Source organism: Strix uralensis, chromosome 28 (assembly GCF_047716275.1).
Source record: "Strix uralensis isolate ZFMK-TIS-50842 chromosome 28, bStrUra1, whole genome shotgun sequence".
In the NCBI taxonomy this organism is placed as follows: domain Eukaryota; kingdom Metazoa; phylum Chordata; class Aves; order Strigiformes; family Strigidae; genus Strix; species Strix uralensis.
Genome location: NC_133999.1, coordinates 4,468,490 through 4,756,847, shown reverse-complemented (window position 1 = coordinate 4,756,847; position 288,358 = coordinate 4,468,490). Strand labels below are relative to the sequence as shown.

The window sequence follows — 288,358 nt, the reverse complement described above, 5'->3', positions numbered from 1 at the left end:
ATCAGGTTCTCAGTGTAAATTAAGTTGATTAATACGAGAGAAGATCTTGTCCTATCTAAGGCAATTCTGAGGCAACCCTCGATTTCTTACTGGACTTTGTGCTTTTTTTATTGCCTACAAGATTGCATCCATTTCCACACAAGTCAACAGCGAAGGTGTCATTAACTCTGGACCAAATAACTTCCAAATACTCATTCAATTTTTAATGTTCCAAGAGTGGAAGTTATCCACTGGCTACTACATAAGCTGAAAATTTTTAGCATCATTAAAAAATAAATGGTTTTCCTCCATAAAGCAGTGAGTAGCTTGCTTCTGAAATAAACCCTTTCATTTTCTTTCAGTTAACAGGCAAAACTGAAAGCAGGTATCAAGCGTGTCACACCTTCCCTGGTAAATGCAGGGGGTCCAGACTGCTCAGAACTTTATGAAGTGGCTGAGAAACAGCCTTTACCCTTAGGAGAATGTGATTTGCTTTAAAATACCCGGAGCACTAGCATACGACACTTGGTAAACTACAGCAAATACCACTGCTTTAGGATATTATTTCAGGGTAAGAGTTGAGCCACAGTCACAAAAGGAGTGGGCATTTACAGGGCTAACAAAACCACCCACAATTGTTGAATATAATTCCACCCCCGTTCACCCTCCCCATCAAACAACCTAACAAGACTTTTGAAATCATTAACCCCCTTCACAGAACAAGCCAGCCTCTAATTAATTGATGCCAGGAGGAAGTCTTCCCTTGAGGGCACGTTATTCTACAACTGCACAACAAAGGGTATTTTTGCTGGCACTGATTGCTGTCAAAAAGAGGATATTGGATCAGTGACTGACTCGGGGCAGCACTACGTACATTCAGGAAGAGCGCAGAACAAAGAGCTGCTACCGACAGTACAGGTGAAACTCTGGATGTTGAATCATTATCTTAACTTTTTTTAATGGCATGCAAAGACGATGTCAGTAGCACTCTTCATTATCCACTTCACCAGTCCAGAACTACTTGGTAATTATGTCCATCCACTCTCCTTTGACAGTGCTAACTAACAGAACAAGAGCTTCTGATAATACACAAACTTCCTGTAAAGAATTCATGTAAGAAGGCAATAATCTCAATAGCAAAGCTGATGAGTTTGCACAGTGTCTTGCCTAGGGAATATGCACTTTCTCTAGTATGGAGCAAATACCTCATACTTGGGGAGCAGAGAGGGACTAAGATATAACTACTTTAAAAACTATTAAAAGATAACTCTGACAGCCCCTACCTTTGCCAAACAAGCAAACAAATCTGTGAACAGAAGTACAGAAACATCCCAAAATAAATAATTTGCTTATTGTCAATCCCAAACAATGTATTTTTAGATCCTGTATTTTTAGGTCTTCCAAAGGACAGAAAAAATTCTACTATTCACATTGAGAGTACTCAAAGCTAGAGACAGAAATCACATTTCGTAATGAAAAGCCAAGGAAGTTTCATTCAGACAGAAGTTCTCTGAGCATACAACTAGGTATAAATAAAAAGACTCGATTTAACTTCAGTTGACTTCAGCTAAATAAAAATCTTCCCACTTCAATAACTATTGGACTTGCTTTTTAATTCTAGTTCCCATGACCTTCATGGAAAGAAATTCCATCTTCAAATTCAGTGTGTCTGTAGAGTGGAGGAGGGAAGCCCTTCTCGTGTCTCAGCCGCAGCAGAGTCCTAACCCTGGAAATAACCCACCGCAGCTGGGAGGAGGGAAGAGCAAATGTTGTTGTGATCCACCTTATTGTGCCAATTAAAGGACACACTGTAGCCTGTGCTTGCTGCACAGATATGAAGAGGGGAGCTGAGGCTCATTTACCTACGTGAATTTAGGTGTTTACCTACCTTAATTTATATATTTATAAATTTATAGTTAATATAAACCTATAATTTATAAAATACAAATTTATATAATATATATTTATACAAATATATAAAATTATATATTTATACATTCAAGTACCTGAATTTCCCTACCTACTTCACCTTCACTGTAGCTTCAGTCGTAGCCTCTCTCTCCCGTAAGGGATGCTTTTCACGTTGCCCTACTTCAGGTAAAATCAGCCAAATTTTCATGAGTGCTTTTATACTTTAAATCAGCTACCCTCACAGCCCTGGTTTGGCTGCAATGAAAGGGCAAAGAGGTTTATAGGCATAACTCACTGTCTGCAAACCCAGTGATACCTTTAGGACGCTGAAATGGTACACTGAATTGGAACATACGTTTCTGTTCCCTCTAACCCAACTCCCTTTTGGTTTTTTCAGTGTCCCTCTTATCTTCCTCTTTATTCTTTAAACAAACAACAGGACTCCAAATCACAATCACCCCTGTGCATAAATCTCACTGATAGCTGCTAAAAACCTCATTTGCTCACCTTTCCTCCACGCATTATCATAGAAAACATAATACAAAATGCAATTAAAAACATGTCCAGATAATCTTAAGAGAAAGTCTATAAAGTCTCGGACATGGTATGCCCCACTGGCAATAAGATGAGTTTACAATTTGAAAAAGATTCTTAGAGCCTTCATTTGTTTCATTATAATCTAAGGCACTCTAAGATTAGCACAAATCTATGGGAGTTTAAAACCATTTTCTGCTGAATTTCTAGAATACAACTTCAGTAAGTTAATTGAACTTATGAGCTCAGAGATCATCACCATAGCAGCATAACAGACAAAGTTAGGGCTAGACAAATTGATGCCTCAATTGGTCTCAGTCCTTGTAAAATATCTGAAGATTAAGATTCTTGGCTAGATCGAATAAACTAGATTAGCAATAATGATATATTTTAGGCTTTTTCAACCTGTATTCACAGACAAATCTTCTCAATGCTGTAGATAAAGCTGCCTCATTAGACAGTTGTCCATACAAAGGCTTATAATGTTTCAATTTTTCATCTTCCTCATACCCTTAGGCCAAAAAAAGAGATACCTTATAAAAAAAAAAAAAGAAAACCAAAGTATTTCAGCTATTCACTGTGATATCTGACAGGATTTTGCACATACAACTTACAGAGATCATAAAGAATTTTTAAGAACCAGCAGTTGGGTAAGAAGTCAGCCTCTTGAAAAGATTTTTTTATGGGCAAAATATCAAGTTCTAATTTTTACACTGAAAATGCTTCGGAAGACTTATTTCCTAATCCATCCATCCACAAAGAAATAAAAATCTATTCTACCTGAAGAACAATTCTGGGGGGTTATCTATGTTTTGTCAGCATCTCTAAAAATGATACTTAGGTGTTCCATTATTTTACACACATCAGTTAAGCCCAAAGGTCCGTCAGACCCTTCATCATGGCATAAGACAGCGCTCGTGCCAAGCCTGTCAAGTTATTCTGCTTGGTGTCAAGGCAAATTTTTAGGCTTCAAATTGCTCAATTCATTACAGAATTGTACTGTTCAGAGAGCAGGTGGCAGATAACACTGAGTTTACTTTTTGCTTCATGCTCTCTTCTGCCTGCGAACCACTTGAAACAGCATCTCTCCCCAGGCGCTGAGTGGGGAGGGAGTTCTGGGTGTCCACAGGAAGAGAGTTCACTGCACTGGGGGGCAGAAGGGGTGAAAGAAAAGGAAATAATTAACGTTCCCAAAAGCACACAGCAGAACTGGTAGCAGAAATGGGGAGAGAATCAGAATCTTGAGACTAGCTCAGAGGCTGAGCACCGCTCTCGATTCCCTTCAGTGCAGTCCCCTGGAGACCACCAGGTGAGAACATCCTTCTAATCAGCTTCCTTAATTTCAATTGTCATTTACCTCTGGGGATGCAGACTTCACTTAAAACTATATCCCATCGCCTTCTTGTTAGTCATCCAAGTATTTACATCCCTCTTGTACGTTTTATTCCTTTAGGAGAGTTCTAAAGAAATAAATTAGAATCACAACACATCTACGGCTTGTTCTGAAAGAGACTGTTAGCACTTGACTCACCTACTTACATGTCAATTTAGCACTCTTAGCTGGATTTAAATTGAGTCAAGACCCATCCGCTTAAGACAGAATCTGCATCTGCCCCCCCCCAACACTTGAAAGGATTAGGATGAAAAAAAAGCTAAGTCAAATCTTACTACAACCTGGGAACATTCAGCAGCTCTGAGCACGACAGGTTCCTTCCCCTGCCTCATTCACCAGATTGGAGCGTTGCCCAAGCACACTATGAGGTTTTAGTGCTGTAAGTCTCAGCTGCTGGTAAAACTCTTCTGAACAAGCAACCTTGCCTGAGCTTCTTTAGGAAAGGGGAGGCTCAGAGGTATTCCCCTGAACCTCCTACTCCTGGAACCTGCTCCACAGAAACACAAGTTTTTCACAAAACGACGAACACTTCTATCACTCCAGGCTGTTATTTTCAAAACCATCTTTCTAAATACAAACTGTCCAAACTTTTCAATCGAACAGCTGCCAAGGAATAAGATCTACGTGTCACCTTTTCACTTGCTGTCCCACGTGGCAGCGCAGCAGTCACCACCACGTAGTACTTAGGTCTTCCCTGGGAAGAACAGCAGCAGGAATTTGTAAGGAGCAGCTGAAAAGCATGTGAAGGGGCACTCAGTGCTACTCTCGAGTTCCTCTCCTCCACACTTTTCTTTCTTTAGCTCTTAAGGATCTCTAACAGCAGCCACCATCACCATTTGTGCATGTCGTCTTGCACACGTGTGAACTCTTCGGGGCGGACAGGTCTCTTATTTGCGGTATCTAGCACAAAGGTTGCCCAGTCACTAATGGAATTACTGCATTACTCCTAAGAGCAGGGATTTTAGATACAGTTCTTTCGATGACAATGTGACCACTAGTATAAATATAGACTCTGTATTTAATCCACATTACCAGCCAGTAATATCAGCTTCTCTTAATTATGGGTGTCTGAGGTTCAGATATGCCTAAGAAAGTAGGAGTAAGATCTTCAGAAGCAGCCAATAATTATGTCTACGTTCTTTTTTAAAATAAAGTGCCCCAACACAAAAGCCTTAAGAGACTGATTTGTCAAGCATATCCAACAATTTCCCAAACCAGGCTCTCGCTCTAATTCTGAGGCACAGTCAGTTTTTGACGTTCATCTAGATATTTAATTATCTGACAAAAAAAAAGCCTGAGCAAATCCAATTCCACCTATTTGCTACAAACCAGAATTTCTCTACTGGTATCATTACATGTGACCACTCTCCCACAAATTCATGAAACATGAGAATATCTCTAGAGCACCTCTGATCTCTTCCCTATCCAGGTCTCTTAAAGCACATATGAGCTGACATTCAGCTTACCAAGGCCATGCTTAGTGCCCCAAAACCAACCCTGGCTGGTCTCAGGATTACCGTGACATCGCACAAAGTTTGCCAAACGCCTTCTGTCACAGACTGCATTGCTTTCTTAGGTCTATTGCCCCTAAAATGAGAGTTTTTAGTATCAAAGCAGAATCTTAAATATAAAATCTAACAGCGAAGCAGACGGAAGACGTGCGCACGCAGCAATCACCGCAAGCTCCGAGATGTAACATCTTTACGGAGAAAAGCCTGCTGCCCCATCTTCTCAAAATGCATCAATTCAGTAATTAGGTGTATTAAGAGCTGTGTCTGTCGCATTTCACTCATTTCCACAGACATAAGAAGTCACATTTATAAGTCATTAAGCTGAAATAAAATCTTTGCTGGGCTTAATTAATTTAAATATTCATGGAAACAGGATAGCAGGGGAAAGTGTTGTTCTTAATCAAAACAGACATTGCTGTTCTATAATGCAAATTGCTATTTCTTATGTGGACAATGTCAAGTACCTACGATAAAAGGGAGCAGACCATTAATGATAAGCATATAGAAAATGAAGCTACAAAGGATGCACATTGTCCTTTACCTCTTGAAGAGAAGGGGGGAATTTGCCGATCCAAACATATGCTTAATAATAATGTCATGCCTAATACAGTAGTTGCTTCCAGGGTAATTTATCACAATTTACTCAAGCTGAATGCAACACCCACCCCCTCCCCATCCTTAAAAAAAAAAGCCTGCTTTCTAAGGGTAGTTATTCATTTATGTCTCAAGGCTCCAGTACGTTCACAGCTCCCCAGCTGCTCTCCTGGTAGAGCCGTGGTTCTAATCTACAAAGCCATTAGCAAACCCAGTTCCTCATGAATCACATCACAGGCTGTTGCATTGCAAGCTCTAGCCCAGACCTGTGGCTCCCACGCCACGACTGAGCTTATTCACAGTCCTCTGCTACACCGGCTCCTTCTGGGACTCCATCCACAAGCAAGTTACCTGCTTCATTACCCTACACCTTTCCCTATGGCAGCGTTCAGATCTTGACCAACCCCCTCAGCGTCCACACAGATTAATTCTGAATGTTGCACTTCAGAGGAGTGAAGCTCAAGGGCAGGCTGAGCATTATCCAACCTCCTCCCTTCCTACTTACATCACTCCAGCACACTTAGAGCCAGGATGGGTTTCTAAATCACAACTGTGAAGCTGCGTCCCCCGTTTAGCTCCTCCATGGAGCAGGTAACAAAGCTGGGACGGGTTTCCAGCTTTGTGGGTCTCCGAGCTGCAGGTCTCAGAGGGACGTTCAAGTTTAATAAGAAAGCATTTCTCTGCCTGGGAGTTCCTGCAGCAAACCCACCACACATCTACAGAGACACGCTCTCTCCTTGCAATGCCACAGTGGACATAATTTTCTTTTGAAGATACGGCAGAATTGGTAGTGATTGCTTCTCTTTATACAAACCTTTGTAGTAAGGGCACATGCCTAAGAGGTGGGAGATCAAAGCTCCTCTTCCTTGTCTGCCAGAGGGAAATCCATAAAACTAAGCTCCTCTGGATGGAAGTATTCCTCCCTCTTATGGCTGACCTGTACTGTTTAGCAGAAAAAATTATACAAGATTTGTTGGGCTGAAAAGTGACACAGCAAATTGCTATGATATGCAGAAAAACTACTTTAAAAAAATAAAAGAGTAGGAAGAAAATACAGTTTCCAATTTTTGTCTGTTAATAGCAGCTTTGGTTTCATTATCTGCCATCCCCGTGTTCAGCTCTAGATGCAATTAACATCATAGAAATAAAATACTTGATGGAAGTAGCAACATGTTTACTGGTAATGAAATGTTTATGGATCAATTTGGTACACTAGTAAAGAGTGAATGAATTTACTTCAGGATGAGAGAAAACAAAGTGTAGATAAGCGCTGAAAATCACTTTGACTTCAGACATTCACAAAATAATATTATTATTCCCCCCAGAAAAGATAATACTGATTGTTGAGAATCATTTGGACAATGACAACAATGTGTTTTCCTGATGGAATACGATGACCCAATTTAGTAGGTGTCTGTTCAGAAAACAGCACTGACCGAAATAAAACTCCAAATTTAAAACCTCCTTTGATAAATACCCAGAAAAGAAAACCTTGACATGACCTCCTCTCTCCTCCACAGTCCTCCCTCCAGGACACTGGTGTGCCATTGTGCTTAAAGGACCAGGTACCATGGTTATTGCTTGACATGTGGCAAATTTTGTCCGTCGCTACTTCATTTTCCGCTTTTAATATGGGCAAAATACTGTTTGCATATTTATGACAAAAAGAAAAAAAATTAAATTAAGTTCCTAAGGGCAGGAGCAGATTTAGACAGTGACTAGAATAACAAAAGCCTCAGCTGGCATGAAAGGGAAAACAGCCATCTCCACTATACTGAACATTTAAAAGAAGTTTTGATCTAATGCAGTTCAATGCATGCGACAGAGGGGAGAAAATTCTCAGAGAATTTCGCTGCTTTTAACAAAGATTAAATGCTATATAGTCTTCTGGGTTCAGCCACTATTAGGAACAGCATCATATCGCAATCCTACAAATGAATAACAAAGGTTTAGGTGGAATCAGCGGGATTCCCTCACTACTATTTTTATAGTGGCTGGCTGGCTAAAGAAAAAACAGGTCTTTCTCTAATGTGATGGGAAATAAGAGTTTCATGCAAATCACCAGGACAGACTCCAGCTTTTCCTTTATGTTTCTAGATGATTCATAGCCTCCTCCCTTCTGCAGTCTCTCCCCTTTGCCCTGGCTGCTCTCAGCACTGCTCAGAACCAGCTTGTAATAAAGGTGCAGAAGACCTGTAGCTCAGAGAAGCGTCATACACAGAGAAAAACAGGGCAAGGAAAGAAAGGAAGAGAAAGAAGACGCAGCTTGAAATGCAGGAGAGCTGGAGAAGCTTCATTCATCTCGACAGAACAAAGGGTGATGAATAATAAGCATCAGATTCCGAAGAGACCTCGGCGCCACGGGTGGTCCCAGGTATTTCTGGAAATTGTCTGGACTGCACCGGCCCAACAGCTTTTGCAGAGGGCTTGAAGGCAGGCTCAAGAAATACATTTATCACATGTTACTTCTGCTGGCCCAGAGAGGTGGTAGGTTAACCCAAAGACAAACTTTTTCATCCATCACATGTAATTGAAATCAGCAGCTCTCAGCCATTTTTGACCCTGGATTCTGCCACAACTGATAAACGCTGAAGGCTCCCCACACCTCACCCCTCCACTTCGAAACAGCAAAAGACAAAGTCGTAACAACCCCCTGACATTCCTCTGTGACCTGCAAGACACAAAATCCCCTTGTTAAAATCTGCTGCTGCCCCTGCAGAGTCATTTGGGTTTCGTTTCCATCGCAAGTGACAGTAGGGTCAGGCCTCAGAAAAGAAAATAACTCATCCCAATTTTGATCACAAAGTGTACTCACTAACAGAAACACTTTTGAAAAGAGACACCTGACCTACCATCACAGACAGACGCTGACCATCACACCCAGCAGCATCTCTTGAAGAACCAAATAAATCCAATCTGCCTGCATCCATTCTGTTTTTTTCCCCTGAAGCATAATAAAGTCGAAAAGTCATGATTCAAACTAACCAGCGACACTTCAGTGAAAGAGCCAACTCCCCCAAGAATCCTGACAAGCAACAAATGAACATGGTATAAAATATGCAAGGAAAGACTCATCTTTGCCTAAGGACTCGAAAAGTTGCTGAATCCCAGCCCACGCACCTAAAAGAAGGCTTTTTTGAAAGAGAACCAATGCTCCAGGACTTTGACTATAAGTAATGTGGATCCAGACTCCGTGCAGGGTAATGCTCAACACACCAAAATGGGACAGCAACCAGAAATAGTCCATTACTCAAGTGTTCACTGAAAAGTTCATTTAACTTTCCAGTTTCAGGTGAACTTTTCTGAAGATCCCAGAAACAGAAGACTTCAGGGTCCTCCATGCTCGAGCACCCCATCTAAAATGCTTTAATTATACTCAGTTTTCAAAAAATACTCTATTCCCGCCCTCAAATCAGGGATCCTTTTTAAGGAGTTGTAAACTGAGCTTACCAAAAAGCCTCCTACAAAAAAAAATATACTGGACTTCCTTCGTACTGCAAGCTGAACCATATGGTAGCGTTTCAGTTCCTGACTGATTTTAAGCTGGGGAATAAGGTATAAAAATGTTTCAGGTAATGATTCATGAAATGTTTCTTTCCATGCAACCTTTTGTTATTTTTAAGGATATTTTATCCTAAATTGGAATTTTTTTTTTTTTTTTTTAGTCCAGAAACACTTATGCAGTAACCACATAATGCAAGTAAGAGCATTCAGCCATTCCTCCACCCAGTTTATACCAGCCTGGAATACAACATTTCATAGACCTTCAATATCGTAGAAACTTTCACTGATTGAGAATAAATGACATTCCTATAGAACTTGTTCCATGGATTAAAATGAAAGCCTTTTTGCCAGTGTCAGTTTCTCTATTTTCAATTTATTTTCAATTTTTTCAATTGCCTTCAGGGTAACAAGTTTGATCTTATGAAGAGCAGTGTACCTGTCCAAGAATTTATCAGCCTGTTCATTCCTTACTCAATTGATTTGACCTTTACTGGGTTACCTGCCACTTGAAGTCATCTTCAGGGAACCTCATTAGTCACCACACAGAAGAAGAGTTCTTAAACCAGGTTTCAACACAATCCCCTACCATTCACAAGTGCTAAGCATCTTCATGTCCCAGTGATTACAGAAGAATGTGGAAGTACCCAACAGCTTCAGAACATTCCAGCTCAGCTCATGTTGCAAGTTCCAGGTCCATCTGCAAAATTCACTAGTAAAGCCGTTAAAGGGAAAAATGCAACGCAGGAATAGACAAAAGATGTACGCTTGGAAAAAACTCTGCTCAAAAATTTTCAACAAATTCTAAAAATGTTGGTTTACTATTCATAGAGCTTCTTCCAGCAACACATCAGAAGAGACTTCTGACTCTCATGCACAAAAGGTTTCCCCTATGTATCAGTGGAATTTTAAAGAGGTACAAGCTACATCAATTTGATACAAACCACAGTGTTTTCCCCTCCTTTATATTTTGTATTTCCAGCCCAATGCTATTTAACCAAGAGGGGAACCGATGCAAAACATGCTTTGACTTGATGACCCCTCCATGGCAACTGAAATGTGTGTCAACTTTTGCAACAGTAGGAATGCAAATGTGGGCATGTGGGCAGGGAAAGAAGAAAAAAGTTATGTATATTTTTTGGGGGGCTTCTTCTTTTCTTTTTAAATCATTACTGGTTAGGAATACCTATCTATTGAAATGCCAGACCTGGGATCACAGTCCTCTCTGCAGTCTCTTCAGCACCTCTTCTTCCCACCTTTTCATAATAAACTCATTTAGCTTCTACAACATCCCCTACATTGTTAGGAGAAGTATTCACAGACACCAGCTCCAGCTGAGAGAGGTTAATCTACACTCTCCATCTACAGCTAATGAGAGAAAGAGAAGATCCTTTCAAGAATGATACCACCATTCCCATCAAGTCACCCAGCTGTTCCCATTGCCGTCTTGTACCACAGTCAGTGCAAACAGTTCTCTACTTTAAAGCTAATCCCAATTCTTCCGTGTTTAAGAAAACCCCTCAAACCACAATGCCATGGAAGTCCACCCAGTTACCGTTAAACAAAGGCCAAGGTGACTACCCCAAAAGCAGTTTACCAATTCGTGCATTTTCCACGCTGTGAAATTTCTGACAGGTCAATCCCAAACGTCCACGTAACACTGATGTGGGATTTGGAATTAACATAAACAAAATGGCTCGCTTCCATCATAAAAGAACTAAAATTAGCTTGTTTTGAACAGATTGCTGTGTTGAACGAGGAAACAGAATGCTCAGAAGGATGTTCAAACCTCACAAGCTGGTTCTATCCCATGCAATAAATGTTTCATCCACTCGACTCAGTGGAGCCTATTGGCAGGGATCTGCTTCCCATCAGACTCCACCTGTTGAAAAATTCACTTGTTCCTCAAACAGACAGTAATTCTTAAATTTAGACAGAATTGCTTGTTCAACTATGACAATGAATAATTAGTTACAAGTTTCGGAAATAGGAGCAAGTCAACCACATTTCAGGTAGAAGAACATGGAGTTGCTCTACTGAAATCAATAAAGCCACAACATATTTATACCAGCCAAGGATATGATTTCTTAATGAGGACCATAAAATATAAAAAGCATTTCCCAACTAATTCCTCCTTCCATCACCCCAGCTCACAAAAGACTATAAAATCATCCCATATCACTGACGTCTTGCCATTTGAGCTCAAAAAACACATCTTGGGCATTACTATTTCTCTATTTTGCTGCATAGAGTTTATGAACTGAATACACAGCAAGCACGAGCTTTATCTGATCTGCAGAGACTCACCATGCCACAGATGATGGCATCTGACAGTACCCATGTAATACAGAACTCATGGGTTAACACATGAAGAGCGCTTAGAGATCACTCCTTCTGGGAGCTCACTGGAATACTTTTGAAAAAGTATCTTTGCCCTAGAAAAATGTCATTGCATGGAATTGTTCCGGGAAACCTGTCAATTCTGATAAAATCTTGGTAAAAACAGTTGTCCTTTTCAGAAAATGCACAAATGTTGTATTTAACTTACTTTCCTCTCTCATTTATAAGATCACAAAATTGTCAAAATGATAACGAAGGGTTTTTATACATTTCTCTACTTTTGGTTCTTTAACTTCACAGAATCACAGAATCGTCTAGGTTGGAAAAGACCTTGAAGATCATCCAGTCCAACCATTAGCCTAACATTGACAGTTCTCAACTGCACCAGATCCCTAAGTGCTATGTCAACCCGACTCTTAAATACCTCCAGGGATGGGGACTCCACCACCTCCCTGGGCAGCCCACTCCAACGCCTGACTACCTGGTCTGTAAAAAAATGCTTCCTAATATCCAGTCTAAACCTTCCCTGGCGCAACTTGAGGCCATTACCTCTTGTCCTATCGCTCATTACTTGAAGAGACTCATCCTCAGTTCTCTGCACCCTCCTTTCAGGTAGCTGTAGAGGGCCATGAGGTCTCCCCTCAGCCTCCTCTTCTCCAGACTAAACCCCCCCAGTTCCCTCAGCCGCTCCCCATCAGACCTGTGCTCCAGACCCTGCACCAGCTCCGTTGCCCTTCTCTGGACACGCTCGAGTCATTCAATGGCCTTTTTGGAGTGAGGGGCCCAAAACTGAACCCACTCATCGAGGGGCGGCCTCACCAGTGCCGAGCCCAGGGGCAAGATCCCTTCCCTGTCCCTGTTGGCCACGCTAGTGCTGATACAAGCCAGGATGCCATTGGCCTTTTTGGCCACCTGGGCACACTGCTGGCTCATGTTTAGCCGGCTGTCAATCAACACCCCCAGTATCCCATCAGTTTCTAAGATAAGACTTGGTCCCATCCTACATAGTGCTGAGAAGCTTCTCTGGGATGCGAGGGTACTCCACAATTAATTTCTTTTTCCATTTTCCTTGTTTACAAGTGAATTAAAAAGCTGTGTGGGAAAAGCAAAAGGGTGCCAAGAGGAGCCCATCCTGCACTACCGCATATAACAGCAGTTTTGCTGATGATTTCAATAGCAGCAAGCAACCTAAAAAATGGGAATTCATTTCCAGGGCAACATTGGTAGGAGGTGAAACATAAAAGTGAGTGATGGGTTAATGAAAATAAATGGTCTGAAATAACAGTAGTTCAGTAAATCAGATATTTATCACATTATCCAAGTTGGCTACAAGAGAGTTATTAAGTTAAATCAGTCCTCGTAGAAGCTGAATAAATGGAGACAATTCTGATGATCCTAACGCTTTCATCTCACTGTTCAGATTATATCAGAGACAGAAAGAGGAAGAAATTGTCACAATGAAATACCTTTATGTTTAATGTAAACCCTTTGCAGAAAAGTCACTTTAAAACAGGTGTATCACTTCCATTTCTAATTAAGACACATTAAAGTTATTATGAAAGGAACCATTTCATACTTCTAGAACCTACTTGTCAGCTTAAAAGACTATTCAATTACATGGGCAAAGAGGGGAGCATGGAACAATAATACCACCAGGAAAATCTACAAACCAAAATCTTGCTGTTTGTTCCTTGTCTTCCAAGGACATGGATTCTCTATTATCATCAATACTGTTAAGTATAAAAATAAATACGTTTGTTCATCAACAGTGAAAAGCTGATGGCTGTATTAGGGAATAACACCAGGAACTTTGGATCTTGAGAGATCAGCCTTGTGACTCCCACAAGAATAAAGCTAACAAATCTCCAGTTCAGCTCATGTTTTTATGAAGCTGTGTTATAGTTATGCTCATCTTCTGATGCTGCTACTGTATCAAGACTGAAGGAGCTACACTATCAAGACTGAGGGAGGACTGTCACTTGGAAAGGTATCAGTCACTGTGCCTTGTCCAAAAAAAAAAAAAAAAAGTGCAAAAAAAAAATGCAAAGAACAAAAAACCCCCCCTGCACCCTTCTTATCCTGCTCCCAGCTATTGTAAGGTCAAGGATATTTAAGAAAAAAAAAAAAGTTTGACTGAAAGTTTTGGAGAAAAAGAGTAAAGATCAGCCACCTCCACTCCCCAAATGAGAACATTTAATCTTTAGGAAGCTACAGCATTTCACCCACTCAAAACTAAACACTGGCTTCAAGAAACACAAGAAGCTTCCTTTGGATAATGTGGGAAAAAAAAAAATTATAAAATTATTTCCTTGTACCTTTCCCCTTACCTGAAAAACATTTAGCGTTATCTAAAAACACGGATTTTGCTCAGTCCGATTCTTCTATTTTTCCTTAAATGTTTCACCCTTGCTCATGGCAGCAAAGTGGAAGAAGGGCTGTTGTGGGCCAGGCTGAAGGTCTAGATCCCAAGATCAGTTCTTCGATCTTGGCGATGCTTAGTAAACGCATGTAGGAAACACAAATAATGAAACCTTCTTTTCATACACTCTTCACAGAAACAGCAATTTGTCGATTTTCCAGAAGAACTTACATTAACGTCTTTGTTTATTGGTCCCTAGAGGCTGTTCTTTTGCAAGTATATCTTATTTTCTCTCTCAACTCATTGAAATTTTGTCCTCCAAAACACCCTGCAGCAGAGTTCCACCACTGGATAACACGCTGTGGGGAAAAAAAACCCCAAACTTCCTTTTTTTTTTTTTTTTAAACCTGCTGATGAGTTTTAAAAGACCACTGCAGGGTACCCTGCAGATACTTTTAAGTTTAAAAGAGAAGTAAGTGGCAAATCATCATTTCTACCTGTAGGCTGAATTTGAGTCGCTTCAGTTCAGACTTACTTTCTGCCAAGCCACTGTGAAACTGCACCTATGTAATTTTTCCCTAAGTACCATGTCCATAAGGAAGAGCCGATAATGGGCCAATTTGCACCGTTACATCAATGTAAATCCAGAGCAATTTCATTTACTTTGTTAAGCCATAAATTTAACCAAGCACTGATTTTACTAAAAGCACCATTTTGCCTAGCAACTCCCTAGTTTCTTCCCTCCAAAACCACCTCAGTGTTTTACATAACAATGTACCAAGTGTATCTACTGTTTTATAGACCAGATTATATATCCACAGCTACACACGCTATAATCCACCACTGAAATATGGACACCCCTCAAAAGTTTACAGTGTAAAGAAAGTTAGAGTAATAGCCTAGGTAAACTGAAACTAGCCTTTTAAATATCCCCTTACAAGTTTACTGCTGATGGTTGCTAGCAGACCAGGCTCCTATGCCACTGAAAATACAACGGAATTTTAAAGAAACTGAGCGCTGCCAAACTGGTTTTTGCTGCCTTTTACCTTACTGGCTCCTAACCCATTATTTCCAGAAGACACCCAAGAAAAAAAAAAAGACCTACCTTACATACCTGTTCCCATGAAGCAAGTTTTCAGGCTAGAGTTCGTGAGATTTTGACCATCATTAATTCCCACTAGGGATTTTAAAGATGCTTCCCCGCACTTAGGTCCACTGCTGGTCTGTGGCCATTCCTCTGCAATCTTGCAAAGGGCATGATATCAACTGTTGAGATAAAAATGAAACTAGAACTGAGCCCCCCTCACTCCTGTAAATCAAGAGAAGCCAAGGTGTGAATCTATGCCCCTGAGCACCATACATCCAGGAGAAGAGCAAAGCACCTATAGGGATCATCGGCCTTATTCATTTAAGAGTTCACTGAGTCTATTTATATCCAAAAGACATCACTGGGGAGATATGTTGGCTCTCAGACTTAAAAAGTCATTTTAGTGGCAATTCTGCCGCAAAATATAATGACCGTTAGAGAGGTCATAAGAAGTATTTTCGTAAAATATTACCTTCTGCTGACACTGTCCTCTGTCAGTGCCTTGGTCAAGTGCTTGGGACTGATCTCAGCATTTCCTCCAAAGGCCCATTTCTCCTCCAGTTGTTGCTGTAGCGCTGTGACATGACAACCTCATAAAAATTCTAAAGGTCAGACTCGAGCTTCGAGGAACACATCAGCAAGAACCAAAACCTGAGCTAAATCTCAACTGGCTGCACAAACAAATGGAGTGCACAAACACTAAATATAAAATTAATGCTTAACAGCTGTGTTTCCACCTAAACCCGCAAAGCAAAACCAAGTCAAGGTGAACCTGTCTTATGAGATAAACATCTCATATCTTGCTCCGTTTCTCTCTCATTAAGGCATTCCTACGATCCCTTTCTGGAGAGGATGCTGCTGCAGTGAACAGTAGCAGGCAATACCTACAAGATAATTAAGCCTTATATTAACACCACTGCCCTGTAATTTACTAATTCCACATTAATTTGGCTAGAGAATACTGCTGGTCTCATTTTTGATCTGAAATTCCATCCTGATGCAGGTTTAAGTAAAATCTGCATTTTGTTGGATTAAAGACAAGTTGTCCAAGTGTTTCAACTAGCTTGGCAGCGAGCGGCTTCTGATGCCTCAGATCCAACGTTCAGCCTCTACGGTATCAAAAAGCTTTGAGCTCACTGCGCAACTTTGGATGAGGAAAAAAAGAAGTCCTACAAAGCTACAACAGCCTCCCCAACCTTTGCTCTGCCACTACCTGATCCTTAGTCAACGGCCCCGTGAGCACCTGCCACCTGCTGTTGATGAGAAGGATCTGACAAGAGGTTAAGTCTCATTATCGTATCCACCACGTGCATCTTCTGCCCTCCAAGGCTCCCAAGGTCAGCCAGGTTCTCCTTGTTGTGGCTCTCCACAGTTTATCTGGATAAGTGTGGGAATGAGTACAAAGCCACAGAAACTCTACTGATGGGTGTGTCATGCACTCGCTCTCTGAAGTGCTGACTTCTGAGCTGTGACTACCTTTCATAACGTTGACTTTCAGGTTCTCTCTGTAGTGGCCTCTTCAAGGCCCCTTGCCAAGCCTTTTCATCCAAGTCAGACAGTCACATCCGCTTTCTTGGGTAGCTTTGAACATACTGTTGTAACAGAAGGAAAAGCTCAGTTGTTCTGGACCTCGGCTCCGTTTCATTTATTGTTATTCACAGCACCCAGTTTTGTGAGGCAGGTCAGGAGGTTAAGAAAAAGGTCCAAGAAAAAGAAATTAACCTCCCCGAGATAGAAATTAGTGCTCACAAAGATGCATGGGGGAAAGAAATACTATAGGATAAAATTGGCTACACGTATTCCAGGGGCTGCAGTGACTTCTTTTAGTACAAGGCCCAGAGAAACTATCTGCAACTGAATCATCACTCCACAGCCAGATGAAAAGGCCAAACTTTGTCATACAACTAGTGAAAGTTAGGACTGAAAGTCAGCACAACCCATAAACATGTCCTCCAACAACAGAGCTTTACACAAAAGATCTAAGAAAAATCTCGTCAACAAATCCAAAGATGCTGCATGTTGGGACAGAGCACAAAGCATGCTAATTGTCCACGGTGACTAATCAGATTTGAAGCCCATCGCAGTAAGTGAATGAACACTGCCCCCCGTCTCTAAAACATTCCTTCACCTTCCCTCTCTTTACACTTGCACGCTATTAATTCAGGCTCCTAAAAACCCACTAAAAGGCAAGTGCAGAAACTTATTTCCTATTAGTCCATGCTAGGCAGCTCTCTGCCTGGTGCTTTCTTTAAGCACCAACATATTTCTCAAGGCTTTGCCAAAGCCCGAGGCCTTGTCACTTGGAAAAGATCAGGCAGAATTTACATTGCCTGAACGCGGCCTTTGAGGCACAGGCTGTCCCATACTTCCATTAAACTCTGGTTGCATTGCAAATCAGCAGTGTTTATGGAAATCAGGTCATGGGAGTGTCAAACTTGTAAGGACTGAAAATTCAGAACAGGTTACACAACGAGAAGACCACTGTTAAAGGCTCAGACATCAGGATGAATTAATTTCCTCCAGAAAGTCAGAGCTTTTCCATGTTGGGACTGGTTTTACTGTCCCTGACAGAATCCCCTCTTTTCAGGGTTTTGCAGAAGAATCCCCTCTTTTTTCAGGGTTTCAGGTCACTGCAGCATCTCTGTTGAATGTTAATGCTCACAGACGTTGGCTTCTGTAAGCTTCAGCGAGACTCTGAATGAGAAGGCTCAAGAGCTCCTGTTCTGGAAGTGACAAGGAACCCAGGTTGACACGGCAGGGATTACAACCTGAGGCACTGATTTCTAGCATGGAAAACTGCTTGTATTTGCAATACGAAACTGAGATCAGATGCACGATAGAGATGGATTTAAAAATGTTAGATACGATACAGGACGGGAGTAAATAGGCAACGGGGGAGAAAAATTCTGTAGCAGTATACAAATACAGCTTTCACCGAGAAGATCCGACTTACAGTTGAACTTTAGTGTTGGCCATAGTGAGGCATTTGCTTCTCCCCCCATGGTCAGTGATAGTGAAAGCAGGGAGGCAGGAGAAAGGTTCATTTGTAAATAGGCGTTAGAGTCAATCCATCTGCTGCCACCTTTGCTGTCCATGCTCTAACAGAAGTTCTCTCCATGACTAGCACAGGAGGGGATAAAAACCCGTTCACTTCTAGCTCTGTCCAAGAGTGAAACCATCTGCAGCAGTAGCCATGCCACAGCTTTATATTTAACTTCTCCTTGCGCTACAAGTGCTCAATTCAGAGGTCGCTGGGGAGAGTCAGGCTGACCGTACCAGAACTGGGTACGTGTGTCATCACATCACTGACAAGCCTGAAGAACACCAAGGGTTTGGTAAAGGACGTAAAAGCATGAAAAGGAATACAGAGGTACGTATTAGCAGATCCTCCACTATCTAAACCAGACAAACCTTATCAGGTTGAATTAAGTTGTAAGGATTCTGAGATGAGCAGGGATTGAGGATTAACCAGCTTCTACTAGTTGTTGATAGGATATTTTTGTATCTTCTCTTGTTCTTTTTCTGTACGTCCAGCACTGCAGACGGCCCCCAGAGAGGGGGCACGTCTCACACCGGGCATTGCTGTCATGCTTACGACAGTCACTCCTCCAGGTCCATGGATCCCTACGGCTAAGTACAGTCTTAAACACAACAAGCAATTTCAGAATCTCAAGCTATATAGAAAACTCCAAAATGCACTAAAAATATATTCCTTGTATATTTTTCTGCTCCTTAGCTCTATAGTATCATAAGACAATATTAAAATAGATACTCGGCCAGAGGGTAGGAAACGGGGATAAATTATTTACAGTGTTTGTTAATTTTAACTGAAGTTGCTCAGTAACTTCCAAACTCAGTGGTTCCTCTCAAATGGAATTCAGTTTCAAAGGCTGCTATAGCTCCCATCACCTTTAACACATACTTTGAAGGAAAAAAAAAGATTAAGTACCAGCAGCATCCTGTTAATCCTGTCATAATTTGCAAGCGTGGGAAAGCAAAGACTAAAAATGACCTCTCTGGAGAGGAAAGAATCAGTGGTACCATGAAGAGTCTTTTACTGCTATGCCAAAACCAAAACAAGAACAGCTTCACTAGGCTCCTAGGAAATGAAAAATGTGTTCATCCTCTAAGAGGGCAGGAGGTTGTTTCCAAAGATGTGTAACCACAACCAGTGTAATAACAGATAGAAGTCCAGGTTTTAGCAGAGCTCAGCATGTTGACACCAAATGCTTTTGACATTATTCATGGACAAAATGCAAAGTGCAAGCAACATGCTGAGCAATTTGGCAAATGGAGCCCTTAAGACTGAAAGGAGAATGTGGCTTTAAAATTATACTGACCCCCAGTTAGGGACACACATCACCCAGTGACTGCAGCCATTTACAGCTACTGGCACGTAAATACGTAGAGAAGAACTCAACTTGTACCACGTATCCTGTGGAAAAAGTAAAGATAACTGACCATATGGAAATTGAAATTTGATCAGCATCTCGTATCTGTTTGCTGGATGGCTTGACACAGCTCTGAAGTCTTTACATTTCCATGTACATGGATAGAAGACACGCAACACTAAGAGCCAGTCGACAGTGTTCGAGGAACAATTTTTGTTGCTGGAAAATGTCATTCTGTTGAAACACGCAGCTTTGCAAGAATCAGAGTTGTTTGCAATAGAATTCAATTCAAAATAGAAGAAAGAAACTGAGTATTCATTCTCAAACTGAAGACATTTGCAGACACTCAGCTTTAGTCAGTAACTACAGAGCACACAGTCTCCAAACACAAAAGGCCTCGGCAGTTCACCCCAATACAAACTGTGACACCCTCCCTCTCCATTTACAGCTCAGCCCTCTCCACTATTTATAGGAGTAGACACTTCGTAGGCCAACAAAAGAGCATATTACCTGTTATTTAATTTAACCCACTACAAACATAGATACTCAAAAGTACTCTCAATTTGTATAAACCTAAAATGGGCCTGAAACCAGAAGAATTGATTCCTAATTTATAGGAGACTGCTGACGTCAACCAACTTACATCCCAAAGATGAGCATGGCTCTTGGAGTTAAATTTAGATGATATGTTAACAGGCACCAATTTTCCACACTGTGTATTAATAGATTGCTTCTGCCTGCTTACTGAAGCATTCCTGTAGGTGGAGGCAGCTAGATGACAGAAGTGAACTTGACAACATTACCAATATTGTTTGAGCACATACGATACTTTCTGTGGGCATGCATTACCTCTAAAGAGCACAGTGTGAAGCAGCCAACAGCGTGCTGGCTGGAGTGTAAACTTTCTGCAAAAATGACAGAAGTTTGAAAGAAAAAAACCCCCCCAACGTCCCAAGGGTTTAAGCAAAGCAGGAAATAAGCGCTGCATCGCCATCACCACATCGCCACTTCAGCAGAAGCCTACTTCTCTGTCAGGGTAAAAATTAATCCATCACAAAAGCATTATTTATCAGTGCTGGGTACAGAAATTCGGGCTTATTTGGGAAGCTGCATGGAACAAATCTATTGGGCCAAGACAAAAACCTCTGGTCGCAGCAGGTGTGGGATCTAACATGGCAGTGTCAGCTCAGGAAGACATTTCCAAACCCAGGTCTAGTTTCCATAGGATGCGGAAGCACCATCCCCCCAGATGCTGTCAGTAAACACAGGAGGTAGGTGACAAATGTGTAGAACACAGGAGGAGTTTGCTCTAGAGACACCAGCACAGAACATGGAAGTAACACGGAGATGTTTGAAATGACTTCCACTGTCACCCCACGATTGCGGGGAAGTCACTGAATCTCTCAGGCCACCGTTGACACGGAAAGAGCTGACAAGCCCTTGCTGGTGGTGGCTTCGTTGGAGCTTACAAAACTCCTCCTGGGATGGCAGGGAGAGGCCGTGCTGCCGGCAGCTGTATCTTCAGCACGTGCCTCCCAGCAGCAGCCTCTCGGGGCCGGATCGGCCCCTCAGACCCCACACTCTGAATTCTCAGGATATTGCTCAAAGGCAGCAATCGAAGCCTTGTGTGACACATGCTGCTGAGCTCCCTGCGTAACCCTCCTCTCCACGTACTTTCTACAGAAATAGAACAAAAGAGAGATATTTTCAAATGTTTTCAGGCTTTTAAGTCATGGCAAGGAAGTAGAGAAAGAGCAGAGAAGGTTTCCAACTAACGCTCTGTGCGTTTTTTGGGAAGCCAAGGACCCTATCTGTTAGTTCCATTGGAAAATGAAAATTGATTTTTAGCCAGTGCCATTCCAGAGCATCAGCCTGCAGCGGGCGCTGCCTTTTCGCATCAGGAACACGGTGCTGCTGCCACACCCCAGACCAACAGCCGCAGAAACGGAGCGTGGAAGGAACGACCCCTCTGCGCTCACAGCAGAGGTACGAGGCGATGCCGCTGCTCCTCCCAACACGCCTCTTCCGCAGGCACCTGTCCCGAGGGCAATCCCCTGTGACACACTGAGCTCTCTTCTGTCTGGAATACTAATAAGAGTGCCAATTAGCAGGAGGCCACTTAGATGGGTGGTTTAAGCCCAGCGCAGGTCAGCCCTCAGACGTTAGCAGCACGCACAAAGCTGAGCTCTGCCCTGAGCACAAGGCTCAAGTGACAACTTCAGTTAGATGGGAACGCTGTGTAGGTCTCCTTCTGCACTTCTGTAAGAAAAGGTATTTCTTCCCCATTTAAAAAAAAAAAAAAAAAAAAAAATTAAAGCATCACGGTATCTTATCCATGTTGAAGTATTCCAGCAAAATTTACCTTCAATCCTTTTGGGTGCAGAAGGCGTGGGGAAAGGAGAGCCAAATGGGGACTGAAAAACAGGTATCAGTGGTGAAAATGACACTGATTTCAGTAATTTAATTTCTGTAACAGGTTGGGGGTGAGGAGGTTCGAAGAAACATAACTGTAAAATATTTTGACATTTCAAAATGACACATTTCAATTTTCATTGTATATTTTATAATTGAATATTTTATATTTAAATATAAAAATACTAAATATTTTATTCTAACGTAAAAAAGAGCATTAAGAAATGTCAAAATACCTTGATCTATGTGAGAATAAAACAAACTTTTTGAATGAAAGCAACTGTGTGCCTCTTCTGAAACCACTGGCAAAACAAAGCGTGTGTTTATCTTTTCACTCATACAGTTCTACTGATGATTAGTATCTTACTGACTTCAGAGGGGATTGTGGAAATCAACCTAATCAACTTGTGCACAGCCTCTATTTCAGAAGTTTTCATCTACATTGCTTGGATTATACAGAGGACTTTCTAATGGCAAATGAATAGACAGGCAAATATTTTAAAAAAATATTAAAAAATGCAGAAAACTAAAGACACATTTCTCCCAAGATGTATTAAGAAAAATTTGCCATTTCTTAAGTGGAGGTTCCAGATGAGCTATGAGGAAGCTCAAAGGTGAACTGGGCACCAATCACCAGATTTATGAACTTCCAGGTCTCAAATGAGTCCTAGAAATCAAAATATTTTAAAATTCTGGCATCTTTACTTTGAGACTTCCTATGTAGTTTCAAAACAGATTCCCACCCTTCCACCAGAAAGTAGAAAACCAAGCAGCCAAGCATTTAAATATTCCTTTTTTTTTTTTTTTTTCCTTCCTACCATTTAAAGTCAAGTTCAAATCTGCTCACTGTTCTTCCATCAAGACCTGTTAGCCTGGTGGGGAAAGGAAAAAAAAAAAAAAACCCCAACCAAAAAAAACCCCCAAACCCAAAAATTTCTCTTTTAGCATGGGGAATCATCACATTTATCTGGACAAATCCGAACTCCACTTTAGTAAGTGTTAAAGAAAAGCTATTCAAGTTCTCCATATGCTCAGCAGGGCGTGCTAATCCTGGGAGCACCCACATCACACATGCTCTACCCAGCTCCTCTTCCCTGCCCTGCCTCCAGCAGATGCTACTAACATCGACGCATCTGTTGCTGCCTCACAAGTTGCTTTTATGTGCTTTGGGATTTGAAGGATACTTTCTGTCAAATAAACCTGTCACGGCAGCTGGAAAGCACCTAGGTAGATGAAGACAGTGATGTGAATCTGAGAACAAAAGGGAAATTGCCTGCTCCCAGTTCCTCTCTGGTTTTTAAGAGCCCAGTCCTGAACCCCATCCTAATCTTAGCCCGAATCACGGACACAAGTGCTTACTTTGAACCACAACTAAGCATAAACCCATCTGCTTCTACTGGCATCAGCCACTCTGAGCTCCAGGAGCTTGGTGAGCTCAGTTATTAGATTCACCTCTTCTTGCAGCAGACTCTGGAACGGGGGGGTCATCACCTCTTGGGTGCTCCAGGTGAACGTGACAAGCCCTACTCCCCCCCCCCTTTTTTTTAATTTTTTGCTATTGCAAACAAAACATTGCTGTTTTGTTGATTAAAATTCTTTACTGGTACCTCTCACTGCAAGATTTTGCGGTGAATGCAGATGTTTGCTCTGCCCACAGTCTGTTGTACATATTCCAATGTTTCCATGCATCTGGCAGGCTTCTCTTCCACAAGCTCCTGCATCTCTATGCCCTGTTACTCCAGCTGGGGATTCAAGCTAACAGCACATCACCAAACAAAGATCTAGTCTTATTTCCTAAGGTGTTTTTTTTTTTTTCTTCAAATACAGTGACCTTTAGGGAAAAAAAATAAATCAAACCACAGAATATTATTAATGCTTGTACTTATGTACTGATACGCTTTAAAACCTCTGGTTTCCCAGCTCCCTCTGTTCCACCGACAAACTGTAGGATCCTAAACAGAACCTACACACTTGGATGCTAACCCAAACTCTATTAAACTCAGCACAAAAATCTACCGGTTTCAGTGGCAACTGGGTCAGATTCCTGCTATGAAAGTTGAATTTTTTCTTTTTTTTTGTTGAATAAATACTGTAAGGAGCTGTTGCAGCAAGGGTTATTGCTGCATCAGCTCATCACTTCTACTAGTTCCATCTCTCTGTCCATTTTCATAAGCCTTCAAAAAGATTCTTTTCCTGCTTGTGACTTCTGGTGACTTTTATGCCCAAAGGCTACAAAGAGCACTCAGAGAAAAATACTAAGCCAGAAATAAAAACCTTTATACAGATAGAGCTGCTTGCTCAAGTGTATTGCTCAGAGCCAGAAACAAATCCTGTTGTCAAAACCAGAAGCAAACTGGATGGGAACACGCCTGTGAGCAGCCAGTGATCCTGTACGCCCAGCTCTCCACTGCCCTGCACCTCTCCCTCAGCACCAGACTATACCAGCTCAGCAGTGCTTTTAGACACCCCCACAGCACTGATGTCACCCACCAGATAGCAAAGGAAGCAGCAAAGAATTGAGCCTTACTTTACTCCTTTGGCTTCACCAAACTGCCAAGATACAACATCAACAGGCAGAAAATACACTCCAGCTGACGACACTATAATCAACTTCCAGTTTAATGGCTGAAAACTGTATCACTGCCCTCACCGTGTGGTACCAGATTAAAGCCTTCAGCTCTGAAGAGCACGGGCATCCCATCTCCTCCTGAATCAGTTCCTCACAACCATTGTTCAGCCAAGCATATTAACCTAAACAGCATCTGAAGACAGGGTAGATGGCTGGGGACTAACACCTTCACAACATACTGGAACACGGTAAGTCCCACATCAGTCGAGCGACATGGGTGCAATGGGAAATTCAACAGCAAAAATTTAAGCTATTTTTGTGTTCCTATGATTCAACTTGGAAGTTTTTCAGGGCCATGATAGGACATGACTATTATCATGACTAGCTGGTGCAGGGTCTGGAGCACAGGTCTGATGGGGAGCGGCTGAGGGAACTGGGGGGGTTTAGTCTGGAGAAGAGGAGGCTGAGGGGAGACCTCATGGCCCTCTCCAACTCCCTGAAAGGAGGGTGCAGAGAGGGGGGAGGAGTCTCTTGAGCCAAGGAACCAGCGCCAGGCCAAGAGGGAATGGCCTCAAGCTGCGCCAGGGCAGGGTCAGACTGGCTCTTAGGAAGGATTTCTTTGCAGAAGGGGCTGTTGGGCGTTGGAATGGGCTGCCCAGGGCAGGGGGGGAGTCCCCATCCCTGGAGGGGTTGAAGAGTCGGGTTGAGCCAGCGCTGAGGGATCTGGTGGAGTTGGGAACGGTCAGGGTGAGGTTCATGGTTGGGCTGGAGGAGCTTCAAGGGCTTTTCCAATTGAGATGGCTCTGGGATTCTGTGATAGTGGGACTAGATGAGGCTGCTCTAAAGCTGTGACGTGATACATCATCACAGTAACAACTGCATTACAAAGGCTGCACGAAATGGCTCTTTCTCCTGGCCTGTCTGCAGCTGTTTATTGTTATTAACCCCCTTCCACGATCTTCCAGTCCAACTGCAAATGCAGTCACTCCCTAACACAGGGGAGCGTGCCAAAATAAAATTAATAGCAAGAGCCTGCAAAAATAAAGTGCCCTACTATTTAAGATACTTGAAATAACCTAATTCATCAGCAAAGAAAAACAGCATGTTTGATTACGGACTAGAACAAATATTTTTCCTGCAAAGGGTACGTCTTCGTAGCCAGCTCAAAGATCATCTTTCACCTACCTGCATCCACACACAAGGAGGCTTCAAATCAGGGGACGCTTTCTCCCCAGGATAGTCAGTCATCCTTGGAGAGATGCTAAAATGCAAAACAAAGCTGTCACTTGAACTGATAGCCTGCCTCTCTGGCAGTGAGGATGTCAGTTCGACTCTTCGGGGTGCTGAACGTCTTCCCTGTGGGCTGGCTGGAAAAACAACAAGTTACATTTCATGAAAAAAGTCATGGTTTGCAACTTGTTTCCATAGCACAGCAAAACAAAACAAGACCTTATGGAAGGGGTTTTTTTAAAAAAAACCAAAACAAAACCAACCACCCAACCCAGAGAATGCAGCTTCCCAGTGATTAGAGAAGCCACCTGAAATGAGAGGAGATTTATGTTCAAATTTTCTACTATCTGGTATGGTGCAAGGAGGCGAAGCTGAATCAGCGCTATCCCAAGGGAACGTCCTGTTCCTAAAGCTGCGGGATCTGCCAACGTAAACCCATCCATATACAATACAGAACAAGCTTAGTCAGGATAACTCGGTGTCTGATCTGACAGTTTGGTACTTAAAATGCTTCTCCGGGATACGGGAAGTGAGCGGAGCAGGAACTGGGTACCCAGCTCTTCCCTAGGCCAGGGAATACTCTAACAACCACCGGCTGTTCTGCAGCAGCCTGCCTGCCTCCTGCATCAGGCTGTAAATTCTGCCAAGAAAACTTTCAAAGTCATAAACAATACGCTTCCCTCAAAAGCTTTCTTTCTGAAAGACAAATACTCTGCAACCAGCAGATTTTCCTAAGAAAACTACCTCCCTGGGTGTCCAAGTCTGAGATGTGCAGCGTACGTGTGCGTAGAAGACAGAGAAATACCCTCTCCAAACCCTGGAAAAGACTCAAAGAACAGCACAAGGAATCATAGGCGAAACACCTACAGTTCCTAGCAAATATATCACAAGTGAGACACACTAAAATCTGAAATTGCTTAGCAAGGAGGTAATTTATAGCCAGGCTGAGGCCACGGTTCCACATTAGTACCCAAGTTTAACACATTCACTCTACCCCAGGCACTTGTTCCCCCTTCCCCACCTGAGGATCGCTGTCTACCAAGTTACACCCACACGGAGCAGCAGGGAAACATCTTTGCTTCAACTCAAGCATCGTTCAGCCCGTTGCATAACGAAGATGTGCCCTAGCTGAGGCACATTAGACTCCGAGCAGATACTGCTGAACTTTCTGCAACACTCTGAAGGCAGTTTGGATGCTCCTATCCGAAGTCCCAGGATATTTTCAAAGCTGCTCTGTGAAGCTTTATCTGCAAGCAAACACCCACTTCTGCACAGAGGCATCCAAGTTACTCTAATCTGATTAGGCCCACTCTCTATTTGCCATCAGTTCTGCAAACCTACAGCATCTCCTCCCTGCACCCACACACATCTGGTCACAATCATTTTCCTTCCTAAATAAACTTCAGAGAGCAAAGCAAAGTTTCTAGGGCTTGGGCTCATTTATTTATTTTTTTCTATCATCTCTGCACTTCAGCTGCCTATATCCCATTAAGCGTGGCTGTTCCACACCTGGGTATGCCCTGTCAGGTGTAGCAAATGCTACAGAAGAGATAAGCAGCCTTCAGCCCCTCTGTTTTGCACTGAAGGATACACACAACAAGCCTACGGCAGTAAACGTCAACTCAAACGAATCGCAGCTTTGACTCCAATGGCAGCCCTCGTGTGTGCAGCCCTTACAGGATCAGAGCTTTTCCTACATCCAAATACAAAGGAAATCTTGGTAGTTACATGCTCAGTTTGGCTCTTTACTTAGTTCCATAATCCACGTCTCACCTTGACGCATCAAAGCCTCCCTCCTCCCTCCGAGATTCACCCCAGTTAAAGCCAGCAGCGGCTGCAAAGCCCAATACCGCTGCATGAACTGGGAAAAATACTGGAATAGCTTAAAGCCACCCAATTGCACAGGTGAAACTCAGCTGGGTTTCAAGCAGCAGCGAGTCCCCAACGCGCAAAGGTCCCTGCTTTGCCCTGGGGGGGTTCCCTCGGTCACCACCGGCTGGAAGCATCACCTCACACCAGCACCAGGTCGCAGGTAACTCCTTGCCAAGGAAAGAGGATCAGTTGTGCTCCTGCACCCACGTCTGTCTAAGCTTGCCCCACCGATTGAGTTAATTGACAACTTTAAACAAGCCGACTTATTACACGATTGGAAAACAATCACAGCGCGTGTCGCATCCCCTGCGGACAAAACGCAGGTCCCTGCTAACTCAATTAACCTGACAGTGGTGAGGCTTTGCTTCCTACAAAGCACGCAGGAGGGCCAAGGCAAGGAGTCGGGAAATGCTATTCAAATCAGACTGACTTTGGGGGGCGGAATTTATATAGATTAAAGCGTGTCAAGGGCACACAAGTCAGATGTAAGAGAGACTGCATATGTGCATGAGAAAACACGCCGGGGAAGAAGCCAACAGCAGGGCTTTGGCAAACTCCTTTGCTATTCAGACAGGTGAGGAGGGAGACGAAAGCTTGAATGTTAGAGAAGACTGAAGAGGAGTTGGCAACTTTGCAGAAGCAAGCAGTGATTGCTCCTAGTGCTTGTGTGAATAGTAATCCTTAAACAAAATTCCCATTGGCTTCAGTAAGAGATTCACTCTTTTCTATACAAACCTTTTTCTGAATGGCCGCAGAGTGAGGTCCCGTCACACCCACAGCTCACCCAAGTAAATCGAAAGCCCAGCTGCGGCGTGTTGTACATCGCAGACTGGTAGGACAAGGAAAGAGCAGCAGGTAGGTCGATAGCATCCAGCTCCACAATACAACCTCAGTCACCACATCACAGCAACAAGGATCTGGTTCCATGAGGCAGAGCATGGGCTGAACCAGGGACCTCACGCCACTTGGCATCAATCTTTTTGATGAAGCTGAAGGGATAACGCTGCACTAAACCCCCTCCACTTAGCGAGCACAAGTGTCAAGTGTGTCTCGGAAGGACCAAGCCCTGGAGGGAAACCAAGACTTTATATGAATGTGTGGTCCTAACCATACAAATGTACATGTGGTACATGTGGACAGACTATTTCCACCGTCCCCCCAGAGTGACTGAGGGAGAACAGCATTTATGTCACAGGAGTGTCAAAAGACTTCATTATTCCAACATGAGGATCGACAGATTTTCAGATGACAATATATCAAGCAGAGTGGTGGGTGCATTTTATTAACCTGTATTTTACACACATATGTGCTGGTGCTTTTCATCAGCTGTGGGGTTTTTTTGTTGTTGTTGTTCTCAATTTTTGCAGCAAGTGACAAAAATACTTCACAATGTATTGAATTACAGCAAACCCACAACTTCTGTAGGAAACCTTGTCTAAAAACCACAGCAGTCCACTCAATAACAGTTGTGAGACACTGCAAACTAACAGGTATGTACATTCATTCTGAACAATACCTACAAGTGCAGACCTCACCCTTACAGAAATTGGCAAGGCAAAAAATATAATGGGACGTGGGAAAACTAAATGGATTTTGAGTAGATCTGAAGTTATCATAAAATAACATTACTAAGCCTTAGCCTTCAGGGGTTAAGCTGTTCTCAGGCTGGTCACAGAGAGCTCTGTTGTGTGGGATGGATCGTTTCATTTCACCTGCCTGCTGCAGGTTTGTGTGTTGGCCCTGGCAACATCAGACAGATGTTGGATCTCGGCAAACACAGCAGTTCCTACGCTGCTCTTCACACACAGGTCTCCATTGTGCTTCGCCAACAAAAAGCCTGAGCTTTTCGGGCAACACGAGCCAGTGGTAACCCTTATTCTTTCAAGTTACAGCATCGAACATAAGCACATCGTTACACAAACTTTAAATTAAATTGCCATTTCTTCAGCAAAACAAGACTTTAAGGATTGAAGGCACAGTTTGATTCACTGAAAGCAATTCTTATACAAACATGTTGCTTTTGGCACATCCATATAATTTCCGTGTATCATTCAATAAGCACCAAGTAACACTCAGTACAGTATAAGGAACAAGTAAAGACCTAGGTCCAGTCTGATCTCTCCTTTTTTAGAGGAACTCACTGATTTTAAGAGCTGAATCTGTATGGTTATGTCATCAGTATTCCTCAAAAGTCAGCTTGAAGAGCCTGGACACACAAACAGCTTCCCTACACGCACAAAAAATAACCCATGTTCCCTACTCTTTAATATGGGATCCAGAGAAGTAAAAGTCAGCAGGAGACCTGCAGGAAGGGAAAAAAAACCCAAACACCCCCCACAAAAACCCCAAATCCCCAGCTTTGCAGGGTAACTGGATGTTGGGATATGATCTGTTAAATACTGGGATAATCATGGACAAAACGAAGCAGCTGCCATTTCTGTCACCCCTTTTGCTCCCAGATTTGTCAATGGATACACGTCATGTTTTCGTTTTTCAAGTCACAGACCCTCCTTTTTCCCTCTTGCCATGGTCATGCAGAGAGCACGGAGCGACACAGAGCAAGGGAACAGCTCTCAGTGCTTTCGCTCCAACCCGAATCAAGCCCTTAGGCCAATGGGAGAAATTCTTCTCCCTCGCCTTCCCAGCCTTATTGATTTCAAGTAAGTAAATCAGGGCTGCAAAGCAAGACAGATACAGCGAATGCCCTGTAACTATGGTATGATTTATGCACCACCACAGATCGTAAGGGGCACAGCAGTTCAATCCCAATTTCCAGCCATTTGCCCACCAGTAACAGAGCTACGATCGAAGCCTGGTTTCCTCTCTGTAGATGCTGCACTTGCATTTCTGGGCTGAACAGGGGGCAAGTGCTCATCAAGGCCTTCACAGCTTCCAGGACAGGCAGAACAGCCTTGTGTCCGGCAGCACCGTAAGCTCAACGTTTGTCATGGGGCACCCTGCTGCTCCACATCACCCACAGTCAGGAATTTAACACCTTTCCGGACTCTTGTCATATCTGACCAAAACTGGTCGCCAGGCTCAGGAGCGCTCTGGTTCCACACAGACACACACGACGTGATTGCGTACGTCGTGTTTCCTTAGGAAAGCAAAAGACATGACTTCTTTTTTTTATGCTTCCTCTCAGTGCGTGGCTTCAGGCAACCCATTCTCCTTCTGTTTATCCATCTGTGAATGTGAGAGAGCATCTACCTTCCCCACAGTGACAGATGCTTAATTAATTCTAAGGGTGAAATTCACCCCTTTGCAGACAGCCAGCGCAGGGCCCAGAAAGCATTTGCACCCTATTTCGAGGATTTCAGTGAAATGCAAGTAGTGCGCATATAGCAGCACACAGAGAGGTTATCAGTGTGAAATCCCAGTCTACTTCTTAAGTCAACTGAAGCAGATGCATCTGTTATCAAGCCACGAGAGGAGCATTCCCATCGCTCGGGAGCAACGGCTGAAGTACCACCACCATTTCTCATGTTTAACAGAGCTGTTGCCTCATTTCCACGGGCCGCACATTTGTGCCTGCTAGAAATCACCCACTGTCATCTGTCTCGCCCTCCTCGGAACTAAGATCTTCAATATTTCCAAGTCTGTGTGATACCTGAGACAACCCACCCAGTATCGGTGCCCTAAGACTCTTCTGTAATGCAGCAGTGACACCAGAAGCTCTGGCTTGAACTCAGGTATCTGTTTTGTGGATACTAACCCAAGTTTGTTTTACAAGAATACAATATTCACAGGCAAATGCTTCCCTACACATCAGCCACTATTTGCTGTACTCTACAGGACTATTGAAACACTTTCCTCCAGAGAGCAGATGCCATATGGGTATGTAGGCTCAATTAGCACATGCTGACAGATAGCAAGACACTTAAAAAAATTCCGAAGTCTTGGCAAGCTTGAAAAGTTACTGTATCGATTATGTCATATTGCATCTCGTGGTGCCTTAACTTTTGAGGTTTCTGTGCTGGGAAAGCAAAAAAAAAAAAATAAAAATCAGAGAAGCAATAGGAGAGATTAAAAGGAAAAGATGGAAGGAGCTCTTCAAGGAGGCACCAGGTTGGGAGTGATCAGCAAGCGACATGGCAGAGACCATGGTGCCAGCTTCCCTTGCCAAGGGTGGGCAAAGGCCCTTCACAGAGCAGACGTTTTATTACTCACACATCTCTGACTACCCAAACTGATCTTAAAGCACTTTGGCATGTCCCAAGGGTCATTAGAGATTACTTCCTCTCTGCATTAATAATGAAACGGCTCTTAACCAAAATTAAACTGGAGCAGCTTAATAGCATTTTAAAATTGACAAATCTGAAACAGCTAATTTCTTATTCCCCTCTTGCCCATATAATTAGCAATGGGAGAAAACTTCCAAGGTTTTCTCTCGTAAGAAGTGCTGAAGAATCTTCAAAACTTCTACAGGAGACAGAAAAAAGCAGTACCCCCCTCTCCAATTAACAGACAAAATATGGCTAAGCAAAACCAGAAATGGTGGCTGGCTTTCCCAACTGGAAAATTGATGGTATTGTGAGGTAGGAGTTTATCCTCTGCTCTTATCACAGGTGGATGATTCAGTAAATTCTTTCCAACTGGGAAGCGTACGTGTTTGTGTACCTGCTACCACATCTCGCAACTTCAGTGCACATCTTGCAGCGAGTACCAGCTGGACAAAGCACATGACCCTTTGCCTCCTGGTAAACGACCATCTGTACCTGCAGACACCGTTACAGACTTTAAAAAAACCCCAACAAACCAAACCAACAAAGAACAATACCTTCCAAGCCCACCTTCGTGGTTTAGAAGCCACTTTCAATTAGCAAAATACAGCAGGAATTTCCGTATCTGCAGCTCTCAGGTGAAGCTCCCGAGTGCTGTCATGATTTTTGAAAAGTGATTTAGGCTTTTTCATTGGGATAATGTTGTCACAGGCTGACTTTTCCGTGAGTCCTGTGCCCTGCTTCTCAGCCCATGGATTTACGGAATGTGAATTCAAAATTCGCTAGTGCTCTGGGAGGGGAAGGGAAGCCACCAACTAAACACAGAGCAGCTGATGCAACAAGCCAGGGCAGACAACGGATGCTCTACCACAACTCAGGTCTTTCCCTTTCTGTTTGACTCATCCAGCAAGAGCAAATAAAGGAAGTCACTGCGACAACCCAGGAGGAATCAAACGGCCATTCCAGCGATCCGTGACGAGCGCGGTTTCCCTCCCCCAGAAAGAGCGCCCGGCTCCACTCCACAGTGGTTTTTGCTACAGCATCTATTGCACCGAGGCTCTGACACAGGCACGACACACACCAAAACACCTCACTGGGAGAAGGGTGAGAATAGGGGTGACAAAAAAGGCTTCCCCTCCTGCCTCTTTGTCAAACACGAAGCAAAAATCAAGGATGAAACCACCCCCTCCATGTAAAAACCAAACCTGACTAGGGAAAGAAAACAAAAACTCCTGCCTGGTCATCCCACGCTGATCTTGCAAGGGCCTGGTGAACAATATGCCAGAATAAATAAGCACTTGAACGTGTGAATCGCCTCACGACAAGATCACTGTGTGCCAGCAGGAAGCAAAGGAGGAATTGGGTGGGGGAAGAGCCATGTGCAGCCTTTCAAACAGACCCACCCCACAGGCAATGCCACCTGAACAACCAACACATTCATCTCTGCTCCAAATAAACATGGTGGATTTAATATATCCCGGATGGAAACAATCTCAGCAGTGAGTTTGCACAGAGAACCATGCATTAGGGGACACGGTACCTGAAGGTCTCAGTAGAGGCAATTTTAGAGGGTGTTGGGCCCTTCTCGGTTTCATCTCAAGGTTAAATATGGAGCTGGACCATGGTTCTATGGAGAGGCACTTCAAAGCTCCGAGTAAGTTCAGCATCCCTAGACAAAAGGTGCTGTTCAAACTACAAAGACCCAACCACTTGTTGCCCCAATACTTGAGGGAAATAGATGGAGACTGGCTGATCAAACAGCAATAGGGAGCAACCCACTACTCTGCTCCTAAAATCACGCGGAGGACCTCTCTCATACACCTTTATAAGCATCAGCTCAAGGGAAGGGGTTTGAAGATCAAGGAACCATCTCACATCGGAAGATGGGGACAAATGACCTCTCCCAGTTTTGATGAAAGAGCAAAGGGGAAACATCCGTGGCTGTTTTGAAGGGGGGAAGAAAAAAAAAAAAATATACGGTCATGAAATGAAATAGATTTCCTAGATTAGACAAGCAGAAAAGCATGTTGCAGAGCACATTTCCAGAATGTTTTCAGAAACCTGCTGCAAAGCCTGTGGCAAGAACTTCAGCCTTCGTTCGATAACACACCGGCTGGCAGCCTGCAAGCAAATCTTCTGCTACAGTCCTGTTGCTCTCAAAAACATTTCTTCCGCCAGCAAGTTCTGCCACCTGATGCTCAGTTCGCTCACATCCCTTCCTCACCGCTGCCCCTGCTGCTTCACCTCCTTGTACTAAGAAATGGACGTAAAAGGGGGCACAAAAAGGAACAGCTGTTTATCCCAGAGTGGTGCCTCAATCTTGATTCACTGCCAGCTCCTTTCCCCCTTCCCACCTTGGTTTATACACTGCACAGATGTTTAACTGATGCCTGCTTGCTTTCTCAAGTGCCTTACTGCAGCAGCTGGTCCCCCGAGACAGCCTTTCTTCCCCCGGCTCTCCCTTCTGTTACAGGCAGAAGGATGGCTTGCTGCTCTCCTGACTTCTCACGTGGGAACACTGAAGCCCTCCACCTCTCACATTAGCTGCAAAAACCTTGAAAAAGAAGGTTATTTTCCTTCCTTCCCTGGCTCTGTTTTTCTTTTTGCCCAAGTCTACGCCTTCATCTCCTACCTGGCTGCTGTGCGAACACCATGAAGTCCACCCACGTGGCGAGGGGAGGGCAGAACACTTCCAGTAGGTTTTGATGCCCTGGCATTGAGCAAAATTTAATCAGGGCTGAGATTCAGCATAACACCACTGTGCCAGTTACTTCCATAAAACAAAAGCTATGGGGAACTCAGCAAGGAATAAGAAGAGAAATGGGGTGGTGGTGTCTATGTGCTAGAGCAAGACATGAGATAATTCACCTCTCCCTGTCAGGCCCAATCAGAAAGACTTCAAACTGTGGTATCCAAATGATAACATATTTTGAGGGAAGCAATTTTTTTCTCTTCCCCAGGAGAATATTAACTGAGATACAAAGAAAGAAGGTAGATTTAAGCAGCTATCCAAAAAACCCCTTCTGTTCTTCTGCATTAATAACTTCTGGATAAACTGAACTTCTCTGCCAGGTTAAGTTAAATTTAAGTCACACTGCAGAAATATAAAATTTCTTCAGTTTTATTAAAATTGAAAAGCAGTCTATCAGAGCTGTATTTTCGTGACACACAGTTCTTGGGCGCTATATTTTATATGGATGTAATTATTCTACCTATTCATCACAGAACCACAAATCCAACCTTCAAAAAGTATCGTAATGCAAGATTCATTGAATCCAGCTGATATTAAATATCAACAGGGTTCCATTATCAGTTTTTGTATCTGAACACTGTAATATCAGCTATTACTCTTTTATATTAAAGTTGTATCTTTGGAAGAGAATTACTTCCCTTGGCAACAATGGTAAATGTTAACTACCTTGAATATTTCAGTCACATATACATTATGTATAAGATTGTGATCTGCTAAACAATAATGGAGAAAAACAGAAAGCGACAAAAAGATTTGCTTTGTGAAAGATTTCCTTCTGTTCTCAGAGAAAAAGCACATACTATACAAGGGAAAAATATTTGGAGTAACATGCCAAGTCTTTTTCCACTGGGATGCAAGAATCTGATTTAGTACTTCTGAAAGATTGGAGTTCTGCATAGCAAAACAAAGCATGAAAATAAAACGGTTAATGTTATTTTCTAAGACAGTAATGCCTAAAGACTCCAAGCAATACTGTGGTGAATTATGTAAAGCACTAGACATGCAAACCAGAAGAGGTCCTTGCCTTTCTTGTGCCGTTGAGTTGTAAACTCTTCACAGCACAGAGAAGAAACAGCTAGCACGCAGAGATGAAGTGGGCTCCGAAGGGAAGCCAGGTTTCCCCAGCTCTTGTTTAAAGCACTCTCCGATAGGTTACACCACCTCCATCCCAGTGCTTTCAAGCAACGTGTTGATGTATTATTATTCCCCAAGCAGGATCGCAGGAGTCAGCGGGGCTTTGCAAAGCTGGCCAGGCAATCTTAAGCCTCAGACTCTGATTTGGAGATTTGTGATCAGACCTCACTCCGAAGATGCAAGCAAATTATAAATCTCATTCCTTTCCCTGAAAGTAAAGTTATGTAAACCAGCATTAGCATCAGGTTTAAATTAATGTTTACATTGATAAGTAAATTGAAAATTACATTGCTTGCATGCATTACACGAGCTAATTCCACATCCCTATTTGCAAATATTTACAAAGCTCTAACTCGGTCATTAGACTAGATACTTACAAATCATTTGGAAACTACCAGTTTATGTCAACTTCACTTTTCACACAGTGATATGAGGCCTTAACGGGTAGCAAAGCAGCTGAAACTCCCCATCATTTCTTGTTCAAATTCACAAGGCGGGAAGGTGGTTCTCAGTATTAAGGCTGAAGATTCAGGTTACGCTGCTGCTTTCTGCTCTCCTTCAACGAGCAGCTCCTCCTTCCCGTTCCCGACCATTTCGCCGTCCGATCCATTTGCAGCTGGATTTACCAACTGGCCACACAAATGGGAATCTTGAGGCAATAAACTGAGAAGCAAGGGGCTACTAAAATGAATACTGCCACAAAGGAGTTGCCACGCTGTGCTCAAACACACACTAGCTGGCCTGGCTTTATCAACCTACCTCAACTGCTGGTCTAATTCGAGCTTTTGAAACTTGTATGTCTGTATCAATCACACTGATGCCAAAAGGAAGTAATTTGAAGTACCAACAATGATACAGAAGAGCCTGCAAAGATATTAATTTTAGGGATACCATATCTATTCCCTCCTGGAGTAAGACTAGGATCTGCCCTTGCTCACCACAAGTAGTGCTTGACTTTTTACATACTCCAACTGATTTCACCAAGAGCACTTGTACTATTCAGCACCAGTATCTGCATTGCAATCTAGAATTTGATAGCTTCCACGTAAAACTTTTAAGCATATAGATGTTTAATGTAGATTATAGACAGTCACAGGTGGTAGCTCCTCCTCATTTACAAACGGCTTTTATTTTCCAAAAGCGCATCTATTATGTGAAATGTTACAGATGCTCTTAAAACCCAAAGGGTCAGAGGATCTTTAACAATATTATTTAATTGATTATTGAGTAATATACTCAAAGTTTGCCATTCTTTCTGAAATAATCTCTATTGGTTTAGATGCAAAAGCATCTGTAAGCACTGTAATTTGGTATCGGCAAAAGAAAGTCATGTCCCCATACGCTACACCACACTGCACCCTAAAATCTTATTAGTTGTCTAATCAAACTGATGTAGGTTTGCACAAAGGTGATTTTTTAAACCCACTGCTTAAACTTTTGGCCACCTTTGGATAGTCTGGCATGAAGTTAGAGAATCACAAGCTACACGCACTACCTAGGGCAGTAGCACACTCATCCCTAAGCTCTTCCTAAGCGTCAGGGGACCACGTGGAACCAGCTCCTGGCACACAGGTTTGCAGGAATCCAGCACCCCTGGTTCAAACAGAGACACCATACGGGAACAGCTGTGATTTTTGCTCCCGGTTGCATGAAGAGGGCAATACATCTCATTACCCGTGGCTTCGTTGCCGCTTTTCTGAGAAACGTATAAAGGTCTCTGTAAACCCATCACTGAGGATAAAATACACAAATTTAGGCTCCTCCAAGAATGTTCAGCATAAAGCTTACCACAAAATAAAAGCCAATATTGAAAAATCATTTCAAAAGAGAGCGCAAACCATTTGATGGGCACAATAGAAATAGCACAGAAAAGAACTGTTGACATTTCCTTGGGACTCTTTCAGAGCTAAACGTGCAATAGCTATTGATTTTTTGTTTTCTTCACAAGTATATATACATTATTTAATACAACTGAACAGTTTGCAAACCAACTTTCTTGTGTTTTTGAAATATTGATGCCTTTTAGAAGGTTGAAACCTCTGCTGAAAACCTCAATTCCATGTATGAAGCCTAAAATACTGCAGCTTAATCTATACAAAGGCAAGAACTAAATATTTTTCTTAATTGACAGGGTGCTCTTCATGGGTTTTAAAAGCTGACATTCATCCTGCTCCACTTCTCCCTACAAAAATATTATTTTTCTTCTCCTTGTTCAAAAAGGACTCGTTCTCTTTTCCAAAACTTCATTTCTTGCAAGTTTAAAAATTTTCACATTAGACCAGCAGCCTTTTTAATTTAGTAATGTCAGTCCTACTGCGGCCAAAAAATCAAATTACTTCAGAGAATACACCAAGAAAATTCAGTATAAACAAGTGTCAAATAATCTTCACAGATAAGTCAGCTTACCCTATACAGTCTAAAAGGTTTTTATAATATTTACATATCTTAACAGGAATATGGATGTTTTTGTTGGGAAGAATTCAACTGCACTGTTGTTATTTACACTAAAACAACCACTAATATTTCAACATAAATATTCATAGCCTGTGTGCCAGCCTTCCCTACCCTCCCAGCCAAACACAATCATTATACAGTTGAGATTCACAAGAGATACAACAAATATAGATCAGAGCGCCAGGGTGAGGAGCTCGGGAGCTCTCCCGGGGGGTTCCCTGTGCCATCCCAGCCTCGCTCAAACGGCTCAGGGGCTCCGTGAGACTCGGGAGCCCCTGAACAGTGGGCTCAGTATACTAAAACAGAAAGTATTTGAATTTAAAGACAAATCTCCACCCACTGGTATTGCCAATCAGCATTTCTTGAAGGCTTTTCCACACACAGTTGGAGACCGAGACTATTGCTGAAAATATGCTAGAATTCTACATGCTCTGTTAATGCCAACAAGAGGTAAAAGCTTTTGATGTTTTCCATGGATGCTTTCCCCAGCGATTTAAGTCAGGCAGGCAGCTACGTAAGGGAAACTGAGGCACAGAGTGCTGAAGAGGAGGCCCCAAAGGCAGAAGCGAGAGGGAAAAGCACTTACAAACTCGATGGATTTGGTCTGCAGAAAAAAAAAGGGGGAAGGTAAGATTAAACAGCTTACCTGATAGCATGGATCACAGCTACCTTCCACCCATTCACATTACAGCTACTAAAGTGTACTTTAGCCACTGGTAAGGACTGATATGATGAAGTTTCAAGACCCACTTGCTCGCAGCCTCGTTAACTCTGGGATCACACACATCTGTGGAAGGTTAATATGAAACACCTGCTGGCCTCTGTAGCAGCACTTTACTCACCTGGCAAGTAAAATAACTGTTGAAAATAGGACTTTGCATTTACAGAGACACGCCCCCACACGTACCCCTGGGGCCTGTTCCTGCCCAGCACAGCAAGCTCTGCCTTGCCTGCTACCCAAAATCCACTCTGTATATAAAAGAGGAGCAGAAGCACCACATAAGATTCCTGCTGGGGCGAAATCACACGTCCCTCTTTTGACTTTACTCCCAAAACACAACCTGTGTAAAGGTCCTCGACACGGAGCCACTAAGAGATTTCTCCAGGGCACCAGCAGAGCATCGCTGTCAGCCCTCGCTCAGCTCTCCTCCCCGTAACGGATTCAATAAGCTGCTGCACACCCCATCTCGTTGCTAAGTTCAGGCCTGTGCATATATTTTCATGTCCTTATTAAGCTACCTGGCATGGGTGCAGATGGACATCGGTGCACAGCAGATCGGAATGCAGGTCTTCGAAGTGTACGACTGAAAGCTGAACGAGGAGTTCACACAAACTATATTCTGTGTAGCTTTAACAAGCATCCCTTTCCATCATGTACATCAGTTAATTTAACTCTGAACTTTCAGACACCACAGCACGGACTTCTACTACTTCTTCTACATCTCTATCAACCTGTCCTAACCGTCTGCCATTTACATTATTTATCAAAGTCTGACAGCGCTCCACCAAAAACATACGCTAAAACAGCCAGGCCTTGCCCAGAAGAGCTTGTCTTGTCATCGAAAAGATACAAGACACAACATGAGAGGAAAGCCAGGTGTGCCACAGGACATCTGTCAGAAGGTACCGGACAAGACAAATTCACTGCCTTTCAATCGATGAGCCTAAATGTATTATACTAATAATCTAAGACCTGAGGAGAGGTCAGGGATGCTCACAAGGAAGGGCTGGCTCCCTGCGGTGCTTCCTGAAGCTCTCCCTGTTACTGCATCCAGATTTCAAACTAATTTCCCGTGCCAGAAATACCTGACATTTCCTGGGCGCACTATCCAGGGCTATCACTCAACATTTTCTTTTGATGGTTATTGCCAGCAGGAGCCTGATAACACACACCAATCACACGAGTCCCGCGAGCTGCTATCCCCACTTCCTTCACTTGCCTAAAGGTTGTTCTTAGCAGCAAAGCAGCTAAGGAAATGCAAACGCACAATAAGCCGTAATGCATTTAGATAGCCCCATTTAGCTCAAACGCAGTTTTACCTCTACAAAGCTGTTCTCCAGAAGTCTGTTTTCAAAGGGAAAGTCAGAGCAAAAAGGAGCCACACAAATCCTGCCTAAAATTTCCTGAGAGAGTGCAGTTAGGATCAGAGCCATTTGTGTGCCGCAATTATTCACCAAAAACTTTATCAAATGTGATTAAATCGTATCAATTAACTGCCATCAACCAAGAGATACTAGAGCATCTAGGTACGTAGCTACGTACCCTAGCATCCTCTTGTTGATAGCAACTAATATGTTTTATTCTATTTATCCATCTTCACTAGGCATTAACACCTTTAAGTGTTTCTATGACCTCAGAGAGGTCATCCATCAAAAAGAGCCAACTCCTTATTTAAGAATAACTTCTCACACCTTAAGGAGGCTGTTTTATCTATGTAAACAAGCACATAAGTAGATAGGGACGCACGCTTTACAAACACTCTATTAGTACAAGTTATTTTAATTCCTACAGTTCTAAAACCAACTACATTTTCAGCCTCAATGAGTTTAAGGAAAAAGACGACTACATGCTGATCTACTGGACCAGAATGAATTTCAAGCACTACTTCAAAACTTATTTGCATAGATAAATATGAACTAGCCTGCATTTGCATCTCAACAGGTGCAATTTCACTTCTTTAAAGACTAAGGCCTCCTTATTTTGCTGTATTTTAAGAGTTATGTGCTTTAGGTACTTCTAAGCGCGTGGAAGTTCATTGCTGAGACATGTTGTTACAAAGCCCCCAGAGCAACCAAGAATGTGGTAACCACAGCCCCCGGGGCAGAGCAAAGAGCATGTGACTACCCTCAGGTGAAGGAATTTGGCCACTAACACAAACCTAGCCCTCCCCTCAGCTGTGTCTGACCTTCCAGCTGCTGCAAATCTGGGGTTTTTTTATAATCAACATGAAAACTCTTTGCTAAGGCAGTAAGTAACCACAGACTTTCTTTCAAACACATATTAATAATCCACTGTTTCTACAGAACACATTCTAAGACCTCTTAAGTGCTCCAGAAAGCACAGGACAGGCTTAAAAAACCTCAGTGTTTTCAGAAAGCTTAGCCCCTCTGTTATTTTAACCTCAAAGGTTTCACCCTAAGTGTTTCCAACTCTTCTGAGTCATTTGTGCTTTGCAGGGAGAGCAGAGGAAGGGATAGAGAAGTCATCTAGGCTATTAGGATCTTGTAGTGAAGTGAGAATCTCACAGCTCCTGGTACAATTTCTGTTTGTTTTTTGTTGTTTGGTTTGGTTCCACCCCCCCCCCCCCCCCCCCCCCCGAGGAAAAAGTGCCTGAAAACTTATAAATCTTTCAGGTCTCAAAAACTAGCCAAACAATGAGAAATGCATCACTTCAACAAAGTTTCTAAGAAGGCAGTCTGTATGGAAACAGGAGAGACTGACAACCAAGGGATGATAAAAAGAGGAAGACGTCGTCTCAAATTTGAAGGTGGAGAATGTGGCAAGGTCAACTGGAAGCGCAGGAAGAGCTTATGGCAGGGGTGGGCTGGGCACTGCTGTGAGCAGGCTGCTAAACTTAAGCTAATTGTTGATAAGTCACTCAGGGTTATCCTGTCCTCTCCAGCATCTCTAGTTACCTCCATTTACTGTTGGTTCCCAAGCCCTGCTACAATCATTTTTCAATTAAAAGGCACAAAACAGGGGCAGATTCAGTTCTAGACTGAACTATGACTGTGAACACCCAGCAGGTCGAGCACATAACCTGAGCTGGACCGCAAGCCCTTGTGACTTGGGCTAGTGAGAAAGTGAACTGTAAATCATTCCCAAAGCACTGGCAGATAAACTGTAAACTAATTAATATCAGAATTATTGATGCACAGCAAATATTGTGCAAAGAATTTATCTGAAACTCTGTCACCACTTTACTCTTTACAGCATTGATTTATAAATCATTGAACAAACAGTGCCATGTCCAATAAATACTTTATGAATGTTTGCCAACAATTTATCTTACATAATATGATATAAATACATTGCAAATACTGCAATGTTTGAGTACGCTGTTCATAAATTAAAACCTGCATACCATCAACTACAGTTTATAGAAACGTCCCTTCCTTTGCCCGATACAAGGAATTTAAAAAGGAATCTGGTCCTGCTCTTGGGGTGTAGCAGTAAAAAATACAACCCTTGCCACTGATTATTCACTTATGCTTCTCTCTACTACACCTCTGTTCTTATTATCAGCCAAGTTCTTCCTGCTGGGACTTTCTTGAAGTTTGGGAGGAGTTCCCCATAAACATGCACTATCTACAGGCTCCTCCACCTGAGTTTACGAGGAAAAAAGCTCCTTAACATTGCTTAGAGTGCTTTGGGATTGGCACTATTTTCTTTCTAACTAACTACTAAACATTCCTATTTCCAACACTTCTTACAGCCAATACCTTGTACACGTGCTCTTTTTAATGTCTGCATCCACCTGCTTTCCCTTGAATGATCCTCAGATAAAGAGTTCTTCAGGGAAAGATTATCTTTATCTTACATCCTCTACAGCAGCTAGGACTATGGACCCTGGATCCAGGACTGGGGTCATGCGTGGGGTAAACACAAGTATTAACTCAAACAAGGTCTGATTCATTTTCTTATTACATCTCTGAAATGCCCAGTGCTCTAACCTGTCCAGCTTCAGAGAATACATGAGAAATATGCCTAAATCAGTCAAACTTTCTTCATGTCTGCCATAACCTCCAAAATGTCCTGTAGGTCCACATATGTCCAGAGGAAATGACAGATCCCAAGGTTGGGAAGTGCTCCTGTGCTCAGCTTGCCTAAGCTCCTGCACTGGGCAGGCCAGCAGAGCTCCCCCAACCCGTGATCCCGTGGTCACTGGAGCCACAGGAACGTCTCCCGTCAGGCGCTGGGCAGGTTAAAACTGGGAGGTTAACTCTGTGTTCAGCAGCAAGCTCATCTAGATGACCTCCAGAGGACCATGCCAACCCACGTTTTCCTACTATTCTAGGATTTCATTTGGCCAGCTCTCTTGCTTTTGATGAATGAAATGTTCAAATGCAGTTAAATTCAATCTTTCCCTGAAAATTCAACCTGAGTCAACAAGCAAGTCACAAGATGGTGACTTATGATATGTTGTGCTCTAAATTGCTGCGACATGCTTTTTTTTTTTTTCAGCAGAACACTAACATCCCTGTATACGTTAGCCTGCTCTCTTTTTCAACTCTAAATCCCAGAGAGATTAGAGAGTAAAGCTGAGCGAGGGCTAACAGCAATCCCAGGAGGACTTTGGAGGAAAACGCTTTCTTTTTCCTTTTTCATCAGCCTATCAAGATCCCCTAATTCCTGCTGTTCTGAGAACACACTTTCAGCAAGTAAGAGTGCTTCAGATCACTGGGGAGTCCCAAGCACTGATTGAAAGTCACAAGCTACCATAGTTTTTGCATTATCAAGTTGATTTTGCTTGCCTTTTTAATATGCAAAAATATCACTGGGGGGTGACAGGGAAGGGGGGAAGACACGGAGGGCTTCTTTGACTTTATTAGTTATTTTTGTTTCACTTGCACCAAAAGTTATCACTGAGACCAAGGCTGCACTGGTGCAAAATGCTGGGCAGAGGATGCAGGCTCTGTCCTGAAAAGCTCACAACTTTGTGAGATGTGCTAACACCTAGGAAGGCATTAAAAAAGTCAAGTGGCATTCCCAAGGTCATATAGTAAAGCAGTAGCAGAGTCAGAAACCCCTGACTCCGCACAGCTGAGGCAGCAGGTCCCCCCAGAGCTCCTGCAGTCGTTACTGCAATGAGCTGTCTGAAAGACCATCGCTTCACCACCGACAGGGCCAGTCGTTTTCTCCCTAGTGGCCACAAGAATGCAAGAGGAATAAGATCTACTACCTGGCCAGGTGGTAGCTGATCACCTGCATCTTGCCTCCGTGAGAGGCAGAAACTCCTGAGTTACTCAAGGCTGCCTTGCAGATGCACAATGTTTCAGCTGCTACTGAGATTGGAATGACTCTCTTCCTTTTCTGCCCAATTTTGGAGATTTCCTAGAGAAAAAAAAAAATCCCAAAATTACTAAAAGAAGCACGAATTCATTTAGCAGCTTATTTGTAGCTATTTAGAGAACTCATCTTACCTGTAGTTCAATCACACCGCAAAAATAAACAAGAAATTATATAGATATTGCTCACTTAATTTTTAAAGTCACCTAAATAATTGCCTAGGGTGATGTATCTTAAAGCCACTGAAGCCCATCACGTCTCCAAAGCTAGCAGATAATGTTCACATCCATCTCTGCAGTTCACTGAAGACCTCAGAAGTGCTGAGCCAGCACCGGAGGGCTGCTTGGCAGCCACTCTGTGAGAGAGAACCCTGTGATCTGCCTGCCTCAAATGTAGTTTTATTTTCGCCGTACTAGAATATGTCTTAGCATAGTAATGACAAAGGTGTAATGTATCCCTTGACTCCAGTAATGACTGATATAATTCTCTTCTGTAGACTAATTTACTTTAACCTGCCTATGTATTATTAAAATGCCAGCCACCAGGGCATCAAAGCAAATAATGGGCATTAAGTGAAATAACTGCACAAGAAACAGATGAAGGAATACTTGGTACTGCTACTCCACTTAGGACCTGAAACTGCCATGGTTTTGGGTTTCCTTATTCTGCATTTATCTACCTACTTAAGTCTTTCTGTTTAACTCTTTTACCAATCCAGAGTTGGGGTGGCTGTATTTTTAAGGAAAGGGCTGGTTTATTCTTATGTGCCATTGATAAATACACTCACTAAAATAATGACAATCAACTCTCATCTTTCCAGGGATGAGCAGGACTCTCTGATGATCAGGAAGAACATTTTCTGCTCTCGCAGGGCACTGGGCAACATAGTGTATCTCTAAAAACTGTCTTTCCCCCTGTTTTCTGGGGAGCAAGGAGAGATTTTAATTCTTGCCCTCTAACAAGCCCAAACCCAACCAAGTCTGCCAGAGCCTTCTTTATTGCTCTTAGTGTTATGAGGGAGGCATTCCAACGCTTGTGCATGGGCAATAATATCAGGCAGGTAATTTCTTTTTCTTAATTTAAGGCAAGGTTCCAGCTTGACGGACTCACAGCCTTATCAAACCCCCTTTCCTTTATATAGGCTTAAAAAAGTGACTAGTGACATAGAAAGGAGCCCAAGTGCGAGAACCATCTAAAAATGAATAACCTTCAGTATGTAGTACATTAGACCCTTAAATCTTCATGCAGCTCAAAAATATCTATAAAAGCACCAGATTTTCCATGTACAATGTGCCAAATTCCTTCAGGGACTTTTTCCAATGGGGAGTCAAGATAATATTGTGTTTATCAATCTTCAGAACACTCTCAATTCATTACGGAAAAGTACAGCTTATTCCAAAAGATTTCTAAATCTCAGAGCAAATTATTGCCAGTCTTGGAAATAATTCCAAGCAGCAGACTGCTTTTACAGGCTCTTTTTCCTTGGTTGCAGATCCTGCCCACAGCATTATCAGGACAGTGTAATTTCAGTGCCCTACTGACATTTGCAAGACAATTATTAGCTAGAGAGACAGGCAGCAGTCAATTTTTTTCCCAAAGTCTTCCAGAACCTGTTATTTGGTCGCATCAGTTGTTGTCTTTTGCACAGCACAAAGTTCAACAGCTTTGGTCTGAAGGTCAGCCTGATTTTTTTTCTTCTTGTCTGGATACTGCACAACCGAGAGCTCTCCCAGCAGGACCGCAGCCTTCCCCGGGAGCTCTGCGGCACTCGGCACGCACGCACTGTGCAATGACCATAAAGATGCCACCGCCAGCAAACATTCCGTAATGACTCCTCTTCAGTAACGCCCTATTTGCTGCTTGCTGGGAGAGGAATCGTTAGGGACGCTGCAGAAAGTTTGTATTTCTTGGGTCTTACCTGGGCACCTGGTGAGTTGCTCCATCCTCCCTTTCAGAACAGTCGCTTCCCTCACAAGAACTGTACGAAGAGGAGTAGAAAGACCTTCCCTAAGAAGAGTTTGGACATATTTTGAAGCTGAAATTGTAATATAATCATGTGATTCCAGGAATTGATACTTTAAAAACAAAAAAACCAAATATGAAACTCGTTACAGAAGACTGGAGATGAACATATTACAATCTTGGGTTTTTGCATTACAGTTGAAGAGTAAGTTTGCTACCAAATGTCTTTGGCTTTAGTCGCAGCCGTGGTAGTTCAAGTTCCAATTTCTGGTACATCTGGAGTCCCAGACGGGCTTGTATAGAGCCCTTTTAGTTTGATCACCACAACCAACATCAGCTCAGGACATGCTGCAATGACTTCTGCTTTGATCGAAAGCAATCCATGACATAAATATTTAGCTCTTCATGACCTTTAGCACTTAAGTAAGGTCTTCACACCTTCAAAACATTCTTGGAACGTTACCTCCTTAATTGTCAAGAATACAAAGGAAAGTTATAGGGTTCTTGCCCAAACTGGCATCAGTGTATAAACAGCAGAAACTCAGTGACATTTCAGGAAGAAAAGCACGAATTCATCCAGGAGACTGTGCACACAGCAGTATATTTTGTTCTCCTTGGGCAGCACAATTCCCAATAACCGCAAAGAAAATCTATAATCTGAGTCTAATGCCAGTTCCAAACATCCTCCAAACCAATGTGAAAATTAAGTTATTTTGAAATCAGGAAATGAAAAAAGGGGGTTTGTTTAATTTTACCTTCCCTTTCAGTAGTTACAGAGTTGCTTTTCCCAGAGTGTGGGGGGAAGTTGCATTGTTGAGGATTATAAATGGAATTAAAAAATAAACAGCTACTCTCCAATATTCACATGACCCCAGCAGCTGGGGGTTTAAGGAAAAAACATATGAAAAGACAATAAGTATTCCTGCTTGACATTTCCTTCTCTGGTTTTGCTAGATACATAACTGCCCTCTTAAAAACTGAACCAGAATTATACAACTGTCTTTAATGAACCTTATAATAAAAACATTACCATTCTCATCCTTTAGGAGCATGGGAATGCCATTACACTTTTGATGCTCACTGAAATGTATTCTGCTGCTGATCCAGAGCCCACAGGAATCAATGGGAGTTCTTCCATTTTCAGCTCAATAGGCTGTGGGTCAATGTTTTAAACTCTATTTGAAGGAAACTAGTGTTTCGAGCAGCTTTCTCCCTCCATCCGTAGCACTGCTAAAGCTGACAGATATCAAGATGTCTAATCGAGCTGGCTGTAAACTCATCACCTAGCCTTTCACTCCATTTTCTTTTCATTTCCTGCCTAACACTTAATTCTAAATACGTTACCTTCGATGCATCAAGTTGACTTTGTAGGTCCATGTTTCCCTGCAAGCTGCCTAGCACACAGAATGTGTACCTCCATACATAGTCCTCCTTTCCTTTCAGAGAAAAATATGTAAGTATTTCAGGTGAGAAACACGGAAGACAATATAACACCGTCTATGTGATACAAGACTCAGCACTTCCAGAAATTCATTAAGCCCTTACCTTGTGGCCAAGTGTACTTCTCATAAACACACCCAATAGAAACACTTGAAACAATCACAAAATTCATTATGTCCTAAAGCCCACTGTTGTATAATTTACCCTCCAGGTAAAAACTTAAACCTTATGTTCTAATCGGAATTGGTTCAGCTTCAGCTCAGGGTTTGACTGAAAAGTCTGCTTTCTGATAGAAAAAACAACAAAAAAACCCAACACCTTTAATAAAAAAAGGCTTCTTTCTTTCTTTCTTCTCCCTTTTCCCCTCCCCCAGGCCCATGGAGGTATTCTGATAAAATCACCTCTTAACCTCTTCTTAGACAAGCCAAATAAATTGAGCTTCTTCACACTCAGGCTTTTTAAACCTCAAAACAATTCCTTGAGCTCCTTCTAAGAGGCGAGAGAGAGGTGAAACAGGACAAAGCATTGTTCCCTCCGTCCACGGCGTCACCGTGTCACACATCCAGAGAAATCATTCAAACAGTAGCTTGGCTGTGGTGTCCCAACCACAAAATAGTATGTTTATTTTTTCCACCACTTTTTTTGTTGTCATTTTATTGATAAAAACTACACAAAAACTAACTGATCATAATAATTAATTAAAAAAACAAAAAACAATGTTACACATTCGCCTGTGTTTTAGAAATTGTGTCAGCCAGTGAGTTTCACCAAATACTCTTGCTTTAAAAGATTTTCCTTCTGATCCGTTTCAAGCACATCACTTCCATTTTGGTTCCCAAACGTCCATTAATTTTGCTTAACAAGCACCGCTGGACTGTAAATATCAGAGTCGTTACTCCGTTGCATGTTTTCCCCTTTTTTAGAGCCCGAAAAGTAATTATAGTGTCAACAATGAAGCACAATGAAGATAGTAAAAATCAAAAGCACCCTCCATAGTGTACAGCCTGTGTCTTAAATGTACATGCACCCAAGTTTCTTTGTTTCTGCTGCATCAATTGCCAATGTCCTTTTGGTTCAACATAAGCTTTAATGCCCATGTCTGAAGTTTGAAATATTAGCGCTTGACCACTAAAAAAAAAAAACCAACCAGAAAACAAACCCCCAAAAGAAAAAAGAAAATATATATCTATCTTTTGTTTGTTTAAAAAGAACAAAAATATTAAACAAATCTTTGAAGAGTAATAAACACTTAATAAGGAAACATGGCTGACCCACCCCACCCAAACCCTTGCCCTCCCCACCCCCTTTATTTTTACCTGTGGTTCTCCTTCCCTGGAACCGTGCAATGTAGAAAAATCAAATATACAAACAAAACTCTTAATCCATCCCTTTATGTAGCTAGAGTGAAATCTATTTTTTTTTTTTAATAAGAACTTGACAATCTCTCTTTAATATTTACATTGAGGAATTTGTTTGAAAGTTTAAAGCAAAGAAAATCCTGAAGTTCTCAGTGTGTACTGCAAGATAGCATTTCCACAGTCTGCGGAGTTTGCTTTATCCCCTTCCCTTTGTCTGTGTTGGAACATTTGTAACTGGAATGGTAGATTTGAGTTCCTTGCCCTGGTCTCTTCTGAGATGAAAGGTCCCTCAGAAGACCTCCCCACTCCGCCCCCCGAAGCAGTCGTCTCCGCGTTAGTTTGGTATTCTCTCAATGTAAATGGCTGGAGCAGCCGAACGCGCGATCGTAGCTATGAAGCTGTGGTCTCGACTGAGTTCCAGGTTGGTTGTCTCAGCCTGCTCCCGGGACATGGTGTCGTACCCCTTATTTACATGGAGAGGCTTATGAGCTTGGCAGTATCCGATCACTGGCTGGTCGTAACTGTAATAGGGTAAAGTCTTCATGTGGTGAGGAACCTGCACCAGAGAAACAGAGATCAAAAGAGAGACAGACGTCAGTGGCGCGTGCTTAGTCACGCGTTCGTACAGCATCTATCGCAACGCGGCCTCAACCCCCCCGGTGCTCAGCACGCCGCGTTCACCACACAGTTCTTGCGACAGGATAAACCTTTGAGGCTGCCAGGTTGCCCCCGGCACGCGCGGAGCCCTCTGGAACGGGGCTACGTACGTGCGTGCCAGCAGCGGGTCCCCACGCGCGGAGGGACGTTACATCTGCTGAGAGCCTGAGCAATCCCAGGCTGGTCCGGGCCCTCCACAGGGAGCCGAAGGCAGATTAGAGGGGGCTACTCTCCATTTCTGTGGTTGCGGGCAGATTTCCAAAGTGGTCTCGCGTGCTGCATTCTGACCTCTTTTGGACACTCCGGCTATGAAGGGTAAACTGGAAGCTGCTGGTAATAGCAACCTTTTAAAAACTGGCCCTTCTTCCAGCGCTTCAAAAGGGGCTGAGCATTTCTACAAAACTCAGACCAGCCCGAGCGTGTCAAAGGCCCAGAAAGCCTGGCTGCCAGCATGTCTAGCTTTCAGCACAGCTGGAACACACCTTTACTTCTTCTGTGACAAAGCTGCTTGCCCAAGGTCCCGATTTCCTGGGTTCTTCATCTCACAACCTCACCAAGAGAAACCCTATCAAAGCAGCTCAACTGATGCTCGCTGGAGCTGAGCAGATCCCCACCTTGTAAGAATGGCCACGTACTTGAAAAGTCTGCAAAATCTATCCTGAATCGCATCTCTCTTCTTTATGTAAATACTCAGAAACTGCCAGCCCCCCACCTTCTTTTTTTTCCCATAAATGTTCTATGCTTGCAAATGTTAATCCTACAACTAAATATGATTTATGGCACAACATCAGATACAAATCTTCGCAGATAATTTTATCATCTGCAAGAGATGAGCTGATCAAGTAGAAAGAAATATGCTCTTAGGGAAAAAACCACACACTGCAGGAGATACAGGCAAGAGTTTATTCTAACACTGCTAGAAAACCTGGGCTCATTATAGCTGGAGATATCCTACACATAATTTAATCTTGGAACAAATGGCTTTTTATTTTCCATGCCGAACTTTAAGCGAAGACTACATAGCTAATTTGTCACAAATTTCCATTGTATGGCACACTTCATTCAAAAAGGTATGAAAAAAGCAAAGGCATTAAGACTAATTATAAGTTTTGCAGGGTTAGAGTTCCTCTTGCATTTGGATCTCAGCAGTTAGATTCCTCCCCCTGCTTCTCTGCAGAATGCTGGAGAGAGTCCAAAACTCTTCCACTAGCTGGAATTCAGCTGAAAACGTCATTTTACGTGACAGCTGAATGGCAGGAACGCAGAAGACAAGCTGCTCAGTAGAATTTGATGGGACAACTGTGTTCACTTGTGGATCAAATTCAGCCACAGTGCAAGAAACTGTAACTCCCTTTGGATACAGTAATATCTGTGCCAATTCGTATCAGGGCTTGAATTTGTCCTCAGCCTTTAAGGCAGCTCTTTATGATTCTATAAAAGCCAAGGACTGTTTGTGTTCTGGAGAGTTGAGAGATTGAGGTCCCGGCTTTACAGCAATAATACACAGTACATTAACCACCCGAGTCCTGTGTGCAGCTCTGTTTGCTTGTTTTCTCCCCTTCTCCAAACAGGAGTCAAAAGGATCAGGATCTCAGCAACATCCCTAAACGGTGGATAAACACGCTTCCTCTTCAGCTGTTTCTCAGTAGTTTTATAGAATCTTTTGCTTGTTTTCACTTAAAACTTTGAGTGTGTCTGAAATCGTATTAGTAAGGGTCACCACGCCATGTGTGTGGAGGGAAGGTGGATATTCTCTATCAGTGTAAAAACAAAACAGAACAGGTTTTCAAGCAACCCATGAGATTAAGGAATTGTAGGTTAATTTGTAGAAAACATTTCTAGGATAATGAAGCCCAGTAATGGATCTGCACCTCCCTGTTCTTGGGCCTGGCCCTCATACTACTCTTCTTCTCCCTCTTTTCAGTGTTCCACTAAGGGAAATTAAAAAAATAATTGTGTCAAATGACTGTAAGAAGCATTATCCTTGAGGTACCGCCAATAAAGACTGAATGAAGAAATGTCAACAACCCCTGCCCCCAAGTTACTTCTTGTGGTGCCTCAAGAACTGAGGTACCAACCATACAAACAACACAAAAAAGAACCTTCTGGATCAAAGTGAAGGCCTCCAGGCTCTGGAGACTGTCCCCACAAAATGGAGTGTCCCTTCCTTCCCTGAAACTACTTCTCTGAAATGTAACGTTGCATTTTCAGAAAGACATGAGGGATCAGTTTGCATTTACAGTGAAGTGACCAAACGTGAAACCTGAGCCCACAAAAGCTTTTTCAGGACACGGCCTTGACTGTAGAAACTATCCCAAATGTGGGTGCAATTGTACCACTACTCAGTTTGATGCAAGCGAAAAGGATGGGAAATACTGATGACATTGTTCACTCTAGACAAAGCTGATATTATATTTTTTCCTGGATCAGAGATCAACAAAACATTTAAGAACACCTAAGTTGCTGAAAATTAATTTCAGAAGTACTTTTGCTCCAGGTTCTGAAGTAACTTCTTTTTTTGTTTCATTATGGCTATGGAACTAATGCCTGAGATACTGAGAGATGTGACCTTGGACAAGTCACTTTATGAGCTGGAAAATGAGAAAATTAAGTCCTGCCCCTGCTTGCCCTTGGAGACTAGAGCTCTTTGAAGCAAGGGCTGTTTGTGCAGGGACTAAAACAACACAACTCTAACCTAAGCTGGGGCCTTTCAGCTGCCATGGCCTCCAAGAGACAAAAAAGCCGATGACTAGAGCGAAAAAAATCCAAACGCTAAATACCTCAGCAAATAAGTACAGCCTCTGGGATTCTCTCATCTTTATCTCAAGGTCTTTTCCACAGAAGACACATTTTTCACTAGCTAGAAAGTGGGAGTAAGGCTGAGAATTTACCTGCCAGCAAATCAAAGGCAGAGCCAAGAACAGAACTGGGATCCCCTACAGGGTGTCCTTCACTGTCTCCTCCATTGCACTCTGCTGCCACTAACCGCAGCCACTCGTGCTACAAAACTCTTTAAATTTAGTTTTGGAAGAAGTTATATTGTAAATGAAGATAAAGCGTTGCTCACGTGGGAACACAACAGATACAAAACTCTTTCTTTCATATCATCTGTCGTAACATCTGATTCCGCTCTTGGCTTTGGGTGCTCACTCCCGGTTATGCCCCGTGACAGCCCGGTCTGGTGCAGCCAGGGGAGCTCAGAGGTGGGACACAGAACGCCAAGATGTAGATGATGCATGTGTCTGTTCACAGCATTTTCCGAATAATTCCTATTTTAATTTCTAAAAACATCACTACCTAATACTTACTTGAAGGATTAAAACTTTTGGCAGTAGGAAAAACATAAATCAACAAGAAAAGGAACTCGAGAGTCACTGGTGTACACGTGATGGATGTTTTGGTTTTAGGCCATGTGTGGCACCAAGTAGGATTGTCTTCTGCTCTAATGCCTTACAGTAAGCGACCACACTTCTATCCAGCGTTGCAGATAGTTAATTAAGTCAGCGAACGAATCTGTGCTTTGAAGAAAGCCCTGACTTGTTTACGCAATGAGCTTACTGCCCTACAAGCACTGTAAGCGTTCAGCGCGTGTTCTGGGCTAATGGGCTGGATTAGTTGGCTGGTGTTGACTTCTGAAGTCCACACCTCTGTAGATCTTCACTCTAAATATAATAAACATCGCATTTTAGCAGCCACACACTTCAAACAAAGGTTCTGTTACAAGCAAAAATTACATAAATCCTCAGCTGCAGGAGGAAGACAAAAGATTTAGCGGTGGAAATTTAAGAATGCAAATCTTCTCTTTCGCAGTCGAATTGACACTGGAGAGGTTAACAGCCCAACAGCCCTGCTGCAGCATAACAACGCCCCTCAAAACAAGTTGGACTAACTTGAGTTTACCTGAAGTTCAGTGAAATTCTGGCCTGCATTAATGTTTCTCAACATTCCCCGTCCGCTTTTCCTTTGACATTCAACAGCGGCGTTCAGATAAACCCTCAGTCATTCCAACACGCAGATACACGTATCCACATTCCAATGCAGGTGTTTTGTCTTTTTGATTTAACACTGCACTGAATTTTACCAGCAGCGTTGCTCACTTATGTCAGAAATACTGGGAGGTAAATTAGCTAACATTCTATAAATTTCTGATTATTATTACACAAGAAAGTTCTATTTAAAAATGTCAGTGGTAAGAATTCAGCTTGAACTGCTTCTCACAGGTGCAAACCTAGATTTTTACCAAAACATCAATAAAAATCCTTATTCTGGAGCTTGGAAAGTATCTCAGTAAAGATGTAACCTTACAATATAGCCACTAAATCTATGGAGCTTTAAAGAATATTGGATTGGGCCCTAAGTGAACATCAAGTGACCTTATTTCTAAAATACTTTTCTCTCTCTCCCACCTCTCACAGAATGTTAAACATGCTCACACACTCTTAATCTCTTGGGCTGCCTCCTAACAGGACACTTCAGACAACCCAAAATCCGGTCCTGGTATGGACTCCAAGGTATGGCACCTCTCTATCAAGCAATGCCAAGGGTTGAACACAATACCAAGTTCTTCATCCTGACTACAACTCCTGCTTAAGTATTTTCTGCTGTGCTCACAGCAACAGACTTACTGCAGTGAAGACTAGCTGAGGGTCAGACAGAGATTAACTCTCTGTCTCACTCAGAACCACTTGCAGTTCAGCAAGATCTAATCACCAGCAGTCCCAGGTTGAAATAATTTCCCAGCAAACTGTTAAATTGAATTTTGGAAACACAGGTTTTCAGAACAGATCTATTTCATGTTGGAAACAGTATGAGTTTTTTCTTTATGCTCAATTTTGAAGAAAGATCTCCCACCACTCATTATCCTGCAGAGAAGGAAATTCTTTACTGAGAAATATGAATAGCCGTGGACATCTAAGTGACACACTACCAGAATTATCAACAAGCGGATGGAAATGCAACATAAGGAAGGATTGACAATCCCCACACAGTTTCTGGGGGGAAGTCCATGGTGGGATGGAGTGCACTTTATTTTTTTCCCTGAATGGAGAATGGTGTAAGGGCCCAAACTGTCACAGGATCCTCAGACAAGTAACTGCTTTGGCAAGGACCTAAAACCTGGAGCCTGGCAATCGAAGTGATGTACTTTCTGAGAACCAGACTGTTTCAGCTGTCTCAGTCTGGGTAGCTGGGCTTTACACATTCACTGTTTAGACACTGCAGTTTATATGTCTTCAATTCTGCTGCTTCTGTTTTCAAAGAGAAAGAACACTTTGTTTCTAAAACTAAAGATGTGCTCCATTCATCCTGATGGAAAATGCGATAGGACAACCACCACTGTCTTGCAGCAGACACATTTTCCTTCTAAAAACCAGAACATGAATATTCTTGGGCAGTTGAACATTATCTGATTTCACATTCGCTGGTACTCTATAATCCAGGTAAACTGATTTGTGGGTAAATCCTTGACTAGTTAATGATTACGTGATAAAATTACACGCAACTTTAGAAGTTGTCCGTATGTAGTAGAAACTCAGAGTTACAGAATATGGAAGCTATGTTTTCTCATTAGTGCTAATATTTAGTCTCAGAACACCATGACTTCATTGCTGAATTAGCATCATAGCTGTTGATAAATCAAATTCAGAGTTCATTTTAAAGCCTATCATAATTTAGAGTAAAAATAACAAGATATACTATCATAGCTTTACGATTAGTGAAGCGCACAGCTTCACCTTAGAGATAGATTGATTAGGCACATTAGGCAGATATAGCTCGTATAAACAATTTCAGTGGATTTCACGCTGCTGAAAAATCACAGTTAACAACCCTGGAACATCCCCTTGGAGTCAGCTCAGAAAAACATTCCTGTTCAGGAAAATGCACAATCACACACTTCCTATTAAACCCATTAAAAAGGGCAAATGCAGACACTGAGTTAGTTCTGAAATACAAATGGGTACGTGTTTTCTTCTGTTTCCAACTGGAACAAACACAAAAGTGCCTGGCTGGTTTTTAAAATAAGCTTTTTGTTCTGAAATTCATGTTTCCTAAGGTAATTCTCATACTGACACAAAAGTCAAAATCTCATTTATTAAAAAATTCAGCACTCAGATGTCCGAGTGATCTGTTAGGAGGTGGTGTGAGGTTTTTATGAGTACTGGTTGTACTGAGGTTGTCTGTGTGACATCTGAGCATTTCAGGAAAATTGTCAACTTGATTTTTATGTGAAGGTCTTCAAAATCTTTAATTAGCCCAGGATTTCTAAGAGTTACAGATCCCACTGGGAACTTTGCCTGAGGTTGGTGAACCTACATTGGGCATGAAGCGTTGAGCAAGAATCTTCTGGTAGCTTGAATTGTCGGCGCAACTCCCACAATCGATTTCCTGCAATTTCAAGTCCAATTTCCTTCCCACTCCAGACAGAACATTCTTTGCCTCCTCTATTTCCCACCAAATCAGATTAATGTCCACTGGGAGAGAAGAGAGACAAGAAGGAAGCCTCAGTCTGTAGCTAAGGGTCCCACGCTACATGGTAGTGAGCTCACTGCTCTGAAATCATTAACGTCGTGATGAGATCCACCAACTCTGTAGCTACCAGTTTTCTCCAAGAAACTGAGGACATACTGCTAAACATCCACAGAGGATTGGTGTTCCACTAGGATGTGTAATATTGTCAGTTCCTAATCTCTTGCACGCTTGTACATATACATACAAGCTTGCATATATGTTCTTAAGTCAAAGTGCTGTACAAAGTAAGCTTGTCTTGTAAATAAAGCACAGTATCTCCTTGGATTCACTTCTTTGCACTCTTTTTTTCCATGTCTATGCTTATGTCCACCCTACAAACGGATCTTATGAGCATCCTGCATCCAATTAGACTTGGATCCTACCAGTCCAGCTGCATCGGGGGCTCATGCTGGGTCCTGCCAGGCCCAGAGCTTCAGGTGTTGAACACGCTTCAGACCAAAGCGCCCAGCGCATTTACCAGACTGCAAAAACGAGGCAAAATGAGCAGTGAGCAGCCAGGACAAACCCTGCCCTCCTGAGCAGATCTGAGGATTAAATCAAGGTCTTAAAAAACCAAGCCTGAAATCTTCTGAAGGCTGTAGGGGTTGGGCACCAGATGGTTTCTTCAACACCTGGAAATAAAAGGTTGTGGTTGGCAGGTCTTAGACCATGTTCTAGTAAAAAAAAGTTGGTATCAGTGGAAATTTGGAGCCTAAATACTATGAATGACTGACAGATGGGTCATTAATCTTACTCAATTTTTGTATTTCTGGCTGGGAAAATGGGATCCCAACGTTGACAGGGGCTGTCAGAAGAGAGGTCTTCGTTCGAAAAATGTAGAGAAACAACAGACAGAGGACACAGGGCAGAAGACAGTGCAGCCATCAGCTACTTTTGCATGTCCTATTCAAGGTCTGTTTATAGTTCATAAAAAGTTAACTGAGAATTAATAACTACAGGAATTAAATAAACATCATTGTATTAGATATGACAAGCATTTTAACTAATACATTAGATGTCATGTTAATAAGCAACTTAGGGATATATGGGACTATATAATACTCTACAAAATTGATTGATTTGATATAAAACAAAGTTAATTAAAATATATCTATTAATTTCTTACGTGGCATTAAAATATTCACCAACTTTTAAAACCATCTATAAGCTATACAGGGTATACCATAAAGGCAGAATTTTATGATTTATTCAGTCATCCCTCCAGAGTGTATTTCATGTTTTAAACCCCTATATAACATCACCCTGTCAGTTCCACTGACACTGTGAACTGGATTTTAAGCTTCCCTTTCCTTCCCTACAGATAACTTCCTAATCCTTCTATCCAATCACACAAACGCCTTTGCCTTTACAACCAAACCTCTCCATGGACTGTTTAACTAAGTGTGCTTTTCTAGAGATCAGGAGAAAAATCATGCACACCCCACTGCTCCCTCTATGGGCAGATTTGATCTTTCAATCAGTAAATGAAAAGGTTTCCCTAAAGGAAACTCCCAGAAAGAAGAAAGTCTTCTAAGCCTTGTTATTGTTCCTTGGGCAAAATATTTCTTTTAAATTGCTTTATCTGCTTTTTATGGAGTATCTGGCTCCTGACAAAAAGGTCCACTGATGAAAAACTTGAAGTGAGATTCACAGTAACCTTCGATTTTCCGCCGTGCAAGGCCGATAAAATAAACAAACTATCTAGATATTCTAATTGGAAAGCCATTAATATTGCTTTCAGAGCTATTAGGATAATTTCCTATAGAATTCAATAGAAATAGAAGCATGGTGGTTCAAAACAATTTTTACATTGCTTAGGGACAGAAGATTAGTTTTTCAAAAGCGATGCAACACGTTGGAGCAGTTACCCATCTACAGGCAAACAGCTCCCTATGGTGCCTCTCCACATCTCTGGGTGCCTAAATACACATACCTGCAAAGATGTAGTCTCTTTTAAGGCAGCTCAGCTTTCATTTAGAGACTTTAAAAAGCTGTATTCTCACGAGGAACTTCTGCTCCCTATGCATTGCATTAAGAGCTGGAACGCGCAGATCATTTGTGCTTAACGTATCAGGACCAGACAAAGGTCCATCTAGCCAAGTCTCCAAGGGATCAAGAAGAAAGAGCAGAGCACAGGTCAACAATCTGGTAATAACTTCCAGAGAGCATTCTCCTGACCTCCAACACCCCCAGCTTCAGTTAGCTTTCTAAATTGCTGGTATTTCAGGCCCAAAATGCTACGGAGCTGGACCATCCAACGTATTTAAGAGCCTGAAGCATCCTCACAGGCCCTAGGTCCAGTGCAGCATTTGGGAAACAGAGCACATTGCGTCTGTCAAAAAAGAATTATGAGAATAAGGGAAAAGGTAGAGTTGTTTTTCCATGCAGTGATCAGAAAGATGGCAACCTGCTCCATCCATTACTCACAATAAATAAGTACAGTATTTAATATGAACATCTGATAACGTTGCTGCCACAGTGACAAATGAAGGCGCTGGAATATGAGTGAAATAAGTCTTTGTCTTATATTAAAATACTGCCTTTTCATTAGATCTGCCTGGAATTTATAGTGCGCAGAAGAGCTATCCAGAAATTGATGGCTTCTTTAAAGACTTTTAAATACTATTTAAAGTTGTACATGGATTCTGTACATCAAGAGACCAAAAATGTACTTCATAAAGCTGGAGAAACGTGACTCAAATTGCACAATATTTTGTCCTCAAGACATGAGTAAGTATAAACAAGGCAACATGATGGCTTATGATTAAAACCCACACCCGTGCTAGAAGAAAGGGATCGTGGGTGCCTTATACTGATAAAAGAAATAGAAGATTTCTCTTCCATGTTATCTAGCTATACTATACCCAAAAGGTTTTGACTGGAGTCAGATAACAGTCAACCCATCTTTGATTTAAAAAAACGTTCAGAGCCACATTTATAATTGGCACTAATTCCATTTAATACATCAATATTAATTATACAGATAGTATCCAGTCCCTGCATCACCAACGAGCTATAACGACAAAGTCCTTCTCCTCTGTCATCACTTAAAATTCAATGCTCAACGCTATGGCATTGACCTAAGAGAGCAGATCATCTGTTTTATTTTTCAGGCATCTCAAGAGGATCTGAAGGGGTCCTTCTTTACAGAAAATGGCTGCCAAAGAAAAGAATATCTGGCAAAAAAAATAAAGAAAAAAGATGCTCATGCTACTGTTGTTCCACTTTATCTGGGGATCAGATGGTCTATATCAGACCATCAACATCCAGAGCTGTTGATCAGGAATGTCCTAAACTAAAAGAAGAGAAAAGCAAGCAAAGCATCACGACTGTAAACTGAGCACAAGTTCAAGAAATTATTCATTTCTCCTGAGAAAACAGTGAGATAAATTCACTCCAGTGGGAGAGAAGAAAGAAACCGCTGGCACTACAGACCTTCTTGGACACGGGAGGGAGCTCCTATTATACTGAATATCTCAGCAGGATTCTACTCACGAGAAATTACACGATTTTAATTGCCTCCACTGCCTCCTAGCAGAGGTATCAGTGTGTACGGTGGCACAAACATACTGGCAAGAACATTAATCCAGGAGCAGAAGAGCATCATCTTCTCCTGATGCGTGTGTGTCACTTCCATTAGCACTGATGGGAGCAGCGTGCCTACGCCGAGAAGAAACTGCAACCCCCCAGTTTCCAAAAGGTACTGATATATGACTCATATTGGGGTGAGGATTTATATAATCACCATCTTCACTGAAAAGTTAAGGAACAGTCTCTGCATCTTGCAGCACTATAAGTTAAGGCAGAGTAGGGCAGAGCTAGAGGGAAATTACTACTTTAGGTTGAGGGCAAGAAGATAATTTAAGCGATGAGGATGAAGAATTGGCAGGAGGTGCCCAGGTGTGGGCGACAGGTTGCCAGGGGCGAAGGCTGGAGGACCTTGGAGGGCTCCTTGGAGGCCGTGGCTGTAAGTCAGCAGGGAGGGTGGAGTGGCTGGAGCGTGCCCAGACCCTGGGCCTGGCTTAGGAGAGGTGGGCAACAAACGCTCAGCTCCTCCCAGCTCCTCTGCCAGACCCACTGACCACACAAACCGTGACGGGAGAGCAAGTTCAACTCCTTAACCAGCGGCCAAGGGGAGATGCTGCTCAGCCCATGAGCTCCAAGGAGAATCCATCTACTGAACCTCAGAGGCCACCAGTCTGCCTTGCTATAAATATATGACTAGTAGGTATAGCTATGTAGTTCACCCTCCACCCACCTGTGTCAAAACAAGACACTATAGGGTAATACAAGGACTTTAATTAAGCTCATAAAAAGCCTTCAGACCCTTGGATGTGAATTGCTGCAACAACTCACTGCGTTCCTAAAGCCTCTCTTTCCTGTGACAGGGCAACCATATTCTGCCATTGCTCATCTACGGGCGCGTGACACGCGAAGGAGGGATGCCACAGCAGCATCGCTCCTGCTTTCCCCACAGACTCCTGAAATGGCAAACAGGGAGAAGAGAAAAGGCAGGGCAGGGACTCGCACAGTACGCAGTATTAGAAAATTAATAACAAACATGGGTTCATGCTTCAGTCACGTTCTATAGAATCTTTGTATATCAGAGACCAAGCAAGCAGAAAATTAATGCAAGACTGTCCAGCATTGCAGGCAAGGACATTTCACAATGATAGCATTATTTTTTAATACTCTACAGAAAACAAATGACTTTTTCATTCCTCTGGGCAAGTTTTATAATATGCAGGGAAATCATCAGTAAAGACATACTCAGAATCCCTGAGAAAACAGGAAGAAAGATGGGTTAGAAAATATTCTTGGCTTAGCAATCTTTGCTGCTACAAAACCAAGTGGATCAATTCAATTACTCCATGAAAGCAAAACCAATGGAAATAATTATTGAGTCACTGTAGTTTAGTGACACTCTTAAAGCAAAAAGAAATGTCTGGATGACAAAAAAACCAAATAACCCCAAACAAACCACTGTGTAACGTGAGAGGAGAGTGCAGCAACTACATGGAAAAAGCACCGAAACACCAGAAACTAAGATTTAGTGGTCAACCCGCTGAGAATTGGCACAGAAACTCCACAGTCAAGATGATTAAGAAGCAGAGGAAAGGACAGATGCTCCAAGCTGTTTTTTTCTCTGTGGAGATGGAGTCTTCTTAACTTTGTCCCATTTCTAAGCACTGACAGAGAGCTGCTCCAGACATGGGTTCAGGACGGAGCTGTGGGACTGCTCTGTGTCAAGATCACCACCCTCCCCTTCGAAACAGCTGTCACCTGGCAAGAGCCAAAGCTGTGATTACTGGCAAACTGGTCATGATGTGTAAATCTGACCGGAAGTCTGAGAGTAGCTCTGAAAAACAAAAAGTGTTCAGATACATTCAGACACACAGAAATAAAGCGCCTTGCCTGTACAGCTGAGCACTATTGGATCTAGCCAGGAGAGGGCTGTAGAGTACATGGACTTTGGTGCCTGCTAGCTTACAGACTCTGGCATTTCAGGAAAGCCAAACAAAGCGGTCTCGTACCTGCTCTGACGCAATGAACATTAATAAGCAAAAATAGTTGTTGCCCACTTGGACCGTTTCTGTGCTCGAGCACAGCAGCAGCGATGGAGCGTAAATGAAAAGAACCAGGTTTAAAGAAGCCTGCTGGAAAATAAAATCTGCTCTGTGAGCTAGATTTTGAAAACCAAAGGAGCTGCTGTTAGAAATATCTGCAGCTCACGTCAACAAGAGACAACATGCTTGAACAACCTCTCAACCAGCCAAGCACGAGCCAAATGGTTTCCAGTTACTCTGATATTTTTTAAACTTGTTCCGTTTGGGAAAGGTAACTCCAGTGTGTCAGAAGGGATCAGTAAAAAGGTAACTCAGTCAGCTTTTTCAGAGTGCAGTGTTACTTTGGTGCATTACTGGTGTGGTGGAACGTGGGGAACCATTCACAACCTCCTCTGTGGGGTCTTTCCCTCTGGTGAGTCTACAGGGGTTGCAGCCAGCTAGAACCAATGCTCAGCCTAGTTCATCTGTAAGATGCAGGCGATATCATGACCTGATCCCTAACTACACAAGGGTGAAACAGACTGGGAGAAGCAATATAGAGAGATAAATAAGTCTCTCATCATCCAAAATCTGTTGTTTATTTGCAGTGCCTAGAGGCCTTGACAAAAACTGAAACTGCACTGTGGTAACCAATGCTCATGTGTTTAGTAAGAGTCCTTGCCCTGAAGAGCTTGTACTCCAGACAGGCGTGACAGATGAAGGGTGGGAGAAAGGAAAACAGCAAACAAGAAAAAGATCTCTAAACTGATGCACAGATTGAGGGACAGATTTTTCCACGAGCTAAATACATGAATAAATATCTTTTATCCCTAAATGACTTCCCTTATCATGTGGCCACGGTGACTGTGTATGTGTTTGTAAGCGATACAGCCCAGCATGAGCAAATCTGCAAAGCACAAGAGTTGGTGTTGAGTACACAGTGCCCACAACATACACATTTTGGGGGATTTACATCAAACTAAGCTCCAGTCTCGTCCCATAAACTCTCAGAGCTGATCCAGCTTACCTTCATCTCCAGTGGATTCAAGCTCTGTTCTCTATGACTGCTCTGGGATGTTAACTGAAGCACATTAAGTGGGGACAGTCTCAAGACCCACATGAAAAGCACGATCCTGATCTGAACTAAACCACCAATGTAAACGCATCCTTTGGGAGCCAGGGATGCGATTCAGCTCCTGAGACAGCACAACACAGCTCAACCCTCCCAGTTTAAAGGTATTTTGACTTTGACACCAGAGTTTAAGGGGATGCTACCAGGAGTTTGCCTGCTACTCTTAAAAGAGTCCCCTTTACTTTCTCACAGTTAATCCAAGACCAACAAAGCCTTCACAGAACTGAGGACTTGTGAAGATGGATGCTTAAGCAGGTCATGCTGGGCTTCTTTCTAGAGGCAGCACACAGGGATCTCTCTGCATCCCAGGACACGAGGAGAACAGCTCTTTGGCAGAGCTCCTCTGAATTGGATTTGCAGCCCCCCAAACTGGCTCGGTGCTGAAGATAAGCTGTGCAAACCAGAGTCTTGCCTGTGTCTCTGGCGGTGTGCTGTGGCTGCCATCACCCTGAGGGCTGTCCAGACCCCTCTGCTCCTTTCCTGTCTCTTTACTCCAAACTAAAAAGAGAACAAAGGTGACATTGTGACTCCAGGCCACAGCCTGTGCACTTCTCTGGTGAAGAGACAGAAAAAGGAAGGTTGAAAAAAAATGATCCCACAGTAATTGCAGCAGGAAACATAAAAGATTGTGGAAAAGACATTGGATTTCTACTGCACTAAGGCTTCTCTCTCAAGAACAGAGCACACTCTACATTGAGGGTTTTCGCTGCCATCAGTGAGCAGCGTGAAAACCTTGAATAAGCAGAAGGGGTCAGATCAAATGCGTACTGCTCACAGGGTCTCTGGAAAGCAAAGCAAATCAAAATATCTCTGAGAATGTTTTCATTCTCACCAGGGGGACTGGACAGGCTTCCGAAATACAGAGCACAATGTTTAAAGATACAGTCTTTATCTTTTGTCTGCCCTAAAACAAGGATGGAGCAAATGAGGGACAGCGATAGGTGTATGAAGATGAATGTGGAATATGAGAAAGGCAATTTATCTCAATGGTCTGAGCTCTGCAAAAAAGACCGTAGAGCACTGGCCATTCCTCCGCATCCTTTAACATTATACATAATAGTATTTTTCGGTCACTAACAGAATGGGTTCAAGAGATTACTGGGTATTTCAGGAGCCAAATGACCACCCATCCTCTTCACACTGGTGGAACACTTTATGTTTGGCAATCAGAAATAATTCAGACTCGCACGAAATGAGATCTACTGCATACGTATCTTCCACAAAGTAAAACATGGATAATAATACTAATAAGCCACGACTCAGCAAGCGTCCTGCAGTCCTATCAGGTCTTTGCAAAATTTTACAGTGTGTTTTCAGCCTGTCACATTCGTAAGTCAAATCATGGTAGCAACATGAACAAACATCAGTTGTTTGCCCTTGTGCTGCACCTTTCATCCAAGGACTCCGCAATCATTATTCAGATGAGTCTGGTGTTGCTGCTTTGAGATGAGCGGATATCATTACCCTCACTTTATAGATAAATAAACAGAGGTCAAAGAACTCCCCCAAGGCAATCCAGAGAGTTAAATACCTACATCAAAGGGTTTAACAAAGACTGATATCATTATTCCTACCAAAAAGACAAGGGAACAGAAACAAGAGTTGAAGTTGTTAGCCCAACATCAGATAACTGGCTCTGGATCTTTGGTCTCTAAGAAAACCCAACCTGAGAGTTGCCTCCCAATTTAACAACTAGTATCAGATCTATCTAGAAAGAGCCATAAAAATTTATTGCACCTTAATGCACCGCTGTGCTTGCTTATTGCTATATTCTTCAAACAAAGCGAGTGTTGGGTTTCCTACATCAATTAAATATTTAGATGGAGTTTCTGGCCATTGTTTCTCACTGTTTTCTGGCACTGCTGACCTGCTGCCTCACTTCTGCGAGCACATTCCTTCCAGCCTCTTTCTGCTCCGCTGCACTTGCCTGTGGCCTTTGCTGAGAAGGAAGGTTCATGACAGCGCGACTCGTACGACCCAGCCCGTGGACGAGCTCCGACCCCTGACAGCTCCGGCTGTTTTCTCAGCTGTCTGTGCCCGTTGTCAGGACCCAGCAGCAGGAGAACCGGCCTTGCTGCTCACCCAGCATATTTGATAGAGATGTTATGAAGTTCCTGAATAATTCTTTCATATATTTAATATTTGCGTATTTCCCTAATCCATGAATTTTTTACTGGACTTTTGGCTAGAGCTAATGTTAATTTAATACTTAGATACATGGCTCTATTGTGTGACACGGTCCAAATACAGCTAATCGTAAGGGCCACACTGACAAAAGTCCCACTAAAAGGGGCTTTAGAAGTTGCAGAATCTTAAAACCTGGCCCCAGTGTTGCAGATCAAGGGCCATTAAATCAATTAGAGATGGTCTTCCATTTCAGAGAAGTGAAACTATTACATTGTTTCTGCAGCCCAATACGTAGCCTTTTATTTCCTCTCCATCAAAATCAACTGGCCTCATCCTTTACCAAATCAACAGGACTTTCCTACGAGGCGCTGTTAGTGTTGTGGTGATCAACTCTTCCTTAACTACAGTCACACGCAGTGCCTAGCAGAGCGGGGCTGGGATCACTGTAAGGCTTACAGCATCTGCTATAATTCACTAATAATTACAATGCTTAACATAAGGGACACAAACAACGGGGTCCTTGGGAAAAATTGAGTCCTCTGGGTGCCACCTCAGTTTAAATAATAAATACAGCCTTTTTCTTTGGCCCGTGTGCTCTCCCACTCATATAAACAAAACCAGGGGAAGGTTATTTAAGTATCCATTAGTTTCCCAGTAATTATGTTGTTCCCTTCCCTATTCTTTACCCTGGAATAAAGTACATGGACTCGCATTGAAACACAAAAGCAATCAGGAAGACCAACATATACAGCAATTATAACCAGCTATTCAGTGCCTCGACACAATACTGCTCCAAGGAAGAGCCCCCGAGCCCTCATCTCCTTGTTATAAACAAGCCACCAAAGCAAGACGAGGTATGGTGAATGATAGTAGCACAAAGTACTGGTTGCCAGCTGGACAATGGTTGACATGGTTACCCTTTTCCTTTTTGTGCTACAGGTATGTAGTAAGTTCAGCTTCAAAACCTTACTACAACGTAACACAATGCAATGCAGTCTCTTCCTATTACCATGGAAGAAAAGAATGTGCCATTGACAGACTTCTGTGCCCTTTTAAAGCAGAACAGCTCCGACATCAAAGCTCACAGCACTCCTCTGCAATAGTTATTCACTGTGTCTTTGTGGTCAGGAACTAAAACATTTTTATGAAGTTCTAAGCGAAAAAATTATCTCCTGAAAATGAGTCTCTTGTAGTAAGTGCTGCAAATAATGAACAGCTGCACTGTTTCTTTTGGAAGGTGAAACGAAGGAAATGCAGTCTTAATGTGCATTTAAAGCAGAAACGCGTCAGTCTCCAAGATGTTTATTGGGCATAATGGAAACATTCAGTTGTCAAAGGAAACATTAAAAAAAATTGACAGAGTTAGGTAGGATGCATTATTTAAACACATATTTATCTATCAGAAAGAAAACAGCTGCGGATTAGAGAGGAGTGTGATCAACCATGGCTCAATTGTAGCCTCGACCATATGGTTTTTGTCTGACAAATCAAGGGACTATCTTTTTTTTTTTTTTCCCTTTTGCAAGTGGGGCCTAGGTATCACAACAGAAAAAGAAAACAATAAAGTACATATATCCTCACAAAATGTCCTTTCGTTGAGGGCTCTGCTGCCACTCCTTGACACAAGTGACAGTCCTCTCAGTGTACCTGTTGCAGTGTGAATTTGTGCACTAACGGCACGATGACAGTGCCTGCGCTCAGACCCTGCTGAAAGACTGACAATCAGTCCCTTCAAGCTCCTTTTAGAGGGAGTGGCCTTCATCCTTTTCCTTCAGTATCGAGCTGGTAGATATTTCACTCCAAAAACCTTGGTTTCCAGGTCATTTCTGAAGAATTCTGCAATAGCACACTCCACCTGGCCTGCTCTACATAGATTAACACGCCAACATTTTTTTTGTACACGTGTCACTCAAAGAGTCTGGGAAAAAAACCCCAAATACTCAAATCCTACTGCAAGTTAAGCCTATTTTTTTTTTTAAAACAGAATAAAATATTAATAATTTATGTTCCCTTTGCGATATATGCAGTTGCTAGAACTGCATGAATTTTAGAGACAAACAACAAAATAATAAACATCAGGAGTTGACACAAATTTAGGCCAGAAGAGAACCGAAGGACCTGCACGCATAAAACACTTGTCTGGTCTTCCAAGCATTCTCAGACCAACAATTACTGCAGGCTAAATACTACACAAACTTTCTAACATACAAGTGCATGAAGTAGGAACTACAGGAAGACATGACAAAGCATGTTTGGGTCTGTTTTGGCTCTACACCGAGGCAGGGAAGGGACAGTTAACCATCAACCACTACTTATTCATGTATATCCATGGAACTGCCTGGCTTGGAGTCGTGGATGCTTTGGTATGAAACCCTGTTTTGCTCCAGCTCAGAAAAGATGCTGGATCTGGTGCCCATAGCACAGAGGCTGCAGCACTGGAGCTCTGATCCCAGCCTGAGACCTTGGGGAGCTCGGGTAATACAAAACAATTAATTCTGGTCCTGTTGAAGACTAATAGGACCTTTGCAATCGATGCGGCTGGCTGCAGGATGCCCTCTCAGGCAAGAAAGAAGAACAAATTACTTTCCCCGTTCCTTTTTACGGAAATCAGACCTTTCAAGTAGTGGTAAATGCAATTATCAAGCCACAGTATCTTTTCTGTTCTGACAAGCTGTACTTTACCCAACCCAGATGTGAGGCAAGGTCCTCCTTCTGCAACACGGCAACCTTCATGCTTTCCTGGACATGAATATTCATTTGGTAAACAATCTTAATGATGGGACACAACAGAAATGTCTCTTCCCTCTTCCTCCCACCCGTGCACATGCTCTCGGAAGCAAGTATTAACTGTAAATACATTTTGTATAAAAACAACAGCCACAAAACACATTCAGGGAAAACCTTGTCCCATTCAACATTCACTGTGAAAACAAACTACTGCAGATCTCTCCTGTCCCTGACTCTCCCTTTGTATCTGTGTTTACCCAAGCCTGAGAGCGCAGATATGCTAATATAATTAGTACAGTTATGGAATCATTATTGTGTTGTCTAGCAAAACTAATTCCATGGCAATTTTAGCCTGGACTGGATTATTTTGACTAAATAAATCTCTAGGTCAATCTAGGCACTGTGTAGAGTCCATAGCAAGATTATGACTCCATTTTCTCAAACCCTACAGAAAACATAGTTCTGTCCCTGAAGAGTTGATGTGCTAGAAAGGTACAGTAAGATTCTTGTGATTTTTAGAGACCGGTGAACTGAGACATTATGACAGCAAGGACCTTGTTTTATAGAACTGTAACCAGTTGAAATTTATTTTCAGACATTTCTGCTCAACTCGTTTTAGATTTTACAGGACTTTTTAATTGAGCTGGATAAAATTATATTACCCCCTCCAGTACTGTGGAATCCTTCACTGGCTACTCTTGCAATAGCATTTTATAACGTTATAGATTTCATCCCATCTCCCCCTCAGTCATCTCTCTTCCGAGGTGTGGGATGTTGTTCATTTACCAGCTCCTTCTACAGAAGCCTTTTCATACCTTCCTATCGCTTTTCTGTCCCTGTTTTCCAGTTCTACTAAATCTTCTTTGAGGTGGGGTGACCAGAACTTCAGGAAACACAGACAGCGAGTAGGATGGACTAGTGATGTTTTCTGTTTTATTCTCAATGCCTTTTGTCCATATATTTCTAACCGTTTATTTGCTCTTCCGATCACCACTGAGCTGTTTATAGAGAACTACGCACAGTGATTCCCACATCTCCTTGAGTGGCAACTCTGACTTCTATGTAGTTTTTAAGAGCCCCGTGGAAAACAATAAATCTTATATTTGCTCCTTTTATTATTCAGTGACTGATATAAGCAGTAGACACCCTACAGCTGTTAGCTTAACAGTTTCACACTACAGCAGGCCTTAGAAGTCAGGGGTGAACACCATCCAGTCCTCGTAATTTGTTGCCAATTATGTTGGTGATTTGTTCTATAAAACACCTGCTACTGATTCACCGGCCCCCAGTGCAGAACAACTTAGGCTTGATCCTGCATCAATACAAAGTTTCGTTGCTCCAGGGAGTTGAGGATTCTGGCTAGCCATTTCCATCAAACATCATTACTGATTTCCAGCTTGGACGGGATACAGCAATTCATTTAGTCATATTCCATCCCACTTCAAGTTAGGTAATTTATTTATCTTTAAATAAAGGGAAGTAGCATCACTAAAGTAAATTGAGATATCACTTCTCGAAGCGCACAGACCTATTTCCACACATAAAATTAAACGTGTTTACTAATTAACACAAACCAAGCTTTGAGAGTACAACCTTCTGTGGCATTGAAAAACTGCTCACATAATCCAATCCACGTAACAGCAGCAACTCCTTGGCATAGTGTAATGAAGGGCATTTGTCTCCTCAACACTTAAGCCTACGGAGATAAGGGAAACAAGGGCTTTTTGCAATCCGGGTTGCACTAACAGGAATTCTCTTCACTCATTGTCATGAGAAAGCGATGGCTACTACTACCTCCACTTCCCAGAGCTGCTGAAAGAAGGTGAGAAAAGTCCCTGTTCTCAAAAAACTCGGTGTCATTTAATCTCAAACTGCTAGTTATTTGTTCCCCTTAAGGAAAAGCCATTACTTTAAATTTGTCCCTAAAAAGAAATACTGGCTTTAGAGTTTTTTGGGCGAAGGTGCATTTCTTTATTTCCCCTGTCCCACTTCCGTATTTTTAAACCATACAGAAGGCTTGGAAATTTTGAAGTGATTACCTTTTTTGAAATTATTACCTATTTTTAAATTACTACCTTTTTTCCTGTTTCATTTAGCAGCTCAGTGTAAAGCGTTAATAAACTTCAGGAAGCTTTATTTGTTGATTTATCTGTTGTTTGGTTGTTTTTAAACTGTATAAAAAACTGAGTTTTCTGTCACAGAAGCTGTCAAGATCTGTGGTTTCAGGAAGATCAGAGAAAGCAAAAATATCTTACACATTTGCAGGTTTCGGTCCCTTGTATAAAATCCTACCAGTTCCAACTTTTTCAAACTTAATGTTTTGGGGAGAAAACTCTTGAGAAGTGCTCTACAGGCCTGCAGCAGCCTTTGCTGCTGGTAGATTACGGTGGCAAAAGCACTGTCCAGAAGCAACACTGGGGATGCCTACTGTTTCAGGCTTTGTTTCCAGAGGTTGGTTGTTTTTTCTTTTACTGAACTTTTTAAAAAGTCACAAGTAAAACATGGAGAATCAGCTGTCTAAAGCTGGAAATGGATCATCTAGTGACTTTCAAAACTGTTTTGAGAGATGAAAATTGTTGAAAATTAAGCAAGTTGGGCCCTAGCCTTCTGAAACACTTCTAAAAACCCATCAATCACTTCTCTAATATCTTTAAGCCACCTGAAAGCCTTTGGAAGTCTAGCTCTAATGTTACAGAATCCCAGAATCATCTCGGTTGGAAAAGCCCTTGAAGCTCCTCCAGTCCAACCACGAACCTCACACCGACCGTTCCCAACTCCACCAGATCCCTCAGCGCTGGGTCAACCCGACTCTTCAACTCCTCCAGGGATGGGGACTCCCCCCCTGCCCTGGGCAGCCCATTCCAACGCCCAACAGCCCCTTCTGCAAAGAAATCCTTCCTAAGAGCCAGTCTAAAAGCGCTTAAAGAGGGGAGACAGTTCAGATTATTTTTTTAAAACTTATTAGAAGCAAGATTGTGCCCTGCTGTTCTCCAAATCTGTAGCACGGAGTCCACTGCAGGAGGAGAAGCTGGACCCCTTCTAGATTACCAAGATGTCTCCAGCGCTTCCGATAAAACCAGTTGAGAAACTAAACTTAATGGTAAGCAGACTTCTCGGCAAGAGGGGCCAGGCTGACAACCACCTAGTGTGAATGCCCTCGGACAGTGTGGCGAGGCTTGCTTTTGTAGACATAAACCCAATGATTGCAACTGCGCCAAACCCGGCTCAAACATCCATTTGAAATTAACTGCAACTCTTCTATGTGTCCCCAGAGTGGTTTGCTTAACAGGAATTTCTTTGAACACGAAGCATCTTTAATGATTCTATCAAATCCATGTTAACAGCTTGGGGGTGTATAGCCATTTACTCGAGCATCAGAAATGCCTGTTTTGGAGCTTCAGCACAAATATGTCTGGTTTTTTAATTCTCAGCGAGGTTGTTCTGTTTAGCTTGGATCTCATCATAACTCATCTGTACTTAATTGTATTAGAAATGGCAACAACAGCCTTAAATCCTTTACCTTTACCGAATCTCCGAAACCAGAAACAAGTAACTGAGCCCATTTCCATATAAATATGTAAAAGGGATGCATATTACTCTCTATACACACAAGCAGAAGTAAGGATATGGGGCTTATACTCCTTTTAGTTATGCTAATTCTGTTAATGCCTGTAGATTTACTCCTGATTTATATTGGTATAACTAACCAGAGGATCATGACGCATATTTCGATGTACGCAGGGAAAACTGCAAACAGCGTTGGATCACGCAACTGAATACAGAATTCATAATTTGGTACCTCAAACTATTTTTAACTGTGCTGTACATCACCCAATCTAACAGCAAGCTGATGTTTAAGGAGGGTTTGAAGCACAGTTGCAAGTAGCTGAGCTATTATCTTCAAAAGCAAGTTTGATCCTACTGGGTTTAGCTCATTTCCACCAACTGTTTGCTTCTTACAAAAATCTGCTTCCCATTAATTTATGTTCTTTTGATGTTATCAGATCGCACAGTGAACCCAAAATACCCAGCTGTCCTTAATCATCTTTCACCTCTATGTCCCCATGGCCTTCTCCTATCCCCTTCCCACGTCTGTATCCCCAGATTAGCGCTCTCCTCTGTCCTTTGTCCCACAACTGTCTTTTGGAAAGTCTTGAATCCAGAACTTGGGAGCAAGGTTTCTACTTTTTTCTAAATTCCTTTGAGTCCTTAGCCAAGGCTTGATCCAAACTCAAGAACAAAACAAAATGAGCAAAGTAACTCCAGCCCCAGCCCTCTAAACAACTCTGGAAAGAGCTTTTAGGCTTGAGACACTAATATAGATAGGCAGAACTTAACGCAAGCGGAACAGAATTAATTTGAAGGCTTTCCAAAATTTGATATCCATCGATACTGCACTTTTCAATATGCCACATCCAGCAATAGCCCCAGAAGAGCACAGGGAAAAGCAAACTTGTTTCTGACAGCAATTGGAAGCTAGAATGCTTACTCTGAGAAACTCTTCTTGCTGACACCACCAGAAGATCTGTCCACTGTAAGGATGAATGCATCTCCCAAGAATACATTTCAACTCACTGGAACCAAGATGTCGCAACTCCCCTGGCACCATATTTTCTCATCTTTTTGTCACTGAGATTTCTGCTGTCTCTTCTATGTGGCAACACTGGCTCACAGCTTGAACAACACCCAAAGAAAAAACAGTCCTCTCTTTCCTACAAAGCGATGGGGAGGGGGGGAGAAGTTACACAGGTTGCACCTACCAGTTACTCAGTTTGACAGAGATTTAACCTAGAGCGTTGGATTCCTTAGCTAGGAAATGAAAGCTCTCGCCACAAAAAAAACTTTGGCTGGAAAATGCGCTGCGTAAATGAGGCAAAACGCTACTAATTTGGTGCTGTCAAAGTTTTACTGTACATTTCCAAGTAATTTTTCCTCTTCTGTAGCTAAAGCTGGAAAGTAAACAGTTCCTTACATCTATCTTTACTTCATTTTAATATATAGATGGGAAATAGATTTATGTTTTTCAGGAAATAAAAACAAACTAGACATCCATTACAACTAATGGAAAAGTTACCAATACCATTAGTAACTCACAGTCTCTTCCACGTAAATATGACCAGTACAGAAAACCTTGCAGTAAAATTATTTTTGGAATTTCAGAATTATATTTTCAGAACTCCTGTTCAACAGAAGTGAGCATGACGAAATTTCTTAGGGAATTACTTGAAAATTCAAAGGCATTTTGAATCCAAGTTTGTGTTCAAAACCATTAAAGTGCTTAGCCATTCCTGCCCAAGTCTGGAACTGTCTCAGACTCGCTGCCTGTTCTGGGAGCAGCACAATGAGCCGTTCTAAGTGTCAGGCACGAAAGAGATTACAACAACTGTCTTACAGATGTCAGGACCACATCACAGAATCCGAAATCAAAGATAAGAAACCACAACATTCTCCTATCAACAAGGAATTGTTCTCTAGGGTATATTAACAAGGATGATAAGCTCCCGTCTCCAGGTGAGGGTGGCCTCATTCATAGACTTTCCTACACGCAGGTGCCCAAACCCTTCTCTAAACATAGGCTCTCGCTGGGATTACCTGGTTCGTGATTGTATTCTTGAAAAAAGAGTGATGTGAAGGCTTTCCTTTATAAACAGCTAAGAATATTCTGTAGTGCATAAACAGTCAGATAAAGATGAAAAAGGTTATCTTCAACTGTTCTGCACCCTTGATTTTTTTCAGTAGTTGAGACAAAGTAGTACATTCCTGCTATGGAGTCATCAGACTTTTGACGCCTGTTTGCCTGTTTAACAACTGTCGGATCAGTGATGTTACAGAGGCAACAAATGTAAAAAATGCTGCTCCTCTCCAGACCAACTCCTGAGGAAAGTGTTTTTACATTCAGGTTTATGCCAACAGAAGCAAATAACACACTTACAGAGATGCAGCAAAGACATGTAGAAGAAGAACAAAACCCAAGTACAATTAAGGAAACCAGCATGAGACCTTAACTTACGGAAAGCATCACTAAGTGAAACAGCAGCAGCCGAACAGAAACACAGCGCAGAGTACAGCAAGAAGTATCGGACAATCTGTTAGCGAGCTAATTTCATTCTGTTCACAGGAAGGGAAAATGACACCGAGCGCACAAGGCTCCTGCCCTGCGAGGCGCGTGCGGGTGACTCCGGGGAGATATAAATCCATTCCACTCCCAGGCACTGCAGGAGCTAATGAAGTCAAATGGAGACCATCGGGACAAGTTTTCTCTTGCTGTTGCAGGCTCCTGCCACTCTCTGCTACACCAACGCCGTGCAATCGGCTCTGCAGTCTTCTGTTGGTAATGCTGCGGCATGTGGAAGCAATAGGACTTTTCCCAGTGGACTTCAGCTCCATCTGTGTCAGTCCCTCACTGCTGCATCGAACTAAATGGCACTTAATAATAAAAGAGCTGTGCTTTCGTTCTTTTAAGTGAACCCTCTCACATTCATCTGATCCCTAGTTTTTATCTCCAAGTGCCTTTACAAACTCAGAAAAAGATACAAAAAAATTAAAGACCAGTAAAGACATAAAGACCAATATCCTCTATAGGGACTGCTGACTGCGAGTGCCCAACTTGAGATGTTTAAAAAGGGCTCTGATTTTCAGAAAATTGATATTCATTTCTCTCAGCCAGAGAGAAATGCTTCTGTTGTACAGCTGGTAACTGCAGAGCCCAATTCTCTAGTCACTGCCAAAAACTTAACCCACGAACTTTTTATCTACTGGTAAGAAGCAGCTCTCCATGACTTAGGTAGTTCCTTAGCAGTCTTGCATAGACTGGGAAAGAAAATAATTTCTAGAATTAAAACAACCTAGACACTTTAAAAAGGAACACTGATCTTAGTTTCTTATTTAAAACACACCCTTTTCAAATACAGAATTCCTTAAATAATAGTAAGTACATTTTAAGGTTTCTATTTAAATTTCTCTGCTTTGAAGGAATAGTTTCTAACGGCAACACTAGCTAGAAATCGTGACTGGGACTTGGGAGACCTGCCTTGTGTCTCATGCTTGCTAGGTATCTCTGGACAGATCAGTTCTTTCATCGCTTCTTCAGCTCTGAGATTTTCAAAACAGCACAATTTTTTACTGAGTGCTTTGGGATATACCGGTGGAAAGAGCTAGATATTGTGCTCATTCTTAGTCAATCTGAGAAAAGCGTCATCAAACATCCTCATTGTTTATTTCCGTGTTTTTTCTACAGACACCCCCCAGCCTTCTTCAGCTGATATTTCCAATGTGACGGTATCAGCAGACGTGGGCTGGGACAGCCTGCTCATGATCATCCCGGTACCAGACACAGCCGAGCCTCGGAGCAGCTACTCTGGAATACACGAGAGAAACACCCGGGAGAGCACTTGGAGAGGCAGCAACAGCACTGAGCCGCCCCGCGGAACCGAGGCAACCAGCTGTCCGCATCGTACTGCCACATGCGACGCACTAAGTCACTCAGCTATATATTCCATGCTCCATTTAATTCCATTCCCTTTATTTAATTGATTGCAACAACAGCACTTAATAATAGTTTTATACTAAACCATGATTTTTTTCAAATGAATAACAGGTATTGCTGGGCTTGAAGACTGGACTCTCCCAAATTCATCCCATTGGCCTGGGAAAACTACCATTTCTAAAACCAGCTATTTTTGTTCTTCTTGCTTCCCTCTGTATCAGTGGGGTAGGGGAGAGGGATGGAGAGAGGACAGCGGGACAGCTTTGGAGTTCATCTGCACCAATACTTCAGGGTTCTCCTGCAGCCACTAAACTGAGAAACCTTCTTGATCTGCAAAGTGATTCTACCTAAAGCCCAGGCACCAGTTATTGCAAAACCTGCCAACGCTGGGTGAGTCCGCAAGAGGAGTGTTGTCAGTACACGATATGTTTATATGCATTTACAGAATGCACGTTTCTGTTTTAAGAAGTGCACCAGCTGTTTGAAGGAAGCAAGACCTTAGTTTCAGTGCCTACCTGAACGAGAGTAACTCTAGGAATACCGTGGTCACTGGCATCACTCTCGAGCTACCCGTGAGGGCAAATACCCACTAACTGCTTGTAAAGCTTTGGAAGACGTGTAACGTACGTGTGCGGTGGCACGTATCGACCAGAACAACTGATCTGCTGGGAGCCCCAGCTAGCAGCAGTGGCTTCCTGGAGACTGATATTCATGCAACAGGCATATCCCTCTACACAACAATGGCTTTTCAATGAACAAGCTACCAACAACAACCACTTTGAGTATAATTAAGTAATTAATTATATTTTCTAATCTATTAAGCCTTGATTGCTTATCAAAGCATTCAGCTGGATCATTTTCCTCTTGTCATTTCCAATTAATTTTGCCTTTATTTTTTTAAGCAAAGGAAGAAGTCTCTCAAACTTCACAGGGAATGGGGGCTTCAGTGGAGCAGAAAGAGTAGTTGTTGTTTTTCTCAAACTATAGCTTACTAACAAATGATGATGTGTACATGATTCCACACAGGTAGAGCACCTGATTGGTAGGAAGTATGAAGTGCTTATCTTTCACATTAGTGAAAAACTCATAAAGCCAGTAATGCTTTTATGGTTTTAATAATCCCTGTAGCTATGCAGTTGCATTCACCGTAGTGCAGGATTAAACACAGCAGCATGGGGTAATTAGCGCAATCAGGAATTAAACTCATCTGGCATCACATCTGCAAATCGATACAGACTGGTATGTAATGTTTGTAAGTGCTAACTAACAAAAATAAAAAATACCAAGACATTCTTATATGGCCAAAACTTGCACAGCTCCATCAAAATCCATGGGACTACTCTGCTTCAGAAGAACTGGAAATCCAGTCCATGTTTCACAGCCTTGATTGTTAAAAATCAGTACATTTTTATGTACTACAGTTTTATCACAAAATACTGCCCCCCCCCCCCAATTTGTCCTGGGACTTTAATTAAGAACAGAGAACAGGTGGATATCCAATAAGGAGGAAGAAGGAAGAAAAGCCTGGTTGTTGCAGATCCCTATCGTATTGAGGAAGGAATTGTCTGGGAGAAGGCCCATAGAAACGTGTGGGTGAAAGCACTGCTCTAACCAACATATGTACCCTATGGCAGTGTCATAAGGTAGAATTTATTTGGTCTAACAATACACCCTGCTCTTTATGTTTGATCTCACAGAGAGAAAAAAAATAGAATTCAATACCAACAGAGACAAAAGACATCAGTGCTATTCATGTTGCAGGTGACTAAAACCCCCTCAAACAGTGGCCCTTGAAATTTCACAATGGCAAAAACCAAGAGGAGGACAAATTTTCCCGTGATGACACTATCTCCTCAAGAACATTACTGTGGATACAACACTCTTCCTTCTGGGCAAAACATTCAGACCTTCTAAGGATTAGGACTTCACCTCTGGGAAGAACTCAGAAGCACACAGTTACCAAGGCAGTGCAGTCTCTTGGGAAGGGTCTGAAGCCCAGCTTCAGATTCTCTTACATCACCTTCATTTGCATTAGCAGCAAATTACAAGCCTCTTTGCATGTAGTCAGCTATTAAACTAATAAAAGGTAAATGAACCAGGTTTCCTTCTCCTTGCTGCTTGTCCAGCTGGATCAGGAACGCTTTCGCATTACGTACCATCCATGCAAGTAGAGAATTGATTACCTGGTCCCTTGTGGGCACATAATCCAGCCCTAATAAATAGCACGGCCACAAATGAGGTGCTCTGGTTTACATAAAGAAGTATACACAATGTACTACATATAAAATACACAGCATGTATGATATAGAAATTATAATCTCAAATAAATATGATGTATAAATACATGTTTGTCATTACAGCGTAAGAAAGGGCGATCCCTGTATGAAATAAGATGTAAAACATAGCGATGAGAGGGGAATTTATCCCTGATGAAAGAGGATAACCTCTCTTACGTTGGTATGGATCCAAAGTTTCACTGCTGACTGTGTTGTGAAAGCAAAAGATGTGGTTTGTCTTGTTGTTTTTTCCTGATGAGTGATGCCAGGATTTCTAGGGCACACGTAGGAGTAGGGATGATGCCACATTTCCTGCCAGCCACGGAGCTCTGACAGTTCACTCTTTTTAGGCAGTTTGTGGAATCACATGTTCCCAGTTCAGCTCTAGGATTTTTTCCTCAGGACACGGCAATCTTTCATCCTTTCCCGCAGTTGTAAGGGTCTCTGCAAATCTAACACGATGTGTTAGAGCACAGAAGATTTCTTCACTGGGCAAGGTGGTTAAAGTTTTACTGAAGCTGGGAGAACAGGACTGGAAAATTACCCAGCTGGGTACTGATACATCACGTATAAAGTACTGTCAAATGGAATAAACCAGACAAAATTAACTGCATTCACTTCTGAGGATAATGATTTGAAAAGATGCTTCATAAAATAAAATGTAATGCTAATTATGCTTTTATGGAACATGACTATTTAGCCTTACTAGCTATAGGGAGTGGACCATCAAAGCTAACACTCGCCGAAGACACAAGCTGTATTCCAAACCTGGGCTTTTCAAACTTTTTCAACTAGGCTGCTATCAACCCTGATGCACCATTGTGCAATACTTACAACATCTCAGCTAAGTTTGTAAACTTTACTACCTACGTGATTCCATGAATCATTTGGACAGACTGCCTTGGTAGCTGCAAGTTTTCCATCCAGACTGACCATTTCTATTGCTTGGCTGATAGCCTTGAGCACTCCATGAAGAAAAACAACTGGGCAAAAATATAGAAGAGGGAGAACTTAAACATTCTGCCAGGACAATTTTCTATTGAAAAACACTGTTTCTGCAAAAATCAAAGCCTTTCATAGGAATGTATTGGTCCTGATTAATTTCTTAATCAGTAAAACTCAGAATTTTATTTCAATTACATTGTTTTCTAATACATATTAGGAAAAAGATACTTCTATTGGCTTTCTTGATATATTAACTGAATAAAAAATTCAAAAAATATCTTGCAAAAACTTTATCCACATGAATAGATTTCAGCAATCCCAGATAAAGTTCCTCATGTGTCAAAACTGGGACTTTTCCATTGAGCTCATGAGCTCAGTGTAAAGGGTTGTGCCATAGCTTAGGCTGACAAGAAACCCGGAAAGCTTTTAGCTTCAATTAAGAGTAGTTACGAAACTGCCGGAAACGGAAATTTAAAGGGATTCTCAGTGAAGTGACTGATGTCTCCAAGACTCCACGTCTGATCTTGTGTCACAGAGAGTATCTGAGAGGCAGGAACCTATATGGTTTAGCCTGAAAACCAAAAGTCTGCCCTTCTCCAAGGACCTGAATTTTACCTCAGTTATATGAGCAAATGGGGTCAACACTAGGTAGAATTGTGGCTGGAGACCCCGGGAGGATGTTCAGCGTTTGCTGGAGTGTCTCTGAGCAATGCTTTCTGCACCTGTTTCAAATTTAAGTCCAATCTTAAACCTTGTCTTCTACAAGAGCCTCTTACTTGCAGCTTTCACGATTTTGGGCACGTGCCATTACCTTTCCATTCCAAACGTAATAAAAATGATACTGTTCAAGCTGAAGAACTTAACTGCTATTTTGCCTTTTTTGGACCTGTAGCTTATGTATAGGTATGTCGGGGCTTGCTGCAAATACAGTTTGAGAGATGCACGCAGGTGTGTTTCCTTCCTGGATATTTATTCATATTTTACAGCATGATTTACACAGAATACAAGACAGCTACTTAAAGATCTTGAAAGAGTTAAAGATATTGAAAATAAATGGAAGAATTGTTATCATTACTGTGAGACAATGAAGGCTTGTCAGGCAAGGAGCTTATCTGCTCAGCTAAAGATGGGTTTGACCCTCCTTGCTATGCCAATGCTCAGGAAATGCTCGTACTGCGGTGGGGAGGGGAACACGAGCGGGATGGGATGGGCCGACAACAGATATGGTAGAAATTGCCTTCCCTTCTTTGTGCTTCTTCTTTTCTTTCTTTCTAAAAAACCCAAGTGGACAATCAGCACTGAAAACTAGTTAAAATAAGGCAGAGTATCTATCTTCTCTACATCACAAACACAGTTCAAGATACCTGACTGCAAGGTAACGCACCAACAGCTCTAGACAAAGATTTCAATGAGATTCATTTTCTGCTCTAAACAACCCATTATGCTTCCTTAATTAACCTATTTATTTTTAAGTTTATGTATTAAATGATAGTTATTTTTTATATTAATTAATACATTATACACAGCACTGTAAGATCTAAACCCCTTCAATTAAGACTTAAGCAAAGTCATACTGTCCCCACTTCACTGTGGGCTTCGAACAGGGCCTGGGACGGGCCGGACAGATGAAGCCCATGGATAAACTAATTCCAGGCCACAGCTTCTCCAAGAGATATAATCACTTGCCAGAGATAAAGGAAAGAAGGGACAGACCCCAGTTTGCATGAGATTATTTTCTCATTTCAGAGCTCTGATGAGGCTAACAGATGCACGTGCAATACCCAGCGAGGAAGCAGGATGAAAGCGTTTTATTGGGTCAGCGTGCCGGCAAGGAGAGCAACACAGAAAAATCAATGGTGTGCTGGTAAACAGAAGGGCTCTTTACTCTCCTTACCTGGCAAGAAAGATTATCCCATTTGGACATCTGGTAACTGTCCACCCCTCCTTTCCTTTCCCCCCAGACAGATTTCCTTTTAGGAGCCTCAGATCTCGCACATGGGAACAATCTTTCCCCTTAAGTGACAGTTACATGTTGGCTATTAATGACACAGAGATTAGCCCCATGCCATTCCCGTGCTAAAGAAAGGGATATAGAATATATAATTCTTTTAAATTGCTGCTTCTAGGATCAACGGTGGAAACTTAACAATCACAACAGAAAACTTCCTTAAGAAAAATAATCAAACCTATGTCTGAGATTCAACTTGGTGGAGAAATTCATTTCTCTGTCAATAACAGAACAAACAGGGTTTCTCATCCTTCTCCTTGGGTACTGAAAGTCATTCATTTAAAAATAGATATATAGATGTATTGCCATTTTCGACTGCTGAAACAATGCACTAGACAGACAGTTAACTGCCTCTGGATAGTAAATAAATTTCCTGCCTTATTGAGTGAGGTGAATACAAAGAGATGAAGCACTAAATCCTGCCCATGGCACGCCATCTCTATCTTAGGTTGTCATGCCAGCAAAAATTATATCTAACTCAGTCCAAGTAAATTCTACCTCAGAAACATTCTTATTAAATACATCGGGGAAGATTCGTGTCTCTGTTATATCTGCATGAATCTCTTAAGCACAGGTCTGTATCCAGAGTTTAAGATAGTGACAGCACGATTCTAGAGAGGAGAATTTCATCTGAAGTCCTGAGTAGCTTTGAACAAGCACTTCAGCATCAGAGAGAATCTGCATGAGCAACTCCTGCTGTATCACTTGAATTCTCCTAGGTCATTCTACAAGAGAAAGCAGTTTTAAAAATGTGGTTTCAAAGAGATATAATCCTAAGTGCACTAAATAAATCATAATCGCTTTAATACCTGGTATGTCCCTCTACAGATTCATTCCATTAGCCCTTTCCATCCTCAACATCTACAAACCTAATGTATTTATTGTAGGGCCGGTTTGCTGCCAGGCACATACGACACTCACAGCTACCTGGACCACACGTATAAAGTTAACCCTGAAAACAGTCATAAATGAACAGATCAGTTGTGGAATTTTAGGTAGCTGCAAAATAGAACAGGTCCATACCCAAGTGCAGCCAGTTGTTGGAACCAAACACATTCCTCTCCTCCGCACCATAGCCCATGCCCCATACTGTTGTTCCAGTACAGCATTAGAAGGTGTAATCTGTTGTGGTTTGTTTTTTTTTTTTTTCCCCTTAAAAATACCCTGAATTTTATATATATAGAGAGAGTGAGCACCATTTTAAAGGGACTGGACCTGCTCCTGGAAGAACAGCGATGGCCTTTAGGACTCGCTATTTGGATTTATGTCACGGAACGGCAGAGTTTTTCAATCACATCAGCTAAGAGCTAGAGATAAGATAGGGCCAGAAAGGGAATTACATGGGATATACCCTGGTATAACTTGGCTTTACAGCTAGGAAGAAGAAAAAAAATTAAAAAAAAAAAAATCAGAGGCAGCTACTGAAAGCACTAGTGATTTTAAGATTTCATCTTTAAAACAACTTATTTACTAGGAGTCAAAATTGGGATAACGTTTCAAAAAGTGTCTCTGAGGCTTAAAAGCCTGAAGCAGGTTGTCAGACCTGACTTAAACACTCAAACTTCAGTTTAAATTTTGAGTGTCTATGTACATGGAAGTAGCTGAGATTTTTAGGGTTTGGGGGTTTAGAGTTCTTTTGGTTGGTTGTTCTGAACAAGAGAGGCTGCTAACTGCTTATACCACATTTGAAAAGGAACCTTTATATTCCTGAACACCTGGAAAACTTACATTAGAATAAAATTTCTTTTAAAAGCTTGCTTTTTTTTTTTTTTTCTTTTCTCACACAAACCCTCTGACTTTTCTAAAATAGGCAGGTAAAAATACTCCAGGGAAAGAATGTAGGACATTCAAAGAACTGTCTGCATTACGCCTCAGGTTAACTATTTTTCTTTAGGTGTTTCTATAGTACCTGGCACAATGAGCCCTGATGCTAATTGGGGTTTCTAGGTCTAACGGTGAGGACTGAATGGTTATGTGACCCATTCAGAACTGCAGCAAACCAGGGGCAGTTTCCTCAGACCTGCTTTCTCCAAGTCCCACCCTCTAACCATGAATGTGACAGTGGCCCCTGGCTGAGTGATGTTTTGGGTGTAGGAAGTGAAGAGAAAGTTAACCACAGCCATCTCAAACACTGACTCACAGTAACAGCTATAAAAATAATAGTTTCACTACTACAGGCTCACGCTGCTTCAAGGGAAGGCTTCTTCCCTCCCGGCCTTCCCCAGTGCTGTGTGAGGAGGTTTGCAGCAGGCAGCAGACTGCAGGACTGCAACCCGATGGAAACCTGTAGCACCTGCTACAAGTTAATTAGTTCTTCCTGGCTCCAGAACAGCTGCTGCTGCTGGTGTAGGTTTTATCTTTATTTCATTTTTTTAACTGTTTGTTCAATGGAGCAGGAGGGCAGGGGAGCCCTGAGCACTTGGTGTTACAGGAAGGCACGCCGGTGACTGCGAGGTCGGCTATTAAACCGTATTCTTGGCTACAGGAATTGTTCCCAAGCAGGACTGTGTGTGAGCAACGAACAATGAAAAGAGAAACGGGAAACTCAGGCTGGTTACTATGGAGAAGATATAATCTGATTTAACCAAGTGTGCCTGTAGTTGTCTATTTTGTTTTGTTTGGGTGTTTCTGAAAAAGCACTTCTCCCTCTCTTCAACTCCCACCCAACCTTGCTTTCATAAACCTATGTTTATCCAGACAAGATTTAAGTCCCCTAGTCTACCTGCAAAGCCTCCAGCAGGGAAAAGGGGTGAGCTTATACATGCATCGTATGAATGCTTTTTTACAGGGAGCTATGCCGAGACCAACAGACTGGACCAGTACATGGAAATATTGCATGAGTACAGAGGACTGGATTCATGAGTCCATCCTCAAACCTAACAAATGCAGCCAGATCCTTTCTGCACACACACACAAAATGGTATTAAGTACGCAATTGAAAGAATTTTGGCTCAGATTATCAGCAGGCTCCGTGCAGGAGAGGCGAGCTCTGAGGCAGTACAGCCTGCAGCTACAATAAGCTGTATCCTCCTGTTCGCAAGTACCGGTTGTCTCCTGTAGCTGTAAGTTATCCAGGAGTTGACTGCATTTGTACAGCGACTCAAAAATGGACTGTGACAGTGTCCTATGAGCGAGTTGAGCACAGTCACAATTACAGCTGATCGAGAGCAAATTCCCAACTAACACACTGCCTCTAGTTCACTAAAATCAGTCCCTTTTAAAAAGAAGTACAGGCATTTTCAGAGGAAGTGCATGCTCAGGAAAGTAGCTGAATTAAAACAACCTGATGATTTCAGCTGTCTCGGCAATCTAATTAGACATAGAGACTAATACAGTTATGTGTTGTCTTCAACATGTTGAATGATGAAACTGGTAATGAGTACATGACCATCTACAAATAAAAAAAAAGAAGCTTTATAGAAGCAGCAAACCAATCAGCAGATGGCAAACAGATGGATACAAGATTCAGAGATGTGTACATACAAAACTTAATTGAAATTAAAATTATTATTCCTTGCAATAAATTCAGCTTGGGTGGATGAAAGGCAACATCCTTAAGTAAGGGGAAAAACGGTTTTAAATAATTAAGGCTCTATTTATTAATGTCTCCTGAAGTATTCATGAGAATCTCTTCACAGGGATAATAAGGAATATATTGCTTCCACGTGACAAGTAAAGGTATTCTCTGAGCTACAACCCCTACAGATGAAAGGGGTTCTGCCAGTTTTAAGAGGCTAGAGGATAGGTAAGAAATCCCAGCTCATGGGCTGGGATAGCAAATTTGTATGCCTTTGGAAAAACTGTGCTGTGGCTCAGATGAACTACTGTTCAACCATCAAGCACTACAAGCGAGATCTGTCACACCCCCTGTTCATTTGCCTTGTCATGCTTTTAAAAAAGGTCACATAATACAGATTTCTAACTACCATGCTAATCACTCTTTGCAAATGTTAATTAACAGTAAACAAAGAATTATTTCTTGCATTGTAACAGAGTGCTGATTCAGTTAACTGTAGCATTGTTCTACATTTTCTTTATCCATGTACCTCCAAGCTCGAAGAGCTCAACCTTGCTCCCAGGAACCCAAAAGCGCTGCACCACACCTTGTAACGACGCACAAACGCTTCCTGACACGAGGTTAAGCAAAATTTTCCCAACTCTCTCCGATTTCAACAATAGCCTGTGGGATCCTGGCAGCTCATACAACATTCTTCTGCATTTGGATTATAGAGTTCACAGGGTCCACTTTTGAGGATCTTGAATGCCTGCAACCCCTTGGGGGTTTGAGGGCCTCTGGGGTTACCCCAAGGGTTGGTCTGTCCTCGGGACAGCCCCAGCGCTGGGCTGCGGCTGCAGGAGCAAAGGGGGAAGCCTGGCAACGGGCATCGGAGCGCACGAAAAAGCATTCAAAATCCTGCCGCTCGTATATATTATAACACAGCAAGAAGACAGAAGGATTTATTGGATGTTTCCCTCCTTCTAGGGCAGCAGCATCAACAACCAGTGCCTTCTGCAGGGACACAGAGAAATGAACTGTTAAGCACCTTGACACAGCCCCAGTGCAATTCCTTAAAGTTATCGCATCGCCCCCGATCGAGGGCCGATGATGGGCTGCAGTAGCAGGAGTTAATGCCACCAGATAGCAAAGAGGTACCACGTTCGCAAGCTCTGCCACTCCTAAGGTGCTGCTTCTGCTCTGCTGGCATTTCTTTCACCTCCATGGAAAGGACTAAATTTGCTGTTAGTTTGGTTCTGCTCTCGCTCAGTCTAGAAGCTGGTTTTATTTTTGCAGAGAAGGGGCGATAGCCCCTACATGCAGATTTGTCCCACCACAAAGCTCTCATCGCTGACAGAAAATACTTTTAACTCTGCCTCTAGCAACTGAAGGCACACAATAAGATTTTCTTTTCCAATTGAAACTGCAAGCAGAGGGAGTTGGAATATTATTACCTGGGTTGGAATATGCCCAAAAGCAGTTCCCTCCCTTCTCTTTAAAGGAAGGAAAGAATAAAACAGGTGCTCGTTTCTGAGATGCATATAATGGAGCAGAACTAAATTAGAAAGAATTTGAATACAATGTTCATCTCTTGGATCTTCAGGAGGATACAACAGGTCTCAAATTGCACACAGATAATGTCCCCTCCCGCAGGTGGCTGTTGTTTAAACAAAGGAACCACGTTCCAGTCTGCTACCTAGACACTGTCTAATTTTAATGAATTGATACCAAAAATTCGTTTGCCTGCAAGCACAATTCAGCCCTTGGATAAATAAGCCCAAATTCAGGCTGGGGAAAAAAGCTGCTGTTGAGTGTAAGTCAAACCTGGTACGTAGGGAGCTACTGGCAGAAGATGCTCCAGGAGAGCCACACGCAGGGCTGGAGTCCCCGGGGAAGGGCCCTGCAGCCCCGCTCTCGGAGAGTGCGTGGCTCTGCGGCAGCAGCTGGAGCCCTGAGCTGATTTTGGCACCACAGCCATCTGCCCCAAGGGTACACCAGACACCATCTGCCCTCCCCTAGGGGTACATCTTCTTGTGCTGCACCTGCTTTTGCTGGCAAATGGGCTCCAAGCTTATGGGAAGATAAGTCAAACCTTCCCTACACATGGGGACCCCAGAGAGCATGACACTGGCCTGAGTTGACAGGCAAAAAAGTTGTAGGTTTTAGTGGACTGATGATTTCCAGAAACGAGCAAATTCATTTGCAGAAGTGTATCGAGATGGCGTTTATTTGTTCAACTCCAGCACGCCTCGCCTGCCCGCTCTCTGCGGCGTGCAGCCCTCAGGTAGCAGCGCAGCGAATCCGTCACCGGGTCACCGCTGCCGAGCGAGCGCTGCACAGCGACTTGGGGAAACATCCCGCGCTCGGGGACTGGCGGTTAGGCCAGGTTTCTCTCTTCCTCTCCCTCTCTCCGTTTCTATAATTAAAAAAATGGACAACCTCCACGCAGGCTACTGAGTGTGCCTGCCATCCACAAACCCAATTTCACACAATGACAGCCTAATTAATCTTCTTCTTTTGTTTCAATAGCATACGGTCTCCGCTCAACTGTGGAATATGGTGGAATCTTGCTGAGAACACATCTGTCAGGATTGCAGTGTGAATAAAGGAATGCAGCAGGCTTTTGTGTGATTATATCTGTATTTATATAGCTATGTGCCTATCAAGTGCTCCATACACACGTAGGCTAGAACAATCTATATAGTAATGTCCTGAATTTCGAGAAACACCTGTGATCCCAGACACTTCAGCATCAAAATGCAGCAGGAAAGCTGTCTTTTTGCCCAGGGAGACATCATTACTCCCACACACAGCACTCAGGTAAAGAAAGATTACCGACTTGTCCAAGGTCACACAGAAAAACTGTGACAGAGCTGGGAACTAAGCCAACGTCTCAGATCATGAACTTAACTCCAAAGACACCCTTCGCCCTTGTTTGCCAGGGTCTGTCTTTCCTTCCAGGGCTGTAATTATAACAACTACTGGCCCATTATTAGCACTTCTATACAGCTGTGAAACTGGAAGCCTTTATTCTGAAAAACTGCCGAGAGCAAAGGCAAACCGAGATAGTTGGTCACAACAAAGTTCCACTCACCTGAATGAAACCAAAACCAATCTTTTCGTTCAATCTTTACGCAGACATTAAGAACCCCTTTGGCCCCCGGGTGCCCAGGTCCCGTGTTAGCTGTCCACCCTCTCACCAGCCACACCTTGGGCCATCTGTGATGTGAAAAGGCTGACTGAAAACATCTGTAGTCAGTCATTCCTGTGAGCAACGACATCCCTACCTGTGCCAGGTCTTGGTTTGCTTACAGTGCTGAAGACTCTTCATGTTTTATCATGTCTCATAATATTTGTTTATGTTCTTAATACTTCAGTTTCTGATACCATGAAATTACAAGATTACCACAATTTTCACTGAAGAAAAGGTTTCAAGACCTTTCACCTAAAACATGACCATGAAGCAAAACCTCAAGAGCTGCAAAGAAATTAAGAACTCAGAAGAAATCAGCGTGTCATGGTCTTTTGATTGGGGTTGGAGGCTGATGTTTGAACGTCCAGGGTTGTCAGTGCTGCACTTAAATTACTTCACCACAAAATAATGAAAGGTCACAGGATTTCAATCAAGACACTCAGCCAGTATAAATCTTGTCTCTCCATGAAAGCACTTGGTGCTGTACAGACTTACACCTGCTGAAGTCAGGCTCAATTTATAGTTTCAATATCAATCAATAAAACTTGGTGTCTTGGTTTTAAATATGAGAGCTAAATTTGTCTCTACTTCAAGGGAATGCAGCTACATTACCTTCAATGTAGTTTCTTGCATTTACACCAACAGAGAACCTGATCTGCATCTGGGAATTTTCTCCAGGCAAACGCTCTGCTTTGCACTACAGTATTTTTTCCAAATTGGCTGCCTAAATTTCTGATAATTGCTGAAGAAATTGTTTGGCTAATGAGCTGCAATACCAACCATTTTCATTGGGAGCTACAGTGATAATTAGGAAGACAAAAAAGGGGGAGGGGAGGAGGAAGAACCTTCAGGTTCTTTAGGATAATTATAATTTGTGTCAAATCAGACAAATATTTCAATTTTGGGCAACATGTACCTTCAGAATAGATGTGGGCTGTTTTAGTCACAACATGTCACGGGAAGTAGTCTGATCCGATATTTGCAGCCGTACAATTAAACCTGGCATGTAGTAATTAGGAAGGCAGGTGTACTCGATACATACTACAACGTTTCTTACTAGCTGTTGTTTTACATTAGCCCATCCTTGGTTAAGTGATCATGGAGACAGAATGTAACTGCTTACAAATACCTGAAGGATACCAAATAGAGGTTGGAGAAAAAATATTTATGGTGGGTATGATTAAGAGCAATGTGAAGTGACTGAGAGGAACTGGAAGTGAGCAAGTGGGGAGAATCTCCCTGCCAAAGACTATGAGAGCGTAACACACGCTCCCAGGGGAGAAGGGCAGGATAACTAACCCATGTGAGACAACGTCACGGGAGCTTACGGAGCAGCTTTCTGAAATGTAATAGGGAATTATCCTAGCCAAGGTATTTTTCAAATGCAATTAGGCACCCTAAAAGTGGAGAATGATCTACAGAAAAGCTATTATGATACACGTGTATCATATTCTAGTATATATGTAGCATATTCAGTACATTCCAAAATGTCATCATGTCTTATAAGTTATTTTTGCGGAGAGCAAAGTTGAATTTTTGCAAATCACAGAATCATCTCGGTTGGAGAAGACCTTGAAGATCATCTAGTCCAACCATTAACCTCACACTGACCGTTGAAATCTTTCCAACTCTGAACAGAAAATCCTGAATGCTAGGACCACATCTACCAGCAGGGAAGTCTCTTGAAATTCTGATGCCTCATAATCCTTACAAAAACATCAGTCAAAGAACAGTTATTACAAACAGTAATAAACATGCAGTACTACCACCTTGGAGAAAATTCATTCCTCTGTTAAACCAGTTTCCCTATCAGTGAAAGCTGGTGCTAATGAGAACTGTAGTTCACATGTCAGTGCACAGTGAAACAATTAGGAGTTTTGTCCTACTTCATAAATACCAATATTGATAAAGTAGTAGAACCTAAAATACCATTAGACATTTTTATGGTTACCAAGAACTTCCTGAGTTATAGTAAGTGGGCTAGGGAGTTAAAAAGGAGTATAAACTCCCAAGCTTCAAGCCAACAAGGAAGTGCTTAGAGTCAGGAAGAAAATGTCACCTCCAGAGCAGGTCATTATATAATTGTCTATAACAGGATTTTTTTATCATCTTATTCTGAAGTACCTAACACTAACGAACTACATACACAATTCAACTAATTCTAAACGGTTACCTTTTATGCCTCCCACTAAAAGAGAAGATTTTTCAAAGCTATCTAGGGCATTTAGATGCTAAATTCTCATAAAAATTAATGGGAACTGAGCCTCCTAATTCCCTAAGCGTCTTTGAAAATCTCAGACCAAATATATACAAGTTCTATTCATTCTGAAGGCTCCTAATGCACTTTACAAGCATTACTGGTTCTATACAGAATATATTTTGCTGAAATGTAGCTACCTCTGTGATGAAACATGGCACAGGAAGACTACATAAAAGTTTAAAGACTGGAAGTGAAGAATACCCAGGGGTAACTGGGTGAAACTTAATGGTCTGTGATACTCTGAAGTTCAGGGCAGATGATCTAATGGTCCCTTCTGGCCTTAGATGTTATGAAATTAAAGCGACAACACAGCCAACTGAAAGTTCAGGAAGACCTGGGAAGGTGAGGTAGGTGCTTGAAGGAGACAGACAGCTTCAAAGTCAACCTTCTGCAGAAATACACCTGCTGCACAGGGGAGCCAGTGCAGCGAGGGAGGGTGCTAGCTGCCTCCTCCTCTTACCAAATCCCACTTGGTACCAAGCCAAGTACTTGGAATTGCCAGAACATCAGAATTAACTACACAAGTTCACAAAAGGCTCCAGAGCGGTCAGGAGCTCAGCTTTTACCTTCGCCTAATGGAACCTTGACTGAGGGACCGAGTAGTAACCCCCCGGGGCAGGCGGTGACCTCAGGAACCAACAGTTATAAAGCCTCTGCTGAAACAGCGGCCCCAGGCGCCACCACTCTTGGCTGCTCTCCGAACTCAAAGGATCTTTTGGCATCATTGAAAAGCATGTGCAAAACCACAATGGGTTTGAAGAGAGCAAATTATGTTTTCTCTGAACAGCAAGATGACAACTGCCCTCTTTACACCTGTGTCATTTCTCCATCATTTTCATGCAAAGACCTCTGCATTTCACCAACAGTAAATCTTTTTTCCTGCTGATACTGACACGGAGGCAAATAAAATACTGCACAGGAAAGTCTGAACATGTGCAATTAGGGATGAATATATTGTTTGGAGCATACTTAAAAGGATTATTATCTCACAACACCAAAAATTATAATAATTATATCCACAATTTTTTGTACTTACTTATTTTCAGACTATTATGGGTTCTCTTTGGAAAAGTGAAATTGGTGCTTGCAGCCTTGACAGCAAAGGACAAATGCCTTGACAGGACATAATGCTTCTCTACGAATAATTAAATCAAAGTATGGTGTAAATCCCAAGGGTGCCTCTCCATTGGTAGTATTTCTATCAAGAATCTTCAAAACCTTAAATCCAATATTTAAAATTTATGGGTTTCACCTAAGGTTTCAAGGTGAGCGGCAGCTGTAGCAATGCTTTGGCGCTTCTGTCTATCTCACCTTTTCTTTTAGTCCGATAAAGAAAAATACTAGAACAAAACTCTGCCCTGCATGCCATGGCATACATAATTTCTAGCTGAACAAACACAGGTAAAAGTATAAAAGAATAAAAAAATCCCCATAAGCCTGATGGGTAAACATAAATACAGTATGAACATAATTGTTTATACTGCAGTCTAAATGCTATGTAAATAGGGGCCCCAGGCAAGGTCAGGAACATGTACGAGGAGACATCACAAACAGGTAGAGGAGAACTCTCATTATCTTCACTTAAAAATAGGTAAGTGATGCCCAAAAAGGTTCACTAAATTGCCCCAAATCATCCAGGTTTGTTTCAGAGAACTAGCAAGTACTGTAACTAAATACATTCAAACTCAAATCAAATATGACTGAGAAGAAGAAGAGACACAAGAAAAGAGAGAAACTTATTTCTCCCCCCAGCTACATCAACAAGTCAGAAAAGGGCATTCCCATCTACAGCAAAGAGAAGGAAAAAAAAGAGGGTATTTTCATGGAGAATCTTGTAAGGTTCCTTCAGTCATTCTGACAGCACAGGAATCATTAATCAACAACAGCAGGATTGTGGATGTCAAAGTATTTGATCAGACGAGTTTCTGGTTTAGTCCGAAGTAATGACGTCCATCGCAACGATACCAATCTTTCGAACAAGCTAAGTTCAAACCTTAAGTTTCGTTTTGACATCAAGCATCTGCACACTTTGCTGAATTCTGAACCTCTTTGGGTTCATCTGTTCATCTGCACTGAGAAGAAATCTTGCATCAGGAACTTTGGGATAAATGCTGGATCTAAGAAACAAAGGATTGTTTTCCTGTTCTCACAATCATTGCTAACAAAGGCATTACTCTACTAACCTCTCCCACTTGATTTCCCTTAATCTGCACGTGCAACTTGAAGCCCTTTAAAACGTTTCCTCTGTCCCTCCCGTGGTTTTAAAAGCTCAAGTTGTGCTATGATCTTTGCTTAAGAGAAGTTACTGAAGCGATGGATTCTAAATGTTATAATCCAAACGGTCATGGCTGGATGAAAATCCAGTTTATTCAGTAATGCTACCACCCCGGCATGCAATCGTATTCATTTATGAAACCGTTGCTGCCTGATGGGTTGAATAATGAAACTGCAGTAACATCAGCTTTGAAGATGAAGAACACTGGGGCACAAGTTTTGCTAGTTTTAATAAAATATCTGTAATATTGTTTAGGAGAAGACCAGCTTCTTTAAGGCAGTCCAGATCGACACACTGAACTTGATTACCACCTTCAAAGATCAACTCTGGCAGTGTGCCAAGACACTAATTGCTTCGAGACCGTGTCCATGTTGGGATTTTGTCTCCCAACTGATGGCCAGCTCCCAAAACAAAGCCCCAGGGCCAGCTGCTTAGCTGGCACGGATGAACTGCTTCCACTTGAAGCAAAGAAGGCAGCTATGCCAGTTCACCCCAGCTGTGGGCCAGAGAGCAGCGATCTGCAGCAGGAGGGAGAGCTCTCTGGGGACCGTTCCAAGCCCAGGTTCTCAGTGTACAAATCCTTTATATTTGTCTGTGTGCACAATCACGGTCTGTAAACTGGAACAGTCCACTCCATTTGCATGCTGGAACAGTCCACAGAGACTTGGAGAACTTCACTCCTCGGTGGGAGATGGCTGCCTCATTCCAGTAAGCTTTTACTGGTAATCCAAGTCATCAAAACAAGCAAGGCCTAAGCTAAATCAGTGATCGATTATATCAGTTAGTCAGTATACAAAAGGAAAAGATTTGACTAGAAAGGCAAGATAACATTCTGATTTAATCTATCCTGATACACGACATGAGCTCTCTGCCATTCTCCAACTACTCAGGGATTGTAGCCAAGCTCCAAGACTGTTACTTCAAACCTTACAGAAGTCAATGGAGAAAAAGGCGGGAGCAGAAATAAAGCAAATATCATAGAGGGGAAAAAGATTTCTCCACAAAAGCTTCTAGGCCAGTTTTGCTGGAGCTCTGTCCTGTCAGCCCTGTCGGTGCTGAAGCACCTCGCAGCGTGAGCTCCGCGGGTGCTTTCGCCTCACAGGCGTGCGGGCCGGAGCACACGAGGCACCGCAGCCGGAGCACCCTGGCTGAAACACCCAGGGAAAGATCGTACGGAGCAATTCAGTGCACTCGCTGCTACCAAATGCTGAACAAGCTGCAAGTAATGAATGAGATATCATATTTGTAACTACTTAGCAGACACACTAAGACAATTACAGTGATGAAAGCTATACAGGCAGTACTGTACACGAGACTTATTTTGCAAAAGTCCATAAATAAGTAATTTGACTTGGTAAAGCACTCCAAGATGGCTTGGGGTTTGGAAAGTGATATTGAAAAAAGAATCTGCATGTACACATGCAGCTTATTATACCGCAGCACAAGCAATTTCATACCTTACTCAAAGTATTAGCGTTGCAATGCAATAAGAAGTAGGCTATAAATGAATGGTTGATGCCCCCTACCACTTATTTTTTGAATAGAGAATACTGTTATTGTCTAAGTAAAAAGACCTGTGTTCAGATGGAGCCACATTCACAGATATTCTGAGAATCGCAGGCACAGTTCTGAATCCATTTTAAAAGGTCACATGGAGGGAGAGAAGCAGCCTGCTAGACAATGTAATATATAAAATTCAGAATGTCAAATCTAAAGTAAACTTCCAAAAGTCTTTCTATGGGGATGCTGAACAAGGAGGATGAAAGGATGAACTGATGTGTAATGGAACTGAAAATCAGGTGCAGATGATGTTAAAAGTATCTGCTTGAAAGATTACTAAAATACATTAAAATACTCATCACGTGAGAGCAGAAGACATCTGTAAAAAATCTAAACATCATTAGAAGGTGCTTATCAAAAACTCTACTATGAATTGATTAAACAGAAACAGCACTGCTTTGATTACTGACCTGCTGAATGCGGCATCGACCTCAAACAAATGACTTGTAATTTATTGAAAATATCTAATAATCAGTGACTCATCTTTTATAATCTATTAATAGATGACCTCTTAAAAGAGCATGCGATCCCAAAACCTAGATAAGAAATACCTCGGGGACTCTGATGCAACACTGTCTCACAGTTGTCTGTTATTATTCAGTTCATTTTTCTCTCCTCACATCCAAAATATTGTAAAAAGTACAGGCTTGATCCAGAGCTCACTGAGGAAATCAAGAGGCATTTTTTTATTCTCTTTGGTACCAAGAGGATTGAAGGAAAGACTGATAGAGAACATTATCATGCTCAGAGATGAAAAAGACATTATACTCCTCAGATCTCTTTTTTCAAGGATGGAGATAACCCTGTGATAGGGAACTTATCATATGTTCAATTGCTGCTGCACTTGAACAAAGTCAGAGGGCCAATATAGGAAGGAGGAAATGTCTCAAGTGAGGCTATCCCTGGGTGACCTCATCAAGAGAGGCATAACAACACCATTTAGAGGGTTTTGACTGCACACAACAGAAAAGAGAAACTCTAACTATTTGTAGCAGACCTAGAAGAGTAGATATTAAGGACAGTGTAGTCATTTCCTACCCCCTAACAGCACCTCAATGCTTGATCTCCACAGCAGTCTGCATAGCATCATCTTTTTATTTCCCTGCATCTGAATTTTCTCTCTCTTACCTACGTGGTGCCTTGTTCCTACTGTTATATTACCCCTGGGAGAGGAGACTGCAGGCAGAAATAGAGAAAAAAAGCAGTCGTATCTGCACCCTCTGACACACACAGGACACCCATGCCCTCCCATCCCCTGGGACGCCCAAACACAACTCACCCTGTCAACAAGATCAGCTCCGACAGCCAAACTATTCAGCACGTCTCAGCAGGGCTGAGTTAACGTTTAACCCCCGCGTGCCGTGCTGCGTCGCACCCCTCCAAGAGTCCACACACCCACGCCACCCGCAACAAGTTCCTCAGACAGCCTGGTGCTGTCCTGTTAACATCAGTGTACAACAAGCATTTTTCCTAACACCCCAGTCCACGTCTTTGCTTCTTTTATAATTAGGATTTCACTTTTGGCTTTAGCCTTTCTAATTAATTTGTTATACATCATTTCCTCTGTAAACTTTTACAACACCTCCCTTCCCAAGACATTTTAAAGTCCAGCAATTAACTTCTCTCGTCTCCCTTATCATACTGCCATCTCTGCTGTGTGCTCACAGTTTTGTCACTCAGTTTTTTTAAATCACATTCGTTAGTTACTGACAGCCAGTGTCACTGTGTGAATAATAGTTTCTCATTAATTAATATTTTTACATTATGAAAAAAAAGAATATGAGCATCTAGAGGGAAAACGAGTACAAGAACTAAAAAATACAACTTTGGCTGTCTAACTGTCAATGTATGGTGTAATGATATATCGCTCTTAGCAGACAGCTAATTGAAGATGTGAGTTTAGAATGAAATAAATTATCAGCTGCTCTGTATTTTCACAGAAATGAAACCCAAGTTGCCCTGTGCCATGCACCCAGAGCACCACAAGTTCATGGGGACGGTGCCTCACTGCAGTACGACTTGGGAGAGAAGGAGCCTTTGGAGAGGAGGCTGGGGAAGGGAAGAAGCTGAGAAAACCACCGGGTGCTCAGAAAACAGCTCACAGCACCAGTAACATCAACAACAACAAACTGAATGAAATTTTGAAAAAGAAAGTTTCGAGGCTGCTAAAAAAACTGTCAGGGAATTGCCTGGTTGCTGGGCTTAGTCTTGGTTTATTTAGACTAACAGAATGCTGTATTTGGTTGATGAGGCTAAATGAGAAGATTAAGTGGTACCTCTGGCCTCAGCATCTCTGAGTCTGTGACACCGAGACAGAGCCCTTTTCCTGTGATTCTGCCAGATGAAAAACATTATCATAAAACACCTTTATCGGTTCACTTTCATTGCAAAACAATCAACCATTCTTTGAAGGAAGAGTGAGCATGGAAAAGTGATAATTATTACCAGGTACCACACTGTGTACCTCTAGAGGCTTCAGTAAAACCACGGTATCAGTAGATTAAGTAACGTACACGAATCCATGTACATACAGAGCCATAGCGAGACTGTGGCGTGAGAGAATCAGTGATGCCTACAAGGACCTGGTTGGGCAACCAGACTGAAGAGTAGGAGGAGCTCAGACTCTGTGTGGTGGCAGTCACAGAAGTAGCTCACATTTATCATGCTTCCTACCTCCAGCCAGGATTTGCAGTTCTGCATTTAAAAAAAAGACATAGTCACAACCATGAGGCTTCCTTAAGCAGCTGTAGTACAAACACTGTATCTGCATTATACAAATTCATGGTATTAGTGCTTAATGCACAGATCAAAGCTACCTAAACCTGCACTGACTTAGTAGATACTCACAGTTCCTTTGGAGGAACCATGGAGTCAGCCAGTAATCCATGGATTAAGAGTACCTAATGTTAAATTTTGGTATCACAGTCCGTCTCTGAAAGCATGACTATATATATGTCAGTTAGAAAACAAGTCCAAAGTTATGTTAGAGAAAAATTAACAAAAGCTACATTAAGATAAAAATGAGATGCTGTAGTCAACCACGGTTTACAAGGACATAAAATGATAAATTAACCAAGTTTGAAATGGATATTGCACATGGTAATTACATGATTTATATTACATAAATAATGAATTAATATTAATTAATTCCAGAGATCTGGATTCTAGTCTTAGTTAAGGCAGCACAGATCCTATGCAAAAAGGCCTTCATCATTCCATCTCGGTCTGTTAAAAGAAAAAAAACTTTCTTTTACTAGTCTTCTTATTGTAACTATTCAGATTGCAAACTCTTAAGGACAAGGAAATTCTCCTTGTTTTTTAATTTAAAATATTTAGAAAGCACCTTGAGACAATCTCAACAGAAGAGATGTTACAATTATCAAAACCTGGGAGGTTTGGAAAATAATACTACTTTATTTTTTTTTCCATAGAAAAACAAAGGCATTCAAGAGGGAAGCAATCCATACAAGAACACAACTCCAGCGCTTCCCCCTGGATCTTATCATCTCCTTACTGGCTGTATCTTCCTGTGGATCCCTGTTAACGGCTTGCCAGTTCGATTAGCAGGATAGGTGAGCAAGGAAACACCCACGTATGTGACAGCACCACCCTCTGACACCAACTCAAGTCTCCTGGACAGCATGACATTCCGCGGGGACCCCGACGATAGCGCGGCGCCTGGAACACCACGCACCAGCGCAGGCAGCCAGGCAGAGCAACAAGCAGCCTGCGCAGCGCTTACGGACACTGCTCTCCTGGTTGCAGAGGAAGAGTAAATGCCTTGGCTCCTCTGCACGGATATTCTGCTGTGTAACAGTGCAGTCAGTGGCCCTGCAAGGTCCAGGCTCAAATGCAGAGCCCCGTCATAAGGGAAGTGCGAAAGATGTGACATTTTCCAAATTACCAATATCTCTCTGCTAGAAAATTAAGTCCAGACTAATATATTTGTATTAGTGGACAACGCTTGCTTCGTGCAAGGGGAAATTTGTTGGGGAAATATTACACCACCATATCATACTTAGTTTCAGCTGACTGGATATAAACCTGTATGAGAAAGGTAATGCCAGGCAAAAAAAAAAAAAAAAAAAAAAAAGAGAGAGAGAACAGGACATCAGAGAAACCCGTTATATCAAATGCAGAGTGCTACTGGGACCAGGTGACAGTGATTTATAATGCAGCATTAAAGTGTCATAGTGTAACTGTCACTCTCAGCATTTTGTGAGCTAAACCATGCTCGCTGCAGACAGAGCCCTGACTCCAGAACAGTGTGTTGAAGAAATGTAATGGGACCTGACACTTTTTGTTCCTCTCCAAATTAGTGCAATTCAGAAATGAAATTTTCCATGACACTGCTGCTGTAATTTGGAAGGAAATTTTGTCAGGAGTGTATGTAGAACAGTTGGGTTTCAAGTTTTATGTAAGAAGTCAGTACGGAGGGGAGGATGTGGGCGAGGTAAGCGCAAGACCCTCGGCGACACACTAGTTGGTTGCGGTTCTAGCAGAAAAAAAACCCAAACAGCACAGTTTGCTTTCATAGACGCTAAAGCAATAACAAAATTACATTGTTTTCTCTACAGAGAAAGCCCTAATCCTGCCACCTACTTAGCTCTGGCCTGGTGAAAGGGCACTGAGGAGGCTCTGCTGAAATACCAGGGTAGGGAGAACTGAAGGTGCCGAGCACCTGGTGCTGCTACACGGCGCCTTTCCCCACCCCACCCGACCCAGGGCCGGAGCGGCCGCGCAATCGTCCTGCTCACTCACCCGTGAAATTGTGTCCTGCTGCCCTGCTCCCAGACACGGCTCCCCCTGACAGTACTCTGGATGCGAGGCATTGATTACCTTGAGATTTTGAAAGTTAAGGGCCAATGGTTTCAACAACTCCTAATGAATATTGCTCTGTAACTTCAGTCACAAAGTTGTGTTAGAAAACAACCAGGATTCAGGTTATTTTCATTTCTTACAAGACATGAATATAAACACACTTCATACAAATAACTATTCCAAATATATGATCAATAAAGTATTAGACATCAGTTTTCCAAGCGAATACACAAGTCATTTACCTGAAATTAAACATCTTGGTAACAGCACATTCCTCAACAGGCCTGGGAAGTTCTGACCCCATCCCCAGTTCCTGGGGAGTTCATAGGCAGAGTTTCTCTATAAACCACAGCATGGTACAGAATCTCCATTAGAAGTCTAATGCCCACTTCTTCTGAGGATTAGAGTATTTTAGTAAAGACTACAAAAGAATATTTGCACGTACTATGGCCCTCAAACTTGCAGAACTTTAATCTAGGAAGATTAGGCTTATTCCACTTCAGATGGTTAATAAAACAGATGAAAAAAACCTTAAGGGCAATCTTTGTGGTTGAGAATCCTTCAAAACCCAAAGTAACCACTGTAAAGTTAATTTTCTCATTAAAAAGGTATCATTTCAATGCCTTTTTTTCCTTTTGTAGGATTTACAGTGATATAGCTATGAGCTTATGTATATCCAGGGGATAGCTTTATAGATTAAAAAAAAAAAAATCCTGTAACTCGTGGGAGATTTACTTTGCTAAGGAAGAACGTAAATTTGGCAGAGAAGAGCAGAAACAGGATGATGTTGATAGCTGTCTGAACAAATTATTGGTGGAAACTTAATTTTACCACTGGAAGCAGATACCTGCAATAAGACGAATTACTAGAAAAACAATTTTCCATTAAAAACAGTTCCATGGGGTAGTTTTCAACCAGCTGAAAGACACCTACACATAGGCATGCATACATTCATAAATCAGGTATGTTCAGAGAAGTAACAAGTAGGAAATTAAATTCAAACCCATATTACATACACATCAGCACAGACTGATAAATATACACCGACTCAGTAAATATTTTGCTTCCTGTAAGAACTTTTGAGAAAAGTATTTTCTGTTTGCATCAAAATATACCTCTATTCTAATTTAAAAAAGAAAAAGGTTATTTTTGAACAAATACTCGGTTTTGTAAAGAGCTATTTGTCCTTAAAAATCAAACATAGGTAACTTTTCAGATGTTCTAATATGCCCGCACATGTAATACTGCCGTCATTGGGGTGTTTTAGCTCTGATTTATGCAATCACAAATGTACCTCTGCTAACACCTTACTGTTTTAACGAAATAAAATGCCACGCAGAGTATGTATAACGAGTAATGGTATTGGCAGGAACTTTCCAAAAAAGAAACCTGATGCATCTGCAGAGCAGGTTACAACGGTGAGCTGCAGGCAAACACAGCTAAGGCAGACCTCCTTTATCCAAAAAAAGTGTTATGGGCAAGCACACATCTTACACCATTTCTCTAACATTCGTCTTATTTACCTCACCACGTTTATTATGTCATGTGACTACGTGACATGAGACTTAGTAATGCAAAAAAGAGAGAAAAGAATCTATATTTTCTGAACTCTTTATTAACACTTTGACTGTTAGACTTTCCTCCTCCTTACAGGAAGCCGCTAATGTTTAACCCACTCTGACTTAAACCTCTAACCAACACGCACACACAAAAGGCAACTTTTTCCTCCCCTGACCCCAACACTCCTCTGGGAAAGGGAAGAAGATGGCTGTGTTTTATGTTATGATGCTATTTAACAGATCTTTTTCACATCAAGGTCTTATGCTTTTGTGAGTAAAGAGACAAAAATCTAGCCTTTTTTTTTTTTCCTCTCTCTCCATTGCTTTCAAGTTTGAATGCCTCCGTCTGATATAAAAGAGAAGGAAGCAAAGAAAGTAAATCCATCATTGAGAAGGATAGTGTGAAGTAAGATATAATACATACGCCATACATGACTTAGAGGATTCTGGCATAGGATCTAAATAGTAAGGCTCTGCATGCAGATTCATCGATAACAGTAATTTATGTGACAACATTTAAGAAAAAAAAAATTATGAAGGAGGAATACACAAAAATAAATTTCCTTCAACACAGCCTAAATTTAATAAAGCAATCTAGCAACTGCCAGCAAATACCAAAACTCCAGAGTGATTAAACAAGTAGAAGCATAAATTATGCAACACAGTTAATCAACGTGCATGCAATTTGGAAGAGCTCTTCTGCACAGCAACGCGATGTTCAAGAAGGAGAGCGCCCGATGCGCCGCGAAGCCTCCGCAGCACCCACAGGGCAGCACCCCATGTGCGCACAAAGCGACCGGCGTCAGAGCGCTCAGCTCCCCGGGTCAGTGTTTCAAACGTACAGCGCAGGAGGGTTTTGCCTTCCCTTTGCAACACTACCCATTGCTGGGGACAGGCTCTTGCGGTCACGATGTAGGGAACAGCTGAGTATAGCAGTTAACATACAAAAAGGATTTCCTTCCCCCACCCTCTTCGCGTTTTGAAAGATTAAGGTTAATCTGAACAGTGCCCCAGTCAAAATCTAGGATTTATTTTCCATACTCCCTTCTTCCACTTAAAAGCACTAGCTTGAATTCACGACACATTTATCACCGTGTTTAGCATCACTGACTAGCTCTATTAATAGCTTTCCCAATTTCTAATGTTAACACAAGTTTCTTCACATACATGCATGCACACATTTTTTCTTTGCCGTTTTAAAGGCATAAATTTATGCTGGCAATTTCAAATGCATTTAAATGGCATTAAAATGGCATTTCAATGAGACAAGTGGCTCAGTCATTCCTTCACCCACCAAGATGGAAGAGACCAAGGTTGGTTTCGGTGCCTGTCCAAAAGTGATGTACATAGCTCATGTAGGCCCTTATGTTCACAGGTATTTCCGTGTTATTCCCTTGTAAAAGTGTTGAGACTTACATAACTATAATCCTTCAAACATCTGAGCCCAGAACTTTTTCCCACTGTACGTTACTTTCATAACACTAAAATTCATGTTAGTGAGTCCTAAATTCATCAAGATAATGAAGGATGCACATGCTAGAAATCATGAGGTGTTAGGATAATTTTAATCTAGCTGAGACTGACAACTGTCAGGCTCCTTTGAAAATCACAGGTTTAAAAATAAAGTCTGTATTATTAACAGTTCTGAGTGCAAAGGAATCAGAGCATTATAAACAAAGACCTCATTTTCTATTAATTGATCCTGTGCCACTGCCATTACCATGAACAGGATTCAAACACCTTTTATACAAAACTAGTATAAATGTCTAAGTCCTTAATTCATGGATTCTTGCTTTTTCCTTTTTTAATTCAGTCCCAAATATCTCAGCTGAATTGGTGAACTAATCTCCGCACCAGAAGAAGAATTCAGTCTTCTGATCCACTTCAGCTCTTGGTCTCAGTCTGAGAGCTGCAGAGACAGGTTTTGTTAAAAAAAACGGCACCGCTCCACGAGATAGTCTTTCTTATTTGCTATTCAGATGATGCCAGGACTTTCCACTTGAACAGACAAAAAAAAAAAAAAATCTTTCCTTATTTCAATGGGATCAGAAAATGGATTTTCTGTAGTGGCTAGTTAGAGTAAAATACAATGTATTTATGTCAGGAAAGGGCTGATACAGGTTTCATTGCACAAAGAGTCCAGTCAGAAAGAAGTCGGTGGAGCGACAGAGTGCGACTGGCAGCTAATCCACACACGAGTCGGGAAGGAACCGAGGCAGCGACACCACACCTCGAGATGCAGATGCAGCAGACCAAGTGCTTTAAAGTGCTCAGCACTTGTAGGCAGATACAGAAACCCCAATGAGAAAAAATAACCATTTAATACCCGTACACTTTAAAGGCTAGGAAACAGATTTTAGACAGCCTATCTGACATCCTTTGGTAAGCCAGAGGTTGCAACGGAGCCCCGTGAAATATCCTACAGCTTTTGATGCCATAGACCTTTATTCCAAGCAGCAGGTCATACTAGGCATAAACCTTGGCAAAAAGATCTATAAAACTGTATTTCATGACTACTACTAATGGTGGTGGCCATAACAGACACCCTGTAGCTTCACCTACCACAAACACCAGGCAGATTCTTCTCACCTTCACATGGTTTAGGCCCAAACCATCAGGCCTCCAAATAAACATATTTTGCCAAACTCAACACTGCCCATTCAGGTAACCTACGCCACCAATTTCCTTCTGTTTTACTTATTCATGAAGGTGAAAAGGTGAAGTCATATTTTTCTTTCCTTAGAGTTTCCCATGATTTAATGCCACCAGTTAGTGATCCTGCAGTGCTACTGGATAGCTCATTAAGAATTAAGAGCCAGGCAATAACCACCACTTTCACAAAATTTTATCTAAAGAGAATGTGGGAAAAAAATAGAAAACTGAATATTCTCTGTTTCTCTGAAGGGGTCGGGGGAATTTGGACACCCAACAATGCTAGAAAACCATTTAATGAATTTTTACCTTCTCTTCAGTTGGACAAAGTTAGAAACAAGTCAAGACTTCCTTAACTTGAAGGTGACATTGGAGATACCACTTTGCAGTTACCCATATATTTTGCTTTTTGAAGTTAATTGAATTGACTCTGACAGCAAGTGGACTGGAATGATACCCTTGCAGCCTTCTACCAAGTTGCAGAAACATCTGAATACTGAGATGCATTTTTTGTTCATTTTCTTTATTTATCTAGCCCAAAGTTCTCTACACAGTGACCCCATACGGAATGTTATTGCTCAAGATGCCTGAAGGCAACGCAGGCTGCATGTCTGCTTGGGCTACCTAAAAGCCTTCTCTCACATTTATTATTTCGCCTGTACTAAGCCTAGTGTTCTAAAAAGTATGAATAACTGTCTGACAATTTATTCTTGAACTCCTGCTGCATGATGAAAGCACTAGACCTACATTAACCTTGGGATAGGGCTGTGGAAGTCAGCAGGCCTGAATAACTTAAGAAGTCTGGTCTGCAACGAAATTTCTATACATTTCTGTTGCAAAAATAATTGTAACTGTGAGATATCTGTTTGTCAAGAATCTAGAAAATGTGGATTAAATGTAACCTAAGACTTCTAGGATAAAAGTTTCAGTTCAATCCATTTAAATGGTTCAGTTTAACCCCTTCTCTCTTTAAAGAGATTTTTGAAGACAGACAGAAATAAGGCAGCTGAAAAATCACAGAAGTTTGACAGCAAACAAGCAGTCTGTAGCTTCCTCATTCCTCTCTCAATCTGTACCTGTAATTCACAGATGAAAACACTTCCTCCCTCCCATCCAGTTGCTATCTGCACTACATAGATCATAAATTGTTTAACACATGGATTGTCTTCAAACAGGCCTATACAGCTTCTCAGCACAACATACACATCTTAGTGTGCTATTCTAATTAAAATTATTACTAATTTATCTTAAATTAAAACTAAATCAGCAACAACTAAACAGCAACACTTTGCTATTAGCTCAATCAAGCAGTATTTTCCACAACTTTACTAGAGGTTTAATTCTGTTGATCTCATTTCTCCTCTCCCAAGAGTGGAGAAATGCCAGTGTTGAAACCCAGGACTCCTACGGACTTCTGCTAGCGGGGGAATTAAAGCCATCCTAAAAATGTGTGAAAGACAAACTTGTTTTACCACTGTTATATCAGAAATTATGTCACCTTCCTCTAGGTTTTGGAAAAAAGTCCCCTGCAGTCCTGGCTAAGTCCCTAGTTCATGAATTTCCAGTCTTCCTACTGTGATTTACTAATTACGCAACATGCACAAACAAACAAAAAGCAGTTTACACACAGGATTGCTTTTTAAACAGTTGCACATTACCTTCAAAAACAATCAGACACACACTGGAGTTTATCTGTGTGACCTTGAGCGCTAATTAATCAGATCTGCTGTGAATCATGACTGATTTATTTCAGGTGACCTTCCAAGGCTGTGCTGTCTAAGAAGTTTTACAGTGAAGTGATTAACACCAGGCTCAAAGCTTGAGAGATGTGACATATGCCTTCTGGTTGTGACTGACCCACTGCCTCCATCCCAGCACCTCCCGGGAGTGGACAGCTGATTTGTGTCCTCTCCTGGAGGACCCAACATCCAGCTAATGCAAGCGCCGCGCCAACAAGGCGTCCTTGCAGCACAGAGGCCAACAGCATTCAGGGCTGCATTCGGCAGAGCGTCTTCCTTCTGCTCTGCACCGGTGAGACTCCGTGGATGTGTATGAAACAGTCCTGGGGCCAGCTTTGGGCTCCCTGGGACAGGACAGACATGTGCACACTGCAGTGAGTGCAGCACAGTCACAAAGGTCATTAAGGGACTGGAGAATCTGACCCAGGAGAGGTTGGCGGAGCTGGGACTGTTCAGCCTGGAGGAGAGATCCTATCACTATGCATCCTTAACTGACGGGGCGGTGAGGAAGGACGGGGTGAAGACAACATCTGGAGCCAGACACTGGTATGCAGTGAAACAACAAGAGGCAATGGGCATAAACTGAAATAGAGAACATTTCACTCGAACATCAGAAAAAAGCTTTTTTACAGTGGGGGTGCTCAAGCACTGGGGCAGGCTGCCCAGAGAGGCTTTGGAGTCTCTACCCTTGGAGATATTCAAAACCCAACCCTAAGGCACCCTGCCCTGAGCTGGAGAGTTGGAGTAGACGAGGTCCAGAGGTCCCTTCCGGCCTCAGTGACTCTGTGACTTTGCAAGGTACTTGAGAGATAAGCATGCCAGATGAAGCTTCCAAAAGACCGAAGAGGCTGGTACTACCCCCACATCTCCCCCTTACTGAATGTCAAAGTGAACATAACTGTCTCTTGAAACAGGGTTTTAATGAAGATTGTATTGTGTTTGCACATCTTCTTCAGGAAACACTGCTGTTCTGTGCAAAATGGTGACTACAGAGCATATACCAGGGCATAAACGGAATATAATTTACTGCTTTCATAGATTTCTTACTGTAAGGCCTCCATCTGTTTCTCTGTGCTTGAACTTCGGAAGAGCTGAAGCCTCTCCTTTGCCTTTACCCTTCACTACTCAAATTCAGATCCATGTGATAATCATAGTTTTATTTCGTTCTATCACTCTTGCTCAGTATCACAGAAAGATGCGTACCTCTTGCAGGCAGTTTCTATATACTTCGCAAAGCAATCTTCCTAATCATGATCTGAAGCAAAATCCAATTACAGGCCCACTCTTCTGTCCATTAGATTACTATTAGCAAAGATAAAAGCTATTGCTTGTAGCACTGCCCTCCCTCTCTGCTATCCTAAAACCTCCCACTCAGCTCTAGAAATAATAGCAACACACACTGCTATGGAGGGATCCATATCAAGAGGAATATCTTCCTTTCCAGTTAGCAGAAAGGAAGGGACCAGCTGCTTTTGTAACCGATGGCGTACATGAATCATGCTCATTACATCCCCGACTTGAGAAGAGCTCAACACCCGATCTCTGCCTCCTTTAGGCACCTACAGGGGTAGTCAGCTTTTCAAAACTGCTCTTAACTCCACAGCTCCCACAGAACTCTTCCAGGGTTTGATGCTTGGTGCTGAGTGCTTTTGATTAAAAAAAAATCCTGCCTGCAACCACAGCTGTTGGAAATTCTGGCCAAACATTAACCAATAGATACAGGAACACTCTCTCTCCTTTTCCTGCAGCTTGCTGACCTGCCCTGCTGTAAAGAGCAGCTGCGCTGGATTCAGTGTGCGAAGACCAAAGGGTCTCAGGAGCAGCAAGGGAGCCCAGCCCAGGTCTACGTGGAGCAGCCAGAACAAACGTTGGAGAGGGGAGGCAAGGTGACAGCAGCGGGAAAGCAGATGCACACGAGAGACAAACATACACAAAGCAGTCCCTGGAAAGCCAGGGGGCACGTTTCCAGGCGCACTGTGTAACTGCTCGTGTCTCTCCTCTCTCTTGGTGATAACCAGGAGTTAACTTTGCTCCCTCTCAGCCACGCTCCAGCACACAGGAACAGATACCAGCTTGCTGAAGCAAGGTAGACAAGGGGACAGGGCATCTAATTAAAGTGCTAAACCTGGCTTTGCCACTCATTTCTGGTGGGATCGATCACTTCACTGGTCCCTGCCATTCCCCTCTATCTAACTGGTCTGTTCAGAGTAGAAGCACCTGTACAGCACTAAGAGCAACAGGGCCCTGATCTCAGGACACCTCAGCATTCTTCTAATATAAATAATAATATGCTTAACTATATATGTTGATTGAGTGAAAAGATTAGATAAACACATTTTATGTAACCTCAGCAGTGAACCTGCTGCTCCGAGAGCTTAGATATTCCCTTGAGCTGCTCCAGTGGTGAATCTGATCCTCTGTCTAAAACCCTCTGAAGTTTTCTGATCCTTTCCCACTGACTCATGTTCGTAACACTTGTTTCTGAATGATATCCCAGCACTAAGTGGAGCAACACCAGTTGTTTCAGGTAATTTTCCATCTATTTAATTGTAACTGTGTCCCTCAGACGCCGCTGCAGGAAGCCCTTTGGTTCACTAAGGTCTTTTTCATGTTTCACCCTTGTAAAGTAAATAGATATTACAAAGGTAACGTTTGTCATGTCCAAAGTATGCAAGAGACCCAACTTCCTGAGACCCCATTACACTTGTTGAGATGATCCTGGCTTAAGGATCCTAACTAATTTTCCTTGACAAAGATGTCTGAGGATATTTATGCTCAACAGACATAAGAGAAGTCCACCCTTTAACAGAGAGGTTTGAAGTAGCCCGTTGCATTTCTTATGATCATCCCCAGGTTACATTCACTGTACAAAAGAGCTTCCTGTTGAGGTGAAAAAAGAAAAAGAAATGAAAGAAAAGGCAAGGGGGGAAAAAAAAAAAATCACAAGGAAAGCTAGAGGCCTAATTTAACAGCAGTTTTTCATGCGCTTAATCAAGCTTTAGGTTTTTGTGTTTATCTTTGATGTTCCTCTAGAAACTTCAAACTGCCAGAGGTACAAGTCCAATGAAAATCACAAGCAGCTACTGGATTTTAAAGTTGCTCACAGATATGTCATGCAAATAGAGGCTCATTTGGTTTCAGATATTTAACTACCTTTAGCACAATGAAATGTGACATTGCTTCTCATTACTAACTCACTCTTTTAAGCTCGTGAAACAAAGCGCTGGATCCTTGGCTTGTTGAAATCTCAGCATTGCTCTGTAGAGTTGTGCTAAATAGCACTTGTTTAGGAAATGCTGGGCCAATTTTTTTCCATTTGCCTGTAGTACTTTTAAGTGTATGTATCACTATGGTTCTAGGTATCCAGGGAAGTTTGTACAGTGGTTGGACTGGAGAATTAATTCCTGCGCAGGCTCAGAGAAAAAACAGTGTTTCCAAATTGCTTCTTTTTATAGCACATCAGTGTTTTGCATTGCTACACTTGGGTATTTTCCTTGTTGTATTTTTATGTAAATGTTCACAGGCTTTGACAGAATGTGGATTGATAATTTTTTTTTCAGCAAAAAAACCCTTTAATGAATATTTGTATCTATACATAGTACTATTTAATTCGCATGGAAACTTCATAATAGGGAAGAAATTGCAAAGGGTTCTCAACGTGCTGTAGGAATTATTCCAGATTTTAGAGTCCTGTCGTACAATAACTCAGCCGAAGAGCTCATTCCATTCAATGGGGATGGTAGAGATTTTTTCAGTTAAAAATAAGGCTAATTCATTCAAATAAACATTTCTTTACAGGAAAGAACACTTTTAGCATTTCACAGTGTGCAAAGCTCAGACTATTAGTAATTAATTTCAAGGGTAGGATTGACCTCACTCAATTTTATAACACATACATGTATGTGGATGGATGCATGTATGTATGTTTGTCTAAGTGTCTAAAAGCCTTTGCAAATGTTCACTAACATAATCATGAAAGACCAAATCAGGATTTTCTTAGTGACGGACTGTGGGCTTCAGCTGCCTAAATCTTTCCACTGTTTGCCAAGTCCTCTCTCAGTAAATAATAAGTGTAGGATAAAACTTTATGATGATATTCTGAAGTCAGGGAACAAAAGATTAAAGTTTGGGGGGTTGGGAGGTTTTTTTGTGTGTGTTTGGTTTTGTGTGGTTTTTTTTTTTTTTTTTACTCTAAATGCATTCTAAACAGTAGGTTGCTCTTTTATGCTAACTATGTCTGGGAGAGAATGGAAATACTTGCTGAGAGAGAGGCATAAATAGCTTTGATATCAAAGGCATTGAAAAGCTTTATTTACATTCACTCTGTGTGAATACCAGCTTCCATATGGTCAAACCCATGGATTACAGCTCTGTGGGGGAAGGTGAATAGGTTATCTAGAGCTTCTTGTACAAATTGTAGTCTTCCAGCAAATAACATAGTTCTCAGCTTCTTCTGTTTTAATAGGTCTATTTGAAACACTTTATCATTCAAATCTGTTGTGAGCTGAAGTAATGTGGAGTTGTTCTAAACTGAGTAAAACGGAAAAAAGGAAAGCAGAGGAGATTGTGTTGCTCTTCAAGATCACTATAACAAGTGTGTTTTCTCCCCCCATGGGGATTAATGGAGGGGACTATTAGAAACAGAAACAACAAGTAGTGGAAAACCTCTCTTACAACCTTTCCTTACGCTGCTGTTAATACTACAGAGTGAGAGCTCATAGTACTACAGACTGGTTGACTGGGAGCAATGAAGCAGCAGCTTTTGCCACTGTTTGAGTTGAAGAATAGCTGCTTTAGCAGAGATACCATGCACAAGATCCAGTGCTGTAAGACAGCTTTTCTGATAGACTTATAACAGTATTAAACACACTGAGAAAATTCTCTCATCTATGTGATACCACACTCCAAATATCTTTCCTGAAGCAACAATGCTAAAGCAGATCTTTTAGCAAGCTGCTAATTGGTTATCAAAGCAGGGGGATGACAGAGAGAAGAGAGATGGATAAATACACATCAAAAGCTTCCAACTCTGGCCCAGGCAGCACACTCAAAGTCATGAGGCAGAACTGAGCTGATCTCACCCTCTGGAGTACGTGGCATACAGGAAAAGGCTGAGGAAAGGCTCCGGGGTCTCAGGCTTGTTTAGCTGGAAGAGGAGGAAGCTAACGGGGGTGAGAGGTGCAATCCTCTGTCTACAGTAAGACTCTACAGAAGATGGAGCCCGACTTCTGTCAGGAATATACAATGAGAAGACCAAGAGGCAACAGTCACAAGTGGCAAGAAGGGAAATTCTCATTGTACCTATTTAAAAAAAAAAAAAAATTACCAAGAGAGCTGTTAAAGACTGAAATATGGCCCAGAAAGGTTAGGGAATCCTTGCAGATTTTCAGGCCTGGCCTGGACAAGGCCCTGTGCAACCTGATCTAGTGTTGAAACTAGCTCTGATGAGCAGGGGGGTGGATTAGATTACCTCCAGAGGCTGCTTCCAAACGGAAGCTTTCTTCCATTCTATGACTAAATTCTTCCATCCTGTTAAATCCTAACATTGCCACGAAAAATTGCCCCCAAAATGTCATGTCCTATGGCAATATAAACAAGTTAACACTGTACCAAGCTAGAAAAATTAACAGGACTTCAAATAATGGATGCCTGCAGACTTTTAGTGCCTTCAGAAAACCAAGAAGCTGTCAATACACACTGGGAACATCTCAATAGCCTTAAGAAATCCACTGCCTCTGATATGGCAGTATCAAACATGAAAGCCTCTTCACTTTTCTACAGATTCACATATAATTTTTATAATTCACTGATCTCAAGCTAGCTAATGATAACCCTTCCTGCAATTCTTCCATCAGAACCTTTAAAGTATTATTTACAGACAGAAAGAGCTTTGCTTTGACTGCTGCCTATTTGAGCCATTGGTTCACCAGGCAAAAATAAAAAACAATTATTTCCATACCTGTGCAGTTCCCCTCATCTGACGCCTTTGAAAGACTGAAGAAACAAACTGCACAGAATTTGTGCTTTACTTTGTTCAGCAAAACAATTAGCTCTCTCAGGTCCTTAAAGATAAATGTCAGTAGCTGTCATTTTGTTAACACCATCTTGCATGCCATGGATCATCTATACAATAAAATGTGTGTATTGGCAGGGTGAGGCCAACAGCAATAACACAACTTTTGACAGGAACTAAGCAGAGCTGGCAAAGGAGACCAGTGCGTGGTCAGGCAAGCGTCCAAATCGCGGAATGCAAACGAGTTGGACCCGAGAGAGGCAAGTAACAGCATGAAGGTGAACAGGGGTAGGACCCGGATTTGCTTCACCTCACTGTTCCTAGTTTAGGAGATGAACTTCCTTAGTCCTAAGGCATATTCAGAACACAGATCTGATCCTTTCACTGAAAATCTCCAAGGACTAAAGTGACTATATTCCTAATTTTAAGCCTTTCATTAAGCAAGAAAACAGAGTTTCATTAAGTTAAGTAAAGTTTAGCTCATCCTGGAGTTAAACACAGCGCTTTGCAACTCCAAGAGAAATGGAAAGCAAATAAATACACACAGAATGCTGGAGTTTTTCTCTTAACTCACTATTTTTCAGTCAATCCAATAATAACTCACAATTATTACAAGCTTGAGATTGGCCCCACTGGTAAAGGCTGTTTTCTGTGCTCTCCAAAATACTTTAGTAGCAATTGTCTGTTAACCCAGGGACTTCTCCAGCAAGCCAGCACAGTGCTTGTGCCAAACAGCTGATTTCCATGCAGCTGCATGATTTCCACAAAATTATTCACAGCTTGGTGATGGAAAAGATAATAAACATATGGAATAAGATAGAGAGGGGTTGGAGAAGAGATGGCATAAATAAAAATTCAAAAAATGCCAGCTGGGAAAATATGAGACAGAGTAGGTACAAATAAGAGAAAAATGGGATCAAAGAGACAAGACTGACTTCATCAGTTCTCTGAAAGGAAATCCCTCTATAATGAAGAAAATGAATGAAACAGCTACCAATCCCAGGCAGTAGTAACATTCTCAGAGAATACTAATGCAAGTAAAGAGCTGAAGTTTCATTTTCAGACTTCCCAGTTGTCAGTCCACAAGATAAATGTCAATGAAAGCATATGTTATGTGCCAAAGTTACTTCCAAAAGTCAGTTTTCACCTATCCTGTTATTTTGTTCTGGAAAAATATATCCGGAAGCTGAGCTATGTTAAGAATTAACAGAAATCATCTTGCAATATAACATACCCCATGGTAGGAGTAGGAATCTCATAGATCAGCAGAAAATACATACATAGAAAGAGAGTGCTACACACATTCTACTCATCCATATGTATGATTCCTTTAGTTGCTTTAATAGCGGAAATTCAGAGGAAGAAGAACAAAACACAGGCAGCGAGCGGTGTTCTGTGGTCTAGTCAGTGAAAATAGCACCTTCTTCCATACTTGTGCTTCTCACTTCCCATAAAGCCTGCTGAAAGCACACTGAGCTTCTAACTGCTAGAGGGCAAGAGAGGACAATATTGTAGAGATGGACAAATTAACAGGAAAATGGATAATGGAGGAAATTACAAAGTCAGCCCAATTCAGCGGTTCTCAAGCAAGCCAGTCTCCTGCAGATGTGCAATTTGGACTATACCATTTATAGCAAAGTCAGGCTGGAAAAGAGTATCATACCAACAGCACTCCGAAAATTTTGGCTCAGGGAAAGAGCTGACAATTACCCTGTTTTTCGAATGTCAGGATGGAGTAAGCAAAATATTACATCTCTCTTGACACCATGGGAGATATCCAGTTCCATTCATAACCACGCCATCTGGGCTGCCTGCCTTCTGTTGTACTAACTTCCCACTTCTGTAAACAGTTACTCTTGCTGGAGGCAGTTCTGTTTCCTAGAAATGCCAGTGTAACATGGTCCTTGGCACAAGGAGGCACCGATCTAAATGATGAATGTACACCCTGGAGTGTTTATTCCAGCGTACTGCATGCATGAAGAACACAGTTTGCATTCTACAAGTATTTACTGCATCTCTGCATAGGCCATACCAGGAAATTAGAAACTGCACTAATTTCCATTTGTATCAGCATGAGTCAGCTTAAGTAAGACAACATAAAACACAATGCAACAGACACATACACCAAACTTCCACCTGAAAAAATCTTTAAAATAACATGTTCCAATTAAATCACTGCCGCTGCAGGCCTTGAAATATTTGTTACAGTTTCACTTGAATGTTACAGATCTTACTGCTCAGGATTTTTAGCTGTCCCAAATTGGCCAGGACAGTGCAGAAATTCAGGATATTTTCTCCGGTATCAACAGCAAGTCTTTGAGACAGTGTTTTCTCCCAGACTCTCATTTAGGACACAGGATTTTATCCTGTTCCTCTCCTCAAACCACAGCACTGGCATCCCCCACCTATTCCGAGCACAGTGACAGAGAAACAGGAGATTGGGATCCAGGCATGAGGCTGCACCGGGGAGTGAGCAGTAGTATGGGGTTTTTTTGATAAATACCTGGTAATACTGCAAAACCACTCTGGAATTCCTGCTGACTAGCTCCCAGACTAAATATATGCTTCAATCCTGGTTTAAAACAACCTAAAGAGAGATTACAGAAGGACTGTGAGATTTTGTATTGCATTCTCATCATCCCTAGGCAGGACAGACATAAGGGACGTTACAAGAAACACCAGTCTCCAAATATCTCAAAGCCTGTTTTACAGACTATAAGGGTTTAAGTATTTAAAAATAAACCAAGAAAGTTAATGGTTAAAATCTGACAAAAACATCATTGCTTGCTTCGGTGCTGTCAAGAACAGCTCTGAGGAAAACTGTTTTGAGGAAGGAGGATGAAAGTACCTTTCAAACACTGAGTAAAATAAACTGTGGAAATCTGTAAAACAGTTTAACTCAAGTGTTTTATTGCTTAGGTAGCACTCTAAACCAATGACTTCAAGTTCATACTCATCCCATGTGAGAGTAATTCCAATGCATTTTACAGAAACATGTTAGATTCCAATCGATAAGAAATCCTGTAATAAGTAACATCTATAGATTACGGCCTTACTCATCTTTTTTCAGGAGTTAGAAACAGTGCTCCAAAACACAACCGTGTGGGAAAACAAACATTTGATTCTGTGCTCTGCCACAGACTTCCAATGTAATCTTGGGCAAATGACTTGAATCTCTATGTCCCCTGGGAGTAGCATCACCCTCTAACTTGGGCACTTTCATAGAATCCCAGACTGGTTTGGGTTGGAAGGGACCATGCAGTCCCCACCCCTGCCCCAGGCAGGGACACCTTCCACTAGCCCAGGTTGCCCAAAGCCCCGTCCAACCTGGCCTTGAACCCTTCCAGGGAGGGGGCAGCCACAGCTTCTCTGGGCAACCTGTGCCAGGGCCTCCCTACCCTCACAGGGAAGAATTTCTTCCTTAGATCTCATCTAAATCTCCCCTCTTTCAGTTTAAACCCGTTACCCCTCATCCTATCCCCACCCCCCTGATCAAGAGTCCCTCCCCCTTTTCCTGTAGCCCCTTTAAGCCCTGGGAGGCCGCTCTAAGGTCTCCCCGGAGCCTTCTCTTCTCCAGCTGAACCCCCCCAACTCTCTCAGCCTGTCCTCACAGGGGGGTGCTCCAGCCCCCCGAGCATCTTTGTGGCCTCCTCTGGCCCCGCTCGAGCAGGTCCTTTGGGAAGGGGAACATTATAAATACTGTTCTATGTCTTGAAGGTAGAAGAGTAATGACGAATCATAGAAATGCTTATGATAAAGAAACATTCCCAGATGTCATCTCTCTTCCTCTGCAAGACACAGTGAAACCCCCACTCCACAACAGTGAATTCATTCTTTTAGGTTGAGGAAATCACCTTTCCCTGCCTCTCTCACCACAGCCTCAGCAGTGCTGTTCTCATTCTTGTCAGATGACAGACATCCACCAGAGCCCAGCTGCCTTCCCCTGCTCTGCTACTTTCACAGTAAATGCATTTTTTTTTTTTTTTTAAATAGAAAAATCTCTCTATAAATTAACTGGAGCTACCTGTCTGAGTGTGAAGCATTGCTTAACTTACGGTTTCTACTGACACTGAAGAGGCAAGAACCCAATTTGGATTTTTAATTACTAGATAGCTGGAGTTTTCATAGTAATACTGATGGAGTCTAGACTTAAGTGCTCCTTGCTTCGTATTTGCTTATTTTAAAGCACTAAATGGCAAAAGCAGCTTTATAAACTGCAGCTAGGTGTGTCACTGCTTTTGTTTCGAGTTCCGAGCATGAGACTTGGCTCCTCATTCCCAGTTCCGACTGAAGCTCCCTCCATATACAGAGAACTGGAGAAACAGCCAGCAGAAAAGGAAACCCAGCTAACCTTAGCCCCATCCCTTCCAGCTCTTGCGCCACCACTTGCCAGAAGACGACCCTTTGAATTACTTTTGAAATGAGAAAGAATTCAAGAGATGGAAGATCCCTCTTCTTCACTGCATGTTACGATGGGTCTGAAGGTTGTGGCCTCTACTAATCTGAGTAAGCCAAATCATATAACACAACACAAAATGGAGTCAACACATGCCAGCATCTGCTTTAAATTAACCTCCGCCTCTATGCTTTATTTTTTGTGCAGGGTTTGTTTTGTTTGTTTTTTACAATTGCAACGGGCCATGCATTGCTCACACACTTAAACATCCCACAAGTATGATGGTCACCCACACCCGAAGATGCTGTACGCTGATTTATGACTCCCTACTGCCGTTACGACAGCTAAAGACCCGATGTGTTTAAATGCTTTTGGTGTGAGACAGGCCAGCAGGTAACACCAGAGGAAACCGCATTATAAATACATATTTTAATGTGACCATTCTTCAGGCCAGATCCCTCACCTGCTGCATGCAGGATAGCTCTAATGACTCCAGCACAGCTATACTGACCTACCCACAAAGGACACTGGATGTAATTAACATTTATCTTCTGCAGGTGGATGAACTGCTGTCATGTAGTATGTATTTTAATAGTGATTGCTAAACCATCATTGCAAATCATCATAATTATATTTTACAGTATCAGACACTTTCTTCTCTGTCTGATAAGTGTATCTTTCTTCCCTTTATCTAATTCATCAAACTCCAAAGCAAACAGAGAATTTCCCTACCAATTTCAAAGGGTTTACGAAGCAGATCCTCAGTGAAGCTAGAGATACCTTAATTCATCTGTTAAATCATACTATTGATTTAATATACATGAACATTCCCTTCACCTTGCATACTCTAGCTGGATCAGGTCAGATCAGACTATTCAAGATGGTAAGGTAGAAGTGTCACTTGGAGGCAGAGAGAGAGAAAGCATTAGCTGAACATTTTGACTAGGAAGTGGGTCATATTTTAACTTCTGTCAGTTCAAATATCTGACAATTCACACTGGCACCCCGTGTTTTATCCTAACTACTGAAGTGAAGCAGATGGAGGAAGAAGTTCGTGCTTGAGAATCCTCTTCTAATCGAGAGGCCAACACATAAGGACCACAATAATCTTTGCATGTTTCCCAGCTGCAAAAGTATTAATAAAATCTTTCATTAAGCCAAGCAGCCCTCTCCCAGTTTACTTTCTGGTCTTTTCATATATGATCAATGCAAACAGTGGTTTGCCAACACTCCTTCAACTTGTCAGCTGTAAACCCAGAGAGACAATGTAAATGCGCCCGCTTTGAGCTTCTCTCCTCTGATTACAGGACTCTGAGTCTGCTATTGATTTGTTACACACAGCACAGCAACATAAATCCCAGCTTGTGCTTCACAATTAAATTTAGTAATTCATTACTGCCGTGGGCCAGTTAGTATTACAATAATACATCCATTAGCAATACCAAAACAAGAAGAAAGAATGACAGAAGAAAAGTTCCAGCAATGGCTTATTTTGAAGCTTCTTTAAAAGACAAATTTAGGGCTGATGGGGTGATTCTGAGCAAAGAGTCTCTGAAAGCACTTTTTAAATGGGAATTTAGATTCATCATATACTAATTTAAAAGCGGGCCTGTAGACAGATGTGCATAATGCATGGTGGAAAACGCTTTGGGGTATGAATGGTGCACATGTGCAAAGTGAACTCAGGCAAATGCGGCTTTGCTTGCATAAGTCAAGTGGAATGGTCTGGACTAAGAGTGTTATTTTTCTTCCTTTTATCAGGAAACTACATGCTGTGGTTTGCACATTAGAGTCTTGCAAATAGCTTATGGGCCAAGCACTTCCCCCCTCGCCCCCCAACAGGAAGGTAAAGTATTGTTTTTTCTCTTGCAGATCCTTTCCACCAGTATGTGTTCTAACACAGTTAACACTATCATGCCTTTAGGTGCAATAGCAGCAAGGGCTCCAGCTACCTGAAAGGATTTGGGCCCCTCTCCCTGCAAATTCTGGTTTCACTGGCACCAGTGGTCCATCACGCATTCACCTTAACACCACTGAGATTCCATCCTTACATGGCCATTTGCATGAATAATCCTCAGCTGAATGCCAAGCCTAAATCCTTGACTGAAATCTTTAGTGCTATGCTCATTCCTATTCTCCAACCCTCACTTCCCTTCACTAGGGGCCCACAACTATGTCCAAACACTTGCTACCAGAGACAACAAAGTCAGAGGATCCTTTTCACGCAGACCTGACTCATTTGTTACTCTCAAAATGAGTGCTTTTCTTTTCTCTCTAATGTTCTAAACACAACACTTGTATGCAAACAGGCACAGCCCTTCTCTCCCGGAGAGAAATATGGTCAACTACAATTATTAATTCTCCATTGCTGTTATGACTTTAAACTGTTCTTTAAAGCCACTGTGATCTCTTTCAAGCAGTGGAGAAAAAGAGCACTTTAATCACTAAAAGTGCATTAAAAATTCAACACTTGAATCCTGCCTAATAGATTGATATTTCCCATGAGCTGTCAGGGTAAGATTAGCTATTAAAAATTCACTTGTCCACAGGCACGTTAAATCTACCTGAAATTGGGCTCTGCTTGTTTTCTTGCTTGTTTGTATGTTTAAAGAGATGCTTAAATTCCAGTCTATTCACAATTTAAGTAAGTCAGAGAAATTTGTGTCTTTTTACAATGTTTTAAGACCAACTTCCATTTCAGGGGCCAGCAGACACTCAATCCTGCTTGTCCTTTCCAAAGCGTCAAGCCTGTCTCAGTGTCTGTAGCATACCCTAGATAAGGAGCACAGTGCAATCGTTATTGTGCTGAGTTATAACTTGAAGTCACGTGTCTTAAACTCCCCAAATTCTGCTTTGTCACCACGAACTTCTCCATTAGCTGGGATGAGGCCTAAATTAGAGAAGAGACACAATATCTGCAGAGAACTGGGAAGCCCAGTTAAAGCTTAAATTAGCCTCTGGAAGTACATACTCCTCTTCACCTATTGAACGGATTTAAGGTACATAGGCAAGAGTCTAAAACCTACCTAGCAGCACCTAAAACCTAGGTAGCAGCCTAAAACCAGGTAGAAGCAATCTACCCCTTCTTCAGTTCTGCACTCCTTCTATCCACTCCTTCAAAGAGCTGCAAGGATCGAGCCATTCAGTGGTGGGGACACATTATTAAAAAAAAACCCAAACCCCAAAACAACCAACCAAACCAAAACCACCAAGCAAAACCCCGCAACTGTCCCCACCTCCAAAAGCCAGACTTTGTTGGTGGCACAGCTCAGAATGCTATTTGCAGAATCCATGGATTATTTTTCTCCTGGGATGCACTACTAACTTTCTTACCAGCTAAAGGAACCCAGTCGCTGGCCAGGACGGTAATGTGCTGTACAGACACAGAATTGAGGGAGTCCCCTCCTCGGCAAGCTTACATGCAGGAACAAGACACCTCAGGACATAAAAAGAACAACTGAAGTAGTATCAATCAGCATGGTAAGCAGTCGTCACAACGTCTCAGCAGATTGACTGTCACCAAGATTTTTTTTGGTCTTTTTCCCTATAGAGACGGAACCTGAACGTGTTGAATCCCAGCAATGTTGGGCATCTTCTCGTTTTCTGAACGTAAACAAGGAACACACAAAATTTAATTTAGAGAAAAATCTGAACCATGTTTGCCAGTCTAAGTGAATTCTCCTATGACGAAGATTCTATAGATAGCTTTCTCTTTCGTTTCATGGTATTTCTTCCACCGTGATGTTACAACCAGAAATCACACTGGGAACAATTTGGGATTGAATAGAAAATGATAGTGTCTAGACAGCAACTATGCCTGAAGTATTTTCAAGGAATATAAAAACCAAGCATTACCATCAGCTGTAATAGCTAGAAGTTAATAATGACAATGTTAATTTTAACTGATTCAAGGTAGGTATTTAAAAAAAAAAGAAACCCACACAAACAAAATCAATGGCCCAGAATAGGAATTCTCATTTTCAAAGCTGGACAATTATTAATCATTTATATTATTCAATTAATGCTGACTTTTCTAATGAATAGTATGCTTTATGTCCCCATCTGGTATTCAAACACATCGTTCATTTTCATTCTTAAGAAATAAACAGAGCTGAAAAGGGTTTTGATGCACATCTAAAAGGAGAGTGAAATTAGGCATTGGATTCCCTTCTGCATTTTACAAAAATCATTCCCTTGAAAAAGAATTGGTTTTTTTAATACTCCAAGGATATATGTCATGTATTCCATCTGCACACCTTCTTTTTAAAGGAGCCTGCCAAAATTTTTGTTCACAGAACATTTTCCCCATCTTGCTGTGGCACTAGCAGGTTGGCTAGGGTCAGACATTCAGAAAGAGGTCTTCATGCAAATATTTACACACTGAATAACCCCGACTAAAATTCAGCTAGTCAAAAATATCCCTACAAAATCTTTTTTTGTGTATCAGAACAGGCTGCTCTGACTCAGTAAGAGTGCCTCACAGGAACACGTCACGTCAAAATACCTGTAAGAGAATTTCAAAGCATTTGGTTCTATTGAGGTCAAATTAAGTCAAAGCGGCAGTATTTAGTGATTACCTCTGTTTCATGAGAAAAATTACATGCTTTGCTGCTTGTTTTTTTTTTTTTAAACAAATACTGACAAGAAATTTAAGAATTTCATGGTTTTGATGCCAATCATGTCTTGCCAAAACAAGAGCAGTAGCTAGGGCTATTTGGATCCTGTGGGGTCAAGTATCTACCAGAATCTGTTGCTTTAGTCCTAAAATAAAAGGACATATTTGCTATAAGAGCTCATTTAAGTCTTGCAGCTCAGCTCCCACAGCCAAAGCTGCAAGTAGCTTCTTGACTTTTTCATGAGTAAGCAAGAAAAATTACAAAAAGAAGAAAAGCATCAAAACACTCCGTCCTGAACGTGGCAGAAACCTTCACATTGATGAACCAGCTTCCAGCCTCAGTCCAACGCTATCATTTCAAGGGAAGCACAGAAGTGGTCTTCAGGGTCTCTAAACCAAGTGGCTTCATCAAACGCTCCCCTTTCCATAATAATGCCATTCTATTCTATTGGTGGAGTCTCTGCACGACTGCACTGATAATGAAGTCCATAAAGGATGCAGTCTGCCTTCTGCAGAGAGACTGGAGCAGCCACTGCCTGGCAGGGAAGGAAATCAATGACTCCAATGCGAGCACCCTGTTGGCTACAGCGTGGAGTTATCAATTTTCCTCCCAGCTAGACAGCAGCTGCTTCAGTCACTCTGTGGAAAAAAAAAGAAAAAAAGAAAAAAGAAAAAGAAAACACCTAAAAAAAAAAGAAACTAAACCCCATCCTCTGTACAGCAGCTGGCCATGACATCAGAAATTAAGCTAGAAACATTTATATGGAAGAAACTCATATTCATGTCAAGCTGAAGATCCAGATTCTTTTGCTAAGATTTCCATTTTTAGCCAGTACAATTTCCATATCTTTAGCCTTAAACACCAGGGCAGATGTTCATGGACCTAACTCTGAAAGCAAGTCACCTCAGCTGCTGCAGGTAGTTAAATAAACTCTACAGGTATGGAAGGCTTTCCCACTAGGTCAGTGCCCAGCTCGCTTCAACGAAATATATTCAATTTAACATTGGTAAAATGAGTCATCTATTCACAGCCTGATTTTCCCATTAAAAAAAAAAAAAAAAAAAATTAGATCTGTAACCAGGCAATGAGCAAATAGAAAACCACAACCACAGGTTCAGCTCCCCCAAAACACGCTGCCTGTGCTTCTGCCTAGTTTTTAAGTATTGAGCCAGACCCTGACCTGGTTAAAACAATCACTGAAATGAATGGGACTGTGTCACGTTTTTAACTGTAGTTGCTCCAGGGCCTCACTCTGTATACATTCTGACTGTTCATCTTAAAGAAGGGCAAAGAGAGACACAGGCAGATCAAGATTTTGTCTAAATAAATTCGTTGTTCCAAGTATCCCAGTATAGTTAAATTGGGAAAGCACTTTTCAGAACAAGAATGGTTTTAGACTATCAGAGTGTTCTTTAATGTGTTTTCCTTCATATAAAGGACCATAAAACTATATCGAATTAGAGCGCTGTTACACTGAGAAAAATGATGAACTAAACACAAACTCATCCCTTAAAACCTCAAAGACAAGACCTACCTGGTTTTTCCATAGTTACTTTGAAAAGTAATTTGCAGAAGCACGAAGGTAATTCATGAATCCCGATCACAAATTTCGTTTTAAACGTACTGTACATAACAGTAACCACCCGGGGTAATAAATGGGATCTAGATGGTATCTTCCTCGGACAGGAGAGCAACACAGTGCTTATTATAGATCAGGGTGATAGCATGGACAAGACAGACGACCTGCAGTAAATACACCCCTTGGCTACCCCTCACTCGCCTGCCCACGTACTCAACTCGCTGTCCTGCCAAGTTCAGAGCATTAACACTCTCAGGGCTTTTCTATTAAATTGTCTGTGCTTTTCTATTTGTTAGACTTTTAAATTAATAAAACTCCTTTCCCCTTCAATGGTACACAATGGATAATGAGAACAATCATCTTGAATCTCAAATATTCTAGGACACTCAATAAACTTGATACAGTGCATGCAAGCCCATAATTTGCAGGGGGAAAAGAAGCAGATATTTCTTATTTAGCCACTGCAAGTGTCAACTCTGTGTACATGCATCACTGAAAAGACTAAGTGAAGAATGAAAAATAAGAAACTACTAAATATATTTATTTCAAACAAACAGAACATGAGGCATTCACATAGACAGCACTAGCTTAAAGGAGTATTTAATTTAAAGCTTGGGCTGCTATACTAGCATTACCAAAGTTATTTGATACCACAGAATATGACTGTGTGGCTTTTATTGTAATACTCTGCCATTAACCAATTCTCTCTGTCAGTTCTGAACAGGGCCGAGTGGTTGTGTTCAAGCTTCCACCAAGACAGCCCATGCAAATTCCCATCCTCTATCTTCTTTCACCTTTCTAGGACTCCTACCAAATTAAACTTGCTGGTTTTACTTGCACCCAGGTCAAGATTTACGTGGGCTTGCCACCTTCTGAGCCCCTCTGCCTTTTGGGTGGCAGGAAGCTTACTGCAGGAGCTAGCAGGGTTAAGCATTCTTCCACAAGAAGTTTTGACTTTCAAATGGAAGCCTTCAGGATCAAGACAAATCCATCATTCTAATGCTCAGAACTAAGCTGTTGAAACCAAAGGAAATGAATCCATACAGTGGATCATTAGCCATGTGTAGCGCGTTGCTCCCAGAATTAATAGATGCTATGTCATGTCTTGGGACTACTTTCAACCCGTTCCCAGTCAGCTGGAAAAGGACAGAGGGAAATTTCTATTCTATTTTTGCCCTGCTCTCTCTTTCTTCCTTCCTGCCTCCTTTTAAAATCCACACTGCTGAGAACTTCTCCACAGAGTAATTCATAATCTAACTCTATTAAAATAAGTGCTGCTGCTGCTAAGCATAAACCCAAAGATGAATTAGCAAAACAGCAGAATAATACTAATAATGAGAAGCTGCAGCTCTTTCCAGGCATGGGACTATCTTGAACTGAATGTCTGTCTACCCCCTTGAGAGCAGCGCTCCAAAGCGCCACATCTGCATAAGAAAATAACAAAAATAAAGTCTGATTTTACTGCTCAAATGCTGTCAAACTTCAGTGCCTCTTCTGGTTTCAGACTGACCATGACAGCAAGGACTGCTGCTTACTCTTGAGAATACAGCAATAATAAAACCTGTGTAGAACTATACATCCTCTAATTAATAATTAACATATGCTTCCTTTTACCTAAATGATTCAAAGTACTTTGTGAGCCTTGGGATACATCCCAGGGACCCATTAAACAAACAGCTCCTTTCAGATTGCTAAACACTGTCATAATCCAACTATACAAGAGGAAAAATCAAACCCATGAAACATTCACTTGTGTAAAGCAACAGGCCTCACGACTTGCTCAACTTGAGCCCCAGGCTCCAGCCCTACTGCATTCAAGGAAACACCCTGTTATCTCGGTACTTTTTCAGTGTCTCACTTTTTCCCCATCTAACACAGTCAAGGGCTGTGTAGCTTTAAACATATTTTGTCAGCACACAGCAATGAATAACAGTACATTCCAGGTGATGTTTGCCAGACTCGGGGCAGCGTTCTCAGCCATCCGACCTACCTTTCCAGTTAGGAGCATTTTCAAGCCTTCTTAAGTGAGCAGATCTGGTTTGGCCTCTACTTCAGTAGAGAAGATGGAAAATATTCAAACACCTTCATTGCAAGATTGTGTACACCAGAGAGCAAGTGTTTAATGTTAGCGTGCCCATGAATAAAACTGGGCAAAACAGGGGGAAGGGAGAAGGATGTTGGCAACATTGGCTTTCGACCGTACTTACGGAGAAGAACCCCAAAGGCCTGCTTCCTAACACACTGCTTTTTGTCTACAAAGTTGCATATCTCAAAATATTAATGTTCTTAGCTCCAAGTGGTGCTGTATTGCTCTAACGCAGCTGTAGTTTAAATTTCTCAGTTCCACACAGATCAGGGACCTCAGCTGCTCTGACAAACCCCTTCCTAGGATGGATATGTGAAGTGAGGGATTGCTTTCCATTGGAAGTGTGGACCCAAACTCATTTCAGATGCCATCTTTGCATACAGAAAATATTTTAAATTGCTATAACCAATTCAAAAAGCCACCATTAGAGAGCAGACCAAGAAAACGATCTATGTTACATGGACTAAAGTTTGTAATAATGATCTTAATTCCACACAGGTTTCTCGCTTTTTGAAAACAGAAAAGATTCCTAAGATTTCACTTCAAAACTGTTCAGAGCTGAGAGGTATTCACCATCCTTATGATTTCAATAACTATTGCTATTGATCTGTGACTTCCAGTGATGACAAGTTTCCTTTCTGCCAACGGAAATACAGTATTTATATATATGCATATGTACTGTATTTTTTATATATATATATATAAAACTGAACAGACTTGGGAGCAAAGTGCTGAAAATGAGTTTGTTTTTGAAATTATATGAGGGAAGCCAAGCCAGTATGTTGTGAGAGAGAACTGCAGCATACAAAGCACTTCACTTGATACGAGATTTACAGTGTACAGTGAAATTAAAGCTATTAACATTAGTCTTTTAGCTACTTGATAAGCCAAGAAAAATTACAATAACACCTTAACTCTCATACAGCTCGGTAGATCTCAAGGCACTTTTTAAAACTGCTCCCAAATGGATGGATAATGACTCTTCCACAGAGTTGTGGACTACTAGCAGAAGAACGAACCCATCTCCACCGCCTTCCACTCTCGTCCCCGTTCACCAGCCTGTACTGGTGCTGTCCTCCGTAGAGTTGTCCTTTCACCCCACACACACACGACTCCCACAGACTGAGCTGTTGTTTGACTCACAGAGAAGAGGCTGCAGCAGGCGTGCAGGCACTGTACGCTGGACATACGCGTAGGGCTATTGAGATGGTCACTTCAACACAGGCTGCCTCATCAGTGCAGCTATAAAGTACAGATATAAATACTGTTCTGATCTAAGTAAGCTGCATGTTTCCTCACTTATTTAGCTATCGCTTAATTCTTTTACTCCTCTAGAGAAGCGCTTCACTGCTAAAGACATTTCAGTGTTACACTGCACTGGCTATCTGTAACTAGAGCAACCTGTCAGGACAGGCAGCCAAGTAAACACTTTCTATCCCAGATCATACTATTCCACTTGTTTCTCCAAATAAATCCAGTAAACATTAAAAATACAGTTGTGTATTCTAGGGAAATAATTTTTGGCACATAAAAATACGTGAGCTGCCAAAAGATTTTCCAGTTTGTTCACTGCTATAACAAAAGCATTCCCCTGAACTGGAACGGAAACGGTGCAAGACCCTGCTTTCCTCTAATTTATAATGAAGGGAAGCACTCATCAACACGTCTGCTCAAGAAACAGCACATCTTTGATCCCCACTGGTAGCTTATGCAGATTTAACTCCTAAAGTGTGCAAACATTTATCTACAAGTGTATTATCATAGGAACTGAGATGCCAGCAACAGCCATAATGTCAGTACCACTAAACTGGAAGTGAAGTGATTTTCAGAGATGCTGGGAACAGACACCTTTAAAAATAAAAAAATAAATAAAAAGCACAAGCTGTTGGAAGGGCAATGGATGCAAATTCAAGATCTCCTGATTTTATTCCAAGCTTTTGCCAGTGACTTAATGAACAATCACAGACAAGCCACTTCATGTTGTTTCCCAATACATTAATTAGGAATAACGACACTCATCTCACACACAGTTCCACAGCTGAAAGGTGCTATGTGGCAAAGATTTCATTTTTATTAAGTTTTAAAAAAACCCCCAGCACCTGGAGATACAAACAATTTGCCAGAATTCTCCACATCAAAACAAACAGCAACTCCCAAAGAATGCCAAAAGCAATAACAACAAGCTCTCTGTACACTGAGTGGCACTGTGGAGATCAAAATTCATTTGCCATGAAGAGCTACATATTTAAGGCTTCGCTCTACTAAATCAGAAGGAAAAAGCCTCAGGAAATTTATTAGTAAAAGTTTTTCCATGCCTAACTATCCAATTTGAAAGAATACATTCCATACAGCAATCAGACTTTCAAGTTGCCAACACTCAAAATTCTTGCTGAAGGCAATTTGCTTTCCATGCCACTACGGGATGCAAAAGGAGGAGTCTCAGAGGCCAAAGCCACCAGAACACTCTTGTACTGGAGTAGAGAACACAACAGTTGATCTTTGTCCACAAATGCTCAAGATTTCACCTGACAAACCAATTAGCATGTCATAGCATTCATTCTCATGTAGATGAGATTCACTGTGGTGGCGCTACTCATCAGTATGTTTACACAGGCCTTAATTCAGTATCCGGGTCTGAGAGTTTTGGAAGAAGGAAGGGTTCTGCTTCAGTTCCATACAATAGATGGCAGGTACACAAAGATGGCTTTTTTTTTTTTTTTTTTTTTTTTTACAGTGAGCATACAACAGATCTGAAACGGGGTTTGCATTTTGCATTTGATCATATGTTTTAACGACAAAGCAAAAATTATTTAATTATTTTCACAGTTTTGTTTCATTTTTATATTCCATTGTTGAATACTGTATCTGTTGCATATTAAGATAAGGAATATAACTTCTATAGTTTAATCAGCTCAGCATAAAGAAAACTGCAGAGCCTGCATTTAAAATCACATCTTCTACTGAACAACACTGCCAATTTTTTAGCAATCAGAACTTTCATCAGGTACACATTGTGTCAAAACTACGTTCTGAAAGCTTAAACTTTCTTCTAACTAAAGACCATGCCATTATTTGCATCAGTTGCAAAAGAACCAGTCAGGATGATGCAACATTTCAGCTAAGGACAATCTCCTTAGAGGTACCTAAGCTTCAAAACTCTTCCAAGACAACAAAGCTGCAAAAGAACTGTCCTATATCCAGAGAAATCAGCTTAAACATTCTGCACATTCATTAGTAATTTGCTAAACTTTAAGATGACCACTCACCTTTGATGGATGAAGAAAAGCTGGAGCAGAGAGTCCAAAGCCTTTGTGTGAAATCTCACCACTGCCTGGCAGAGCCTGCAACAGAAACAGAGGTTCCTCTACTCTAAACGCTAAACCAGATTCTGCCCTGCATTAAGCGATGTCAGCTTTGCCAAAAACCAACAGGAATTGCCCCCGCTCAGTTTGTTAATTCAACCCTACTGATGACACAGATGGCTGTTGCTTTGAGTAACTGATTCTATTAACAGCTACAACAGCTACCAGATCACAGGTGCTTTTAATATCAGAAAGGCTTGACTATCACTAAAACACACACTGTATTGCAGGTGTGTAAAATTATATGGAAACATAAAAGATGAGTATGTTATTAAAATGTCTCACAGACATAATGTAAAAAAAACGTAGTTTAATCTTAAAAGTCATCATCTTTGATCATTTTAAGAACTCTTTTAACATACCTCTCTTGAAACAATATAATTAGGTATAATTACACCTGCAATCTGTAATTTTTGGCAGAGAGCACTATCAACCTCTGGAATTCACTGCTGCAGTGAATATCATGGTTACGTATTTTCTAGACATCTGAACAAACGAAGAAGAGTTGCTAGAAAGGAAACAGTAACCTATTTGATATAGATTTGATCACTAAAACGATCTGAGGTTTGCAGGTGCTTCATAACTGTAAGCGACTTTTTCTTGTAGAAAGTATATTCTGTACTGAAATCAACAGCTCATCTCGTGCCATCCAACTGTGCCTTTGCACACCCATCTGTTGTGGTAAAAGGTGTTTCAGTTAGTCCAAGCCTGATGTGTTCAGTCTTCCATACTACAGTCACTCACAGGTGTTCAGTCTTTACATTATACCACTAGAACAATCGCGCAGAAATTACCTTGTTCAGTGTGAGTTAATCAAATTACAGCAAGGCCCAGCTACCCCCTCTTTCTTATGCAAACACTGGCACTAAACTAAAAAATAAAAGGTGCTAAAGAAGCAAAACTAGCAGGTGAAGGAGCTTCTTCATTGCTTATGTATGATTGGATCTGGTAAAAGAATCAAACAGGACCTGATCCTCTGTTGCTCGGACATGGAAAAACCTGAAATTGGAAAAAATCCAACCCCCAATACCCACTCCTCCGACCCTGGAGTTCATTTAACAGATATAATAATGTGGGCCTTGCAGCAACAAAATTAATTGGAAGTAAATATTTGTAAAATGCATAGGGGCCAGTTAACGATTTTGTAATGGACTGACCTAAAACGTGGCATCCGCCACATACTGTCTTGGCGATAACAGGGAGCTGGTTAGTACCTGCTACCCCGATGCTCATGACACATCTTTTCAGTATGCAAAGCCTGTAGTTCTCATTGGTTTTTGGTTCGTTGCTGTTGTCGTTTTCTTTAAGTGAAACTAGAAATCTTTCTTCCGCCATATTTCTTAGCCTTAAATCTTTTAGTGAGTTAGAATGAGCTGCTCTCTTGATTAAACACAGGACCGTCTTCTACTCCATCATTCTCAGTATTATCACCAAAAAGAAACATATAAAAGCCTCACTGTAAATGAGTAAAGTTAATGAAAAAGAGTCATGTGAGGCTTGTAAACCATCTCACTGTTTCAGATCTCACTATAACACCTACAGCTCTCGCACACCACCTTACTTAGAGAAAAAGTGCTGCAGTGTAAATGCATCTGTAAATTATCTATGTCTAATGCAGGTAGCTGGGAATGGCCAGGATGAAGAAAGCACCTTAGCTGGAATGATCTCTAGGAAGAACAGAAAAGGCATTGAGAGGAGAAATTTGTGCCTGAAATTTAAATTTTCGAGGCTCAATCCTCGTTGCAGCCTGGCCTGATACAAAGCTTACTGACACCAGCAGACAGCAATGGTCTGATTTCAGTGGGATTTGGGTCAGGCTCCTCCACCAAAACACCGCTTAGCCAGCGTGCATTAGAGAGATCTATGCTTTCTCATAAATGAATATTCATTAAAAGAAAACAGCAAACAGACACAAAAAGAAAAATATAATGAAACAGTACATGACTCAACAATAAATCATCATCGACTTGGCTCTGCCCTCTTGAACCTGTTTACGCGACGGAGAGCAAGCCTGCAAGGGAGCCACACACAGACTGCTACACAGTATGCAAACTACCACAAACAGCTTGGCTAATCAAGCCAGTTACCTGGCTAAGCTAATTATTCTCCTCTTTCAGATTATTCAAAGTAGATTTATTAATTGTATGAAAAAAAGCCTACTAGGTCCTTTCATATTTCCTTTTATTAATTTTTAATTCATTCTCTCTTAATTTTCGGGACCTACTCTGCAATGTCCTGAATGAATGCTAATAATTAAAGTCCAGGTATTTGTTCTAAATTAAATCTGACCTCAGCTCTTGGGGGCTGGTGGTGGTGGGTTTTTTCCCCCCCTCTCTTGAATAATGAAAATTGAGGAGACACATTTGTTTACGACATCAACAGAATAGCTGGTTCTTAACAAGACAAATATTATACCAAGTTAATTTGAAGGTAGTACACATAATGCAGCATATCAATTTTGTATGACATATGGGCTTGTGCCTGCATATTAACAACTTAAAAACAACATTGTGTTGCCAGTGACAATTACTATACTGTAAACCATTTCAGGGGGTCACACATTAATTTAATTCATTGCAGCAGGCAGGTTGGCACGCACCAAGAAAAGTCACTGCAAAATGACGAATGCTTTACATTTTACAATGTAAATACCTCCTTCAGGGCTACAGAGCTGTGTCATGACAAAAGCACCTTCTGGCATTACTCCAGTTTAAGTCAGCCCCACCGCAACAAAAAAAAAGTATCTGCAAACATACATTACAATCATCGTCAACTGCATTTTCCTCTGTCCCTCATGTAGATGCAACAGCAGGGAAAGCATCCAGGAGCTTTCATTTAAAAATCATGAAGAGTACTATGAAATATAAACCTAGAAGCACTTCTCTGCTTTTCTCTTATAGCCAAGAAGTTACCTGTAAACAAGTCCTCAAAATTCATGACTCAAGAAACATTTCACGTGATATTGTGGGCAGCATGCTCGATGGGGATCTCAAAAGAGTTGGATTAATTTAAGTTTGGCAGATATATGCTTTAATCCCATCAAACGGTTGGGTCAATTCTCCCAGTGATGCTAATATAATAATGGAGAATTCTGTTCAGTTTAGTGAAGCTGAAGCCTGTACCAGAGAAAATACATATGGATCTATAACACTGCTCGTTCCTCAAGGTTAGAGCCTGCAAGGCTGCCCAGCCGTGCCACTGCTGATCTTCAAAAGCACCAAGAACACAGGCTTAATTTATATAGGGAGTTTCAGGGGTACGTATGTACAGAATATGAACACGACACGACTGTATTTTCCTGCACTACTTCAATCTAGCTAGCACGCACGAGAAAAGAACAAACACACAATTTACATTTCTGGTTTTAGCAGTGGACCACCGAGCTTACTATCCTGTTGAGGGTAACAGTGTCTTCAGGCTGCTTCAGAAGGGTGAGTAAGAAACCCTTAGTAAGAAAATTAGTCTGTTCATTTAATGATTCTACTCTTCCTTTCTTGCTCCTATGTCCACATGAAATTATTTTATACAGGAAGGGACTGTATTACATCCAAACTATTTTTCAGATGTACTGTGGAGACATTTCACAGTGTAAAGGCCTTTGCTTAGTGTTTGAAAGCAATGGGAAATCAAAAAAAAAAATCCCAAGTCACAGAGTCTTAAGACAAAGCACCTTGGGGGGGTGGGGGGGGTGGGGGGGTTGGAAAGTCAGATTATCCAGTGTTAAAAATCACTTGTAAATGCAGAGAAACTTTCTACATACTCTATACAAGCTAGTGTCTTTCTCGTCCTTTCTATCAACTATTTTAAGCCATTTTATCTGTGCTGGCATCAGTTGTTGCTAACCATAGTAATCTCCTTTTACAGAAAAATAAAAAGGCTTCGTGAGATTATGTAAAGTCAACCAAGAATAGAAATGAATATAAATACCAAGGAATATATCAGCTGTTAACATTCAAGACAAGACGTAATCTTTGGGAATCGACAACGTTTAGATGTCTTTAGTAGGCATTCATCCATTGTGTAAGAATTACAACATCTTGAACTGATCTGGTTAGACAGACTTGGGGACAGGATTTCAAGAGAGGCTGGTGCAGCAACAAGAGCTTTCTAAGGAGATGGTCAGTACTATCGCAACCAGGGTTTAGCTTAACCACGTAGACTGAAATCTCTCATTCTTGGCACTACAGCAAAACTGAGACTGGGTCTTTCTGTTGGTTTCTTAGGGGAGGAAAAGGTAAATTATTTAAGTGACTTTCAGGTTTTACCAGGTTTCATGCTTTTTAAAGATAGCACTTCTTTTTTTCTTTTGGGGATGCATGTGCTTTTTAATTCTCTTCCCTCCATCATCACAATTTCTCTTTTTCATGGAATGAACAGCCTGAAGCAGAAATTGAAGATGACTGTAATCCTGACCCTAATCACACAGACCCCTGATTACACAGAAAAGCTCTGCAAAAATTAGCTGGAGCTTCCAGTGCTAATGAACCAGGTTAAACAGAGAGTATCTACATGCAGGACAACCACGCTGACTCCAATTACTGCCACTGTCCTAATGCGAGGTGCCCAGGGCTGCCAATTCTCCTTTGGTTGCAATTCCCAGAGGTTTAATTTCCATCTGTGTGATATCTTTCCTCATAGCTGCTGCTGGACATGATTAGTAGCTTGCAAAGAAAATTTAAGTGAAAGCAGTCAGAAATTTTAGGTGATTTGGCTCTACAATGCTTGAGAGTTCATGGATTTCACCTCAGCATTCTGGGTCATTTTAGAGGACTGAAAAGGTAAATTTTCATGTTCCTCTGAAATTGTCTGTATTTCTGCTCATCTATTACAGTGTTTTGCAACTTTTCTGTACGAAAAGCTTACATAAAACGGATGCCACAACTGATGTACCCTTCCACAACCCTCAAAAACTTCAAAACCCAAGCAGTGAATAACTGTTTCTGACAAATGGTTTAAGGGAAAGCAATGATCAGCACTAATGCTAGATCATGTGAACAGGGCACATGAATGCCTTCCTACGATGCATCATAATGAAACGAGCAATGAAATTGTTCACAATACTTTTTTTCTCTCTAAATCCTGTGTTGCAGAGTACATGAACTTCTCTGTAGCTTCCATAATAATATTTCTTAGCATGCAGAGGTCACACCACTATTCTCAATGCACTGCTTTTTTCTGTGACAAAAGATCTCAAATATTGGCCGTTACAGAGCAAGGCATAAAACAGAACAGGGGGAAAGCAGCACAGTAGATTAAGCAAAATACAGTTAAGTGCTTCTTTGAGTAGAATGTCCATAAGCACTTTCTTGAATGATGGCCTTAGCTCAGAATCTCGTTAAATCAGACAAAACTGCTGAAAGGACTTACCTGGCTTTAGCTCCTGAAAGTCACTGTAAAAAACATTTCAAGCACTTCGAAGGCCACGTCTTGTCAAGTTACGGCTCCGATGATCACTGAGTCCTACCTGCAGGTTGACTGAGCCTCGGCACCACACTCTAGCACCTGGGTCCTGCCCTCACCACAGGCTACCTGAGCACGGTGTCTCCTCAGCCGCCAACGCTCCCGAGCTCAAACATCCAGGTACAACACAGGGATTTCCAGCCACGTCAACACGCCACACAGCACGCGGACAGTGCTGGGCAGATGTTCAGGTACTCCTTCCACAGGGAAACCTGACTGCCGGGGATCACCTCTGCTGCGGCAGGTTGGCAACCAGAGCCTCTCAAACATGAGTCAGGCTTTAAAGGCACATAGAGCTACTTGGTGCAGCACCAGCCGGACCAGCACTGTGCCGAGCCCGAGCCTCGTGGGTGCAGGGCTCTGGCAGCGTGGCCATACTGGTCACGGACCCGTGGCAGGGACCTTCCTTGGTACCACATCCTGCTGCGTGGCTGACCAGCTGCTCAGGCACATTTATCATATTGAGCTATACTGAACAAGACAGATTGCTAGAAACGTAAGCAGGTCTGTAAGCAGTTAATCTACATTAGAAATGAGTTTTATACCTATCTTGTTCAGCACTAGATACTGAAGTGTTTACAAACTTGGCCATAAGTCACAACTGAAAATATTGTCTTTCCTCCCCAAATCCCTTTCTGCCCATTAAATCAAATCAGAAATTCAGAATATTGAATATAAAAAATAACATTGCAAACGTCAATGCTAACCCAGTATCTAACACCTGTGTATAGTATTATTCTGATATTCAAACATAGAGGAGAATAAAATTTAAAATAGATTCCAAGTTGCCACGATTAAGAAAGTTGTGACAGTACCCTCTTTGAACATGAAAAGCCAAAGTAAGACACACTCCATTTTTAATTCATTCCGCCAGTTACAAACAATACAGATGCTTCAGAACAGTGAATTACATTCTCTCTCACACTCTGAGCACAGCAATAAGAATGAACAATGGGATGTGACTATGATGGAAAGCCAGCCTTTACATCTAAATTTCAACCAAGTAGTCTTTCTGCATACCCTCCCTCACTTACACCATTGCAAACTGCAAGTACTACAATGCTATCTGTGAAGTAATTAATCTTCCTCTCTCGGTCTCGCATCTACCAAACTATTATGAAGAATTCTTGTGCATCCTCTTTCTGTAGTAAGATACTACTCCTGAATTATCGGCACATTGAACATTAATGATGAGATGCCTTGTACCTCTGCAGGATAAGATGCCTCCAAGTTTAAAGCTTCTAATGATTTCCTCTGTGAAATAAATCTGTATGCCTGGTAAAAGCACTCCTCCATCCCTGACAGACTGCATCTGTATCATCATGCGCAACAGAGATGTTTGCAGAAAAGTGGGGTTATACCCTTATGCTCTGTAGCCCCGTAGCCACACAAGAGAGGGCTAAAAACTGCCAGCAGTAGCAAGGTTTCCCCCTTCCCGTGTGCAGACCTACCTGCTGAAGTAAATATACTTCCTTAGTATAAATACTGTAAATATATTAAAGGCACTGCCATTTTCCTGCTGTCAAAAAGCAGCAGGTGGATCCACCCACCAACTGATCCAGCATTCAAACAGAAAGCTAATAGCCCCATGGAGTTACAGTTTGATTCTGCAGACCGAGGCAAGGGACACGCAGAGGAAAACTTGGTTTGGGAAGACGTGTTCAGAGAGAGCTCTGTCCTCTCACCAAAGTAGCACCAGATGTGAAAAATCACACGACCCCAGGAGCTGACCTACGCCGCAAAATTAGCAATAAGCATGCGTTACTCATCTTACCCATCGGCAAGAAGATATTCTTGGAGGCAGGCGGGATCCTTGGGAGCCATTATCTACCTCAGGGAGCAGCAATGCTCTTTGGCTGACCTGGTACCTCCTCCTCCTCCTTTCCTGGGTTTGATCCACAGCCAAGGATCAAGCCTTGCAAAAGAGAAACTCAGCTATTGTAGTTTCCAATAACTCTCACCTCCCCTTTCCGTATCATCCCGGCTAATTACCGTGAGCGGGCAAAGCAAACGACGTTTGCCTGATGAAACAACATGATAATCAGTAACAGTGTGCCAAACAGATATATCTCAATAAAAAAAAACACCAAACCAAACCAAAACACACCGCCATTGAGATGAATATCTGTTTTGTCATGTCTGGAGTTGATTCATGGTCCTTCAGTGATTTTACCGGGAAACTGAAATAAATATTTCTGAAATTTGCATATGTCTGTATCATACATTTAAATCAGTGGGGCTTCCAAGTCTTTTATTAAGAAAGCACAGATAATGACTGAAAGAAAATGCTAATTTTATTTGGTGGCTCTCTTCCATTCAACTTCACTGATCAGACAGACAAATTAAGAAAGATAGTGTGCTTACCCAGAAGCCATTTGTTAGACATCTTCAAAAATCGATGCTTGACACAATTGAGTATCTTTTTGCAATAGAATTTTATTTGTCATGTTGGGCTACAAGCGTCAGTTAATAATTCACTCCACAGTTCCATAAACCTCCATTGCTATCTTTCACACAACCTTGCAGTTTCACAGGCTGTTGTTAAGAGTAGCTTAAAATAGTCTGTTATCAGTCCTGACCCTCACTGTTATAACTCAAACAGATGCACTATCTGTGATCATTCTGACAAGGAAACAAAATAAACAACCCGGTAACTTTGAAAGGGCATATACACACTGAATACATACACATATAATGGCTACACACTCAAGAACTCATACCATAAGCAATGGAAAGGGCAAATCAGCAACGCAGAACTGCTGTCCCAACCTTCTTAGGAACTGGGGATGGGACAGAGTCACTCAGTTCTGATTCAGATTTGGATTTTCTGTTGTCCCAAGTTCTTGGATGCTTGCACGTATGCATCTGGTTTGAGTGGTAGAGTTCAGAATAGTCAAGCAGCTGCAATTAGCATGATCTGAGTATACAGGTAAATATTCAAAGTAGCCAGGCTTAGTGATCTACTATGTTCCCCACAGAAATCTCAAAGACACAGGATGAAAATATTAAGTAGGCAAACTGGTTCAGAAATGGCAGCTCCTTTGAGTCAAACACACTGTTCTTAATTCTGCAGTGTCAAGAAACTTCCCATCTCCAGTCACAAATACATCATATCTGATTTAGTTCAGCTTCCTGATTTTCAAGCTCATGAAAGAGTTCATCAGCTCTAAGTGTCAGCCTGAACTTCACCGCACTATAAAGGCTACAACTTACACGTGCCCTAAGTCTTCAGTCCAACAAATAATATTTTTTGTCCGGTAACAGAAGAACACACGCACAGAGACAGAATTCCTTCTCCCGGCCATGCCAGGTAGTTGCAGGGCTATACACATGGCCCAGGCCCTTCACACACACGCTAAATCCAGTCACTTCTCTCCTGCTCTTGGCACTCCATAGGTGTCACGTACTTCACCTGTGAGCATCTTGGAAAAATACTCTTTGACTCCCCAATGGACAGCTTAGGCCAGTAAAACGCCCCAGAAGATCTGTTCCTGCCGCAGTTATTTATTGCCTTAAGTCTTTATAAGGAGGCCACCCTAAGGGTCAACAGACCCCAACAAGAGAAGGGTCACTCTGTTGACCCCAGAGGTGAACGAAACTCCAGAGCACAGGGACTTGCACGGAAGTTTCTGGATGAAATTTCCCTTCTCCCAGCCTGTTGTTGGTGTGTGTGCTCAGCTCAGCTTGTTTCTGCGGAAGGGATAGAACCTGCGATTGCTACTTGTTTTGACAGCGCAACAAACTCTCCGCAGACTCCCATTATCTCTCTTCCACTTCGCACATCTCGATAATGTAACGTTGTGTACACAGGCTTGAGTGTTCAGTGGGCAAGGAACTGCAGAAACAATTCCACGTGCTATGCTAGGAAATGGGGAATTACTGGTTTAGGAAATCAGAAATAACTGGGGGGCAGCGTGCAGCAGTCATTTATAAATGCAGAGGGTAGGGCGCTGCTCCTGCAATTTAAGTTTTAACACAGCAGGAAATACTCACATACCTGACTTTGGTGGAGCCTATACAGGCACATGAATACACCCGTAGATGTGACTGCATGACGCCAGCAAGGAGGCTGTTTTGGTGCTACATTGTTTTCAGTTTAAACAAGCAAAACGTGGCAGAGTGAAGAAACACTGAGAAAACAGACAAGCTAACCCAAATTCATTATTTCACTATTGTACTCTTCCTTTAAAATGCAGGATACGCAGACAGATGGGAGTTAGGAGCAAAATCCATATGCTTTCTTTAAAAAGTCTCACAGAAAACTCTCTGAACTGTATTTGTGGAATTAATCAGATGAGTGACAAGCATTAGAGATTTGTAATGTGCACAAGCAGTGTTGCTATAGCAAACACTGAATTGTTCCGTTACAAACTCTGGTGTTGGGAGGTTAATATTCCTAGCTGTGAAAAAAACACTTTGCGCTGAATGCATTGGGAATGATACCAAAAAAATACCTCTCTAGATTCAAACTTTGTGCCACTAACAAAGAATACATTTACGACTGAGCTAGAAATCAGCAAGACAAGAAATGGGAAAATGCATTCCTCATCTATGCAAAAATTGAACTAAACACCTATTAATTACTGTTACAGAAATATAATTAAAAAGTCTAAACACTGTGAACAATCTACAGGCAGCACAAACAAGCCTGGACAGAGAATTAATTATAATTGTCAGCAACACTTCAAGAAAAGATGTATCTCTAGTTTTAAAGCTTTGCAAATTTGTAAATAACCAGATATTCTCAAAGAAGGGAATGTTAATAGCATAATTCTGAGAACTACTAGCGAACAGATGTTACTACTATTAAGACAGAAATTAAAAAAGAATAGGTTGGGAACTTTTTTCCCCATAATAATTGAGATGTTGTTACTCAAGGGCATTGAAAAAAATATTTCTCTAGTTCCAGTGTAAGCTCTTAGGGGTAAGTTAACGGTGGGTGAACCATAGAAGGTGTCTGGTCCCCCACTCAGCAATATAAATGCCTGCATGTTCTGTACTACTTAAGCCCCAGGACAGGTGTGGCTCCCCATTTGTTGTTTTTAAAGGGTAAAGGAAATCAACTCCTGTAGCTTATTTTTACATACATCTCTATCTGTTGCAAACTATCTACCTGGGTCTGGAACAACAGTATCACAGCAGTTGCTTGTTACTGTTGACTCATTTTCTCTTCCACTGCCTAAAGCAGGTTGCAGCCAGAGGTGTTTCTAAAGTGGAAATAACATGATTTCTGTGGTTAGGAAATTATCAGAAAATTAGCCCTAGGAAAGCATGGAGGAAAATACTACCAATCTGCCAACAGACTATATTTAATCTTCATATATTATAGTAAAATCTTTATTACAGAAAACACCTTTATCTTAGCAATCAACAATTCTTTATATTGATCACTGCAGTGATTCATAAATGAGCTCTATCAGAGGAGAACAGTAGCTGTAATTTTATGGTGCTGCCTATTAGAAGAGACTTTAGCAAAACTCTGATCTTCCACTGCAAACACAGCACTGTTTATAGAACTTCTACGACAAATAAAACACTTTTTAAAGTGCAAAAAAGCTTTGTGCTAAAACTCCTTCTTATTATATAAAAGCTTTTAATGTATTACCAGTTTTAAACAAATCTTCTGAGAGGATATTGTCTCTGTGTAACAGTAATGGATTTAGATTACACCATCATCAGGAATCTCTGTTTTGTGATTGAGCACAGACTAAAGGCTTAATGCTTGAAAACGGGGTTGGCCTCAGTGATTTATGAGGCCTGACCATAATTAAGCATCCTCCCACTTACTGTGAAACTCATGACTAAATGCATATAATATACTCCTCAGTACTTTTGTCTTATATACATATATATATATATAAAACACATTACACATGTATATGTACATTACAATGAAAATCTAAACTGAAAGGATAGCAAGCAAATATGTAGTTGCTCATATCACACATGTGAGTACTTGGATACAAGAGGTCTCTCCATTTTCCTAGTTGTTAACTAACTGCTAATAACAGCATTAAAGTAATACTACAGTAGTGTTCCTAGGATCTGCTAGGCTAAAAAAATTCCCCATAGGATGTTATGTGGTTATATAAAAGCATTTCAAATGTTAGCAAAGAGCCCGATATGATACAACACCATAATCGAGGAGGAAAAATAAAGTTCAAAGCTAAAAAATCCCAGTCCTTCCTCCTCATTCAAGCAGAGATAGAGCCCTCTCTGCATGGTGCTGTATGGATGGAAGTTTGAGGCTATCCCAGCAAAGAGGGATTTTATTAAATGAGAGAGAATGAGTAAGACCAGACATTTGCCTGTACAGTACACAATTAAATGAATAGTGAAGAACAGGTGTGGCATGCTAGTTAAATTGCTTTCTTGGTTAAATTTAATTAATGTCATTATTGCTGGCTGCCTACTATATCAGAGCTGTAATTAAGCAAAAACTCCCCCTTGATTAAAACAAAGTTATTGTAACTAAAGGTTTGAAACAAAGATAACTATAGTGGACAACAACACTGTCAGGTGGTTCTAAGCCTGCACTTGACCTCTGAGTAGACATTATTCCTAGTATCCCTGTCCATAACTGGGACAGGCTTTCCCCAAAAGAGTATTTATCTATCAAGTGTTGCAATTTGTGGCACTTGTCAGGCCACATCTGGAATACTCTGCTTGGTTTTGGTCCCCACTGTACAAAAAAGCTGTGGCCAGGCTGGAGAGCACCTAGAGAAGGGCCACAAAGATGCACAAGGGAAGCCTGTCCTGAGAGGAAAGGCCGAGAGTTTGTTCGGCCTTGGGAAGAGAAGGCTGAGGGGAGACCTTATCACCCTGTTCAGTATTTAAAGGGTGGCTACAGAGAAGATGGAGACTGCCTTTTTACAGGGAGTCACACGGAAAAAACGAGGGGTAACAGGTACAAGTTCCTCCTGCGGAGATTCCGACTGGACACAAGAGGGAAGTTTTTCACAATGAGAACGATCAGCCGCTGGGATGATCTCCTCAGGGAAGTGGTGGATTCCCCCACATTGGGCACTTTGAAGATTCATCTGGACAAGGGGCTGGGCCACCTTGTCTAGACCGGGCTCTTGCCAGAAAGGTTGGCCCTGCGGATCCTTGAGGTCCCTTCCAACCTGGTATTCGATGATTCTATGATTAGATTCCCAGTTTAAAACTGGATGCCTTGTAACACGCAAAGGATAAAATTTCCCTTCCTTTACAAGGGGAACGGTTTGTATCCATCTTTTCCTTCAAGCATCATCAGATTTAGCCTGAAAACTAGAGTTTAGCAGACTGTACTGCAGCACATAATATTTTTATTTATATTTTAATTTTTTAATTTTTATATTATATTTTAAAAAGTAACAAGGTCAAAACGAGCAGAAACCATTTTAACCTTCATTGCATTTATACTGGAGTAGTTTGATCACCTTAAGGGGATTCAAAAGAAAGCTCTGAAAGCCATATGGGACAACACAAACATTAATCTAGTTTGCCTTCTACGCCCTCCTCGCTCCCCCCGCCCCGTCTGCCCACTGGATGCACTTGATTTGTCGTGTTCAAAAATGACTCAGAGCTGAGGTCAAGCAAGGTGCAGAATGTAACCGTTTCACTCATTTACCATTTACCATGGATTACCCCAAATGGTGAGATTAGAGCAGTGCAGGCAGCTGGAAACCTCATCCCCACTCCTATCCCCCTTCTGCCATCCACTGTGTGGGAGGAGGACAGATACGTGCAGAAATACAGAAATTCTCATACACATCAGCACTCTTGAGGGGGGTTCTAATGTGGCTGTGTTTAAACTTTAGCCTGTGGTCTTATCTCCTTTTGAAGAGACAAGAAATAACTGACTGGATCCTCAGGTGCAAGAAGTCAGAATTGGCTCGAAAAAGATCTCTGGGCTCCATCTAGGGTTAACAAGTGAAATATTTCAGTTAGAGAGGAGACTAAACTAGATTATCTAAAGGTTCCTTCTGGCTTTAAAAAAATACATATAGAAATCTGTGAGAGACAGCTGATTATCTGGCTCACTATCCTAAGCCTGAACGCTGGGCTACTGAAGAAACTATTTCAAAACACCAGCTTATGGAAGAAAAAAATGGAAATACAACAGCACGCCAAAGGTTTATGATTATTTATTTTTACCACTGCCAGACAAATTCTGTCCTTAGCTACGCTATACGTACCTGCTTGCTCTCTAGCCTATGGCCAATTGCACAGCAGAAAAATTAAGTCCCACAGGTTTAGGTAAGAGTCCACTGTGTGTCAGCCTGGTGCAGTCTCTTTCATTTCCATGAATAGCAAGATCAGATTCTACCAAATTTTAGCTAATTTTTCTTTAAAAAAAAATCCTTTATGCATATCCATCTACTATTTCAAGTTTTTAGGAAGCCGGAGTTTTATTATTGCCCTCCATTGTTTCTTTGCTACGTGGAATGAGTACAAAATGCTGGCAAACCAATAAAGGAGCGTGCATTTCACATCCCTGTGGCACAGGGGTAGGCAGCCACACGATGTACTGCAAAATCCCAGGACAACACGCAGGAAAACCCACTCAAGTGCCCAGTTCTCCACAGAAAACAGATGACAGCGTACAGTGTCATCTGTCCGGCAAGATAAGACACTGTGGCAACACTTATCTGACACAGATGCAAATACTTACAAGCAAGAACTCTAGCACTGAGGGAGAAAGGAAAGGGAGAATAATTCCACTAGACAATGATGCAGGCTTCCTTAAATTAAAATATAAAGCACAAGCAGGCTTACAGAATTTCCTTATTTAGCTTTGAAAAACTACTGTGTATTAGAAAGACCTAAGAATGTATTTCATTTTTTCAGTCCAGCAAAGAAACCAAGTGACACCCTGCCATTTTTTCATTTACAGCAAATATTAACATGGAACACAATTTTCTGCCTGACACAATCATTTTAATTTTCACCAAGACGAATGTTTAGAACGGCAAAGAATAATTAAATCATTTTCTATTCCAAAAGAAGCCTCACGGTCTCATCGTGTGTTTTCACCATTTTGTAAATCATGTAATGATTTTCTGCTAGTTTAAATATTACCTCCCCATACCAAACTGATTAGCTAACGTGAAATACACGTGGCAGAGGGACTTTCAGGAGGTACCGAGTTCCTAAATCATCTAAAGATTTCCTGCTACTGTGAATGTTACTCGCCCTGTGAAACAGGTCAGGATAATGCATAATCAGCAGGGCCAAATTCCTGTCTGTGATGTTTCTTGTTCATTTCAAAACAGATAATCTGCTACAAAAAAGGAGGAATTTCACCTCCACGCTCAAATTTTCAAATTAACTCTTCATTCACCGTAAAGGAAAATACCTCTCAGTTTGCTTAAGATTCTCTCTCTCTCCAAAACAAAAGCTTCCAATCAGCTATAATATACATTTGATCAGGATATACAGAAAAGTCTACCTGTAGACATAAACTGATATTTTAAAATAATTCAAATCTGATATACAAGCCTCATAAACAGTGAGGAGTTGTCATTCTCACTTTTTAAAATGGTTTAGGTGAGCAATGAGCAGCTATTTTCTTCATAAAGAATATGGTCTATATTTCACTTCCAAGTGCAGTGTGTGAGAATAATTTTACCTAAGCAATTCACAGATCAGGCCTCTTATTCTTTGTTTTGCTCAGAAATGGGGGAGTAACAGGCTCACCTCAAACACAAAAAACCTGACAGAAAAGCGTTTGATGCTTTGTGCATTGCATGAACCTGTACAGAGTTGGATCCTTCAAGTGGATAGGGGGATCTACTACCCCTGGAACCTAAAAATGCCTTCTGACAAAGCCATCCCAAGCCTCCCAGCACTCGTCTAGCAGTTGACAGAGAGATTTTATGAAATGTTGAGCCCACTGTCATTTAAAATGAAGCTAAACTGTTCATCCCCAGGAATATTAGAAAAATCTACTCATTTTTCCCAATGTTAAAAATACTGTCCCCGCCAAGTAATTCTGATCTCTCTCTTGGCTACTTTGCAGCCGTGACACACGAGCTAGATAACCATTTTTTTCCAGTTCTCAGTGACACCAGGGAACCAGGCTATCCAAAGGAATCCCTTTTATGCTGCTGGATCTTAGAAGCAAGTTAAGCTGGGCTGTTTCCCAGGCAGCTGGGATCCCAGATCAGGAAGCCTGCTTCTGCTACCGGAACGGGCTCGAACCGTTAACAGAGAGGGGGTGACTCTCAGCCTTGTGGGACACAAGCAACAGCGTTTTGCTGGAAACAACTCTGACCACAGCTAATGCATTAATGCTCAGAGGTGCAACTGGACAGCCCAGTTCAGTGTATCACGCCTGCCACGATGACACGAACACCGTCCCATCAATAATGCACATTAATTTCTGGCACTCGCACGTTCCTAGTTTTAGACTTTGATTCTGCACCTTATTCTGTAGTCTGACCTCCGTGCCCTCACAAAGGGATAGTTAAGTTCATAGTTCTGAAGCTTTAGTGTAGAGTTGGGTACGATAGCACACCAGAGACCATTGGTATGATTCAGTAAAAGACAAAGCTCTCAAATTCATATCGAGTAGCTAACTTGGCATCCTAATGAAGTACTGCTCTGTTTTGCAAATGTGAAAACCCAATAAACTAAATGAATTTCTCAAGGTCACAGAAGGAGTCGATAGCAATTTCAAACAGAATGCAGCTGACTGACACCTTAATGACAGATTGACCATTAATTTGCACTTTGACTCACTCACAGCAGTGTGAAGGCGGCCTGAGGCTTCAAAGTCAAATGATTACATTTTAATTTCACTTTGCACTGGTAGAAACAGAGACACAGGTATGGGACAACAGCTAATCCAGTCTCTAAATTCCACGGAAGCACAGCTGCTTCGTAATCAGGATATATGTGCCTCCATAGCTACCTTAGTTCTGCTGGGCTGCATCAGTTAAGTAGGAGAGAGCCCATTCTCTTCTGCAGCACACGTCAGGTGTTCAGATAACCACAGTGATGGGAGTAGCAGAAAACCAGACCAGAACAATGAACACAGTTGTCACACTGGAAGAACGGGAGTAGAGAATGTAGATTTATACACTGAATTCCAAAAGAAGTTAATTGCTATCAGGAACTAGAGAGTGGGACCAGAGATTCCTTTAATATCAATTTAAAGATATATTTTACTTGCCATAATGAACATGGAATTCAAGTTTGCTCAATGATAAAAATGAGAATTTTAGAAGCATGAGCCTAATATACACACACTGAATTTTTAAACCACTAGGGTGTTGGTTTTGGGTTTTTTTTGGGGGGGGGGGGGGGGGGGGCAGGAGTATGACAAGTTAACAAGGTTTGTAAATTATATAAAAGCCTTACTGAAAGGAAAGGAGGACTTGTTTGCATCTACATGCAGCAAAACTGTAACCTTTTCTGTCCACACACCTCCAAAAGCATTACTGTATTCTGCTGTTAAAATGACAAAAAAATAACCCTCCACCCCAAGACGTAATGCAATTTATTAGTATTTCAGTGCTGAATGCACTTGTCAAATATTTAATCATCTGATTCTTTACATTAAAAATGTGCAGAGGGAGTCTGCCACTGGGGAATAGTAACAATCCACAGAAGTGGGAATATTTTTGGAGGATGCTTCTCAAGAAGAAATGAAGATATCGGTAGGAAAGATGGTGCTGCTGCTATTGTATGCCAAGGAACACATTAGAGGTGGCTGGGGAATAGAATACGTGAGAACAGCAGGGCTCATCCATGCCTTGATTTGCTAAATGCACACTTGAGAAAACTGGTTAGGAAAGATTTGCACACCATGATCTAGGTATGCCTTTGCATACAGAAATAAGAGATTTCTTTTAAAGGGGCATGGAAGCAACAATCTGGCAATGCTGCCCCCTTAAAGTCTGCTGCTTGTAGAGATTCCAGGAAAGTCATGATCTTTGTTAAAATGAGGGAGACAAGGTTGGAAACTCAAGCTGCTCAGAGGCCTCTTGAAACAGCTCCGGACCTGGCACTGAGGAAGAGGGTGAGGTGATGGAGGCTCTAACTGAAGGACAGGAGGCAAAAGTCACTGTCACACTCCTAGATTTTCCCTTGGCTCCCTCATCACAATAGCATGAGCTGACAGAACGGAACAGAATTGAGTATGACTCAGAATTTAACAGAGCTGACACAACTTCTTTAACTTTGCATCATCATCTGTCTCTTCTTTCCTACCTAATGCTTTCATTACTTTTTCCTTATTGCTTCTCCCCAGCCCACCAGATGCCTCTTTTCACAGCTTGACCATTCCTAATTTCCCTACAACATTAACAATGTAAATCATGAGTACACAGAAAATCTAAGTGATAAAATAAGTGCTCACTTAGGAACAATACAAAGTCCTGACAACTGACCTTTCTATCAAACTCAATCCATTTGCGCTGTAAAGAATTTCCAGTCTACCTTGCAGGAAGAACTTAGCTGGTTTACATCTACAGAGGTTTATGTCTACAGACTTAATATTTATCTTATGAATAATCCGCTTGCTGTTTTGCCTCACTCTGTAACGGACCACTTTGAATAATCAACATTTTAGAGTGAAATCTTTCTTCAGTTAGAAGCTAGTCAAATTTGTTTATATCAGTCATTTTATGCCAGTCTAGCTCAGCATTTATAACACCTGCACTGCTCATTTAGCAGTTACATTTCATCAGTGTCTCAGCCTCCATTTGCACATCAGGATCTACAGATAGGACATGGACAGATCAGAAAGCCGATTCCTTGAGCCACGATAGCTACATTCAAGATACAAGTCATGAGTCAGGAGGTAAAAAACAGACCAGAGAATATACAAAACCACATACCAGCCAGTATGAGAGTGGCCCCCAGAAGATGGAATTTCCCTCCCAGGGAAATTCTGCTGTTTCAAATTTAATTTTCCTCTAACAGAGGAACAAGAAAACACCTGCTACTTTCGGAAAAAAAGACCTGAACTTGTTTCAGCCCTTGTAGACAAGAGGTTTTCAATGTTTCTAAGAACGAGTAGCACAAAAACTAGGAGCCCACCAAATATTTCAGTTTTATATACATAACACCCTGACATTCACAAATCACATGTAAATCTAAGCAATTTATACTGATTCATCAGCAGCTTGTGTTGAAGTAAACTATGAACAAAACTGTGTTTCTCTTGAAGGTCTTTGCATTCCGGCAGGTGTCCACACTGTATGGCTAACTGTAACTCATGTTTTTCCCCCCTGCAAAATGGCAAGTGTCAGAACTATGGCACAGGTAGGATATATCTGGAATTCATAGAAAAATATATGCATCTTTTGCTTCACAGTACATGTTAAGAATTCATCACCAGGACAAGAAAATAATACATACACACCTCATCTCATTCACTGGTGTTCCAAGAAGCAACCTTAGCCCTCTATGTTATTGCTGTGATGACCTGAGAGAGGAACCACAATGGTATTTTGACAATATACTACCAATCACCTAAAGAAACTTGCTACCTTGTGTCACACACCGCTCCCCACCACCCCCTTACACGGAGTTGAAAGGCCATTCAATGAGAGAGGCGTCATTTCCACTGATCTTATGGAAATGGGAAGCAGAGAGAACTCCAAGGAAGAGAAGCCTCAAATTTGAGATTCCGGGCAGAAATGGAACACAGCGCTGCTTTTACTAGTTTTTTGACACCAAAAAATGAGAACTAGCACTGCTTGTTTCTAATCCCCCCCCTCCTGCCTTTTAGGTTAGTTACCAGGAGGCAGACTCGGTTTTTGACCACTGTGGTGAGAACGGTGAGAGAACTTAATTGTTATGGCAGATTTATCAATTAATATCACTGAGAGTTAATCCTCACGACTAAATCTACTTCTGCTGGAATCCAGCAACCCTTCAAACAACAGGACTGTGGTGTTCCTGGTATCAGCAATATCCCCAGCATCAACAGCAGTGAAATTCCAGAGTAAAAAAGCTAGACAGTCACGGTGCTCACAACCTTTTCAAACCATCAGTTTCTGATAGTCACATGGGTGTTAAGTTTCCTTTAATTAAATATGTATGATCCAAATCAGCTTGACTGTGACGACTCACACATTACTAAGAAGGCACATGACCCCTAAATATACCATACCTTTTAGAGAAGGGATTGAGTCATTCTGCCCACTCTGAAGACATTCTTAGCAATGTGCACCAGGAGCATCAAGACTCGACTACTCCTTCAAAATAATCTTACTTTATCTACTACTTTAACAACAAGTTCTAGAGTCCCTCGCTGAAAATGTAGCTCCTTGCTACCAAACGCAGCACACATGGACTGTCACGTACAATTTATTTCCTTAAAAATCTGAGATTCAACAGCCACAGGCTTAGAATGAAAATGCACAGAAGAGGAATAAATAAAAGCAAGGTATGTAGTCTACATATGTCAAGTGTCCTAGGCAGTAAAATGGTAATATTAATATGGAATTAACCTGAGTCATTTTGTAATGATGACTGCAGTATTACTTATCAGTGTATGGGGGAGGGAGGAAAGGTAATGAAAACTGACAATAGAGGCACAGATAATTCTGAGGTATTAGCTAGTGGAACCGAAGGGGAGAAGTCATACATTTCTCTTCCATATTTACTATAATCATGGTTTTGATCTATGTTAGTGACATTTACTGCGCTGCAAAGGCCATTAAAACTCACCTGGCGAATTACAGGAAGCCATTCCAAGCGTGAGCCTCAAGCGCCCTTTGTGCAGGAGTGCACAGGTATAAAATACACAAACACCACCACCACTTGATGATAATTAATTTCAACCTCATTTGCCTCATGCCAGCCTATCACATCCTCCCTCAGAACAGAACTTCTTTCAAAGAGTTATGAAGAAAATGTCACTGAGGTAATATATGGTTCAGCCATAAGATCCTCCTGGCTGCACTTCCAGCCATGGGGGTGAAAACAGTGCTTGGTGCAAGCACTCTATCGCACACCATAAAGTGACTTAATTCACAGATCCACTAATTAGCTGACAGAAGAATCACTTCACCAAGTGATTTCATCTCTGGCAATTATGCAAGCTCCCATTGCTGCTGGGAAAGACAAGACAACAAACCTATACCTCGGTAGTCTCGGCATCCAGCCTGGCCGCTGTGAGGCCGGTGCCAAGCTGCGTTACATCCCAGAGTCTCCTTTTGCCAAACTCAAATACTGGAGATGTAACTTGGGTCACTTCATGGGATGTTGAAACAGGAGAAAGGAAATAAGTTAACCAGTTCGTAGCTGCGTATTTTGAGTGCTGCACAGTGCCATCTGGTCAGCGTGTGCTAAGCCAGGAGCTGAAGGTTTGCCACGCAAGACAGTTTGGTTTTAGCATTCAAACCACCGCTACGCTAAGTGCTCTTCGGATATGAGGTCTTCATTTGAGACTACAGATAAATCATATTAGCTGCTCTTTGCAGCACTCAATTGCATTTTTAATGTGCAGAAGAAGGCTGCAGTTATGTTCTAGTGACTTTGAGTTTTGTTTAGACTTACAATTCCGCCTGGCAATTGTGAATAGCAATTCTTGGATTTCAAAAGTAGGCACCTTTAGCACAAGGGAGATAAGTGACACAATTACACAGCAAGTCCAGGATCAAAGCCCTGATTCTGTTTTACAATTCTAGTCACTGGACTGCTTTAGCTCCCTCAGCAATGCTCTCAGATCAAAAGAGCCTTGCCTTGAGGAAGGCCCACGTGTACAATGATGCAATTTCTATAAATAGCGAGATGTGAACCTTAGTGGTTGGCACAGGTGACAGAATATTGACTCTTGTGGTTTTACAGTAGTTGTAACTACAGCGAGAGCTGTTACAGATATCCATATAGGCTAACAAACAGGATGGCACCTGCCTGAAGCCACTTAGCATAAATCTTAGTCATTCCTCCAATACAAAATGAAAAGCAGTGGCCACCGTTCAGGGAGCACTAGCACAGTCCAACACAAAAATCCTGCCTCTGTACCGATCTTTCAAGACGCATACGCACGCTGGAAAATACCTGTAACTGAAAAGATCATCTACTTCAACGCCCCATGACATGCTCCTACCCCCTCCCACGAATCTCTCTTTACCGGGGCAGGCAGAATACTACATTACGTAGTGCTGTAGAGCACTTGCCATACCTGAAGCTGATGTCCCCATGTCACATCTCACATTTATAATTAAGACACTTGCCCGATTGTATTCAGAACTCAAATGCTACCTTCTGAAAATCAAAGCTACAGTTACTGTGAGTGTTGTGGGAAGGCAGCACTGGAATCAAGATGTCTGTAGAAACCAGTTCTCTTCCTCCTGACATCTTCTATAGGACTCAGAAAAGTTTCTCCTTCACAGAAGTCCCTATTTTATTGTAACATCCTGATCACTTTCTCCTCGTACTACTGCATGGCACATTTTGACCTGCTTTTCTTTATATACATGAAAAACTGTTGTCATATGTTTAATGAATAATGAAACATAAAAATAACAATCAATTTTGTAGTGAGGTTTCCCTCCCTAAATTAAACAGCCTAATTACTCCCTGCTCTCATTAAATAAGTCACTTTTATTAGGCTATTTTACAATATACCTAATGTAACTTGGCTCCCAACTATTCCGAACCCAAACGGTACCATCTTTATTGCTGAATTGCCCATATTATGCCATTACACTCCTGGCTCCTGAGAATAGTTTTATAATAAGATAGGTTACAAGAATGGAAATCAACATTGATATTCAACCAGTAAGTCTGGCTAAACAATCCGAGACCTTTAACAGAGTAATGGGTAAACCGAGCCCGAGGGTGATCCACTGACCACCTACTTTTGACCTTTTCTAAATGGATATGTTTTGCACACAGAAGGTAAGTCATTTCCTAGAAGTTAACACAGAAAGGCAATGGCAGAACTAGAAATGAAACTTTTAGATTTCTCAGTCTCAATTTTCACATAAATTTATTAGTCAGTGAACTAATTTGGCTCAGGGGGAACTATACGTGACAAAACAGACTCATTCAGCCAAAAAATCCTCAGGGCCAGATTTTTCTGCAGATAGAAAATAGCACAGTTTTACTGGCTTCTAAGTTACCCCCCAAATGCATGGCCACACTTGAGAACTGCAGGCTTACAGAGTCGGGTAGCTAGCCCGCGGGCTAGCAGTACTGGAAAGGAACCACCACTGAAGCTGTGTTTTAGGAGTTATTACAGGAAAGAGGAGAGACATCAAGTCTGGATGACTATAAAGTCATCGAGTGAGCAGACAGAAGGAGCAAAGGGCCAACACTGTAGTCACTGTCCAGGGCCTCCATTTCTCCCACCGTTTCTGACTGCAAACGTCGCCATCACATCAAAAACATTATGCAATTTCCTTGGCTTCAGAGCTTAATGACAGGTTTCAGAATAAAGGACCTTTTCCAGTAAGATTTTGAAACTTCATGCGTAAAACAGATATATATAGCTGCATTTCCAAGCTCTGGAAGCATTTGAAGGAGTAGCTTCCAAAGTTTTTATTACACATTAAACCACAATCTCATTCCTTGGTGTTACGGAGATTTGTTCATGTTAACAATACAATTCAGTAAGGCATGCGGCTTTCACGAGGGGGTGGGAGAAGGCAAATGCAAACTGTCAAGTCATATATATGAGGGCTAAAATCTCAATCGAGCATTTTGAAAGCCTGTCAGGAAAATTAATTACCCTCTTGATTTAAGGAGTTCATTTTTGTCCCCACAGACAAAGGCAGCATTTAACTATTAAAAGCTTATATTGGTCGACAACTGACACCCAATTCACAACATAGCCAAAGGCACAATATAGCATATTCAAAACAGAGCTCCCCTGGGTACCTAGTTCTTTACCCCTTCTGAGTGTTATTTTGACTTTTGTCAAAATTTCCCTAACGGTAAACCCTACACTTACGCAGACAGATTTGTCAAGAAGTTCTTCGATTCATCATTTTACTTCCTCAGAGGAGTGATTTTTAACCTTAGTTTTCTGTGAAAATAGGACACTTCAAAAATTAACATAAATCCCCACATTAGATGGAAAATGCTTGATTGGCCCCAGAACACACACACTTCATGCCCTGGCTCAGAAACAAGCTGTCTACCCTGTAACAAAAAAGAAAATCAGGGCTCACTCCCTTCCCTGCTATTCACTCGAGTCCACTAAGTTCAGCAGAAGGGAGCCCGATGAGTAATAAGATCTAACGCAAGACACTGAACAGGCAGAAACAGTGTGCAAACATGAGATGAAACAGAGCCCCTGAAATTAAACAGGTTTTTTTAATGAGAAAATGGGTCTTAGTCTATTTTGGAATGTAATTTTTTTTTTTTTTCCTCCAGAAGGGAGAGTCGGCCTAAGCAAACCTGGAGTCATGTGTACTCAGAGAGAGAAAACAAATATGAACCACACAGACAAAATCTTCAAGTACGTGCAAGGTAGAATAAAGAGAATTCTGTTGTTCAATCATCCACGCCCATGACACGCAGCAGCAATCACAAAAGAGGAGAAACTGTCAAAAATACCATTTGGGAAACGAAGATCAGAAGCACATACTAACAACAGAAATTTTAAAAACACTGCAAAAGTCTTGCCCATTTGAGATCGGAAATAACAGAAAACTCACGAGAAAATCTTTTTCTACCTTCCTCTACATATGAAACCACTCTTCAGCAGCACTGGCCAGCTATAACTGAATTAAGTCTCTGGATTACTTTACGACATAGGTAAGAATTATCACCTATGTTTTAAGTGAGCAAAAGGATTTCTCAATGTCAGCTGATGAGTCAGTAGTGAAGTCAGGCCATCACACATCTTACTGTATTCCATAAATCAGAGCAGGATGAATAAACGCTTCCAACTTTATACCCATTCAAGTAAAGGGAGGGTTGCCAATATCATCAAGGAAAAGTAGCCTGCTAATAATCTTTTTCTTTACAGATCTTTTAAACCCCGAATCTAACAAGCCAATTATCACCATTCCTTCTGCCTTGTCTGCATGAGTCTGACTTCCAGTACAGGACAGCATCCTTACAGTACAGCCAACTCAACATCAGATTCCCTGCTGTAATTCTTCTCAAGCCCTTAATACTGTAAAAGTCATCAAGGGATGACTTTATTTTGATATGCAAGCAAGGCACGTTGTATTAAAAACAACAAAAAAAATCACCCAGCAGAGTCTTACAAGAGATATGGTTAGCAGATGTGCCAAAAAATGTCACGTAATCACATGAATGTTCTTAGAGGAGTGCTGAGCCAGTGGACCCTCAGATACTTAGCTCTTCTCCTTCTTGATATTTTTACTGAACAATGCAATGAGAGTATCAGCAATTGTTCTTTGAGCTGACTGACAAGTGCAGTACAAAATTTCTTCTAATTTGTCAGCGTTTCATAATCTCTGTGTGGTTAGATGCACAGAAAACCATTCGATGTTTAGGGGATTTATGCTCGGTATCTTCCCCCCCGCCCCACATGATTAATGCTGGTTTACACTCCATTAAAAAATTAGGCCGTAAAACTGCCTTAATGCAGATGATATGGTCTTCAGTTGTGCAAAAGAGTAAGTGAAAGACTCAGCTAATTTTATTACTAAGATTGATTTCTTGTCACCATATTAGTTTTATACATTTAAACTACTACGTATTTGGGTTTACCCTGTCAGCCAAGAAGAAGCGGAAATACAAGCATCTGGAGTCACCCTACCAGACAACAAGGGGAGAAAAATAAAAGAAACGCGGGGCAGCTCTGGAAGGAGAGGGGAGGGACAGAAGAAGGGTGGCACAGGAAGTAATATTTCTGGGTCACCAAACATGACCTGGCTTAAAAACAACCACAAAAAACCCCCACAACATACACACAAAGTAAAAAGCCCAGAAGAAACCTCTAAAAATTCAAATGAAATACCACCAGCAAAGTACTAGAGGCTTGATTTGGAAAAGAATTCAGCACCCAGCACTGGAGCTAGCAACAGTCGTGACTGCTAGTTCTGGGGCTCCTTTCTGGCCTCATCAAAGGTGTGAATTATTTGAAACTCTGGCTGCGTTTTTTTTACATCCTACACATTTTCATTGCAGTCACGCTCATGATTTCCTCCTCTACCTTCCTCCTCCCCGCAAACCGACGTGGACCAATACTACAATAAACATACTGAGGGCAGGCAATTACCAACTTGCCAAAATGAAACTCTCAGATACCTTATGTGCTGCAGGGACTCTGCAGCACAAAATAGAATGAATCATGTGTGTCCACTGAAATTAAACCAAATACAATACGGTCTAAGTAGAGCCATTCATCACTCAGAGGGCCAAAGGGACTGTCATATTGTACAATACACTGGTAGCATGCTGAAGAGAACATTTTCTCTTTATATTTCGGGGTGGACAGGGAGACCGTCACACAGTGGTTACAGCAACAAGAGAGCGTGTCGTCGTCACTTAACTTAACCTACAGAAATAGATCAGACAGATATTTTGGGGATTATTTACAAATAAATGCGAACAATTTTGCAGCATTTAGCAAATGACCACATATATTGCAACAGCAGTTATAAGATGATCAAGGGACTTTTGGTAATGCACCGACACAAATGAACGTTCCTGATAAAGAGATTTTCTCAAGCTAATGATTAGACTGAAGACGACAGAAAACACATGAATACTGGTGAAGCAGCAGTAGTCTGCCCAAATGCCATTTCAGACTTCTTTGCAGACAGCATGTTGAAAGGAGTTTTGAAAGAGCAATCAGGGTTATTTTGCAAATTACCACGGAAAATCTGCAAGCACACGGGGAGAAGGCATGAAAGTGCTCGTAAATTTAACATAAAGAAACAAACACAATTATCCAAGACAGAAGCCATTCGAATTGCTACAATACTTCTAAAAAACATAATGTGATCTTAATCACTTCAAGTCCAGTGCAGTTGGATAATGAATACCTCCTGCAATGTGCTGAGCACCCTCACCACCTCATGATAACAACATGAATGGTTCCTAACAGCTGCCAATTTACAATGTTGGTAGTAGGTAAGAGTTACCCGCTTCCTATTCTGACCATACTAACTGATTTATTGGAAGCACGCTTGCTCAACCTGTCCCCAGCCAGACTCCAGCTGCTCTGCTCACCCGTCTGTCCAAATACTACCATCATAGTCATCTCTGCTGGGTACAGTAAATCCCAAATAGATATGAACACCAAAACAACTGTCCTCGTTACAAAGTCTCCCTCAACAATCATCAGGACAGTGAAATCTCTCTTCCAGCTACTCACCCTTAGGGGGATGTTTCTGTAGGGTCCGAAACCAGGATCCATCACATGATGCGTCTCACCTGACTGTATGAAATATAGAACATTAACCACAATGACACTAGCAAAATCCAACCTTTGGAATCAAAGAACATCTTGACAGTTTATATCAGCCGGCTGAACATGAGCAGCAGTGTTCCCAGGTGGCCAAAAAGGCCAATGGCATCCTGGCTTGTATCAGCACTAGTGTGGCCAACAGGGACAGGGAAGGGATCTGACCCCTGTGCTCGGCACTGGTGAGGCCGCCCCTCGATGAGTGGGTTCAGTTTTGGGCCCCTCACTCCAAAAAGGCCATTGAATGACTCGAGCGTGGCCAGAGAAGGGCAACGGAGCTGGTGCAGGGTCTGGAGCACAGGTCTGATGGGGAGCGGCTGAGGGAACTGGGGGGGTTTAGTCTGGAGAAGAGGAGGCTGAGGGGAGAGCTCCTGGCCCTCTCCAACTCCCTGAAAGGAGGGTGCAGAGAGGGGGGAGGAGTCTCTTGAGCCAAGGAACCAGCGCCAGGCCAAGAGGGAATGGCCTCAAGCTGCGCCAGGGCAGGGTCAGACTGGCTCTTAGGAAGGATTTCTTTGCAGAAGGGGCTGTTGGGCGTTGGAATGGGCTGCCCAGGGCAGGGGGGGAGTCCCCATCCCTGGAGGGGTTGAAGAGTCGGGTTGACCCAGCGCTGAGGGATCTGGTGGAGTTGGGAACGGTCAGGGTGAGGTTCATGGTTGGGCTGGAGGAGCTTCAAGGGCTTTTCCAACCCAGATGATTCTGTGATTCTATATCTGCTGTGTCCCAGTGCTGTGTGCTCTGCCCACTGGGTCAAACATCAGACACAGTCAGACTACCAAAATCCTGTGGGTTTCAGTCCTCTTACAGCTTCGTCTGGTTGTAACACCTCATTATTGACATCTGTAAAGGAGGGTGGGGGGAAGCACACACAACAAACCCAAACAACCTAAACCACAACCTCAGCAAGCTCAGCAGGATGTTTTACTCATCTTAATTTTCTTTTCAATTTCTCTTAAAGGAAAGGAAGCCACATAATGTCTCTGACTTAAAAATATGCATAAATAGTGGATGAGTTTTACCCTTTATAACTATTCTGCACTGAATATGTTGGTTTTTTTGTTTTTTTTTTGTTTTTTTTTGTTTTTTTTTTTTTTGTTTTTTGTTTTTTGTTTTTAAAAAGAATAAAATTGAGATAAACGCTTGATACATTAATAACATTTTGGAGGATGAGAAACCTTCCTCTTCCGTTCAGCCCAGTGAGATGAAGGCTGATGGTTATGGGAAGCAGCCATGATATCATCTGGCAGTTTCTTCTGCCTCATGGGAAAAAGGTAACTATGGAGATAGTCGGCAAAATTATCAGCACAACTGGTTTCATTAGTGCCTGATACAAAGCATGCAGACCAGATTCAGTAACCTTTTTCCTTCTAGTTACTGAAAGGACGTTGCTTTTATCTGGAACTGCTAAACTGAAGGTGGCAGTTTGGGTTTTACACTACGCACTTGAAAGAAAAATATTAAAAATATCCCAATCCTGGCTCATAAGAGCCTTCACTACTGAGTGAGGATGAGCACACATGTTTCAGGGAACAGTTTTCTGTCAGAACGTACGATTTCATTCAAACTGAAAGCATTTCATGGAAACACATCTGTACTGGCAGAGCAACTTCATGAGTCAAGATGTTTTGCTCAAGGTTTTCCATTTTATTCTGAGAATATCCGGACATTTGGTTTCGTTGAGATGAAATAATTTGGTTTTTGCATTTACAATCCGTTCATTTCAGTATCTATATGAGAATATCAATCTGATTAGGTGGGATTTTTTTTTTTTTGAAAGTTTACTCCATAAAACATATTTGGTTTATGTTCAGTTGGAAGGGATGAATTTATTTCACAAGCAAAACAGACAAAACACCTAATACTAATCTGTCCTTGCAACAAATGCTCACAGCCTGCAGAGAATGTCAGCTATTGGACTACACGTTCATAGTTTTTGAGAGTGGAGGTGGGGATTTAGGTCAGCCCGTGGTGTGCTAGGTACAGAACAAAATCCAGAATTAACAGACTTGCACAAACAGGACAAAGCAGTCAACGTCTTTATCTCCCTCCATCTTGGCAGTAGAGAAAGCCTTGGCACCATCTTCTAAAATACCAGTTACTGCAATTGAAACAGTACGGATAGTTATTTTAGCCTGCTGCTAGTATGTGGGAGCAGCTGAGTTGCAGTGGCATTTCGAGTTTTCAGGAGATGTATTATACTGCTTCCTGATGACTGCTGTATCTCAAAACAGAACATGGGCTAATGGGTTTTAAATAAAGTGCCTTTTCCTGTACAATATTTGGGGATCTCAAAATGAGCTCTAGTGCCCTTCTTAGTGTGAGCCCAATGGACACTGCTGGGACAGTAGTGTTCTGTGCTTTCAAATATGGCTTATACAATTTGGAACCTGTACAGTCTATTTTTTTCCTTTAAGCTCTAAAATAATAAAAAGAGAATCCAACATGGAACATCCTTAACGACCTTTAATGATTTCGTGTATCAGTGTTGAGTTTGAGAAAGATGATGCTGGGCATGGCAGTGAAACAAGAGGTAGTACTGCATTTGTTAGAAAGGGAATCGTACTACAGGAATATTGCAAGAAAAGGCACAAATACTTGCCACATTTCTAAATCTCTTCATTCTCTAGGACGAACATGGTCAGAAGAAGTGGGGTTTTTTTCCGATGTGCTCTTAAACAGTAAGCACTGATAACAAAGAAGTACTTCTGCTGGGCTCAGAAAGGGAATCAAGGCTAAAGATAGCCTAAAAGAAACAAGATGACACAGTAAAGGATAAACTTTAAAGATGCTGACATGAACGCTAAAGCAATGTGTGTCTCTTACTTTCACTTGCACTGTATTCCGCAATTCAGGCCATGTTTTTGTATTTTAGACTGGAAAACACAACAACAGCAGAGTAGAAACCGTCTACGGTTTCTGGTCCTCCTCCCCACCCCACCCTCATGACAGACATAAACAACTCCATAATCTTCAGTAAACCAATTCAATAAACCCTAGCAGGAAGGTATTTGTGACACTAACACCTCAGCACAAATGGAAAAAAACCGAAGCACAACCACTAGGCTGGCCAGGCACTGCAGAGGTAAAGGCTTCACTTCCTAAGCAACTGTTTACAGCATCAGATAATTCAAAAATGCCAGACAGACCTACTGCTGTGTTACACTTGCCTTAGACGTGCGCCACCGTTAATCCCTAATGTCAAAATACTAGCTACTAATGAAAGGACACAACTTCTTCAACTACAAGAAGTCTTAAAACCTGAGAAACATTCTTTCGCAGAAAGCAAGCAGTAAATCTCTGGATAATTAAGAACTGTGAATATTTAACCCGCAGAAGAGCAATGAATTATAACCAGATAGCCACGAACGTCGAGCATCCTTCAATATGTAAAGTGCTTACCCGATTTTTAACAACAATTTTTTCATCATACCATTTTCCCCTCTTCCCCCCACCCCTCACAGAGATATTCTTGTTGGAGGATGTCATCAGTGCTGTTTCTGATCTGTCAGATATAATCTTCTAATCTGCCAACTTTTCGCAAGAAAGAGATGAGCTCATGCACTGACTGACAAGATGTGCTGAAAAGTCTGGGCTTTCTCGAAGCCTGTTAAAAGTTTAAGTTCCCCCATTGTGTGAATACTGTCAAACTTGGCCCTGCAATTTTCATAATGACAGCTGCTGTCAGTTTAAAAGGGTAAATTATTCAGTTCAACTGGGAATGCTGACAGTAAGTGTAAAAAGGGCCTTAGCAGTGGAGAAAAGAAAAAGGTTCCAGGTATCTAAGGAAAGATGTAGTAAATTCACTAAGACACCTTAGGCATACTCAACTCGAGCTATTTTCTAGTCTCCTTCCAAAAACCTGTGAAGCTATTTACTTTGGCAAGAAAAGAAGAACATAAAATTAAACCACATCAGTAATAAAGTTCAAGAGCCCTACAGCCAAGTTTACAAAGATATTTTGATGCCTGTAAACACAAATCTTTACACCATTTACAAGTACACCATGCAATTTAAATTGTCAAACTCCTGTGTGCTTTCAATGGGAGATCTGAAGCTGACGTATTTTTAAAAGTAATTAAAAAAGCTCCATTAGGTGCCTATCTGCATTTTTTGAAACCTGTTTCCACTACCTCCTGTTACGAAGGGGATTCACCATATATACTTTGCAATTTCTTCTCCTCTGCCCTACAGCAGAACTAGAGATGTGCAAAACACATTTTGAGATCAACCCATTTTGGAGATGGACAGAGAGAAATAAATTGCAGTTTAATCATTCTACTTGTTTGAATGAAAATGAGGAAAACAAACAGAAAAACATGACTTCTCAGCACTGCAAGTGCGTCGTTTATGCTTTGCGAACGCCTACTATTCCCATTCAAGATTTTCCATCTGCTCTTTCAACAAATTGCGCAGGTATAGAGGATGAACAAGCAGTAGCAAAAAGTGGAGAAATTACTCTCCACCATCTACAGTTGTATCTCCAGCTTCCTTCTGGAATGGGTGAAACAAGTAACAACGACTACTTTCTGCTCTTACTGGGAGACACATCAGTACGCGAAGCCTGAAGCTTGCTAAGACATTTCAAATGCAAAATGTCTGTTGTAATAGATACAGAGTGTTTGCCATATGCTGTCAATAAATTTCTGGTTTCTAGCAGTCAAAAAAGATATACATAAACCAAGGGGGATGTGGCTCTGAAAAACTGGGGTTCATTTAAACTGAAATGCATTAAGTCAGTCTGGAATAGGATAAAAGAAATATTACTATACACCAGCCTGAATAAAGCACTATCTAAATCCATTACAACTTGCACCATCTATTCTCAATTACAGCAGACACTGTGATACTTGTACATGAGCTATCAGAAACATTAAATTAACTATGAAGTGATACAATCTCCCTCAGTAATCGTAGTCATCATCTTTCTACTCTCTCAAGAAAGACGTCTTGCTGGCTGTAATTGCATGAGAGTTCAGAGCATCTCTGCTCACCTGTGTTCCTGCTAATTCCATGCTCCGTTATCCATGTCTCAGCACACTCATCTACCTATTTGGAAATAGGATTTCAGCCTCTATAAGAACATAAATTCTATGCTCTGCACATACTTGCAGAAGTAGGCATCTTTACTTCTTTCCTAAGGGTACAGGAGGCTAATCAATGCTTCAGTTCTTGGGGCTAAGGAGAGGTTGAACATTTATAGACTTACGTGTGTTCATCTTCATCTCTCCCTCATACAGCCATATTTTAAAACTTGATTGCTGCAACTGTAGGTAGACTGAGAGTTATGCGGATTCAACTCCAGAAGAAATGCATCACCCAGTCTATGAAAGCAAAACAGTTAATGAATACCCTAAAGTTGTCTGTAGCCTTTTTCTACTGCCTAGGTCAAATGAGCACTCACTCTACAGAGAGATTTGTTACCAGCTGTTAGCCATTCCCTTAAGATATCTGCAGCACATTCTCTTTCTGAAACTAGAATGCCCATAAATCTTCTAAAAATCATTTGGAGTTCAGGAAACTTTCAAAGCAGGCTTGAATTTCAGTTTTGTCTCTCCCTATAGCTAGTACTGAATAGGACCATAATTTACTGAGAGTATCAGCCAGCCCACAGCACGCTGTCCAGCACAGTCTGTAGCTCACAGTGCTCCGCTGCTTCCTTCACGTTCTTACCGAGCACTGACAGCAGTTCCTCTCGGCACCTAACAGTGCCATTAATGTTAAATAGATGATGATGCTGGTGAGATTTTATGTGGCTCCCAGAGTCACTTAAGATTGATGCTTATAAAGTTGTGCTTAATATCCAACATAATTTTTCGCAAGTAAATCATGCCTCCTCTTTACGTCTTGATAACGCGCCTCTTCACAGTTACTTGACTGTTATATTTAAACTTACCACAAACTTGTGTATATAAACATACCTTTGCTACGTGAGGCAACAAGGCAAACCAAATAGTCCCTAAACACCAAAGCACAAAATAAAGCTGCTGCCATTAACCACGTGTCTTAATGAAACTCAGAGGCTGCATCGCTGCCGCAACCAGGAATGTGTTCAGCATCCCTGAACTAAGGTAACTGTGTTGTGAAGAAACAAGTAAGACAGCCTGTACAAATTCATCAGGACCCAAGGGCGTTTAAGAAACTCTCAGTGATGAAATCGGTGACACCATGCCCTCGCTGCCCTCACTGCATGAGCTAGCTCGGCCAGCAACCAGGCTTCAGTGGAACACAGCAACAGGTTTTCTACTTGAAGCATCTCTACGCAATAACCCAGATCCAGTGCAGCTCTGCTAAGGAGAGGGGGAAATAAAAGAAAAAAGATAATGACAATTAAAGAGTCATCATCTCCTAAGGAACAGATTAAAAACGTTACAAGCAGGAAACTCTTTCCCCAAATGTGGAAGGAGCCTTAACCAGATCACAGTCTAGTAGCCTAAGGTTTCAGACTTCTATTTGTTATGCAAAACTGTCCTAAAAAACAGACCTCAAAAGATCCATATGGTCAAAAAGTCTTGCATGATTTTTATCTCCCAAACAGTTTTCCAGCTGTTGCACTTGTAATTAACACCAGAACAACCTTTTGCTATAGTTCTTTTTGTTTCTAGTTCTAGGGGAAGAAATGATGAATTAAGAAGAAGGAGAAGGGAAGCGGAAGCTTTTCTGGACAACTGAGAACAGCCAGAAGAAACAAAACCCTTCCAATATTCCCAGTTCTTATTCTTGCCAGTGGTTCAGTGGCCTTAAATTTTATTGAGATGAGTAGTCAGTTTCTGCAATTAAAAAGATTAAGAGATTGATCTTTGACAAGGATTAGAAGGCGGCTTTTAGTATTTTTTCTAAGCACATTTTTAGTGGAAAGCTTTCCCTTCTGGACTCAGCTATTGTATCATTAGGGACAATTCTGTTCCTTTTCTTCTCTCACAATCCTTCAGTCACTCCTCTTATGGCTGATCAGATGACAGTGCTACATATATAGCAGTTGCCTGTGTAGTGATGTTAAGAAAGTACCTAAGATAAATACAGTTCTAGGTATGTAGTATTGTTGCAGAAAATAAGGAGGAGGAGTTGATCTTACAGGAACAGCTAGTTCTCCATGAACCATCACTGACCTACAAATCACAATTTAGGAAGCTCTGTGTTGTAAAGAGTACAAAAGGGGTGATGCTTGTGTTCCGTCCATAATGATACCGATAACTTGGGGCCGCTGCACAGCAGATTCTTCTGTACTGCAGACAGAGCTGGAGAATGCTCTCACCCATGATGGATGCATTCTAAATAAAGCCAGGCTGACAGGATCTTTCAGGAAAGCATTATTGCTACTAATCATTTTACAGTATCATTATACATCAGAACAAGCAATTTAGGGCGGGGAAAACCAAATAAAAACCCCTCTGTACACATGCCAGTACTTCAGATGATTGAAAAACTGATCGAAGTTGAAAACCTCTCCACAGAGAAAACCGGAAGGAAATAATACAAGTGCCAGTTTTGCAAAACAGTCCCCCTTCTTCACCCTCTCATGCTGCTAGCTGTATTTTATAGCAGATTTAAAGAGGTCGCTGCCCTTGGCCTGAGTTCTCTTCTGCAGTACTCCTAATCTACTCTTTCCAGAACAAGAGTACATCTGATCTCCACTGAGCAGCTAACTGCCTTCTGGTGTTCCGTTAACAAGACAACGCAGACCTAAGGATGGAAACCTGACTGTGAGCCAGCAACGTGCGCTCGCAGCCCAGAAAGCCAACTGTGTCCTGGGCTGCATCCAGAGCAGTGTGGGCAGCAGGGGCAGGGGGGGATTCTCCCCCTCTGCTCCGCTCTCATCAGACCCCCCTGCAGTGCTGGGTCCAGCTCTGGGGGCGCCAACAGCAGAAGGACACGGACCTGCTCGAGCGGGGCCAGAGGAGGCCACAAAGATGCTCGGGGGGCTGGAGCACCCCCCTGTGAGGACAGGCTGAGAGAGTTGGGGGGTTCAGCTGGAGAAGAGAAGGCTCCGGGAGACCTTAGAGCGGCCTCCCAGGGCTGAAAGGGGCTACAGGAAAGGGGGGAGGGACTCTTGATTGGCGGGTAGGGATAGGATGAGGGGTGATGGTTTTAAACTGACAGAGGGGAGATTTAGATGAGATCTAAGAAAGAAATTCTTCCCTGTGAGGGTGGGGAGGCCCTGGCACAGGTTGCCCAGAGAAGCTGTGGCTGCCCCCTCCCTGGAAGGGTTCAAGGCCAGGTTGGACGGGGCTTTGGGCAACCTGGGCTAGTGGAAGGTGTCCCTGCCCATGGCAGGGGGGTTGGAACTAGATGATCTTTACGGTCCCTTCCAACCCAAACCAGTCTGGGATTCTATTACAAGGATACACACCTGAAATGAAGAAACATCGCAGCAGGCATGGAGGACCAGTGATAAGCATCATACCTTTTCATTCACAAGGCCTTCTTTTAATTTCCCAGAAACACAGATTTGGCTGCTCTACTATATCTTTGTGTATTTATATCTGACTAAATAAAATCAGCTTGCCCTCAGTACTGCGTTTTCCGTTTTGCAACAGTCTCTCTACAATGAGGTCATCGAGACCATCAGGTTCCAAATATAGCCTCCTGGAGCAGTCCTACACCCCAGGCTAGAGCACATTATCTACTCCAACGTAGATTTGATGCTTCATCTCTTGATTTTACTTTGGTATCATTTCCTCTATTGCTTTTAAGCACCATAACAAAATATTTGGCATGTCATTCTCCATAATTTCAGTATTTCACAGCAAATAACTTCATTTAAATGCAATTTTAAAAGTGTCTTCAGCATCATTTTAGTTATATTTCTATCCTATCAGAAGTACAAAACAGTCTTACTTTCATCTGTCACCCAGTGCCTGATACAGAGAAATGCCAAGCATTAAAGGTCCAGGACAAGCACAGCTGGCTCAGAATCTTGACAAAAGTTTCACATCCTACCAAGACCAGCTGTAGTGATTCACACTTAAAATTTGACAGACTCTAAGAGTGGACTTAGACAAATAATTTATGGGGTTTTCCCCCTCAATTTCCTAGCTGTCCAAGTTTATTTTATTAGCATCTACGTCAATTTTGGCACTTATCTGGAAACCATGGATGCCGAGCAGTGTAAAGCTATATACCACTGAATGCTTACAGGACTCTTTAATTTCAGCTGAAGAAGAAGGGAAAAAAAAAATTTAAAAAAATCACAGTTGATGCTATAGCTACATCCTTTCAGAATTTGTACTTTTTGCACTGCAAGCAACAAATTTGCCTTATAACCAGCTAACTAGTTAATCCAGACTCACCTCCCTTCACATCACAGCCTCTAACTCAACGTGCGCCCCCCTCCTGGAAGTAGATAGACCAGACTTTGAGCAGAAACCACCTCGTAGGAGCTGAAAAACTTACTAAAAATTCTGGTTAGGCCAAAATCTAGCTGTACATCTAAAGATCCCTACTACACAGGGATCTTTATAAAGAGACAGGAAAGGACATGGCCTGAAGGCAACCCTCTCCCCATGCCTCACTGGTAAATATAATCACATTACAAAAACGCTTCCATTTGGTTCCATCCAAAAGATCCATCTACCTTTGTCATAGCATCTGCATGAAGCCCCTGGCTCCTGGCTCTGAAGTTCTCAGCACTGTATTTTGTATTTTTCTTAATTCTGTACTGCCAGAATGCCAGAAGGGGGAAGGAATTCCCTGTTTGCTCTCACTGGGTCTGTGTTTTCTTTTCTTACAATTCCACTGAATAATGGTAGCATAAAGAGAAGAAACTGGGTGAAAGGATCAGAATCTGGATTCTGTAGTCCCATCCCTGACCATCGTCTGCACATCACATGAACTAAAGATTTCATTTAGAGCAAGATTTGCAAAAAAACATTCAGTTTTGACTTCCACCTGCTCTAATTCAAGTCACTGAGAATGGTAATTGTCAACTTCACTCAGAGGAGAGCTAGATCAACAAAGTGGGATTTCAGAAATCCCATATTCAATATATTCACTATCATGCCTTGCCATCTTATGGAGGTGTTGAGAACATTTAATTAAAGCTGATACAGCTCTGAGGTCCCAGTTGTGAAAGGCAGTAGATCAAGGCAAAACTTTGTTAATTAAAGGCCTTCTATTCAGATAGCTTTCCAAAATTTGTCCTCAAAAGAGGACAGCAAACAAAAAGTTGCAAAAAAGCATGTTTGTAAAAAATTTTATCAGTTAACTACTACAAAGTTCTTTACCCGTACTGTTTTTTTCCATATTTTCTGAAACAATTAGATTCTTATATTAACACAGATAAACACTTTCTGAGGGATCCACGGACAATCAGAAAACCGAACAAATTCACAAGGGTAGAATTTTGAATGCAGCGGTGAAGGAACGGATACCTTTTCAATAGAACTATTTTTAATAGCAAGTAGTCTGGTCTGAGTTTGATGACAGTGGTCACGTACACTGCGGCATGCCGTAAGAGCGAGTTCTACACCAGCAGAGCTGTGAGAAATATCGAAGTTTAATGACGCCTTTTTCGCCCGTCTCACTTTGTGTAATTTGTGTAGATCACACAGGGGAGGAAGCAGGCAGTCTCCCGAGTAGGGGATAAATAAGCTGAGAGATTTTAACTTCCTCAAACAAAGTCTATATGCTTTCCTCTGGCTCAGTGAGCAAGTTAACAGCAACTAACCTCAAAAGACCTCTGACTGCAATCTTGATGAGGTCTCTAATACAGTGATACCATACCTGTGATCATCTCATAAGGCCAGTGATACGCAAAGGCTATCAAAAAGGCACGTGTGAAATTCATACATGATGCTGGAAGCATCTTAGTTTTACAACAGGATACAGAAATCTCGGCAAAGAACAGGTTCACAGGCCCTTTACAGACACAAGGTAATAGCAAGATGTTCCCATTCAGCTGCAGCACTCGAATTCCACTCTGGACTAGTGTGTGTGTGTGTGTGTGTCTCAAAACAGCAAGAAGTACAGAAACAAGCCCTGCATACCTGAATGGAAGACAGATTTTAAGTGATACAACTTCATAGCCACTAAAATTACACACAGCGCTTAAGGTATGATCTTTCCTCTACTATTGTCCTCTTGAGGCTTGAGATATTCATTGAAACTTCCCCTGCAGCACCTGAGTACTGAAAGCCCACTGCAGCCATGGGGTAGCAATGAGCAACCACAGGATTGGCAACTGTTTGTTCGCATTTGTGTTTCCCTTGAAGCATGAAGGTTGTCATACACGTGTCAAAAAAAGGTTATATGGAGGCACTGATACCCAAAGTAAAGTTTTCAAGTCATACGTTGATTTGAAATGGCTCTATTTAAGGCATCAAACTTTAAACACTTCAGTATTTCCAAAGATTGAACTATTCCCAGAGACTTATAGATGTTTAATTTGCAAGGCAGGATGACAAAGCTGCACAGTGAAACACCAGCTATAGCCAGTTTTGAGGTAAGGCCCTGGCTCTGGGAAACGCTATCTGGCATAGAGGGGAAAAATGGACCAAAAAAAAAAAAAAGAAACAAAAACAGAAGGGAAAAAAAAAAAACCCAGAAGGGAAAAAAAACCCACTAGTAATAATCTCCATCTTATTAACTGAAAGGAAACAATGACATGGATTATCATACCAGCGTTCCTGAATCAGTACATCTAATTCTTCACGAGGTCCTGTATAATTTTGTAGGAGAGATTCATGCGCTGCCCACACTAACAGCGGAACAAGAAGCGTTTCTGCTTTTGGGCACTACAAGAACATTTGCAAAACAACAGTTTGAATTCTTGGTAAACATCTACCCTTTTGTATTTCACTCAAAGAAATGGAATAGAAATGGCTTGTCTAACAGCGTTTACCAGCAAGAAAAATACTGCAGTTCATACTCTGTGTCATGGTATTACAAAAGCGGTTAATTTGCAGTGTTGAATAAATTTGTGCAGGTGCACAAGGTTTTGCAAACTATCTGCTGAAGCACTTTGACGGTCTGAGTGTCACAGTGATAAGTACTATGGAAAGTAAATAAATATTTAAAAGACGTTAGATAAGACAGACAGACCTTAGATCAACTGCTGAAGTCGCAGAGAGCCCGTGGCTACTGTGCAATTACTAAATCACTGGGGCAGGATACGGGGCTGCACTACTATTTAGTCATACACAAAGGCACCCGTGCTCCTCCTCCACTCTCTGTTCCTGCCAAGGGACTCCTGTTTGATGGCCCTGGGCATCACACAGAAGCCACGGGCTCCTGTTGTGCACTACAGCTTTGGTCTCACTGCCTCCCCACATCGAAACCCCTCCCGCGCTGACTTTCAGAAGGAACCGCACACTGCTTTGGAGAGGCAGATGCTTTTGTGCAAAGGCGATTCTCGCCCTACTGAGGGCTGAAAACTGACACAAATGCCGTGCTGCACACTCACCTTTTGATACACAAGTGAATCAAAACCTGATACATACGAAAGGACAAACCAAGGTGTGGGGTTTTTCTTGGTTTTTTTTGTTGCTATTGGGTTTTATTTTTTTTAAAACAAAGTACAGTGTTCCCCAAAATTGTTTCCGCTTATCCTTTACACAGCTTAAAAGCATCCATGAAAATGCACTTAGGATACGTATGCACACACTGGAAGCCTTGTTAGCATCCTCCTTTATTTGGTGAGAACAAAGCAAGTATGATTTAAGCTGCAACTTCGATAAAAAGAAAAAAAAAAAATGTTATTACAGTTAGTGGGATAAAGCCCTCTGCAAGGGCTTGACAGCTGAGAGAAATAATGTACGTTGGCACAGACTAATGGAAATAATTAAAGGGGGAAAACATTAGAAGGCAATACTGCTGTAAGTAAAACTGAGTGGATGCATCAGTAAGCTACTGTGTATGTCAAAAAGCTCATCCAGGCCTAGCTCAGAGCTCGTGGAGGTGATATAATGAGCAAAGTGACATATATATTCAAAGTAATCTAAGAATCGTTAGCACAGTGTAAAGGTCTGCACTACATTAAGTGTCATTATCAAGGCCAGCAGCCTAAAAAAAACCCAGACATACACAATATGTGATTGATGATGAAAGCAACGGGTACATGGGCCAGGAAGGCCAGGCACACCTGCGAGGTCACGGAGAGGGATGAAGGAGCAACAGTCTCAGCTTGTGTTACCACATTCTGTGTGAAGAGATGCTGAGACCCATTGAGTGGCACTGAAAGTGCAGTAGAAGAATTAGGAAGGCTGAAATAAAGAGGAAAAGGTAAACACCATGCTCTGCTCTAGCCCTCTTCTCGTCCTCCCTCCTCTCCTGTCTCTGCTGATCACCCCAGGTATCGCAGACAAGGAGACAGCATTCCCAACCCAAGACACTGATACATGTGTGGAGTACGAAGGCAGTGTGAAATCACACTCTCCTTTTCCTGAAGATGGGGAACAGTTGAACGTCTTCAGTCGTACGCACACGAAGTCGGGCAGGTACACAGCCCCAGCCCCTCATGCTCAGGACACAGCGAGAATCTGCTGCCGTTACCGTGTTCTAGAGGAGCCTTCTCTAAACCAGTGGTACCTACATCAATGAAGTGCAGAAACCACCATTTCAACAACTATTTCTTCATTACTATGAAGAAGCTATGGATGACGTACATGATTTTCAACACTTCATTTTGTGGATCTCCTACCAATTAGCCTGGAGTTTCTAGAGGATATCTGGAATAAAGCACATCTTGTCTGGTTCTGATGATGCAAGAGGGGACAAGGTTGCATTGCCTTGTATTTCCCTCCACATTTCACCACGCACACAGGTTGTGTATTACCAAGGCACCAAAGGTTGGAATCAGATGAATGAAGTACACAACTGCCAAAGACTGAAGGACGTCTCATCCTGGTTCTTGTTGCTCAGCCCAACTAAGACAACTCTACTGTGGGAAGCGAATCAGGGCGAAAGCAGCGCCCACCCACACCCAAATGGAAGTGGCTTTTCAACTTTTCCCAGCACCAAAGCACCATGACATATACAGATCAGACACCGCCAGCTCTCTTCTGGAGTGTGACACCTCTTCCAGACTAGTTTATTATTTAAAACATTGAACCTTCACGCTTGAAAAGCATAGAGCCTTTGGGACATTATCAAAGCAACAGTAATAACTAAAACTTAGAAAAGAAAGAGGAAAAATGAAGAAGATTAAATTTACCAACTAATGCTGGATATTTGACAAAAGTTTCCGACCAAAGAACCAATATTAAGTGATTTTTTTTTCATGGAAAGATTGAACAGAGTAAGTTAAAGTGATGCTTGAGCGGGAACGAATTGTTGTTGGGTAAGATGTGACACAGAGAACCAAGGGTTGCTGCTTTACTCAGTTACTGTGATTAACAATGTTGTCCACAAAGATTGAAACTTAATTAACATTTTTAAATTGTGCTTTGACATTTTTAGCTCTTCCTATAGAAGCACTTGTGCAGCTGTGTCATTAAAACAGAGAAGCTTCAGAGCTTTAACTGTTTGAACCACTCACCCGCTGGAGGCTGACTATGTTTAGACTTCTGACAACAGAAAAACACTCTGAATCCAGACGGAACTTTCTGAGCATGAGCAATGTACATCAGCATTTAAAGAACTTGCTACAAGCTACTGAGGTAATTCAGTGACCAGTATTGGACTAAATCACACACAGAGTATGGTATTATCTCTGGTAAAAAGAGTTTCGTTCAAATAGTATCTTTCAATGCCAGAGTACAGTAAGCCTGACCTTGGTGAATTGCTAACACACATATCTTTTGGTGAAAAGAAAAGGAATTGAATCTTCTCCAGGAACTTTTTGGGCATCGTTCCCATAATATTTCAAATGTCAGCTTCCTGGTTAAAGCAGAACTACCAAAGAAGATGGAGGAATGGGACATAAATGTCTCCTCCCTTCGTGAAAGGGCAGGGCCTGCAATTAACTCTTGTTCTCCTTGCTGCTCTCAGTGAGGCCTGATCCAGCGCTCAGACTCTTGCAGGCAGAGCCTTAGGAACAACCCTGCAGGACAAGCAGAAAGTACAACCGAGTGCACCTTCTTCTTACTGACTCACGAGTTCCCAAGTACCACCCAAGACATTCACTCTTTGACCTAAGTTTATGCAACTGCACTGGAGCTTTTTGTGGATTTCTGTAGAAACTGGGCATGGCGGCTGCAGTATGAAACTCAGCACGGTATTTAACTTTGACTTTGGGGTGCTGAAGACAGAGCTCCTCACGCATTCCCAGCCATCCGACAGTTTACCCTCTTTTACAAGTCACTCCTTGACAGTTTCACGGATTTTGATCCAAGGAAGGTCAGTACTTCCCTTTGGTAATTTCCTTTCTTTGAGTATTAAAAAATAGAACAGAGAACATACACTCTGCAAAAGAAGGAAATTTAATTTTCTTAAGACAGAAATATGATTCTGTTAAAACAGTAAAGGGAAAGATATAACTGCTATGTATTATACATGGAAAAGCAGAGGAAAGAAAGAAAAGGTGGTGAGGAAAAACATTTTTTTCTGAATTCTGGTGGAAATTTATAGTCCCTTAAAGTCTCTTGTATGCAACAGGAACCGTGTCTCATGTCCTTCAGAGTGAGAACTCAATGGGATTTAATAAAATTCACTCTTATTGGGCAAAGGAATTTTAAATAGCTGGAGTTATATATACACTGCAACAGGTACACACTGCAATATGTACATGCACCAACTAAGACATGCTACAGTAAACAACATCATTTGTTTTACTGAACACTTAACAGCTTCATTTAGAAAGCAGAGCTATTTTACCTTTTATATGTGCACTAGGTGTCAAGACACAATCACATATCAATCTATTCAAATCAAACCTAAACCAGAGCCTCTTATATAAATACACAACACAATTAGAAGGAAATGGTCATCTCAATATTGGCACACTAATGAGAACTGCCTCTATGAAATGACTATATTCATTTAATTAAAAAGCCCGTTATGGATCCCATTCAAAATGCTGTTCATTGAACTCTTTCATATAAATCTAATTTGCATTTGTAGAACGTTAGGAGTATTACATTTATTTGTACAAACAGGTTCTGAAGAATAAAGTCTTAGGAAAACACAGTGGGCTCCTAATGAAAGGGTTTTAGAAGAGCTAGGTATGAATACGGACACTAAAGATTATTTTCTAACGTACTCGCGACTCCGATTCACGAGTAGCAGGGAGGTTGCACTTTCCAACCAGCTCCTCTCCCAGGGTACCTGTTCCACTCCCAGGGCAGGGCCAGCGCAGCTGCGTGTGCAGCAGTTGCTGAATCACCCCAAACTTCAGTCGGATTGTTTCAGAAGCAGCTGTGTCATCCTGTAGGGAAAGGAGGAACCTCGGAGGTGTGAGCTGCAAAGCACTGCAGCAGTCCCCCCGTGCAGGCCAGCCCTGATCGCAGTAAATTCATGCAGGCAAAGACGCATTTATCCTACCGAGTTACTCACACAGAAAACAGAACGAATGAAAAATGCATCAGGACAGAATTAAGGATGGATGCAACAGGAAATGACATTTTTCAACAGTTGCATACGCTGGTTTTGGTCTTCACTGAAAAAATAGTAGGAGTTGAAGCTGAAAGATGCTAAAGAATGTGAACCATTGCTCTGTGAAAACTTGGGGGGGGGGTGGGGAGCACTGTATTTTATTTTACAGTAAGTTAAAAAGCTAGTATCAGCCAGATCCACAACTTCTGCTTTGAAAAGGCACTGCAGGGGTACACAGTTGTTTGGTTTTTATCTCCCTTACCTCAGAGACATAAGTAACAGGGCATAAGACCACCTTCAATATGCAGAATCACTACTTCAACAGACAAGCAGCTTCTAGAAAGGTAACCCCAGCACAGGGGTATCTGCAAGACATTTGCCCCTGCTAAAAGAAAGGACATCTTCAGCTCAGCAGCATACCCGAGCCGGCCCAGCTGTAAGAAATGCGCTGCAACACGCAGCCTTGCCTGGAGTCTCAAAGACCACAGCACAAGCCTTTCCACTGCGCTGCTTTGCTTCATGCAGGCAGACCCCTGGGTACTGAAAGGTAAATATCCCCGTTTCCTTCACCCACCAGGCCCTCATTACTACCAGCTGATCAGGAATGGCAAAGGTGGGGGGAGAACAAAATCTAACATGCACATCTGATCTATTTAGCTTTTGAGAGCTTTGGGATCAAATACTGCTTGTGCAAGGTGTATCTAAATATGCCAGGACTCTAGTTTTGGATAATATCTCTAAATTGGACAGGAATATAGAAAAGTTATGACCTACATGTTAAAGAGGTACTCAATTCCAGGGCTGAACTGAGTTTCAAACATTAAACTTAGGTCCAGACATCACAACACTTGAATTATTTATGTGATTGCTAATGTTAAGACCCAGAATTTAAAACAAATGCCTTATGCCCTAGTCTTCGGCACACACATTTATTGCTAATGAAGGCATGTAATGCCAATGACCTCCATTCCAGATTTCAGCTACACTTGAAATTTAGTACAGTGGAGACTGAAAATCACGGGCTGCCTGTATTTACATCCCATGCAATCCTCTTGAAATTAATAGAGCTTTGTAGCGTACATAGCAGGCAATTTGGCCCAGAGTAAGCAGAATGCACACTTTCAGCTTTTAGTGCAGATTATGGCACATTTTGTTAAGCTGTCAACCATCTCTGGTAAAAGCAGGCTAAAAGAGAGACAAGCCAGCAGCGCTGCCCTTTAGTACTTCACATTTTGCAGCATTATTAGTTTCCACAGCCCCTTAGAAAACAGGATTTTAGGAGAGTCTCATTAGTCATAATGTCTATTTCTTGTCAACGCAATTATGTTCTGCCAGATGTTGCTAAGTGTTTTGGACAGTCTTCGCTAACCTGCAGGTCTCTATTGCTGGCCATCCCCACACCAGCTCAGGATCTTCCTGTGTATCACACAGGTATCCAAGAGATTAACAGGAGGTCTCATGGATCTTTCTGTTTGGGCATTGCTACTGAACAAATTTGGCACCTTTCTTAAAAGTAAAAAAAGACACAGAGAATACAAAATAGTGACATAAAGGGTCATTCTGAATGGAAGCCTTTGTCAGAGAGAGAACCATTTGACCATTGATAGCAAATTCTGCCAGTCTAGATATGTTCAGTTTCTTCTGGAAGCTAATTTTCTGAACTCTTGAATAAGAACATTTTGTTCTCTTTCATGTGTTAAAAATGAAAACCTAGGAACAATAACGTAATTGTTTTCTTAAAGAAATCAAGAGCTTCATTTTAATCTCATGCAGCTTTCACATTACCAACATTACACGCTGAATATCTTTGCTACATGTCTGTGGTGCTAATTTAATCTAGACAACATGAGTGGGAAAAATCTCAGACTACAGTAAGTAGCACCAGGTCTTAGTTTTCCTCAAATCTCCAGCACACAAGTGATCAAAAGATGAAAATCATCTCCCCACTTATGCCAGAATAGATGGAAGAGGGCAGTGTACTATATGTGACCTGCCTAACCGTCACTGCTCTGTACGGAAGGGAATGCAGAGTCATAAATGCAGCATTCCTCCCTGCTTTGCTATACAGCCAGAATGAAAACTTCCTGCCTGAGGAACAGACAAGGATAAGAACAGACCTACTGCATCAAGCCAAAAGCCAATTCAGTCGATATCCTGTCTCTGTTAGAAGAACTACATGCTATCACGGAGCGTAAGAACATGGTACACATACAGTATCTTCTTGCAGCAGCGTGACTTTCTGATCCAGAGCTGTTACTGTTGTGCTCAGTCAGAATCCAGCCACACGTCAGAGACTTGCTACACAGGAACCCTTGCAATTCTACAGTAACCAGTGTGCAGCACCCATGGGCATCTTTCTGTGAGTTAACACCACAGGCAGAGGAGAAAGAGGAAAAAAAGACCTATTTTTAAGCCACCATTTAAAGATTATATTCTTACCAACAGCAAGCCCTGGCAGACAGGTCTCAACAGGCCTCTTCCCATTCACTCCTTATGCCTGGGTGAGTGGGAGAAAGTTAAACCGGGCAACAAGTTAAAAATGTGAAAGGACCTTTTTTTTTTTTTTGCGGTTTAGGTTATCATTACGACCGCATAATTCTTGTAGACCCGAGGGCTCAATTTAGGTAGCCTCTATCTGTTATTCTGTAGTGAACGCTTAGGGAAGACAAAGCATTAAATTTTGCCTCATCTCCTAATGACTTTCAGAGGAACCCAAGTGCTGAGACTGCCTTTCTGCACTTGGCAATCTTTCTTTGTGAACCCGTTTGCACTAGGATAAAACCCAAGTAGTTTAAAATTGTATCAAGTGTTTTAAGGGAGCTATTCAGAGGCAAAGAACTGTTGAATTCACAGCTGCACTTATGAGCCATCATAATTTGATTCCAAAATCAACCTTCACTCAAGCAGTTGTCAGTATCAACACTAAATGGCCGCTACGCTCCACTCAGTATGGCCCGGACTTCAAATGTTTCTGAAAGAGGTAAAGGCTGGGAATTATTTAGCAAAGCTTTGCACAATGCCTATTCGCCTAGAAACCACAATCCATCTGCAAGCAGTATGCAAATACAAACAGAAACGAAAGATAATAGTCTTTTTTTTTTTTTTTTTTTTCCTTTCAGCTCTTACGAGAACAACGCAACAGTCAAACATGGATGGGACAGAACTATCTTTCTGTCTGTCTGTACACTAATAACTATTTGTGACTGCACACAAACATTTCCAAATGAGCTCCAAGCCTCATGTTTGATGCTGAGTGACTTGTTCTGACTTAACGGATTGTTTTCAAAGAGGTTCAAAGCCTGGAATTTAAAAAGTCAATCAGGAGTTTCGACATGATGCTAATAAGTCAAAATTAAGGTGTGTCAATAGGTTTTGACAGAAAAGTTATTACCTGCATTATCTAAAACACATAATTTCATATGACTATTCCTTAGCATAGCATTAAAATACATTGACATTTCAGTTTAAACCATCTTGGATATTGCTGTGAATACCCTTTAAACTACTGCTCATCTTAACAGGGAGTACGCAGTAACAGAGCATGCAATGAGCTGCTGAAGAACTGTGTCTGTCACATGCAATACCTTCTATCCAAGGATCCCATAGTTCCCAGAAAATTCAGTTAAAAATTTGCTTATGAAACAATGGAATGTGCTCTGCTCTGGAGGCAGGAGGTGGCAGCCAAGAGGTGTGGGGAAACGAGAGACTTCCCAAAATCCATGGCCTGGGATGAGGGACAGCTGCAGCCCACAGCAGCGTCACAGCTCCTCAACCATAAACATATATCCCTCAACTACTCCTAGAGGGAGGGGGCCTTCCCTAAACTCACCTATGAACATTTCAACATCCCAGTATACATCTTAATTGCATTCCTGATTGGTTCATACCCATTCACACATCCAGCCTGGGCAAGGAGTGGCTTGAGAGCAGCCCCAAGGAGAAGGACTTGGGGGTATTAATGGATAGAAACCTGCCTGTGAGCCAGCAACGTGCGCTCGCAGCCCAGAAAGCCACCCATGTGCTGGGCTGCACCCAGAGCAGTGTGGGCAGCAGGGCCAGGGGGGGATTCTCCCCCTCTGCTCCGCTCTCATCAGACCCCCCTGCAGTGCTGGGTCCAGCTCTGGGGGCACCAACAGCAGAAGGACACGGACCTGCTCGAGCGGGGCCAGAGGAGACCACGGAGATGCTCGGGGGGCTGGAGCACCCCCCTGTGAGGACAGGCTGAGAGAGTTGGGGGGTTCAGCTGGAGAAGAGAAGGCTCCGGGAGACCTTAGAGCGGCCTCCCAGGGCTGAAAGGGGCTACAGGAAAGGGGGGAGGGACTCTTGATCGGTGTGGGTAGGGATAGGACGAGGGGTAACGGGTTTAAACTGAAAGAGAGGAGATTTAGATGAGATCTAAGGAAGAAATTCTTCCCTGTGAGGGTGGGGAGGCCCTGGCACAGGTTGCCCAGAGAAGCTGTGGCTGCCCCCTCCCTGGAAGGGTTCAAGGCCAGGTTGGACGGGGCTTTGGGCAACCTGGGCTAGTGGAAGGTGTCCCTGTCCGTGGCAGGGCGGTGGCACTGGATGATCTGTAAGGTGCCCTCTCACCCAAGCCGCTCTGTGATGATTTTCCCTCCTCTCAGCACAGGACTCACGCCTCGTCTCGCTCCCGGCGCCGTGCCCCGCACGAACACATCCCCAGGGCGACCCGTCCCCCTCGTCGCGGGGCCCCTCGGGACCTGTCGCGACAGGGCAGGGCCGGCCCTCAGGGGTTCTGGGGCGCCCGCGCGGGAACACCCGGCCCCGCCCACCGGCCCCGCGCGGCCGCTCCAAGCGTTGGCGGGAGGGGGCGTGAGGGGAGGGGCGGGACCTGCCCCCCGCGGCGGGGGGGGGGAGCCGGGCCTTGGGGTCCCCCAGGTCGCCGCACCCCGATTAACAGGCTCCGAGAGCCCGCCTGGGATCACGGATACCGCCTCGGCCTCGGCCAGAGACAGGGGCTGATCCGTGAAGGAAACGGGAGAGAAACTCTTCCTCTCTGAGGAAGTGAGATTGTCTCGCATCCATCACTCCAAAAAAACCCCCCAAAAAACCCCAAACCACTCAAAGTTGACACCGGCTCCTGGATCATGTAAAAGCTCCTTCGTCTCTGGAAAGAAAACCATGGCGCCCGACCTCCAGCCATCAAGGCCAGAAGCAGCCGCCGCGTCTTGTAATTGCCAAACGCCACGTCTGCCGCTGGTAAATGTTGGTTATTCCTGCTCAGAACAGCAGCAGCAGTTATACCACAGGATCTGTCACCTTAATCAACATGAGAACAGGACAATTTATTTCCAATGGAATATTAATTTCAGACAAGCAAAAGGGAAACCTTTTAGCAGTTTAATGCAAAAAAAGGAGAAAAAATGTGGATGTCCCACTAAACTCAAGCAGGTAAGGATAAAAGGTAAAACAATAGCTATCATGGGAAGTAGTCAAGATGAAATTCATCCCACCTGTAAGAGAATATTTAGTACGATACAGAATGCCCCATCAGGAAAAATAAAAAAAATTACCAGGGCTTGTCTTAGACATGGAATTGAACCCAGGTCCTACAGATAACAGTATGTACTGTTGCTAGGATTCAGTTTTTGCATATACAAACACACACTTACACAGAGATCTCCAAGTGAAGGTCGGAGATGTACAGTGGCAAAGAGGTGTACACGCACGTGTGCATGGTCACAGCCAGACTGGAGAATGGGCTGCACACATTTTAAGCCATCTTCTCTCTTGTAAACACACCCTGGATTACACAGACTATTATACAGAATATTCTTCCAGACCAGGTTTTCAGAGAATTTAAGGGATTTTCTTGGCCAAGTCCCATTAAAGTTAAATAGGAGATAGGGATTATTCCTTAGGACTGTCTTGAAAAATCTTAATCATGGATGTGTACTAAGTGGCTTATGTCATGAATCCCTTAATGAGAATGCAGTTGACAAAGCAATCTGTGGAAGAGGTTCTTCACTACAAAATGGCAGAGTAACTTCCATAAGATGATATTATGTTTACAGAATCCAATATAATTTTAAAAGTTTTTTCATTATGGTTACTACTTTTGTCATGATGCACAATTTTCAATTACTATCACGTTGACTATTAGATCATGACAGTTCAGTTTTAGTTAAGATATATCAATGCTACCTTTTTGTCTGCAATATTCTAAACGTACTGAGTAAATCCTTATTTTCTGTACTCGCCTAAAGCAATCTGAAGTCCTCAGAAGAAATGAACAGTACATACATTAATGCTTGTCACCAAATAGGATTCTGTTCCCATAATTATGCAAAAATTACTTTAAAAAATCAGAAAGTATGAAAGGCTGACAGACAAATGCAAGGAATGAGTCCTAAGTGCTGATATAGCTCCAGCTATTGTAAAGTTAATAAAGATTTCTACAGGAAGCAAATCATTAAATAACTAAGGGGGTGTGGTGGGGAGTTTTAAAGCTCTGAAGCTGCTTTGGAGCCATGTTGAACTCAAATAAAAGCTTCACCAGCAAAAATGGACACGATTTTTTTTAAAAGATAAAAACCATTCTATTTTGACATCTTCAACACAAAATGTTTTCATCTCAGAAATATCAAAATGGTTTGGAGGTTGAGTCTTTTTTGGTTTTGCCTTTTGGGTTTCTTTGGAGACCGGGCTCCAAAAGCAAAAAACAAGTACTGTACAATCAATCAGAAAATCCATGAAGCGAACTAGGATTTATTCACTGCAATACTCATAAAGCTCCTTCTCTTATTATACCTGCTGATCAGCTCCGCAGCAAGAATGGGTCAAGCAATGCGTTTTTTCGTTAGTTTATTTGTAATTATTCTTTTAAATATTCTTCAGACTCCCAGGTAGCTTTTCATCCAACTACTGGATTCAAGAAGCTTGCACCATTTGGAGTTTCATTCTACAACCTCTTTTCTAACTTTAGGTTTGTGCTTCCTAAAAGACACCTTATTCTTGTCATATATGATGAGAAAGAACAGTTTCCTCTTTCTCCTCTAAGTGAGACTGGTGGCAAGCTGGTTTTGGTAGCTACAGTCTGTAACTAGGCAGAGATTTTCACTTCTCCTCCCAAACACAAACAGACTAGTGCATGTATTTACGAAGAGCCATGATGGCCTTTTGCACTGCAAACCATTTGTAACACTTTGCTGCAATTCTGTGATTGTCACCGGAATACAAATACCAGATGGAAAACACTTGATTGCTTCCCAGAGACCTTGTGTCTTTATTATTAATTTTTTTACAGATTGCCACCACCGTGAGTTAAATATATTGCAACCATATCTGGTTAGGAAGAGCTCTGTCTAGCTGAGGCTGTCACCTCTATCACTGCACACTCACACACAGAAATCAAAACCTCTTCATCAGAGCGGAATGAGAGGAAGAACTGCCATAGCCAGGGACACACTGCAGTTATAGGTGGCAAAGCCCAGAACTGATGCTCGGCTACGGGGCATCACTGCCCCTCTGATGTGCACACACAGAGATGATCAAGTAAAACAATCAGTGATTGTCCCCACCACCTAACAAACAGAATTTATCGCCTCTCTTAACAGCTTTATCTCAAGGGAAGCCCACAGTCAGATCCAGCTGAATGTGCTGTTTCGGCAGACCAGCCCAACGTCCAATTCACATGGAATTTGAGGAAGAAAAGCTGCTCATTCTAAGGTGAACACAGAAAGCTCTGTGTGTGTCTGTGTCAGGGAGACAGAGTACGTGGTCTCGGTGTGCTACTCCCACTCCTCAGTCAGGTAAGTCCTTTAAAAATCAGAACACTTTTTCCCCCTCTTTTCTAATTACAACTACTTAGCAGTCCCTGTGAGTCATGTGTACTCCCTTCCCTGATACAACCACAGAGGACGGCAGGTAACAACTTGCAAAAGTGTTTCTAATCAGTTGTCTTACTTTGCATCACCTACCTCTACTCACTGGTACTAAAAGAACGTAAATACAGACCGACAGTAAAGACGGCATCACGAAAAGCGTATGCAAGATGTGCACTTGGTCCTCGGTTCACTGGTGCAGAGTGACCCCGTCCATATTGACTCGGGAAAGACAACAACCTGCTACCAGTATGAACCAGGCCATGCTTCGCTCCTTCTGAAAGAAAAGAGAACTGAGATTCATGCTGTAGGGATGAAATATTTATCCTGTGGGTGAGATGGTATGCAGTCAGCACATGCTGTGCTCCGTGAGTATCCGGAGGTGCTAGTTTGTCTTCAGGGGACAGGCAGACAAATTTAGAGCAACCCCCAAGCAGCCCTTGAAGCACAAAGCTAGCATGGAGGTTACTTCAGGCATTTCCTAAGAGCAGATCTGCTTTCTGTTCTCTCCCTTACATATGAAAGACTGAAAGAACAATATAATTACGCTTATGAATCAGCAACGCTTAGTTCTTGAAAATATGACAGACTAACGAAAAGTCGCTCCTTTCTGTGTAATTTCTATACGTAATGCAGGTTTATAGTTAACACTGAGACACTAGAATTGATATTAAAGATTGCTGTTTTACCCTTCCTCTAACGGCTACAGAGAGCTATAGCCATTACAGCATCCACCAGATAATACAAACAGCTTTCACTTAACAGGCAAAGGAGGAGGAATGACAAGGTCTGGCATTATATTAATATATTGGAAGACACACTATTATTTTGTTCAAATATGCTTTTGAAAATTGTTACCAAACTCTGAGGGTATGGCTCAAACCCCCATCATTATCTGGACAAAAGTAATAGCTGCCCAAAAGCATCATATGGACATGTGTCACAGAGTCCTCCCTGCCTGAAATGTTCTATCTATTATTTAAATCTTGCAATATTTCATGTTTACATAAGAAGAAAATTTCTTTATTCTGTCATTTTCACAGATTTTTGTCAATTCTTTATTCTGTCAATCCAGGGATTGACAAATGAGGGTGGTATAAATCTCAAGGATGCAAAATGCAGACATGTAAGAAGTGGACAGCTGGAAAGAGCTGGAGCTTACATGAGTGGTTCCACTGCAGACAGTGACATCAGCATGAGCTGGGCACAGAGAAATGTAAAAAATGATCTGGGGCTCAAGAAACACAATTCCAACCTTCTGTGCAACTGTAGACATATGAAAAGAAGCTCTGTTTCTTTACATAAATAATGTGATACTGGATTCTAACATCAGAATTTAAATAAGAGCTGCTATGCATACATTAAGAGTTATATTTGCTAATACCGGTTCTTCATTTGTCATTTCTGTGCTTGACTAAGATTAACCCCCCCCCTCCCCCCCCAGTTCCTGGAGCTTAATGCCAGAAGTAACTGTTTCATCCACTTAATCTGATGACATATTTATTATAAACAGAAACTAATCCTCCACAAGTAAAATCAGAAGCCAGTGAAGAGTTAAATCAAAAATCCTCAGCTCCTGCAAAAAATACATACCAATTTTTTCTGAGCTTTCTCAAAAATAAAGCAAAAGGCAAGACTGAAAATGTACCAAGTTTAAGCCACCATAAATCAAACTGTTGTTAAGAAGATGCATAGAAGGTCTAAGTGTACAGCCTGTTAATAAATCCATCCCTGACCATGCTAAAGGTGTTGTTCAAAAACAAGGTTTTATGATACTCCAGAACATAAGTGCTTCTCTCTAACAACACATCAGCAGACTATACCCTCAACCCATGATCCTGACAATAAACATCTCATCATCAGCCTTTTTCTTATGGCTCATTAACTTTTTTAAAAGGGGGGAAAGAAATGAAGAAAACACTCGAGACACATCAGTGGGGTCTGATCTATATTTCAGCACACAACGGTTCCTTCTGTCCAGGGTCTCCAGTTTGTCCTTCACACTCCAACCTCTGGGGTTCAGACTCATAAAACAAGACACAAGCAATAAACTGTGATTCGACTAAGCTGAATTCCTTTTTAAAAGAAACATCTCTCAAAGAGAATTTTGTGTTGAAACAAGGGGCCAACAAGTATTAAAAATGGAGTATGAGAAAAGGAAAGAAATTCGCATTTGTGAAAGTCAGAAGAATGCACCCCCGACTTGTATGCACTTTTACTGAGGTCAGCTCCTCTAGGCTGCCTTTAAAATACCTGCCTGGCTTCTCCTGAGATAACTCCAGAACAAAACGCTTTGGAAAGAATTCAAACATTTGAGTCCACGTCCATTAACTAAACAGTATTCAAACCATTTACTTTCATAGGAACAAAGCTAATGTAACAGCAGAAGGTTTCTGGAAATTTCAGCCTGACTGGCCAGAATTTCAAAAGAAGCTGGCATGACTGGGTGCACCTCCCAGCGCAGAGGCCAGAAGGGCTGTGGCTCAGCACGTGTCCTACAACTACAGCCCCCACCTACCCCAGACACCGGAGCTCCTCTTACCTCCTGACAGATGGACACGATCAAGGATTCGGCCTCCTGGGAGAGCGCGGGGCTGATGTGGTGAGTTACTAGTGCTTCTTGTGTTACTGTACAACCCCAACGAGTGAAAATGTTTGTTCACGTACACGTCAGAGAAGTACTACGAAGTGCTATATTTATATAAATGATTGAAATAATGTGCTTTGTCTTCTGAACTCTATCACCTCGAAGCAGGTTAGTGGCATTACTGAATCAAGCCTCCGTAACAATGATCTTCACTAGTGTATCTGGGATTTCTAAAATTGAGGTGAGCACAAGAAGCGCAGAGCTGCTAAGTAGGGGAGGGGGAGAGGGGAAAAAAAAAAAAAAAAAAAAAAGTCAGCTTTGTGTGTCCTGGCTACTCCCCAGCAAAATAGTACAATCCCTAAGGTTTCAAATGATTAAACTGTTTTCTCTGGTCCCAGAATCTACCTTGGTGAAATGTATCTTCTGAGTGGACAGTACAAGATACAGTAATGGACAACCAGTGAGATGCTATTCTTGTGCTACATGTATACTGAGGCTCAAATGTGATCTGAATGACTCCCTCGTGTTTGAATTTATATGCAACTTGGGGACACTGGATATTGTGTGTTGCTACACAGAGCTAAAACATTGCAATCTCTGTTTATAAATCTTTGAGAAAAATGCATTTTCCTGGGCTGCAGCTATGGCAACAAGCAACCCAATATTGAGCTGGGTTGCATAGTGTAATATACAAAGGATTTTTTTGTTAACTTCTGAAATAATTTATTGGAAAATCTGGGGCAATTAGACTGCTGTCCATGTATTTATACAATATGGATGGGTTTCATATTCTGCAATGTTGCCTAGTAAAAATTGAAGATTTTTGTTTATTTTCTCAGAGCTGTTTTATTTTCAAAAAAAAAAAAGGAAAAAAAGCCCCAACTGACCCCAACTTTTGTGAAAATCTGTGATTTCACAATTGACCCTAAAGCTGCCAGCTCTTCCAGAAACCTGATTTCACAATTGTTCTGAGCTTTGGGGATATCTCTTACCTTTACATTGTTCTGACTGTGGGACGCCTTTGCGACATGGATGCAGCTGTTCCTGAATTACAGCAAAGATGGGGATAGAGGTCTAGGCTTTAAGCCTGTGTCTTTAATAAATACAGCTCTAAAATATATCTACTTTTGTTGCTAAGTATTTGAAATACTCAACTTCTGGCATCAATATGTTTCAATTAACAGTGTCCTTGGTATCACCTGCTTAGACATTCCTAGGATGTTGTTATCTGAATTTATCACTTTACAGGGGAAAACAGTCATTCTTTTGCTACTTTTAAGAGACAAATTAAAGCAACCTCCACAAATTATTAGCATGTAGTTATTTGACCAAGGGAGTGACATTCTGTGCTCATAGGCAATATGTGGCTAAAATCAGTCATCAGATCAATGTATGCCTCTGTACCTCAATTTCCCCTTTTGTAAAATGAGGATAACAGGACTGTTCTCCTTTGTAAAATACCTTGAGATCTATTAAAAACGGTTAGGTATTATTGGCAATATCCCTAAGTGTGCCTCCTGCAGTCCCAGGCAGTCATAAAGTAATTGAGAAACCGTCCGCATACAAATTACCAAATAATGGACTCCAAATGCTTGTATTTTCTTTTATTTACTCCTCACACCGCTGCAAAAAGTGCAACCTTTCTTAACTGTTTCTGATGTCAAGTACTTACATTTGCCTTTACCCTGTGTTTACAGAATGTTATTTTCACAGCTGCTGAGAACATCATTATCAAAGAAACAGCCAGTCTAAATTATTAAGAAAACAGAACAATTGATGTTTCTATAATACACAGTATTCCCCATCTGAGCCTTGAAATCAATTATGGAAAACATTAGGCTCCTCTGTCTTCCCTTGGACCAATTTCAAGATCCAGTATTTTATCATCATTTGTTGCAACATTATAATTGTCCATTGACTTTGATTAAGCTCTTTTTAGCCTAAGCTCTTGAGCATGAAGACTCTTTCTTGCCTCTGAATGCATAAAGCAGCTTGCTTTGCAGGGGTTCCACCCCCTTCTCATACTCTATTTTTTCCTGCAGCTGAATTGGTTATTTTCAAACTTATCTTCTACAAACTCCTCTCCCATAAGCCCCTTTTCCCCATTTATTCTCAGTCTTTCTAAACAGAGGTAGGACTATTCTTCCTTAGGTTTCTTTTCCTGGCTACAAAGTCCTCAGAGTTGGAAGCACATCAAAACAAGGAGATGCTCAACTGCTGGACACCTGCTTTTTGAGTTTCAGGAAGGATTCTGCATTCCTTGAATCAAATTACCATAATTATTGAAATTCTTTGCAAAGTTATCACTTCTCTGAAATTCTGGGAAGATCAACTTTGGTGCAAATTCAGTATCTTAAATGCAAAGCACTTGAAGTGCCAACTCATCACTAAGAGCTCCAAACACTCATTCCACCTGGATGTCAAGACAAAAGCAGTTTCAGCTGAAAACCAGGTTCCAAAACTCTGAGTTCATCTGTGAAAATTTTGGTCTATCTTGGTTTCTGCAAAGTGCTAGATAAAAATGACATTCTTATGCCATAGGGACATTATGTTTTAAAAGCATTTCACCTTACAAAAATAAAAATACTGTAACATTCCTAAACATTGCTGAATGTCCCTGATTTCACTGTTTCCATGACAAGATGAAGAGAGAACAAATCATCAGGGATCAGGCAGGAACAAGTCCTTTGTTTAACTGTTAATAGCTGATAGAGGAGGTTAGCAAATGCTGGGAACACTGAGAAACCAAGCCTGTACTCTGACACTGTAAGCACCGAGTAGAGCCTTTCCTGACTACCTCCTTTGATGTCTGTCCCTAATGAAAGCAGATCACCTCTGTCCATCTCCACTGACTCTATCTAATCTTCATTTTCATTTCTCTGGCTGAAAAACTGTAGATTAAAGCAACCAAAGGTAAAAGTAACACCCTTTTTTAATGCAGAAAACACAGATAAACTTTCTGAACCTTGACAGCACCCTCAGGGTTTCGCTGTTTCAATGTAGCCACTTGCCCTGCAAAACATTTCTTTTGGACTGAACGAATAATCAAAAAAGGTGCCTGTTTCCAGCAACTGCTTGACCTAGCTACCTTATTTGGCAAGGTATTTAAGCATATACCTTACCCTAAGCAAAACCTTTGGGGACTATTTGTGCATGCTAAGTAACTTATGTAGTGGTATCACTCTTTACCATAGTGTAATTCTGAATTCCAAATAAATTAAGTCTATAAAGCTTCAGTTGGACGACTGAATTTCACCAGAGTGGGGAAGGAACAAAAGAGAGAAGGAAAGGGAAAGTTAAGAGGATTTGTCAGGTCTGCAGGCCTTCTGGGAAAGGTCTAGATTAGAGCTCAAAACTGGACTCGCATGGTGATGACAGAAAACTGCTAGAGTTTGGAATGAATATTGTTTAGCTTCCTTAAAACCAGTCCTTTTGCTGGCTGCTGCTGAGGAAACATTCTGACCACTTGGGTCAGAGCTGGTTTAAAATCATTATCACTCGAGCAGAAAGTCCATTATCCATTCAGACGTTTGGCCTGCTCTTTTTTCTTTTCTTTTTCCCTTCTTAATACTACTGCACGTCAGATGATTGTATTGACTCATCCCCTTACAAAAATAAACATTCTTGGATGTGGAGAGCATATTTGAAATCAATGTCTTTCTTGACTCACTGCTGCAAATATCCAGATCTTTATAAACTGAAAGGCAAAACTCTTATTAGCGACAAATTGGCTCCATAAGTAATACAGATCCCTGAGACCCTGGAAGGTCCCGCAGAGGGACCTTCCTTTGCAAATGCCAGTCAAAGCACTGAACAAGAAAGCTCAGTACTAGGCTATTTCAGCCGTAATCCAGACACCAGCTTTCTGGAAAAGCAGGCAGGATGTGAAACGGCATGAGCAGAAACAGCAAATGGGCTTATCTGAGGAGAAAGGTATATGTGAAACGTACACCTCGAGTTCCCCCCGCTTTCTTTACACCTGTTTGGAGACCCACACAACACAGGCCAAAAGTAGATACGCACGACTCTGGTCACAGATCCTGCATGACTTGGCTCACATGTTTCAGCAAATTAAGCCAGTGAAACTCAGCTCTCGCTGACTGGAGAGCAGACTCCTCTGTAAAACACGGTTACACAGCCTCTCCCTTATTCATTGCCTTCTACCCTGTGCTTGAACGCTTGGCCCACACACGAGGGATCGGCAGCATCCTGGAACATGTAGGAACAACATGTACCACATGGAGGAGAATTACGTTGCAGGGATGTCCAGTTTTGTACTGCAGAGGATTTTGGAAAACTGGAAAAGTACTGCAAGACAGGCAAAACTGACCGGTAGTCTTAAGAAAATGTTCTTCGGGAGGAGACCTTAAGACCTCAATCTATTTATCCCATTAAAACAGAAGAGTGACCAGCTTATCGTGTATACGTACCTTTTGAGAAAGCAAATAGAAAATACCAAAGAGATATTTAAAATCGAGTGTAGAATGATATCAAAAGAAACAGTAGCTAGACGTGAAATGCCAGACTCCTACGAACTAGAAGTCAGGATTTATTCAGTTATTTATACGGTGAAGGTGGTTAACCACCGGAACAAACTGCCAAGGGAAATGGAGGCATCTCTGTCTTTTGGAGTGTTCAAATCAAGACTGAATGACTGCCTGGGCAGGATGCATTAATCGAACGTAAGTTATTGGGTTCAATAACCCCAGGTGAAATGTGCAGCCTGCATATTCAGGAAGCAGGACTAGATGTTCCAATGGTCCCTTCTGGCCTTCGAATGTATTCATTGAGTGCAGAGTGTTAATCATTTTAACAATATATTGTGCTTTCTTCTCCCTTTCCCTTTGTGCATTTTAACGAACAATTCCAAATTCAGTTCAGCTGCCCCAACCTCTGAATACAGGCTTCATACTGAAAAAAGCTCAATTATGAAACAATTGATGAAATATCGGTGTAAATCACTAAGGATATTTCTATATTGTGGTAAGAACTACTGCTAGCTATTATAATAACAGTTTTCCTCAGTAATTCTCAAACTATCTTGACTCTGCAATAGGTTTGGTAGCAGATGTTTTAAAACTGCAGTGCAAGGAAATTATGTATGACCAGGCTACAAATGCTTCTTATCTAGACATACATGTAATATACACTAGGTGTATGTTTAGAACGCGTCAGTCCTTCCCACACAGCCAAGAACTGCATTTTCTGCAACGGTGCTGACTGAACAGTACCTTGGATTATAGTACTGGATCCCAGCCGGGGAGATTACTCTCACTGTGAATCAAGGTAACAAGGCTTCCTACCTTCCTTTCCCTGTGCATGCACATGTACACACTGAGAAAACAATAATTTCCTTACAAACTAAAAATATCCCTCCCTGTAACAGCCAAACTCCTCTTTAAAAGACGTTTTGCTGTCCTGATTGGAATCAGTACATTCCCTTCAAAGACTGCTAATGCAGATAGCAATGTTTGAAATACATGCCATACTGAGGCATCTTTTTCCTTTGTTTTAAATGAGAATCTCTCTCGTTTCTTGAAAAACATCTCACTGGGAGTTGCAGGTTCCTAGGGACAGTGTTGTCACTTGTGTTCTGTACAGTTTTTAGCATACGATGTGCAGACTTTTAAAGCTGAGACTCAGCCGAGCTGACTTCACGAGAACAGAAAATAATGTCTTAGAGAAAGTAAAAAGCAGATGCAGCGTATCTTTCACATCTTAAAGGTGTCAAAGGGCATCTACATGCTCCTCCATGGTAAAATATCAGCTGTTTAAAAGCATCAGTCGGCTTTCAAATTCAGACAAATAACAGCAGAAATGAGAATGGGAAAACACAGGTCTAAACTGAGGGTCATGCTAGTAAATGAGAATTTAAGCCTTTATATTAAAAGGAGAGAAAAAAAAAGAAGACATTTTCTAGATCATGTGACTAAGCAAAAAGATATACTCAAAAAACTTATCTTCAAAATACCATACTTTTCATGCCTATCTTATGATCCTTTCTTCAGCCATCATCGGATTTTTCTCTACTTGGACTTGTTCTGTGTCATACAGCACCTTGCACAAGGATCAGCAACAGACACAGTAAATCCCAGCAACATAGATCCTACAAGATATAATTTCTGTTTACTTCAGTGAGAGGTGGAAGGCATTCAGTACCCTGTGAAAAGAATTCAGATCTCTAATGAGCTGTGTATAATTTACAACATAGGATGCACTACCACATCAGCTTTTCTGCAGGTACTACTGCAGCTACACTGGAGAATGAAAACAATTCAACCTAGCCAGCTTGCTATTGCTATATATCTCTATATACTTCTACCGAAGATATATGTTGGAAAAGAAAAAAAAATAAATCCTTTCCTGACCTTTTTCTTCTGGGTACAGTACGTGTTACAAAACTGAATCTAACACATGCTCAGAAGGTGGCAGGTAGGAACCAAGACTGGAAGAATTAGGTTGTTAATAGCTGCAAAAAATATCTACACTTCTAACCACTGCAAACCAGCGCTGTTGACAGAGTGATGGAAAGCTGACAATACCTTGCCAAGCAGGGTGAGGCTATCACAACCGAGCAGATGATTAGTTTTAAAACTTTTAAAGGATCTCTGTCCACTGCAGTCTGATGGAGTGAACAGTGCTGATACCCCAGGGAAATGTGAAACTATTTTATATCTCATTTGCAGGACTGAACACCCAGGAGGTATTTTCTTTGGACAGAATACATAAGACCTACCTGAATGCATTGCATTAGCTTTCTATGCTGCTCCATACAGCAGATGCTAATATTTTTTATCCTGGACTGGCCTCATTAAGCTGCCTAGCATAGGAGGGAAAAGTAAACCTAACAGAAATGTTTAGTTCTGTGTGTTTTCTGTACAAAACACATCGGCTGTGTAGGGGGGAATCATCAGCAAACAGTAGCAAATATTAAGCTGGGTTTAAGATGAGGGGCAAAGCAGGAGAGCTAAAAATGAGCTTACCTAGAAACGGAATGAAAGAAAACCTAGAAAGGGGAATGGAGAAAAGTACAGTCTGACTTAGTAATGACAGCAGAAAAAAGCCCATTTTGTCCCCCTATAGGAAAGGGTTAACGTCTGTCTGAGATACAGAGGGTGCATGGTCTGTAGGTGAGTCAGCTCAGAGAACAGTAGCTTATTCTTAGCTGCTCACTGGATGTCGGCACTTCTTTAGCTCAAGTGCCAGATGCCTGGCCAACAACATTATACCTACAGGCAGGCCCTCCAGCTGAAGAAATAAAACACACAGAACATAAGATACCACAACAGAGGAACTAGAGAGGCTACAGAGCGCGGGCTGAGCAGAGCCAAACTACAAGTCATCAATCAAGCTGGACATAGCCGGAACATTGTCCTTTGTTATTCAGTTGCTTGTTCTCAGATCAGACTTACAGATGGTTCTTATTTCTTTCGGATTCTTGCAGGCTCTCAAAGAGTTACTACGTGACCTACCTCTAAGGCAACTGAGAAAGGGGCTCAGGTCCCTAAATCAGTCACTTTTCTGCTGAAGCTCACATCTTCGCTCCGTTCCTGTCATCGCCCAGGCTGAATATTAACACTGCACAGGGCATGCAGATTGTGTCTAAGAGTAAGCTAAGACTTCAGTTCAGTGTCTACAAACCATTGAACAATTGGCCATGTAGGCAGTGAACTGTTAATTCTGCTTTTTAGCCAAGCTCCGCTGGTTCTGTTGTTACCTCCTCATGTGTTTCATCTGCTCGCAGCAATCTATCTAGCGAGCAGACGGTTGGTTCTCTAGGGAAGTGGCTATGTTTGTTACAAAGCAAGGGCAGTGCCAGGCACGCCGGCGCCCAGATTCTTGACTGGGGCTTTAATGAAAATTTTATATTTGCGTTACCCCAAAATGAACCTACTTTGCATAGCTAATGAGCTTCTCAAAGCAATCCCACAGATTTCATAACAACATGTTCCCATAAAGAAGGATCCTTCACTGTACAGTATCTTTAGAGTATTGCACATAAATATTTTAGCAAACAAGATTAAAATTCCAGAATGCACTTTCTCAGCCCAAAGGTATAATCTTCACCTAAATAACAAAAATTATAAAAACATTCAGAAATGTAAAAGTTTCATTAGTTTGCAAAGTGAGTGTCAAGTCACAATTATTCCAAGGAAAATGTAATATTGCAAAAATTACCAGAGCCATCCTTTTTATTAACGTTACTTGATAAAATGTGAGCAGGATCATGTTAAAACTATTACATTAATATTCCTCAGAGAGTTGTACTATAATTTTAGCTTCTCTTTCTCACTCTCACTCGTTTTGCCCTGTGAGTCAACATAGGAGGATGGCTGGCAATCAGCTCCTGCAATTATCTTTCTCCCTAGATTTGAATTGTTAACCGTAGCTTCCACTAATAGAACTGCAAATGAATAGTATCCTTTTCACTTGTATTTACTGGATGAACATTATGCTCAATGACTCTTGTGCTCGAGGCACGTTGCTAAACAGAGGGCAAAAAGGACAAGTTTTATTTCTATTAGCTTGCCTAATGGCTGCAGTGGAAATAAAGACAGGAGCAAAGTCCAAAGGGCCAGACTGGTACATCCAAGGTGACCGGATGGCTCAGAAAGACTATAAATGTGTGACAGAGATTTCCCCATTTGGGGAATTCTTGCACATACCCAGGATGACATTCTGTTCTTCTAATGGTGCTGTTCCAGGAACTCCTGGGGACTCACTGGCTCCTCCAGGCCAGATACAAGAGAGACTCCTGATTTCCCACTGATTTCATTTGCAGGTTACAAGCATAAAAATGACTGAATGCGGGTCCTTTGCATATAAGTCCTTTTGGAAAATGGAATTTATACTCTGAATTCAATGCTGAGAGTTTCACTTGGTGAAATTTCTCCATGAACATACATGGTAGCTCTCTATTGGGGGGTTTCAGTAAAAAGATCTCATCTTTCTAATCTGCCTGAATGCTCGCTTCAGAAGCATCAAAGGATGCAAAGGACTCTGAAAAAACACCCCCATGCTCTTTCTTGGACACTCCGGGGACAACATAAAGACTGTTAGGCATACACAGCAAAAGACATATTGACATAAAGTCTGCGTTATATACCCTCTTTGCCAGTTTGCTAATAGATGCTTTTAATAATTGGACCTGCTTTTTTTAGCCTACAGAGTACACGCCTTTGAATTCAAACTGTGCCAAGTACTGTTCTGCCCTACTGCATGTGGTCATTTTTCTAGGCAGCAAAATGGGACATGTCAAAGTTCTGGGAATGTCCTTGAGTATAAAAGCACGTACGAAGACTAACCTGATAAAACTTCAAGACCACAATTCCCAACACTCAAGTAATGTGTGAACATTCTGCAAAGAATGCAAAAAGTCCACCAAACCAACTTGACAATAACTGGCTTTTTCTGCCTGCCAAGTACACAGCTGGTCTGCAAGCCACAAGCCCATCGATTCGGCTGCCCTTGGAGCTGCTTGCAAGGATCAAGAAATTCCAGTCAGAAACGAACACTTGATGTTTCATGCCGGTATTTTGTTCTATATGACAGCAGTAATTACATGATCCTATGGTTGCGGGATGGTTCTGTTCATTGAATCATACAGGTAAATTCTTGTTAGCAATGCTCTTTGCTGGCATTTGGAATTCTTTCACAACCCAAGACAAACACTGCAGGGAAGCTATTCTAGGCTCACAAAGAAAGAAACTGGCTTTCGAACTGGAGATAGTTACAGTGAAAAGAATAAGGGGAAGGAGAACATCAGGATGTATTTGATGATGGCACACTGCTTTCAGAACTCAGGTAATTACCTAGCTCTGGAAAATGTTCCCCAGAGAGAGGATTTGAGCCAATGGTACTATAAATCTCTGCGGATCTATAAATTGTGCAGCCTATGAAAGTTCTGTACCACAGCCCAGAGAGTTGCCCATCCCTTGTCATTGGCTGCTGGTAGACAGGCTGTGAGATGACACAGAAATTAAAGAATATGTTAATACTGTTTTAAAGCTTGGCTCCCACATTATTCATACAGACTCCTGAAGAAAAAATAAACCACAGATATTATACGGTATGTGAAACATTGATCCTAGACCTAGAAGTTTCAGGCGTTCCATATTTCAGAGTTCTTCTAAATGAAGCGCACTGTTTGAAAACGTCCTTGTGCAGCTATGTGTTGCTTCATGGCTAAGGTGCTCCAAGGTCAAACAATTGCACCGTGTTGTTATCTGATCATCCGGGGGAAAAAATGTCGTCTCCTCGATCTCATCGACTTTCTCTGCTTTTCAAAAAATGTACTCCTTCTAATGTCTGGTGCTTTTTATATTGCTTGTACATCATTATTCCTCTTCCTAAAAAAACCTGTTCCTTCCTGTGTTTCCTAAATTTAAGCAAATCAAATCTGAAAGCAAAATGCTTTTCATTTTCATCAAAACTTTCAGCAGAGGAAAATAATTTCCTTTTTCCCACCTCCTTTCATTTTATGATAGGCTCTAATCAACATCCCACGTACTAAACTCTTTTGAAAATCCAAAGTGGAATTATATGATTCAAAATACTCAAGTCCCATTTGCTTTCAGTAGACTTTAGCCAGAAGATACTTTTGTCTTTGGAAAATCTGGTCCATAATGACTAAAAATTATCTTCCCTTTCTGCTGTTTGCCTCTTTAATACTCAGGTCTTTCTATCCTTCTGCCTGCTCCCTTTCAAGACTCCACAAAATTGCATCTATTTTATACTATTCTCCCCTGACTCTTTCAGTTCCCTACACAGGAACGTACATGGACTTTTGTATTCATAAAAAGGAACCAGTATTTCCCAGATCTGCCCACTACTCCTTAAAATGAACTCCTAGTTCTTCTAGCACTGAGTGTTGGTTGTGAAGCCCCAGGAGCCAAATACTCACCTGAATCAGTGCCAAAACTGGCACTGGCTTTGGCTGAAGTGGCAACGAGACACACCAGGTTCCTACTGGAACTTCTGCCACCACCTGAACTGAACAATCTGTACTACAGCCTAAAAACATATAGCGTAAAATCGAGAGGCACATCATTATCATCCACTTGTAATAAATTAGCCCTCTTCAAAAGGATGCACAGCAGAAACAGTGGTACCCTTCAGTATATAACTAGTCACAGTAGCCACGTTTGTCAAATCACATGCAAGAAAACTAGCTGATACAATTTAATTTGGAAAAATTATATGCACTGGATCACACAATCCCTATCTATAAAGCATTATAAACAGCAGAATTCACCGTCCATTCAACCCAAAAGCGATTATGTAAGCAGAGCAATGGGGAAGCATCTTCACAGCCTCAACAGGAGGATGGAGAATAGATCAAACCATGAGGAAAGGAGGTCAGGACTTCCATTTTGAAGTCGTTGAGTTTAAAGCTGGTTTTGTTATGGGGATTTTTGTTTTAACAGTAAGCTTGAAGAACCTGCGACATTCACCACCAGCCAGAAAACCCATGGATGTGTTAGGCTAGAGAAGATATTAAAAGAAATTAGCAAAAAAAGGACATCTGCATGGTCTGGATGGTCTTAGAAATCTTTCCACTGAAGTCTGTACTTGTAGTCTTTGGCATTCCCTTACGTACAAGATGACAGGGTAATCACGAGAATGTTACACTGTCAGGAAGCAACATATTAAGTTCTACAATCATAAAAAGGATGGCAAAGCAAAATATCACCTCTGCTTGAAATGTCTGGACATCAGATGCTGTACTGAAACTGAACTACTGAAATAATTCAATCTTCCATGCCGGATCATATTATATGCCTAAAAAAATTATTTCTTCTACATAGAAGCAACGGCTTGGGTTTACTAACCTAATGATACCAACAAAATTATACTGATAAGAAATTTACCTTGGCATAAACTTCCTTTTCATATGCTACTTCATGGTAAAGACTTCAAAATACAAAACTATAGGCACAGTTTTAAAAGCAGTCAGTTCCTGTTTCCATATCTACACGAAGCCATAAAATGTAATCACAGTGTTTGTTTTTTCTACAAGTGGTTGAATGCTGAGTAGTTTTTAAATTCTGATTGCTTATTTACAAGGCAAATTTTCAAAGTATCTGAATGCTCTCTGAAAATCTGACCACTGTTACGGTAAAGCTCAGCTCTTTCGAACTCCCTGTGTGTATTTGCTACCAGAAACTTAGGCATCAATGCTTCTGAGTATTTCTACCTACACATCTGCATGGACGTTCCTGAGCTTTTTATTAAAGTAAGATGGACGCAGTGTAACGAAATAAAGACTCTCTTTTCTAGAGCTGTATATACTTAATATGCTTTTGTCTATTTAAAATGTTCTTCAAGAAATCTTCATAATTGAGGAACACCTAGAAACTCTATTACTAAAAGCTCCATCTACTGGTTATGAATGAGTACTAAACTCAGAAACGTCAATGTCCATCTCGCCAGCAGTTCATAACGGATGTCAGACCATGATTTAATTCTTGTTCCCTTCCTTCAGATTTTCTTCAGTGTGTCCCCAGGCTTCTTTAAGCTACTCTCAGTGGTAAAACGTTTTGTATGTAGTTTGTAAATCATCAAGGGAAAACTGAGTTGTAAATTTTGTATACACACATGCCTGCAGACAACACTGGAAAAGAAGAGTAAATTTTAAAGATGGTAAGATTATTCTCATGGCTCTTTCTCCACCAGGTTTCAAACACGCACACAATATAAACTCCTGTTTAGATTCCAAATGACAGACACAACCATCCAAGGGCACGGATGGCTTTATACCACCGGTGACACAGGAACACATCAGATGCAAACCCAATGTCTTACCTAAGTTCCAAATGACTTAGAATTTTGAAGCAGAACTCTTAAATTCAGTGTTGAAAACCCTGCCTGATCAATCCACACACTTCTCATTAGTCAGCACACTTTCTCCCACAACACTTTTGCGCTGGCTTTCAAAGCTCCATTAACACAACTCCGAACCATTTTTCTTCTTCTCAGCGAGTTTCATGAGACTGTCATATATCCCCAGAATGATCAACACTGTTAAAACTTCAATGGAAAAATCAACAAAGGAATATAATACCAGGAGCCAATGAGGCATCTTGAAAATAATCTGCATTTTAAGGAATAATTAATAAAGAATGGCATTATTCATTTGCAGTGTTGGGAAATCAAGGCTCTGCATATGACTGCTGGAGAGAGCTGTCAGATGTATTATTACACAGAAGCCATATAAATCAGATATTACTATTTACTTGTTCTTGTAATACAAGGAGGAAAAGGAACATTCATTGAAACAAATGCAAACTGTAGAAAATATCATTTTCATTTATTATTTATAAATAATACTAATATCTGAAGAGCAAAAGCCCACGTATCATGAGAGCTACGAGGCAAATTTTTAGTAAGGGAGAATTTTTCCTCCAGAGAGTTTGTAATCTAAAAAGAATCAGATTTGTGAAGGGCTTCTTCCAGGCACAGATGACACATCAGAAGCAGAGCTGGGTACAAACCTCCCATTTTCTTATACTACCCACTAGATTTTCTCAGTGCTTGTATTTTTTAAGTCCTGAAAGCATATGTATTTGTTTGACCAGCATAGAAAGAACAGGTTTCCAAAGTCTGCTTAGAATCACTGGATGTTCCTGCCACACAAATAACATGCAATGATCAAATTAAAACTAAATTTTGGAAGGTTGTGCCTACAACTTCTCAGGGTGCAACGAGGATCAGCCTTTATTCTGAAAGGGATAAAAAAAATTGGAAGAAGCAAAAAGTAGGTAAGCTCAGTGTTTGGTAAATTCAGAGTTAAAACACTAGTGAACTAAGTTTCAAATCTATACTTATGTTATTACAAGTGCTGATCTGGATAAGTGTGAATGATCTTTTACAAGGCTGTAACCATTATCAAGTTGAATGAACAAAAGAGGCAGTTTAGAAGAAGTTGATAATGGCTGTAATGCTGAAGTTCTAATCTCATTAATTATTTTCCTGGATTCTTTTTACCATTCTAAAACCTCTAAGTCTCAAACATCTTCTCCCTCCTTCCCTCTCTTCCAGATGGCTGAAATCATGTCTGCTTTCCCTCAGGCAGCATAAATAGTCTTACAGGACCTGTAGGAGACAATCTGTGGTTTGGTAGAGAAGCAGAAAGGGCTGACATTGAGGCCACAGTTCAGTGACACAGCAAGTCTAGCTTTAGGGCTTCTCGAAGCAGATGAAAACCACAGTGGCCACATGATGCAAAGCAATGATTTGGCAGGAACTCAGTCTTGTGAGTATAATTTGATTACAAAAACCCTGATGTTTTGTCCACACCAGTCTAACAGGCTTTACACTAGATCAGATACTGTTTGTCTTTCCTATCCATGCTGCCTCAGATTTAGGCCAGACTGGGTACTGCCCAGCCTTCCGCAGCCAGCAGTGTACATCAGCCGGCAAGGCTGGATTAAGTTCATTATCTTTTTCTCGAGCTTGAAAGAAATGTGATCCTCTACACACACCTGATCAAGATTAAATTGGTACTACTGATAGCGCACAGATGAAGTGTAAATGACTGCGAAACTACAGGCTGGCCCTGTAGACCTAAAAGGTTGAAGAAACACCCTCTAATTTACTCAACTTCGTTCATGCATTGCCCTAGATTAGATGAAGGAAGCATTCAGAGTATTATTATTATAATACAACAGTGATGATGAGCTTGATAAAGCTGCCCTCTCGAGTTTCAGAACATCTGGCTGTTACTCTACTAGTCCAGACTTCCTTGAGTCTATGTTTCTTTAACAAAAATTTCTGGTGTGACTTCTCACGTCTATTGAAGCATGGAGAAAAAAAATTTTACGGTTTGAAGATGATCAAAGTTGCCCACCAAGACTACTTCAAATTCTCATAGGCTGTATTGCCCGTGAATACTTAGGAGCACGTTTACTGAAGCTCTAAGGCAAGCATAATCAGAAATGTCTTCCTGAATCAGGGCCAAGGACTATAATCCCTGTTCTTTGTTTTCCTTTTTTACAGCAGGGAGAGATGCCCTTGTTCCTCGTTAGCTGAGTTGGAGTTAAGTGTTCACAAGAACGAGAGGCAGACTTGTTTGCACAAACTCAGATTTGAGTTTAGAGATCTAAGCAACATAAAAGATCACTCCGTTTTCTGACCTAGTGCGTATGTTACAGTGAAACGGTAATTTTAAGATGCAACTTTACATCATGAAACCAGTAACTGTATAGTTAACAACTGTATGAACTGGCCATGCAAGATGCCTGTTAGAGAGACTGTGCTGGAAAACAGGAGGGTGCACTCAACTCAGAGTGCCCTGAACCTAACTGACACATCATTTCCATTTTCTCTGTCCTGGCCCAAAGCCAAAATGCATCCAATTTTCTAGCCCAGCTCCAGCCCCACAACCCAAAGAAGCATATTATGTAGAGGTTGTTTATGTCCACCACAGATGATCTGGATCTATCATTCATTAAAAAAAAAAAAAAAGACATACTGAATTTTTAAAAATTAAAGAGCCTCTGACAAAACAATTCAGAAATGGATTCTTAGAAGATGCAAGAAGGTGAAATCTTACATCTTCCACCAAATTCTTTTCTAGCTTATATCAGAACTTGAAGGTCTGGCTGCACGGATTTCAGAATTTCAAAGCTTCAAAAATACCCACGTCTAAGAAACAAGAGAAACAAAGGAAAGAAAAAGAAACTCTTTCAGCCACTAAACTCACCTGCTGGTCTCTACACTCCAGAGCTCCCACCAGCACCGGGCGATGCACTGGGCTAACCATTCAATGGTAAATTACCTCTTCCCAGTGTAATGAATGTATCATACATACCAAGAAAGTGAAGAAAAGGTTTCCTTTTCAATGTCAAAACTTATTAATCTGATTTTTATTTATCTTGCTCTTTTAGTAAGTAGAAGCAAATACGAAAGACCTTGTGATATTTACAATGGGAATTTTGTTAGAATTAGAATGACAACATCTTTCTGTAAGTCTTTTCAGGAAGAAGGGTGCGGGCAGGTGACTGAACCACTAGCTTGTAACTCGGAAAATAAACAGTGATAATGACATTTTAAAATTTCAATCAGTCTGTTTATCTCCAGTGCTGTACAAAGGAGCTCTGTAACATTATCGCCATTTACAAATGGGGAAATTGAGACACCGCAATAAGCTGATCAGGCTCACTCATCATACTGGTGAGCTGGAGACAGAAATCAAGTTTCACAAGTCTTAGTGTAGGTCTCGGTTGTGTTCAATTCCTAGTCCTGCCAGACACATATCCTCAGAGCAAACCAAATTACTTTCTCTATAAAATGTGTTATTATTTTCCTATGATATATAAGGTGCTCAAACACTACAGTTTTGAATGTCATATAGATATTTGCATTTCATAACAATTCTGTCTGGTTGCAATTTTCCACAACTGTATCACCTGTGCAAAAAATGTATGTATCTAGCACGAAAACATCAGTCAGAAAATAATGAAAATGACTTTCCAGCCTCCCTGAGCTACAATATTCCAGTCAGGAGCTAATATGAGTTGCCTGAGGAAGCCATATGCTGCAAGATATGAAAGTCCTACAAAATGCAAAATCCTTGCTACATTTTTAGCACTGTCTACTGGCACCTCACACATTACAGCCATGGCTGTAACCGTGATCAGAAGTATGGCTTCAGAAAATTGTTTCTGTTACACATTATGCTGCAGTCCCTAAAACTGGCTTGACTTGCACCACTAACACACTGTTGATTAAGTGCCTGAGTGTCATCATCCTCACTCAAGTGACAGACTTAATTTTGCTCCCCAAATTAGTATTTTTACTATTTTTATGAAAGTTTCTTCCCTTGAGCTGACTGTTTCTCCAGCAGCTCTACATTTCGGTAAGGACATCTCTTCTAGCTCAAGTGTTAAACCGAAATCCCGATCAAAGTAGACTTTCCTGTTTAAATTCTTTCTGTGGTTTCATCTTGAAGAGTCCCATGCTGTTTATCTGCTCTGTTACTGAGCTACTGCTCCTTTCCAGAAGCAGGTACGATTTGGTGTTGGCTAAGGAAGTCTTCCTGAAGTCCCGTAATCTGATCCAATGATACTGCGTCAGCTTTTCCAGGTGATACAGACAGCAGTGGTTATTATGTTTGTCATTGCTACGCTCCACAGATCTGAAACATTAACTTCACCCCCGTTTCTCAGGATGACCATCCGAAATAGGATTCCCTATATCATATTCTATTAAAATCCCACCGCAGGGAAGCACTCAGTTACATACTTTGGCAAAAAGCCCATTGACTTCTACTGGCCTTCAGTACATGCCTAAAATTTAGCATAACCTTAAATACTGTTATGAAGAGAAAGATTTCCCTTAGCTGATACCTACAAGCCCAAGATTCCCCAAAGAAATCTTTGTATGTCATAAGACTCCACAAAACTTTTTGTGTGAAAAGCACTTTGAACTCCCTAGAAGAAAGTTCCTATGAGTATTATTATATTCATGTCACCATGGAGGTATGACACTAATACCTTGCAAAGGACCTTCAACCCCCCGAAATCTTTCTTCCTCTCTCTGCTAGCAGAAACTGCAAACTTAAAGCATTTAATTTTTATACTAGTAACATTACTATGGCTTAAAAAAAATCCCAATCTGTTTAGCACTTTCTGAATTTCACTCCTCCCATCATTCTTCTAGTTCTAATTTGTGAAGAGGAAAAGGAAAAAAAATACACAGAGTCACCTTGAGGACATATTTGAAATATGGGAGAGCGCAAATTAAAATGATCGATGAGAGGCCAAGGTGCTGTGAATGTGTCATACTTTTAGCGATGTCCATCGAATCAATCAGCAATCAAGGAAGATTAAATTATTGCTGGGTAAAATACCTTTGTTCTGTTTATCTTTCCAAGGATTGGACCTGGTGTCCTTTTGATACTGTACTTAACCTTCCCTTGAGACTTGTACCTGCTTGAAGCTATTTGTTTAGGCCTCACCATAGAGGTTTGGATAATAATTAGAGTTTCATGATGGAGAACCATGTTGTTGGCCAGATTTACAGCATACCAGATGGCTGGGGGACACCAGGTAAGATTCTAATATTTGACTGCAATGAAGAGTAAATTCAAGATTTCCCTCAATGACCTAACATAGAGGAGAGAGATTACTGTGGCAATTACTGTATGATCTCTGTCACCCCTACAACATTTTGTAAAACCACTGGAAATGCAATTAGTTTTCTGCATGACCCACCTTATTTACAATGTGCGCTGTTGTGTTAAATTATTTGGCAAAGGACGTGATTTCCAAAGCAATGGCAGTTCCAGGTGTTTGCATTTAACGGCGATATAACAAGATATGGTGGGCACAGAACACAGGTCATAACTTAGAAAGTCCACTTAAGCGGCTTGGATGAGTGAGGTCAGGACAATTTCTGTTCTCCTTGCGCACAGTCAAAGAGTTGCCCTTAACAGCTGCTCCTTCCAAGGCTGACACTGCAACCTGAGCTCATAATCATATCACATCACGTTGACATTCTTGATGTTACTGCATTTATCAAACTTGTAATCTGATTAAAACAATAAACTGGTTTAGTAAGACCTGTACCTATGGTTCAGGCTCCGGGGCAAGGAGCAGGTGGTTCTGTGAATCATTCTGTTGCCTGCTCCTCTGTGATTGTGGGGGACGGGGTTGTGAGACCCCACTGCTCCTTTCAGCTCCGTGTTCCCCTGTTCACCAGCACACCCCCTCTGCTAAACCAGACTTTTTGGGAAGCTTCCAGCAATAACAATATCATGACCGCAACAATACTGGGAAGAGAGAGAAAGAAAGGGAAAGCAGTCTACACAAGGCCACATACATGTGTTAGATTTTCTGTCACTGCAGTAAAACTTACCTTGAGGCCACCTGAGCACTAGGTTTTGTAAAACACCTTGCAGTTCCGAGGCAGCGTGCCCAGTCCCCAGGTCCCTGGACTGAGATTTCAAAGGTCTGTTCTCCTTAGCGCTAATCATCTTTGCGATTTGCAAAATTCACCTCTCCCTCTGGTGCTCCTCCCAGTGGAAGTTTGTTTTCATTACTAAGGTAATGTAAGCTTCTTGCTACATGCAATACCATTTACTACAGGCTTGTGAAATCCCCAACAATAAACACCCTCTGAAGTACCGCAATACAAACAACAGGTAACAGATACTGTTTGTATTTCCACTGATAAAAGCATGCACGTAGAGTCCTCATTTTAACTGCTATCCTCATCCCAGTTCACAAATGTTTGCTGTATCCAACTGATACAAATATAAAACATCTCGAAGCAATCGAAGCAACATATAACCTATTAATTAAACATTCAAAGGTCATTCATTAGTTAAGAAAACAGATTTCTAGTGAATACTTCATCTACTCTGCTCTCAGGTTGCCGATTCAGTGGTTTTCAGCCAGAATCATCAGTGTCCTCCCACAAGATAACGTATTCTCAACTCTAAATTGCTACCATTTTTTTCTCTTCCAGGACAAATTCTACTTCTACGAGACAAACAAAATGGAAGTCAAGAGGAACATCGGTCTCTGCAGAAACACCTTTATATTGGAGGTAGAGAAACCTTTTTTCCTTATATGTGCATGAACAGAAGCACAACCCCATTCCCATGGCAATCTTTAAGTTGTCCCATGGGGGATGACATCAGCTGGAGTGATACAATCACAAACTGTGAACCAGAAAATAGCTTCTAATTTTGCATCTCAAATCAGCTCTTTGCTAGTTGAGCTTCCTCATCTCACCAATCTACACAATGCAGATATCTTAGCAGAAACCTGCTTCATGGCTGTGGAGGTCGCTATTCTGTTGCAACATCAGTGAACACAGTGTTTTGCTAAAGCAATACTCAGTCATGGGTTCTTTCATTAAAACACTTTCAAGATGAAAAAGTATTTTCATTATTAGGTATCAAGATATCTTTTAAAGTAACAACAAAACTGGAATCTGCACTTTAAAAGAGGCAAATTAACCAAGGGCTAAGAAAATTACAAAGTTGTTATGAAAGTGATGAACACTGCAGGATGCATATGAAATGCTCAGGCTTCCTGAAAAATATTCTGTGGTACTTCCCTTTTCAGTGGGAGTTGGCTGATTTATAACACCACATTATGTCAACAGACAAAAATCTAGACGATATTGGGTTTTGGTTTTAATAAAATTTAGCAAAGCAAAGGGCAAGTTTTTCTGGAATGCTTCCCCTGCCCTGCCAGCTCCCAAAACAAATGAATGAAGACATGATTTTCAAAACCTAGAAAGCCCAGTGAAGTTACAGGCCGTTCCAGCAAGCTGCTCTGTGCACAGACAAGATCAGTCCATAGCAATTTATTTCCTTCAGAGGGAACTATGATAAGATCTGTTGCATCTGCCCCACCAGAGCAACTCGGGGCAGGGCTTAGCTCATTACTCAGGGGGGCACCTTAAATTGTTTAAACCATACGGTAATGAATCAGAGGAGTTGATTCTTCTCTTTTCAAGTCTGTCAGTCTCTATTCGGGTAAAAATTTGTCTGTTAAGGTTGTCATCCTTCACTGTGTCCCTGGTCACTGTCATCATCATCTGCACTACCTGCCTCAAAACACAGGGACCCTGAGAACATCGTGGGGGAGCCCACTGGAACACCTCCTCCCCCTCCTTGTGGGATCTGCTAGAAAAGCGATGAGAAAATCCTCCATGATTTGTCTCCACATATATCTGAGACAGCCATTGGTTTATCCCCAGCTCGTTGCTCTGTAGAAGTGCTTGTTCATACCCTTCCTGGATGGGCACAGTAAACAGACAGAATATTTGAGTCAAGTAGGTGTTTGTGCAAAGACACACAAGGAATGTCCGTTATGAACCTTCCAGGCCAGGGCCACCTCTTTGATCACTGTGTGACCAGCTTCTACCACACTGGGCTTACGAGCAGCTGCTACCTTTGAGTGCCACCATAACAGTAATAACAAATGAACAACGTACCAGGGCCTTTCCAAACAATCAGCCGGGAGTTGCTGTACAAAGACAGTGTTTTTAATCAACAACAGCCTATTTCTTCCATGTTTTCAATCTCCAATGGACCTTTCCAATTTACTTATATAGCCTCCATTACCATGGTAACTGAACAAGTCACGGTCTTCTCTACTTCTGTATTGTACTTCTCCTCACAACACAACTGCAAGACGTGGAAGCACGATCATTCTGTGGAGAGATTCTCAGATTACTGGTTTACACTCCAAATCCTGTCCCTATGAATTCACTGCTATCGTCCTCCATGCTAGATTCATGCTAGTGCACACATGGCTCCTACAAATGGATTCTTCCCATTTGCTCTGAAGTCAGTAACTGGGGTAAACGCCCAGAGACCCCAGCAAACTCATCCAATCTAGACCAAAGTCCAACGCAGGAGAATCCTCTCTTAAAACTGCAGCCGGTAACTACCTAGGTGAAAGATGAACGCATGTACGACTACTTGCATTCCAGTCATAGATGAATCTACTGTGCAGAAATACCCACAGCACTGGGAAATTAGTTTTTATTTTCCCTTCCCAGCCAACACACCTATCTGCCCTGTGTCACAATGTATCCCAAGACATCCTAACGCTGAGGCACAACACTGTGCATTTATGCCAAGCCAGCCATTCCAGCTTAACTCTGAGCTGTGACAGGAATAGTAAATGACTAATGAACCCTTCTCCAAAACACTGTCTCATTAAGAGTGTGTCCTCATTAAAAGGGGCAAATTTACCATAAACAATTGCATCCCTTATGCACAGACCGCAGCAGCAGCTGAGCATAACATACAACATTTACCCCCTGCTATCCAGTAGACAGTAACACTGAATGCTCTGGAATTTTAACTAAACATACTATGTGGCCAGCTCTCCTCCCAGTACAGCCAGAGCTTCAGGGAAGGAGATCCAAATACAACGGGCTCTGTTTGGTATACATGTATGATATGTAGCATATCACTCCATACATCTGCTCTGACATGTATGATCCCCTCGGCGTTATACAGGCAGGATACTCAGGTACTTTTAGGAATTCCATCAGGCAAGTGATCTGAATATTTTAGCACATTCAAAACCCTTGAGAAATCAGGCTTCCAATCACATTTTTAAGGTGTTAGGCACTGAAGTCCCCTGCACTGACCCAACAAAAGTCCTTTTCTCTTCGTACGCATCCATAGCTTGCTCTGCAAAAGGACTCTGACACGCAAGGCAATGCAACTGTGCTGAGTCAGGCTTATCAGAACACTAACACTACTTGGAGAGACAGCTGCCTTTTGGGAGAAATTGATTTATCAATTTGCCCGTTCTCTCCCAAATAATTGATGCAAGTTCAGGAGCCAACCCCATCACTACTGTTGGTTTGTTTGTTTGGTTTTTACCTTCCCAGATACAAAAAAGTCAATTAATATAAATGTTAAAAAGTTTTTAATTAAAAATCATAAATCACCCAACCGTTTCACCCTCACTGCCTGTATATACCTCTCCCTCTCTGAATACAGGTTTTTCTTCTTACACTTCTATTGACCTGGAAGACAGAGAAGACACAAACCACATTCAAATCTTTTAATTGGTTCCACTAAGCATCCTGCTATTGCTTTTACACAGCAAGCAGTGGCACCTCCTTCGCAAACACAACGCTACACTTCTGGCCAGATCTCTACTTGTTGTCTAAGCCGAGTGTCTGGAGAGAGTCATGCCAAACGGCCACGTGCTCTGAGGCTTACGACAGCCACCTCACCTCCATTATCCTTCTGACCCTTGCCCTCCTCATGGCTCTCCCTCTCCCGCTGGCACGTAAGGGCAGATTGTACCCCGAGCTATCGCGTTCGGTGCCCAAGCAAGCAGAACCCTCACTCGGCCCCGAAGCCCTCCCGACAGCCGCTCACAGTGGGGGTGTCCACACTCCCCCGGGACTCGGCACCTCCCCAGCACCTCCTGAAAACGCTGCGCGGTGGCAGCGAACCGCAGAGCTGCGAGCTCCCCATCTGCACAGGTCCCCTCCGTAAGGCCTCAGGCAGACGCATCCGCACTTCAGGGCCTCTGTTTTCAAGGATCTTAAACCTTGGAACCTTAAAGCCTTCCCAAGAATGTTTAACCCTTTAACAGCCCTACAGCCTCATAAGAGCCTGGTACTACTGAGGCACATGTGCTTAACTTCAAGCATACACCACCAGTGATGTCCACTCACAAGGCTGTGCCTAACCACAGGTAAAATGTCCATCTCGCATCACTACTTAAACTTGTGTCTTTGTTTTCTCTAAACAGTTTTAGCTTAGGAATAAATAAAAAAAAACACCACACCACAAAAAAAAAAAAAATCCAACAGAATTTTCATCGAGATCTCCCAATATTTGGTGGTAGTGAAACGAATTCACTAAAAAATAAAAACTATTACCTCTGTTTTACACCAGAAAAATACATCAGGATTTGGTTTTGTTGTTGTTTTTCATTTTTCCTTCACTTTACAAAGATGATTTTTTTTTTTTTTTTGAGTATTAGGAATGTAAATGCAGGGTAGGGGAAAAAAGGATAGACATCAGAAAAATCTCCCCTGCTTTACTCATGTTTTTTCTTGGAGAAAAAGGAAAAAAAGCATTTCCTGACTGGCTGCAATTCCAAATCCTCACAAACAGGGACTCTCTTCATTTGTGTACAGGATATACTTCCAGGACTTCTCATTCTCTGGTTGGAGATTTAAAGTGTCCAACAAATAACAACAACAACAGATGAATGAGAAAATTTAACACTCAAAGCAGCCTGAAATAATACAGCATCTGTTGAGGTGGATGAGCACCATTATAACAGCTGCCAATCGGTAAGTAAAACTAAGAGACATGCTCAGTATAATCCCAGTTCCCTTGCAATAATCCATCCAGAAATGGAACAAAATAGTTTAATTTAAAAAAATTTAGCATGAGAAAAGTTTGCAGAAATCAATTGTGCCACCTGATCTAATGTTAACTGGAACACCCTTGGACAAGAAAGTTCTATGGTCTTTTGATTTGTTCTCAGATATAATATTATACAAAAACAACTTTATTTATTCTTTTTCTTCTCTACTTTTACTTTAAATGTACATCGTCAGATGCTACAGCTCAAAGCTGGTTCATTTCCAGCTTCCCCTTTATGTACATTATCTGGTTTCTTTTTCTGTAGTTGCCATAAAAAATATGTGACTCAGAAAAAATAAAAATGGATATATATTATATCACCCTACAGTACAAAATAATTATAGCATTCCCTACTGAGTGATGGGCTCAGATAAAAGCCGCACAGCCTGTACATTTAATCACATATGTTTCTATTAGCTCTCCATCAACAGGTGCTGCTGTGTCCAACTTCAACACCCCAAGTAAGGGAGCACCCCCAGCACCTTCCCCTCCCTGGGCCTGCGAGGGGCTGCTGGTTTGTGTCAGCAGAGAGGGACGTAAGCACTAAAAGCTTAACGATGCAGCTCATTTAACTACTAAGTCAATGAGGCTACTCACATGAGTAAATGCTCACCAGTACCAGTAAAATGTCTATTATTTGGTCCCTAAATAGCTATTGCTTTTTTTTTTTTTTTTTCTTCACACACAAACAGAAATAGATGCAGGCCAACAATTTATAAAGGGGCCTCCGCTCTCCAGCTTTCGTTATTTCACCACAAAACATGACATGCTGTAAGCCAAGACGCAGGAGCCAGGAGCATCCCAAATTCCAGTAAAAGTTGATGGACCTGCAGCACCCTGGCAGATCCGGAAACTACACAAATGGAAGATTTCCTTTTCCTGAGTCACCCGAGCTGGCTGCTGGATGAAACGAGCACGCTCTCGTACGGGCCGAGCAGTCTTCAGTCTAAATTATCTCAAGTCCCACTGCACTTTTTAAGAAGGGGAGAGATTCCAAGACTTCCACCCTCTTTTGCTCCCTCATTTCATTCTGTATCACTCAGCATAGCAGCGTCGTGTTCCCTGGCAGGCGAGCAAAGCAGCCCTGGGAACAGCACAGGTACGAGACACGAGCTCGCACGGCAGCTCTGACACCAGGTACGCTTCGGTTTTAGGGCTGAAAACAGAACGGCTGGAACCTCGACCTCTTTAAAGCAGTCCTTTTCTGGACCTTCGCCCACTCGTCATAATCATATTCATTCTGCATATGCCTGAGCGATGAATTTTCAGAGAGACGAATAAAAACAGGTTTTTATGCAAGTTTTATGCATATCTGAATCTTCTCCCCCAAAAAGCCTTCATTCTTCTTCTCCTGAAAGCTCTGCCAAACTTAGGTGCTATTTCTGGTTAGCAATTAGCAAAAGAATCAGTCCCAAAAATACTGCCGTTACCAAGCAGCAGGGTTTGGGAAAGAGGGGAAAAAAAGAAAGAAAGAAAAAAAAAAAAAAAAAGGAACACATGCTATAGCCCACTGGCATATGATATTCTTTTAGAGTACGAACAGGATTTCACATCACATGCTGTGCTTTAATTTGCGAATCCACTTCTAATTGTGTGCTCTTTTTCCTCTGCACCACAATTATATCTTATCATGTCCTCAGATCTGTCTGATTTCCCGATCCCTGGCACATCTAGCTAATTGACCACCTGCATTTGCTGTCATCTGACATGCGGGGCGACGAGATGTCTCTTTTCTTAAAGTTCAGCTGCCGCTATGCTTGTGCTCTGCCTGCTGCAAAGTAACCCACACACTGCCCTTGATGAGATGGGTGGGAATTTTTTCAGGCTCCGAGTTGTAAGGACAACACATCACTGTCAGACAGAGTCTGCATTAGCAGGTCTCAAGCACTTTCTGGTGAAAATCATTATTATTATTCCCACTTTACAAGTGGAGAAACAGCTATCTAAAGAAATATAATTACTCACTCAAGGTCAGTGGCAGACACAGACATGAAACCCAGGATTCTTGAATTCCAGTCATACATTAATCAGGACTTCCTGACGACGCACCATCAAAAAAGACGATACACAGGTCACATCCTCAAGTCACTACAGATCGCATTTACCATTGATTCCAGGAAACACTGCATCTGTCACAACCATCCATAAAGCTGTACCCTACTTCCTTGGAGAACCAGGCTTCGCCTCTGGGAGTTAGAGTGGAGAGGGGAAAAAAAAAAAGGGAATGTGTGCAAGATGCATTATGTCAGAAACAGCAGAGAAACTCAGAAGCACTTACTCGCACTGACAACTTTGTGTAATCCTTCTTTGTTAGCTGATACCAGAAGTAAATTGCTCTCCAGTCTAATTCTGGCAAACAGGAATGGAAATGCAGCCCAGGAACCGTCTAGTTCCTGCCTCAGTTGTGCCAAGAAGGAGCACAGAGAGATGGCTCTACCTGCTTCTTCACATCACCCAGAGAACAGGGATTCACGGGGGCCCTTTTTCTATACGCCGGGTCGAACGGGTTTACGCAGTGGGGTGCGATCTCCCTCAAGTCATTTAGCTGCAAGGCACAGGAAGCACTCTGTGCTGGGTGCAGTTCTACTTCTTAGCTCAGAGATTTATCAGGGGAAAAAAAACCCCACTGCCTTTGTAAAGATTCTGCGGAACGGTGCTGCATTTAAAACTGATTCAGACTTACTTCCCCACCAGAATAATGAGCACACAGGAAACATTCAGGACATGGGAGGAAAGAAAAGTCCATCCATGAATGAACTCTGGAGACAACAGTCTGAGAAACTATTGAGGAGGTTTAGCAAGGCCGCCTCTCCCCACAGACCAGGAGACAGAGTCCTGATTTGCGGCAGGCGTTTTCCATTGACAAGTAAAGCGTGTAGTGGAACAGAGGGCTCTGCCTCTATTTAGCAGTGGGCATAAACAGGCTGTTAGAACACGAGGTGATTAATGGGTATTTCCTGGCCATTTCTGATAGCAGGTAGCAGGACTTGTCGTTGGAGAAGTGATCGGTGTGAGAAGCGTGGTCGTGCTCCACTAACTAGCAGTCATGTAATTCACTAAGTAGCTTCTGTATGTGAGATCCAGCTACCAGCTGCTGCAAATTGGGCCTGACTTCACAGAATCACAGAATCATCTGGGTTGGAAAAGCCCTTGAAGCTCCTCCAGCCCAACCATGAACCTCACCCTGACCGTTCCCAACTCCACCAGATCCCTCAGCGCTGGCTCAACCCGACTCTTCAACCCCTCCAGGGATGGGGACTCCCCCCCTGCCCTGGGCAGCCCATTCCAACGCCCAACAACCCCTTTGCAAAGAAATCCTTCCTAAGAGCCAGTCTGACCCTGCCCTGGCGCAGCTTGAGGCCATTCCCTCTTGGCCTGGCGCTGGTTCCTTGGCTCAAGAGACTCCTCCCCCCTCTCTGCACCCTCCTTTCAGGGAGTTGCAGAGGGCCATGAGGTCTCCCCTCAGCCTCCTCTTCTCCAGACTAAACCCCCCCAGTTCCCTCAGCCGCTCCCCATCAGACCTGTGCTCCAGACCCTGCACCAGCTCCGTTGCCCTTCTCTGGCCACGCTCGAGTCATTCAATGGCCTTTTTGGAGTGAGGGGCCCAAAACTGAACCCACTCATCGAGGGGCGGCCTCACCAGTGCCGAGTACAGTGGCAGTTAGGCAAACACCCTACTTTACCACTTTCGTAAATATTGTGGTGAGCCTGTTTGCTTCTTTCCACACTGAAAAACTTTTCCAATTAGTCTTTGGCTTCTATGACACTGACCTACTTTCAATATCACAAACTGAGACCAAAGTCTTGCACAGCATTCCGTGTTCATACAGTATCTTACAGCATCGAGACACCTCAGTAGGAAATTAAAAGCAACCCCTACCAGCCAAGTACCTCTCCATTTGGGTATCTGCTGTTTTCACCGGTGTTAATTGACTGCACTTTACAGTACCTATTTAAATTATTATGCAGCTGAAAAAAAGAAGATAAATAGATAAACAAAGGATATAAATCGACTTCTCCTGAGAAAACACATACAGTGACAGACACTGCAGACCACCAGAGCAACTCCATTAGAAAACCACCACAGGCATCCTAATACATAGAGAGACGTGGAATCCGCTCCCAGCACCACGAGGGGAAAATCTAAGGGCAGAAGGAAGTGGGGGACAAGACTCCTGCCTCAGACCACTGGTCTGAGCAGCAAACCCTGCTGCAAAGGAAGGGCACTCACTACTGGAAGATGCATCCTCATCATCTCAGCGTTCCCAGTGTCGTCAATATTTGGAAAACTCTTAGCAAGTAGCCATTCAGAATAATCTACAGGCAGAAACTGGTACGGGCACGCTGTCGAGGAAGTGCTCTTGAAAAGTGCAACAATTAGCAGTTAGATGGATACCCAAGTAACTTTTTTCTGCAGGAATTAATAACTTGAGTGTGGATGCAGACAGGGACATAAATACTCCATTTAAATACATGAGGACGGTATGTATGACATGAAGGAGGGAATGGCAGAAGCAAGTTAATCAGAATTGTCAACTGCCAACTGAACATCCAAGAAAAACAGGAGAGGTGGAGGAGGTGCCGACTTTTCAAAATTGATTTGTGGGCAGCTGGAGATGTTGGTTACTTCATAAAAAGAAAATCAAGAGATGACTGCCTACTGACATGAGATTTTGATCAGCAGATCTCTTCAGAAGATCAGATCTTGGAAAGCCCTAGTGATCTCACCCAACTATTCTCAGACAGGTCTCAGTGCCTGGTAAAACTTCCCGTGCCAATGTTCTTGCTGCCACTTGCCTTGTTGTCATCATCTACCTCAAATGCATGCTGCTTATCAAGGTCAATCAAATCAATCAAGGGCGAAGGATGGAAAACTGGGATAATGACAGGCAAGCAAGGTATTAAATAATCAATGATTAAACTCTGAGACAAAGAAATGATGAATAGTGGGGTGTTACTGAACCTGCAAAACCAATGATAGAGGAGAAACTCTAATATGGCATGATGGAATATGATAAAGAATAAACAATCGTGCAGAGAATTGGAGAGAGGAAGCTGCATGTGAAGAGGCAACAAAGAGAATTTCCTCAGATCAGGCCATAGGACAACTTCTGAAAGTGAGCCTGTGATCTCAGCAGGAAACTAGTTTTAGCCTATTATTACACAGAGACATACCACAGACTGCAGGAACTCGGGTGATGTCAGAGGTGATGGATGACCAGTAATCTCCACCTGGTGACTACCCGGATGCTTTTCAACACCCAAGAACCCTGCTGTTGCTACAAGGTGCACCTGACTGCCTCAAAGTATATGGCTGATGTTGCAGCCACAGCTAGAACAACATTGGACACAAGATTTGTTATGGTTTTATATCTAAGTGCAAAAGCGAGATGATAGAATGGGCTGGTTTTGCCTGCGATAGAGTTAATTAATAATGGAGCCCTGCCTTCCTGGAGATGGCTGAGCGCCCGCCTGCCGATGGGAAGTGGTGAATGAATTCCTTGTTTTGCTTTGCTTGTGTGCACGGCTTTTGCTTTACCTATTAAACTGTCTTTACCTCAACCCACGAGTTTTCTCACTTTTACTCTTCTGCTTCTCTCCCCCATCCCACCGGAGGGGGAGTGAGCGAGCGGCTGGGTGGGGCTGAGCTGTCAGCTGGGGTTAAACCACGACATAATCGAAGAAAAATGCTCCCAGTACAAACAGTGTCTCTTCTAAAGATATACCTTCAGAAATGTTTGAGGTTAAGTACTTTGTTTTGCTGTTACCAGGTTGGGAGCATAAAGTGTTTTCAGCATACAAATTGCTTCAGAAAAAATGAGATTGTCCCTTCATATTTGCAGGGTGCTCAAGAGACTGAAGTGGTATCAGTCAGAAACTCAATGCTACTGTAATCTAAATTAATATTAAGAGTGATATCAATTAATATTTCAGCTGCTGATAACCATATGCTGCTAATCTTGTCCTATTGCTTGTGTTAAGTTTCATAGGCTAGAATCTAACCATAATTTGTGTGATTAATAACGGATTTAGCATCACATCTAATAACATATTTCAACTTTAAGGAACTCAAGATAGTTTCCAAAGCACTGCATAAGCAAAGCATACACCGAGGTCTCCAAACCGCCACAGATGGTGGTATGCAAAGCTCTGCCCAGAGTTCCCTGCCGAGTCCACCCGCCAGGCTGCTGGAGCCACCCGAAGAGATCTCTGCCTGTCTGAGACTTCAGGTTCTCTTCAGAGAATCAACCCACTTCAGATCCTCCTCACGTCTTCAGCAGTTCATCCAGAGAAATTATTCTAAAACTTGAAAGCGCAGTATAAATGAGAGCTACAAAGTCTTTTTCAACACCATTAACTAGAATTAGCCCAGTCAAGCCACTGCACATTGACTGCATATATTTTTCATACATAAAAAGTAGAGGGTAGGTAGAAGTAACGCTTGGGATATGCCACGCAGTATAATTTTAGTTGTTTTGATGTAGAAGAAAAAAAAAAATAGACTTAATTCAAAGGATGATATTTTAGGCTGTGTTGCTGTGCACACATCCAAGTGCAGCAAGTTCCTCTAAAAATAAGTCGATGCAGAAGAAATTAAAAGAACAAAAAAGAAAGGTTGGAGGTGTGATGAAATGACTAATAGTGCTATAATAAGTGAGCAGCTTACTGCTCAGCTTCGTCGTACATTTGGCTGTTATTTTTGTTAGTGGATTTTATGCAACCAGCAGTGCAGTTGATAAGCCAATGCTGATTATTCATTTGTGTCTCAAGAACCTTGTTTCATTTTAGGTATTTTAATTACTACATTTTTATTACTCGAATTACGAGCAGTGCAAATTATCAGTGTATTACCACATACCCATCAAACAGTCTTGACCCAAAGCCCCTGCAAAATAACGAATACGATCAACAGAACTTGAGTCTGGATACGACTCCAGTTCCATGCGGAGCGAGTTTGAAGAACTCAAGGCCCATGCATCAGGAGTGTGTTACTATTTATCCCCGGAGAACAGTTCAGCGATTGCTAAAAATGTGTATTTCCACTAGATGTGTGGGTGTCTCTTCTGACGATAGCCCATGTTTACAGAAGTGATGTTAAGATGCTTCACTGAAGTGCCGAGCATTACCTGGAGTGGATTCTTGCCCAAACAAATCCAAGAGAGGACTGACTTCAAGCTCTTGGACCATGACTTCAGGGTCTTGAATCAGATCCATAAGAGTGAGCACTCAACGCAACAAACAATATAAGAACACAGGAACACCGAAGCAGTACAGGTATAAATCACAAAAGATTAGTGTTATTAATAAGGGAGTTAGCAAGAGCACTACGATTTCCAGTCAGCAGATCTGTTCACTTATGTCTCCTCACTGACTTTCCAAGAAGTTCACAACAGATTTTCCATTAAGGTTTCAAAATACAGTCATTTTCCAGTAGCCTTTGGAATTAAGTCAGCAATCATCCTTCTTCCAGACCAGCCACATTGCTACTGATGCACCTCAAGACATCGTCATGCCACAGGAGTATGACAATGTAAAGAGACAACTTAGCCAGGGTCTAAACACGGAAAATCCAGGGGGTTGGTTTCTGTAGTAGTCAGCTTTTATCTTCACACACTTACCCCAAGAGTAGAACTGGTCTTAACAACCAAACCCCACAAAACTCACCAGATCATTAATTGCTATTCAGCAAACTGGTAACATGAGTGTTTGTACCAGATGTGTTAGGTCTAACTTGGAACAGTGATAATCTCATTTTCAGAACTTCTGGTTTTGTCAGCTTTGAGATTACCTGGGACAGCTTCCTGGCAACCTGAAGAACCGCACTCTCATATACTCCATATGCAAAAGTGGCCATCGGTCCCTACTTAAATACCTGCATAAAATGGTCAGATTTTGAAAAAAGCTCCAAAAAGTTGTTGGTTTTGTTGTTGATTTTTTAAAAAATAAATCCAGTCATTTCCTTAAGTGCAATGAACAGAAGCCAACTCTTTAAATATTCTGGTTGTGTTTCTAGTTGTAAGAGGGTACCAATCAAATTTTGGCCATAACCTCTCTGTGTCTTGGACTCTTCTTTATAAAACAAGAAAAACATCTAATTGTTCTCTACAAAGTGCTCTGAGACTAACCATCACTAATGATTATTCTGATCAAGTGCTTTGAAATCTGCAGATAAACCAGTTGCAAGCAGCACCATTTGTTTTCATTACGTAAGGAAGGATGTTTTTGTTTTTACATCGACCTAGAAAGGCCTTTCTACCTCACACTCAATTCAAGCCCTCCCCAGAAGGAGACGGCATACAGCACTGTGATGGAAAACAACATTTTCAGTTTATTGTATGGTATGTATTAAGGTGATTAATTATTCTAGAAGCATCCTGTTTTGCCACATATAAAACTAATGATGAATATGCAACCTAGTTATGTTGAGCTTCTTAAATTCATTTCTCTCCCAATCACCTTCATGACTTCTCAGATGAGGTCAGGCATCTGCTTCCTTCTGTACAGGACACGCTCCCTGACAACACACTCTCATTACTGTCAAAGTGAAATGCAGGCTGTTCTTGCATTCGAGTATTTCAAGGAAAACTTTCTATTTTGCAGTAATTGCCTTCAGATTCACAGTTTATTAGAAAGAAAGAAAACTTGCTTTTCTTTTTATGGTCTGTTTCAAAGCGATATGCTCACCACTGTTGTATTTTCTAGCATAAACCTTCTCAAATCAGGCATAGCATTGGTGAGAATACTCACATGCTCAAGTGCTTATCGTTTATACAGGTTCTTGTATTTCTCATCATAGTAATATCTGAACTTCTTCCAGCAGACATTAAACTATTTTAACAGTAGTCAAGATGGGTAGCTTTGCCTCCCTCTACTACCAGTAACGTAAATGCTCTGGCTTGCGTTCTTATTAGAGTCTATCTATTGCCCTGGTAATTTATTTTGAAAGTAAATTCTGTGAGGCAGTTCTTCTCTACGTGTAAAACTACTACAGTGCATAGAAAAGAAAAAAAAAAATCAAAGAATGATTGTCTGCCATCTTGACAGGCCAGATTTGTGATAGTTACTCATTTCCCCAGAGGAATTAACGTACAACATGGTGGAACTGGCCCTCAGAACACGTTTGCCTTAGTACTGATGAACTTGGTACAGAAGCATTTTTAGAATCAAGAGAAGAGCCCTCAGTGCTTTGCAGGGATCAAGTCTTCATAGCCAATTAGTCTCAGTGCAAATTAATATGAATATAGAGTACAGAATGAGGCATTGTGTGACACAGTTTTGGCAGCCCTTAGGATTCAGTAGAATTGTAATGCCAGTATTTTCAGTGGTTCACAGTAGAACTTAAAAAAAAATCTGCTGCAAGGTTGGCATGCACCACTTACCCTGCAGAAATTAAATAATAGATCCAACTGACACAGGTCTTGCTGAAGAGTGGCATGCTAGATACAGCAATCTAAATCGGACTTCATTTATTTCTGCAGCAGCGAGCAACGGGAAATAAAGAACAGAGGGAAGCCAAGGGAGTTGGTGGTGTGTTGTAGGACTGTGTTGCAGGAGAAGCAAAAACACAGGGAGAGGGACAACACAAGGGGAGAGCGCTGGCTCTGGGAACACAGAGTCTCTCCTCTGTAGGTCACTGCTCGTGAATCAGAAGGAGCTTGAACAGAACAGAAACTGCTGCTCTCTGAGCACCAGATTTGAAGTCAGCTTGGGAAGGAAATGGGAGAAGGGCTGGCATGCCCAGTCTTACTAAATAAGTAGCCATCTCAGGATTAGTACTAACTGGCACTCTCGGCAAGGAGGCTGAGAGCAGGTAACGGCTCTGCTCTCCAAGCTGAAGGTGCCTTGGTCTGAAGGGCAGGACTGGCTACTGTTCCCAGGACCATCAATCGAGCCTCCTGGCCAAGAACTAAAAGCATGTAAAGAACATCATACCTGAAACATTCGAACACCTCAAAATAAGCCAGTGCTTAGGCATTTATCTTGGCTGTGAATCTTCTTACTCTAAGCCTCCTGTCCACTCATTAAATAAAAGGTAAATGCCAAAAACCCGTTTAAATACTGGCCTCTGTTCAAAATGGCCTGGCCTGTCTTGACTAGTGATCAAAATCCAACCCTGTGATTTTCTCTGATATACAGTTTGATTAAAATTTCACTGAGAAACTCATGTTGTGTTTGAAAAATAGCAATAAACAGGGTAACAGTAATAGCAGGTTCTGTAGGTCCATCCTGTGCAGTACCTGCTTTCTGGTTGCTTCCAGGACCGCATGGTTTGATGGAGGACGTGCAGACAATTTCAATAAAGAACAGCAAAACTAGCTCCTCATCATTTCCACCATCCATCAGCTTCAGTCTGAGGCTTTTTGCCTGGTTTAACAGCATACAGGATACCAGTAGGCAGTGAGCAGAGCCACAGCAGCACAGCTACCTGAAATGTTTGACACATTATCTGTCTGCCAGCAAGCATGAAACACCTATTAAAGAGTGCTAGTACCTTGAAGGACAGAGATAGTTTTATTTTAAACTACCTCATTATTTTAAGGCAAGCCTTTTATATGGAGAAGCGTTACATAGATGAGATTAGTTTGCAAGAGACACGATTACAAACCAAGCCTAGAAAGTAAGGATTAGAGGTTAAAATCAAAAAACTAGAATTGTACGTATTTCCAAATCATAGCAAGTGTGTAGTAGAGTCCATGTGACTACAAAACAAGGACTCCTGGGTTCTCTTAACAATGCTTGGAAATTGTGTATGATTTAATGTCACAGCAAAGAACAGGGGTCACAACACCGTCCCCCCAGCCCCCTCCGGCCCGAGGGAGAAAAAACGTTTTGGGGACCCACCCAACAAAAGTGCCTGTGGGCAAGGCCGGAGCTTAGTGGATCCATCATGGGGACAAGGGAGACAACACTCACTAGTTCTTAGGCCAAACTTCCTGGCTGCTCCAAATACCACCCTGGAAGATGGGATTTTGGGGCTATTTCTGGTTTCAAGATGGACTAATCTAACATTAAAGCAGACTGATTAGAAATCAGAATTTCTGAGGGAAGCAAATTATTTCAGTTGTCATATGTGGAATAGTTTAGTCAGCTGAATTATTTGTTGCACTGTGATGGAAATGAGAATTTCCAGCCAAGGGGTCTTTTGGGGACTGATGTTGTCAGAATGCCTGTAAGCAGGTTTTGTACCTTGTTCCATGGGAGACCCTCGGCTCGAGTGCAGGAGGGAAGGACAGGGATGGTTTGGGGCTGGGTGAAATGCCGCGGGCCTGCCACCGATCAGTCAGTATGGCTCTCTTCACTGAAGTTCCTCACTTCTTAACCCATGAAACAGGCATAATAATGGACTTTTCTGTCCTGCCCCTGTTGTTTTTAAGTTCTGTAGCAGAGGATCTGTATTCTCCTTCCTGAATCTATTCACATGTTTTCAGTTGGACACTATTCTAATACAAGTAAAGTCATGTCACTACTCAGCCTTGTTCTGCAACCCAAAGTAAAGACAATGTGTTCACTTCTAGCATTTTTTTATCTGCTGTGGTATCCAAATTAAGCCTTTTCTTTACAACAGCATTGTCATAAACAACTAAAGCTGCAAAAATGTACTTATTTTATTCCACACACACAATACTGCACGATTATTGTCAAAAGCTCTTTGATTTACTGGCAGAGAAGAGGAAGACTGTGCTCAGTCCCCAGCCAAATGCTTTTTCTTTTTTTTAGTATCTGGCTTGCCCACCTACCCTTTGGCACAATTTGTTCTAGAAAGTTTAATGCTACAGAAGCTTCAAAGGGGACGGAAGTATTTTGGGCTTTTTTTTCAGGAGCAAAGTCAGCTTGTGCAAAGATTGACAGAAGATCAGTTCAGTTTGGCTCACAATTACCAGATCATGAGAAAGCAGCCACAAGTGTTTATGGGGAGGATGAGAACTAAGCAAAACCTACAACAGGGTTGAAGTGATTATCTGAATGCTCACTCTGGTGACTTTGCTCTTCAGAGCTCATCCATTTACATGAACGTTCTTTTACACTTACTTTTTGTCTTCATCTGGGAGCAATTTAGAATTAAATTTACAATCATTGCACCTGTGTGTTTACTTCTGTTTCTACCATGAAAAAAACCTACTTACCCAGCTCACAGTGGAGCAAGGGAGCTTAAGAGTTAATCAAGCAAAGCAATTCTACTGGCTCCAAACATACTCGAGAGGCTGACACAAGGTCAGGAGGAACTGCAGTCCTTGCAAGGAGAAGATGGGCAGATCTTCTGCCTCACTCTGAGGAGGGACAAGACAAGCTCAGAATAACAATTAGTGCAAAAAATGAGAGGAGGAAAAGCTGTGTCGTGGGACACAATGCTTTTGAGAGGTCCCCTTTGGGCGGCCTGTCCTAGACATTTAAAGTACTTAATCTTTTATAATATTTTTAAAAATTATTATTACTACTACTATCATTTTCAAATCCTTGAATGAACAGTGCCAAGCCAGCGGTGACATTAAGGTATCTCACAAGCAGCAGTTGATGGGAGTGATTCTTGCTGTTGCTATTTTAGTAGGTCCTCACTATGCAGGTGAGTCTGCGGGCTGAGCAGGTGTAGGAGTTTGGCACTGGGGCTGCTTAAACTTCGTTAACCCTCAAATTACTTCCTTCTAACTACACCGTTACACGCCGTGTCACTGCCAACAGGAGGAGAACCTTCCAGACGGGCAGGCTGCGAGCGCCAGCGAAGAGGCCCTGGGAACTTGGCCAACGCAGAATTGGCTACTGGCTTACAACCCCAGAAAATACGGGGTGGGGGTCAGACCTGGCAAAGACTCCACGCGAGGCGCTGGGAGTGCACCAGAGCCAAGAGCTGCCAGCCCAGGGCCCCACACTGCTCAGCTGGAACTGCCCCCGTTTCGTCTTGACCCCACTGCCTCCCCGGTGAGAGCGCTCCAAACCCCCGCCTTGGCCTGCCCAGCTTCTCTCCAGGATCGCCCCATCTCTGCCACCGACCACAGGCGTGGTGTCACCCGCTGCTGTTAAATGCACCCGTGATTAAAAACGCTTTGGTATCGGCCCATTTAATCTCCACATTGTCAATTCAGTCTCAAGCCACAACAACAGGAAAGGTAGAAAGAGTGAAGAGAACAGAGGGCAAAACAGATCAGGTGGAAACGGAACTGAAGCTGAAGCCAAGGTTGAACTTCTCCAAAGTGCAGCTAACAAATGACAAACTGGCTCCAGCACAAAACATGTGGGGCCTATCCTGAAGTAGGTTGGAAACTGATACAGGTTAAAATTTACTGGCTATTATTCTTTTCTGGTACGTCGTGACCTTCCAGGCTTCAGCCCTTGTTATTTAGTTTATATCCTGGGACATTAGACTTGGCATCCCCACCAAAAATCATGACTTCTTTATATAATAATTTTAACCCTGAATATCCTCATTAATCACATACACGTCTTTTGAAAATACATTATTTTTACACCTTGTTGCTCTCTTGATTTCAAAGCCATCTCACAGTCATGAGTTCCAAAGAATGACTTTATGTTACATAACATGAAAAAAATACACTGAAAAGCTTTTGTTTTAAATGATTCTTGTCAGCTTCTCAAAAGGTTCCATTATTCTTTGGGCTTTTAAGTGAAATTCAAGCACTACACAATGCTTTAACTGCCCTCCTTGATGAGCAGAGACTTGCCCTTAACTCAGAGCATCACAAATTACATGTCAGATCAAGAGCTGACGTACATTTTGATGTAAGATCTAGCATGTTATAATTTTTAAAGCAAATTAGATCATGCAAAACCTTTATATAGCCTATATGTTATTTTATAAATGATTTATCATAATTAACATATGCTATTTGTTAAATATGACACAGGCCAAAAGCAGAATCTTTTCATGTGCAATAAGCGTAAGTGACAGATGAAGGTACAGCAAAACCTCATATTTTATTTATTGTTGAATAGGAATGAATTTGTGTGCTGAACTGTAAACGATCAAATTAGGTAATTTCAAATACACCTCTGAACTCAAGTCACATAGAATAGCTTCCATTTTTTTTCAGAAGCAATGGCTGGTCTTTACCTACAGACATTTTCTATTCCTCGCCTTCTGATTTTTGTGTACAATATCCAACCCGGCAGTTCCACGCAGATGATAACAGATCATTTACAGCCTTCCCTGAAGTGACTAATGGATTCAACCCATTCAGCACAGATAGAACTGAAAATAAACTGGATCAATGGAGTAGAAAGAATGGAGCTCTATAATCAGATTATTTGACCCCAGGCATAACAGAAAGTCTACCTCTCCTTTAAACCAGACTAAACTTTGGTCACAATGCATCCAAAGAAATGAACTGAGCAAAAAGATACAGATAAATTATTTAAAGAATTTAACGGAAGAAAAACACTCTTTGATGAAGGATTTTTAAGAAGTCAAAAAGATTTATGCACTGCGTTTCTATGATCATTCACAGGGAGCTACGTCCTCCACTTCTTTAGCTGCCTCTGAAAAATTAGCACTATTGCAATTCCTTGATAGCTCAAACTTCCACTGTGCCACACCACAAGCAGCAGAGACCCTTCAGATTTCAAGTTCTCGTTATATACGGCTCACTTAGGCACCTGCCCAATGCAAGGAAACCTGTCTTAAGTGCAAGTCCCCGCATATACAGAGTCTAACAACTATTTCTCCCAGCAGCAAGCGGCGCTGTATGCATAACCTACGTACGTGGGCACTTCAAAAAGCCAGCTCACCTAACAATATTGTTACTGTAATGTTGCATATAACTGCTAAATGCAAATAATCTGTCCAGTGCATTCTGTCCTAGGAAGGCAGCCATCCCCATTAACCTCACTGTGTATTCTGCCTGAGAAGGAGCTCTGAATACCACTGTTAGTGACTCCAGAACAGTCTCCGTCACAAGAAATACCCTCAATCTCCTTTCACTTTAAGAGGCAAACTTAAACTGAAGTTGGTGTTGGTTCCCTCTCACTCCCTTTAAACTCTGACATATGTTTATATGGGGTTTCTTTAAAAATTCTTGTTTTGCCAAAGGCTACATCACTCCAGCTAGAATTTGCAGCTAAAAAGATGAAAATATCAACTGAAGGGCTCTGAAGCTATTTCTGTTTGGGGTCAAAAGCAGGTGAGAGCAGAAATCCTACAAGAAAACTTACTCTAAAGTTTTTAAGCCTGGTGTGGTTGACTTGAACAGCTGCTAAATTCCAAACTTCTGAGTTTTAACTCTCAACATCTAGCATGAGCTTGATGCAACAAGAGTACCAAGAGCTGTCTTCAGAGCCAGACAGGCCATCCTGCACCTGCAACCTGGCATTTCACAGCCGGTCTTCTGTCAGGAATATTCAGCACTTGAAAAGGAAAACTAAGGTGAACAAAGGCAGGGATAATGCAGTTCTGGACTGCTAATTTTTCAGAAGACCAGGTAACGCAGCAGAGCAGATGGAGAGCCCGGACTGCACAGGTGAGGCTGATGCCACAGCAGGGCTGGCCCGAGCTGCTCCTGCTCCTCCTCCTCCTCCTCCTCCTCCTCCTCGACCTCCCGGACCCTCGTCCCACCTCCGTGTTGCCCCTCTCGTGCTGGCACAGACAACTGTGCAGCTGCACGGTGAACTGGATCAGGGAACTGGTCCAACTCAACAATTTTCTACTTATTTTTCAGAAATAAGTATTATTGTGACCAAACGGGAAATCATGGGCTCATCAGGAACATCTGAGAATGGATAAAAACATTATTTCTAAAAAAATATTTTCCTTCCAAATAAAACCAACTTATTTGCCCTTTAAAAATATTTAATAGGTGACATTGAAAAATACTAAGCCAAACGTAGCCTGTGAAACAACCTTTCTCCCTGTATCGTTTTATACAACAGTACTTAGATTATACGAGATTCAAGTAAGGACCGAACAGCAATATTCCAATTTGGACAAGAATGTCTTGTTGTAGCTCCATAAATGCAAATTAGACCACGTCTACCTCAAAACATTTTAAAATTTATATCCCCATAAATTGTGTTTTCATACATGCATTAACATTAGATTTCAAATAGGAAGGAAGACAAGAGATTTTTCTTTTTTATCCTCCTCTGTAGTTGAGCCCAGAACCAAGCTAATTCCAGTTAAATCTGCACAGATTTGCTGTAACTGTACTTTTTGGGGTTTCATGCTTTTCTCCTAGAGCGCCGACCCGTGCAGTGCCAGTGTTCACCCTGCTGTGATGCTGCCAGTATAGACCGCTTATGGCTCTATCTTGGAATTTATTAATCTGACCCAATTCACCAGTGAAGGGGCCCAAATAAAAATGATCTTTTGGACTCCTGAAGTCAGCAGGTGAGCCCTCAGAGCAATGCCAGGGTCGGACTTGCAGGCGCACACCAACTTGGGATCCATTTCACTTCTGGAAATGGCCCGATACTATTTAAACTGTCCTGTTCAACTGACGTCAACCCAATCTTTTATTTCAATTCTCTTTTCTTTTTGCATATAAAAAGTAAATTGTATTAATTTGGTTTTAATTAGTTTGAGGTTGATAAATCTAAGCTTTCAACAATAACATCTGTGGAACCAGAGTGTTTATAACAGAGCTTTTAAATTCATTATGAGAATAATATAAATCAAGTTTACACCTGCTATGTCCCAAAACTCATCTCATTCCCCCTTAACTGATTTAATTCAAAAGTCATGGTGGCAATATCACTTTCAATGAAAATTGTAGCCTTTTTTTTTTTTTTTTTTTTTTGCTCAGCCTGGAATCTGCACATTCAAACCGTGCAATGAAACTGCAATAAATCTGTGCCCACATCTCATCTACTCTTTACAAGTGACGCCTATACAAAAGGTTAATGCTGCTTCAAAAAAACCCCCAAACTCTAATTGCATCTCCTAACATACTCTACTCTGGGTCTAACTTTTACGGATAGAAAATTCTGAGAATATGAACGGAGAGTCCACTAAATGCTCAAAAGATGAAAAGAAATGGTGGCAACTTCAGATTCGGGACTGCACGCTTCCGAGTTCTGTCGATTTAAACTATCTTTGGGATTTTGTGAAATACATTTAAACACACGACCTCTTTTGGGATTAATCATACCAGTCTTCGGTCTTTCCCATGAGTGACGTGGACCACACGTACTACACTCATACCCACAGGCAGGCTGGCTGTAATTCCACATTCAAAGTCTCCAGATTAGAGACAGTTTGAGGTCTGGTTCTGCATTTCCCATTCATTTAACAGTGCTGTATTCATTGTAACTTAAAACATTCATCTAAAACACGATGTTCTTTAGAGATTACATCGGTGTTTGTAAAAGATGCAAGTCAAAATACTCCCTATAGTAAATTAATGGATAACTTATGTAACAGTTAAGTACTGTGCTTTTATTAAGCAACATCTCTAATCTGGAATGAATGTACCGACTGAAACACACTTGCTGATGACGTGCAGTGAAGTTCCCCAGAACATGCCTCTCTCATACAATCCAAGGGTTGCTGTTACTGGTAAAATTATAATTAATTACTAGATTTGCACGGTGAATAAACAGACTTTGAAAAAGGAACATGACACAGACAAATTACTTTGACTTTGGGTAAAAAATATTCAAGCATTTACGTGGGATAGGAGCTTAACTTCCATTAATCTTTAGTGGCACTTAACTTCTGAAAACAATTGGGCTTTTTCAAAGTGTAACCCATTACCACTGCAAATATTTCCTGGACGCACAATCTAAACTTGTCTTAGCTGAGCCCAGTGCCACTGGTTTCAGTTACGCTCTGCTCGGAACACGTTCTATCCCTGATATTCGGATGTGGCTGACATAGTTCTAAGTTATTATGAGCTGAAACGTCCGAGCCCTCCCTTCCTAAGGCTGGATTTGTGGGGATAGAGCTAGAACCTACCGGGGCCGAGCGGGATGGGAAGAGCTGCCGCGTTCTGCTCAGATGTGACCGACCGCGCTGCTGCTGCACCGCGCCAGGGCGACGCTGCCCTCCACAGAACACTGGAGAGCCTGAGATTATATATATTAAAATCTCCGCTATTAGAAAACGCAGTACACAATGTTTTTCACAAGAAAGACTCTTTTCAACCATGATTAATTTGTAAACCAGCTGTGTTCTGCCTGTGCATTGTATCTGACCTAATTATGGTAATGTGCACGGAATAGATTTGATTCAAGCGTCACAAACCATGGCACTGTTAATCATGTACAGTCGTGTGAATAAACAGATGAACATGTTCTGGCTATGGGCCACCTGGTAGTAATGAAATATCTGCGCTCTAACCACACATCACCACTCACTTACAGATCTTTAATCAAAACGTCTGACCCCACCTCAGATTATTTCGAAACATTCAAATGGAGTTTAATAGTTTTTTTGTTCACATAAGGATGATCAGAATGCAACGCTCCCCTGTGGAGTGCAGGACCAGAGAAGGAAAAAAAAAAAAAAAAAGCACTGAATTTGTTTTGACACCTGCCACCCTCACAGGTTTGGGAAGTGCAAAATTTACCTGTTAATTCTTTGTTAATTGATGCCGTTATCCCCTGAGGGATGTTCAGATCAATTGGGGTGTTCTTCCCTTTAACATCCTTAGAAACAGTCATTAGAAGCAGGTACTAAGATAATGGCCTGATTTTTAAATGCTGTCTTTAACAGTCCCAAACACTATTAACTAGCAAACAAATCTAATTCCTCATCCCACAAAGCAGTGGATATCGCAATGAACATGTGGATATTAGAAAAAACAGGTCTAGATACAAAATTGAGCCTAGATTTCTTGATTCTAAATAGAATTCTCTGGGGAATTATTTTTTTTTCTTTACGGGATTTGATTTTTCATAATTATTCTCTGTTCTAATTGGAATAGCAACTGCAAAATTTCGTGAAGTAATAAATCCTTACGCTGTAAATGCTGAGCTCATTTTTTTAAGGTCAAAACATTAAAATAATAAACATCCTTTCAAGTGGAAAAATAGTATATTATTAAATGCAAATTAAAAATGGGATTTTGGTTTCTTTGGTTCGATTGCCTGGTTAGTGGTGTATAGGTTAAGCACAGCATGTTGTAACAGAAAGCCCTACTTCTGACAAATTTTTTTCCTGACAAAAACCAAATTCCTTGTTTAGTTTTTTCTCAACTCTCATTTTCAGTTTCACTAAAGTTTTCAAATTCAGGGGATGTTCCCCAAAATGAGGCACAGGAACACTGTTTAGTTCTTTTGAACGCAGGATCAGGCTGAAACAGATGCTCAGGAGATGAAAGACTGTCACGACACGCTCCGTAGTAACTACCTGTGAGCAGGAGAGGTGTGAGGGATGCACAGGGTGGCTGTTGGGGGCCGCTGAGGTTTCTCTGAGGAAACGTGTTCAATTTGAATCAGCTTATCCAGACACCCACACACCCACTGCACTAGGCCTGTGGTTTGCGAGGGCCTTAGTGGCTGCCATTAATCACCGATCTGGGTAACGGGTATTGGTAAAGGAAGCTGCTGATTAAATCACGAATTGATTAAATACTCTTTGGTCACGTGAGGGCTAAAATATTGGATGCCAGTAGCCAGAGCACTGTCAAGGTGGCAAAGGCTAATGAGAAGCTAGGCTACGTGAAGGGGATTTCCTCAGGGACTAACAGCAAACGGAAGGTATTGACTCCAAGACGCCAGATGAGTATTAGGCCGGCTGGGGTAAAGTGCAGGAATGGGAGCAGGAGGGAAGCAAAGACAACATTCCTGATGAGACTGGCTGAAAAGGCAGCCTTGGAAGTGAAAGCACTGAAACTGTCTCTTCCATATACACGCTGTCCTTCTTACATAGACACACAAACTGCTAAAAACAAACCCACCCTTTCTTCCAGTATCAAGACACTTCACATCAAGTTTCAGCTCATTGCCAATGTTTCTGCCACGTTACGCTCCTGAAAACAGGGTTGAGAACAGAATGTCACAGACTTGGTTACAATGGCAAACTCCCCCCTTTTAGTGAGTCCTCTCCTTCCCTTCCCCCACAATATATCCCCAGTAACACCTCAATGAGATGGCATTATGCAAAAGAGCTGTCACTGCAAAGCATTTTATTATGCTTTGCCTGATTATGCTAATTCTAACTCTATGGAGCCACTTTGCTTTCTCTCTCTCTTCTCTTCCCTCCTCCCCTCACTTTTCTGTGCTGCTGGCAAACGGGTTTTATTGAAATGGGGAACATGAACGCAGTTACAAAACAGAACAAATTAAACAGAACAGTTGGGATCACTTTTCTTTCACAAGACATTGCATATGTTGCAGTAACAGGGCTACAGAAAATGGCAGCTTTACCTTATGCACTATCTGGTTTTATTTTTCAACTATTAACGTTCTAGGTGAGGGAATACTGTGACTGCTGTGTTAAGGGGCCAGATTTTCAAGAAGTCCAAAAGCTCAGGGCCACACGCTCCTGGAGCATGGGCAGGGCCACCCCTGGCATCGCTGACCTGATCCAAGAGTGTGTGGGACCAGAACCTGAATTAGGGGGTTCCGTTCTGAAAACACAGAAGCCATGTCTGGGCACACAAGTAACGGAAAAATTTCTAGTTCCAGAAGCCAAGTGGTATATACGCAGAGGTTCATTCATGGGTTTTATTTGACTCATTGTAGTATTGATAAACCTGCCTTCAATAAAGGCCTGAATCCCCACGATCTCTAACGGCAGGGATGCTCACACCAGCAATAGGAGACCGGAGGTGACAAAGTCTTGTCCCTTACACCCTGAGCCAATCACCCAACAGAAATCTGTATTGGGCAAAACCTCACAACAGAGTCCCAGGATCATCTGGGTTGGAAAAGCCCTTGAAGGTCCTCCAGCCCCACCAGATCCCTCCCACTGACCGTTCCCAACTCCACCAGATCCCTCAGCGCTGGGTCAACCCGACTCTTCAACCCCTCCAGGGATGGGGACTCCCCCCCTGCCCTGGGCAGCCCATTCCAACGCCCAACAGCCCCTTCTGCAAAGAAATCCTTCCTAAGAGCCAGTCTGACCCTGCCCTGGCGCAGCTTGAGGCCATTCCCTCTTGGCCTGGCGCTGGTTCCTTGGCTCAAGAGACTCCTCCCCCCTCTCTGCACCCTCCTTTCAGGGAGTTGCAGAGGGCCATGAGGTCTCCCCTCAGCCTCCTCTTCTCCAGACTAAACCCCCCCAGTTCCCTCAGCCGCTCCCCAGCAGACCTGTGCTCCAGAACCATTCATCTCATACAAATGCCACAGGCAACACGTTGCTCCTGGATCAAAACTTATGTTTTGTAGTAAGAGAAAAAGTTGCAAAGGGGCAAAAGATATTGAATATCCTTGTGAGAGCTGGAGATTTGCTGATGAGAAATGAAATGCTCCAGCCTTGTCCTACACTACAGAGGAGGGTGGACTATCGCTGGCACCTGACCCTCGAGAAAATACTCCTCCTCCACTCTAAATACAACTGACTTAATCCTGAGCCCAGCTACAACGTGTACCAAACAGGCACCTGAGAAATTCTATCCTAAATTCCATTGGTGGCCCTTGCTGATGGTAAGTACTTCAGGGGAAGGAAATCAAGCTCCCTGCAGAAGCTGTCACACATCAAGGAGGCGAGGTGGGGGGAAAAGGTATTTTCTTCCCGGTCTCTGCAGGCAACCAACGAAACCCTCCAAGGATGGGATTAATACAATGCAAACATGGTGCAGAGACAGAAACTTCGTTCCCTGACAAGTACCTTGTAATACCAATGCAGTAGGTATCTGAGGGCTTATATCAGAAGCTTAATTATTTCTCTCCAGGAATTACTCCATTCTGGAAAAAAATCTTTTATAAAATTATAAACCTTAAAAAAGCCCTCAGGATCCAGTTGTAGAACTGTCCTTCTCCGGTCTGCTCTACAGCTTCACTCCGTGGAGATCTCCAACATGCCATCCTGACTTCTAGCCCAAGTGGAAGGGAAAAAGCAAACAATAAAATCAGGTTCTGAAGTGCCAAAACACGACTGGGACTGGAGGTGAGGGAGAAACAAAGCTCCTCCCTAACTCTCTTAGCAAGAGCCACTCCAAGTCTGCTCTTAGTTGATGGTGCTCCCCACAAAAGTCCCTGTTCCATTAAGGGCTGTATCACTGACAGAGTCCTCCCACAAACGCCAAGGCAGCTGTGCAAAACATTTACAGCAGATGTGTTTGCCCTGTCTCTGTGGGCAATACGTAACCCCTTGGGAGCTTCTCAGCTACGTGAATTTGGTACAGATCAACAGATCGCAGCATCTTGATTTTTATGCTCGGCACAGAGCAACTTCCTCCTCAGGAAAGGGATTTCTCCATTTCCTATACCATCAGTCGCTATTCTTCATGCAGTGAAACCAAACACTGTCAGCATTCTCATTTATTTGTGAAGAGTACTTTTCTCATATTGTCCTCTAACTCTTACAGGCTTTCAAGCCATGACTGCAAAATTACTGATAAACAGCCAGCACCTAAGTAAATATCCACCTCGGTGAGAGACTGCCAAATTAACAAGTCTGATGTCATTCCATATCAGGCCTTCATTAACAGCTGCAATTTGTGGTCACTGCCTGGTAAATCTGGCAAGCTGGATGCCCCGTACGTCAGTAATTCGGAAGCTAACAAACTTATCACCTTGCTTTTAAAAGGCGCTATTGTTTAATGAATACATAAAAATCATAAATGCAGCAGCTTTTACATAAATAAAATGAGCCTTAGTATTGCAAAGTACTGACAAGAAAAGATGGATGAGTCGAAAATGCTTTCCTTTATGAATGGTGTGTGAATTCATTGTTCAGCACATCCATTTTCATGCTTGTACTGCAACAGCCCAACTACTTGCAAAAAACATATTTTGATCTCAGGATTTCTGCTAAATAGATTCTTAACAGCTCCAAGAGACAACATAGACAATGGCAGGAGCTCATAAGACAAGAGCAGATGTGGTCAGGGATAAGAATTAGTATCTGGAAAAGTCTTTTTTTCCTGAGGACTGAGTATCAGGAGTCTGTACGTACTCCATTACACATTTCCTTTTCAGGGTTAGAAATAAAATGAAACCACGGCACTGATCAGAAAAGGACTGATATCTGACAGTATCACTCACTGCTTCAGAGACCAGAACTTCTCCACTCTTTGTACTTGTAACCCTCAAATTCTCTGCACGCGAGGTTCTCGTACGGCCGACGGCGGCACTTTCGCCATTCCTCTGTCACCTGCCCAATTCCTCTGCTCAGTCTGGAAAATGGGAACTTCTGACTGGTAGGGGTGGGGCTCCCAAAGTCCTCTGCATTCACAACACCCAACAGCTAATTCCCAGCACCACCACGAGTGACACATCCTCAGTGTCAGCTGACAGCCCAGCTGGCTCTGCAACTTTCAACAGACTTCAACATTTTCAGGACTTTTGAAGCCAGCACATGCTACTGCAGGAGGAAGAACAGGAGGTGAGGGCTGCACACAGCAGGAGCACTCCCACCACGCCGAGAGCCCCCACTCCACACCCCCCACCTTTGGTCATTAAGTTTACTGCTGATCCACTAGATCACTAGTGCTGTCTCAGAGCTGGAAGATGTTCTCTGAATCACCACATTTCATTTTGAATATTCAACGAAATACTTAATTCTCTTTACTAACTTGTTTTTCAATTACTCTACAAAGAGCATGTTCCTCTCTAAACCAGAACTCAAGCTGCAGCAACACCTTTTTCACTGTGGTTTTGGCTTAATTACTTTCTCCTGCTTAACTGGGTCTCCCATCCCATGTTTTATCTCTATCATTAATTAAGGAGAGCTTAAAATCTGAATCTACACTGTACGGTCAAGACTTCCTTCTACTTTGCTACATGTTGGTAACTTCTTTGATCCTCCAGTACATCAGCACCATGGGATACCAGTTTTGCAGATCTTTCTAGAGAACATGCCTGAAGATCAGATCTTTTTCTTCCTATGAGACAGAAGTCAGCTGTATGTTGGAATAGAAATCTGCTTTTCTGCTATTCAGATTAATTTCTCTGGGGGTGAAAAGGAAAAGGTATTTCTGTAAGCTCATTTAATACACTTAATGTTTCAAAAGGACCTGAAGACCCCATAGAAAAAATAATTTCTTTGCAATCCTAGCAGCACTAAATATCGTTATATAAATCACTTCTGTAACAGTGACGCCTCCTTCTGAACATCTGGTGACATAAAAGAGGCAGTCTATTGCAAAAAAAAAAAAAAAAAAAAGTTATATTGAGCCTAAAGAAGATTCAGGAACAATACCCAAAATTTTCGGTGTTTTGTGATAATGTTTGCTATTCCTAATTAACTGTGATAAATCCCCTCTAACAGTCTCTTCCCATTTCCAAAGCCTGCCTGAGTCAGAACATATGGAAAACCCAGCCCATGTAACTGGAGGATGGTACTTAACAGATTTTTTCAAAAACCTGTCTGAGGGTTGTCTTTTTTCCTATCACTACTGTAACAGAATGGTAAGTAGAAAAAAACTAAAACACTGGTAATGATCACGGTGTTTCCAATGCCATCCTGAGGCATGAAACAGTACATCTGCATTTTCTGGAATGCATCTTGCCCATTATATCAGATTTATAGAGGGTCCCTTTCTGTTCCTGTTTCTTAAAGAGAAAAAGAAATCTAAGTGTTCTTTAAAGGAATTTACAATTCATATTAACAGCTGTCCTCCCCCAGCCTTGGAACAGTAACAAAATCCAAAGAGTCTGAATTTACACATGCACGCTTTCAAACACCTTTTGCCTTTTCCTGCATTTAATTCCATTCTACTCTCCCTCTTGTGAAGACATTGTACTCTTATGGTCTCCATCAACTAAGAGCCTTGCAATATTAATAACACCCATTTTTGGCCCATTACGTGTTGATCTTTCTATTTTAAACAGAGAGCACTGAGCTACAGGGCATCTCTGCAAGGTTCTGGAAGGCATAAAGAACTCAGAGATTCAGTTGACCACAACTGTTTCTTTCTCCAGCTTATCTATGAATAATATGACTGGTTTGGGGTTTGTTTGGGGGTTTTTTGCTTTGTTTGTTTGTTCTTTAAAAGTGGCTGGTGGTGGCAAGTCTAGCTTAGAACCAAACTACTTGCAACACTAAACTCGTTACCAAAAGGGCGCCCACTGAACCCCACGATGGAAAAGAAATGGGACCACAAAGGACATAAAGGAATCCTAATCACTCACAGCTGCATATAGCCACCAAATACATGCTCAGGACTTATTTTTTAATTAGCAACTAGAAGAATTAAACTATCTGAGACCCAAGTCCTACAGTCTCTCTCAACCAAATACTGGAGGATTTTGCCCTCTGCACTTCACTGTAAGATCATGTATTGGCTGCAGCCACTTCTGCCATAGAACAGCAGCAGTCAAGATAATATCTTATTTATTTTATTCATGTTATTCATTGCCCTTAGACTTTGAGCTCTGCTTTAGAGCTGTGAAAACAGGGTGTTAATCATTATCTTTCTGACAGAACACAAATTTCACACTTTTTATTTGTCCTGTATAAAGGAATTCCTATCAAGCAAGGGAAACCAAAGAGCGTGTCCTCTACCAGTTGAGTTTAAGTGACTTTGACTAAAAGGTGGCCTGTACAGACACAGCAATGACAGGCCCTTGGCGTGGATCCTTGCACCACAGAGAACTCTAAGAGGAATGACAAATTCTGGCTAAGGAGCAGGAACAAAAGACAGGAGAAGGGAAAAAGCAGGAACTAGGCCCTTACTGCTAAAAAATTTTTGTTGTGTAGCCCCATATTCATGTTAAATCTAAATAAACCACTTCAGAGCAAGTTTTAAACTGTGTTTAGTTTAACGACGTGGATTAAAGAGAAACCTGAGTCAAGAGCTAGTCTTAATTATAATTAAAAGCTAAGTGGTACATACATAAATAATGAATCTGCTGTGCAGGAGGAACGCTCCTATCTCCCTGACTGCCTGGCTCCAGTTGCGGCTCAGCAGCAAGGCATTGAATTCTTTTAAGGACCAGTTACCAGCTCCCCAATTCCCACTCAAATAACTTTAAAAATCTTGCCTGGGTGCTCTCTGCATGCTTGAGTCCCCTCATTTTCGCAGAAATTTCAGGGTTATTTTTATTTTCCACGATTCCATCTGAGGTAGAACCCTGAAATGCCAATATAAATACAAGCAATATCACCCCCCCTCAAATGAAACCCAGTCCAGGTTTCAGTAAGATAAATACTTTTTTGTTGTTGTTGTCATACATATTATTCTACCATCTTCTACTTAAGATAGATGCTTTTGTGTTCGTTTGTACTCTGATTTTGTAAATGTTCATTCTTTTAGTGATATTTTCCTTACAACGGAACGACAGAACAAAAAAGAACATGCAATGAAGTTAATAGACTACGAGCTGTAAGAGATACAGGTAGGTGTAAAAATGATGGTCTGACCAATACGTACAGTTGGCAATGAAGAATTATATCTGCAGTGCATTTTAGCTGGTAAACACGTTAACTTGCTTCTCTAGCTTCTGAAATGTAACTTGTTTATCATTTTAACAGCCTAAAAGTTTTCTCATTCGTACACCTGGGACACTACATGCAAATGATGATTTCTATTCAGCAAAAATGAGTTGCTATAACAGTGAAGTGCCAGTTTAAGGGCAGCTACAAGGGAAATAAAAGGAAGTTTTGCATCTCTTCATCAAAGGAGATAAATATAGCTAAAAACATCCAACAGGTATTGGCTCCAGCTTCAGAATGAGCAAGCGCGGTCTCTGAAGCAAGGACAAGCAGGTAATCGATTCCTTTCCACGTAAATTCCTTTCACGGAATTTCCTACTGGACTATTTATTGTTCCTCTACTCACTTCAAATGGAATACTGGTTCCATTAAAACCAACAACGAAACTTCTTGGACACATGACTTCATTTAATCTCTGGCTTCTACATACCCAGGAAACGCACGCAGGTAATACTTTCAAAGGAAAAGAAGCTTCTCTTCAGCACCCTGACATAAAAGGAGGAAGAAAGGGTGATGAAGGAGGTAAACAACCATCACCAAAAAGCAGTAGGTGCACTGAAAAGCAAAATCTCAGCTACAGCATAACGAGACACAGCAGGGGAGACAAGGTATCTACCTACTCATTAGCACAACCTCGTCGTCACCTTAACCTGTACGAGGGTCTAACTTTTCTCTAACGAGGATAGGGATTATTGAAATCATCAGTCCAGTGAAATCAGCTGCCTCATGTCAGCAAACATAAAGAGAAAAATACATGAATGAATCAGTAGCCAAACACAAAGGCATGTGCGCGTACACGTATCCAAAAGTGCTAAGATAACAGAATGAGTGACGTTTATTTCAACAATTCCCCAAATAATCTATCAGCTAGAACAGAGGTGACATCAGAGTCACAAACCTGTTTGGGTTGGAAGGGCCGTCTTGAGACCACTTAGACCAACCCCCCTGCTCAGACAGGGTCAGCCAGAGAAGCTACAAGGAAAACCTCTGTTCCATTAGATCCAGAAATACCCAGAATTAAGACCATCAAAACCAGTTTGAGCAACAAAAGCACTGAGCCTCGCTCCTGCCCCTCTTTCTTCCATAAGCAAAATAAATTGATCTTGCAGTGTATTCCAATTGTTAATAAACTCTGCCTGCCTCAGATGAAAACAGAATGGATTCTAACAATAATTGTGTCTCTGAGAAAACGTGCTCTCGCCAGCAGCTCCCTCCTATTTACATCAGGGTTCAAGCTTGAGTTCCTCTATTGATTGCAACTGTGGGAGAGAGGTGATCTCTCGGGCAAATTTGAAGCCATTCAAGACTTTTAGTGGTCAAAAGCAACACCTTGAGTTTAACTGGAAATAAGGCAATCATTTCTGATCTCAGAATACACCACCACTACCAAGATACGCCAGGCAACAGGCAGGACTATGCGTTGTCTTTGGTTGGTGAAATACTGGTGAATAGAGCCAAGAGAGACGTACAGAGCTAACACGAGAGTGAGCACAGCACCAGCCAGGCCCTCATCAAACTTCCAGGTCAAGTTCACCATCGGTGTGAACAGCCGTGGCTCTATGAAGGCAAATCCAGCTCTACAAAACTATCCTATTTCTGCGCATTATTGTTGGGTTTTAGTAATGTAAAGGAGTACTTATTTTGAACATAGCTCAGTGTCCTTTAACAATATTTACAGAAGGGAAAGACTTAATATAAAGTACAGTTTTCAGGTTCTGAAATTCAAGAGGAATCTATCTCACCACATACAATAGTTTTAAATAGAATGAAATTCCTGCTTTCCTTCCTGTCTCTCCCCATCACAGCATTCAGCTTATATCAGTAAAACTTCAAACTCTATCCCCTGAAGCACCAGCTAAAATTAAAATCTATTGTAATTATGGCTGACTGACAAATAGAATTTTTGCTGTGTAGAGAATTCAAATTTTTTTTTAGTTGTTATTGATCCAAACCAAAGAAAGAAAATACTTGATAGGAGAAGTTCAGCAAAACTCTACTGAAAAATGCCAGAAATATTTCAGTTCAAGTCAGTCCTTCATAGAGTCTGTAGTTCAGGAAACCCTGTGCCCCAACTTTTTCCAACGGGCCTGTTCTGCAGCTGGACTTTATCCAACCATGACTATGGTCACCCCACAGAACCCCACAAGTCCCGGCAGACTGACAAATTCACACTTGCCAGGCAACAGGACTCAAGAACTTTGTGGCTCATTTTGAAATGAAACATTTTATTCATGCTTCAGAACCCCCAAACCTTCATGACCCGCAGAGGAAACAAAATATTTTTGATACGTGTTTCATTTAAAATTTTTTTGCCAGTCCTTGTTCTTATACTTTGTAAAACAAATTCTCTTTTCTGTAATATTCCAGCGGGTCGGTAATAACGAATGCACACACCTTTTCTTTCTGCCTTTAGCTACTCCGTGTTTTCCTGTATGATGTTTTACACTGCCAGCCAACGGTGTTAGGATGAGACCACAGCACAGATATTGGGAGAAATGTGAGGGCCATTAAACATTGTGCTTATGTAAATGTATCCCAAAGATCTGGGATAAATAACTTTGTGCTCATGCACTGTGAGGCTTCAGTGCTTAATAACCCTCAAAATTTCTCGTTGCGGTGTGGCAGGGTGGATTAGGGCTCCCACACTGGGCTGCAATGCACGATGCTCTTCCAAGGCAGATTTTTTCTCACATCCTCTTCGTGGACTTGCTTTTTCTTTTCTACTTGTCACTGTATGATTTTATGCACTTGCATTTCATTAGCCAAGCCTCTTAGACAGGGGAAGGGAACAAAACAGCTTTAAAAATGCTGTTTATGGGATGGAAGGAGAATCTGCAGGAACTGACCTTTCATCTGGAACCAAGATCCTGATTCAGCCACCCACTCAAACACAGGGCAGCAAGGTTACTATGTGTTACAGCTAATAGGTACCCAGGAGTCCTGCTTAATTATTAACTCTTGACTGCCTTATCTGCCAGTAAACTACAGATAAACAAAATTAAAAAGTGCTAAAAATTCTTGATGATTATCATAAAAGGACTTGTACTCCAACGTCACATAAACTCTTCTGAAGATCTTGTTGTTGTATCCTGAAAATGTGCGCACTCCTCCAATTAAGACTTCCTTATAAATACTCCTTAAGCCCAAAGGTGTCATCTAATTTACATATTTATGAGCCTAATAAGGCAACTGAAAAGACACAACTTCAATGCTTGTGTTTCTGTTTTGGTTGTTGAAGCAAATAAGCTTCCTCTACGTACACAAGCTGGTGAGTTTTGCTGCATCTGGGCACCACAGACAGGAGGCCAACGGCCACGGCGCTCCTGGCCATCTTTGGTACGCTCAGGTCAGCTCCCAGCTGCCAACATCCACGCTCAGCGATCTGGTGATAAAAGCTGCTACAGAAGCTGATTCTAGGGAACTGAACCATCCCTCTCTAATTCTTGCATCGATTCCATAGTGTAAAAGAGGCAGAGGGAAGAAAAAAACCCCACAAGACTCTTTAGGGGCAGCAAGTTATAGACTAATTGGAAGAAGCGAGACAAGACCCAGTACAGATTTCTCCCTAGCTAGACTTCTTTTTCAATGTAAAAATAAAATACTAAATTAAAACAGTGACTTAATGATTTTAAACTATTACAAAATCAGGTTATGAAAGTCAATTAGATCTGCAGTCTCGAAGCTTGAATTCCAAGTGCTTGGCACCTAGCATAGAGAACACAGTTTTCTTTTTTTGTAAGTGCTCAACACAGAATTTGTAAACCTGTCCATAAGAAATCCCCCAAGCATAATCTACAGTAAGATAACAAAGCAAATAAAGGAATCTTTATTTTCACAACGCCCTGTTAAAACTGAATTTTCAACAAATGATAGCTTGGTACCAAAACACAGAGCTATGCCCTGATTTGTTATGAAGATGACTCTATCTATTAGCTTGAAACGATTTAAGATATCTTTGCTGAGTTCCATCCCTTAATTAACATGACCTTTCAGTGCTGCTGTTCAGCTACATTTGCACTTGGCCAACACAGACCACTTTTATGAACTTTCCATCGACTAAGGTCTTTAGGATAGTTAAAGAAACCAGAACACCTCAATTGAAAGTTCAAACACCAAAAGAAAGGAAACTTGATTAAATATGCCCTTCAAAGCACAAAAGACCATTTAAGCTACGTCTTCCTTCGCCTTGCACAGTAGGAATCGCTTGTACGTTTTTTCAGCCTACTTAATGAAATCTATTTGTGGATTCACGCAAGAAAATAAGGTGATTGTATTCTCTCAACTGTGCTGAATTTTGAGCCAGGTGTAAAAGCAGCTTGACCCAATATACAAAATGCAACAATAACATCAATAGCACTGTGCTCTCAGGAAAAAGAATACAATCCTTCCTTGTGCCAAAGCATTCTGTTAGAAAAAACTGATGTACCTGTTAAAAGGAACATGAAATTACAGATCTTCCTGCTTTCAGCTGCCTATCCCTTCACCTTCTACTGTATTACGTTTTTTAACATGCTTTATTGCACGGGTGCCTTGAAAAGAAGGATGGCCCACTCATTTGGGAACAAGCCTTGACTTCAAAGATTGCAATTCAGTTCTGTGCTGTACCCCGGAACTGCTGCAACTTTGGGCAAAACCTCCTCGTTTATTTGGCTCTCCTCATGCCATTGAAACCCATCAGAACTCCGATACTGAGACCCCGCCCCAGATTCATCCCTTATTTTTCCTGTACTTCAGCTGGTCAGAGCCACGCGAACAAACCAACAAATAAAAAAAACGAGAGAAAAAAGCACAACGGGCAAAGATTACTCAAACATCATTTAACTAAGGCAGATATAAATCACTGAACAAGATCAGGACTCCCCTTTGTGCCACTCACAGTAAGAACTTTTCTGTTTCCAAGTAACTTATAAGCTCAATAATGAAAACAAGGCAGGGAAAGGAAATAAGAACAGAGAAATTAGTCTGGATTTTGTTACTGCTAGCTTTATTTTTTTAATGTAAGAGTTAAATAATAAGAAGACAACTAGACTCAAAGGACTTCCTAAATCCAGGAATTACAGGCATCCCAGATTTTAACCTATTTTAGAGATATCATTCAAATATTTAAGTTAGCACAGGATAGAAAAAAAATGCACAAATATGATTACCTTCATCCCCTTTTTCCATGAAATTCAGTGTTACCACAAATTTTCATTAAAAGCACAAGTTTTTAAGTGGCCCTCATTAGTATCTATGCCAGATGCGTATAATAGTGAATTTCCATATGTACAAAAAGAAATAAGCATGATTACTCTCATCTCATAGGCAGGGAAATTAAAAAGCATCCATTTCTTTAATTCAGCTTTGTCAGAGTAAGTCCTTTGTAATATCCCCATGGCCATTTTGGGACTACTTCTGTAAGTTGAAGAAACAAAGCATGCCTACGTATACTTGTGTACATAAAAATACGTGGAATTTTTTTCTTGTTACTAATTAGAAGGCACTTGGATTTGATAGCTACAAGAATCAGTAAGGAGTACAAAACTAAGATAAAGAAAATTCAGAGTCAGACAACTGTAGATAGTCCAAGCAAAAGGTAAGAGCGGGTCTCAGATCTTCTCAAATATCCTATTCCCTTGGAAATTTGGCAAAAGGCTATAGATTGTGCTTAATCCTAAAAATATTTATCAGTTGACCAATCATCTGTTAGTCTTTGGTTGTCAAGGAAACAGGCATTTATGAACATCTTTTTCAGACACACCATGCCAAAACAACTGTAACTGAAATGCAGGAGAGCAGCCAGACAGACTTTTTCTTCAGACCTCTGCTCCGCTCTGGTGAGACCCCCCTGCAGTGCTGGGTCCAGCTCTGGGGGCACCAACAGCAGAAGGACACGGACCTGCTCGAGCGGGGCCAGAGGAGGCCACGAAGATGCTCGGGGGGCTGGAGCACCCCCTGTGAGGACAGGCTGAGAGAGTTGGGGGGGTTCAGCTGGAGAAGAGAAGGCTCCGGGAGACCTTAGAGCGGCCTCCCAGGGCTTAAAGGGGCTACAGGAAAGGGGGGAGGGACTCTGGATCAGGGGGGGAGGGATAGGACGAGGGGTAACGGGTTTAAACTGAAAGAGGGGAGATTTAGATTAGGTATAAGGAAGAAATTCTTCCCTGTGAGGGTGGGGAGGCCCTGGCACAGGTTGCCCAGAGAAGCTGTGGCTGCCCCCTCCCTGGAAGGGTTCAAGGCCAGGTTGGACGGGGCTTTGGGCAACCTGGGCTAGTGGAAGGTGGCCCTGCCCGTGGCAGGGGGGTGGGACTGGATGATCTTTAAGGTCCCTTCTAACCCAAACCGTTCTGGGATTCATCTGCCTCACTTACACTTTGGGGCACAGCAGTGACAGGACGACTTTTGCTACTACCCTGGGCAGCACCTACCCAGGTACCACTTGGGGTTTTCAGGGAATCTCCCTCTGTAGCGCCCACTCCCCTCACGACGAGATACACTATTGTCTGTGGGGGCTTCGAGTACATCAACTCTTGCTCCTTAAAGGCACGTGAGTTGACATCTCTATCTGAGCACTCCTTCACTGTAGTCAACTCCTACTCTTTGGCCACTAAACAGCAATTTTTCCACCCACAACCCTCAGGGAAACTGGTGACAGTCAAAAGATGCCCTGGCTTCTAATTACGTGATTCATTGCTTTAACATGGGAAAGGAAACCACCTAGGCACAAAGACTTCTGACCCATCGTCACTTAACAGAGTAGTTTACTTCTTGACAAGATTCATGCATGAGAGCTACTTTGAGGATTAATTAATGCCTTTTTCTTTGAAATTCTTTGAAGATCAGACATCTAACTAAACCTGTATGGAATAAGCACGAATTCTGCAATCAGATCAGACACATTTATTTCTGAGGCATGTATGCCCTTCCTTTTATTTTCTCAATAAAATCTTTTTATACTTTTTTTTGATGGAACACCATTAAAATCAGTCAGTGCCAAACTATGAGGAACAATTCTGGAAAGTACGTTCCAGGCAGATATTTATAAATTTGCTGCATTTGACAAGGAAGTGGCATTTTTTGATACTCACTGCAAAGAACGCAAAAAACCTCTAGTTGCTGTGGTTACCCTAACGATGCTATGCCCACCATAATAATCCCCGGAGCTTTCACAGACCAACATTCTGCATTTGGGCCGTATTTGTATTTTCACCTCCTCCTCTTTAAAATAGAGTAGAAAAAATGACAAGAGGAAGAAATGAGACTTCCTTGCAGATCTATTACCCTTAGCCTTCTGTTCCATCTGCATTCAACACAGAAAATTAAAGTGGTAATTTTTAGTGTATGGCTTTGAACAGCAGACCAAAATCAGAGCAACTGTTAAAAGAAGTGTGAACATGGCAGACAGGAGAGGAGCTCCCGTAAGAAATACAGATATAGTGGCATTTTCCATAAAGGGACAACCTTGCTTGACACAAAAGAACTACCATGGTATTTAAGAGCCAGGGCCTTTCAGCTCCGTCATACAGAAGTAGATAGATCAGCTTAGGCCACAAGAAACTCTACAGCAACATGATGAAAAATAATGTACCAAACAAGAAAGTAATCTTTTTTCTCATGATCTGAGACTGGTTTAAACATGAAGAATGAAATTTTATATCTCTGCATATTTTTAAAACATTATCTATACACTTTTTTTTTTTCCTTGTTCAGTCCTCTTCAAAGCAAGGAGATCTCAATCTACAGACATCTCATGACAATGACTTGCACAGATTTCTTTCTTTCGGTGAAAAAAGGTATTTTTTTTCTGGTATATTTTTTTTAGTTTCCTATCTTTCAGTTTCACTATCCCCTAATTTTTGAGTAATGAGACAGAAGAGAAGCTCCAAATAACTATTCTCCAAATCAGTCATTATTGAGAATACTTTAATCATGCTTCATCTTAGTCATCTCTTTTCTAAGATTAAACACTTCCAATCTCACTCATGCTCCAAAAAATGCTGGGAAAGCAACAACAATTAAATAGCAAATATAAATACAGAGACATTTGCAAAAGAAGTGGATGGATTAAACTTCGCTCCTGGTGTGTATATATGTGTGTGTGTACCACTGCATACTGCTAAATGGAATGGCTTCTCAAGGAAGCACTTCAAAAATTGGTAAGCAGAGCTGCTTTGGGACGTCCAGGCACGTTGCCACATGGGCTATTTGCAAACAGCTTGTAAAACCAGAGGCAAGCCATCTCAACACATAATAGCAACTTAGGGCCTGGGAAACGCAGGGGCCCTATCTGAATAGTTGCCTCTGTTCCAAAAGCAGTGTGCCTTCAGCCTGAATGCCGCCATCTTCACGCCTCATAACACCCCCATGTCAGGACACCGAACATTGACCTATTTTAGAGATAAGAAAACTGAGATTTTGGGGACTTAAGCAGCTACTGTCACATTGGGATAAACTGTTAGGACCTAATTAAGAGAAAAGGCATTGTCTAAGGGAATGGATTTCAAGAAACCAGCGTTTAATTCCAATACAATCACACAGAATGGATTTACTCGACACGCTCCGCGATCGTGGGCCAATCATTTATTCCTTCCCTCTGTATCCATTTCCCTTCTCACCGTTTTGTTCCTTTTCTTCACACCAATTTGCAGCCAGGACGAGCATAAATGTACAGCACCTTGCACAACGAGGTCTTACACCCAGCTGGGCCTGGAGGTGCTGCTACAGGATAAATAATAGTCACAAACCAGCATCACAGGACCGAAGGAATTGATTCCATGGAGCATAAAGGATACCTCTGACTATCCCTATGGCAAAGGTGAGATCAACGAGAACCACAACACCTGGGAATATTTTGCAAACAAATCCACAACAGTAAGGAAAAAAAGCAAAATTTGCTGGATAATTTATTCAAAACGAAGAATTCCTCCAGCTCTAATAGTAATACATAATTACAGACCATGATGGAGTATTATGTATTAGTTGGGGGTACTAATTAGTTAATGTTTGTACAGCTTCTTGAAGATGTAATGTGCTTAAGCATTATTATTAACTAAGTGGAGCATTCAGTTTTAAATTATTTTTACCATAACTCAGAGCAGTATCACCTACACTCTTTCAAAGAGCTGTGATCAGTTGAACATGGTATCTGCTGATCCTTTGTCATGAAGGAAAATTCACAGCACAAATTAGGTACTAGGAGGAAGTATTAACAGCTCCCTTGTTGCTGAGCAGATTAAAAGTGAGATGGTTTACTGCTATTTTAAAGGATCCTTCTTTGAAACACGGCATGACTTTATCTGAAATGCAAGAGATCGCACCAGCTAAAGCTTAGCAGGCAAGATCAGATGGACTCTTGATCTGACAGAATACCAGAAGAATACAGGCTTCAGAGTGTTAACAGCAGCTGCTTGGTACCTCTGATAACCAGCCTACTACAGTAATGAAGCCATACAGGTGCCTTATATTGATATTACTTACAGCAGAAAAGTCAAAAGCCACTGTATCTACATCGGTACTCGTCCAAGCCCGATCAACTGACTGCTCAGTTACTGCAGGAGAAAAAAAAAAACAACACCAAAACCAAAAAATATTTGATATTAAAAGCTTTAATATCTGCTTCTGGGACTCAGACAGAAAGAACTGTGAGCAGCGTTACCATTAAGAAGGGCTTTTCATTTAATAAAATCTCCACTACACACAAGACACAAGACAAATGTAACTTATCCATAAACACCACAGGTTAATACGCTCTGAACAACCATGCCAGACAGTGCATTGCTTTAATTCTTCCCTCAGTTATAGCGACAAGAAGTAAAGCTAGTGGAAATTTTCAGTATCAGAGTAGCCCACTATCATCTGGCAGACAGTATATCGGTATTTACAGCTGTCAAACTCAGCTCAAAGGACACTAATGCGAGCAAACACGCCTGCATTTCTATAGTAAAAGCAAGGAGAATTATTCTTCATGAGGAGTTTCACCAAAAATCACCTAGCTTGCTTTCAAAAGTTTCAACATTTGCAATTTTTAACAGTTCTGGGCCCCAGGTAAATGATCCATGAAAAAGAATATAGTGCACATCCGTTTTATGCAAGATCTGCAGAAAATGCACGTCAGTTTTCATCTCCAAAGGCCAAGCACTTTGGCTTTTGCCCCTGGAACTTCTCCAGGAGCATCCCCCACTAAAAATGTCTGGGACCGAGGAGCCTGTATCTCACAGGTGTCTTTGCCACACGTGAGTGACTATTCACGGCTCAAGGCAGTTTTTAATAAAGACAGTTGTTACACTTTGTTTGTTTGTTAAAACTATCTAGCATGGTTTCATGAAAGGTTTTGGCCTCCATTTATGAAGTCGGAGAGGAGATTCATTACACAACTTGCAATCACGTTCAGTTCCTGACAGTCTATTTGTGTACATACATTACTCTTGACAGATGCTAAAATGAATGTCTCCTAAATCAAGTGCAGTGTGAAAATGAAAATCAAATATTTTATGTTTAGATGAGTCATTGCTATTAATCTCCTCTATCTCGATTCTTCCGGGAGTCTAACTCCACAACCTTATCCCAGTGTATTATTTTAATTGTATGTGAAGCCAACATAATCGAGTGGCGGATCGTGCCATTTCACATCTGCCTTTGTGAGTCCAAGTTTAGACACCAACACGCAAACATGCGAGTTCGGTCCAACTGAGAGAGCTAATGGATGCATTAGCACTCCTGGTGCAGAGCTGTTCAGTTTAAACTATGCAAACAATGAGTAATGGCTAAAGAGCTCTCGCTTGAAGAAAGAGATGAGTTGGCGTATTTTCAAGGCCAAATTAAGAATTTAGAAAATTGCGCTTGTGTATGTTTGCAGCAAATGCATTCATTTTCCCCCTAGATTTTCCATCAATATGTTATAGCCATTGATGCAGCTTCTGTTAATTCAACAGCATCACAGCCACTATATGCTTAATTCAGTGGTGGAGCACCTTAGCTGGGCCAAAATTCATCAATGAGCATAAAACGTCATTTTAATGATTTAAGTAACATCACATTCTCACTGGGACATAATTATCAGCAAACTCTGGCATCTCCAACTCAACAGCCTCTTCCATATCTCACTTCGTTTCTTCCCCACCCCCAGCCCCTCAGTCAGAAAACCAGACATTGTGGACATAGAAACAAGGGGTTTTTCCTAGGGTTATTCTTGATTAGTGTCTTGCACTGCAGGTAGGGTGCCCCTTGGTCACCTTCACTTTCATTAGGTTACCTGGTACGCTCAGATACTCTGGGCACATTCTCTTTTTATCACAAGGTCACCCTTTGGATAATTAGGAACACTGCAGTGTGACAACTTATTCAAGACCCCTAAACAAGTTTAACCAACCAGCACAAAACCCAGATCAGCTCTAGAAAGGACTATAACCCTGTTAACATGGCATTGTTGCCAGGCTAACTACCCCTGCTTCTCAGCAACCCTAACTGATCCAGCTTGAGAGCCCCGAGAGCGTTATTACACTGCTTCCCGTTTCCGAAGGCAGCTCACCCAGTGCCAGCGTGGGATGCTGCAAAGCAGCAGCACCCAGAGGTGTCCTTGGGGAGCTGTGCTGGAAGTACTGACCTCAGAGCAGAGCACGCTCCCAGTCAGGGCTAGAAGGCACAAAACAAACAGCCACTGCAATGCCCACTTTCAGACTCTGCCCTAGGAGTAACGCTTCCACGAGAACGGGGAGCTACCACGCTGCAAGGTAGGTTTGGAAAATGTGAGTCAAGCCTAGGATCTGCGCAGGTATCTGTGGCAGCCAAGAGCCTGGATCAGTAGCCCTGTGCTCAAATACCCCTGTTCAGTTTAGATATTGGGTCACAGGCCACCAGCATTAACTTCAGAGTCAAAATCCCTCCTTTACCTTGAACAATTCCTTTAACTTAGGTCCATCTGTGAGCAGACTCCACTTCATAAAGATCAGGCAGACAGACAGCACGGCCTAGCACAGTGCCTGCATACAAATTCATTTATAAACTCATACATACTTGACCATATTGGCATGACAATCTATTGTCACGTCTTCCATCAAATTGCATCATTTAAGTGGGCAGCACACAACCTTGCATTCCCCACCATCCCGCAAGAAAAGCCTCCTGAAGAAAGGCAGTGCCACCACCCCGCCCGGGGCATCGGTGCGGGGAGCCTGCAGGGACCGCACAGAAATTGCGCAGGAGAGCAGCGAGCTGACCTGAGCAGACCCCTAAAGTATTTCGCTGAAAACTTGATCCTCCTCCTTCTCTACATGAGCACAGCAAGGCTAAAATCAGTAATCTCTATCAGAGATTATAACACAAAATTAATTAGCTGTTTAATTACTTACAATTTTAGGAGCAAAATCACTACAGAATCCTACACAAACATACAGATTTCATTCTGCAAGGAGACAGATGAGATGATACCCACTGTGAGCCACAGTTGCCTGCTTCCTAAATGTAATATGAAAAATTCAGAGCAGCTGTAAGTAGGTTTCTTACATCAGCCTTGTGAAAGTATCTCTGGACACTTAAGCCAGAAGCACCCATCTTCAAATACAATCAAGAAAATGTCCCCCAGACATTACAGTGACAAGGCTGAAGGTAATTCTGAAATAAAAAGCAGACAATGCAAAAACAGGATGATGAATAAGGAAAAAAGAGCACAGCTGGGAGAATCTCTGCTCTTCTAAAAATGGTGATGAAGGCTGCGTGATAATACTGTTAGCACTGTGCTAAGCAATTCCTCCTTGCTGGAATGAAAGTCTTACCTCATGGCATCCAATCACATTGTTTCTGATCTTTAGTTGGCATTTTTATTTGCAAACTTTGTTAAAATGTAGAAATATATTGATATAGAAGCAATTCAACTAATAACGATTCACATTCAAGGAAGTGTAAATAGATACAGTTTGAAAACCATGACGAAATGCCATTATAGTTTATAAGCAAGTACCTCTTCCGTCTCAATTACAGTGGCAACAAAAAGACAGGATCATTACTTCAAGATGAGATGGCAGTTTCTAAAATACAAACGTTGGGAGAACACAGTGCACATAAACATCTGTGAGATGAGCACAGTCATAGCATAAATGCAGTAACAAGTTCCAACTATACAAGTCCAAAGAAAAGATTCCTTCAGGAAGTCACGGTCACAGCTGTGAATCTCTAAGGAATTCCGCACGGCAAAACTAGAGGGTTTCTGTTACCTGGCCATTTTTACAGACTCTGTATCTTTTTTTCATTCTTTGAAATGATCTCACAACAAATCAGTCTTCTCGAATTTAGTCTCCGTTCCAATTTTCCTCCCCAAAAGTGTGGTAACTCATGGACTTTCAGTCCTACAAGAGCAGTTCATTTGAAAATTGAGATGCTTCAATCGCCGCAGGAATCCAGCAATGTTGAGGTTGCCCCGTACCACTTTCTTGCAGTGGTTTCATCTGTCAAATTGGCTAAAAATAGCATCCAGGTCATGCAAATAACTGGTTAAATATATGTATGCAGATGCTACAACAACAGCGTGCAGGCAACACCGATACTCATTCAGCTGACATAAATAACTTAAAGACTTTGCAGGAGTGGGCCTAATTCTCGCACATAAAGTACAGGAAGGTCAATAAAACATATACATGATTGTCTTTAAGCATATTGCCTTTCTTTCTCCAAGAAATTTTTCATTAAAGCTTTAATAGCACAGTCATCCATATAGAAATAACGAATTTTTTTTTTTTTAAATCCTTGGTTAACAGTTGATGCCCTCTAGCCAGGAATCAAGTGCAGCATGTCACTTCTGATAGTATCTATTAGTATTATGAATACTTTTGTGGCTTCCTAGTAGCACTTGTTCACACTTGGCTAAATCAATAAGCAATTTCCCCATATGTATGTAATATACAGTAACTGTGACAGGAACCAGATGGCTTATTCTGTCTGCAATTGAGTTTAGTATTTTTACAAAAATAATAAGAAGAATAAACAGAATGAATTTTATAACAAATACCCTTTGCTTAATTCCTCTTGTGCTACGTACCGCAGCAATAATAAACCCAACAGTAACACCAGTGGAACAAGGTAGTGGAGAATGAAGACGCGGCCGGTGCTGTCACTGCGCCGCCCGCTGCAAACGCCGAACGTGCAGGGCCACCAGCCACCCAGCGCCTGCTGTAAGGCCAGACCTTCCACACAAAGCACTGGGGCTTGGGGGCACACTGCCCCTCGTAGCCACAGGGTGACTGTCAGGTCTAATTCTTCACATTCTCAAAGGATAAACTTCCTGCGACGGCTAAAGCAAGCCACAGACAGCTGAAATCACCGGTGTCCGTACCGAGGTTTCTCTTGCACCCAAGGCAGCTCACTTCAGCCCTCTGCCAACTGCACCCAACTCGGTATGGAAGAGGAGGAAATACATTTATTTAGTCTGTATACAAAATGAAACAAACCCCACACTGAACTCAGACAACAACTGGCAGACCAAGTTTTTGCTCTCTCTTGCTCATACAGCACGTCCCAAGGACCAGGAACAACCTCTTACACAAACTTAGGGCCGAGCCCTCGAAGCTCCGATGTTTCAAGCAAGTCTCAAAGCATTCTGAAAACCGGATTCAACTTCCTACTAGGTATGCATTGTGACTCCTAAAACACTCAAGGGAACATTCATGTTAATTATTTACAATCCACATAAACACCAGTTTTATTTTTAGATTGTCTTTAAATCTTTTTATTAAGCATTAAGGAAAATGAGATTTGTTCAATTAAAATATATTAGCCATTACTTAGAAGAAGAAAGGCCAAAGCCCATCACACAATTTAAAAAAAAGAAAAAAAAACAGCTCAGGCCCATAAAAGTCATGGGAGGACAGAAAAAAGAGGGGAATATTGAGAAGGAAGTCTTTTTAAATGTCTCTTCTTTTCTCCTTAATTTTCCTTTAAACAACTTTGATAGCCCCCTTGTTCAAGAGCTTGGTAGTTTGGTTTCCCTTGTGCCTTTTTTCTAATCCTGTTCAGGCAGTACCAGCATACGAGAGCGCTAAATGATTCCTATTTCTTAGCTATATGATTCTAGAAAGCATCTCATGAAACCACAGTGAGCACTGGAGAGGTAAATGTTTGCAAATGACATTTTCACATGGTTATGTGCTGCCTGCTTTTCTAAATGGCAGCAAAAGCTAAAGACTAATGTGAAAAGGGCAAATTTATTATTATTTTTCTTGCAGTAGCCTTCAGAGGCCCCAGTGGAGACCCAGCCTTGCAGACCTCAGAACAGAAAGTTATGCACAGCCCTGTCCCAAAGAAGTTTACTCTCCAAAGTGATGAAAGGCGAAAGGGAACACTGAACTACAAGGAAAGAAGCAATTTGTTTAGACGTGAACAGGGGTGTGAGACTTGGAGCCAGCTCCCGTGGGTCCTGAGTCAGTGCTCTCCAAAGGAACAATGCTGCTTCCCACTTTTCTGGTTTCCCTTTTTAAGTACAAATGGAAAAATTGACAACTCTTGCTGTTGGAGATAATCCAGAGAGCTCATATTTTCTTTTAGGTTTGAAAGAAGAGGTGAGATCTCAGTGAGGAGAGTACAGACAGACTTTGGAACATAATTTTCTCTCAAATTTCTTGATGACATAAGGGGTATTTAAGAGAAAACAGCTATCATCTGTTTGTATATGTTGAAATAAATATCAACAGCTTGGGACAGGCTGTATTATTTTGTTTATTCATTTGCATGTAATTTAGTAGAGATTGAAATAAACTGCATACACGGTTGGGATGTGCATTACTGAAGCAGATGGAGTCTTTGTGTGGGGGAATTTAGTGTTCCAGATTGTCAGCTCTGGAGACAGGACCCTCTCTGTAGCCACCAGACAGGTACAGCAGCTGTGCCGTCCCCTCCACAGAGCGTTTTAAATCTAAGGTGGAAGAAATAATTGAGTCCCTAATTCCTGGTATGTCTGTCAAAGCTGCTAAAGTACGGCTTCTGCACTAGATTATTTCTGCAAGTATTATTTCTTTTTGGTGTTGTGATCCCATGAATCAGCAACCCAGCACTCTGGGTGCAACACAAATGCAGAAAAATGTTTACATTCATCCTTTAAGAAACTACCTGAGAATTAGTACGTGCTTTCCACGTAGGCCAGAACACTACAGAGCACTCCATCTTTTCACCTGCAGTTTGGATTTAAACTGACAAATCGGCAGTAAGACCGCACACGGACTGTTCCAGATGACACTCCCCGAGGTGTAGGCAGCGCCCATCCTTCCCCGCACCCCTTCTCGCCACGCCTGCCCATTCCCCACCAGGATCCCGGGGTGCTGCTGTGGCAGAGATGCTCCAGCTGGGCCAAAGAGTCCCAGCAAGAAGCGGTGCTATCGAGCCGCACCACACCCTGTGCGTTCCACACAGCTGGGCCCTCCAGCCCACCTCAGCTGGGCCCAGGATTACCCTGGCACACACTTAGGAAAGGGGCCGAGTGTTTTCCACCAGGCTCTGCCTTCTCCCAAATCCTACACTTTTTACTAGAAAGCAGCAATGACTCAAAGTATTGCAGGAGGTCACCACCAAATAAACCTGATACCATTCCTCTCCGCCTGAGGCTTTGTTCCTGTTAAGCTGGTTTTTTTTGTGCTGCGATGACTGATTCATGAGTTGGTCGTACAACGCTCAGCACCACGCACACAGAGCGGCCAAAATGGGTCACAGCACGCACTAGTACTCCCCACCAGCATTATAAAGAGGTTTTCAAGGTTGTTCTGTAATTTTGGACTGGAGGAATGGCACACTCCAATTTTCATTTCTAGGCTTCGTTTCCATAAATACTTCTTGTGTCCCATTTCTGCTGTTGCACATATACATAAAACTACCATTTTGCAATAAGCCTGTTCTAAAGCAGTTCAAACGAAGGGGAAGAGTAAGTCTCTCCTGAATAGCTCGTTCCTCAGATCTTGGGAGTATGCAGATAATCTCCTAATTGGCATGTTTCACTGCCCACCATGGTGTGCTCGTTAAGAGGATTCTCTCTGCACCGGTACCTGAAGGAACGGCTGGGCAGGACAGACCTGGCTCTACACCAAAGGCAACGGTCAGCACGGGCCTGGGCACATTCGCCTGTGTTAATTAAAGGGAGTCAGGGGTGGTCTGAAGCCTTCAGTCATCCCGTGGTTAACGGAACGTCCAAAGGCGACCGGACAGACACGATGGCGTTTCACACCTACCCCAGATGCCTGCCGGACCCTACGCTCCAAACACTCCCAGACATTATCTCAACTGTCTGCTAAATGGATCCCTCATGACAAAGGCAGAAACCGTACTGTTAGGCTAATGAATACGGATGGTGTGCTAAACTGAGCTGTGGTACAGCTGAATTTCTCAAATGCTTCTGAAAGAAGACAGCAATACTTCTCAGGACAGCATTAAATGTCCTGGAAGAGATTATATTCCAGAGAACAAAGTTATTTTCTGGTGAATTTTGTACAATATAAATTCTCAAATGGGAATCAGACTAGAGATACTGGGCATCTGGATGGCTTAAAGAGAAAACTTAGTTTAAACCTGGTAAGTCCTGATCCTGTTGTCTGTCTACATGGTTAAAGCCATTACACAGTATTTTGGCTGGAATAGGATTCTGTACATGAGAAAGGAGATTATGAAAATCAAATTTATAAGCCAAAGGTCTGGTTAAACGTACAAGAGAAAAAAGTTGTAGAAAGACACGGAAACCTTATAGCCTAGCCTAAGAAATATGAGTAGAGAGATACTGTGCAGACAGGGGACCTGGCTGGCTGTGAGACAAATATTACATCTCATGGCATGGTGGGTCACTAGCTGGGAACAGGGGGATAAACCCAAATATTACATCTCATGGCATGGGGGGTCACTAGCTGGGAACAGGGGGATAAACCCAAATATTACATCTCATGGCATGGGGGGTCACTAGCTGGGAACAGGGTGGGGATAAACCCAAATATTACATCTCATGGCATGGTGGGTCACTAGCTGGGAACAGGGGGATAAACCCAAATATTACATCTCATGGCATGGGGGGTCACTAGGTGGGAACGGGGGGATAAACCCAAATATTACATCTCATGGCATGGGGGGTCACTAGCTGGGAACAGGGGGATAAACCCAAATATTACATCTCATGGCATGGGGGGTCACTAGCTGGGAACAGGGGGGGGATAAACCCAAATATTACATCTCATGGCATGGTGGGTCACTAGCTGGGAACAGGGGGATAAACCCAAATATTACATCTCATGGCATGGGGGGTCACTAGCTGGGAACGGGGGGATAAGCCCAAATATTACATCTCATGGTATGGGGGGTCACTAGCTGGGAACAGGGGGATAAACCCAAATATTACATCTCATGGTATGGGGGGTCACTAGCTGGGAACAGGGGGATAAACCCACCTATGGCCAAAGCAATGTTTTGCACGTGGTGTGTAAGCTGAGCAGAAACTTGAACAGTGAACGGAGGGAGGGAGAAAAAGCAGTGAGAATGAAGAGTCCTTTTTGCTGTATCCTGGTGACTGAAGGTGTTTCAGCCCAGAGCACACAGTTCCTGAGCTCAGATACAAGGTCACACTAACACAGCAGCATCTGTAATTGCTCCAGAACTGCCCCATGTCATGTCAGCTTGGAGCACATGCTGTGAGCTCAGCTTTGTCTCCGCTCGCCTGTATAGACCTGCACTTAATAAAATTGAGGGACAATTTGATCACCATTTGTCTTTATTTTTACAGGCTGTTTAGACAGCCCGTTCACTGTAGCAGAGACAGTCTAAAAGTGTATACAGCATCTGGAGTAGGGGGATCAACCTCAGCAGAGCCTCTATGATGCTACACTGCAATAAATATAAATTATTGCTATGAAAAGCAAAAATGGGAGGAAAATCATGATCAAACTTTTAATGGATAAAGTATTTCTTTTCTAGAAAATTTAAGATAGCCTTGTAAAACACAAGGAGGGAAATATCACTTCAAACTGCCTTTAAAAAAGATAAAAATGGACAGCGAGAGAACAGCAGCAGCCTTTTCTAAGGATCCTTACTGCAAAGAAATCTGGCAAGTTCAAGGACCTTCCTTGAAGAAATCAGCCGAGGCTCAGAGGTAGGTAAAAAGACATGCCAAATAAAAAAAGGGGGGAAGGGAGGAAAGAAACGCTTCAGATGATAAAACTTCAAATGGATGAAGAAGTTGAAATAAAATAAAAAAAAATCAGAACTGACTCACTGGAAGGGAGACAGGTGGCAAGCAAAGCTCCTAACAGCTCTCTGTTTGATATTCATGCTGTTGTCTGATTCAAAGATGATGATGAAATAGTCCCAAGCAAATGCTTTTAAAAGGAAACAAAGCAAACCTTGCATCCACATAATTAGCAATCAACACAAGGAGAGAGGAAAAATATTTAAGTGCCTACCTGAAAGAAAAAGAATATTGCAGTGCTCTGAAACAAAGCCACAGCCTAATGCACAGGGAAAACTAGCCATAAACACCAGCTTTCAATGAGATCACAATATATAAATATTGATTCAGTAAACGTAAGCAGAAAGAAAAGCCCATTTTTTTTTCTTTTCCCATTTTTGAAAGGCCTGTAAAGACTCTGGAATTCAAAGAACAAATTGTGCATGTTATCTGTAAGTACCATATCCATACATAACTGACACATACACCACCACACACTTTGCTCTTCTATGAACACAGCTACTCACAAGTGGGGCATTTTTGGCAGTAACTACTTCACTTGAATCATTTCTGTCACTGAAGAAAATACCACATAGTATTTCTTCTATTTTGGAGAGGAATGATGGTCTTACAGGTGCACCGGTTTTGTGGTTTCGAGTTCGAACGCTTCCAGAGCTTTCCTCGTCGTAGACAAATCAAGTCTCATGCCCAGACTTGCATTTTCCATATGAGCCCGTCTTGCTCTGATTTATGCAGGAGACTGGACCTCCATCATGACTGTACCCAAAGCACAACATGAAACACAAAGGCAGAAGTTGCCTCTACCCTCCCACGTACTCCTGGATGCTCTGTGTCAGAGCGAGTCCTTGGCCAGCCCGAGGCCACGCTCCCGTCCGTCCCCCCCTCGATGACTTTGTACCTTCACTGCAAACAAATTCTCGTTGGTATGAAGGTGCCCCAAAGCGGTGTAACACCATAAGCCATAGTGAGGAACATCTCTCCATGCTCAGGGGGGAGGTCGTGAGCATTTTGGCTACAACAAGTAATGCAAACACGCAATTCCTACATTTAGAAAGTCCTGAATGACGTCGAATATCAAAAACGAGACCTCCAGAACAGAGCTGGCTTTTCACAGTGTCATCTTCCAGACTGGGACCTGGTGAACTGACAGGTCCCAGAGCCTCTGCTTTTAATCTCAGCATCAGATATGAACAATTCTAAATTATGTTTTGTTCACTGAATGTTTCAACCTAGTTTCCCCAAATCAGTGAGCTGCTGTTTCTGTGAAGTAGGCGTTAGTTTTCTGAGGTTTTTATTTGCTTTGCAACTACAGCTCATTTGAGTATGTTTCAGATCTGCCATGCATTTGTAAATAGCTTATCAAGAATTAATAATTAATACACGCTGTAAGAAATTATCAGAAATCACATGTGACCTCTTATTTATGTGCTTATCCTGTTTTAAAATTCATCAATGATTAACTAGTACTTTTTAAACCTCTTACAAAATGTACACACAGCGACTAATTAATTGCTATATTAAGTTTGAAATCTGGCTAACCCATACCCTGTCTTACCAGCCCACGCAGTGGAGTCAAAATAACAACCAACAGAGGTGAATTGTAAAAACAATGTCTTAAAAAAACCACCAAAACTAAAGGGAAAATGTGAAAACATTAGGGTTGGTTTTGCTTTTTTTTTTTTCAGTTGCAACACATTTTCCTTTGGGTTTATTACTTCTTTTTTTTTTTTTTAAAAAAAGAGCCTTTGTTAGCAAAGAGACCTTGATGTAACTGAACAGGAATTTAACAGTGTAATTTCAAGTATGTCAGTGAAAGAACATATTCATGTGCTAATTTAACTTCACGTCCGTGATAATAAGCACACAACAAAACTTAAACATTACCGCTATTATGCTACTAAGAAACATGGTTTAGAGGCTGGAGAACCAGGCAGGAAACCCACTGATTTCAGTTCTTAAATGGAACACGCTTTAAAACCGGTCTGCAGGTCACTTAGTCCCTCTGTTCCTCAGCTCTCCCCAACTGGGATAAACCATTTGTGCACATCACATTAAAAGCTTTTCGAAAAAGTCATCACCAAAATTATTTTCTACCACAACACTCCCCAAGAGCATTCATTTTGGAAATAAAAGCTAGTAATGGGATAAAAATTATTTTGAAAAGTGATGTTGTATGTTCTGAGCATATAAAGCCGGCCCAGCTATTTGCTGCACCTGCATTTACACTCCCCCAAACCGCCGTGTGCAGGCCGGCACGCTCTGCACATCCATGGGGCAACACGCCCGACCTTCCTCCGGAACAGCCGGGTTTGTAAAAGGTTTGTTGAGGAGCTCAGAGGACAATCCCCAAACATACAAATACCCCATTATCCGTTAGTCATTGTCACAGGTGAGAAAAACATGCACTTAAGCCATGAATTACTGTCACAAGGTATTAAGAAATGTATACGAAATGTGTATTCTTTTACTACTATAGTCAAGTAGAACCATTAAGAAGCTTCCACAGAATCTTGCTACTGCAAGTTTTGTAGGTAGAACCAAGCAAACAAATGAAAAAAATATCTACTTGAACAGAGCAAAGTCTAATTTTACTATATATTTAACCAGCCCACATCCCTGAACGTTGCTGGAAGTCTCTCCAAGACCTCTTCACTTACCACCAGCTTTCAATCTTCCCTGTTTTCAGTGTATTTTTGTATGGTTGTTCTCATTTTTAATGCTCCGACAGGGAGACCCTGTGGCCAGTGTGACCCTGTGGTCAGTACAGTCATCTTCTGCACGTACAGATTTTACCTCCTCACTTCCTTTGCTCATGCTTCTTTCTCACAAGTAATCATCTGTGCTGTATCCCAGCACTGCCAGAGTCCCTGGACAAGATTATTTCTTGAATTACGAGGTAATATAGCTGTGCCTGTAACCCAGTGGCACTCCTCTCACTGCTTCCTGTGGACCTGCAGAAATTTCAGTGAACATCACTTTGGTTTTTTCCTCTTGTTCATCCATCTCTGGAGGAAGTTCTGCTGTGCCCATCACCTGAATATTTGATTGTAGGATCAATATTTGAAGGCCAGAGCAACACTTGTGAAGTTGCTAGGACATCTTCATTGTGAAGAAGATACTTTATGTGAAAAATAATAAACTCCAATGCCAGATTTGTCACCTTGACAAACTCTTCGCCTTAAAGAATTGCCTTTATTACATTCCTGATCTTGAATTAGACATTCAAAAGAGCCATATATTTAAGGCACACATCAGCTTTCTCTTCTGCTGCTTTTTGTTAAGAGGTGCACACACACACACGTATATATAGTATAAAACATCCCCCACTGTTAACACCCTGCTTCAACCACAGTGTTCAGATTGATCAGCGACGCTTTCAAACCCTGGGTCTCTGCCTTTACTACTCAAGACACCAGAAGAGCTCTGCCTGCTTGAGAAAGGTGCTTTAAAGTAGAATGAAGCACTATTTGACCGAGGCTGATTTTAACATCCATCTTTCTTCCCTTCCCTCCCCAAGTGCTGGCGTGGTGTCGGAGCCGCCGTGGCTTGCGGGCAGCGGCACGGAGCAGGGACCGAGCCACCAGCCATCGGACACATGTCCTGCTCGGGAAAGGTGCAGGAAGAAAACTGCACTTGTATATCAAAAACCCAAGAGTATTCCCCCCCCCAAAAAAAAAAATAAAAAAAAAAAAGGGTTGGCAGTGGGCAAGGAGTATCTGAAGGGAAAGTGAAATCCAAGCTGAAATTCAGTAACAGGAAACTAATGTACCTCAAATAACAACCCTGCTGGCAACAGTAAAAGGAATGAATAGGAAACAGTGCAGCTCCAGATAATAAATGAACATATTGCTATTTTATACATACATATATATATGGGAATGAATGAGAGAAAAACCTCTTTATTTCCTTTGAGCTGAATTCAGCCGTATGCTGCTAGTTTTGATTAATACTTAATCATTACTTAAGACAGTGAACGCAAAATAGTTAAATCATTCAAAGGCTTTGGGATTTTTTTTGAAATAGAGGAGGCAAGATTAAAACTGTTCTGCAAATCCTGCTGAAGGGAGGGAGTTAACACTTGCTAGGAATGAAGAGAAATCATTTCCATTTTTTCACCTGACACATTTTCAAAGGGAATAATATTTTTTCCCTTCAAGTCCTGGTATTCCTTCTTACTGATGATCTAACATGCTGTTATATCTAAAACTAAAAGACAGATTGTAAGGCCTTTCAGGTAAGGATTTTATAGTAACGTTCTGTGTCTATGAGATACCTCACAAAGTAGGACCTTGACCATGAGCAGGAATTCTAACTACCACTGCAATGAAAAGAGGTAGAAGGAAGTCAGCATATTTAACCCTGACTAAAATTGTCACTTTTCTTTTGAAGTGAAAAAAGCATTTTCTATTCAGAAAGCTCTATAGGAAACATTCATTCATTATAAAACTTTATAGATAAGTGTTTAAGAAAAAAAGAAAGAAAATTATTGGGTTAGGGATAAGGCTGGCATGTTGGTTTTTTTTCCTGAAAACAAATACTTTCAATTTTGCAGGTTCAAGTTTTAATAAGTATATAAAAACCCCAAGATGTTTCTGTGAAAAAAAATAATTCACAAAACCTGTCTTTTTGCAGTCCTGCAATAATTTTTTCCCAGCTCTGCTGTCTAGCGTATGACCCGCAATTAAACTTCTGATAAAAATTTAAGAAATTAAAACCTGAAATGCAATTCTCAAATCTTATAGAGATCTGCAAGCACCTAGGAAGAGAACATAAGTCTTATTCTTCTCATTTTAGAGATGGAAAAAGAGAAGCAGAAGGGAGCTGAATTTGTACGCCCAAAATTAATCGGCGGTCCAGTGGCAAAGGCTGAAGAAACCCCCAGTATGTGCAAATTCCGGGTCTTACCTGTCGTATGAAGAAAAAGACGAGTAACATCCTCCTCCCTTGCAACGCTCTGGTACTGAACTGCTGACCTTGGCTCCAACCCTGTCCCTCGACCTGCTCCAGCGCTCGGCTAAAGCTGCAGCCCCCCAGCCCCTTCCGCCCCACTGACTCCCTTCAGCCGCATTCCGCTGTCCCAACACCCAATTACTTGATTATGATTTATACAGCCACTAGACTTGCACTGTGGGGATCCATCTTAATTGTAGGCCTCCCAGCAAACAAGCCTGTGCTCAGAAACTGGCACACTCCAGCCCACTGACCGGAATCCGTGGCTGAGCTATAGGGGAGATACCCAACGGAGAGTTCCTGCAGTGCACCCATGGGCTCTGCGCCCGCTGATGGGGGAAGGTCGGGAGCTGTATCGGTGTCATCTCTTCCAGAAGATGGCAACTGACACTTTCCTCTCAAATTGCCAGTTTTTAAAATGGTAAGATGTTACAATTGATTGTGTCAGAAACACTGTGGAGTTGCACATGAGAAAAAAAAAAAGGAAAAAGATAAAGAGAAAAAAGAAAAAAGAAAAAAGGAGAAAAGAGAGAAAAGAGAGAAAAGAGAGAAAAGAGAGAAAAGAGAGAAAAGAGAGAAAAGAGAGAAAGAAAAAAGAGAAAAGAGAAAAGAGAAAAGAAAAAAGAAAAAAGAAAAAAGAAAAAAGAAAAAAGAAGAAAGGAGAAAGGAGAAAGGAGAAAGGAGAAAGGAGAAAGGAGAAAGGAGAAAGGAGAAAGGAGAAAGGAGAAAGGAGAAAGGAGAAAGGAGAAAGGAGAAAGGAGAAAGGAGAAAGGAGAAAGGAGAAAGGAGAAGAAAGGAGAAAGGAGAAAGGAGAAAGGAGAAAGGAAAAAGGGAATAAAAAGAAGAAAAATAAGGGAAAAAGTGCCTAAAAATTAAGCCATAAGTATAATATATCCACTCAGATACATACAAACCCAAGGATATATATGTAAATATTTGAAGCCTCATGCAAAGTCTTTATCTGTAGCTCTTCCAAACTAGAGGAATGGTTAACAAATAAATAAAGTAACAGGAAATCCTATGGAGATTATAGCAACCGTAAACAATAAAACAGGTTAAAAGACACCCGCGTAAGCTGGGTGCTATATCTGACTTTCCAAATCAATACAGAAAGATACCACTGAGAGGTATCACACGGTACTTAAGATAAAATTTAGGCAATGCTGAGAGCTAGGTAGAAGGTGGAAAGATGTGTGTTTTAAGAAGAGCACAGTGTGATGAATTGAGACAGGGAGAAAGATCTGGGCTCCAAAGGAGCTCAGAAGTGCTACAAGATGGTTTTAAATGGAGCTTGATCCTGCACAGCGTTTCAGTGATCCCTGACTGCTGCAGTAAGCGAGAGCTGAGCTAGCTCCAGGAAGTGTTTGCTAAATTACCACACTCTTCTGACACCAACTTCGAATCCATCCTCAGCGGCTTATCGTGCCAAATTAATGGGAGAAATAAAACTGGTTCAATTCCTGGAGTCATCAATGATTTTTAATTAATTACCTATAACTGGAACATTTGTTAATTCTTCAGAACCAGACTTGGGATCTTTGACAAATGCCTTCATTTTTTTTTTTTCACCTCAGCTCAACTTGCAAAATCTTGTATTTACATATACTTATTCTGGAATAATACCTATGCTTCAAGAGCCTGTTCTCTTACGGGTGTGTGGCTAACTGAACAAACCGTTAGCAATCATACCCCCATCGTAGTGGTTTATTAAAAGTAAAACTAGAAAATTCCACGTAGTTGAGGCCAATAACCCCCCACATTTGGGGAGTGGGGGCTGAAGGAGCCTTTTCTTCAGGCTGTTTTAAAGCAAGCAAGCTGAAAAGGCCTGTTAGAGTTGGACAGCAGATATATAACTTGTTAAATTACACTGAATAATGAAGGAAACTTCCAGAACTCACACTAATATTAAAATATAGTAATAGAATACTGAGCGTTGTTTACAAACAGGGACTTTTGCGTACACGAGGCTTCTGGTGGCTTCCAAGTTACGGCGAACTGCTGTCGCGCTGCTCTAGCGAAGTGCCATAACCGCTATTTCGTAGTGTGACAAACCGCCAGCGTTTGTAACGCCGTTACCTTGAGACTGTTCTCACTGTTCCACTGCAATAAATGCAGAGCTGGTGCCAGCCTTCAGCCTAGCTCACACGAGGGCTCCGTTTGCTCCCCTAGGTCCAGGCGTGCAGGAGCAGCGAGTCCCTGCGTGAAAGACCAGCGGAGAACTCCGAGAGAGAGCAAGGCAGGAGTTAGGGATCAGCAGACCAAGTCAAAAAGAGGGTGAAAGGAACACGAGAAGGAGAGATGTGCTGAAAATTGCTTACTTCAGCAGTTTGGAGAAATATTTATTTTCCTGTAATGATTCAATTAAGATGTTATTTTCTTGAAAGCTAGGAGTGGGCTTGTTTCAGCGTGCAAGCTTCCACATGATTTGCTGTGGTTTTGTTTGTAACCGCTCTTCAGTGAGCTGGATAATATACACAGATATCCTCAGCCACACATTACATCTCAGATACGTCGTCCTCTCAGATTACTTTAATGTCATTGTGGAGAAAGGAATGATTTTAACAGCTGGACAAGTTACTTTTCACTGTGAAGGTTATTAACCTTTGGAACAAATTATCAGAGAAGTGGAGTCTTCTCTCTAAGTTCTCAAGCAACTCTCAGGAGGCACTTTTTAGTGCAAATAAACTATTTGGTTTATAAACAGTGTAACTTTGTGAAGTTTTGTGACCCTTGATAAAGGCAAAACAAAAAGGCAAAACAGATGGCTAACTGCCTCTTCGCCACTTAATTTTTTTACGTGTATCAGGGTAAAATGTCCTCCCTCCAATCTTCATCAGACATGAAAGGGAGTGAAATACGAACTGTTATGCCTACCTCTTACTTATAACCTATGTGGAAAACTCACTGAAGGAATATTAATTCTGGTCTCTTGTCTATCACAGAGAAACAAAGAAGTCTGGACCTTGTTCTGAGAAGCTAATGTAATAAATGTTTGGGAGCTAATAAATAGAAAAAGGTTAATCAGTTCCTCAGATTGTCAAAGCTTCGTGCACATTGGGACTCTTAATATATTCAACAAAGAAAATGCAGCAAAGAAAATACCCATAGATTTTGCTTTCAAATAGAAATTTCTAAGAATTTAGAATTGCCAGTGGGTTGCCTCCTTCTTTGATTCGTGCAATTTGTGTTCCAACTGCAAAAACACACGAGCTGCCTTCATTTCCCCATTTCACTTTGCATGTGACATTGGATGTGGCTTTTTAAGGCAGATGCTTAATGTATGATTTAGGGGCTCTGGGAAAGAAAATGATAATGCTGGGGAAAGAAATGGATCCGAAGTTTACATTAAAATCATGCAATTCACTGTGCTGCAGAAAACTACTGGGACAAGGGAGCACCTGAGTAACTGTAAGTAAGTCTCTGTTGCATCTGAATATAGTATAGACATTTTAAAAGAACTAAATAGGCATGTTCTAACACCACACCAAGACAAAGCAGACCACTTCAGACTGGCTTTTATGCTAGGAACAAAACAGACTCAGTAGGAGTCCCTTAAGGCTCCAGACAATACTTTTCTCTTTCATGCTGGAGTAGTAGCTAAAGCCCCAACCCTATTCTATGAGCCACCATGTAGGAAGAGAGTGAAAGGCAATCCTCCCAGCTGACCCTCGGTGTAAGTAGATGGGAGGGCAAAGACTACAGGAGAAATTTTCAAAGACTTAAGGATCGGTTTCAATGCTCAAATTCTAATGAAAGTCAACGTAACCTTGCTTTGCTTTTGACAGTCTGCCAGTTTGCAATGAAACGATCTCTCCCAGCTCACACAATAAATTAACAACGGAGTTTAAAACGGTTCCTAAATCTCGTGGCCTCCAGCCATAGCTGAGTGGTGGATCACCTTGCTCTCCAGATTCACAAGGAGGAAGGACATCCTCCAGTCTTGGAAAGAAAGGCTGAGCTTCCCACGTAGAATCTCTCTCCCATATATTCTTGAATCTTACTGAACTCTGAATTATGCCTGTCAGCATGACACATCTCTACACTCAAAGAGTTCAAGTAAGAAAGTCGTACCGTTTCTTTGTATAATTGGAAGAGTAAGGAGGATCCAGAGTAGCAGACCAAGATCAAGACTTAGGTTCTGCCACAAACTAGAGCTGTAAACAGCGTGCAGACCTATCTTAAAGGGGAGCAACACGCAACTGCCTAATGGGGTTAGGCATAACGCAACCCTGAGGATGTTCCCACTATCATTTCTACCTCATTCTCACACAATGGGACAGAGCTGCTCTGAGCTCAGAGCTAGGAAGATCAAGAGTTGAGTACTGAGCTTTGTACAAATTCTTGGTCAACTTCAGTATTTGTAGCATTTTTTCCTTCTTGGTACTAAGAATGAAAAGAACTGTAAGCAGAGTTTTAATTCCGAACAGTGTGTGTAATCTTTTGAAGTTGTTCTGTCTTTTGCCGGTTAGAGCACAGCAATTACACACCTGCCAGGTGAGGGCCTGCAACGTGGGAGCCACAGAGGAAAACAATGGTAAGAACACTGAGGCTTCTACTTCCACAAAATCTTGGATGAGACATGACATTATCGATGGAAACAAAGTTACTACTAAAATGTATTACTCTTAGGCCTTGTTCTGCGTGCTCTGAAGTATGTTTGTGTGCGTGTGTGTATATACATAGACACTGAACATCTGCCCTGACCTTCAATACTCCTTAATACATGTTCTGTTAAATTAAATAGATAATAATGACCCAGAAAAATAATTTCTCTCATCTTCACATAATGTGAGAAGTGCACGGTAATTAACCAGTCTTTAAGAATGACACTGTCGATTATTTCAGGACAATCAAATAATAGCAGAGAAATGGAGTCTGAATGGAAAGGACGGTGTCAGATGTACAGTTTAAACAATAGCTGTTTTGCCTGTCATTCATACCAAATTACTGCAGGAGGGGGGAAAGAAAAACTATTTATAACCTGTCAGTCTCAAGAAACCACAATTATGATGATTTAATTAACACATGGAGAGGCTTCAAGCAATCACATCGTTCTAAATTTAAGAAGTAGCATGTTTCGGGCCCAAGATGATTTAGAACATTAACAAATGCTAGTTGAACCAGGGCAAGAATTTGATGGCCTTGTTGGTTCCTTTTAAAGCATCCATCACGGCACAAAGATAATCCAAATGGATGTGTTAGTGAAAGATGAGAGCAGTGAAGAATCATCTGGGGTTTCAGAGGCCATCACACAGAAGGAGAAGCTGATTTTTAATGAGAACTGAGTTTGAAAATGAGCAGAAACACACAACTCGAAGCTATTCATCAAAGACACTCTATGCATTGGAAAAGTCTGGAAAAAAATTGAGTTAGGGTGTATGGGAGTGCGAGGCACTAAGAGCGAGACTGACCCTTCGACGGACGCTTGTGCTCAGTGCCAAACAGGTCCTTCCTTGGCCTGATGCCCAGGAGTGAGTTTTAACCTGCGCCCAGTGCAACCACAGAACACGGGAGGGGCTTTTCACTGCACAAGGCTGAGAGGGAGAGTCACCCAGTAAACAGAATATTGTCAAAAGGTTTCCGAAAACCTGGATCATCTCTTGCAAGTAAATCACCCTTCATGTCTCCATTTCCTCTTTCTAGGCCCTACTTGTTTAGATTAGCTGCTCTGTCCTATTCTCCCAGGCACAAAATGATTCCTTTAATATTTTCATACTGTAATTAAAATTGGGAGTTGTCAGCTGCTGCCCAAATACAAATACCACAGTAATAATACTACCATGACATTGAGCTTACCTTCCTTCACTTTCTATTGCCTGCTTCTTAATTGGATTAAAATACAAGTAACATAGAGGAAAAGCCTACTTCTTCCATACAAGAAAAAAATCTTGATAAGAGTTTACACAGGAAAAAAAAAAAATACAATGAGCCTTCTGCTTTAAAACTGGTTCTTACATTGTCTGTCAAAAACTGGAGATCAGGATTGCTTTTTCCACAATGTATATTTATATTAGTATGCGGTTGGAAGCACTGTGCACATACCCAATGCTGAATGTATCAAAAGATCTTTGTACACTACATAATTACTAAGCTCTGCCTGTTGCGATGAAGGACATGCCACATTCCCACAATACATTTAATACAAAGTGACTTAACAACCATCTAATTTTTCTCCCGATGTAACACTTTTGCAGCGCAGTTGCAATGTTCGGACAGAAAATACTAAGTACTTTATGTGACAGAAGAACTTACTGAATTCAGTATCAAATCAAGATTACGATCAGTCTTCCCCATTTAGGTCATAAAGAAAACACATACCCATACAAGCACACAACGTCAACGGTCCACACCTTTGATCATAAACAAACTGATCATGCAAGTTTTCCCCATAGGCTAAAAGCAGAAATATTATTTTTCTTTTTATTGTTGTGCATTTCAGAGGAAACTGAATAATATGGTGATGGTGAAAGAACAAAAAAAAAATGGAACCTTCACAGCAAAGAGCTGCTGATCTACGTGACAGAGGAAGTAAAAATTAGGATGTTACTTATCTGATGAGTTTTGAGAACGTCACATTAAAAGTGCTATGCAAAATGTCCTTGCTTTTTTGTCACACAGAGGATAGAAAACAAAGAAAAAAAGTTGAAGCACCCTCACAAAGTCCCGTCATTTCCTGGAGGAAGCTGAGAGAGACACAGCCTTGGACCACAAAGCTTGTAGGAAAGACTCTGGCTTGCCAGCAGTCATGAACTTCACGTATTCTAGCCAATTATACTGAAATGTATCTATAGAACCACAAAAATAATTTAAAAAATGGTTTGCATGTATCAATCTATAGTTGAACTAAGAAACAACGGTGAAGATTTTGCTGTAGCTAGAATATACCCCAGATGGTGAGAGATTATAGAGGAGCAGCATTTGCTGGCCTTTCCTGCTTTCCCCGTTCTTGCAGGTGGAACAATTCCCATTCAAGTGCCCATGACAACAGCATGACTGATACATCTGCCAGGAAGAGCTTTTTATGTCCTTGCGACTTCAAAAGGCAAAGACAAAACAAATTCATTAGGCCAAGAAGCCAATATTCCCATCAAGTAACACCCCCCTCACACCGTCCCTTTGCCGCATACTCTGGCTTCTAATGAAGTTGGAATATTGCAGCTAGGAACAGAGACAACAACTCCCAGGAAATCCCTCAGAATTGATCCAGTCATCTTTTTGTGTAGATGCAGAGATCTACAAGCAATCTAAGCTTATTTGGCTGCACAACAGGCAGATGTGATAAAAGCTGATTAGTGTCAAAAATGTTTACTGCTGCAGCCCATCTGTGTTCAGTCCTAAAATACCTGGCTTGAAATGACCAAATACCAGGATGTTAGTAGCGCTATAAACACAAATCACACAGGAATTTTGCGTGTCAAAATGTTTACAGCCTGGATAGCATGAGAGAGGGCTGCAGGCTCCTGGATGCCAAGCAGCTCCTGCGAGGAAAGCGCGAGCAACCTGCTGAGCAAACAGGGAGCTCATCTCGATGGCAATAACACACCTGCACAGCTGAGACCCCAACTGTCCTCCTGAGGGCTTTGAAACATCCAGGTCTCTTCTACCAGGGGCACACGGCCTGCCAAAGGGAGTGTGTGTCCAGGAGCATCACTGCAAGAACCAGAGGAAACCAGCACATACGCAGCCCCGGTTACTTCCCGCACCCACACCGGCTCAGGGAGCTCCGTGCTCTAACAGCCTGCGTGGTTTAGGCAACAGTCTTAACAGCAAGAATCAGGTCAACTCTATTATTCTGATGGAGAGTTTGAGAAACGTTTCCAGCAGCGGAATACTTACTAATAAGATTGTTTGCCCCTTGTAGAGTGTGGGGGTTTTTTATTTTTTGGTGTGTGTTCAAAAGAAAAAAAACATAAATGAATTGGTTCAACAGATTTCTTCGCTATTTCTGTTAGTGTTCTCCCTCCTGGCATGAGCTACATAATGGACTAAAATCGATTTTTTTCTCCTCCTTAAAATACTGGCAGCACATCACAGAGTTTGAGCAATAGCAGAAGAAGGGGTGAGAGAAAGGAAAAGAGAGATGGAGAGGGCAAACTGCATCTGTCACAATGCCAGCAATGCAGGAATCCTTCTCAGGGCCTGAGCAATGATTATAACAGAAATACAAATATTTTCTTCTCTTGTACAAAGCTTTTACAATCCAGCATCTTCCCCATTTGAGCAGTCCTCACTGTGCATAACTCAAAACATGAAGTTTCTAGAAAGTGGCAGAATTAGGGGAAGTAGAAAAGGAGGTGATGAGAAGGCAGGGAGATGATAGGCAATCAGCTACCCCCCGCCCCGGCTGGACGTTGTATTTAAGACCATGAATCCTCAGGGCAACTTCAGAGTTCTGTCAGTTAATTGTCAGCCTCCGGATGAGATGTAACGGAGCAAACGTAACACCTGAAATGCGGTTAGGAAAGTTCCCCAGCCTAAGTGAAAATCTGGGAGATGTGGGTTCATCATCTTCCTTTGCTGCTGAGTATCTGCATTATCTCAGAACAAATCACTTTCAAGGTCTCAGCAGCACCCGTATTGCAAGACCAAATTTCAGACAAGCTAATCTCTCACCCAGGCACCTTAATAAGGACTAAGAAAGACTTCCAGAAGTGTTCAGCATCCTTCTGCAGCTCCCTTTACAAATTTACAACCAGCATCTCAATTGCTGCTGATGCACAGCTGGCTGAGTTCTTCCGGAAATATGGCCAGTCATTTTGGTAATATCTTTGGGAAGTCTCACACTTCACAAGTGCTGAGCCCAGGAAAATTTGCCCCTGTGCATTTACTGCCACATCACTAGTACTTCTACAGCACACAGTCTACAACTGCCTGTACACTTGCAATAACAAGTATGCAATGCTAACGAAGGCTCTGAATGGTAACACACACAAATTTCTACCTTTGGTGCTAATCCTGAAGACGTTTCTAAAATCTGCCTTCTCCTCAAACCTCTCACTGGCCCCTGTGCCTAAAAGATTTCACCTCTGAGCCACTTCTGATGTATTTCTTCCAGATATACAGCACTGAGGAAAAGCCCTACCAGCTTAGCCTTTGCTTACTCTCCCAATACAAACATAGAGCTTATGACAGAGTTTCATTAGATTGATTCACCCTTCAGTTTACAACTCAAGCAAGAATTTAAGGTCCATCTATAATCACAGAAAGGTGGAGAAAGAGAAGCAGGGAAGGAGCCATAGGACAGAAGGATATAAGAAAGCTCAATTAACAGCGCCCATCGTACTGTGTTCCAAAACAGAGTGACTGGAAAGACACCACCGCTGCTTTGGCCCTAAAATGATGACCGTAGGATATCTAATTAACAATTACTGCTTCCCATACTCCTCACTTATCACCTCCCATACTCTTCTCTTGTAACATACTACCTGTGGAATCACCTTCCTTTTGCATTCCCCCAAGCTATGACCAACTAACACCTCTGCCATCAAGTCCTTGCTAAGTAATCCTTATAAAAGCATAAGGCTGATGACCAAAGGAAATATGATCACTGCTCTTACAAAAAAAAATAAAAAAAATTTAAAAAAATCTGCCAATCATTGAGTGATTTCTCTCATGAGGTTGCAATAGCCTGTAAGCTCACGCATAGCCCCTGGGCAGCCCTTCCAAAGTTGAGTTACAGAACTGTGAATGTCCTTGCAGAACTGGAACCTTGGACTAAACTGTATCTGGGCCATGAAGATTATTTTGGTTTTTTCTTTCTGCATCTTGTTCAAAACAACCCAGTAATGGTGTTCAACAAATAAATAATAAACAAGAGTTGCATGCCAACATTTCCTTTTAAATTAGGCTCAAAAGGAGGAGGTCAAGAGCAGCCCACCAAGTCTGCATAAGTTGCATTCCTTTATCAATCTATTTCTTCCCACTGGCAAAAGGGGAGGAATCAGAATTCCAAGTGAACATAATTTTGTGTGACTGATTTAGCATGTACAAATACAAGCGGCAACTGCCCTGGTTTTCACTCCAGTGGAAAACACAGGAGCATCACAGCAGAGATGTACTTGCCTGTGAGCAGGTGGGTTGGTTTGTCAAGCGCTGGGGTATTGTTAGACATCGAGAGGCGAAAGTGTAAAACGTAACCTCACAGGGTCTGTGTCAATCGTCTCTCAAAGGGCTTCACATCAACTATGCTCAGTTAACACAGAAAAGATGTTCACTTGTTTGGTTGGTTGTTGTTTGGTTTGTAACTGCCAGCCTGAGAAACAGGAGATGAATAACCTTCCAGTGGAAAGCAGGAAACATTTTTGTGGCAATGTTCCTTCTCCCCATATAGTGTGCTATATACAGATATTTTGTGTGTGATATGTATGAAATACGTAATATTATAGCTTGGTTTATGAAATTGCTTTTTATGGCTCCCAGATCTTCAGCAAATGTACAAATAAATATGAAAGAGAGAGGGAATAAGATGCACATGCACAAAGCAAAGCAAATACCAAAATGAGATAGCAGCAGTCTGCTAACTGGATGGTGGGAGCCAAAATCATAAGCATCCAGTTATTTTAGAAGCCCTTGCCAATAGACTAAATAGAATACCATAGGCCAGGTGTCAGTGATTATAATCCCACTGATGCCAAGAGAGTTGCTCCCGTTTACAGCAAGCCTGACTTTGGCGCTCTCTCTGTAGTACACGAAATAATTCATAAAGCACGGACTTGAAAAAGCAGCCGGACAAACCGTACCCACAACTCCCCTCCGTGCAGCGTAAGCGCCCGACACGGGGCTGCTCTCGTACGCCTGCGCGGCTTTGTTAGATGCTACAAATCCCTCTGAACATAAACCAACAACAACCACCGCCCCTGCCCGCGCGCGTGGCTGCTGTGCAAAAAAGAACCTGCATAAACACCGAAGCGTGTTATTTCAAGGCCAGTTCTGCCATGGAAAACAAGTTAATGGAAGAGATGAGCTGGATACTTCTAAAACCAAAATCATCACTGTGGACATAACAGGCACGCTCACACGAGCTCAGGCCACCCTCAGAAACTGTTCATTATCACCCAATGGAGTCAACGTTATCAGTGACAGAGGATGCTCTGGCACCTTTTCCGGGTTAAAATGGAACTAAGCCACTATTTTTTTCCTGAAAGACCTACAGTTTTTGGACACCTTAGCTGCTTACAGGCGTGGGTGGGGGTAGACATCTGAAAGCAGACAGTCATTTGAAAAACATTACTAAAAAAAGAAAAATCAATAAACTCGTAAGCAATGAATTCCAAGTGTCTGCCTGCCTTCATTTTCATAACCAGACACTCCTCTCCCCTCTCAGTGGTCCGGTTTTGGGAGAAAGCTCAGTCTGACCACAGTGAATGAGCAAGTCAGACTGACAGGAGGATGGGCCCGAGCTATGTCTCACTTGTACAAAATAATAGTTTCCCCACAACTATGTACATCAGGGTAAATTAGTAAATACTGAGATGTTCCGTTTTCTGGTTTTTTTCCCCAAACATAAAACCTTTCCACTGCCGAAGACACTATAAGGATTTTTTTTCTTGCCATTTTTAAGTACTGTACAGTGCATATCTCCTATCCTTTTACAAGTGGAACCTTGTAGCTATGGAGACAAAGAATGTTAAATCCAAGCCAAAGATAGTATTTCAGTGGGGGCTTATGGTTGCTACACGTGCCTTCAACGATCTGCTGTTTTCTGTCTCCTGAAGCCTTCTGTGCTAATAGCCAATGCATACTAAATCACCATGCAAATACAGAGTGTACTTTCTACCAGCCACTCTCGTGTTCAGTACAGTCCTACTGACTGACACTGTAACCAAGAATCCCACAGACAACGCAACAAGCAGCTTGAGTTCTGTAAAACTGTGCACCAGCTTCACTTAACCTGAACGGAGTAGTGGAATAAAATTGTTCTGGTGCTGCGATAGCACCTGGAAACCAGGCGAACTGGGGTCCCCTTGTGTTTAATGCTGTGTGTAACAATCGACATCAACATGAAGAAATTTTGCCACATTGGCCTTCTGTAACTAGACCTAGTAGGACTCTTCGACTTCTTATTTGTCTGCCATAATCCAAATTATCCGAATTTCAGCCTCCCAAACAACATCACACGTTCCCTATCTTCTGTGCACTACAATCAAGATCCAAATTCCGTTACAGGTTATGGTTTCATTACATGGACTTTCAGTTATAGCGTGCAGATTCAGCTGTCTTCCATATCATCTTGGTGTAAATTAAACAGCATTTTATTCAAGCTAGTGAAACTTCAGCAGTGTTAAACTTGAGCATGAAGAGGAGACAGCCTTTCAGGTCAAATTAATGCTTCTTGTGACAGCCAGTGAAAATTCAAACTAACTTTGTTAGCATCACTTACTTTCTACTTGTGCTGCTAACAGGAAGAAAACCTCCACACCTTCATTCACATGATACTGGTAGAAATGACAAGGGTATGATGGGTGGGTCTCGTTTTTGAAGACAACGCTGCTCCAGAGAAAGCAACCCCAAAACATACACCTCTTTTTTTTCTTTTTTTTTTTTTTTTTTTTTCCCCTTAGCTCCATGGTCCAAAATGAGCTGGGAATTTCAGGTGCCAAATATGAAACATCTTACAGATGCCCTATTGTCAGAAAGTGAAAGCATCCACTTCTAAAACATCAGGATCCTAGAACTGCAGCCCAACACCGCTCATCTTTAACACACCCTTCATACTACCTGGCTGTCAAAGACGTCAGAAATCTACTGCAGTCAAACCCGAATTGCATAATGGATATGACTAAATTTCAACAGGCACATTAAGCACTCTCAGGTAGGACGTCCACAACCAAGGACGCAAAATCAACCTAATACCACATCACGTGCAGGATTAAGTAACAAGTGCTGAAATGTAATTGAGCAAATCCTCCTTACCAGGTATAAATAAGTAATGGCATTCACAAGTAAAAACACTTCTTACGTACACATTAATAGAGTCATTGACAATACAGCAATGAAAAAATACATTATTTTCTTGCCAAAGCTGAACAACAGTCTTCTAGAGCTTTTCCTATTTGTATTTCCCATGTTGCAGAGTCAAAACCATAACATGGCCTTAAGCGTGTGAAATTATTAACTCCAGTAAAGCTGTCTCTCAAGCTAAGCCTTCACTGATCACTAAAATGAATTTAAAAAAAAAAAAAAAACAAGAACCCCCCTCTCCCAACCCAGATATCTGCAAATGCCCTGTTTGACTCGGGGCCCTTACAAGGCTCAAGCTTAAAGAGCTCAGTAAGGCAGCTCGTACGTTCCTGCCTCTCCAGGAAAACAAGTGCGTCCCTAACTCTAAGGTTGTGCTGCGGTCCTGCTGTCCCCTGGTTTCCTCCCGAACCAGAGAAAAAATGCAGAAAATCTTTGGCATTATCTTTAAATAGACCATAAACCCCTCAAGATTTGACATGGGGTCTGGAGTAAAGAGGTTTCCATATTTATTTTTAAAACAGAAAAGGTTCTTAAACTCCTCTGTTTCTACATTAAAAATGACTCTCTTGTAGTACTGCTAATAAAATGGGTGCAAACAGGAGGAGAATAACACTCCAGATGCCTTTACCATAGTTGTTTACTTCAACTTAATCTATTTTTTTTGTAAGTCTGAATTATTCAAAATAATCACCATCGCTTCCCTGACTGTTGTTATTTAATGAGATAACCTTTCATACTGAGCAAACCCAAAAGCAAAAAAAATCTCATTAATCTTTCTAGTGTTTAGAGACACCTCAAGAGCATTTACCTCTCCTTCCCAGCAGCTGAAATGGTTTTAGGAGGATCATGGTTCATACCTCGCATTCCCTGGAGCCAGAGATGGTATACGTGCAGGGCCCAGATCCATTAACCGATACATCCATGGTCTCAGAGTTTGTTGGCTTGTAGTCCACGTAATACTCCTGTAAAGGGGAGTTCATTTGCCTTTCAGACTCTCGGGCCTTTTTCCTGCGCCTCTTCATGAGAGAGTGCTGCTGGAGCTGTTTCATGCTGGCCGGATAGCGCTTCCACGACACGTAGATAACCAACAAAATCATGGCCACGGAAAGAAAGAGGGCCACGCTCCCAGCAATTATTTTGTGAAAGGAAACGTGCTCATACTCTGGTTCCACTCCAGGTGTTGGGAGGTCTGCAGAAGGGCTTGGCATAACCGATGTCGGCTGGTTGCTTTCAAGTTTGGAAATGGTAGGTTTAGGAATGAAGACAGGTCTCTGGGGGGTTTTGGGTGCCTGGTACGATCTTTCAGTAATCACCACCTGGATTTCAGCACAGATATTATATGTTTCCACAGCATCACTCACTTTTTCACCCTGGATATGTTTAGGGCCTGCACATATCATAGTGCTTTCTTTATTTCCCTTGAAATTCTTAAGCCAAGTAAACAGCGGGCAAATGCTTCGAGTACATTCCCACATATTTCCGGACAGAGTGATGGAGATGAGCGAGATCCATGTATTGATGGTCTCCTGAGAGATGTTGGTGAGTTTGTTGGAATCCAGGTTCAGCTTTTGCAGGTTGGGGAGGCACTGGAAGGTCCCAGGCTCTACCCCTGTTATGTCATTTCCTGATAAATCCAAGTTGTGCAAGGAACTCCAAGTCCACGTTAACCCTTGGCTAATAGACCGGATCCTATTCCACTGCAAATAAATTGAGCGAAGGTTGAAGAGGCGTGGAAAGTGGGCAAAATTGATCTTAGAAAACTGGTTGTGCTCCAAGTGGAGCTCCGTCAACTTCAAAAGGCCAGCGAAAGCATTACGGGATAAGCTCCGCAGGCGGTTGTAGCCCAAATCCAGAAAGTCAAGGTTGCGGCAGTCTTGGAAAACTCGGATGGGCACAGTTTTCAGCGAGTTGGACCTCAAATGCAAGATCAAGAGTTTACGAAGGCCCTTGAACTGCTCAGACTGCAACACCTGCAACTTGTTGTAAGAGAGGTCCAGATTGCGGAGGTTGGGGACTGGGTGAAATGTTTTGTTGTGCAGATGGGTAATTTTGTTGGAGCTTAGAATTAATTCCTTCAGCCTGCGGATCCCCTGAAATGCATCCTCATCCACGGAGCTGATGTAATTATGGTCAAGATAAAGCCATATGAGCTGATTCAGGCCCGCAAACTGATTTGATTTAAGCTTCTGAATGCTGTTGTACCGTAACGATAAGCCTTGAGACCCTCCAGAAATATTCTGAGGGATGTCTCTGAATGCATGAGATTCGCAGTACACAATCTTGCCATCGCATCTGCAGTTCTTGGGGCAAGCTCGCTGAGCCCCCGCAAGCACAACAAACAGCACCATAGGAAGTAGCACTAACACCACACTCATGCCTCTCAGCTGCTTAATTAAATGGAAACCTACAATATTAAAAAGAAAACAAATGTGCATTGTAAACCTATTAAAATAAATCGCCAACAGATTACTAACGTCAGTGGGGTTTCTAATAAAGCATTAGTGAAGCAGAGGATTCTGAACACAACCTGTTTGCCTCCTGTCTTGCACTTTTTGTTGTGCAAATTCCTGTCCTTTGAGTTTCTGGCTTGCCATCTCTCCTAGCCGCACCATCACCAGTAGTACTCTTGTTATTCAATTACTTTTGTGTGATTTATGATCCTTTAGAAGGACCAAGAGCCTGTTCTCTATTCGCTTTTCTCCTGTACATCATCTCTCAATGTAGCTGGTATATCCTTATCGCTAGATGCTGAGGTTTAACAATAAACATATTTGTCAAGTCACTGTGCTGAATGCTCCATAGTGCTGGAAAGGAAATGAGCCAAAGCTTCTGGTATTTACGTGCTGCTAAACGTTCCTTAATAAAAGCAACTGCAAGTCCAATTCCTCCAAAAATTACTGCAAAAAGTGAGAAATCTACTTATCATAAAGTTTGATCCATCTTTAAAATGAGTATTTATTATAGAATTAGACAGTAAGCAAAGGCTCTACTTTCTGCACTGAGTGATTTGTTTTTCAGAGTAGGTTTACTCATTATTTTTATGTACCTAAAACATACAAACAGATGCACAGAAAAAAGTTCCACCACACACAGAAGCATACCACACAACGCTAGTATGGGACCCCAATACCAAGATAATGTAGAAGACATATTTCTTTCAGATGAATCATAGTCTTAACACATATTAATTTAAAGTTATCTCCACATAGCTGGGAACACCTAAGCATTTAGTATTTTGTACAGACATCGCATACTCTGTGAAAACATACTCACAAATACTTATATATAAACACTGCCTTAGGAGCAGCAAAACACAGAAAGTTTAAAGGGGTCTATTTCTATTTCAACTCCCCTCTCTCTTCCACAGATCTACTGATTTTAAGATTTTGCATTTGAGATGTCAAATTTATCACGTAGTAGCAATGCTGTTACATGAGGACAGTCACATTTTCCACATTCTTGGAATAATTATGAAGGGGAGTGGAGGGCTTGTCAGAAAATCCAACATACATACGCACGCTTTGCTTAGCCTGTAATAATTTTAGGACTGGTGCCTCTGTCCAGAGTTGCAATCTTGCTAAGAATTAAAATGCGTTCTTCCAACAGGAAATATTTTAAGGGCCGGTATCTCCTCATTAAATAATTACTTTATTATTCATCACACACACAAAGCCAACCCTGTGCTGCAGTTATTTAACCCAATTTTAAACCAAGGGGCAATCTGTAAATTAATTCCTAGTCTAAAATGTCCCTGACTATGTGTCTCTGCCTTTCACTTTAGTGGTTAGATTTTTAATTTAAATCCTCATCTTTTGCTACTGCCTCTGTGCCAGCAGCAGCCAGCTAGAAATATGTTCTGGCTGGTACAGACTTGGGGGCTGGGGGGAAGGAAGGAGGGAAATAAACCTGTCACACTTGAAAAAATAAGACTAGCAAATGACTGCTGGAAATCTAGCAGCAATATTAGGGGTATCTTTACAAAGACCAAACAAGCCTTTTCAAAAGCACCTATACAAGAAAATCACCCCCTCCCCTTTGCTTCCCACATACTGCAAAGTGTTAACAGTCCTTTCTGACAGCCTGAATAATACCACTACAGGCTCATCGAATATGGATATAAATCCAGAAGAAATTGTGTGTGAGCGTGCCTCATGCATACATGTAGTTATCTATACGTGTGCAGGTGTGTGGGTGGGCTGTACAGACAGCGAACGTACTCTCTACAGTCCTTAACTCGGTGCATGCATTTACAGATTAATTACATACAAAACCACTGCAGGAGGAAAGGTGTGTATGTGCGGGGGGGGGGGGGGGGGAAATACATGATCTAAAAATACAATAGCAAGTACAGTGAGTCACCTGGCAAAGGAATGCACTGCTGCTGTTTAGACTGTTTCCCCCTCTTGAACAGCTAATAATCCAACTGAAAAATATACCATACAGCTGCAGCTGTGCTAACAAACAAACAAGAAAAGTTCACTTACCCATCCTTTTGTCATCAACAAACGTCCTCCTTCTCCTTTCTCCAGCTGTTTTCTTCTCTCTCCTTCCTTTTTTGCTTTCCCTTTGCCTCTCTCTCTCTCTCTCTCTTTTCAAAACTGGTCTCTTTTCTTTAAACCATCAGAATCTTCATGTCACAGCACGGTTGCCACTCACATCACCGCCATCCAGCGTGCATGCCAGTAACCCACACAAAGTTCCCTAGAGAGGACAAGCAAGAATTTTGGGGATGAGGAAGGGAAAGGATAGGGAAGGGGTTGGGGGTGGGGAAGACAGGACGAAGGATGGGGGGAGTGTGTGGGGGGGGTAGGGAGGGACTCTAAGCTCTGAGAGCCATTGTGTAAGTCATCAGAGAACCATCAGCATTAAGTGGCAATCAGCAAGTAAAAGCTATAGCAGACCACGAAGGTAAACCAACTTCTCTGGGAGAAATAAAAAAATCTTTCCCGGTACCTAGCATTTGTCATTCTGCTGCCTTTTGCCATTCCCAGACACAGCAATCCATCCTCCAGCTTCCCAGTTCCTGAAGCAGGCAGGCCTCCTGTGCTGTGCAAGACCCCAGTTTAAAAGCTATGCAGGACAGGTTTATCCATTTAGCTGGTCAGGTTTAAAGTGTTTTGTAGCTGTGCTGAGAGGCAGCTCTTGTCTAATTCAGAAGGCTTTCCAGAGAGTGATGATGCTTTGGAGCTTGTTGGTGCTAATGTTCTAGTTTGTGATACACTGAGTGCCCTCCACTGGAGAAAACAGATCACACATTAAAGGCATGAACAAGTGATCCTGTCATTGCTATGCAGACTTTCTTCCTTCAGAAAAGAAAATTAAAGACACAGTATTGCCTTGCCCACCATCATCCCTTCCTGGACCCTTTTGCCTTCCCTAGATTCTTAAATGTTTATACTGTGGATTTTCTGGCAGAGGGGGTAAAACACCAAACAAAACACCTTTTCCCTGGGTATTTAGCAACCTCATCTTTTTCTAATCCATCTGACCTGCATATTTTTCTTGGGCAAATTCTAAACTGTTTTTCTTTTCCTGTATTTAGAGGGTGAGAAGAGAGAAAGGAATGTTTGCACATTAAATGTGAAAGTCATGTTAAAGGGTCGAGGGGGGGAAAGAAACATACAGACTGATCAGTCACGCAAAAGACGTTTAATTGCACGCATCAAATCCAAATGTAAACATACTGAAAACAGCTTGGTGGTTCTTTTTGAATCCAAGTGCCTTTTAGTCAGAAAGATGCTGAGTTTGGTGCACAACACAGAACGGAAGCTGCAGAATTATTGACACCTTTTTTTCTTCTAAACTCCTCTTCTCCCCCTCGCAGATGCAGTGACTTCTCGCAGCCAAGAGCGCTGGTCCGGATTTCAGCCGACTTCAGCTTGCGGTGTGACCCAGGGTATGACACTTCCACGGGCTTTCACCTCCTGCTATCTGTCTGGCTGCCTGACTAGGGCTGTAGTTAATTCTCAGGCAGCTCAACAGAAAGATGTCCACGGGCTGTGGAGCAAGTGCAGCAGCAGACGGAGGTGCCCGAGTCAGCTCTGGTTAGCCCTGCTCCCCCAGGCAGCAGCGGATACTCGCCTCAGGGGAGCCCCCACCAACACACAGGTACAGTTTTTGGTTCCAGAGCAAACTCAGGTTTCTCAGAGGGCAGCACTGTCCTGGTCCCTGACATTTTTAACCTGGGTTCCTAAAGCTTTTGGATTTGTGCTGTCTGTCCAGCTTCTCCCTCCTCTCCCTGTGCTACACAGACATCAGGTATTTTGAAAACAATTCCCCACCCTAATCTTGAGTTTCGGTGCCAACATGGTGGAAGTACTTTTTATAAAGTCTGTCATGAGCTGACCATTATGGGTTATTTATTTTTAAAATTTTTTTTTAAATACTTCCCATTATGACTAAAGAGCACCCTGCTCAGCATTTTACAGCCCGTATCTCTTGAGGTTTCTGTGTATTAGTAATCATAATTCCACTCCATAACAAAAATGGAAATTGCACAAAACTCAAGGTCAGAATCTGAGCTCTTTTGGTGTAGTTCCTTATTCCTGGCTGAGATAAAAAGACCATCGCTTGCCTCTGCAACCCATTCCAAACAAAGCCACCTCTGCCCAGCCCCAGTTCCTGGGCCCCTGCAGGACCTCCCATCAGAGGAAAAAGATTGGGACAAAGGCTGGGGCAAAGTAATTCAACTTGATTTAAAAAAAATAAAATCCACAAAACAATCCATAGAAGCCAACTTTTCATCCCCTATATCTTTGTCCAGACTGCAACATCTCAAACCTGCTGAATAAAAACCCTGGTTTGGTCTGGTTTATTATGAGAATTTGTCGCTATCTATAGATCAGAGGTTGATTTCCGTAAGAAAAATATTATAATTAATCACTATTTTTATTCTGAAATGGCCAGCAATACACACGCCTCCCTCAAAGAAGATTCAGAACTTCATTATCATAAATTATGTTGAAAGTACTTTTTTCCGTATCTCTATTAACTACATCTGCATTACAGTCAGTATCACTTTAGCTAGCATTCATATTTATTCATGATATAATTTCCTAATAAAGGTAAAAGCTAAAGTGTGCAGTTATAACACCTTGTATTGATAATTCTCCAGGAAGAGTCCATTTGAAACTCTGCCAGATCTGAGAGTGAACTGAGGAATGTCTAAAGAAACTCTACGATTTTCAGGGGATGTCTCTTCCTTTCGATCATGCACAAATACTTAAAAATTAACAACAATAACTAATATTTACAGCATACATCGACTTTCCAAAATGTACCAAGAGCACTCACAACATACCAAGAAGGAAGAGAAGAATGTATCTATACTTTACTGCAGTACCAGCTCTTGAGTTACTGGAGATTTACTGCCCTGAATAACTTCTGCTACTACTATCAGTGGTAGAACTACTACTGGAAGGAAACAGGCTAACGCTCTTTGGCCAATTTCTTGGTTTCTGCCTGCGGAGACCTCTAAGGTTTGCTCCTGCGCAGTCTATTCAAAATACTCCTTACTGAGAAAAATAAGCAAACTTCAGAGGTGCTTGGGCCTGTCCAGGGTATTGCCAGATCCACATTTCCAAAGCTCATGACTCAGGCAGCAAACAGCACTTTTTATTTCCCCTTGAGCTACTTAGCCATTAGGTTGTATTCGAGTTGCATTTTCAAGGCTTTACAAAATCATTTAGGCTTCTTGGATAGATTTAGAGGTTTCAGACACAAAAAGAACAACTACAGTCATCCAGACAGAATATAAAACAAGAATTCTCCCCAAAATATTTCCACAACAGACCCATAATTTCTGCGATGACGTGCATCTCAGAAGATGAGTGGCCTTTATTTGAAATCCAGGAAGGACAGAAGAGCCACCCAATTCCCATGCCAGTTGCTGCTGTGTGTAACAATCCACACCACTAAAGAGTTTTAGGAGTCAGAGCTCTTCGGAACAGTCTTTCTTCAGCATGAGTCCTGCATCAGTGTCTTCCCCCACCCAGCTTCAATCTTCCATCAGCCACAACAGTCACACATAAGCCTTCTCCCCCAACATTGGGCACTTTTAAGGTTCAGCTGGACAGGGGGCTGGGCCAGCTTGTCTAGATCGGGCTTTTACCAAGAAAGTTGGTCCAGATAATCCCTGAGGTCCCTTCCAACCTGGTATTCGATGACTCTACGATCTCCTTTTTTATCAGGTGCTGATAGAACCTGCTGACGCGTACAACAGCTCCTCCGATGTGCAACCAAAGCCACAACCCCGATACAGCCTCTAACCAAAGAATTTTTGCTTTTTAGTATAACTACGAAGGTTGATATGACTCAAAGTGTAGTCAGATCATCTCAGCTGTGGTGATCCCAGCTTCAGTCTCTGCATCTCATCCAAGACGGCAGGTAACGCTCCAGGACAAGCTGGACTCTACACTAGCCCAAATACTGGTTTTAGATGCTCTCCAGCTTTTTTCAAACCATTATTCTCACAAGGATATCATCTTCACCAATATGCATTTCCTCTTCATTTAAATAAGGTTTTGCTTAAATTTTTCTCAGACAACTAACAACTATTTTTATTTATAAATTTATCTGCTTAGTGACAAGCATCTAATCTCAGCTCTAATTGCTTTTAAAGCATCTAACAGCAAACCCAAACTAAAAATAAACAGGCAATGCAACAATATAGCTACTGTATATCCTAAGATTAACTAGAACGTAACTCCTCCTCAAACACAAGCCCTGCTTTTCTATCCAAATGCCAATTCCTTAGTTTATACCTCTAACAAACAGTTCGCAGGATCATCTATCAGAATTTGCTGGCAGCACGATATAGCCAAAGGACACTTTACTGCTACCAACATCTGGGAGACTGAAATGAAAAGATGGTTGCAACCACAAGAGTTTGACTGCCCTCCACGTTAGCTGGGTGTGTGGTGTGCTGGACAAAGTGGAGAACAAAACACTGACAGTGTTTTTCTGGAGTAGGCAGAAGCCCACCTATAATCCCCAAGTGCTACTGAGACAGAGAGATTTAATTATAATAACAAGAAGTAAGAGACCATTTCAGCTGGACAATTATTCAACACAGGGCTGACTAGACACATCATTAAGAGACTGTTAGAGGTACAAGTCATGTCCATGTTATTGGGAACTGGACCTTTAAGCAAATTTCTTCCCAGCTCCGGGATTCAGGGTGAGGAGGTGCCCGTTCTCAGGCAGGAGCTGTCACAATTGCCCACTCATTCAAGGGAACCCCACTCCACACTGGGAGTCCGAGTGCTGAATGGAGGATCTCAGGGGTGCATCATTGCTTCCAAACACACTAAGTATTTCACACACGGAAATGTTTACGTTGCCCAGCACTGAGGACGGAGGGAAGATTTTGCTGATGCTCTCAGTATGGAACACCAGCGCACACCGTTCACATGTAAGGTCTTGCACAGACACCTGGGATCTTGTTCTCCCGTGCTTTGCCCTCTTTGGGCCATGCTACACTGCTCCCCCATCACTCACCCCTTCCCACTCCTCAGCATCATCGCCAACAGAAGTTACTGACACCTTCAATTAGCCTGTTTAACTTCCAAGTAAAGATCTTCAAGTCGTTGCATTCAAAATGAGCTTGCAAATTCTATAGGCTGACAATGTGTATAAATTCTCCAAGCTAATCTGGCACATTTTGAATGAAACAGATGTGTCCACATTTGATGTGTCCCAGTAATGTACACACACAGATAAACAGGAATCTTTACGTATGTAAATGGGCATATGTATTTCATGAACTCCTTGCACATCACATTTTGTTTAACATGTACTTTGCACAATGCTGCTGAAACGAGGAGGACTGCAGGGATCTGTATAAAGTTAATTGGCAAGCCTTTCAAAGCATGACTTCCTTCAATGCAATTTACAGGCAAAACAATAATTAGGGGGCACAACTTTGTGATTTCTAAGGTGTCTACATTGAGTTTTGCAACATATCTGCAAACGAGCGCCGGCTAAGAACGAAAGGGAAACCGGATCCTGCATACCTAAATTATGGTTTTAGGAGAGTTCTCTGGAAAACCAAGGATTGGGGTGGGCCCAGCAGCAGGCGCAGGAGGATGAGGACAGGCAGGGAGGGTGTGTGCATACACACGTTTCAGCTCTCCAAAGTAATCAACTCCCATACTTGAGTGATGGCATGAGCCAAGTCCATCTAAAAATCTGCTTCTGAGGTTTCTGACCCACAAAGACTCCTAAACCTTCTGGGGTTTTCTGCTATGAAGGGTTGTCACAATGCTGTAAAGATGACACCTGGTCTCTTTGATGATAGAGCCATCCTCCGTACTAGCACAGCTAAACTGATTTGAAAAACTGTGTCCTTCGCCCCTGTTTCCTAACTACTACAACTTTGCAAGAATTCGCTGGTTAATAAAGGCACACAAGAAATGACCACGTCTTGCTTCTCTGCTTATACAGCAGCCAGCGTCTCAACAGGTCAGTATTGTGGCATATCTTTATCTCATTAATACATTTTAAGTCGTGGTGAGCATTTTGGTAGGGATAACAAATATCCTACATACAGAGATGCGTGAACCAGCCAACAATAACAATTCAAATCACAGGAATAAATGCCATGAACTCAGGGTGGGTTTTTAGGCAAATGAGAACATGTTTCACCATAGCATCTTGAACACACGATTGCCTTACTTTTGTTACCATTCAGCTCCAGTGGAACGATCTGGCGATGAGGCCTACTTCGAGTCCATTTATCTGGGCTGTTTTGACTTGCTTCCTTTTAGTCTGGTCTCATTCACCAAGGCTGAAACAGATACACAACTCGGAAATCAACTGCTGCAAATAAAGCTAGCATGCGTCTTTGTTACAAGGGCTACTGAACTCAGACCTTGGGTTTTCCTTTTCCCCTTTCTCCCCACTGCTAGTAAACTCTGAACAAATTAGCAATTAGAGTGTGATGGCTGGAGCAACCTCGTTAATATACTGTCATCCTGTGCAGAAGTACAACTTCTGACATCGAGGCTCTAATGTCCTGTGAATTATTGACTGAAATGTAGACATCCAAGTTCTTATCCTCAACTCTTCATATGCTAAGTGTTTAATTGTCAACAATTCACGACCCCTTCTGTTTGGCTGGTACATTAAAACCACCACACGATAAAACACTTTCTGAATTCCCAAATGTGTTTCTACACTATTAAAGTATTGTTGATTTTAATGTGACATACACGATCAGCAATACTGTTCCCCTACCTGTACACACGGTGTCATATATACACTTAACAGAGAACTTAGCAGCTAAACAAAGATGCAGATGGAACATGACTGTCTCCCCATTTGACAGAGGGAGAACTGAAGGACTGACATGCCCAAAGTCTCACAAAATATCTGCACCAGACTTTGAACTGAACCAGCGCCTTTGCAGATTCCATCCATGGCTTACCCACAACTACCTTTCTTGTAGTCCAACCAAGCTCTCAAGTGGTGACCAAACAAAAAAACATCCCTGCAGGATACAGTCAAGTTCCCTAATCCTGGACTACATTAAATACTGTACGTTAAAAGCCATACTAACCATGAGCCACAGACAAAGGAGGTGCACAGCGACAGAACAAGAGCCCGAGAAATGGTAACTAGATGGAAGGAAGGATGTTTTCATCATGGGGTGGTCTTGTACTAGAACAGGTTGCTCATACAGGTTGTGGAATCTCTACCCTTGGAAATATTCAAAACCAGACTGGACATGGGCTGAAGCAAACTGGTCTAGTTCAACTGCTTTCAACAGGAGAGGCTGGACTACAGATGTCCTGAAGTCCCTCCCAGCATCCATTACTCTATAAAAAGGAAACTAAGCACCTAGAACTTTTAGGCTGAATTAGATACATACCTTAGTGCTTTTGTATAATTCTATCAGGCACCAGGCAGCGTGTTCAGCAAGTAAACAACTCTGTAAATCAGGCCTGCAGTTCCTCATACGATGCTCTCACATGAAAGGATAGGTTTTCAAACGTGAAGTACCCACAACTGGAACCTGAAATGGAAAAAGAAAATGCTCAGCAGTCAGTACGTTTCATTCTTCCAGAACTCTGAATGACCAGATGGGTAAATAAACAACAAATGAACTCTTCAGATACTGGCAACAATTAATTCTCATTTAAGTGAAAGATTCCAACTGAATTTAATTTGATATTTAATTGGATCTCTATGCCAGTGTATTCAAAACAGGAAGTATCCTGAAAACAGGATTTTTTAAAATCAGTGTTCATTCTGTCTGACATACACAACCTGGAATACCATAAGCATTAATCCTTGCTATGGTTTTCACTTGTTTGGGAATTCAGAAAAGCTTTCTTAAATTTTTCCTTTTGTCACCCTATTTCTTATGCTCCTCAAACCCTGTTCATAGGAAGTTTCCAATCTACTCAGCAGATTCATGACCCAGACGATGAAGAGGGTAGACACCTACAGTAAGTACTGGGATTGACTATCAACTCCACAGACATTACCACCAGGTTGTTTTCTCACTAAGATGAACAGGAGTAGGAGAATACCGGCCTCTATCTAACTGTATACTGAAATTGTACGCAAGCGTCTGTGTAGTACATTCACACTGCAGGCAGTTTGTGGAACTCTGCTTAAAAGACAAGACAGAAAAGCAGGCTGCTACGGATGATTTGCAAAAGCAAGACCTATTCCTACAAGCTCACCCCTGCTCCAGTCCCAGTGTGGGTGCAGGAACCCCCGTCATTGAATCATTTAGGTTGGAAAAGACCTTAAAGATCGAATCCAACCGTAAACCAACGAAGGCTTCTACCAGCATTCTCCCACCACTGCCCTGCAAAGTGCCAGCCGTAGTACGAAATCTGGTTATTTTAAGCATTTGGAATCTGCAAATGTAATTTCCTTTTCAATTCCTTGATTTCCACAGAAAAGACTGAGAATGGCAGCCTGTAGCTGTTCCCCTTTTGAAAATATTAGTAGAAGCCACTGGGCTCCAGCTGCTGCTGCTGGTCATTTTTCCTGCATCATTAACTTCCCTTCTCGTACAGCGGAGGGGAATGACAGCTGAAGGTTTTGTGGTAGGAAAACTTTCTGATCCTGCTCTCTCTGTACCCACTGATGTCATCACGGCAGGTGTACCTGCTGATCAAAGGTAACAAGCATGTGGCCTTAACATCACTAATTCTGACACTCAGAGCACTTGTAGGTGTCCCACTAGAAATTTTTCTGGCTATACAAGAATGGTGCTATTCTTTTTTTTTTTCCCCACGGACTGCAGCACAGCCTAGAGGCATCAACCCAAAGCAAAACCTCACTGAGGATATGAAAGCATACCAGGCTCCAGAGTACTTCTCTGTACACTGCTACTTATATGATAGTTACTTAGGCAGAGTATTATTTACTCTTTGCATTGCAATGGCATTTAGAAGTCACCATCGTGGACCAACTGCTGTGCAGACAGATTAAAAGATACCACTGTTGGAGGCGCTAATAATATAAACGAAATTAAAAAAGCAAGAGGTGGATATAAAGAGAAAAACTTGTTCTCCAGGAGGAGAAACAAGAAAGAGTTTCAGGCAGAAAAAAATGTGATCATTCTTACAACAAATAACCCGCCAAATCCCGTCTCAACTCGGGGATTCACGGGGCAAAACATATTCAGCAGATTTTAGAAAGGTATCTTTCATGTTCTTCCTTATTTAACACTACTAACTAGTGAAATTTATGGCCACAGAATCTCATTAACCTATGAACTGAGATTTTTAAAAATTTTTTTTAAAGGTGTAGTATTTTATAGTGATCATCAATGCCTTCAAATTAATAAGGAGCAAAACAATATCCAAGTGTTTTCAAAGGCGGCTAAATCTTCTTATGTACATCAACCTCTTATTAAAGGAGTATTCCTAGGGGAGAGATTATCCTTTATCTATTACATCGTGTCCAAAAGGAGTTACTAATATCAGCTGCTGATAAAGAGGATACAGAAACAATGGGACCATTTGTGTTCATCACTGGGAAAATCCTATTTGGAACTCTTCTGGAGCATTATGGAACCATGGTTGTAATTTTTACCTACAATATTCTTCCAATAAGACTGCCCTAATCTCAGCTAGTTAAATATAAACAAGCTTAACCTAAGGTCCTTATACAACACGCGAGTCCTAAAAGACAAAGCTTCTCTCAAATTTCCTTATGAAAAACTTATTTTGGTTGAACATGTTGGGACATGAAAAAAAGCTGAGAAAGTTCCCACAGGAGGCATGAAATGGGAAAAAAACACCGAGCGCGCCAACAGGAAAATTTTGCCTTGCCAATTCTCATTACTACAGCTATTACCAGCGAGGTTAAAGCCTTGTCCAGAGTGTGCTCTCCAGAGGCTGAGCATCCTTAAAACCGATTGACATCAAGGGCACTCAGCACCTCACAAAATCAAGCCTTACTTCCTCAGAGTAGTTACCAAAGAAGCCTCTTGTACAAGCATGACACTTGAAATAATGAACTGAACACACTGCATAGGAGAGATACTTAATGTACCTTTTTTTCAACTTAAAGATAATTTACAATGCTACAGTAATACACGGGGCCTTACTGCAAGTCCCCTGAATGTTTTCAGAACAAAAATGAAAATAAAACCTAATGACAATTTATAGAACCACTAATCTGCATTTCTGAAGGCTGCTACCGTGTATGAAATGCACCTGAAGAGAACTCAGGCCAAATTCTCACTTGAGTTATCTAGGAGTAAACCCAGAGCAGCTCATAACAAACCTTGCCCCTCCATGTCTTCAAAAAAAGCAGTGGAAAAACTCACTCTGTTTAGAAATAACTCTACCCATTTCAGCACGGCCTTTCCAGCATTTCTCACTCTCATTGCTAAAGGCATTGGCATGAATCCTAAAATGGTTTAGATTGGAAGGGACCTTAAAGACCATCCAGTCCCACCCCACTGCCACGGGCAGGGACACCTTCCACTAGCCCAGGTTGCCCAAAGCCCCGTCCAACCTGGCCTTGAACCCTTCCAGGGAGGGGGCAGCCACAGCTTCTCTGGGCAACCTGTGCCAGGGCCTCCCCACCCTCACAGGGAAGAATTTCTTCCTTAGATCTCACCTAAATCTCCCTTCTTTCAGTTTAAACCCGTTACCCCTCGTCCTATCCCTACCCCCCTGATCAAGAGTCCCTCCCCCCTTTCCTGTAGCCCCTTTCAGTCCTGGGAGGCCGCTCTAAGGTCTCCCCGGAGCCTTCTCAGAGGCAGCTCATCTGCTCCTGCTGCTTATCCCCCCCCCGGAGTTACGGTTCTGTGGTTGTGCCGTCAGAACCACCATCCCCACGGCCACAAGCACTACAAGTGCTTTCTGGTAAAGACTTCTCTAAAGATCTGTAACTGTACAAAACAGTCAGCTATGTGTTGCAAACATTTATTGGGAGCTCACAGCAAGAATGTTTATTGATTTAACCCTACCAATTCTTCCTATGTTGGGCAAGTTTGGGTTGGAACGGCACAGGACCCATTTAAAACACCAACTGGCTGGCTTTCACTAGGCGTTAGTTTTTCACTACATATGCTATTCCATTCGAAGGCCCATGCACAACAAACCCTCTGGGACCAAAAGTTGAAGCTCTCTTCCTCTTGTATTTCCTCCAAGGCAACCAGCTGCAGAGATCAGACACATTAGTTCCAGGATAATGTATTTCACATGACTCTTTCAAGCAATTTCTATGAAATAGGCATGCAGAGATACACATTGTAGGACAGAAGAGTAAACTAGTGCAAATTATCAAAAGTAACTCCTTCATCACTAAATAGCAGAAATCCAAACTACATAAAAAGCTAAAGAGTATAGAAAAATGGGTTTAAAGCCATTTAAAAAATAAAACACATTAGCCAAAAAAGGGAGTCAAAGTACCAGCAGTGCTTGCTCCTGTTATCTACATGGTTGTCAGAGGAAATGCTCTGTTATTCAAAAATGGTGGGTAATTGTCTGTACAATTGCATCCTCCAGGACTTAGACTGTACTAAGCCACAAAGCCTTGCTTGTAAAGAAATGTATTGTAGTTGAAAAATACCGTCCCCTTTAGTATTCTGCTGCGTATACTCGTTTTGAGTAAAAGCAAGCAATCACACAGTCTAAGAGACTGTCACTGATGAACCCTGAAATAGCCATTTAGCAAAAACCACAAGCAAAAGCAAAAATAAAGGTCATTCATTTAATTTTGAAATTTACCTCACTCCTTGCATTGTAGTAAATAAGCTATAAGGGTGACAATTAACTGAAGTGGATGCACATGCTGCCAACCGGGGGGGGGGGGGGAAAAACACCTTTTATTTGCCTCTAACCTTTCTTATTTTCATGACAATGTCTACATTTTCTCACTTTAAAACACAAACAAGTCAATGTAAGCATGGCTGGAAGGCTAAGATGATTACAGGATAATTCGTGTTTGCAAGAGCAAACAAAATCAATCGCAATTGTTTAGGAACCAAGCACATTAAACGGTGGTGAAAAGATATTCGCTGGACTTTTACAACTTGGCTTTTTTTAATCCCAACAGTGATAAGGGATAGACTGACAAAACCCCTTAGGAACTGGTTTAGAAATGCACACACTCCCCTGCCCACAGTGGTATGGAGGGAGTTGTCTGCATCTGCCGCAGTGAAACAAAACATCTGGATTTGGACAATACTTAAAAAACCACCAACAAAGACCCAATCCCCCCTGAAAAGCAATATGACAGAGAGAGAAAAATTGATTGGTTCAGGAAGTCAATTGAATTCTCTGTTAAAACAGATTAAATACAGAATTACTCAATTAACTTTAGATTAATTATGCCTTTCAGGTAAACATGATGACTGTCATCTTGGCTAACACGAGGCACTGAATCATGAGGTATTGAATCAACTGCTTCTCACCCTGACAACAAACCTCGTTAGCAATCTAAGAAGCTCAAATCATTCCCCTTTCTGTATATACCAAATATCTTCCATTGACACACGATGCACAATTCCTGTTCTCTCCTATAGATTTCACTGATTTTTTTCCTAAGAGCTGTTCATTCTAAGGAAGGAGTGGCGGTGTAAATCAGGTACCTGTTGTTCATGTTTTAGTTACGTACTATGTCAATTCTAATTTTTGGGCTCTGCTTGAAACTAGAAATGTGAAAACCAGATGAAATGAGAAGCAAGTCAGCCAAGGACAAGCGGAGAGCTTGGACTATTTAGCCTCAGGAAGAGAAGGCTCAGGAGAATCTTATCTATGTGTATAAGTACCTGATGGGAAGGAGAAAAGATGACAGAGCCAGACCCCTTGTGCTGCCCAGAGACAGGATAGGAGGCAACAGGCACGAACTGAAACATGGGAAATTCCGTTTAAACATAAGAAAAAGATTTTTACTGTGAGGGTGCACAATCACTGGAAGAAGTTGATCGAAGAGGTTATGGAGACTCCATTTTTTGAAATATTGGAATTCAAAAGGACACAGTCCTGGGCAACCTGCTCTACAGCAAATCCTGCTCTGAGCAGGGGACTTGGACTGGTCAATCTCTACGTTGCTGTGGTGAGACCCCCCTGCAGTGCTGGGTCCAGCTCTGGGGGCACCAACAGCAGAAGGACACGGACCTGCTCGAGCGGGGCCAGAGGAGGCCACGAAGATGCTCGGGGGGCTGGAGCACCCCCCTGTGAGGACAGGCTGAGAGAGTTGGGGGGGTTCAGCTGGAGAAGAGAAGGCTCCGGGGAGACCTTAGAGCGGCCTCCCAGGGCTGAAAGGGGCTACAGGAAAGGGGGGAGGGACTCTTGATCAGGGGGGTAGGGATAGGATGAGGGGTAACGGGTTTAAATTGGAAGAAGGCAGATTCAGATTAACTATAAGGAAGAAATTCTTCCCTGTGAGGGTGGGGAGGCCCTGGCACAGGTTGCCCAGAGAAGCTGTGGCTGCCCCCTCCCTGGAAGGGTTCAAGGCCAGGTTGGACGGGGCTTTGGGCAACCTGGGCTAGTGGAAGGTGTCCCTGCCCGTGGCAGAGGGCTGGAATTGGATGGGCTTTAAGGTCCCTTCCAACCTAAACCAGTCTGTGATCACTAGAGACCCTTTCCAGTTACAATTGTTCTGAGATTCTCCAAGAAGGATTAAAATTACAGTTCTGTATGTTGGTAATCCACCCATAATACGAATTACATAGGTAATGAAGGAACTTAAAGGTGTCTGAGGAAGGGGAAAAGAAAAAAGTTCTCAAGTAATGCGGCTTGGTTTAATTATTTATGGTGATGCTTGATGGTCTCATTACCAGGTCATACATGACCTCTGGGTAGTGTCTTCATCCTTCCAGATTAATAAGTTATTGTGACACAAATAACTTTGGCAATTACTTCTTCTTTAGTGCCACAGAAATGTGTATTTTTTGCTGAGGAAAAAGGTTGATTTTAACACAAGTAAATGTCCTTTAGAAACAGACAGTATCGTTATACTCAAGAGGCCAATTACTCATTCTTTATTCATTTTTTTTCCTAGTTTCTGCTTTATAAGACTGGGGCAAGTTGTGAGGGGTTATCTCTTTACTAAAGTCCTTTAGATAGTCTGCAAAAAAACGCCTAAGAGCATTTTAACATGTTAAAAATTTCTCAGACTCTTGTAAAAAATGTGCACGGTCAGGAAGCACCAATTTGTAAGGCACTGATTCTTATTCTAACTTAATAAATTAATATCTTTTCTTACTTATCTTCAGAACTCCTCCATAACATAGTAGTATTTGCTCTTTAAGAACAGTTAGATTATAGAACATCAATTTCCTGGCAATTACAATCTTCTGGGGGAAAAGATAAAAAACAACCCAAAACTCAAATTAAGAAAAGCGAAAGTGTCACACAGATCAAACTCTGCATTATTTCAGTACAGAAACACTAGTCTATATTACATATCTATGTAAACAGCATAGGAATTAAATAGTTATCTAAATAATGCAATGTGGGTTTCTACTTGAACCTGAATGGTGGGAGTGGAGTGGAGGATTCCAAAATCACCTCCCCAAATGAACAAAAATAGTCTGTTTTTTTTTCCAGAGAAGATGACTGTGTTTTTCAGCTGAAAATTTTTCCCACAACAATTTTCATCTTACACAACTACTGCCCCTACCTCTCAAATCAGCAAAGGAAATTATATTCTCCCTCCAAATAGCGGCCATGTCTCCCTGGGGTGCCACATTATTTAAGCACTGGACATACTCATCGGAGGGCTGACAAAGAGGGAGACTCTATGAATTATTTTCACAGATTACTTTCAGCATCTGATCATTCCATTTCGCATCTTTGATTTTCGGTCTCACAAGCAAAGCGCAGTTGGCGGCTTTGACGTTCGACGGCGATGAGCTCTTTCATCCTTTGAACTTGACACTGCAGGGCTGTCTCAGCGGTTCCTCACAGTGCGGAGTTCCTTGGTGATCCTTGTCAGCCAGGGCAGACGCCTGATGCATGAAGCAACAATGCTCAAGACCATTCCAAGAAAGCCATTCGGTAAAGGGGGGTCTGGCAGCTGGCAAAACTCCTTCTGATAGATACTCAAAGGGCACAGCAAAAGGTGTGCGGCAGGGAAATATCTCTGTAGCTGCCTCCTTCCCATCTCTGTCCAAGGAGGTACTTTTATTTGCATCTTCAGCTACCACAAACGCCTCTGAAAAATCTCACTCATCGCTTTTATTGCCAGCTCCCATCCTTGCGGCTGTTTGTCAGAAGCCCATCATTTGGGGTTAAATTCTCACATAGCATGAGAGGGATTCAAGATTAGGCTCAGCAACAAATGCCTTGAGGGGAAAACCAGCAAGAATTCACTATAGGAAATTATGTGATGATCCATAACTATTTGAGAGTCAACATTCAACTGTGATTACAAATGCCCTAAAAACACTGACCTACCCTAATCTGGAAAAAAAAAAAAAAAAAAAAATCAGGAAATAAAGTACAGGAAAACACAGAGCAAAAAACATCATTCAGCAGACAGTGTGGGATGAACCTGGAAATTTGGTTTCTATTTCTAGCTACATGTTGACAAGTTACCTCCCCTGTCTATTCTCGCCTTTCCTCCTACTGGGACAGGGTTTTTCTCTTGCAACTAGTTTGGTAAGATTTATGCTGTGCTGGCATCTCAGAGTGTAAACCACGGACTGTGTACAGAGAACCTCAAGAGACATTCCCTACTCTAAAGAAAGTGGCACAAGACACCTATGGTCTTGGCTGGCCTCTGTTAATGTTGGCTTATCAATAAAATCCTTGAATTTAAGCAAAGCAAACACAGCATCATGCTGAGAAATGTTTAACACAAATCTTCTCAACAAAATCTAGTAAGTAAATAATGTTTTCTCACATTTATAAAAATTTCTATTTACCAAGAGTGAAATACTTCTGAAAAGGCTGCTTTTGTCTATTACTTAAATGTAGATTACAGATGCCCAAAAACCTGCAATGCGTAAGGAAATCTCTTCTGTTAACACATTTATTTACCTGAGAGGTTGGAAGTGCTCCTCACAACTGTGTTGGGTTTTACAGATTTTTAATAAAATCAAATATAGAACCTTGTCTTTATACTCACCATCTCGGCAACACACTTAAATAGCTCCTCAGGAGCTGCTTTGGTCTGTCCTACACATAGTGCTACCCATTCAGCAGAAATTGTTCCAGGGACTTGCTTTTTTCTCCCCTTGAGGCGTGGGGGGGGAGGTGAGCACTGCACCATTTACACAGCAGGCCAAAACACAGCAACCACAATAAACCAGTTGTCAAAATTAGTTGTTGTCTTGAAAAAGACTGAAATGGAAAGCAAAATTTTAAAAGGAAAAAGACCAAGAAACAGCAAAGCTCTTTCCCTCCCAGTTAAAACTGATCCCAAACACGGAACGCCGGAGCTTGGGTCCCTCCTCTGCCTGACTTTCACAAGGCAAACGGGATGACAGGGGCACCAGTCACTTCCAGGGTTTCCTGGCTCAAGCATCCCACTGAACTCTCAGAATGACGGTGTATATCTTGGGTTACTGAGGAGCCAGGAACAAAGGGAAAGTCAACTGAGGAATAACCAGTTGGATGAGATGAGAAATCCCCCTCGGTTTGGAGCTCTGGAAAACTGGAACATCCCCCGTGACGTGCTCTGTATTAGCTCCAAATTATATCACAACTGTTTTGGCGAAATTTCCTTCAGCTCTTCTATTTTCTAACAGAAAATAAATTATGAAGAATCTCTTT

At 41.8% G+C, this 288,358-nt stretch overlaps 1 protein-coding gene across 3 annotated transcripts; it reads right to left on the bottom strand.

Annotated features, from left to right (window-relative positions):
- Window positions 1-48,241: 48,241 nt before the first annotated feature.
- On the bottom strand, window positions 48,242-272,253 carry LRRTM4 (leucine rich repeat transmembrane neuronal 4). Of its 3 annotated transcripts, none has more exons than XM_074852089.1 (4): window positions 272,112-272,253; window positions 271,643-271,859; window positions 268,016-269,562; window positions 48,242-49,572 (listed from the first exon to the last, which is right to left on the bottom strand). In XM_074852089.1, exons 2-4 carry the CDS (start codon window positions 271,644-271,646, stop codon window positions 49,351-49,353), a joined length of 1,773 nt encoding a protein of 590 aa, XP_074708190.1. In that variant the 5' UTR covers window positions 271,647-271,859; window positions 272,112-272,253; the 3' UTR covers window positions 48,242-49,350. The 3 variants fall into 3 exon arrangements, with proteins under 3 accessions (XP_074708190.1, XP_074708191.1, XP_074708193.1); XM_074852090.1 differs by lacking the exon at window positions 48,242-49,572 and adding an exon at window positions 155,470-155,571; XM_074852092.1 differs by lacking the exon at window positions 48,242-49,572 and adding an exon at window positions 158,056-158,149.
- Between the last annotated feature and the right edge of the window lie 16,105 nt (window positions 272,254-288,358).

What these genes read in the sequence shown, in the direction of transcription:
- LRRTM4 (XM_074852089.1), bottom strand. An exon ending in CTGGCTCCAGGGAATGCGAG is followed by an intron (nt 49,573 to 268,015) that starts GTATGAACCATG and finishes TCTCTGGTGCAG; the next exon opens with GTTCCTCACCACATGAAGAC.